Genomic DNA, 288358 nt, shown 5'->3' on the forward strand with positions numbered 1-288358 from the left:
CCAAATCATCTTTTCCTTATCATTTGCTCATTGGACCTTAGCTCCACTTCTTTGAACTCCTGTCTGGTGCGAGTAGCCTCATGGATGGGTGACAACTCTCTCAAGCTGAATTGTGGAAAAATAGAGGTGTTGATCTTAGGGAAGACTCCAGGTCAATGGGACCCACATCATTGGCCATCTGCTCCGGGGGGACACTCCCACTCCTGCTCTTAAAGTTAATAACTTAGGCTTCTAGGTAGACTCCAAGCTCTCCATGAAGCTGCGGGTGGCTTAGGTCCCCAGGACCTGCTTCGCAACCTTGAACTGGCTGCTGAAATGTGTTTGGACGCTTCCTGCACCTACTCAAAGATCTTTTTTCCAGGCTCTTGTTGTGTTCCGCCTGTATTCCGGTAACATCCTTTCCATGGGGATCGATAAAGCCTCTATGAAACGCTTGCAGGTGGTGCAAAATGCAGCTGTTACACTTATATACAGACTGCCAAAATATACCTTAGCTACTTCTCTTTTCCGCGAGCTCCATTGGCTAAATGTGGAAAAACGTGTCCAATTTAAGGCCTTGTGCTATGTCTTTAGGGTCAGGGCTGAGACTTCTCCCCACCACCTCAATGGCTTGATGAAATCTGCCCATTCTACATCTGCATTCTAGAAAAATCTCTCTCTGCACTACACCTAAAATCAAATTCACCCGCATGGGAGGTTGTTCCTTCATGTTCATGGATCCTAAGCTCTGGAATGCTCTTCCGGTGCATCTGTGATTCTGCATCTCATTGCTCTCTTTCTGCAGACAACTTAAAACTTGGCTGTTCTGACTCCTTCTGAGTTGGGAAACACTCTACAGTTTCTAAAAGCGCCGAGAAACCCCGAGTTTGTAGCTGTTTGCGTTTTATAAGTATTTAAATAATAATAATAATAATAATAATAATAAGGTTGCATTGTGTATTAGGACGAAACGTGTAGAGTAAAGGTATTATTGATGATCTCTCAGTTGGCCACAGCATCAGCACACACCACACACACAGACAACATCTGAGGCATGTTTATGAAGCTGAACAAAGAACAAACAGATGTAAATACTACTGTTGCTCAGGCTGTCCGCTCCTCACATCACATATTTGTGGACATCGTTTGAAATAAAATCTGCGAGTGTGGCAGATGGAACTGCATCTGAAAATAGGGGATAGCTTTTGTTCTATCATTAATAGATGCAGTGGGATATGGTGTGGGCTTTTTATTTTTAAAGCATAACAAAGAATCACAAGTGCTATTACTAGCTTTTTTTTAAGTCTTGCAAGAGCTGCTATTAATTTTCTCATCACAGTTGCAGGTGAAAGAACGCACAATGGATAAATTGTATATATTGGTTTAACTGAACATAATATATAGTGTGTTCCGGAGTTGTTTGTCTCAATAGAGTATAGTAATCAAAAGTGATGAAGCTATTATGTGCAGGACCTTGGAGAGCGCAGAATGGCAGTAAAAGTGTGGCACATAAAAGGTTTATTAAAGGAAATTAAAGTCCATCATTGCCACACCTGCTCCCCTATTATAAGTCTATGGCAGGTCAGTGCCTTCAATCACAACTCGGCCTGGAAGAACGACGCCAGATTCTTCATCACAATCGCAGACACTCTGCATGCAGCCCACTCTCGGCCTTTCAGAAGGCTCGCCACCGCCGAGAATCATTTCCCCTTTATTTGACAAAAGCGCAGTTATTCTCATCCCCTTTCACGCCTAATTTCCATTTGCAGATCATGCAAACAAAGCCAGCTTCGCTCCTCGTTGGGCAGCCTTCGCCAGCTGTGGGCGGGATTCAGTGTCTGGGAGGCTGAGGTGAAAACTTAGCAGTATTATTGTGTTGGTCTGCGCACGCAGGCTGCCACACTTTCCAACGTGCGGTGTCGTGGCCGGCATTTTGTTTTTATTTACAGCGCATGCGCTGTGAGAATAAAAGCCTCCATGCTTTGATATGACAACGTCAAGGGGAGATGATGAAACCAAATAGGCTTGAAGTTAACGCTGGCAAGCATTGCCTTAATTCTAATGGACGCATATAATGAACTACCCAGACAAATTACCCTGTGGTTAAGAAAATGTAGAGCTCACAGCATGTGTAAACCATAACTACGACACATACTATGACCGAAATTACTGCGGTAGTGTTTAGATGCCGGCTGTGATTTCGTCTAACACTAGTAAAGCGCTTATTATAATAATAGCGATATTGTATTTACAAAAACATGCCGGTGTTGTAAGAGAGGGCCTACGTTTCGTCAAGGGGGCTATCTCTGTCTCAGGCAACCTACGGTTGCCAAGACGCCATTCAGGTCTCGAGGTAGCAGCTGATAGTTGCTGTGGAAAAAGATAAAAGTGTTTCCAGAGCGTAATAAAAGTGTGAGAAAAAAAGGGCGGCCGCGCAGCCGCGAGTCAGAGTCCGAACCAGCAACAAAAGGCTTCATGAATAATTGAAGCGCTTAATGTGTGCAGCCTCTTACCCTGGTCTATGTTGGTCAGGAACCAGCACGAGGACCTCCTAAATTTCAGACTGTGGTAATCGATTATAACCTCTGTAGCCACTGTGGTGCACTTATTCCTCAGCTTAACTAGAGTAAATAGAACATGCTTCTTTTTTCATGAATGCAAAATGAGCTGTGCACCCTAACCAAAATGCAATGCGTTTCGTCTAAAATACACAGGACCTCATTTATGAAAAGTGATGCATCACTGTGGTAAAACAGCTTTTTGACACTTTTCAGTGCACCCTCCTTGCGACACCATGGATGCACCGTATTTATCGTACCGCGCTCCGTGTCGCAAGGATTGACAGATACGTTAGGAATTCTAACCTATCTGAAGGCGCGAAAATGGCACATGGCTGGAGTGTGTCTGGAAACAGATGCAACTCCAGCAATGTGTAATTTCATACGGGGCAAACTCCATGTGAAAAGGTCTGCCTCACCTCTTATGCCTGCAGACGTAAGGATTTGACGCTGTGAGGCCGTATAAGTGTTGCAGTGAAATGTCATAGATTTCACTGCAACACTTCTACTAGCCTTTTCTGCACCCAAACCCCCACCCTGCATACATTATACCTGTCGCGAGGTATAATGTAGCACAGGGGTTTACAAAGTGGCACATCTGCCTAGATGCGTCTCTTTGTAAATATGGCATCTCTTTGTAAATATGGTGCAGTGTGGCAAATTGTTTACAAAAAGTGATGCAATGGCAGCGAAATGGCCTCATAAATAAGGCCCACACTTTCCAGTGGGCCTCATAAATAAGGTCCACATTTTCCAGTGTGCAATATTGCAGGGCCCCGTTCTCCAGCACTAAGGAAAAACTGAGACATTGTGGACATTTGTGAATGTTGTAGGTGTCCAAATTCACATTAACTGAAATGAACAACCACCAGAAATCAGATCATTGCAAAGTCACTGTTGCTTTAGCTAACTTTTTAAAGTTCATCAATTTCGCCAATATCTCTGATACAGACTTTGCATTAGTTTTGCTGTTAACATCCTTAGCGCTAAAGACTCTCCTTTGTTTTCCACACTTTGAAGTGTTTAGTGACCCAAACCCAGATATGTATACTACTGTCAAAACAGCCCTACAAAAATTTCTGCTAGCCTAACATAATCAGTAGTGTGGAAGACCAGTGGCATAACGAAACTTGAGGCCCCCCCGGCAAGGTACATGGCGCTCTCCGGCCAGGAGCCCGCCTCACTTGCACAGTGTCGGAGGGGGCCCCCTGGAGCTATGGGGCTGCGGGACATCAGGGTAGCATAGATCACAGCCGTGAATCAACGCATACTGTTTGGTGCCAGCTCATAAAGGCAACCAATATGTGTCCAATGGACAATCTTGTAAATTAGTTTTCCGTAAACTGACAGATATACTCTGCATGACAAATTAAGCCCTTACACTGCATCTGGAGGCCCTGAAGTGATAGATATAAATTAGAAACCAAGCAGCAGTTACTCCTAGAATTACACATATTTGGCTCATGTATTAACTAAAAGTTCTAGTCCAAATGTAACGCTAATTAAATAAAAAACTGTTACCATGTCGTGTCAGGACAGATATTCCGCTGGCCATGAATAATTTATTTGTAATTGTATAGTTACCATGTATGGCAGGTACCTCTTCAAGGGATACTTTCCCATTTTATTTAGGTGCAATTTATAACAAGTTACACTTTATCTCATATGTATGCACGACCCTAATGCTGATTAAACATAAGATCTCCAAAATAGACTCTTCATATTCAGTTCTGTAGGGAAACCTAAAAACCCATTTGTTGGGACATCATAATTAAAAAAATTATCTTTCTTTTTCAACTGTGATACTCAATTCTCACACCAGCAACATATTCATCCATATAATTTCAAATGTGTATTTCATTCAATGTGAATTTTCACATTGATATTTCTCATTTCATCTTTATCTTGGTACATATTAGGATATGATAATGACAACTTGGTCTTTGCAGTTAAAAGTGACTTCAGTACTTCTCGACAGAGGGTTGGAAACCACAGAGAGTTAAGTCTATTCTCCTTTGATATTCACATCTCTCTGGGGCTGGTGTCCTTGTGTCCAGGATGACTGTCTGGTAGGTCAACCCCTTTCGACCCTTAATGGAACAAGACTTCTCATGGGGTTTTTTTTCTGGAAAGGTTTATCCTGATCTGCCTCAGTCATGTCATGACTGATATATGTTAAATTAAGCATCTCCAGAGGTACAGGTTGATACATATTTGCTTCAGCATGAGTGGTTGGCTCAGTTGCATCAAACACTGTATGAATTTAAAGCCCCCCAAAGTAATACATGTTTTTTTTTGCTAGGACATGAAAATGTCATATGGGCCAATGAACGGTGCCATCTAAGGTGGCCTTCAGGTCCCCCTGAAGAACTGAGTGTGCCATTCACATAGAAACATGGATCACTAGATGAGGGAATGTTCCCTGTGTGTTCTGTGAGTTAGCACATGACCTAACGACAACACTTTATTTGTAATGTAGAGCATGCTACCATGCTACAGTTGGCATATGCACTTTACTTAAAACAATGTAGGTGGTAGCATGGGAAAGCCTATGTACCACCCATGGGATGCTACATCAGCTCATAGTAACAAAAAGCATCCCAAAGCACGAATGTGTTGTTTTTGGGGCAACTTTCTAGTGCAAAAATATTTTGCACTGGAAAGTAAATCGTTTTGAAGGATTTGTATCACTTCTTGTGACTTTATATCGGTGCAAAGTCTTGATAAACCTGCCCCATACTTTCCTGAACATTGTGCAAGTTGACAACATTGTTACCAAGATACTTGTTTGCAAGATTACTGAGAGAAAACAACACAGCTCCAATCTCTAGTCTAGGCTGTCAATGTAGTCTGCTCATGTGGGAAGGCAGCATCCGACACCTGCTCTGGCTAGGACATGTGCTACCTTACCCTTAACATGGATGCAGACTGATATTTTAACATGGATGTAGACTAATATTCTAACATTGAAGTAGACTGATATTGTGGCTCAGCTGAGTTGTTACAAAAATGTAATTGGTAGCACATTTATCGTGTTTCACTATAGTTCTGGTGTTGGCAGAGAGCAGTCACTGGACAGTATACAAAGCACAAAGCCACTGGCACATTTTTTGCGTGGCCTCTAGGTGGCTTCGGCTAATGACATTACAAGTTTTACACCGACATGCAGTACCTTTGTAAATAGAACTTTATCACGTTACTAACCATTTTGGAGTTTGCGAATGAAGACATGGCCAGGCCCACAGCTAGATATAAAAAAGGGCACACAGTGAAATCAAACAGTAAACTTATGGGCGAATCAGAACACGAAGCCCTGTCCCTGAGAAAAAAGAAAATACGTTTGTGAAATAATCCGCTGTGCACATTTTGCTTTCAATCTCACCTGTCCCCAAACCTAGTTCTATAATTATGTACATACACTAGTAAAGAACGTATGGGGCTTAAGTTGCGCTATACTAATGACCAAGATATCTGCAACCGTGAAACTTACCTTGGACTGTATGAATAATTAGACATTACTCCAGGTATATTTTAAAAAGGTTTTATTGAATGAAATTGTTTTACAGCAATTGCCAATTTTATTGAAGTTATGTAACATTTGGCTGAAACATTTTAGATTATTTTATGGACGATGTTTTACAATTAAATCTTTTATGGCCTTTGGCCGAAATAAAGAATTAATAAGATAAGATGAGAAAGAACGTATCTATTGCTTACATCACTGGGGCATTATTCAATGGTAGGGTAGAAGCTGGTACATGTCATCAGTCTGAAGGCGGGAAACACAGAGATAGCCACAATCTGATCACTTTCTTTTTATTTTTTTTAAGCAAATGAGGTGAGTATGCAATTCCTATCCTATCTCTGCACACTTTTGCCGGGCACTTACATTCTGAGCATGTCCTTGTTACACACAGATATAGTATAAAGTTAGAACAAGTAGCGAGGGTTACACATTCACTATAACCACGCATGTACATCTCACGTTAATTGTTTCTGTGAGTAGTGCATATTGCACGTGTACTAGATCATTTACAAGCAGAAACAAGCATTTACAATGCAACGGTTTCGCCTTTAATAACAATATAGTTATTATGGACCACACCAAAGTGGCATCCAATAAGCATTGAGCAGACTACAGGAATATAGTGCAGCAAATTCTCTTACCATCAACCCGGACAAGACACAAATACTTGTAGTCGGTCACTGTAAAAATAAACGAGACCTATTGGCTATGCCAATGCTTGTTTTTATTGGGCTGACGAGTATTATAAACTCAGGTCGAAAAACATAATGAGAAAGAACAGCAGTGGAGTCTGGAATGTTGTCCCTTCTGAAACTTACTCTAAAACAGAAAATGATAAGAAATCACATAAAGTATTTCAGAGTTGTCTAAATCATTTCTGAATGATTATTAGAGCAAACACAGGGATAATTGCAATGTAACACACATTCTTTTTAACGTTTAACCACCCTTGTTCCAGAATTGTAAAACGTAAACAAGTGGACACTAGACTATTTTTTTCTAAAATAGGAGACAAACCTAGAAGATCCCGGTTTGTATTTTCTAGGATTTAATACTGAATCTAAGTGTGATTTGACTATAAATGCAGCACAGCCTCGTTGTGGTAATCTTTTCAGAATATATTTGTTTTATTATATACTAAACCAATCGCCTGTATTTTAGTTTGCTAGAGGGACCACGATTTAACTGCAAAGTAAACGTTTTCAGCAGTGTAGCATACCGTGGTTTAAGGGGCATGTTTTTTTTAGCCAATAATTTAGTAAATCCTTAACCATTCTTTAAAGTTTCTCGTAAAGTTTCTCGGACCGCTGGTGGCAATTTATGTATTTTGTGCCCTGAGTTCTTTTGTAATGGGCATTTTATGTGATTCGTGAACTGATGTTTTTGGACCGCTTTGCTGAGCGCTCTCACCCTGGTGGTGCTAATCCCAGTGTAATAAAACCATCAACTGACAGCCATCACAATGCTAATTACTGCCAGTCTGAATTATTTTCTGGAAGCTCAGAAGGATCGTGATGGCGAGTTATCATTATAATTGCAAGTTATTATTTGTCATACTTTCAAAAATCTCAGGTAATGAACTTGCATTTGGCTGGTGTTCAAGCAAGCGTGTCGTAGAATACAATCAACAACAACCACACACACAGGAAGACCTTACACACACACACAGATATACATGCACATACACAAACAAATATTGTGTCTCTCTCACACACACACGCAAGCACCCAGGAATACCTTACACACACACAGATATACATGCACATACACAAACAAATATTCGGTCTCTCTCACACACACACACGCACGCACCCACACACAAGCATTCAAACACACAGATTCATCCACACCCATGTACACGGGCAGCACTGCTGTGAAATCACGGGTCTCTCGTTCAGAGTACACAAGCCCTTCCGAGAAGATGTCTGGATGTCAAGTTTGGTGTGCTCCATTTCCTTAAATGAATAATCCCATGAGTCCTGGTTTCATTTCATACAAATCGGCCACTAAATGGGTGTACATTTGTGTCTCCGTTTTACCTCAAACAGTAATGCTTTGATTTGAACTATTTGTGCAAGAGGCGGGGGGCGGGGGGGGTGCTGAAGTCACACGAAAGAGCGGTTCGGCTTGGGCTCCAGCTTCCAGGAGGACCTCGAGCTGAACCACAGCCAAGCATCTGGCTCGAACCAGTGTGAAATTGCCAGAGGCTGGTCCAGTTCTAATTTGTACCCCTGAGGGTGCGGTATGCAGTTCAACCTGGCCCATGCATTAGGGAACCCGCCCACTTGAATTTAGTAGAGTTCTAAAGTCCCAATGGCAGGTGTGCAATTTATCACCTGAATGCCATTGAGAGTCTTCGACCTCTTCCGGTAGACCTCGGGAGCAAATGAGTAGGGGGCCAAACCTAGTTTGCCTCCTGAATGTTCTCCATTTCACGCATCCCTTGGGTGACGTATTGAATCCGTACTTGTTCATTAATGCAACATGCCACAGGCCAAACTGGAATGCCATGCTTTGCATAAGGTATCCACCTATGCAAGGCGTGTTATGTCCAATGTTTGAATGCACTAACGCTCTTCACTCTATCAGCTTGCATTCCTTGACTTTTATGAGACTGGGTAGAATGCGTTTGGTCAAAGTTGACACTGGCATCAACATTAGTTCCCTCACTGTTATACATGCATTGGTGATTTACAAAATGCTATTTTACCTTCCAGAACGGGCAGTGGGATTCTGTGTGATTGTCACAATCACTCCCATCTGGGAGGGCCAGGCAGCATTCCTGTAGCCAGACGTCTCTCACAACCCAAATATGGCGTTGTGCATACATACATATTGTTTATTGCACAGATGCAAGCCGTCATATTTAAATTGAACTCACATACCACAATAGATATAACGGGTGCAGTCCCCTAGAGCCCCACATTTGCCCATGGGTGGCTGTTCAGAGATCAGTCCGTGTACGGAAGCTGGCTGCCTACTCTTGAATGTTGAATGATGGCAGTCAGTCCCCGCGCAAGACTAAGACAGGCAGGCAGGGCCTCGTTCCTGAAAGACCCGCAATGTATGACATTGTCCGCTACCAGGAAGCGTCACCTCCTGCACGTGCAAGGGCGGCGGGAGAAATGAGACAGTACAATGATTAATGCACTGCTCCTTCCCCGGTAAAGAACCAGGGTCAAGTCCGTCTTGGAGGACAAATTAAATATGATGGGTGGCCTCGGTAGAGTTCTTAGAAACCAGTTCACACACCCCGGGTCAGAGTGGGCCTCACGCGCTGATGCGCCGCAGCCTGTGTTTATAACAGCGACTTAAGATCAGAGCGGGTTTACTCCAGTGCATCCACGGCTTTAGGGAGGAAAATGGCAAATATTGATTTTTTATTTCCAGATCAACCGCTCGCTGGCATTTTAGTCAGCCTCACGCGGTGCTGCTCAGCTGCAGCTCCGCGTCCCATTACGGTGCACTTTGAAGGCAGTGAAAAGAACCTATCGAAGAAGATGTGGAGGAATGTTGGGGTTGGATCCGGCGCATGGCATCGCTCTGTGTTATCTTGGCATGCAGGCTGTGGCATGCATCAATGGAGTTGTAAATGAGCCCCTGGCACTGTTGAACTATCTTTTGTCCGGCGGACGCGCGCATTCCCAGGCGCGTGCTCGCCGCAGGGTTCCATTGTACAGTCACACACGCTTACCTGTGCGCCTGCTGTACAGAGGTGGGCTCCTGGGCTCACGCTGGCTGTGGACTCGGAGTGTTGCACTTGTCTGCTGGACTGTGCATGTTTTACTGGATAGGCCAACACAGCCATCTAGAGGACTGAACAGTGCTTGCCACTCAGAAAATAAAGCAACATTACTTTTACAGTATTTTTACTTATTTGCAAATTGGACACAAATTGTGCTGACTCCCTTGGGGTTTGCCTTTTGATTTAGCACCGGCTGCAAGCTGGCGGTAAACCAAAGCACATGACGGACACGGGAACAGACAGAAACATCGCCTGCACATGTTACTCTCTCCTTCTGGGGGGAAAACGCCGAGGCCTTCATTACGCCTTAACATACAATCAGACACGGTCAGAAACTCCTTATCAGGAATACGAGTTGTGCCACATATAAAAACACCTTTGGGTTTTACACGGAGACTTGTCGCCAGTGAAGGCGCGGTGGGATACCTCTGCAGAAAAGTGTCCGGAATTTGGGAAAAGCCTGAAGGAATTGTTGAACTAGCACCGATACTCTGGCAATTTGCCATTCGATATGTGTAAACCCACAATACTGCATACGGTAATTACCATACCGGAAGTTTTGGAAATTCCTGCCTGCTATTGTATTACTTCATCAGTTTGCACACACAGCTTTTAATGACGATTGTTACATATTAGCATAATTTCCAGCGCACTGTGCCACTGCGCAAACTCATCCATCGCTTTGTGTAAATTGCAAAAACGTTCACATTACCATTTCTACGGTTTGGACATACAAAATCCAAAACAGGTTTACAAATACCAAAAATTGCGAAATTGACTATGCTAAGTTTGTGAAGGCACATTTTAAAAATCTTGGCCTCCCATGCGTAACTTTAAAGCAGCCACGGCTGCACTATAAACAAGTCAGGTCCCGGGCCGTGCTGTGATTGGCTGACGTCACGGGGTGTCCCGGGCCGGCAGCCAATCACAGCGCGGCCCGGGAATGACGTCACGGGGGTGTCCCGGGCCGGCAGCCAATCGCAGCGCGGCCCGGGACAAAGGGGCGGGGCTTAAAAAAAGCATCAGAAACGCCCCCGAATCGCGTTTTCAAGAGAAAGCGCGATTGACAGCCTCTGTCTCCCAATGGCTAGCCTCCATTTATGGAGCTAGCCAATGATAGACAGAGGCGGGTCATCACCCGACATAGAACTCAAGAGGTTTTGCTAGCGCATGCGTACTTCGTACGCATTGCTAGGCAAAACCTAAAAAGTTTTACCAAAAGACCTGTAGGATACGTGGAAGTTCCAGGTGAGAATGTTGCAATTCATGATGTTTATTTAGGGGAACCCAAGTGGAACGTCCAAAAGGAGAGGAAACATTTGAGTTTCTTGCACAAATGCAGATAGGTGGAGGCATTTAGGACTTCTCATATGCTGCACTAGAGTAGTGTGCATGGTGAAAAACTAAGACAGTGTGCATTAAAAATATTGTGTAGTTACTATTGTTAATGAGGGCATTTATCTCATTTGATAAGCATTGTGCATTCTGAAAGAGCTACCTAAACAGCACCCTTCTAAGGGGGCTGAATACATGTCAGTAAACCTCCAGCAAGAATATTCTGTGGAACAAAAAGTTGATCTAATGTTGTTCTTCTTATGTTTCAGATGGATGCAACCTTTCAGGTAAAACTGCTCAGCCCACGCTCAAAAGGAGCAAAGGGTAAGTTGGAAACAGGGCGAACAAACACTTCGCATCATGCCATGACATGTTATTTTTATTTTGCAAATAGATTATTTTCGGTAACAGACATGTAAACTATGAATTACAGCTATTTACACACTTACTTCCCCATCAATAACATTCTGCAAATTTGTAGAATAACACATTCAATTGAGACCTTAACGTACCACTTGAAAACATTCCAAATATTACTTAATTTGAGATTGTCATCACTACCAGCACATTCAGATAATAGACTCTTGATATAGCTAGATGTTACTTTAGTTCTCTACTTACTCCTAAACAACGAATTCTTCTTTTTCTACAAAATCATGAGACAATTTACATGATCTAGTGTCACAGGGCACTACATACAAACTATCTGCGACAGCCATGAGCAATACTTGGCTTTTTCAAGTCCTCATAAATATGCAAGCATTTGGCGATGCAGCCGCGCAACGAAATTTGTTTTATTTATTTAAATGTTTCCTTACCTGTAATCTTCCATAATCCGTAGTTTACTACCCCCCACCCTGCCCCTCCCCCTTCCCACGTCATTGCCCGGCAGAACTCCCACCACGGGCCGCTACTGTTACGACCACACATAGAGAAAGGTTATAAGTTGTTAGCGAAGTCAGAAAACTCTGCCCTCAGACTAAGATGTTGTAAACTGTTTAGACTAAAATACAAATACATCGATCAACAAGTCTTCTTGGCTATCACAATATTTTTGTATAAGAAGAGTGCTAAAGACTCTTGCAGGGCTTTGCTGAATATCAGAAGTCATTTCACATCATCCTTTTGCACAGGAAGTGACATAACTAGTATGCCTCTAAAACTGTTTTTAAAATAAGAAGCAAAGCAAGAGGACTCATTCCCCATCACCCTTCTGCACAGGAATTTACATCACTGGATCTATAATCATCCATCTACACAGGAAGTGACATCACTGGTTTCCTGCCCCATGCAGCAGATATGCCACAGGACAACAAAAGTGCTCAGGAGGGAAGCACATATGTGCCCTGCCCATGCACAGTGCCAGGATCCCTGGCCCTCCTCCCCCCATCGGTACTCCACCGTGATCCTCTACACCCTTGAGTCTGTGGCATATCCCACCCCAGCTGCTGCACTGAAGATGTGTTTTCCTGTAGCAGCTGGCATTTTACATGCACTTCCCCCACACCTCACACAACCAACAAACTCAACACACACGACCACAGACACTTGATCCCCACTACACCACACTTCTCCCTCTCCTGCATACTCCCCAACTCTCATTCCTTCAATAAATACACCACTGACATTTTTGATTTCTTAAATGAGTGCTCATTGGACTTACTCTTCCTGAAGAAAACTGGGCTGACTCCCTCGTCGGCCCCTTTCATGGCTGCCGCAATATCCCTGAATACCAGTTCCCAAAATAGGACAAAGAGGCCCAGAGATGGAATCGTTATCATCCTCAATGAATCCATCCAGTGCTCTACCCTCTCGAAAAGCACCACCAGCAACATAGAACACTGGAGCTTTAAAGTATTCGTCATCACCAACTACACCCTGTGGACCCTCATCTACCACCCTCCTGGACCAGGCACCATTGTGTACCATTAAGTTGGGTAACAATAAACATCTGTGATTCAAAGCCTTGAGACCATTGGGTGATAAGTGTGCTTTACAAATACACGTGTTATGTTATGTTATTGTGGACATTGTCCCACCCCCGAACCTAGACTCTAGCACCTTCATCCTCCTCAGCAACCTCAACTACCACATGGAGGACCTCACCAATTCCAACATGGCCAACCTCCTTGAGTACCTGTCCAACCTCTGACTTCCTAAGTGAGTGGAATGCCCGACACACACAGTCAGATACCTACTGAACCCCATCTTCACCAGCTTCATCAACATCACAGAAGACAAGCCCACATCAGCCACCTGGTCCAACTACTCCCACTTCAACGCAAGCATACTCATCCTACACCACCGCAGAAACACCATTACCAAATCTTCAAGATGTTACTGGAACAAGATCTCAGAAACATCCTGGTCTTTGGAGATCCTATACTACTGGCCTCGATACAACAACAACTTCCCTTAATCCATCTCCAATGCATGGATCACCACCTGTGCAGCCTCCTTCAAAGCCAACGAAGCCATGACAGCCAGACTGCAAGCAAGCTGGTACACAGAATGGCTCAAGCTCACTAAAAGCCACTGCAAGCAACTTGAACGCAGATAGAGACAAAGTCAGGACAACCCTGACAAGAACACCAACAAAGCCCTCAGAGTTTACAGTCAGCAAATAAGAGCCACTAAATTCCTTGCGTCCACTGATAGCATCAAAATCAACACCACCAGTGACAAGGAAGTCTTTGCCATGGTGAAAGTCTTGACATCTCTAGCAGCAAGATCCACCCGTATAACACCCTCTGTGGACCTTTGCACTCAACTGTCACTGTTCTTCAGCAACAAGATCACCATCATCTATGTCAACTTCAAGCCCCAAATCCGATACTCTACCCTCGCAGCCCTCCTGCCTATCTCAACCAAGACTCAGAGGACCTCTATGAACACCTGGCCTACCATCACCATTCAAGAAACCCCAATGACAATGTGGTCCAAGCACTGAAGAGCCCCCTCAAACCCATACTCTCACCACCTCTTCATGAATGGACTCAACCCCATCAGCGCAGCCCTAACCCCAATCCCTAATGTCTCAATCATGACAGCCACCAACCAAGATGCTTGGAAACTCAGCACAGTACTCCCCCTCCTCAAGAAACTCCCAGCAGACCCGAAGACACTAGCCAACTACTGGCATATCTCCCTGCTACCCTACTGGGCAAAAGTCATGAAAATATGATAAAGAAATGCCTAGTCATCCACCTCAATGCCTATCACCTCATCAATACCACTCAAACTTCATTCAGGTCCAACCACAGTACAGAGACCACCGTTGTTGCCCGTATGTATGACATCTGGATAATCATGGTGACTCTGTGGCCCTCATCCTTCTGGAGCTTTCTGCAGCCTTGAACACCATCTCCCACCCCATCTGTGTTCAATGACTTCATGAAGCCGGCATCCAAGGACCTGCACTTAGCTGGATTTGCTCCTTCCTGAGAGGCTGCACCCAGTCGGTCAACCTATCCTCCTTCACCTTCGACTCTTTCAACCTGATCTATGGAGTTCCACAAGGATCCTCAATCAGCCCACCGTGTTCAATGCCTACTTGACCCCAGTGACCAGCTTCATCTGCTCCCGATCAACATCATATCTTACTCCACCTCTCACATGATGTCAAACACTGAGTCAAACACTGAGTCCAAAGTCTCCACCTGCATGTCCAATATTGCCAAATGGATGAGAATCTCACTACAAGCCATGCAAAAATCCTCAGTTTAATAATTGACAACCAATTTACCATGACTGGCCAATTGAATACAATCTCACTCAAATGGCTCCCCACCAAAACTCTCAAGGCCATTGCCCAAGCCTTCATCATCAGCAAGCTGGACCGCAGCAACCGACTCTATGCTTAAATCTATACTCAAAAGACCAGAAGACTCCAGACCATTCAAAAATCAGTGGCCAGGCTCACCCTCAACCTCCCAGCCTGTACTCACATCACCTCACTCCACTGGGGCCCAGTCTATAAATGAGCATTCTCCAAACTCCTCAGGCACTCATAAAAATCTTCACCTAACATTGGCCCCATGTACCTCAACAAGTGTATAACCTACCAGATGGACTCCTACGAGCACCCCTCCCCATATGCAGAGCCACATTTGACTGTCATGCCTGCTACCTCAACTGTACATCAGATGCACCGCCTCTTTTTTCAATCCTGCAAGAAGCTGAAGACCTGCCTACTCAGCTAGCCTCTGTCCTGTCTCAACCTGTACAGCTCCTTCTTCAGTGCTAGGATACCCTCCTGGGTGAGTTGTGTGCTATACAAATACACATACATAACATAACAGACCAGAGTCAGTATTAGAGCTGTCACTAGAATTTCTAAGCAAAATCTTCATCTCTAGTTAGTGAGCAATTGTTACCCCTCATAGGTTTTTTTTAATAACAACAAACGTTTTTCAGGGTATATAATAGACAACATTTGTGACATTTGTGACTGTGGATTAAGATAAAGGAATGCCATGTCGTTATCAAGGCTATTTTAAAGAATACAAATATCATAGAGAATGTTATATATTATATAGCTCATTCTTTTCCACGTGCAGTATTGTCAGTCACAAAAAGATAATCATGTTTATTGTCCAAACTTATTTAGTGGAGGAAGAATACAGAAGCTGTGAAATTGCCTTTTGCATTGTTGTGGTCATAATAATGTAATAATAAACAATATTTAATAGCTCATTAGATGGTTTCCCTTGCCATACCTCACACTCACCTTCACATGTCTAAGTTTATTCTACTTTATTTCTTTTTCATTGATTAAACACATCTGGCAGTATATGTGAGAAAGCAACTAGGAAGCCTGCTTCCCAGTTTAAGCACGTTGCAAATAATTACAGGCACCTAGTTACAAATCCAAACACCCTGTAGAGAAACTTCAAGAGATAGGGTATAATTATCACACTTGTTATCGATGAAATATAGCTTTGGTCGCCAATGTATGAATCAGACTCTGTTAGTAACAAGAAAATCATCCATATAGGGCCCAGCACTTCTTGTATTGATCTTGTTTCAGGATCAATTAAAGTCCCCCATCTTCTTCACACAGGGGATTCAGTAATGTGCAATGAAGAGAGAAGATATAAATACAGTACAAGTATATGTTATAAGAAGAAAGAAAAAGGGTATTATAGTGCTAGAAAAATAGGGGTCCAATGTAAAAAAGTTGGGGTCACAAAGCAGTCAGTGGTTTTTGTACAGAAACTGATTTACGACCTTACCTTCATTTTGTGCTACAATGGATGTTCATCGCATTTGCATGTAAAATGTCAAATAACCATTTGGGAAGGTTCACAGATACTTTGCAACTAATTATTATGAAGCAGGATTCTCATTGCAAATTCTACTCAACAGTCTAGAAATGCAAGTGGTGCCAGACCCCCATCCCTTCATTTTTATTCACAAAATACATACCGTTTTTTGTAATGCAGCCCCTGTCCCTTACAAGGCTTAGGCTACAGTAAAAAAGAAAATAGCCATTCTGGGAATGGCACTGTGGGAACATGCAGTCGTTGCCGGAACCACTTGGTGCTCTCCAATGCTTACAACCCACATTCTCAAACTGGAAGTTGTCCCTTATCGACAACTTTCACTTTGTGGCTAGCACCCACATTTGGGTTTTGGTATTCAGAGATTTGTGTATTTGATTTGGAACGCCCCTTAAATGCTTCTTCTCCTTCTGGATCACAGTGAGTTGCAAAGTGCACATTGTGGGTCACAAAGCCATTTCTGATCTACAATGCACCTTTCTTAATCACAAGCCTACAAATACTTTTGCACACTGGGGCATACAAATTGTGATTTAAAGTAACGGTCAAACAACATTGATAATTTCCTAGGATTTTGTAGATGGGGTGGTCCAAAATGGTGCGAGATTTTTGGGACCATCCCAGATTACCAGGATAACCACTTATTGTGAGACATTGTGAATAAACTTATCTTATATAGACATCTAAACATCACACAGAGGTCCAGTTCTCCAGAAGCCATATCATGATTGGATGCATAAGAGAAGCAGTCTTTGTGCATCTGCTCTGTGTACAGTGAATACATTCAACCAGATATTTCTGAGTTATTGCATTCCTGTAGACAGCAAAGCCCAGAAAGATAGAGAGGCAAACCTTGTTCACTGCGTTTGAGCTGTACTGTCTGAAAATCGAACTCCAATTCTATAAATATTAGGTAAGATCAAATCCCTTTACATACTGAAGGCACCTACAAATAGGCGCTGGTCTCTGCACTGAGCAAGTGCAGCCCATTCAGATGAGGCCCCTGGCTCTTTGTTTTCCCCTCAACTATAAATGATGTATGTGATTATATTGCATTTTTATCAGATCAATTGCAAGTTTGTGATGGAAGTTTCATTTTGCACCTGATGGAAATTATCACCATCTTCAATTTAGGTGAGTGAGCATTTTCAGGAGAGGAATAATCTTGAAAAGTAAAAGGATGAGATAGAGTGCGGCTGAGGTCAGCAGGCTGAAGGGAGCTCAACCAAGTCCACGAAGGGGCAATACTTACTGAGGTCAGAAGGGGTTGTCTGCTTTCATTCTGAGCAACAACAAGCATGCAAGGGGGCTGTGTTATTTTAAATTCTAGCTGAGCCCAAAACAAAGGCCAAAGTTAAGGTGCCATCAGGCCTCCTTTTGATCCGGTATCCTGGGCGGGAGTTATCTGACACCTCACACTTAGCTGCAAATACAATGGAGGGAAAACAAAGGCTGCTCACAGGTGACTAGTTAGTTCTTTACAGGTACTTAGGAGAGGCATGGTTTTGACTTTGTTCAGTCCCTGTAAGAATGTCAGATGTATTGGTCTGTCCTACTATTTACACAAATAATTAAAATTACACTATTTTGTTGTGTTTCTTTTATAGTGTTTATCACCCTAATCCAGGGTGTTGGAGCACTTTACTTCACACATTCACATTATACATTGACAATTGTAATCTCATTTATATAGCACTCTCAACCCCTGACAATGCCTGAACGTACTTTTTGGTGAGTAGCACACTACCCTGGAACCCAAAAAGTATTAGTGGCAAATTATTATAGGGAAATTCTAATTAATTTGAGTGGGGGACATGTTAGTCTGTTAGTTGGATGGAAAAGGATAATAGAGGGATAGAAGAGGGAAGGGTCTAGAAAGTGTTTATTTGGAGAATATAGCAGAAGGAGGTTTGGAATGAGTAAAGGAGAGATGGATGGGGGAAGAGTCTCCAGAAGTGGATTAGGTAGAAAGATGATGATGTATCGAATGAGTCTAGAAGGACTAAATTAGGGAACAGTTTAGAAAGGCTTGTTTGGGAGCTCCAGTAGTCTGAAAAGGGTTATTTGGGGGATCATAATAGTAGAATGAGGTTTGGGATGAGTCAAAGAGTGGAAGTAGAGGATATATTGAAAGAGGTTTAGGGTGAGATATAGGGTAGTGCATTAGAGAGGCTAAATTAAATTTGTTTTTGTTACAGTAGGAGTAAAGTAATAAATGTATTGATACAAAGATCAATATTTAAGTTGTATTTAAGAAACTCAGACTTTCAAGTGTTGGTGTACTTTAAGCTAATTTATTTGTGTATATATATATATATTTGTTTCTATGAATAATTCAATAGTGAGGCAAATGTGGATAAATAGTTATGATAACATTTACATATTGTGATAGATAAATAAATGGGAACCATAAGTATCTAATCAAATAACGTATATGAAAACTGTGCAGTGACCCATATACATGTTAAGCATAGAATAATATAAACATAAGTATGTCATAAACCTGGCAATGCCGAAGCTGAAGCCGGAGCCAACTACGCTTTCCTGCCCCGTCCTCTGGAAACAGGAAGTCAGGCCGTGGGGAGGGACCAAAATCCTCGATGGAGCGTAAAGATAGATGGAGGGAGCAACAAGTCGTCAGTGTCGTGGGGAGGAGAAAGAGAGGACAAAGCTGTGTGGCACACACCTTCGGATACAGGCACGGTCAGGGAGACGGTTCTTGAAGAATCGGAACAGCCGGAGAGAGGAGCTCAGGAGGACTCGCGGTCGAGAGAGACTGCAAAGCCACCGGAGGAAGAGTCGACGACTCCTGTCTGCCGGACGGTTCCTGATCCCTGCCACGTCCCAGGAGGGACGTGGCTTGGCCAGGTGCATGCACAGCTCCTGAACGGAGCCCTAAGGGGAACGAGCAGAGTACAAGGGTGTCGGGCACAGATTGTGGAAAAGAGACCAACCAGACACCAATCCGTGTGAGGTGGCAATAACCTCAATAAAGGATAAAATAATTATTTTTCCTTTCTTTTTTGCCCCGCATTAATTGGAATGATAGCTGACTTCTAATCCCTTTATTTTATGTATGTTTGTTCTTGATGGTTGTTCCTTTTTCAGATCAGTGGGTCCTATATTCGAGCACCCCCCTTTTTTTCTTACTAATCACACTAAACAATAAAAAGAAAGAAAGATAAAATGAAGGGCACCATTCTAACACACCAGGTATTATAAAGTGTTTCAGAAAGTAAGTACCCTACCTGATATTCTTCTTTCTATCGAGGGTACCGGCAGACCGGAACTCCAAGGACCGTAAAGAACACAAAAAGAAGATATTGTGTTGCGTTCATACCTTGATATCTCTCTCAATATGTTTTTTTCTGATGGTTGTACCTTAAAAGGCAGCGTCCAAAACCTTATAATAGAGCTGTGTGGTGTCAAACATCCTGGGCTGTCTTACAAAAATATGTACATTTGTTAAGCAAACCTAACAATTATCTATATATTTCCAAACATAGTTATTATACACATTTATACAAAGGAATACACATATAATGATACATACATATCATCATATTAAATGCTTATATACACAGGTATATGCTGTACATTTATGTTTGAGTATGGAGGATATGTAGGAAACAGGCAACTCTTTAGCATTTTTCTGAAGCTAAGATAGTTATCCGTGGATCTTATGTTTGGGGGTAATGAGTCCAATTGTTTGGGTGCATAAACAGAGAAGAATGTGCTACCTATGTTTTTGTTCTAGTATGGTGGATTTTGAGGCGAGGTGCTAATCTTGAGCAGAGGTTCCTTTGTTGAATGTATTTTGTTATTTTATTTCTGATGAAGAGTGCCCTTGTTCAAAGGCAATAAATCATTCATGTGTAAATAAATGTGCAAGAGGTGTTACATTAGTCTATGAGGGTTATAAGGTCTAGGAGTCACATGTCCCTCATAGCTCACTGTGCTATATTAGAAGAATTACAATTTACGAACTGTGAGTGACAAAAGGATTTCTTTGTTAAAAACAGTAACTCACTTACCCATCTACATAAAATAAAATCTGTCATCTGTGTGTCACATGATGTGCTTTGCTGGAGACATATTAACCCTTGATGCTACTTTGATTCAAAAGTGGGACTAGACAAAACACAAATTTCACATCCAGAGTTATGTTACCATTATAATTATTCCCTTAGATGTACTGGGCCCAGAAAGATCCAAGCAGCAGGTGCCTTAACCCCATACGATAGGTTAAAATGCAAACTTAACAATCACAGATTTACTGCCATGTTTCTCCTTGTTGCGACTTTGTTTGAGACAGATTTAAAAAGATAAATGTATATGTTGAGGTCCATATTTTGCATCAGGTTTGTGTCACATTTTTGGCACAATTCTGGCACAAAATCTAATTTGGTAAATATTGCAATGCACTCTAATGTACTCATGATAGTCCTGCTAAACATGTGTGAGGTCTTAAGATCTGATGTCTGTTCTTGTGAGGTCACTGCTGGGAGATCATGGGTGGTGATGTTACTTCCTCCGATGCGTAAATTTGTAGCTGTCCTATGGATAGGATGGCTACAAATGTACGTATCAGCACTACACTCCTGGCGGGGAGTGGTTCCTAAGGAGCACGGTAACAAGCAAGAACACTAACAAAATAAGCAGTGCACGACCTATCATTTAAGCCACTTCCTCTGATGCCACATACGATGCCATGCTCTGTGATGTCATGTGCCATGCTGTCACTTGCACACTACATGACTTGGTTAGTCCTCCCACTTATTTTTAAGACGTGTGCCCTGGGGATGACTACTCATAGCCAGCATTGAGAAGGAGTGTGCATGATGTTAGCGGATGGACATGTAAGCAGGACATGGGTGTACTATGATACAATATGATAAGAGGTATTTATAAAGTGCACTGTCACTAATGACTGAGCATTCACGTGCTAGCTCAGTAACAAGTGGGAAGGGTCTGTCTTGGAGTGGGTCAGGCAGTTGACACATAAGAAGTGTTGGAAAAGTGCGGGAGTGATTCTCTGTGCTGCAGTGTGGAACAACAAGAGTTTGCGGAAAACAAAGCAGTGGGATTGGAAGAACATGGCTTGTGTCAGTTGGAAGTCACAAGGCTACAAGCATACATGTGATTATGTCTGACCGAAATGTCAGTACTGATGTTGCTGTACTGACATTTGAACACATTGAATATTATGCAATGTAACAGCATCACATTTTTGGGCATAGAAATACAGCAAAAAAGTGGCACATCATTTGTCTATAAACATGTATACTTATACCCTACAATATAATGTGATTGTGAAATTAGTTTTAATTTCTATTTGCATGACATAAATCGAATGTCGTGATGTGATATTGAAGAAGAATTATAAGAATGTGAAGCACCATAGTTTCTCATCTTCTGTGTGAGTGTATCATTTAATTACTCAAGGATCAATGCACTGTAGGGAAGGCAGTACACACCAATGGTGCAACCTTTTGAAAAACAGCCATTCAGCATCAGGGAGAGCATGTGTAAAACATTATGTTTAGCCCTTCGTTTACACTGGACAATAGCTCGTCTCCTCAAGCAAGATCAAAAAGACAGTTATGAGAGAAATTCACTTCAAGTAAAGTTGCCGGTATAACGGATGGTCCAAGCTAGGGGCCATAACAGCAAGAGTAGTGGTGGCCTGGAAGGGTCATGTTCTGAAATTGTGAATGGGAAGTCTAGGTTGGTCACCCAACACAAATTGTTTTAACATTACTACACCAACCCCTAGTCGACTACGACATCTGTGTGTTTCAATGAGAAAACAGGATGGGTTAATCGTGACTGAATTCATTTTGGGGGAGGCGTTTCCAACAAAGATATGACGATATTAGGGCCCTCTCTTCCAGATGCCCTGTACTGTCTACGAGGTACCACATGTCCATGGATTAAAGGCACACTATGTTTCCCAAAAGCAACATGCTAAGGAAAATATCACTCTACAATTGACAGCAGTCTGGATACATTAGTCTCTCTTGTGGCCGAAATTCAAAATGCAGAAAAGGCATATGAAAGGTGATAACAACCTTGATCTGAGAATTACAATCTTAGAGGGGCCAAGACATCTTGGTACATAATATGCCACTGGTGAAGGTTTGTAGTAATTTGGTCGCAAAAGTGAAAGATATAGGCCTGTTTTTCGTTTTACAGTAAATAAGGGGCCCTTTGTCTTCATGTTGTGGTTGTGCCTGTTGACTCATCGAGTAAAGCTTATGATCTATGACCACAAGTTACTATACAATGGGTCTTAATATTTGTTACGTATTCTTGGGGGGGCTCATATCCAAGTGCATGTGAACATCGAGTTAAGACATGTGTGGCTCATTGAGCAGACCATTATCCCAAACCTGGGTTCCAAAGTACTGCTTGCAGGTGGGATTCTAGGTAACTGATTTGCTTGAGGAGTGGAGGTTGAGGTAGGCCAAGAGAAAAGGGTCGAACGGTTCCATACACATCACCAATCCAGATAAGTGGCATCACCCAGGATGTATTGCCTTGCTAGATGGTCCCATTGCCTGACCTAAGCACGATATTCTTTCTACAGAGAACCAGAACCACATTGTTGTGCCCTGTAGGTGTAGAGGCAGAACAACAAATGTGTTATGGTGGTGCCATAAGATACCAAAGACCACAATGGCAATGCATATCCCCTAAAACTCTGAGTGGGGTGTACTACGATATCATCTATAACGTTCTCTCAAGTTGAATAATGCTGCTACATAGCCAACAGACATGCTGATGGGTGTGCCTACCAGCTCTCATCTCACCCAGTGCATTATCCCAGGTAACGTGCTTTAGCTGGGCAGAATATTTTTGGCCAGACAATTTCTACATCATCCGCTACTAATACTTGTTTTTAATTGTTCTTTTCCATACATCGTTTAGTCATATTCTCTTTCTGTCACTCTACAATTGCTTATTTTGCTCCTTTTCCCACAGCGTATGTAGTATCTTGTCTCTACATGTGCTGTTGTGATTAATCCTTGACTTTCTCAAACTCTAGGAGATTATTCTACATCTTGTCATCTTTACCAATTGTCTCTTTTCCTGTATCACAATGTCCATTCTCACTCTTCTTGTATAGGCCCCTTGCTCTTCTTCCAACTCTTGCACACATTACGACATATTTTAAACATCTATAAACGTTGCCTCTTCCTTACCAAGACCATCTCATCGGTTTCAGGCAAGGGAAGTCAGGGACCTTTAGAAGTGAAAGGAATCCAGGTGAGCAGTCAGAGCTAGATTTACAATGGATGTCCTCAACCAAGAATTCTGATAAAAGTTTGTGCAGAGAAGAATCTTTGGATGTTAAATTCACTAAAAGCGATGAACACATAATGAATCCTCCTTTCGCATTTTTCATATTTGTGGTCAAGAGCACTGGAGGGGTAGTCCACCTCCAGTTTACAGCTCCAACAAAGACAAATGGCTCATTTGTTTATAAATTATTTTATCGTTTTTTTATGTATCATCAGACAACAATTTGACAAGTAAGTATTTTAAGTCCTATACAATGCTTATTAAACAAAGCATTCCTCTTAATTTGCTTCATACAGACATGTGCCATATAAAAATGAAATAGCCTATATGTAGTAGGCTCTATCTACACAGTGGGCCTAATTCACAAAGGTAAATGTATACTTTTGTGTAAGTTTACAATGTTTTGCAATTCACAAAGGATTTTTACGAGTAGTATTGTGGCGGAGACTCCACACATAATAAGATTGGCAGTCGTATGGCCTTTGTGAATCAGATCCACTGTTTGCACACCGTTTAGTAAATTCAGAAAACATGGGTGCTTTAGCTAAGTTATGACACACACACCCATACACGCGCGCACACACAAGCACCCAAATAGGCAGATGTACACACGCGCCACACACAATCTGGATCTTATTAACAAGGCCGCCCTTTACAAGTGGAACATTTGAGGTTGTTTTCATAAGATAGGTCATGTTCCGGGACACCTGTCAGCTCTGTCAACATGCTTTGCATCCCAGTGTGGGAAGGTATTGAAAAACACCAAGTTTTACTCAGCTGGGAATCAAATCAGCCATTTGCAAAGCAATGATGTCCAGCCCTTCTCAGCAAATAATAAATACATCCTAAGGTGTGCCGGGGCTCACAATTACACACAGAGCTAATATTATGCACTAAGTTAACACAATCTTCATTCCAGTCTGGTAAAACTGCTAGTGAAAGAGGCGGTTCGAATGTGTTTGCAAGAAAGTCACCTGTGTTTTGATAGTACTGCTGTTGTGATTACAGATAGGCAGGTGCAGGCTGTGAAAGGCACTGCCCTCGACATGTAAATTGATTCATTCTGCCCTCTGTTTTTGTTGACAGTGCAAGTGGACTCCATTGCAGAGCGGCTCAGGTAAGAACTGACGTCCTGTGTGCGCAGCTTTCTGAATCTCGCTTTGATAAATGCAAGCGCTGTAATGGCCGCGCGGACGTACAAGGCGTAGAATGCTGTTAACTGACACGTGCTCGTCAGGGTTTTTTTAACTAGTGGGTCAGTTTAAAAAGAGTGCTGTACCCAGCCAACTGGGAGCAACGGGTGACTGTTTAATTTATTTATTCTCAAGCGCATGCCTGATGTGCGCACGTTACAGTAGCTTTCAGTTTTTTTCCTGGTATTGCTACAGCCACTGTCAATTCTCACAGTGCAGTCGGACCCCTGTTAGCTCCGATTTGCCAAGGATATTATTAAACTAACTCCTGTTGCAATCTGCACTGTTGAAATCTCTATGACGTATGCCTTGGAAGAAAAAACGGGCAGAAAACTGTGCTAAATATGGGGGAGTGTGGGTGTTCGATGATTATAACTAGACCTTTACTGTGGTTTTCCTACTGTGATTACAGAATATGTATTAGAACTTTTTAAACCGGCTCCCAAGTTGTGGCTCTTCTTGTCGGGCGTATATTTCTTCTTTTTAGGTTACAGCCCTTGTTTTCATGATGCACCCCCTCATAATGGTAGCTAAGAACTCGTGTGTCGGACAAAAGTGTGTGTGTGTGTGGAGGGGGGGTGCGTGTGTGTGTTTGAGACAGTAGTAGTTTATAGTCCTTTTGTTCAAAGATGATATTGTCAAATGTTTACAAAATGAGTGCTTTTCCTGAACATTTGCTTTGCATGATTGTACTGTATTTTATTTAAACCTTTGCAATGTGAATTATTTTGTGTTTTCTACAATACTTGTGGTGCGATGCAGCCATTTGTGAATTATTATAGTCAGTGGAAGTATACATTACACCAGAGAGGTGCGGGGAAGTCTGAAGTCGATGTGGTGGGCACAAACCATTGTACAAGTTGGTGGGGTCAGGACTGGTAGTTTGTGTTGAATAGGTAGGTTTCAGTCCTCAGCAAAACTGCAGGAAGTTGTCTTCAAGCCTGAGGTTAAGGGGAATCAGATTCCACCGGGAAGAGCTCTGTCTGTGCAGAGAGGTCTCTCTATCACTTAACTTGTTTGGGCAGATGGCAAGCAGATTGAGGGAAGCCGAAATTTGGTGTCTGGTCATCTGCCATGAAACACAATAGTTTGGCCTGTCGGGAAATCCACAGAGACCTTAATGTTATTGATTAGCAACCCTTAGTGTTGCAGTCAGACCCTATTCACAGGGCTGCATTGAGTGAAATGATGAATATGGAGCAGTTAACCATACAGCTCTTTGTCATGCAATGGCAGCATTCACAATCTTCCCACAAGCGCTCAGCACCACTTGGACCACAATGATCCATTGGATAGGCTGGTTTCAGCAGATGCATTCATAATAGTAACACCAGGAATTTAGGGGCTGGTTTAGAGTTCGGCGAATAGGTCACCCATCACAAAGGTAATGAATATCGCATCCGCCGTAATATAAGTCCATTATATCCCATGACACTTCTAATACAGCGGTGTGTGCAGGACTAACCTGTCCACTGAAATCTAAATCAGGCTCTTTGTATTCTATCAGCAGGGGGTGAGACTCCAAACCTTCTACTATCCTGTCACAGGTTTAACGTTAATTTATATAGTACATTTTATTACCCCCATGGACTCCATTGTACTATATCTTTCTGCAAGATCTGAGGTTTGGCTGTGGACGGCAAGTTTATTTATTTATTTTATTTTAAAAGTTTTATATAGCGCTGGATAGACCCGGAGGTATCAGAGCGCTTTACATGAGCATCAGATCATAGTTACAAGTTACATCGTTACAAAGGTTACACAGTTCTTAGAGCATGGCAACATAGTTACTTGTAAGGTCGAGAAAAACAATAAGCACAAATACGTAAGGGGAAAAGAAGGCAAGGTGAGAGTTTATGGGGGGGTGGAGTAGGGGAAGTAGACAGATAAAGAAGGTGGGAAAGAGGAGGGGAGGGGAGGGTGAGAGACACAGCATGGGGAGAAGAAGGGAAGGGTGACGGGGACACAAACCGGTAGACAAGTCAAGGCAACGTCCCAAGTCCAGTAAGCAGTGATCCCAAGGGAAGTGGTATCCCTTCCCTATCTCTATTGCGAGAGGCTCCCTTTACGCAGTGGACTCTCTCAGAGAGGTCTCTGAGACTCCAAGGCCTACATACTGGATCCTTCCCCAAAAAGGGTAGAAGGAGTGCTTTGGCAAGGGGTGCCATACCATACCTCAAGTGTGAGTGGCTCCCTTGGCGCAGTGGACTCACTCAGCGGGTTCGCTGACACTCCAGAGTATAAATATTAGATCTTTCCCCAACAAGGGGAGAAGGAGTGCTTAGTCAAAGGGCACAAAGGACAAGGGGTAGGCAGAGTAGCAGGCAAGGGGAGAGATTAAGGGGAGAGACGATAGGGGCTAGGGAAGAGACAATAAGGAGAGACGAAAAGAAGTCTCCCTAAAGACCGACTGGGTAGGTGACGACCAAGGAGGGAATCCAAGGCCCATCTCCCCTATAGCTTAACCAAGTAGCTCCATCGGGCATCAGACAAAATAGTTCAGTCTCAAAACATTGAGAGAGGAGGGAGGGAGAGACATAAATAGAGTGAGGATGCGGTAGGATATGATAGGAGAGACGACAGGAAGTGCAACAATGTGGTTCAACAATATACTAGAAGAAGATCAACAAGTAAACATGAAATCAAACAATCAGCAATACAATTAGGGGAGGAGTGAAAGGCGACAGAAAGTAGTGGGGAGTAGGGGAGGAGAGGGAGTGAGGATAAGGGAAGAGACAACCATAGAGACGAAAGGAAGTCTGTCTAAGGTTCACAGAAAAACAGGGTGGGGACAAAGGGCAAGGGCATGTGAGGGCAGAGGACAGAAGCTTGAAAGAGTAGGAGTGGAGAGGGGGGGAAAGGTTGCATAAGGTGCATAAGGTTTGAACAGACAGAGGCACGTATCTCCTGCCTGGGGGCTGTATTGTCTTGTTGGAGAATGTTCATCTCCGATGGGTGAAAAAGCTGGCGTAAGCGAGTCCTTTGTTTCTAAGTTTGTGTCTTTATTGGTGGCCATTTTGGGGTCAGCCGGCCCCTTCTCAGTAGTGCGAGCTGGAGCTTTACAACAGTTGCTGGTTTCCTGATATGGACATCCCTCTAGCCCAACACGGAGGTCATCTCCCTGTCAGCAATGCGCTCGTGCTATTAGACAGTCTCTGACAGTGAGAGCAACGAGTTTGCTGGGATTATTTCAGGAGGGCGGCCATTTTGGAGACAGGCGTCTCCAGAACGAAGCATGATTGTGTCCCCTCCATGACCTCTAACGTATACCACTCATCCCCTCCATGACCATTACCGTATACCACTCATACTCCTCCTGAACATGGTCCGGACTGGAGATAGAATCCAGAAACCACACTTGCTGTAGGTAATAGAGCTGCCGTACTAGATTTCTGCCGAGTGTCACATCTCTCCCCCTCCCCATTAAGGAGGCATGGATCTCGATATTTAGAATGGTTAGTGCCCTGCTAGTTCAAGTTATCTAGATCACTTGTCAATATGCTAAAAAAGAACCAAATGTCCTGTTGATATAAATGGCTGTATATGATACGCTGAACCATTGAGACATTGATTACCAGTACATTATGCAGAGTTGCAGTGTATACTGTACCTTACAAAAAAGGTCTATAATATTGGTTACAAAAAACAGCAATTTAACACATCAATTACTCTGGTGATAGCAAGAATTTAAGAAAAACTGCACTCGACAGTTTAAACTGGCTTTCAAAACAAACAATTTAAAATTGGCGATACCGCCCAAGAAAAATTCAAACATGCACTTAAGGAAAGCGTTTGAGATGCGTTGCAAATTATTCAATATGAAAACGTGGTGCTCACAACGGGGGGGGGGAATGATGCTCCACAAAAGATTGGAGGGGCACAGGAAAGGTGAACAACAATTTAGGCATGCTTCGAGTTGATATTGTTCCTTTCAGTTTTCTCTCACTGTTATTAAGAATGGCTTGGTTTCCTACGAGTGGCTATTTGGTATCTTATTGTTTTTTATTAAATGAAACTTAGGTTGCTTTCATTCTTGACTCCATCTGCTGGTACTAAGTCCAAGTTGAAGGAACTGGGCTGCTTGGTCAGCCATGATCCCCATGTAAAGTATCAGATGAAAACTTTTCCTGCTTTTCAAAGTAGGAGGCTATACATCTTAGTAAATATCTTGCACAACATGTTTCCTCTATTCAAGTTTTATTATGAATTTTGTCTTCCGAATTTGGCATGTTTGTGTTTGTAGCCTATTCCCTTTGTGAGTTAAGCCAAGTTCAGATTTTAGAGCAAAGCTTTCTTCATTGAAAACTGTATTAACCACTTGTTTAGAGCTCACTACAAATGTATTGTAACCATGCATCGGATTCTCAGTGTCACCCGTGAAAACCTCGTGGGGTCGTATCATGAAAAAGGTGCTCTGACACACCTATTCTTGATACATTGCACTAAAGTGCATACACTTGAACTCAAAAGTGTCCAAGTTAGTGCATGAGCTGCAGACAGCAGGGCTTGAAAGCAAGGGTATGCAGCCGCTGTTTTCTGTTTCTGGACATTGCTGTCTGGAGGTCGTACACAGCCAGTCCACCCTCCTCACTACTGAGTGACATGCTGCTGAGATGCTGATGTTACTCAGCAATGGCCCTGCCCCCATCCTCACACTCTGTTCAGGGCGGAGCATGAAAAACAAAATGGTAATAAATTACCATTTTATGTTCAATCCCTGGGGCTTTGGGGGATTTTAAGTGGGGTGGCGCTGCTCGGCTCCAACGGAGGAGCTTCCACTGCTATTACTAAAGCTTTGCATGAATGTATGTTTGATTGAGTCCATTCAGTTGTGTTATGTGAGTGTGAAAATACAAGTACAACTGAATAGTAAAGAAGGAAAATACATTCTTCTTTAATCACTATGAATGTTTTATAAAATAAGTATCTCAGAACAGTTAATATTGTTACTAATAGTAGTGTTAGCATTAGTATTGATATTTTTGTTATTGTTGTTTATGCTGTTACAGCTTCTAAATTGTAAAAGACTTTTTGCCTATTTACTTTTTTTTCTCAAGCTTAGCAGCCCAGCCTCCTTCCTGCTGAGTGACATGCCGCTGTCACTCAGCGCCCCCCCCCCCGTCTGATGCTCTGTTTGGTACGGGGCATGACAAATAAAATGGTAATAAAATACAATTTTATTTTTCATCTCTGGGCTTTGGGGGGGCGCCGCTCCGCCGCTCCAACGGAGAAGCCCTTGCTTTTATTAAATTTAAAATGTTGGCTGTTTGCTTCTGGCGGTGCTTGTTTGAATAACATCAGTCTTCAGTTTTGTTCTGTCCCTAATGGATAGGCAAGCGTGTTTCTTTTGTACAGCAAAGCTTTACATTAGCAGTTGGTATCATCTGGCCTGGGTATTTGTATATTGTTTCAAATGATAAGATTGAATTGACCATATGTTATCGCCCATAGTATTTAACGCATAAGGCCTCTAGGCCCAGCAAAATTATATTTTGTTTTTCCAGCTAACAAGCACTCATTATAAGGGTTGAGTTCAGAGGACCACTGAATAGTAAAATCCAGCAGTTTATAGCCCTGATGGTGTCCTTGTCATTCCCTGTTATAAAAGCTGTGTCAGTAGGAAGGACTGTGAAGACAGGTCTTCAAACACTAACTTTTATGTACCCTTCTTTTGGTAATCTCTCAGCAAAGATATACAGTCTGTGCTGTTTACTATATAACTACATTGCATCACTAAGAGGTAGCTAGCATACACATTTGACTAAATCAAACAGCAAGAAATATTTTCAGAAGTGTCAATGATAATTTCAATACTGCAAATTTCTACGTTTGCCTTATATAGCATTTTCTCCTGAATATTGTGCCAACGTCTGCTGCAGTTCCAAATGTGATGTAGTTTAATGTCACACACCCTCTGCAGATCAGGTATATATTATAAAGTTTCACTTTCCAGGGAAATTGCTAACTTTAGCAGCAACAGGGACTCCGTAAAAAAACACATTACACTTGAAAGGTTACTTTTCCATTCTTAACTCTTATTTCATGGAACTTTAGAACAAGCTACCTATCGTGTTATGCATGGGGTCATACAGTAAAAATAATAAAGCTGCACAAGTTCACTATTACAGGCAAGGCTTCCACAAACAAAATGCTTAAATCTCCACATTGTAGACCGACAAGTATTATTTGCATAGATTTGCCCATTTTCAGGGATGCAAAGAACCCAAAAAAGTACACTATGGAAATCTAGGCAAATCCTTGAGTCAAGGCGTTCTCGTGTGTACATGCAGGGAACTTGGTTGGGATCCACATACTAAAAACTTGAAGAAGTAGTTTATTTTTACTTTCTTTCTAGATGGGGAAGCATTTTTTCATTGTAGAGAAAACCTTTGTTTACACTGTATAACAATATGTGTTTTTCCCAATTTATTAAACCTAGACAACTACTTGCTTTTCCCAGGGGTAATTTCTAACGATGAAAGGGCTTGCAAAATCTTTCGAAATGCCCCAAATCATACAAGTTTGTGGGTGCACACCAACCTTTTTTGCTGGGTAGCCCACCAGCAATGTCCCCTTTGCCAGTGATGGTTGGAAATGTACACTAACGGAAAGAAAATATCTCATCTGTAGGCAGAAATGTTTGCTATTCTTAGGGATCAGGATTAGGGATTTCATGAATCTCAGAAGCTTTTTTGTGCTCATAATTTCCACTTTCACAAGGAACAGCAATCCAAACAGGTTCAGGTTGAGAAACAAGTTTGACGGCGCATTTTCACCGTCGCAGGGGGAAGGAGCTCGTGCTGCCGACTCAATCGTGGATTCCTTCATGTTCGGACCGACGGGCTAATATCAGGCACTTTGCCCTTGCATCTGTCACCATTCCTAAACTGGGAGAAGTTCGACGCTTTCCGGATATATAATTTTTTTGGGACAATACCCGAGCCATTTATTAAGGTCATCTGAATTCAGATTCCTGACCCTCCAGATTATATTCCTCATCCACTGGGATTGGCTTTATCAGACTCGGTGTGGAAACAGGTAAAAAGACACCTTGATGGTCTGCTCTGCCTTTTGACCTATATTGGTGGCCAAGTTCCCTACATGAGACGTTGTTTGGACACTCTACAGGCCCTTTAAAATTCGATGCCTCAAATCATGATCGCCCATTGAGCGCTTTTACAGACTGGACCATGCCAATTTTGAATTTTATAAAAAAAATTATCCTTAGGAAGTTTCTCCTCCTATCAATCTTGTGAAACTCGTCCACTGATCGTGCCGCCAAGGCCCTTAGAACACCGACCTCCAGTCCTTGCTGCTTCTAGGACCGCCTTCCAGCATTTTGTGTCAGACGTCTTTCATTGTGTCTGTCCTGTTTCTATTCCAAGTGCGCCCTGATGAAGGAAGCCTTTGATGGCACTTGTCCGAAACGCGCGTCGGCGCTTTTCTGTGTGTGATGATATGTATGTGAATGTTTGTGTATGAATCTGATTGTACAAAAGGTGTGTCTGAGTGTTTGAGTGAATGGATTTTGTGCCCTCCTTTTTTGAAATTATTTTTTGCGTGTCCTAGCTTTTATACTGTCTGTCTGTACAAAAAAACTCTACAGATATTCTTTTACTGACTAAATGAAATTAATAATGCTCTATGATAACTATATATATATATAATGAAAAAAAATCAATAATAAAAAAGTTTTTTCTGAATAAATATCTTTTCTGTTGGTGTTTGCTGTGGGTTGGCTGAATGTATAATTAGACGTTCTGCTCTTTAGATATTTAGGGAACACCCCCTTTCATGTTGCTCCTGAGAAACAAGTTTATTCAGACATTTGTCCATAAAACATTCTAAAAAACACACTTGACAATTAAAACATTTAAAAGTAGCCCCTCCTGGCTACCAGAACCCACAATCCATTGCATTTCATCATTATAGTTCCGCTTGACAGATCGTAAAAAATTAGCAATTCCAACTGCCACATCTAAATAACGCATTTCAGACAATAACTCCACAGCTTTATTCCTATGGAGATCATCATATTTAAAAAACAGAGGTCTTAAAAACTTGATTCGATTTGCGAAATAAAAGATGTAGTCCTTAAGAATATGCGTAAGGGTACATTTAACTTTCAAGGGGCAGGGGAAGAGACCACTATTATTCTGCACCCTAATCCTGTGTGAGAGATATGAGTAGATTGGATTGCATCCCACCCTAACCCTTAATACTTAATTTCTCAATCCTGGGTCTGGTAACCGTGATAAATAAGAGAAAATATTATCCTGGCCCAATGTAGCAATTGAGAAGCTACTGGATGAACTCTCCCTTATATACAATAGGTCAATCGATTCAGACACTGTAGCAACAGATTCTCTCAGTGCTCGTTTGCCTGGAAAGGGAAGCTAAGATGCAACTGTACCACTATTTAAATGGAGGTTCTTAAGTGCGATTATGCTCGTTGTTACTGCCTTTGCCCACATCCTTTCATTGCATTCTAAACATAACAATGTTACATTCAACAGAAACATAGAAGAAATGAGCAAAAGGCAGAATAAAAAAAATAAAGGTAATGGCTTATTGGGCAAAAAAAATATGGACTGGGAAGTGCCCTGAATAACGGCCAATAGTGAAGTCAAGTTAAGAGGAAGAGTCAAACATAAGTGTGATTCTTTCACCATATATGTAAACATTTTGCTGAGCTTGGTGAAGCTGCATGTCCCCAAAGTACACTGCCATTCCATAATATAACCTTTCCATTAATTATTATAGAAAATCATATGAAAATGATATGATGTATGCTGCTACGCACTGAAATAAAAAAGTTGTTTAATGTTTAGGCTGCAAATGCAAACATATTATGGAGCTAGGAGAATCTGATATGATCCAAATTTACAGTAGTTTTGCATACCTCTATGTTCTTTTAGTTAAGGTTGTTATATTCACAGAAACCACAGCTCCACATACAAGAGTATATATTCCATACTATTCTTAAACGTCCACCATATCATTACCATAAAGTATGTTTTGTTTTGGCAATTGCACATTTAAGAGACAAATCTGTCATCAAAAGCACATAAATAAGCCATTGATATCAAAGTTACGTAATACAATGCCCTCTATCTGCTGTCATGTCACTGGAAAAACACTGAAATTGTTACCAGAAGCAATACTAGACTTTAATGATCTCTTGATTCATTTGTAGTGCCTTTTTTCTGGACCCGGTCATTGCCAATATTGTTTTTAGAGATACGTATTCTGAACACTTCATTATCATTTAAACTTCTCCCGATGTTCATTTTGATGACCTGGGAGTAGTAATAAGAGGTTTGCGGTCATCTGGGTTAATGGACAAGGTTTTGTGAAGGTGGACATTGATTAGTTGGTTTATTCTAGTTATAAAAAGGAGGTGGGTGGGGTGGGGAAGCAAGGAGGAGTTTGTACCCAGAATGCTGAAATCAAGTAATAAGTATACCTGCGCAGATTTGACCATATTCTTACTGCCCTCAAATCTCTCTGCCGGTTACATGTTGCACTTCAGTGCCTCCTGCATTGCTCACCAAACGATCCATTGGACTGGGCCAGTCTTCACAACATCTAAGCTCAAACTGTAGTCAAAGTAGAAAATTCACATCCAGAATGGCTTTATTCAGGAACATTTTCCCTTTTTTTAAAGCCTCATTGATAGGACGCTCCTTCTCTGTTCAAAAATGCAAGCTCTGAATCACTCTTGAAAATAGAAGATCAATGGTCATCTAGAATTCATACAAACAATAAAGACCTTACTGGTCCCAAAATGATGACTCAATTGACTTTCAATATGTGTACAAAACTATTGATTCTCAGCATAAACGTCTTCCTGGATTCTATAAGGAGCCTGTGAAGTCACTGCTTTAAATGTCCTTTTCCTGCAGCTCCATGAGTAAGAAATAGGTACATTCCGCGGTTACAAGTCTGGAGTACTACTCATAGTTGACATCTAAACCAACGCTCTTTTCTGAATATGCACAACAAGTGGAGTGCCTATTTACTTATCCAAAAGAAATCACTTGTGAGACTTATTTAGCGGTAGGTATGTGCAATAGCGATGGTACAATATAATATAATAAGGTCAACCACGACTGAACACTAGTTAAGTTTTGGGTAGTTGCAGAAAAGAACTGAGCCATCTTAGAAGTCACTTGCCCTGTGTGTGTGATTTTGTCTCTATATATTTCAATATGAAGCTAAAAAATGTAGCAAGAAAGTATATACTTATTATGTTGATCCCATCAGAAGTATCATAAGCACACAACACCATAAGGTATAGAGGGGGAAATATACTTAATATCCAAATTGTCTATGCAGAAAAGATTCCTCTTATTAGAAAATACCATCAAACACATGTTGGCATGCTTCATCATGCCTCAAACAATATGTGACATGTATCCAAAGCATTCTTTCTAGTTGGCATGAGCTCAACCACTAACTGGGAGCTCCTGATATTATACTTAGAATTCGAATTTTTGGCAAGTGAAAAAAAGATATATAAAGTTGTTTAGAGTATTAACCAAATTAAAGTTGCATTCAAAGTTGTTCTGGCAAGGTAAAAAAATATATAGCCAGATGGTAACAGAGTTGAATTGATCATCCATCCTGAAATGGCAATGAGTCAACCTGTCTTGGCCAATCTTATGTGCCAGTAAAGGTCGATGGTTTTCGCAAAGGCCGGACAATCCCTATATGCTGCCCTACCTCTAGAATACGTCAGTCATACTGCTGGGAGGACAAACAAAAAATCATAGAAAATGCAGTAGATACTCGCTTGAATCTCTGTATCACAGGAATGTTTGGTAATTGTAATATAGATATATAAAACATTATTAGACATATCAAGTATTTCTTTGTGAGACAGTCCTCACAAACAAAAAATCTGATACACAGCAAACAGTGAAGGACTGCACACATGTGTGGGTGGACGATGCTCAATTTTTAAACAGTGCCAAGAACTCAATGCTCGTTTATTTAGGACCGTGCTGCTTAGGAAAAAGGGTAGAAAACAGCTCTCTGTAGTCACACACTGAGGAATCATAAATGAAATCCAAATGAAAAACATAGAATTCAGATGATCACTGATGGCCTAATTATTTTAAAATTGTGTGCAAAGAAAGTTAATTGAGATTTTGGGCCATATGTATCATCCGTTTTTTTGTCGCAAACGCTGCGATTCGCAAAAAAGCAGCGTTTGCGACAAAAAAATCCGAAAATGCTATGTATGATTTAAATCGCATCGCAAAATTAAGGAATCTCAAAATTTGCAATTCCTTAATTTTGCGTCAGCATTTAAGGAATCGCAAATTGCGATTCCTTAAATGCTATGTATGAAGCACCCAAGTTGTGCGATTTCTAATTAAGAAATCGCAAATTACCACCAACTTGAAGTTGGTGGTAATTTGCGATTTCTTTCACAAATGCACTGTTTGCCATTTGTGAAGGTGCCATGTGGCGCACATACATGCCCTTAGGGCGTGAATGTGCGCCATATGCGCACACATGTAAATTTCAGGGGTGCATCAGGGTGTCCTTATGACACCCTTGCACCCTTGAAATTATTCTCAATTTGCGATTCTCAAATTGCGAATCGCAAATTGAGAATAACTTGCCATTCATTCCTATGGGCCTCCTGGCCCATAGAAATGAATGGGAATGTATTCCTTAATTGTGATTCGCAATTTGCGAATCGCAATTAAGGAATATTAAGAAATCGCTAAAAAATTGCAATTTTCTACATACATCCCATTGTGCAATTCTCAAATAGCGATTCTCAAAAAATCGCTATTTGAGAATCGCAAACATGGATGTTGATACATCTGCCCCTTAATCATTGTCAATAATCCACATACATCATCAACAGGAGGAAGATTTTATGTCGTAAGCACCCTTGTCTTTGCCTGCAGATGCAGGCAGAGTGGAGACGAGTGTGCATTACATCTATTTCTCTGGGTTACCTTATCGTGTCCAGATATAAGCCTATTGTGTCAATGTGTGTCTTATGACCCCACTCCCCTGTCGAGGTATTTGTCGTTATTGCAAACCTATGTAAACAAAATGTTTTGTATGAAAGTATATACCCAGGCCTAAGTAATAAGGACAACCAAGGCTATTTAAACAACAAACTTAAAAAAAAAAAAAAAAAATGTGTGAACACACAAGACAAGTTTTATGTGTTCACACATTTTTTTTTAATTTTTTTAAAGTTTGTTGTTTAAATAGCCTTGGTTGTCCTTATTACTTAGGCCTGGGTATATACTTTCATACTGAACTATTTCCCTGCCCCAGGATTTTTATCCTTGCCAGGGGGTCCCTGATATACTACGCAACAAAATGTTTTGGCCATCTAATAATGAATGGATTCCCACTATGGAATCATATTGCCATTATTTTTAGGAGAAAAGTAATGTTCAGTCTTTTAAAAGGGGCAACATCTTTTATGAATGGGCACGATCATGAACTTTCCCCAGTACTGATCATCAAATTGCCATAATAACAAATTGGATGCTCATCTTAATGCATAAAGAGACTTTTCATATATGTGTGTAAGGAATATTATAGCATCAATGGAATTACTCTAATATATTTATCAATAATGATTGCGGATATCGAGCCCCAGTGCAGTTGCCAACAATGGAGGATGTCTAGCTGTTCTACCATAGGGTTTTAGGATATTATTTAGTGGGCTTGCATAAGATTGCCATTACTGGCATATCTGATGTTTGGAATAGTCATATCATCCTTCTCCTGTCTTCTTTTGTGTAAATATAATATATCCCTTCATGGTAAATAACCGGCACCAAGTATGGAACAAGGTGGCATTATATGAGGGAGATGAGATTGAATTAACCTTTCTGGGAGTACAGTTGGTTTCAAGGAGTATCATCATGTAGGCCTTAGGCATAAGCGCACAACCTATCGATCCATCTTTGTTTAAAATGATGTCCGTAGGAAGTTTCTGTGTTTGAAATCTCTGGTTTATCTATCACTACTCAATGATCGTTATCTAAAAGTCCGAATTCTGGATAGTGACTGGTGAGTTGTGCCAACAAATATTGTTCCTCTGTTCATTAACCCTGATTCCAGGCTCCATTACCAATTCCGATGCAAACTGGTATCAGACAATCAAAACAGCCACTTCTTAAAGTCATTAACATGCTTAATTTTTGTGTGTGGTCAACTGAGTGAGAAGGTTTCCCTTCAGACTAGCAAAGAGAGATCCATGCCTTTATTACATTTCAATGCTGTTAGAAAATCTTATAATGGAAAAGCAGGCCAATAAAAAATGGAAGTATCTCATTCGTACCTGATTCCTGTAAAAAGTTAATATTGTCTGTTTCTAGTGGCAGCTGGGAATTAGAGAAATGAAAGATGTGTAGGAAGACAAATTGCAAAAAGTAAAAACTTGCTCTAATGTCTTCTTTATGAGAGCCTATGAATTCCCGATTCGGTCAGTAGCAGAGTTGCCAGCTCAGAAGCTCTGAGTGATGCAGAAATACTGTGTGGTAAAATTGCAGGCAGAATTACTGTAAGTTTCTCCATGTATAAATTCACCAGGTCAACCCCAGACAACGCTGAGTAGAAACCCAGCGTTTGGGAATTACCTGAGAAAATCGTTGCAGTAACACTGATTTATCTAGTAATTCCCCATTCCATATAGCAATACTTGAACATTCATTAATTTTTCATTAAAGATCCACCCAATATCAGGAAGTGTACGTGCAAAATTAGGATGTACGTCATTACGACGCACACTTTTACAACGCGTTCCATTACAACGCGGTTGTAACAACGTAAGTCGTTACAACGACTTGTGTTGGGGGGGCGCAAATTAAATTTTTTAAATTTACTATTCCAACACCAGTCCCCATGAATAGTAGGGAAGGTGTTGGGATAGTAAATTAAATGATTTACTATACTTGAGCGACCCCCGGGCAATTCGTTGTAACAACTTTCGTTGTTATGACCGCGTCGTAACGGAACGGCATTGTAATGGTTGCGTCGTAAACATCGCATACCGCAAAATTACCATACTGAAATTAAGAATTCACTTACACTTCTGGCCCAAGTGGTGATTTACAATTACTGTCTCTAAAAGTGAGTAATTCAAAATACTTAATTTCCATTCTACTTTGTGTAAATTCCTGTGCTTAAAAGTCCTGCAGTAAATCCTTGTAAAACACAATATACCTAGGGTAGAAATGTCTACAGTTGTAATTATGCTCGATGGCACACCCCAAATCTCTTATTACTATAGAATATGGTAGCCACTCATCAAATTGTGGCAAACAAAGTCCAAAATGATATTCTGCTATACCACCACAAAAAAAGGCATGACTGCAAGGTCGTAATTTAGCTGCTTTTTGAAGCAGCATGTATTATAGCAGTTCAAATCACAGTGTGTGGAGCAAAGCCGGTCGACCCCACTCAGCGTTTCTTACAGGAGCCTTATCTGTCACCCTGACTGAAAAAGCATTGGCAAAGCCAATAGGTCTAGAATTGGTTTTGGCAAAGCTTACTTTGTTTGGGAAGCATTGACAAAAGGCCAAAATGTGTACATATATATGTAAAAGTAGACATTGCACCAGTAGTCTATGGCAAGGAAGGGGACCGCTGTGCGGCTGTGTACATTGAGCGAGAGCGGAGTGCCATCACTCAGTCAGGGAAGTCAGTGGCTGAAGTGGACTGACCCTGTGCTCCATGTTGTATGTTGTGATGGACGGAATCAAAATGTGAACAACACCACAGCAGACCAATGGATAGAAGTAGCCCGCAGAAAGTCACTGTAGTCAGTATTTTTAGTATATATATTGTTTATTAAAAACAAAAGGCCTTGACCAATGCTGGATCTAAAAATGAGCACTATTTTCAATATGTGCCTATCTTCCCTGCATGGATGCAAATGCTCCATACCTCTTCTTGATGCTTGGCAGGTGGTACATTAGGAACCTAAGGAATAGGTCACTTAAGGTTACCAATGATGCTGATCAGTGCTAAGTTTCTGCACCTTTTGTTCAGTTTACGCTGCTATTTCAACACTAAATCTAGGGATTTGGGGGCATATTATCAAGGACGGGTGATACATTATCGCCGCTTTTATCGGCAGGAAACTGCCGATAAAACGGCGATAATGGGCTTGATAATATGCTCTATAGAATTCCTATCGAAGCCCATGTTAGATGTGAAGACATCATTGGTAACCTTAACCTTAAGTGAAGTGAAGACATCTAACATGGGCTTCGATAGGAATTCTATAGAGCATATTATCAAGCCCATTATCGCCGTTTTATCTGCAGTTTCCTGCCGATAAAAGCGGCGATAATGTATCGCCCGTCCTTGATAATATGCCCCTAGATTTCTCAGCACCCAGTTACCTCTAAGAAAACCTATTCTTGATCCAGGGTGTGCGGTTTGAGATGCATGTCCTCGTCTCGTGCTCTACATCAAGATGCATCCTTAGCACTCGGAACCAAAGCTCTCCCAGAGCCTAAAAGTTTTGCCATGAATTTTAGGAAATGTGCTCGTTCCAAGCAAGTAATGTTCAGATATGTGCGTCCAAAATACTACTAGCAAAAAGCATAAACGTGAAAAGATCTCCAAACCTTTAAAGGATACAGACAGTGCATATTATAACGCATCAGTAGTGATTGAGGCTCTAATGTGAAGCTTCCTCTGTTACTTTTTTGTGCTTGGCTACAGCTGATGCGGCGTGTTTCCTACATTTTCTCTGAATTCGAGTTCTTTGCCATGAAGGGTATCTGCTGTATTACGAAACACCTGTTGCATCCTTTCTTTCTGCATGGCTGGTGTGCACAGTGAGTTAAAAAGCAATTTTGTGCCAGCTTCACAAACATACACCCGGCTTATTTCCTGCACTTAATAAACTCCTGGTTATGCCTGGCTACTTGTATTCTTGCATCACTCTAACTGTTATCTTTTACAAGCTTTTTGTTTGCTCTGTCATTTCACTCTAAAAAGTGGTCTTTTCGGTGATGGGACCAAACAGATTTTAATAGCAAGCTTGTTGTTAGAAACCTTTACAGGTGCAAGTCAGCACTGATGGCGGACGGACCTGAGTCCGTCTGCCACCATAGAGTAGGAGGGACCGTCCGCAGGGGCAGCGGCGGTCCCTCCGTGCAAATTAGGATGTGACCGCCACCCTGTATTTTTAACATTGCGGCGGGTGCTGCTTGAAGCAGCACCCGCCGCAATGTTAAAAATGAAAGTTGTGCATTTGCATGCACAAAGCGGCAGGCACCGCGCGGTGCCTGCTGCTTTGTTCACGCAAATGCAGGGGGGTACCATAGGTACCCCCCATGTACATCCCCCACCCCCCTTTCACCCAGGGGGTCCGCAACGGGCCCCCGAAGTGAAGGTCCGTATTCTTTTCCACGGCGGAACAGCCGCCGCGGAAAAGCATACATCTTAGGCCATCCTAATATGGCTGGCGGTGTCTGATAGACACCGCCAGCCATGTTAAAGCTTTTCCGCCGCGGTCGGAAGGCGACCGCAGCGGAAAAGCTGCGGACAAATTTCAAGACCCATCGCCATCCTAATATGGCAGTGGGTCTTTTGAGGCTCCGCATAGGATTATCCGCATCCTCCGGGCCTGCGGTGGCTACCGCCGGCACGGAGGATGCGGAAAATCCTCCATCATAATCTGCCCCTAAATTTGCAAGCTCTACCAAATGTTTGCTGTCAAAAAGAATAAGACAATCTCTAGGTTAGCTTCCTGTAGAACACGTGTTCCGTGACAGCCGATGCTCCTGTATAAACCCAGGATTTTCACAATATAACATTTAGTTCTTCACCATTTGAAAAATCGTTTGGATATGGGTTCGCCAATTGCAGCCAGTGATCTTTGAAAATGACAGGGCTGTTGATACCTGACTTGAATTGCTGCAAGCAAGTAAATTAAGGAAGCCAAACTCCCTCTGAAGGAGAAGGTTCAGACGCGAGAAAATTAGGAAAAATAGACTTTCTCTTTTAAAACCACAGTTTTCACATAACTTTGTTAAAAATACCTAGGCAAATGGTGCTCACGACATATCCCTTTAATTTCATGGTGTGCTGTGCAGGCCTGACTATAAGAAATTGTGTTATTGGTTGAGGAGTGTGAAACCCTACTCAAGGCGTAATACTCAAGGCGTAACCACAATCCTTGTCAGGGTGAGACACAGGGTAACCTCAAGTTAATTTGTGCTCAACCCTCAGGTAGCCTGGCACAGAGCAGTCAGGCTTAATTTAGAGGCAAAGTGTAAAGTATTTATGTAGCACTTCAAACTGTTCGAAAGTCAAAACACAGGCAAGTAAAATCCCACACCAACTTACAAAAATGCATAAATTGTAATTAATAAAACAAGACCAATACAACAAAAATCCAATCAGTAGAACTGAAGATATGTATTTCCAAAGATTTCAGTGAAAACAACAAAAAGCGCAATACGACAACTGTGGCTCTCTGGATGCACCAACTGAGACAAAGTCACAAGTTCAGGCCGACCATGATGGAGCACTGGGCGGCCACAGGGACCCAGATTGGCCCACTGAACGAGAGTATCTCAAATTCTAGTTGTGGAGCAGAGGGAGGGCCGCGATTGATCAGTACCAAGGAGCTGCAATGTGAGGTCCTGCATCATGGTCGAGGATCCTGTTGATGAGGGGTTGCAATCTGTAGCTCAGCATCACAGATGCATCGCACATTTGAGCCAATGCGTCGGCCCGAAGAGCTGCAATGCCGCAATGCGAGAACATGCATCGTCATTGAGGCTGTTGTTGATGAAAGATTTGTGATACGAGGGCCTGCATCTGGTACACTTCACACAGCAGTAGGTCCGATGCAAGCTGCAAGGACAATGCAGAGTTCTTGCATTGAGATAATCCTCCCAGCAGACGCAATGAGTCTGTTCTGCTTAGGTTTGGTGTGAACAGCAGAAGAGATTGGTTAGTTCTGCTGGATCAACAGGTGGACTAGGAGAGCGTCTTAAGGCTCACTTCCAGGGACTCAGGAGTGGGGTGCCACCACATGGAAAGGTAGGACTCACAGGTGGCACAGTCCAGGTGCTTGGTGTAATGTTGAAGTGATCTGTCCCTGAGGATCTAGTCAGGAGGCCTGTCAAATAGCCCTTGGAGTCACGTTGGGGGATTTGGCTTAACAGATGAAAGTCCAGTCTGTCTCACCCAGGCAAGAGGGATGGAGGTCAGGACTGCAGGGCAGCAGTGCTTCAGAGTAGCAGTCCAGCAGTGTGGCAATCTTTTCAGCAGCACAGCAGTCCTTCTTCCTGGCAGAGTATCCGCAAGTCCAGAATTTTACTGAATGATTGGTTATTTTTGGGGTTAAATATTTACACCTGGGCCTTCCTTTGAAGTGAGAGAAGCTTCTCGAGGTTTGCCTTTTTGAAGTCCACAGGCTTTCCCCTTGTGTGGAGGCAGGGCACAGCATATTCAAGTGTAAGTGAGGCTGTGCATAACGGTGCCCTCCTATGCTGCCAGTGATGGCCCATCCAGGCTCATCTAAGCTTTCTATTGTGTGGCTATCTTAGAGGAATAGACAAAGCCCAACTGCCAGATACACCCAGTCATGGGACTCAAAGACATACTGTAGGGACTAAATAGCTAAGGCAGGAAAATAGTAACTTTCTAAAAGTTGCATTTTTTAAATTTCAATTTAAAATCTGACTTTACCATAAGATAAGATTTGTCATTACAATTCCAAAGACACCAAGCATGGATTAACTACCTGCTCCTATTTGGAAAATGTCACTTATTAAGTGTAATAAGGTAATTCCAATGCTGTCTAATGCGAGAGGTAGGCCTTGCCGTAGTAAACAACAAATGTAGGAGTTTTCCACTACCAGGACATGTAAAACTTAAATGTAGATGCCCAACTTTTTGAAAAATTGTTTATTTTGCCAGGTTGAAGTGGAAGTTTAGACTGCACACAGAGGCAGCAATGGACAGGCATGGGACATGTTTAAAAGGGCTATGTAAGTGGGTGGCACAATGATTGCTGCAGGCACATACGTAGCATTTCATTTCCAGGCCCTGGCTTTATGTAGTGTCACTTTATTAGAGACTTACAAGTAGGATTGAGTGATAAACTCCACTCCACCGACTAGAGTTTGTGGAGTTTTGCCCACTCCGAGTTCCACTTGAAGTGCTGATTTCTGGAAAAACGCCGCCTACCAGAGTGTGGCAGAGTTTCTTCTTGCACAAGACTCACCAATGTTCCATTGGGAAAGCGAGCAAGAAAATAGAGCGCTAGAACACCTCCCGGCGGTCACAGCTGGTCGCTTCCATTCATGTTGTGAAACTGCTGCTTGATTAGAAAATCTATTCGAGTGGCAGGAAGACGCAGCATCCTCTAGCATGCCTCGTGGTGTTATTTCTCCTGATTTTTTAGCGTGGAACAAGCTCCCGGCACCCCAAAAATCAGTGCGAGCAACACAATGTGCTAAATTCCGCCGGATACGGAACTCCACTGAATCTCACAGTTTTTATGTAACTCCTAGGAATTCCATGGAGTGAAGATCTGCAAGTTCCGCGCACCCATACTTACAAGAAAATGTAATGGGCCAATTGGGTGTAAGCCAATTCCATCATGTTTTAACGACTGGTTAGAAGTGGTAAAGTGCACAGAACCCTAAGGCCAGCAAAACCAAGGTGCACAAAAAAGGTGGGTAGAAGGCAAAAATTAGAAGAATCCATGAAAGAGCTACAACTTGAGTGCAAGGTCAAGCTGATGCCCGAAGCAGCCATTTTTTTGTAATCTCCACTCATCAACCCACCACAAAGTATCCTGCAATATATCCTGATCCTGCCTGAGCCCCTCACACCATTGCCACAGTCATCCAGGTCCCAGTGGTGGACTTTTGGTCTCCGCATTTGCCTGTCATAGGGACTTGGGGCTATGGAAGATCTCTGGAACCCGAGTAGATACGCATGTGGCCTGTGTGAAGGAGGAATGTGTGGCGTGCATCCCCTGCCCTCCCCTCCCTTAATGCTTGGGCCCCCTCTTTTTTGCCTGGATGAGGCACTGTGATCCACAGAATAATGCACAGCGTTTAAATCTGCCCTATAGAGATGAATGGCTCCAGAGCGGCCTAACAAAACTAATATTGCAGTATGAGGGGCCCTACATCGCTCGATACTGACTCTGAATTTACCCTGACCTCTGTCCGCCTGTCGCACTTCTCCACCAAGGTCTGCGGTTGCCCGGTGGGGTCCATGAGGCCTGCGCAGGCACAGAGGCCTTACCACAACCTGTAAGCCTGTTGGGGGTCGGGGCACAGGTAGACCTGATCATTGCCCAGGGACCTGCTGAAGGAGCTCCCACCTAAAGGACACAGTGGGTGACTGTGGGGGGTGGCCCACATCTCCCCACATACGTGGTCGGGGGAAAATCTGGACATTGGCAGTGGTGCAAACTCCAGGTGTCTGTGTTGACCCACTGGTCCCCGGCTGCTAGGTAGTGACCTGCTTGCCTAAGGGGCAGCTAACCCTCCCAGGGTGAAACAACATAACTCTTTGGTGCATGCACCCCTGCATGGCCCCTAATGGTGTGCCCCAAACATGAAAAGATGATGGCCAAGGCACTTGGGCTGAAGGGCAATGGGCCCCAAGCAGCAGGACACTGTTGCAGCCCCATCCCCTGAATCCGGACTAGAGACTCACAAAGCACTCCCAGAAATTCAATTACATACAGAAAGCAGTACTGGATTTCAAACGACCCTGGAGCCCAAATTGGATACACTGACCACTGAGGTGGTGAGAATAATTAGAAGCTGAGGGACCACATGAATGCAAATGAGTCTACGGTGGCTGCCTTGTTACCTCTGAAAAAAGTTGACGATGCCAAGGATCATTCACGTTGTAACAACATATGAGTTGTGAGCCTCGTGGAGCATGCAGAGGGCCCCAGCATCGAACTCTGTCTGGAGGAGTAGCTGGGGCAAACTTTCCTGGGAAAGACACTCCACTTTCTTCTTCCTGGAAAGAGCCCTCAGGCTACCAAACAAACCTGTCTCTCCAGCAGCACCACCTAGGAAGGTGGTAGCACATATATTCAATTATTGTGATGAAGATCATATACTGTAGTTGAACTGATCAAAAGTACCTTGGCTCATCGACAAATGCAACGTCAATTTTTACCCCGACTACACCTCTGAAGTACAAGAACACCAGGCTTCATTCCTGGAAGTCAAAAGACAGTTGTGGCAGCTCGAGTTCAAATGTGCCCTACAAGTACCATGCACAGGGGTACCACCGCCCTCTGTACTACTGTAGAGGAGGTCTGGGCATGGCTGGAGAACAAGGGGTGAGGGCCTTCTTACGGTGCGCTGAGATGGCACGGATGGCTGGTTTCCCACGAGTATGTTCCATCACTCCTCAGGCAAGATGAAATCTGGCCCAACAAAAAAACTGGTAGTAAAAAGCTCAAGTGGTATGGGAGGTGGAAAAATACAGTGCATTGGCCTCTTCCCGCATCTCCGCCCCTATGAGGAGGGAGCGGATGGACTCCTGGCTCCTGATCTTACACTGATGGATGCCCTGCTCCACTGGGACCCGGAGTTATGTCTTTGATAGCAGTGGGAGTGCTGTGACCCAGCATGTGGAGGGGATGCCCCCAGTGCTGCCCTTACAGTTTCCAGCTGGATTGCAGTCTGTTAAAGGCATCTGTCACCTACAAATAAGGGCCTGGCTATTTTGGGGGACTTCCTGTGATGCAGTGAGTCACTCACCTCTTCCACCATTGACTTTTCATGAACCTGGGGCCACTTCAACAGCCCTCCCATCATTTTCCTTGCCCCATTTGGGATTCACAGTTGGGGACAATGCAATCTCTGTGGCCTAGTTGGTGCCTTGGCATGGGCCGGGGAGTTGGGATATTGTTTTTGCATTGTATTTCTTTTTTCTCTGTCCTTGTTCTGCAGTTCCTGTAATGATGGCGCTTACTCTTATCTTATACTCATCTGGGATGTTTACTGGGGATGTGGGTGATGCAGGGTTCACACGACTCCTGGGAACTGCAATCTCCATCCCGTGTGATAGTAGCTGGGTTGCTCGCAGATATCACATTCTAACTTGGAATGTTTGGGGCATGGCGGGTTATATTAAGCGCTACAGAGTCTACCAATAAGGTGGCATGATGTGCATATCTCCTGCCTCCAGGAGACCTCTGCTCCGGTAGGCTGGCACAGTGATAGGTGCCACATTTTCATGTGATGCTATGGGAGTACTAATACGGGTGGCTTCCGGTGTGCCAGTTTCAATTTAGAATTCACAGGTGGACTCTGACGCAAGGTATGTGGAGCTTGAAGGGGTCATGGATGGTACACCACTGTCAATAGTGGTTCTTTATGCACCAAACACAAATCACTCAGCTTTGTTCGACACACACACACGCGCTATTTATCAATACACTTGCACATCTATCTGGGGTGGGCACTGCAATTGCGTGCCTGATAAAACTCTTGACATTACAGCAGGTATCAGGGGCCCAATCCAGCATGCTTGCTAAACACTTACAGCAAAGAGCATCTCACACAGAAGTAGATGATGTGTGGAGGCTACTTCACCCACTGATGACGGAATATCCATACTATTCACAGATCTGTGCTGCAGTAGAAGGCATGCAGCTTCGGGGGCAAAGGGTCATGTGAGCAACCTGAGACTTTGCTAGTAGAAACCAAATGATTAAAGTAATTTGAGTGTAGAAGGCAGACAAATGTGTGGCGTAGGACATACCATGTAGTGGGAAATAATGACTGACTGGTATACATGCATCAAAATCTGACTGATATAAGTTTTTGGCACCATAATGGGAAATAACACGTGGATCTGATTTACCAGGTCTAAGTTTACATTTTGCGGTCTCACTCTGGGGAAGATCTGCTCCCATTTATCACCTCCTTAGAGAGAGTGGCAGGGAGCAGGAGGCAGGGTTAGTTAGGGCATCAAAGGGCAGGAGAGGTTCTTGGCTGGCACAGAGGACATTACATGCTCCTCCTATGCCCTACAAGGGGTCTGGGGGCGAAGAGGGCATGCCGCTTTTGCAGCCTCAGCCACACATGATTTTACTGATATAAGATTTTCCGGCCAGTAAGATTAGGTACAGTGATTTGTACCTGGAAAATCCAGAATCAGGTGGCTGTGGCCTTTTTGATGGGTGCAGAGTAGTAGTCAGCCTCTGAATACTGCTCTGCTAGGTGCATAGACAGGTTTATGGAAGTAAGAGTATGAAAAGTGGCATTTCGATGGATATCTCAATCTTGAGGTGGAGGCCCCAGACTGTCCCTCCTTCCATTTTATTACCAAGTTTTGGCCAGGGAATTGTGATATGCTACAAAGATATGGTATTTATTTACTGTTTTGATGTGTAGCTTCTGCCACTGGATAGACTCATATTGTTCCAGACTTTTCAGTTATTCTTGTATGTTATGTTATGTTATTTGTATACTTCTATAGCGCACGGCCACTCCACTGGAGTATCCCGGCGCTTTAACGAAGACACCCAACCGAAGAAGGGGAGAACATAACACTAAAAGGGCGTACAAACACAGAAACAGCATCAAGATTAAGGGAAGAGCCAAGTCTTAAGGGCCTTTCGGAAAGACAGAAGACTAGAGGTCTGTCTTAAAGAGATTGGAAGATCATTCCAAGCATGAGGAGCTAAGTAGCGAAAAGACCGTCCTCCTGCTCTTGCCCGTTTGATAATGGGAACACTCAGTTTTGATAAGGACGAGGATCTGAGAGATCTGGGGGGGGTATACCAAGACAGCCGTTTGGAAATATATTTGGGGCCTATGCCATGTAGGGCCTTGAAAGTCGTGGTCAAAGTTTTAAATAGAATCCTTTTAGCAACTGGGAGCCAATGCAGTGTGGAGAGAAGATCAGTGGCTCTGGCTTTTCTTGGAAGACCAAAGATGGCTCGGGCTGCAGAATTCTGGGCGATTTGCAGACGCCTGACCAGGTATTTGGGAAGTCCCAGAAACAAAATATTTGCATAATCCAGCCTGGAGCAAATCAGTGCCTGGACAATATTTTTCTGTGCTGGATAGAAACTAGGGGGAGAAATTTACGAAGCATCCGCAGGATGCCGAAACATTTCCCAGTGAGAGATGAAATATGTGGTCCGAAAGATAGCTTGTTGTCAATCACCACTCCCAAATTTTTAGCTTTCACAGACGAGCTAGTGGGAGGAGACATATCTTGCGGCCACCAGGTTTTCCAATCAGGCTCAGATGTACAGCCAAAGAAGAGCAACTCCGACTTGTCGGCGTTGCACTTCAGCCCATGGCGCCCAAACCACTCAAAAACAGCACTCAAACAGCCGTTGACCTGGACACCATCAAACTGGCCATCCTTGTTGCTTACAAAGAGGAGCTGGGTGTCGTCAGCATAGCTGACAATCCGGGCGCCGAAAGACTCCGCTGTCACCGCCAGGGGGGCCATAAAGATGTTAAAAAGGAGGGGGCTCAGGATGGAACCTTGAGGGACCCCCACTTCAAGTGGTGACATTTCGGCGGAGAAGGGAGGCGCCCAGATTGTCTGCCGGCGGTCGGCTAAGAAGGATTTGAGCCAATTCCACACCGTTCCCCGCAGACCAAAGTCCCAGAGTCTGGAAAGAAGAAGTGCGTGGGGAACGGTGTCGAACGCCGCCGACAGATCCAGCATAATCAGTACCACTTTTTTTCCAACATCCAACTCCTCCCTGATGGCATCTGTGACTACAAGGAGCGCGGTCTCCGTGCTGAAATTTGCACGGAAGCCAGATTGAGTGCTATGCAACAGACCCTATGCTAATGGCACAAAGGACCCATTGCAAATCAGTTTCGGCCTGGGAGTCTCTGCAGTGCCATTGTAACAATGCACAGTGGAGGATTGGACCTGAATGAGAAGTCAATGACTGACGCTGAACACATATATAATGGAGTTTCTGTAGGGCAACCAGATATCTGGACCCAGTTATTATTGCCTTATAAGAAATTTGGCGTCTTGGAGCTTTACCTTTTTACCCAGTTAAATGGTGTATCACTCCGGTGTTTGTATTGCCTGAGAGGTTTGAAGCAGATCCTACATAATCTTATATGTGTTTGTAGAATTCATGCCGTAATGGCTATGTTAGGTCTTCAAGTATGTTATGGAATTCCATCTATTATGGATGGATATAGGATTACATCATTTTCTGCACTATTCCAAAACCCTAAGCTTGCCGCCCCGTGCAGGTAAGAGTGTGGATGGGGTGGTGGCTGATGGACGACTTGTTCTCAGAGGTTGGGGGATGGTGGTAGTCGACAGACATGACGTGCTCACCTCGGCCACCCCCAAAAACAGTGCTCTCCAGGGTAGACTCCTGTACCCCTATAGCTACACCACTAAAACCACCTATCCATGCAAGACACCTCTACTTCTCTCAAGCTTTGCAAGCTGGCTTTCCTGCAATCTACAGCTTGTAAAGGAGGGTGCTTAGAAACTAGAGAGGTAGGATTAATGGTGGTGTTTTCAGAATTACTGAGGCAGTGCAAACAACATAGGGGCCAAGCTGCCAATGCCTGGACAGACATATGCACACTCAAAAAAGCACGAGCAAAGCAGTTGCTTCCATGGAGCATCAATCATCACAAATGGCATGAGCATCTTCAACAAACCAGCAATCCATTGAAACTTTATCTGCAGCACAATCACAACCATCTGAAGTACCCAATGGCAACCTCCCCATGTCCTGGCTTAAATTACTAAAGACCCTCTATACATGCCTAACACACTGCACGCTTGTTTACACTTCTGCAACATTGTTGATATCTGAAAGCAGTCCTGTTTAGAAGTAATTCACACACCAGTCAATCATATTTTTCCTTTTATTATATAAATAACTAATGTTAAGTATTTTGATTTATCCTTAGAGGGTTTACTATCGGATTATAGGCAAATGGGCCACAATATGGCTACCATAGGGAAAGAGCCTAAGATATTTTTAAAATGTGTATTTTTACTCATGGCATTTTTTGATTTGAGCAAGAAATCTTTATTATTATTTATTGAGGTACCTCTTATTTTGACTTTTGAAAATACATTTCTATGTTATGTGTTATGTAGTACCGCACATATACATTATTTAGTGGTGTTGTCTTATGCTCAGCATGTTCCTCTTATGTCTACAGTGCATATAACTGTTCTATGGCCAAGAAGAGGAAACCTCATGAGCAGGGCGCTGGAGCTCCAGTAAACAAGAGAAAGTCCCTTCTAATGAAGCCTCGTCACTACAGCCCAAGCACAGAATGTGAGGAGGACAGCGGGGAGAAGGCCGGGCGAGGAGACTGCAGCAGGATTGAAAAAGAGAGCTCCTCTGACACAGGTGCAGAGAACATCATGTGATGTGAAGATGGTTGTGTTAGGTATCATCACAGCTAGGAGTGATACCTGTGAACAAAAGACAGTTAGCCTAGTCTGACAGTTTGCTTGTAGGTGCTTTACACAAAATTCCAACATACATTGCACCAAGTTTATCACCTGTAGATACCCTGAACCTGTAGAGAACCCATACATGTCTGAAACCCCCATGCTCTGGGGGCAAAAAGAAATAAAGCTGGTGGTCTAACCTTCACAGGGATATGTTCCTGCATTGGAGAGGCTGAAAGGGAATTACAATGTTTTTTTGAACAAATGCTAAAATCTGACAAATGTCATGTTCAGCTCGATACCCCAGCCAGCCAATCAAGAGCAGAGAGGTATGCTAACCACTGAAAAAACCTTAGGTTGAGTACATGCGAAAATGTATAGTTTGATAGATTTGCACAAAGCTCTGTAGTGATACCTGCAACAAAAATATAGGTACCTTAAACCAGTATTTCGCTTGCAGTTGCACTCCAAATTTCCAAAATACACTGCACCCAGATTATTTTCTTTGGGCACCCAGAATCCATAGAAAAGCCATGCATGTCTGGTACCCCCACACTCAGGATTCCCAGGGGAGGGAAGTTAATGGTCAAGCATAGGGGGGGATTTGTTCGTGTATAAAAGAGGAGAGAGGGACCCAAAAATTCCCACAGGGTACCGAAAGACAATTTGTTCGTGCACAAGGGAGATACACCATTTTGGGGAAAAATTGCAAGAAATCTGACAAATGTAATTTTCATTTTGTTCTCCTTCCAGCCAATCAGAGTGAGAGAGGTCTGACATCCGGTGACGGAGATCTTACACTATGTTGATGTTAAAATGAAATGTTTGTGGTATATTTCTATCTAGGTCAGGGGTGACACTTGCAACCAAAAGATAGGTAGTCTAAACTGGTATTTCGCTTGAAGTTGCTTTCCAAATTTCCAAAATGTACTGCATGTAGTTTATCAGCTGTGAGTGCCCTCAACCCAAGGAAAACTGATACATATCTGATATCTCAAACCAGGGGTGACTCTTCCACTAGGGCGGAGGAGCGTCGTCCCCCTGCTTTTTTGCAGTGTGATAAGGAGAAACATAAAATGGTAATAACTGAAAGTTATTACCATTTTTTGTTTGGTTGCCGGCGGGCGGGTTTGCGGGGCTGCTCTGCAAGCAGGGATGGGAGGAGTTGTGTGCCTGCCCCCTCCAGTGTGCGCAAGGACTGGGGCCGCCCAAAACAGTCATGCGCACTCTGCCCTTCTCCATGCTGCATGGAGAAAAGGGCCTCCCAATAAACCCCTGGCTGGGCGGCGTCCCGGCGTTGTGAATTGCTTAGGGGAGGGGCCTGGCTGCCTGCTTCTGCTTTCTTTTCCTGCCGGAGGCAGAAGAGCAGGAGCATAGAAGACGCGGGACCCGGCCAGCGTTTTTTTTAAAATTCTTTTTAAATTAACCCCCCTCGCACGACCCTCCCTCCCCGCACGACCCCCCAGACCTCCCACCTGCCAGCCAATGCTGACCTCGACTGTCTCAAACTCAGAATACCCATAGGAACAAAGTTTGGGGTCAAGCCTTGGCAAGGATATGTTTCTGTATGATGTACACTGGAGGGAATTGCAATGTGTTTATTTAAAGGTGTTACATACTTCAAGAACAGTGTGCTCTACTGGCTAGCCTGTGATGGCAGGAGAGGTTTGACTTGATTCAGTAGATTCCTTATATCATAAAGCATTAGAAAAGATACTGTTTTTATTCTTTCCATGTAGTCCAGAGTTTGATATTTGTCATCAAATGGCCAGTAGTTATAGGCAGTGATTCTGGCAAAACTTTTGTGCTTTGCGCTAACCCTACATAATGTATTGAGAAGACTACACACTTTAGTTCAAAACACAAACATTTCCCTTATTAGCATTTCAGGATATATGCTTTGTTATTTGTTAAAAGCAGCAAAATATTGAGCAAATACATTGAAAAAATGCAATTAGCTCCATATATATCATTGTAATTTCAGGCTATAATGAGATATGTATGTAGCGTCTGCAGCAATACATAGCCCTAATTGTGTATAAAATATAGTTTGCATCAGTGCACAAAAAGTCCGAAAAAGAAACATATATTTAAACATAAAGCTAACTGAAAAATAAAACAAGCATTTACAATGCAACGGTCTCTCCTTTGCAAAAGTTAGAGCTATTGGCATTGTAAAAGACAACATTTTTATTTATGTGTTGGTTTTGAAAACAGATAAATAAATGGCATTGTCATTTACAATGACAATAGCTTAATCTCTCGCAAATGATGATGGAAGATAAGGTTCAATGGAGACAAATGCAGAGTCACAAGGCAAAGAGAAGTCTTTGTGGTCACAGAGTAGGAGACTAGGGGATATTGACAACCACCTCAAATTCCAGCACACATCGAAAACATGGCTCTTACCACTCATATACCTTTTCAAAGTAGGTATGAGAATGTGCAACTGCAACTATTCAAAAACTTCTCTGTAATAGCTCATGCTCAAACCACAGCTACCAGTTTCCCACATATATAGAGCACATCATTCATCACAACACATACTGTAACCATATCAACCCTGGACTGGCCAGCATGACCATGACGTGCACTGCAGAACAGCTCCTGTTCTGTTCTGCCACGTCATGGGTGGCAGCTTCTGCTGTCAGCTGCGCACGTGCTTCCAAGCCCTGCCGCGGATTGCCACAAGGGGGCGCACACGGTCTCTCCCTTGGACAGCACCAGCGGCGCTGCACCCTCTCACTCGTGGGACTTGTCCGGTGTTTGCGATGCTCTGTTTACTTGGCCATCCGAGCAGCATCGCCATCCAGGGAACATTTCATTTCCTAGTTACTGATTGCAGCGACCTTCGCACGGGCAAAGCCCGAGCTTCGCAGGCCCTCGACGTTGATTTTCCAATCTGAGCAGAGTAAAAACGGCGCCTCGAAAAGCTTCAAGATGTGTGGCTCTTGCCAAAGGGTCATACGGGGACACACGCAAACTCAGGAAAAGCACATTTTTATTTTATTTTCACAGGCGCGGCTGTCAATAAGCGGCGCTGCCTTCTCGCAGGGCTGACGGTCGGAATCAGTGTTTGATGTTCGCACCGGCGCTCATTTTTGGGACTTCCTTATCAGACTTTGACAAAAGCAGGAGAAAGGCAGAAAAGGGAGAAAGGAGGAGGAGAAAATATGGAAAAAGTGACAATAGGGAAGGCATAGATAAAACAAGGCACACATCCACCCGCCGGACCGCAATCATCCCACCCGCCCCAGCTCCATGGAAAAAAAAATGGCGGCCGCAAACATCCAAAAAAAAAAAAAAAGTAAACACCCACATGTTCATGACGGCAAAAAAAGGTGCAGAGCTTAAAAAAAACAGCGGAACGCCCACGAATCTGCTCCGACAATTATTGACACATCTCTCTTCCAATGGCTAGCCTCCATTTATGGAGCTAGCCAATGGAATAGAGAGGCGGGTTAAAGCCCCGTACTGAAGATCAAAAAATTTCGCCTGCGCGACACTGCTTGCGCAGTGAACGCCAGACGAAACCTAAAAACAGCACTGTGATGTGCAAACACCGTGTCAGTGAAAGGGTTAAATGTAGTTGGTTAAGAGAAACTAAGCACAATAAAAATGTCTGTTTTGCAGACAGCCTTATATATTGTAACACATTTTTGAAAATACGAAAAAGACTATCATCCTGATTATGTCTATAGGTGCTATTTATTGCACCTGATAAATACCAATACCACAAGGTATGTTAATAATGAGGGCAGTAAAAAGCACCTATGTTGTGTTTCTGGGAAATAACATGCGGTTTTGCTTTTAATGCACAAACATCTGAATAATATGGAAAATACTGTATGGTTTTACCCCGTTAAATCTTGGGAGGCTTGACATACTGAAATTTAAGAAAGGTTGAGGAATTCAATGTGTCCGATAAATACATTGCAACTAAAAAATTCTGATCTGTGCACAAAAAGGGGTTCACGCAGGAGTCAGAATAAATCGACAGGCTCGGAATCAGGCCCTGTGTATAGTTAAACAATAGGTAATGAAAAGGTTGTGCTACCGCAGAAAGTCAGTGATCTCACTGAAAGGTATTTTCATACCTGTAAATGGAGGTTAGTTTGGGCTACTTTAGGAACAGCAAATCTTACCTTGTCATATTCAAGGATACTTGAACAGCATAGGGCATGACCCTGGAATGAAATGCACACCCTTGCAAATACTGAAGATTGTGAACTCCATAGGAATCTAAAATGTTTAAAATAACCAATTAATTATGTAGAGAGCTGAGTGATGGTATTGATGTGCCAGAATTTGTATTTCTTTTTGATAAAAAGTATGGCTTGGCCACCATAAGAATGCTGTATTGCGGCATTGGTTCAATAACTGCGGGGTATATTATCAAGAATGGCGTTACAAATTATCGCCGTTTTAGCGGCGGGAAACTGCCGCTAAAGCGGCGATAATGGGCTTGATAATATGCTCTTGTGAATTCCCCTAGAAACCCATGTTCACACCAGAACATGGGCTTTTATGGGAATTCACAAGGGCATATTATCAAGCCCATTATCGCCTCTTTAGCGGCAGTTTCTCGCCGCTAAAGCGGCGATAATTTTAAATGCCGTTCTTGATAATTTGCCACTTCGTTCTTAAGAGTATATTGTCCAGTAACAGGGTCAAGCTGTTTAGGTTGATGCAAAAGCACTGTGATCTGCCAAACGAGGAAATATGGTGCTAGGTTGTATTAAGGAACCCAGTGAATGGGTTTGGTACATTGATCCATTAAGCCTATTCTCAAACAAAAGAACTAAACATATAGTTTAATTTTCATTCTACAGCAGACCAGAATATGGAAGAGTGAGTGAACATTATTTTGTTGTACAAGCTATTACAAAAACATCTTTGGACATCAGTTAGAATGTTGAAAACCAATAGGCTTGCTGAACTATGCTGGGGATACCGTAAATTGAGTCTAACATATAAGATAAAATAGTGTACTGCTGAAGCGTGATGGAGTTTTGACATGATTTTCTGCTAGGAGGAGACGGGTAGCAACATTTTTTAAAGACTCACCATACACTTGACCATGATAGTACGATCATGTCTGTGGGTAAAAAAGTACTATTGTTGAGTAAAAAAAGTTAAGACACTGACATCTAACAAAAAAATAAGAATAATCCCAGTCTCCAGCGATTGATTCCATATTAAATTTAATGCTGGGTTTAGTACTGAGGCCAAGATCTTATAAAATCTTGCTGGCAAAGGATCAGCCGGGGACCCAGATTTGACCCTTTTTAGGTCACCTAGAGAATATTTGGCATCAAATGGCTTAAAACAAGACCACCGTTGCGAGTTGGCCAAGAGGGGATGGGAGAGCTCCCCACCTGTATGTGGAGGAAAGGAGGCATAGATTTCTAAAAAATGTTCATTAAAAAAAGTTGCCAGACTCTCACATAAGGTTTTAGAGGGGGAGGTGATGCTTTGTGATGCCTGGGGATATGTAAAGCTTTCCACAATCCTGAAGATTTCTTTTGCGGAATTATTAGAGGCCTTAATCTGATTGGCATAATACTCTTTCATAACAAGGCATTTCCTTCGATGGAAAGTCCTCAGAGACCTCCTATAGATAATCTTGGCTTCCGGTATATAACCCCATCGCAAGGCCCTTTCTAATTTCTTACAGGCACTCTTTAATTTTTGGAGCTCGTCTGTAAACCAAAGGGCAGAAGGGGTTTTCCTCACTGAGGACTTTCTTACAGCCGGAGCCAGCTTATCCAAAGTGGCAACTACTGATGTCTGAAAAACCATAATATCATATGAGGGATCTCCAGTTAAAGACAAAGGAGTTTTTTCCCATTCCATACCAAAATTAGCAAGAGTGATATTCCACAAATTCCTAGTCTCCTTGGTAGAGGGTAAACTTCCCTTTACTTTAGGGCACCTAAATATACCAAGGGAGACCAAAAAATGGTCCGACCAAGTCACCTGTTGGATGGAGTCAATGGTTAGAGTGTGATCATTAGTAAAAACCAAATCTAGAGTATGACCTCCTTTATGGGTAGCCGCTTGAACCTTCTGAAATAGGTTAAAGCCCTGAAGAGTGTCTGTCAACTTTATAACCATAGGATCTTCCAAAATGTCGGCAAGGAAGTTAAAATCTCCCAGGACAGTAAAAAATGAATATCTTGATACCAAACTATCAATATATTCATAAACTTCCGTTAAGTGTCTCATAGGGGAAGAAGGAGGTCTGTAGATAAGTAAACCCGACATTATGGGGAAATTAGTGCAAGAGATATTAAAGGATAAGGCTTCAATAGGACCAATGTCCTCCAATAATTTATAAGATATCTCCCACTTATCACGGACTATGATTGCCAGCCCGCCCCCCAATCTATTATTAGAGCGATTTGCAGCCACCAGCCTATAGCCCGCAGGAACAGCAAGAGCAATATCAGGTAGAGAGCAATCCTTTAACCATGTTTCCGTTAGAAAAACCACATCCCACGCTTCATTAACAATACTTAGCCATATGTCGTCAGCATGTTTAGGCAAAGACCTACAATTTATGTAACATGCCCTAATTCGTTCCCCTGTTTCTAGAAATTGTTGGGCACCCTTCCCATCCGTCTCAATATGATCTTGCTTGACCTCAGGGTTGAGACTGAATTTACAATGTTTACACCTTCCACCCCATATCTCTCCCCCCTCTTCCACCTCACTACATGTATCTGGGTTTACCTCATGGGTCTCTCCGCATGCGGGGGATGAGAGAGCTAGAAGTTCTGCTCTGGACCTTCTAATCACCAGAGACGATGCCCGGCCGGCAGCATGGCTAGCGCTAGTCGCGACCCAGGCGTGGACGGGCGCAGACGGGCTTGCCTCTGGCACGCCTCCGGCGGCATGTAGCAGTAGATAGATAGATAGATAGATAGATAGATAGATCAATAGATAGATAGATAGATAGATAGATAGATAGACAGACAGACAGACAGACAGACAGACAGACAGACAGACAGACAGACAGACAGACAGACAGATAGATAGATAGATAGATAGATAGATAGATAGATAGATAGATAGATAGATAGATAGATAGATAGATAGATAGATAGATAGATAGATAGATAGATAGATAGATAGATAGATAGATAGATAGATAGATAGATAGATAGATAGATAGATATATAAATAGATCATGTTGAATGTACTTTTTTCTTGCCTGTGCATTTGTCAAACTGTCATAGTTCAATATATTTTAGTAATCTCTCTATTTAACTGTTTTGCAGTGTGCATGTCAGCATTTGTTTGCTTGCTGTGGTGATCTTTGTGATAGTAATGCCTTTATTACTAACCAGTAAACTTCAATACTCAAAGTACTAGTCTTCCTCATCTTAGTCCTTTTGTATGTAGAGTGAGGACTCGATCACACCAGAAAGTATTAGAATAAGGAAGACGGATGAAGAGTAGGTGTGGGCGAAAAATTCCACTCAGCAGCTGAGTTTTGCCCACTCCGGGTTACACTTGTAATGCAGAATTCCTGCAAAACTCCGCGAACCGCCGCAAGGTGGAGTTTTTCCTCACGCACTGCTAGCCAATGGTAAGTTGGTGAGCTCAAGCAAGATATGACGTCCCTTAGCACAGTTTTTGACTGCCAGGACGGTGCCAGGCAAGATTTTCATAGCAAGGGCGGTAACGTTAGCAGTGAGAAAGCTGCTGCTTGAGATGAAAATCTACTCCAGTTGCAGCAAAGTTGCAGCGCTCTCTGGTGCCCGTGTGGTGCAGTTTTCCCTGATTTCAGAGTGCAGAACAAGCTCCTGGCACAAAAAATCAGTGCAAGCAGCGCAAAGTGCTGATTTCTGCCCACTCACAGAACTTTCCGGAATCCCACAGCGTTTTCATGTAACTCCCTGGAAATAAACCTCTGTGAGTTCCTCCCACCCCCACTGAAGAGGTAGAAATGGTTGGAACAGCTCTTTGTTTCACAGAAAAGGGTTGCCCTAGCTATGAATTAACTGATGTAGTGGTATAGGGTAGACAGGGTTCTCCAAAGTTGCTCCTGGAGGGCTGGATCCCCTTTAGATTATTAGCATATCCTATTTGGATAAATGTAGTTATTTTTAAAATCCGGGATGAATCCGTCTCTCCAGGACTGACATTGGATTACACTGTAGACAGTGACATTGAAAAATCAAAATAGTGCATTTGCAACTCTAGGACTGTCATGAAAAGCCACAAAGAAGTAAATATGACCGACAACGCAGTTCAATTTCCAACAGACTAATTCCTGCATCCAACGCCAAAGACATAATACTTAGAAGAAGCTACTCAGAGTGTTTCCTAATTTCTTGCAGGAATAATACAGGTAGCTCAGAGTTATCAGTTGCATTCTGGTATTTGTAGTGCTTACAACTGAACACATTTTAGTAAAAGAATCCAAATGCAATGGAAAACATAGAATGGGTGAGCCACTTATGCTTGGAATCGGGAAATGCAATGGAAAACCTGGAATGGGTGAGCCACTAATGCTTGGAATTGCCAAATGCAATAGAAAACCTGGAATGTGTGAGCCACGTATGCTTGGAAACGCCAAATGAAATGGAAAACCTGGAATGGGTGAGCCACTAATGCTTGGAATCGCCAAATGCAATGGAAAACCTGGAATGGGTGATCCACTAATGCTTCGAATTGCGAATTTTGAAAGCACAGGCTACAGCCGCCGCCCGTGGAGGGAGTTCCGGTGGGGCAGAAAGGCGGGGCGGGGGAGGGGCAGGGTGTGTAGTGCTAAAAACCGGAATATGGATAATTGGTTGGAGGTAAGTAAACAATTTAATTAATAAAACGAATTTCACAGCGCGCGCTGCATCGCATTTTGTGATGGAGTGCGCGCTACGAAATTCGTTTTATTTATTAAATTATTTACTTACCTCCAAATATCCATATTCCGGTTTTTTGGACCCCCCCCCACCCTGCCCCTCCCCCGCCCCGCCTTTCTGCCCCACTGAAACTCCCTTAACGGGACGTGGCTGACAGGCTATTTAGTTAAGAAAGATAAGGAATCATCTTGATGTCACCCAATGTTGTTAAAATTGCTTTAAAGAAGGTGGGAGTTTAAATGTGGGATTTGTTCTAAACACATCCAATATGCCAGTCCTTAGTTCACACATTAGGTTGAGGCCAGTGTGCTAAAAATGTATAATGATCCAGGGCTTTTTTTGTGAGAAGCTACTTTATGAAACTACAGATATTATGCTTCCTCCACTCACATGCTGCAAACGCTGCAAACGCCTGCTTTGAAGGCAGATTCCAAAACGAAGGGCTGTTAAAAAACCAAATAAACAAAAAAAAAACAGTACAAAGCGTGAGGATGATGGCGGGTTAACACCGCACTTTTCACTCCGCCTCACATATTATACTAGTCATCTTTTCGCTGTTTGAATCCCACTTTCAGAAGAATAATTGATAAATATTTTCTCCTAGTATATAACAAACAGATGATACAAACAATTATTGAGACTGGAATCCAAGCCCAAAAGGCCAGCACTTTGGCAGCGCTAAAGGGGGAAATGTATTGTGGTGCACATGTGCATTTCTACCCCCCTGTTATCTGCACTTAATAGGAATATTTTAAACTATGTAGCTAAGCAACAGAGGTAATTGTTGCTGTCTAGGGCCTTTGTTGGGAACTCTCACATAGTCCAAATATGCATAATTAGGCATAATGTCTATAAATCATTATTGTACACATGTGGGCAGTTAAGTGGATTGAGAGAATAGTTGAGTGAATTGAGCGTATTCACGGAGAAATGCTTTTTATTTGTTTTGTGCTGTCCACGATACTTTAAAATTATCACAGCCCTCCTCTTTCTCTTAATAGCACGCAGTGTTACTGGGATAAAAACTACTTCGTCTGCTTTGCCAACTGGGAGCTGGGGTTTCTCGGTGAGAGTGTCGGGAGCAGACATAGCGCCTCGTGAAAAAAAAACATTCTCCTGTTTATCCAGCTTAGCTAGTTAAATGTTACATGTTTCGGTTCACACTGAAGGCGTCCCGGCAAGATAATGCCAGGTATAATAAGTGTTATTAAAGGGGCTAGTGTTGTGACTGAATTCACCTCTTCATCCAAAAATGCTTTTAGTTACTATGACAATATTTACTAGCTCCTGGCACTCCTGAAATAATTTTGGGGAGATAATTAGTATAAAGAGCGACGATGCAGGCTTTTTTTTTTTCAGTGGGGGTAGGTTAGGGGCGGGGGACCGTTTTGAAAAATTGAGAGGAAGTACAAAAGATTAATTCACCTACAATGAAGGTGTACTGTGAAGTTTTTTATTTCCTGCTGCTTCACCACACCCCTTGGTAAGGAGGGTTATTAGCACAATGTGCGCTGCATGCATGTTTACACTGTTCTCTGGAAACCTATTCCTGCATTTTACCTGTGAATGCCTCTGGGTGGCCAGTGCAACGTTTAATGTTTTAGAAACTTGCCATTTTTACTGCACCAGTCAGACAGAATGCTGCTCTGATGGATTTAAAGCGGTATTGTTGCCAGATCACAAAATGTAAAAAAAATTAAACAAAACTCACAGTGATTGCTACTTCAATGAAAACACCAAGAATACCAACCACAAAAATAGTAGTAATCCCGCAACCGTAGAAGTACTCTTACTAATAGGTGCAGGTTACTACTTGTTGGAATTCACAAACATTTCAAAAACTACACATGGAAAGTTGTGCCAAATACAGGGTTCCAGACGTGTGAGGCAATGGCATTTGACACCATCGCTGCAATATCAATTCCCCAACGCAGAGTTTAGAATCAAGCATGGGCTAAAGGTGTTCACAATGTATATATATTTTTTGGTTTTTTTTTTACTTTGGAGAAAATATTTTCACCTTAGAGAATTTTTTTACCTTCAAGTTTGGTGCTGATCTGTGTTCCCCTAACCCTTTTCTGAAATAACACTCAGACTGTTCCCAGTGTTGGAAAGGGTCGGAGCTGGGTTTGTGAATGTACACAAACCTAAAGTTTGTGGACATCACAAACTTACATGGCGCACGCTGGCTTGTTCCGCCCACTTCTCACCACCTGCATGGGAGATACTAATGCACATTTCTTCGCACTTGTGGCAATAATATATAAAATATGCTATAGTAAACCTATTTGGCCCTGCCAGGATTTCTTGAGTAAATTCCCAGATGGTGTAAATGAAGGCAATTTCGGCTGTAAACAAACATTTATGGTCGAAAATGATTTTGTCTCATACCCTCGATAGCTTTCATACAACAATTACAGTATATACAAGGAAAATCGAGGGTAGCTGTTACCAACATCTTTGACATCATACCTTTGTGAAACTTAATTGATAGCATGAGGTTTGAGGTCAAGCTGCCTGTAACTACTTTCCATTGGCTCCAACCGGGTCTTCACTCAGACATAAAATAGGTGGGGAAAATATATTAGCATGGTGGAGGTGGCATCAAATATCAAATACATTTAGTTTGCTCTAATGTCACTTAAGCACCACTAGTGTCAAATTATGCATTCTATTACAAGAAGGAGGCATGGGCAGGAACATATATTGTGCATTGTATTTTCTACCTTAGTAAAATGGGTTCATTGGAGTGCATCATCCCGCAGACATAGTGGTTCAAGCAACACACTTATCCTCGTATATGTAAATTGTATGTGTGAAGGTATGTATGTGTTATTTGTGCAGAAGAAACCTAGAAATAAGGCAGAAACGTGATGTACAATGTCAACGTCAAAGATGCAGTCAATGAGTGATTAGAGGAGAAACTGTGTTCTAAAAGTGGAAGTGGGCTGGTATTTTCTCTTGATGGAGTGTTCCTGATCCTGTGTGCACAGATGGAGATAACCTGTTGTTTTTTCACACTTCTTTGTCTTGAGTCTGATGGTCTCTTGGATGTGTGTGTGTGCTGTGAGCCATTTGAGGCAATGAGCTTGAAAGCCATATAGGCAGCGGTGCCGTTCGTAATAGCTTTATAGATAATGCAGCTAGTTTTGAGGATCGTGGGACCAACAAGGGTAGACATAAGGGTAGCCAATGGAGTTCTATTAATGTTGGGATGATGTATTCTTATTTTTGTAGGCCCTCAATGAGGCATCCTACAGTGTGTAGGATGCCCTTAAGAGGGGACAGTGTGGAACCTGGGAGGCTGTTGGGCAAGGTGGGGGCCAAAGCAGCATTACTGAAGTCAATATCTTGGAGGAACAGTTTTACTTTATTTAGTACAGAGAAGGGGACAAGGTCATTTAGATTTTCTTGATGATGTGGTATTTGTGACTGATGATCTTTGTTGGATGAATCACTTAGCCTTTCCATATTTGTTGACAATTTTATTAGGGGCCTTGATTATTTATTTAAAAATGGTGTGAATCCATCAAGATGGTATAGGATTATTAATATAGTGAGGCTGGTATATTAGAGGTGATATTTCTGTGTATCAGATCATTACATTTGTATATGAGAAGCATTTCGTGGGCTGCACCTACCAGTTTAAAATTCTACCAGTTGTATATTGTCTTCCAAATCACACTCCTGCTCTCTTCTTCCATTTCCGTCCCTTTCTCTTCTTTTCTTTCCTTAGCACTCTTTGTCTTTCCCTCTATCTTATATGAGCAGGCTCTATCTTTTTCATTCTGTCACTCCCACTTTCCATATTCTTTCTTCCCAGCTCTTTGTCTTTCATTCTCTCAATAGCTCTTTCTTTATCTATGTCTTCCTGTCACCCGCTCTGTCTCTCAAATTGGCTATTCATTATTTGGAACTGTAATATCAAATGTAAGCATTAAGGGACTGATTACGATGGAGGTGAACACTCCATCGACAGGCTGTTGGTGGTAGGTTTACCCTATCGTGGGGCCATTTTCCACCACCATATAATGGCGGGCGGTTCAGTGGTGGTCAGAAACTCCGACCGCCCGCATCCGTGGGGCTCTTTGAGCCAGCCGGTGCTGCGGAGGTCCTTCTATTCCCATAAATGGCGGCATGGTGGGTTCACCTGCCATGGACAGGCTGGCGGGGATGGACTCTGTGGGCCTGTAGTGGGCCCCCCTTTCACCCAGGCACCTTGGTTTTGGTGCCTACCACTTAGTGCAGGAAAATGTAAAAAGTGCATTTATTACATTGTGGCGGGTGATGCAGCCAGAAACACCCACCGCAATGTTAAGTATGGCACTTGCAGCTGCCGTGGTGGCGGTCGCACCGTAATACCACCTGTGGGACCACCGCATTGTTGGCGGGCGGTCTCTCTCCCCGAGACAATGGCGGACAGACTAAAGTCATCGTAATCAGCCCCTAAATGATTTCCACATTCCAAAACTTAATTCATTTATTCATTCAGACTACAATGAAAAGTTTCTTTAGTGACGATTTAATTTAGTAAATATAAATAACGTGTACATATTTTGTATTACATACCTTATCAGTGAAGGACTGTTTTTCAGTTTAAAAAAATCACATACTAGTGCAGAAAGGGTGATTGTGAGTTTTCTCTGTCTGCTCTGTAATTTATGAACTGTTACCACGTATTCACAAACTGCGCACTTTGAATAACATCAAACAGTGACAGCATTGCAGTGTCATAAAGCAGAACAGATGACTATTTTGACCTCTATGCAAATTTGATCGGCCCCAAATTAGATTAGATGTGTCAGAGTCTCTCTTTTATGTTATTCATTTATTATAATCAGTGCCTATAGCTTCAAGCACTCAGAATATTTTCCTATTAGCAGGCACTATGGGAGCTTGTATATTAACACTATTTGCATTTTTTAGAAAATGATGGTGCCGCACATTATAACAGGCACAACATTAGGCCACCAAGTAATGAGATATAATGGAATAAATGGAAAGGACCTGTTTTGTAATATATTGTCTCTCCTCTGGCTCAGCCACCATGACATATCTAGCAGAATGCAAACACAAAATTGATAGGTGCTGCTTAGGTACAGAGATGTCTTTGATGCCTAAGAAACGTTCATTGCCGTTTTCATTGTCTCAAAAGTGTATAGAAAGGAATTGCAGCCTTCTTCAACATAAGTTACACTGGGGCTGTTTTTTTCTCTTTTCCATATAGGAGGTACTCCCAGGTCGACGGAGGAGATGCCAGGCTCAGAAGCTGAGGAGATCAATGGGCTGAAATACACAGACAAGTATGCCTGCTACAAAGAGCTGGTAGCCAGTTCTTTAATGAACCTTGGCGGCCTACCGAAGGACACTCACCACTGCATGGTGTCTGACAGCAACCCAAATGACAGTGGCATCCAGTCCTCCAAAACAGACAGTGAAGACGGAGATGAAAACTACAACGTTAAGACTTCCACAGGCCCAGACTGTGCTCATTCTTCCAATGGCTTGCCGTCCTCTTCCTCGGATGACAACGAGAGCAACTCTGAGTACCTGGAGAACGGGTGGGACAGTTGCTCAAACATCTCAGATGAGAACAGCTTGAAGGAGCACAGGACTCATAACTACATTGTTGAGTGCAGGAAGGGGAGTGAAACAGATGCCCCTGAAATAAAAACTGAAGGAAGGGAACATGGCCACCAAGAGACCACATGCGCATCCCACCCGCAGGAAAGGAAAACAGAAGCTTTCCAAATTGAACCTTTTGACATGAGAGACCATAATCAGTTCCCTGACAGTGAGGATGATGATGACTGTCTGTCCGTAATGACTGAAGAATCAATTGAGCTGGACAAAACAAGAGGGAACTTAAGTTTGCTGGAACAAGCGATCGCTCTGCGGGCAGAGCAGGGCAATTTTTTCCACAGCACCTACAAACAGTTGGATAGGTTTCTTTTGGAGCATCTGGCTGGGGAAAGAAGAAACACCAAAGTAATTGACATTGGCAACCGACAAATTTATAACAACAAAAGTAAGTTGAATTCATCTGTTAATGTTTATTGAAAAAAGTTTTCACATTTCCTGAAGTCTTCCAGGTTTTAAAAGTCAAACAATATCACTACATTGTACAAGGGTTCATTCATATGCAATGTACTGACTATGTCCTTATACAAGCAAGTGAATCAATATCATCGCACACTTCTTCTTAGTGCCTTATAGCCCATCCTTTGGCTAACTTGCTCTTTCACTTTCAATCCTGCTGCTCTTTCAATATTATTTGTTGTATTCAGAAATATAAGTAAGCTTCTTCACAATACTTTATCTACTAATGAACAAGGACAGGGTGTGTCAAGAACATGTCTATTTATTTCAACCTCTGTTTGAAAACAGAAATAGAGATGCAGCTCATATCAATTTGAAGCACTGTATATTCACTGGACAATGCACAATAAACAGGATTCATCCATGATGACATACTTAAAGATATTAACACTTGACCTTTTTGTGGCAATAGTTGTAGAATCTCAGATACTGGCCATATTTTCTCAGATTTGCTCCACACTAATTCAAGAAAGGACCTGTTACATGGTCAATGCTTCCTCAATGTTGCACAATTCCTTATTTGCTCCATATATTGTATGTATGAGTTGTACATTTTTATAATGATATGGATGTGAAAATGTGGACTGATAAGGATAAATACTAATATGTTTAGAAACATATTGCGATTAGATTCACTTTTGTATTGCTGCAGCCTCAAAGTGCCTTTGATGTTCGACCTATGGCACAAAGAACATATTCCTTAAGCTGTTCATGCCTTGCGCTGACTCACACATCTCACATAGCTGCAATTTGCCCAAAGGGTTGAGGTTCTTTGCCTGTTTCATATTGCTTTTTATGTGTAATGTGCCATGTTTCCTAAAACAAAATAATTATTCAAACTCCTCTAAACCTTAAATACTCTGCTGCACTACCTCTATAAGGCCCAAAAATGTTTGAGCAGAGGGAAGTATTTCTCTACCATGGCATATTGACATTAGAACACATTATATTTGACGATTAGTGGTAAAGAGAGTAAAGCTGATCTTTGGAAAAGACTAACAGCAACCTTGATTCTAAGATAAACTTTCATAGAAGGAAGTATTGTTCAGTCACTCCCTAATAATGCTATGAGTGTCTAGTGGTGTACGTATACATAAGACGTTTAATACTTGTTACGTATAATATAATTTTGGTATTGCCTGCACAGTTAAGTTTTAACCCACAGACTTTATAACATTTGATTATGCTGTGGACGTTGTCAGGTGATTCTACCAGAAGGTATGAGGAACCGAAAAAATATGTTGTTTTTGACTTTCATTGAAAAGAAAAGCCCTGGTTTATAAAGATCTCTTATCATTGCAAAATGTTTTTCTTAATATTATGTCACAGGAAGCTAGTGAAATTTTGCATGTGAAGGAAAAAGTTGTTCCCATTTTTTGAGTCTGTCACAAGATGTTCTGAAATATTTAAAATGAATTGGTAAACGATAACACTCTCTGGGCTGCGATCACGAATGGAAATTGTTTAACTAATATCTTCAGATTGCTGAGGATGTGTAGGCGCCATATTTAGTGGTGTCACTTAACCCCTTCGACGCGCATGACAAAGCCAGCTCGTCATGGGCGTTACCTACGCTACGCGCATGACGAGCTGGCTTTGTCACTTAACGCGCGATTTTCAAAATCGCAGCGCGCAGCGGGAAAACCGCTAGCGCGCATGCAGTTAAGAAAGAAGCCTACCTTTTGAAAAACACAAATCTTTCAACTTGTGCAAGGGTACTAAGGGGAGTAACCATTTTGGGTCTGGAAGAACTTGGATCAAGGCTATTCTTCACCAATGAAAGCGCTCTTTTCTCTCTTCTTTGATTGAAGTTCTGCTAGATTTCTCACATAGAGTAATTCAGGGGTTCCAATCAAGCATCCAGCCATTGGCAAGAATGCTCCAATATGGAAGACCAAAATACTACTTCCATGTGTCGTCTAATCATCATGGCATTAATAGTGGCGGCTGCTCGGGGTACGAAGTGGTAAGGCAGCGGGGGAGAGGTGATTACAAAAACAAGCATAGACACACACACACAAAAAAAAATATAAACTTTACACACCTGCCTCAGTAGTCGCCGTATTGCTCCTCTCCCAATCCTCGACTCCAGGGCTGGTGTACCCAGCACAGGTTCCCAGATGCCATTCCTGATGCTGAGAAGTGCTGGTATTGGTCTGAACATCCTGTTTTGCCGCTCAGACAGTGCCTGAGGGCCTGTGGCTTTTCTCCACCCAGCTGTACAACACAGTAGGTGGAGAAATGCTAAATGCACACCGCGGTATGGCCGGCCTAAGACGTCCGGACACACCATCATGCGCACTTAGTAGTGTCAATCAACCTTCCTTACCACTGTTGTCATACATTGCCTGGTCCTGCCCCACCCTATGATGTGGCTCACTGGCAGTGTGCAGGTAAGAAGAACAATAAAATGATAATAACATTTTTTTTATCATTTTATATTTCATGTGTTTAAATCTGCCGCCACCTAGTGAGGTGACATTGCTCAGCCATAACGGTGGAGACACCCGTGGTCATTAATAGGCCATCGTTGTTGCTCCTTCACACCCCCATCTCTCTGATCAGAGATTCATCCATCTGCATTGTGTATAACTCTCTTATAGCAGCATCTTCACCTTGAATTGTTGCACTAAATATTGGTAATAAGTAAGAAAACTTAGAACACACAGACAATTCAATAGACACAAAGCACGGGTCTGCGCAATCTAAAAACTCAGACCTGTTTGCAGTGCTAAACTGCAGGTGCACCACCACTTCATCTTTCACATCTTTGCTGTCTAAGTGCAGGAATGAGTGCATTTCTGCCCTGGGACAGCACTTTCTCAAAAACAGGGTGAACTGTACTGCTCTTGCCAGCTGCCAAGTAGTGCATCTAAGTGCATGATGCATGTGAGTCAGTTTGCATTGTATGAAGTATCTATTTCCTCTCAGTCTAGATGGAATTGTGAACAGCCACATGGAGACTTGGGCTGGGTTGTCTGTAGATTTTCCAGATAGTGTCAATCCAGCTTCTACTAGCAGAGTAAGGTTTAAGGTGACTCCCTTTACTCCCCCTATGTCTTCAACAAGTGTCAGCAAAGGCGTTGGACTTCAGGTGAATGTGCCTCCCATGAGTTTTGCACATCAGACTACTATTACCAGCAGTGAGAAATCCATATATTTATAAAGTTGCATTGAGAATTGAAGTCTAATTGGCGCACTGCATAACAAGCATCTCCAAACTTAAACATGCCACCAGCCCTGAGAAGTGGCATGCCTTTAAAAAAGTATTGAGACTTGAGTGGTGCAAATGCCTCATATGCATTCCCAAAAATATAAAAATGGTAGAAGGGTACATATAAAGACACATAGGATGATTGTCGTCATCACAATCATCTCATACACGCCGGTGTCATTTATTAGTGTGGATCAAATTGCAATAAGCCAATGATTTTGAAATTCATTATCAATACTTTAGGAAAGGCCACAAGCAACCTCAATTGGTGTCTCAGCTGGACATTATTTTGATATAGTCTGGGGGAGTATTTTGCAAATTGATAGTTCCAATATCCAGCAGAAAGTTGTAGGAATTTTCATAAATAAGCATAAAATAAACTGTACGTATTATAAGCTCAATGTAAGCAGGTTTGAATACCTAATATGGCAGCCCAGACCTCATCAGTTGACTGTCAATGAGTGTATTATGAAACCCAAATGCCAAATTACAGGAGCTTTAAGTTAATTTCTCAATCTCTGCATGTTCATTTGGCACATACTAAAACAGGGTCCTCCAAATATAGGCAGAACATGTCTAGCCCATAACAACCACCAAAGTGTGCACTCAATGTTTCCAGGCGATGGTTTAGTCACACTGAACACTGACTAGCAAGATTTACTACTACGCATGTTCAAATTGGAAGGCTGAAAGGAACAAACCTGCAGCCTCGCTCTTCCTCTCACACCAGCACATCTCCTGCTGAGGATAACATGTAACTACAACTTGGTATTTATTCTGAAACACCGAGCAGGCCAAGAAACATGGCACTGCCGCGGCTGGACCCAAACATGTCAGCAGGAAGAAGGAAGTGATTGGCTTGACTAATCTCCCAAATCCAGCGACAGAAGAGGCGAGCTGGCCACCAACCTCTGGAGCAGCTGGGAAGGTTGTCATCAGCTGCTGCTCAGAATCACATGAAGCTGCAGCCTCAGTGGGCAAATCAGAAGGCCAGCCTCGAAGGCAAAATGAGTTTGTTTGGCATAAATACACAATGTCGGTTGACAGCGCGAGCTTTTAGCGTAGCGCGTTTGTTTTGTGCTCTACTGAGAGGGGTTTAGGGCATAATATGGCTTAAGTTTCAAAGTAAAGATCTATAATTGTATAATCATAGCGCAATCATGTAATTACAGGTTCCCCAGCTGTGTAAAACACCTGAGCGAACAAATAGCGCCAAATCCCAAAAGCCTTGGAACACCAAGACAGCCCCTCTCCTCCCTCTGCCCACAGCATCCACTGTTAATGCCAGTAAGAACCTTTCTCGGAGGAGTGCACTAAATGCACTATAATTGTCACAACCTTGCAATGTCACCTAGGGCATGCAGTTGTACGTGAAAGGGGTTTAGCAGTAAAAACCGAGCAGACAGAAAAAACAACGATAAACTTGTTTTCTTCTTGCAAGGGCCTCCGAGTTGTTGCTGTGCACATGCACTTATCCCCAGACGCTACCCCATGGGCCTTCAAATCTCTTTTTCTTGGAAATCAACCATGTCCCCTCCACCTAACACACCCTTTGTCTGCTCTTCATGCACCAATTAGTGCTAAACTAGGGAAAGAGAGAAATAAAGACAAGTGTTCTTGATTAAAAAGATTTCTGCAACAAATATGTGGTTTTGCCTAAATAGCACTCACTCTCATGCACTTCTTAGCCAAAGAATATTTTGAAGACATGAAATAATCCTTGTTCTTCAATTTTAAATTATACTAGGTAGCTGGATAAAGTGAGTAATAAAACCTTCCCAGTTTTTGAACATTTTACACACTGAAAAAAACAAGGTATTTTAAGGTCCTAAAGCATGTGAATCACAAAAATATTGTGCTGTAAAAAAAAACCTCTTTTGTGAGTTGAAAAAAGCAATTCTGACACACAAAAGCCCTTTCCTAGTCATGAACAGGAGGGTGCATTAGAGCTGCTTCCCCCCCATTTGTAAATCACATTGAAATGTATCAATGATTTGTGACCACAAGCCAATGGTCAGTTATCAGCAACAACGTTGGCGTGGCAATTAACCCCTTCGCTGCTAGGCCTTTTCCCCTCCTGTGCTGAGGCTTTTTTTGGCGTTTTGGAGTAGTGCGCGCTTAGGCCCTTGTAACTTTTTGACCACATAAGGTATCCACGCCAAATTTGCGTCCTTTTCTTCCAACATCATGTGGATTCTAAAGGCACCCAGGGTTTGTGGATTCCCTTGGAGGGGGCCCAGAAATTAACCAAAATATAGTGATTTTTTTGTTTTTTTCAGAAAAATGGGAAAAACGGGCTGCAAATGAAAGCCTCTGGGTTTTTCCCTGAAAATGGTATCACACAAGGGTTTGTGGGGCTGAAATCTCCATTTTCTCAGCTTTCAGGGAATGACAGACTTTTGTCAGAGAACCGAAATATTTCACTCAGTTTTGGCATTTTTCTGGGACATAGCCTATTTTTGCTATTTTTAGAGCTTTCCACCTCCTTCCAGTTAATGGTAGAAATGAGTTTGAAAGCAATAATGGATCCTGGAAAGCTTTACATTTTCGAAAAGTAGACATAATTCTGAATTCAGAAAGGGGTCATTTGTCTAAATCCATGAAGGTTTCGTTATAGAAACTAACAGTTAGATATTGGAATATTTGAAATTTTGTTGAAAAAAACAGTCTTTTGTCTCAACGTTTTCACCTATAACTTTTTCTAATTTTGACAGCTCTTGGAAAGCAATATACCGTTACATCCGTTAGACCTTCCTGGTTGTGGGGATATATAGGACTTGTAGTTTCACCAAGAACCCGACGAACCCAGATCCAAAAACTGAGCAGCAACTTGCAATGGTATTTTTTCATTTACTGGGTATAGTGCACTTTGTCTTGGAAAATGTATACATGGAATAATCTGTATGAAAGACACCTATGTATTTCTGAATTGGGTACAAATTATAGAGTTCAGAAACAGTATATAATTGCACATTTTCAAAGTTGGGAATACTCATACTAGCATGAGAATTATTGGTCATTTTTCATAAAGATTTTTTTTTTACACAATGTCTTTCATTCAAAGGGAGAAATGCATGAAAGCTCAATTGGTAATAACAGTTGATTTACAAATCTGAATTACCCCAAGTGTCCTGATAAAAACGGTACCTCACTTGTGTGGGTCGGCCTTGTGCCTGCGACAGGAAACGGCGCAAAATGCAACGTGGTCACACCTAAATTTAGCAGTTACAAATTGACCCTTTTTTGGCAAAGTGCCTACCTGTAGTTTTTGCACCCTAGCTCTGCCGGCACCTAGGGAAACCTAGCAAACCTATACATTTTTGAAAAGTAGACACCCAGGGGAAATCAGGATGGGGTGACTCGACTGCCTATCACCAGGTTTTGTTACCCAGAATCCCTTGCAAAGGTAAGATTTTCACAAAATAAACACATTTTCCTCACATTTCTGTGGTGGAAAGTTCTGGAATCTGCGTGGATCAACAAATTTCCACCCACCCAGCGTGCCCCCAGGTCTCCCGAAAAAAATGGTACCTAACTTGCGTGGGTAGGCATAGTGGCTGCGACATGAAACAGCGCAAAACGCAGCATGGTCGCACCTCAATTTCCCAGTGAAATTTAGCACGATTCGTACAAAAAGACTACCTTTTGTTTTTGCGCCGTAGCTCTGCCAGCACCTAGGGAAACCTAGCAAACCTATACATTTTTGAAAACTAGACACCCAGGGCAATTCAGGATGGGGTGACTCGTCTGCCCACCCCCTGGTTTTGTTACCCAGAATCCCTTGCAAACATAAAAATTTGACCAAAAAAACACATTTTCCTCACATTTCTGTGGTGGAAAGTTCTGGAATCTGCGTGGATCAACAAATTTCCACCCACCCAGCGTGCCCCCAGGTCTCCCGAAAAAAATGGTACCTCACTTGCGTGGGTAGGCATAGTGGCTGCGACATGAAACAGCGCAAAACGCAGCATGGTCGCACCTCAATTTCCCAGTGAAATTTAGCACGATTCGGACAAAAAGACTACCTTTTGTTTTTGCGCCGTAGCTCTGCCAGCACCTAGGGAAACCTAGCAAACCTATACATTTTTGAAAACTAGATACCCAGGGCAATTCAGGATGGGGTGACTCGTCTGCCCACCCCCAGGTTTTGTTACCCAGAATCCCTTGCAAACATAAAAATTTGACCAAATAAACACATTTTCCTCACATTTCTGTGGTGGAAAGTTCTGGAATCTGCGTGGATCAACAAATTTCCACCCACCCAGCGTTCCGTCAGGTCTCCCGAAAAAAATTGTACCTCACTTGCGTGGGTAGGCATAGTGGCTGCGACATGAAACAGCGCAAAACGCAGCATGGTTGCACCTCAATTTCCCAGTGAAATTTAGCACGATTCGGACAAAAAGACTACCTTTTGTTTTTGCGCCGTAGCTCTGCCAGCACCTAGGGAAACCTAGCAAACCTATACATTTTTGAAAACTAGACACCCAGGGCAATTCAGAATGGGGTGACTCGTCTGCCCACCCCCAGGTTTTGTTACCCAGAATCCCTTGCAAACATAAAAATTTGACCAAACAAACACATTTTCCTCACATTTCTGTGGTGGAAAGTTCTGGAATCTGCGTGGATCAACACATTTCCACCCACCCAGCGTGCCCCCAGGTCTCCCGAAAAAAATGGTACCTCACTTGCGTGGGTAGGCATAGTGGCTGCGACATGAAACAGCGCAAAACGCAGCATGGTCGCACCTCAATTTCCCAGTGAAATTTAGCACGATTCGGACAAAAAGACTACCTTTTGTTTTTGCGCCGTAGCTCTGCCAGCACATAGGGAAACCTAGCAAACCTATACATTTTTGAAAACTAGACACCCAGGGCAATTCAGGATGGGGTGACTCGTCTGCCCACCCCCAGGTTTTGTTACCCAGAATCCCTTGCAAACATAAAAATTTGACCAAGAAAACACATTTTCCTCACATTTCTGTGGTGGAAAGTTCTGGAATCTGTGTGGATCAACAAATTTCCACCCACCCAGCATGCCCCCAGGTCTCCCGAAAAAAATGGTACCTCACTTGCGTGGGTAGGCATAGTGGCTGCGACATGAAACAGCGCAAAACGCAGCATGGTCGCACCTCAATTTCCCAGTGAAATTTAGCACGATTCGGACAAAAAGACTACCTTTTGTTTTTGCGCCGTAGCTCTGCCAGCACCTAGGGAAACCTAGCAAACCTATACATTTTTGAAAACTAGACACCCAGGGCAATTCAGGATGGGGTGACTCGTCTGCCCACCCCCAGGTTTTGTTACCCAGAATCCCTTGCAAACATAAAAATATGACCAAAAAAACACATTTTCCTCACATTTCTGTGGTGGAAAGTTCTGGAATCTGCGTGGATCAACAAATTTCCACCCACCCAGCGTGGCCCCAGGTCTCCCGAAAAAAATGGTACCTCACTTGCGTGGGTAGGCATAGTGGCTGCGACATGAAACAGCGCAAAACGCAGCATGGTCGCACCTCAATTTCCCAGTGAAATTTAGCACGATTCGGACAAAAAGACTACCTTTTGTTTTTGCGCCGTAGCTCTGCCAGCACCTAGGGAAACCTAGCAAACCTATACATTTTTGAAAACTAGACACCCAGGGCAATTGAGGATGGGGTGACTCGTCTGCCCACCCCCAGGGTTTGTTACCCAGAATCCCTTGCAAACATAAAAATTTGACCAAACAAACACATTTTCCTCACATTTCTGTGGTGGAAAGTTCTGGAATCTGCGTGGATCAACAAATTTCCACCCACCCAGCGTGCCCCCAGGTCTCCGGAAAAAAATGGTACCTCATTTGCGTGGGTAGGCATAGTGGCTGCGACATGAAACAGCACAAAACGCAGCATGGTCGCACCTCAATTTCCCAGTGAAATTTAGCACGATTCAGAAAAAAAGACTACCTTTTGTTTTTGCGCCGTAGCTCTGCCAGCACCTAGGGAAAGCTAGCAAACCTATACATTTTTGAAAACTAGACACCCAGGGCAATTCGGGATGGGGTGACTCGTCTGCCCACCCCCAGGTTTTGTTACCCAGAATCCCTTGCAAACATAAAAATTTGACCAAAAAAACACATTTTCCTCACATTTCTGTGGTGGAAAGTTCTGGAATCTGCGTGGATCAACAAATTTCCACCCACCCAGCGTGCCCCCAGGTCTCCCGAAAAAAATGGTACCTCACTTGCGTGGGTAGGCATAGTGGCTGCGACATGAAACAGCGCAAAACGCAGCATGGTCGCACCTCAATTTCCCAGTGAAATTTAGCACGATTCGGACAAAAAGACTACCTTTTGTTTTTGCGCCGTAGCTCTGCCAGCACCTAGGGAAACCTAGCAAACCTATACATTTTTGAAAACTAGACACCCAGGGCAATTCAGGATGGGGTGACTCGTCTGCCCACCCCCAGGTTTTGTTACCCAGAATCCCTTGCAAACATAAAAATTTGACCAAAAAAACACATTTTCCTCACATTTCTGTGGTGGAAAGTTCTGGAATCTGCGTGGATCAACAAATTTCCACCCACCCAGCGTGCCCCCAGGTCTCCCAAAAAAAATGGTACCTCACTTGCGTGGGTAGGCATAGTGGCTGCGACATGAAACAGCGCAAAACGCAGCATGGTCGCACCTCAATTTCCCAGTGAAATTTAGCACGATTCGGACAAAAAGACTACCTTTTGTTTTTGCGCCGTAGCTCTGCCAGCACCTAGGGAAACCTAGCAAACCTATACATTTTTGAAAACTAGACACCCAGGGCAATTCAGTATGGGGTGACTCGTCTGCCCACCCCCAGGTTTTGTTACCCAGAATCCCTTGCAAACAGAAAAACTTGACCAAAAAACACATTTTCCTCACATTTCTGTGGTGGAAAGTTCTGGAATCTGCGTGGATCAACAAATTTCCACCCACCCAGTGTGCCCCCAGGTCTCTCGAAAAAAATGGTACCTCACTTGCGTGGGTAGGCATAGTGGCTGCGACATGAAACAGCGCAAAACGCAGCATGGTCGCGCCTCAATTTCCCAGTGAAATTTAGCACGATTCGGACAAAAAGACTACCTTTTGTTTTTGCGCCGTAGCTCTGCCAGCACCTAGGGAAACCTAGCAAACCTATACATTTTTGAAAACTAGACACCCAGGGCAATTCAGGATGGGGTGACTCGTCTGCCCACCCCCAGGTTTTGTTACCCAGAATCCCTTGCAAACATAAAAATTTGACAAAAAAAACACATTTTCCTCACATTTCTGTGGTGGAAAGTTCTGGAATCTGCGTGGATCAACAAATTTCCACCCACCCAGCGTGCCCCCAGGTCTCCCAAAAAAAATGGTACCTCACTTGCGTGGGTAGGCATAGTGGCTGCGACATGAAACAGCGCAAAACGCAGCATGGTCGCACCTCAATTTCCCAGTGAAATTTAGCACGATTCGGACAAAAAGACTACCTTTTGTTTTTGCGCCGTAGCTCTGCCAGCACCTAGGGAAACCTAGCAAACCTATACATTTTTGAAAACTAGACACCCAGGGCAATTCAGTATGGGGTGACTCGTCTGCCCACCCCCAGGTTTTGTTACCCAGAATCCCTTGCAAACAGAAAAACTTGACCAAAAAACACATTTTCCTCACATTTCTGTGGTGGAAATTCTGGAATCTGCGTGGATCAACAAATTTCCACCCACCCAGTGTGCCCCCAGGTCTCTCGAAAAAAATGGTACCTCACTTGCGTGGGTAGGCATAGTGGCTGCGACATGAAACAGCGCAAAACGCAGCATGGTCGCACCTCAATTTCCCAGTGAAATTTAGCACGATTCGGACAAAAAGACTACCTTTTGTTTTTGCGCCGTAGCTCTGCCAGCACCTAGGGAAACCTAGCAAACCTATACATTTTTGAAAACTAGACACCCAGAGCAATTCAGGATGGGGTGACTCGTCTGCCCACCCCCAGGTTTTGTTACCCAGAATCCCTTGCAAACATAAAAAGTTGACCAAAAAAACACATTTTCCTCACATTTCTGTGGTGGAAAGTTCTGGAATCTGCGTGGATCAACAAATTTCCACCCACCCAGCGTGCCCCCAGGTCTCCCGAAAAAAATGGTACCTCACTTGCGTGGGTAGGCATAGTGGCTGCGACATGAAACAGCGCAAAACGCAGCATGGTCGCACCTCAATTTCCCAGTGAAATTTAGCACGATTCGGACAAAAAGACTACCTTTTGTTTTTGCGCCGTAGCTCTACCAGCACCTAGGGAAACCTAGCAAACCTATACATTTTTGAACACTAGACACCCAGGGCAATTCAGGATGGGGTGACTCGTCTGCCCACCCCCAGGTTTTGTTACCCAGAATCCCTTGCAAACATAAAAATTTGACCAAAAAAACACATTTTCCTCACATTTCTGTGGTGGAAAGTTCTGGAATCTGCGTGGATCAACAAATTTCCACCCACCCAGCGTGCCCCCAGGTCTCCCGAAAAAAATGGTACCTCACTTGCGTGGGTAGGCATAGTGGCTGCGACATGAAACAGCGCAAAACGCAGCATGGTCGCACCTCAATTTCCCAGTGAAATTTAGCACGATTCGGACAAAAAGACTACCTTTTGTTTTTGCGCCGTAGCTCTGCCAGCACCTAGGGAAACCTAGCAAACCTATACATTTTTGAAAACTAGACACCCAGGGCAATTCAGGATGGGGTGACTCGTCTGCCCACCCCCAGGTTTTGTTACCCAGAATCCCTTGCAAACATAAACATTTGACCAGAAAAACACATTTTCCTCACATTTCTGTGGTGGAAAGTTCTGGAATCTGCGTGGATCAACAAATTTCCACCCACCCAGCGTGCCCCCAGGTCTCCCGAAAAAAATGGTACCTCACTTGCGTGGGTAGGCATAGTGGCTGCGACATGAAACAGCGCAAAACGCAGCATGGTCGCACCTCAATTTCCCAGTGAAATTTAGCACGATTCGGACAAAAAGACTACCTTTTGTTTTTGCGCCGTAGCTCTGCCAGCACCTAGGGAAACCTAGCAAACCTATACATTTTTGAAAACTAGACACCCAGGGGAATACAGGATGGGGTGACTCGTCTGCCCACCCCCAGGTTTTGTTACCCAGAATCCCTTGCAAACATAAAAATGTGACCAAAAAAACAAATTTTCCTCACATTTCTGTGGTGGAAAGTTCTGGAATCTGCGTGGATCAACAAATTTCCACCCACCCAGCGTGCCCCCAGGTCTCCCAAAAAAAATGGTACCTCACTTGCGTGGGTAGACATAGTGGCTGCAACAGGAAACGGTTCAAATCGTACGGTGGTGAATTTACATTACCTTATTGCAAAACTACCTTGATTTTGGGGGGGGGCATCTGAGTTTGTGGCCCGGGGCTCGGTGGTATTCTTTGCAAAGTAGCAAACCCAAACAGTTCTGAAAACTAGACACCCGGGGGAGTCCAGGGAGGTATGGCATGCATGGGTCCCCCAATGTTTTCCTACCCAGAACTCTCTGCAAACCTTAAAATTAGGTAAAAATTGCACTTTTCCAAACTTTTTGGCGTGGGATCGCCGGGCCGGCAAAAAAGTCATACCACCCTGCGTTCCCCTTGTTCTCCCGAGTAAAAGGATACCTCACTTGTGTGGGTGCCCCAAAGCAGAACACGCCAAAAATGAATTTTGAAAAAAGTCGTTTTTACTCATATTTACGTTTTACAAATTAAGCACCCCAGCCTAAGTCACATTCCTTTGGCCCACCCACACAAGTGAGGTATCATTTTACTCGGAAGAACAAGGGAAACACTGGGTGGTAGGACATTTGTTCCGGCAGCGAGATCCCACCCAAAAAAATATGGAAAAGTGGGTTTTTGGACCAAAATTTCAGGTTTGCAGGGGTTTCTGGGTAGGAAAACATTGGGGGACCCACGCATGCCATACCACCCTGGACTCCCCCGGGTGTCTAGTTCTCAGAACTGTTTGGGTTTGGTAGTTTCCAAAGATGCCTGCCAAGCCCCGGGCCAAAAGCTCAGGTGACCCCCTCAAAAAATAAGATTATTTGGCTAAAGGTAATGTTTTCGTCTCCACAGTATTAATTGGGCCTTTTCCTAAAGCAGCCGCTATGCCTACCCAAGCAAGTGAGGTACCATTTTTATCGGGAGACCTTGGGGAACGCTGGGTGGGAGGTAATTTGTGTGTGCCCAGTGATGCCACGCTTTCCCACACTAAAACGTGTGAAAAAACTGATTTTTTCCATGCAAAAAATGAGGTTTGCAAGGGATTCTGGGTAAAGGAACGTTGGAGGATCCACGCAAGCCATACCTCCTTGGAAGCCCCCGGGTGTCTACTTTTCAGAAATGTGTAGGATTGGTAGGTTTCCCTAGATGGCTGTCTCGCACGGGGCCAAAAACCCAGGTAACCCCTCTTGCAAAAGCTGGTGGACTTAAGATTTTCACCATTGTTACATTCACCAGCTTTTGCAAGAGGGGTTACCTGGGTTTCTGGCCCCGTGCGAGACAGCCATCTATGGAAACCTACCAAACCCACACATTTCTGAAAAGTAGACACCCGGGCGCTTCCAAGGAGGTATGGCTTGCGTGGATCCGCCAACGTTCCTTTACCCAGAATCCCTTGCAAACCTCAATTTTAGCAGAAAAAAATCTATTTTTTCACACATTGTAGTCTGGGAAAGCGTGGCATCACTGGGCTCACACAAATTACCTCCCACCCAGCGTTCCCCCAGGTCTCCCGATAAAAACGGTACCTCACTTGCGTGGGTAGACATAGTGGCTGCAACAGGAAACGGTTCAAATCGTACGGTGGTGAATTTACAATACCTTATTGCAAAACAACCTTGATTTTGGGGGGGGGCATCTGAGTTTGTGGCATGGGGCTCGGTGGTATTCTTTGCAAAGTAGCAAACCCAAACAGTTCTGAAAACTAGACACCCAGGGGAGTCCAGGGAGGTATGGCATGCATGGGTCCCCCAATGTTTTCCTACCCAGAACTCTGCAAACGTTAAAATTAGGTAAAAATTGCACTTTTCCAAACTTTTTGGCGTGGGATCACCGGGCCGGCAAAAAAGTCATACCACCCTGCGTTCCCCTTGTTCTCCCGAGTAAAAGGATACCTCACTTGTGTGGGTGCCCCAAAGCAGAACATGCCAAAAATGAATTTTGAAAAAAGTAGTTTTTACTCATATTTACGTTTTACAAATTAAGCACCCCAGCCTAAGTCACATGCCTTTGGCCCACCCACACAAGTGAGGTATCATTTTACTCGGGAGAACAAGGGAAACACTGGGTGGTAGGACATTTGTTCCGGCAGCGAGATCCCACCCAAAAAAGTATGGAAAAGTGGGTTTTTTGACAAAAATTTCAGGTTTGCAGGGGTTTCTGGGTAGGAAAACATTGGGGGACCCACGCATGCCATACCACCCTGGACTCCCCCGGGTGTCTAGTTCTCAGAACTGTTTGGGTTTGGTAATTTCCAAAGATGCCTGCCAAGCCCCGGGCCAAAAGCTCAGGTGACCCCCTCAAAAAATAAGATTATTTGGCTAAAGGTAATGTTTTCCTCTCCACAGTATGAATTGGGCCTTTTCCTAAAGCAGCCGCTATGCCTACCCACGCAAGTGAGGTACCATTTTTATCGGGAGACCTTGGGGAACGCTGGGTGGGAGGTAATTTGTGTGTGCCCAGTGATGCCACGCTTTCCCACACTAAAACGTGTGAAAAAACTGATTTTTTCCATGCAAAAAATGAGGTTTGTAAGGGATTCTGGGTAAAGGAACGTTGGAGGATCCACGCAAGCCATACCTCCTTGGAAGCCCCCGGGTGTCTACTTTTCAGAAATGTGTGGGATTGGTAGGTTTCCCTAGATGGCTGTCTCGCACGGGGCCAAAAACCCAGGTAACCCCTCTTGCAAAAGCTGGTGGACTTAAGATTTTCACCATTGTTACATTCACCAGCTTTTGCAAGAGGGGTTACCTGGGTTTCTGGCCCCGTGCGAGACAGCCATCTATGGAAACCTACCAAACCCACACATTTCTGAAAAGTAGACACCCGGGCGCTTCCAAGGAGGTATGGCTTGTGTGGATCCGCCAACGTTCCTTTACCCAGAATCCCTTGCAAACCTCAATTTTAGCAGAAAAAAATCTATTTTTTCACACGTTGTAGACTGGGAAAGCGTGGCATCACTGGGCTCACACAAATTACCTCCCACCCAGCATTCCCCCAGGTCTCCCGATAAAAATGGTACCTCACTTGCGTGGGTAGCCATAGTGGCTGCAACAGGAAAAGGTCCAAATCTAACAGTGGTGAATATAAAATACCCTGAAGCAATATAACTTTGATTTTTTGGGGGGAGGCACCTGAGTTTTTGGCCTGGGGTGGGTGGTATTCTTTGGAAAGTAGCAAACCCAAACAGTTCTGAAAACTAGACACCCGGGAGAGTCCAGGGAGGTATGGCATGTGTGGGTCCACCAATGTTTTCCTACCCAGAACTCCTTGCAAACCTTAAAAATAGGTAAAAATAGCACTTTTCCAAACATTTTGGCGTGGGATCGCCGTGCCGGCAAAAAAGTCCTACCACCCTGCGCTCCCCTTGTTCTCCCGAGTAAAAGGATACCACACCTTAACAGAGTTACTCAAAAGTCAAACATTCAAGCACGGCTATCTATTCCTCAAAGACACACACATACAGGTTGGATTTGGCACGAGGGCGAGTGATGGTTCAGTACATAAAATTTTATTAACAAGATATTTCAAAAAAATGAAATGCTCTGTCAATAAATAAATGCATAAAAACTGAACCAGTGACTCGCAACTCGTGAGCTGTAAAGCCACGACAAGGCACCAACCGTTTTACAGGCCATTCACGCACCTTTCATACCTGATACAAACCAGACCATTGACACCATCCGAATGGAAAAGCAACACATAACAACAATCACAATAAGGGGCAAGGTACACCCTACTGCAGAAAGAGAAAAAAAACAATTATTACTGCACACCCATCTAATCCGCAAGCACACACACATACTGGTTGGATTTGGCACGAGGGTGAGTGATGATTCAGTACATACAATTGGATACGCAAGTAATTTCATCAAAAATGAAATACACTGCGTATAATTGAAAGTATGATAAACTGAACCACTGACTCGCAGCTCGTGAGCTGTAAAGCCACGTCAAGGCACCAACCTCTTTACAGGCCATTCATACACCTTTCGTACGCGTGACACATACAAAACATTCACACCGCCAGCCGCGGACCCATCACATTTCAACACTCACACCAGCAAACAGCGCCATTCAAGGGCCCATCACTTTCACACGCCCACATTTCTGACACTGCAACTACACAAAATGATGGACTGTGTGGAGTGTCACTCAACTAGCAGTGTGTGTATTGACCAACAGAAAGTAACTACTCACACACCGCCTGCCGAGCGCCAGTCCACCCACACCACCATCCAAGCACCAGACCATGCACACTGCCAGCCAAACACCACTCAGCGCACACCGACAGCCAACTACCACTCCACACACACCACCAGCCAAGCATCACTCCACGCACACCACCAGCCAAGCGCCACTCCACAAACACAACACCATCCAAGCACCACTCCACACACGCCGCCAGCCAAGCACCACTCCACACACACCGCCAGCCAAGCACCACTCCACTCACACCGCCAGCCAAGCACCTAACCATACACTCCGCCAGCCAAGCAAAAATCCACGCACCCCCCCAGCACAACTCCAATCCATGCACTATGCCAGCCAAGCACCAGACCACGCACACCACCAGCCAAGCGCCATCCACTCACACCACCAGCCAAGCACCTAACCATGCACTCCGCCAGCCAAGCAAAAATCCACTCACCCCCCAGCACAACTCCAATCCATGCACTATGCCAGCCAAGCACCAGACCACGCACACCACCAGCCAAGCGCCATCCACTCACACCACCAGCCAAGCACCTAACCATGCACTCCGCCAGCCAAGCAAAAATCCACTCACCCCCCCAGCACAACTCCAATCCATGCACTATGCCAGCCAAGCACCAGACCACGCACACCACCAGCCAAGCGCCATCCACTCACACCACCAGCCAAGCACCTAACTATGCACTCCGCCAGCCAAGCAAAAATCCACTCACCCCCCCAGCACAACTCCAATCCATGCACTATGCCAGCCAAGCACCAGACCACGCACACCACCAGCCAAGCGCCATCTACTCACACCACCAGCCAAGCACCTAACCATGCACTCCGCCAGCCAAGCAAAAATCCACTCACCTCCCCAGCACAACTCCAATCCATGCACTATGCCAGCCAAGCACCAGACCACGCACACCACCAGCCAAGCGCCAGTCCACGCACACCAACAATCCAAGCACAATCCTGCACACACCACCATCGAAATTAGAATTTTTTAAAGAAATACCACAAATCAAATGTAGAAACCTACAAATCTGCTAACACAAATTCAAAACCTAAATGCTTTGCACTAATGCAAACCTAAAAGCAAACAAAAAAATATTACAGAAAACAGACCAGACAGTACACTTACAAGCTCAATGAAACTCCCAAAACTTCTTTTGTGTGTGGTACGATTTAAAATAAGCTGGCACACACAATCCAGGATTTGAAGGACAGTCAGGACAGTGCATACGAGACTCCCTCCGCACTTCTCTTCGCCAACAGACTCTACATCTTTTAGTGGGATTGTCTTTTGCAGTTGTGGGAGGAATGTATTCTGGAAAGTGGCGATCTTTCAGTCTAGCCACTTCCTCCACCACTCCAAATCTTGGCACACTTGCCTGTTCCACTAGTACAAGGCTGCCTATTATAGTCTCCTGAAACTTAACAAAAGGCATCTTTGACTCAGGACAAGATTTCTGGAAAACAACAAAAGCATTAAAGGATGCCAAGTGGAAAAGATGGATAGCCAACTTCTTGTACCAAACGTAAGCCTTTCGAAGAGCAGCATAAGGTTCCAACCTCTGATCTACTCTGTCAACACCACCCATGTGCCTATTATAGTCTAAAATGCACACAGGTTTACGCACTTCAGCAGTCTCACCCCGAACTGGCAGAGCTTCAGTGCTTTCGTCATGGATAGTAGTCAGCATGTAAACATCTCTCCTGTCTGAAAACTTCACAGCTAGAAGCTTCCCACATCGCAATGCAGTAGATTGTCCCCGCACAAGCCTTTTGCAAACAAGTTCTATTGGGAAACCTTTCCGGTTACTGCGCATCGTGCCACATGCAACAGTGCCCACTTTGGCCAACTCCTTGAACAAACGCACACTAGTGTAGAAGTTATCTACATATAAATGGTGGCCTTTGTTAAATAATCGTCTACCTAGTTCCCACACAATTTTCTCAGTCACTCCAAAAGTGGACGGACAAGCAGAAGTGTTAATGCTGGAATCCTTACCGGTGTACACCCTGAAATTATAAACATATCCAGTCTCACTGTCACACAGCATATACAGTTTGATGCCATAGCGTGCCCTCTTACTAGGAATGTATTGCCTAAAAACCAAGCGGCCCTTGAACAATACCAAAGACTCGTCCACAGCTATTTCTCTTCCAGGTGCAAACATCTCAGGAAAACGATCAACAAAGTGATCAAGGACAGGCCGAATCTTAAAAAGACGGTCACAATCAGGGTGATCGCGTGGCAACGCTAAATCATTATCAACAAATGCATCATGCGAAGAAGAAGCATATATCGATCACGAGTCATAACTGCTGGAAATATAGATGTTGCCATCAAGGGACTAGTGGACCAATAAGAAGACATTGATGGCTTCCTTAGCAAGCCCATCCAAAAAGGTAATCCCAAAAACTTCTTCATCTCTTCAACATATGTGGGAGACCAATGGGTAGCTCTGGAATGGGGCTTAAGGCTGGCACTGTGGTCCCTCAAATACTGCTCTGCATACAAATTAGTTTGCTCCACAATCTCATGCAAAAACTCATCGTCAAAAAACAACTGAAAAAATTGAATTGGCAAAAAATTGTCAGTATTCACTCTACACCCTGGAACACCAGTGAAGTCTGGCAATTCCGGCTGCACCATGCCAGGGGCAACCCAGACGTCATCACTAACATGAGGAGAAGAAGCCACCCTAGCCTGCAGGCCAGATGCCTCTTGCTGCACTACATCAACGGGAACACTAGCATCCCCAGATGCCTCTTGCCTCACTACACCAACAGGAATACTAGCATCCCCAGATACATTTTGCATCTCTTCACCAACAGGAGAACTCACATCCCCAGCTGCCTCTTGCATCTCAACATCAACAGAAGAACTCGCATCCCCAGATGCCACTTGCTGCTCAACAACAACAGAAAGACTAGCAGCACCAGATGCCTCATGCTGCTCTACAACAGGAAGACTAGCAGCACCAGATAACCTTTGGCGCACCACAGCAATGTGAAACCTTTTGGGCGCAGCCTTTACCACACTTGCCTGTTCCTGACGAGAAAAAAAGGGAAACCTTGAGGACCTAGGCTGCCGCTCACATGGCTCTTGCCTCTCTACCGGCACATCAATGTCCCTCTCTACCACAGGCACTTCATCAGCACTAGAAGAAGAATCATCATCCGATGATACCATGCGAAGAGAAAACTCACTGTCTGAATCTTCTGCACCTACCTCATGCTCCGAATGGGAGTCAGTGTCTGGACCATGGTCAGAGGAAGACTCAAAAAGCAAACTAACAACCTGCTTAGCAGTAATCCTGCGAGCAGCCATTATCCTTACAAATCAAGAAGACTACACACACAAGTGAACAACAACCTACACTGTGCAAAGGAAGAAGTAAACAAGGTAGAGTCTTCACACAAAAATCAATACACTCAAAAACAATTCAAATCTAACCAAATATAAGAAGACTCACCAGCACCTACTCTGCTGAAACACAGCAAAAAGAAAGGAAATCCCACTGGAAAGAAAAAAAAAAGTATAGATTAGACAAAGTACACATCAAGCAGCAATACAAAAAAAAAAGTTAACAATCAAGAAACACAAAGCCACACAAACAGCAATAACTTCACTTTTCATAACAACACATGTATCTAGGAAACATAGTACAAAAAACATTTACTTACCAAGCACATGCAACTACACAAGCTGCAAAACCAGCATTAACCGAACCACAACCTACACCAATACAAACAGCAAAAGCCTGGATCAAAAACAAAGAAGAAAAAAAATAATTTAATACTACATTTCACAAACAACATAACAAATGAATAAACAATACACAAATTTACCCCCAAAATCACATCCACACAGATGGGCCATCAAAAAGGGCAAAACGGACAAAAGTACGGGTTGATTTGCCCACCGGGGGGGAGGCCAGAAAATCTAAATTTAAAATCCGACCCACCTGAAAGCGACCCTTGCCCAATGGGTCACTTCCTACAATCTAAAATAAAATCCCTGGTGCTAGTGGGGGCATTTCCACCGCACAATCGCAATGCTGTGCGCGACCGTGAGCCAGAAATGCCCTGCAAAGAGACATCAGAAGAGAGGAAAATCACTTACCTCTCCCCTGATGCCTCTTTGCAAACCCCCCCAAATATCTCAAAACCAACCTAACACCTCCAGGCGCAGGAAGCAAATGGCTTCCCGACCGCCTGGGAATCCCTGAAGATGTTGGCGCGTGCTGTGCGCGCTGACGTCATCAGGGATTCTCATGGGGAGGGGGACAACAGAATTACTGTGGTTAACTGCGATGCTGGACAGAGGTACTTGCATCCTTGATTTTCACAAGCGCAATCCTAAAACAGTTCCTATGACCAGGAGCTTGTTTCTCCCCATCTGCTGCTCTCAACAGTCTCTGACCATTTATACACATAAGAGGCATGTGAACTCACACAGAAGATCCCCGTTTGGCAACGCCCACCAACTAGCGGAGTGCACCATCTTTCCTAAATTTACCCACTATGATGGACAGCTCACTCAAGGGACCTGTGCACACATTGGTGTGATGGCATAGTAACACACACGGACACTGGAGACAAAGCAAGCGCTCGAGTTGCAGCACAAATTCAGGAAAACATTCATCAGCCCAAAAACATTTGTGACCTTCCCACTATGATTCACAGCTCACACAAGGGACCCCTGCGCACATCTGTGCAATTGCATAGTAACGCACACATGGACACTGGAGACAAAGATGGGGCTCGAGTTGCAGCACAAACTCAGGAAAGCAATCATCAGCCCAAAAACATTTGTGAACTTCCCACTATGATGAACAAATGGTCTCTGTTTCCAGATACCTAAGAGCCTTGCTAGTTTATTCAGATAACAACCAACACACACTGGGGTCGATTGTGAAAATATGGTAGTGTACAAAAAAGGGGAGAAATGCTCCTCTTTTAGGTGTCCCCTCACTCACCAGGGTTGCCCCACGGTGACATGCTTCATCATTGGGGCCATCCCAGTCCTCTACGGGCTGGGGCGTGCTGCGACTTGCGAAGGTTACGTAGGAGCACTTTATTAGACTATGTGTGGTGCATGTGTATTTGAGGAATGGACTATGTGATGTGTGAAATACCTGCCCAGTAGGTTTACAATAAACTTTATTCTTGCCTCTAGGTGGTAATAAACGGGGTGGAAAGATAGGCTGCCCTAAACGTAATGTGTCCAGATGTACCTATCAACTCCTATCGTCGACATGTTTCGTGCATACCCCAAGCACTATGATGGACAGCTCACACAAGGGACCCCTGCGCACATCTGTGCAATTGCATAGTAACGCACACATGGACACTGGAGACAAAGATGGCGCTAGAGTTGCGGCACAAACTCTGGAAAACAATCATCAACACAAAAACATTTGTGAGCTTCCCACTATGATGGACAGCTCACTCAAGGGACCCCTGCGCACATTTGTGCAGTTGCATAGTAACGCACACATGGTCAATGGAGACAAAGATGGCGCTAGAGTTGCAGCACAAATTCAGGTAACAATCAACAGCCCAAAAACATTTGTGAGCTTCCCACTATGATGGACAGCTCACTCAAGGGACCCCTTCGCACATGGCATAGTAACACACACATGGACACTGGAGACAAAGCATGTGTTTGAAAAGCAGCACACAAAAAAAAACATTCATCAGGCCAAAAACACTAGTGAGCTTTGCCTAGGCAGCACAGGTGTGTTTTTTAGCCACACATCAGTATAAGTAATGAAGGACAGAGGCACTTGCATCCTTCATTACAATGAGCACTATCATTTTACTTTATAAATGACCCCCATCAGCATTTTTGTAGAAAAAACGGCCTTTCCACAACATTGCAGCCAAGAGAAGACTTCATAGATAATGTTCCCCCAACAAGGGGAGCGACCCTTCCCCAAGGGGCCGCTCCCCGAACTACGAAATTGATCATGAAACAAAAAAAAAAAAATCCCTAACATTCCTGCTGCACGATCGCACGATCGTGCAGCAAGAAACCTCTAAAGTGCCCTCGAGGGAAAGGAAAAGCCTTTCCTTTCCCTCGTTAGAAGTGAAAATGCAATCTCCCCCGCCCCAGCCGCAAAACAAACCTCTTTCCCATCCGACGCGCAGGAAGCAAATGGCTTCCCTGCGCGTCGGTAAACAAAAGGAGCCTCCGGTGACGTCAGCGCGCCTCGCGCGCTGACGTCATTGATGACGCGGGCGGGGAGGGCGGGGGGAGGCAGGGGAAGGTCTTCCCCTGCCATCCCCGCAGAAAAGAAAACAATCGGGCAGACTCGGGTGGAGCGCTGGCGCTTCCCCCGAGGGTGGGGCTCATGACGAGCTGGGCTCGTCATGAGCGTGCGAGGAGGCTACGCCATGACGAGTCCAGCTTGTCATCAGCCCCGAAGGGGTTAAAAGAATTATTCACAATTGGGAAGTAGTCCTGTGGGAATCATATTAGGCACAGACCATAGTCCGGGAGACCGCTCCATGTTCTCCCGGACTCCCAACCCATATGTCGTCCCAGCAAGTCGAAATACTTTTTTAGAAGCAATGTCTGTCTCTTTAAGAGATAGGTGTTGACACATTAGGAATTTGAAAACAAAGGTGGAGGTATGGTGTCCTTTGCAGGCCTTCGTCCCTGTATCCGTTTGTATAGGGTGGTAAACTGAGACCTGCTTCATTAATATTTATGAACTCGTTAGTTTTGCAACCTTCTACAAATATACATTTTGTGATGTGACTGATTACTACATCAATCATAACAGAAAATCAAGGTGAGTTTACAAACCAGTTGGTGCCCAATTTTCACATTCTGGTTTGTTAACCACGTTTATTACATAGACCCAGTTCCATCTTTTGCTGCTATTGCCCCCTATATAATGCAAGTATCAACCATTTGCTTACATTTATGTATGCATCATTTATCATGTGGTTTCCCTTTCAACAAGTGAATCTTGTGGAAAATGTAATTCTCCTATGTCCCTATGTAACACCTATAAAATGCCATATGCAATGGACCCCGTAATAAAACAATTGTCATGTGGATCTAAGTTACAACACATTTTGTTTATACATTGAGATTATTTCTATGTATCTTTGTGCTGTATTGAAATGGAATTTATGTACCATTTCCTACCTATGATGAGGCAACCACAGCTCATGCTACACACTGTCTCAATGCTTGGTTGGAAGAGTGTCAAAGGGTAGCAAAGCCAGTGTATGAAGCATTTTGAATGTGTAATTGAATGGTATTTTTACACTGTATTTATTTGATTGTTTGTTTATTTATTAATTTATTTATTTATGCATTGCATTACTTGCTCATATTGTCCTATTTATTACTTATTATTTATTATTACAATAATTAATATTATAATTGACTGTTATTCATTACTTATTCATTATGTTGGCTGAAACTATTCATTCAGTGGTTCGAAGTACTTTTTCTTAATATTATTTTAATGACTAGTGTTTACTTATTATTATTCATTATTTATTAATCATTAGGGTGACTGAACCAATATTTATTTTAGAGTTTTTATATAACAATGCAGAATTCTGAAGAGTTCCAAAGTGAACAATATAAATATATTTTTCCCTCAAGACAAGTCTATGGAGCACAAATACATAACGCATGTTACTTTCAGCAAACGTTACCTAGTGAACAGGTGGTAGGTTCTTCTTAGCAAGAAAATGTGAGATCTCTCTTAAGTAGCGATATAATACATGAACATACTGCTGACTTCATTATTTTCATAAAGTCACACTCATGGTTGCCAAAATTGAAAGGAAGGCTACATATTACTATGAGATACTTGAAATGTGCACATGTATTCCTTCAAATAAAATGCCTTTTAGGCCTATTAAAGCCATACAAATTAACAAGCCTATTGAGGCTAAATTGCACTTCAGCGTTTAATAATAAGAAAATTACATTCATATTTAATTACAAAATAGTATATCAGTGCACATTGTGATATACAGGTGCAAAGAGACTTTGATGTTAACGTAGCAGGAATACAAGAATATGTTTTCACACAAGAAAGGTTAAGAGAGAAGATAACAGAAGATAAGAACTTGCACAATGTCTTCAGAAGGAAGCGATATGACATAATATGTAGAATAGTGAGAGCTACATACATTTGTCGTTCACATTAACACAAGTATAGCATTTAAATGTGATGTACATTTGTAGTTGGTGCGCACTGAACATAGAGCAGTAGCACAGTAGTAAGGCAAATAGGATAGATAAACATTTGTAATAAGCAATCATTGTGTCAATCACCCCCACCAAGGGGCACCTGGGTGCTTAGGCTCTGTCTCCGTTTAAAAGTCAGGTCTTGAGCTTCTTTCTGAAGTCCACCAGGGATGGTGCTGTCTGGAGGTGGAGGGGCAGAACGTTCCAGGTCTTGGCCGCAATGTAGGAGAAGGATAGGCCCCACTGCAGCTGTGAAGGATTCAGGGCTGTAAGGTCAAGAGAGGTGGATCGCAGGTATCTTGAGAGTAGGTGGAAGTTCAGTTTGTGTAGTTAGATGGTCCTTGTTTCAGTGGTGTTCTGTATGGTCCAGAGTCTTTTGAGGAGCTGGGTGGAGATTCTGGTGTAGAGAGCATTGCTATAGTTAAGGCAGCTAGTGATGAGTGCCTGAATGACTGTCTTTCTGGTGTTGATTGGGATACATCTGAGATTTGCGAAGCTTGCAAAGTGTGTGGAAGCAAGAGGAGGTGACTGCGATGACTTGTTGTTTTTTGGTTAGTTGGTTTTGAAGGATGTTGCTAAGATTGTGTGCAAGGTCTGTAGGTGTGGGTGTTGTTCTGAGGTCGTTGACCATCAAATGTGATCCCAAGTGGAGGTGTTCTTCCTGAAGATTAGTACTTCTGTTTTGTCAGAGCTGAGTTTAAGGCAGCTGTCCCTCATCCATCTGGCTATGATGGCCATGGCATTGCAGAAGATGGTTTTGGTGTTGGAGGGGTACTTAGTGAGCGAGAGGATGAGTTGCGTGTCATCAGCACAGGAGATTATATTGAGTCCATTGGATCTGACAGTATCTGAGTGGAGGATCATATAGATTTGGAACAGGGTGGGGCTAAGGGATGATCCTTGGGGTACACCATAGATGATGTTCTTGAGTACGGAGAGGAAGAGAGGCAGTCAGATGCTCTGTGTGGGCCCTGAGAAGAAGGAGGTGATTCACTTGAGGGCATTTTGCTGTTTGCCGATGTTGGGCAGTCTGTCAATTAGGGTGTGGTGGGATACGGTGTCACAATCTGCAGAGAGGTCAAGGGGGTATAATGCCACAGTTTATCCATGGTCAAAGAGAGTTCTGATGTGAGCTGTGGCAGCAATCAGAGCTATCTCTGTGCTGTGGTTGGCACGGAAACGTGATTGTGAGGCATCAAGTGGATGTTTGAGTTCCTGGTATTTGGTGAGCTGTTGGTTGATGGCTTTCTTAAGAACTTTGGCTGGTTAGGGAAGCAGGGAATGAGTTAGCAATTTTTTAGATCCCTGGGGTCGGTGGAGGGCTTCTTGAGGAGTGGTTTGACCTCTGCGTGTTTCCATATGTCTGCGAAGGTTGCTGTGGCGACGGAGGTGTTGAGGATGCTGGCGAGTTCTGTGATGATTGGTTTGCTCAGAGGTTGAGGCGATGGTGGGGGTAGGGGTTGGTGTGTACCCAGGAGTGAATGGATGACATAAGGGTCTGAGTGGTGAGGGAGACTAGGTGGTTATCGTTCAGCTGGAGTTCATTGGTTGAGTGCAGTTGTCGAGGTTGAGGGTGGTCAGTTGAGGGTCACAGTTGTTGTTGTAGCAGGTGGCAATCTTGCTGTGGAAGTAGACATAGAGGCTGTCACAGAGTTCTTGGGAGGGGTCAATGAGGACAGGGTGAGGGTGTGGTCATTACACGAAGGAGATGCGGAGCTTGCTCAGACCTTTGTATAGTGGTAAGAATTTGAGATAGTTAGTACTTTCACAAAGTTAAGCTACACTGGTGGGTAACTTACGCATGTGACTTTAGCAAAAAGAACATTTGATGGATGGAATATTGAACAAATCAATATTCACCCTAGTCACAGATATGGGTTTAATCTACCATTTTTGTGCCACAATGCCACCCCAGTTTGGATCCATCGACATGCAAATCAGCCATGAACCTGCTCCCCATGGGAACAGTCCAGCCCCAACTGCTAGGTCAGGTCCTCTCCAGACCGGAAAAAAGCATCCTGGGACTAGTTTTGGGTTTTCACCCCTAATCAATCAGGCTAGCTTAAAGCCAGTGAGCACGAGAACCGCATCTGCGTATACCCTTGTGACTTTACTGTTACACTTTTGAGTAACTTTACTAATTTTGGCTATTCACAAAATCCAAATGTAAAGTTACTCAAAAGTATAGACTTGCACGTCTCCTCCCCTAAAAATGGGGAAGGGGCCTAACTTACAAGTATAAATTACTACTACAAAGCAAAAGAAAATTAACAACTCTAGCACCACAAATGGCCAACACCTCTTTCCGCAACCCCTCCTTTAGAAAACAATGAAGGTAAGGACTTAAATGTAAACCTCATAATATACCATGTTACCATAAACAAATAAATAATGACATTTATTAATTTTGTTTAATTATAACATATTTTAATAAGCTTTTATGCATTTAAAAGTTAATATATGGATAGATGTTATTAAAAATAATTACATTACTTTTCACTAATTCTATTAATCACTTTTGGTACTTATTAATCCATACTAATTTATTTTGTGAGCTAGGAATGCATTTTATAATTAAACTTGAGAAAAATATGTTTCAAAAAAAATGTTCAGTAAATAAAGAATTATTTTAAAATTGAGTTATTAGTGCTGCAGTATTGATATTTATTTCTATATCTAAAGTAAATATATAACAATATTGTATATTAATATTTAACAATTAATATGTCTACAAACATTTTACAACTTTAGGAACATTTTACAATTTTTCCCTATACTGTACCATGTAGAGATTTGCATTTTGAATGAAAGCTGCAGTTAGGTCTAACAGAACTAGCATGCAATGTTTAAGAGAATATCCCTTTATGGTCTTGAGAATGGAGATGTATGTTCTGTGATAGTCTAAAATCAGACTGCTGATGTCCCTGTAATTCTTTTTCATTGTGTATTTCTCCTATTGAAGCTACTCACTTTCCTATCATGAAGTAGAGCTATGTGCTAGGGCTGTAGTTTCCAAGGTTGTCTAGCTCAATATTGGGTTTTTGTCAAGGAAAGTGAACACTGATGCTGCATCTAGAGAGGTAGCTTATGCTAGAATGAAACTTATGCTTTCGAGACCTTGAGCCAGGAAGTGGCTATACTACAGCAGAGCAACACAAAGGCACAGGGTTCTTTCAAAGGAATTTAGCTAGTAGCAATAAAGGAGGACAATGAACCCAAAGCTGCATATCATGTGAGAGGAATGTGCTTGGGTTCTGCCTAAAGTGTGATGTGCTCAATATCATGTCTAATTTTCTGAATGCTTTGGGTAATGTGTTTAGTAAAGAGTTTAGTGGTGGTTGCCAGTTGGGGCCACCAGCACTTATTTTTGCCGGACTGGCACTTATTTTTCCTCATCAGATATTCCCCAAGAACAAACGAGGTACAAACACACATATTGGGAAGAAGGAGAAAGAAAAATATGGAAAAACCATCTCAAAGGAAGAAAACAGAAACATGCAAGAGTCTGATAAAGGCGCAAGGAATGTCTGGCAGCAAATTGAAGAGGACAACATTTAATTGCACCAGCCACTTACTTTAGTGTAGCAGCTTCGTGCTCAAGCATTCTTTTGTTTGCAAACTAGGCGCTGCATTCAACATGGTTCAGGGATAGGTATACTGATTGAGCCAGGTTTAGCTATCACTAAGTTGATGGTGGACTAGTTGGTGTAGATGGGAGGGTAACAATGTTGTTTTGAGTTATTTTCTTGAATTAAAATATTTGAGTTGCTAAGTGTGAATGCCAATTTGTTTCAAGGGAAGTTAATGGTGGAAAAAGTACAATTACAGTATTAGGTAGCTGCATTGTCAAGAAGTCCATACATTTTTATAGAAACTTGTTATTCCCCACAGGGAATCATTCAGAATATATATCCTAGTATTACAAGGTTTGGAGTTACCAATGTCAATATTAGTATATTGGAAACTCATGTCAGTGATGTTGGTAAACCTGGAGGGTGTACAAAAAGGGTTGATGCGAAAGTTAGTGGCATTTCATTTAACATCTTTATGACGGTTGAAGATCTTGTTGAAAATATGGAAATTTGTGTGGCTTTTATGTTATACCCCATGTAAACACAAGCATGAGCAAATGTGCACAAATTATTTATTCAACAATTCTGTGCAATCTGCAGCATTGAAGTCTGGGGAATAAAAACCAGTGCACAAAACAAAAAACAGACACAAGTTCCACAAAGACCGAGCACGTAACAACTGCATATTGGTGCATGTCAGTGTTCCTCCATTAAAGCCATACTTGTATGCAAACAAGGAATTAATATGGTAACAGGTTATTGAGAATACCTTATTTGGACATGATAAAGGGGCTAAAAGCTATATGGATCCTGCCATCTCAGTCAATACATTAGCAGAGAGGAAGTGAAGAACAGAAAACAAACTTGTCTTAAAAATGTATTGTTGTAAGTGATCGAGGGGGTCCAGTAGAATTCACCCAAGAGCAAAAATGGAGCAGCCCACAGTATGCACTAAATATAGACAATCAAGGGAGATGTACTATACAGTCCATCAGAGGGACACGTGAGTGACCCCCAGGAACACATTACACACAGCCCTCCATGGTAAATATTCTCAAGAGTCTATCTTGGAATGATAAGGAGCAATCCAAAGACATGCTGAGAAGACTGCAGCAATAGTAAATTTTCTTTTGGGTTCACCCAGGAGAGATAGAGGAATGCCGAAGAGGAGTGCAGTAGTTAATGGCAGTTAGCAGAAATAAGTCTAAAATACCGTCTATAGATTCCAGGAAGAGATGAGTGAGCCAAGGGATAGACTAGTTACTGGCAATCAAGGAAAACACCTTATAGGATCTATCCAGGAGCTTTCCCGGAGTAGCCCTGGGACACAAGAAACCCGAAAAAAATGGCTATCAACTAGAGAGAGAGGAGCAGAACATGGCATGTAATGATTATAGGCATGTAGTGGAGAAATGCAGCCACAGACGATCAGATGGAAGAACACTGTTTGAAGTATCATTCAGATAGGTTTCTGGTGAGGACCATGATGTCAATGTTGTGATCGATGATCATGTCTGAGATTTCGAGGCAGTGTTTGACTGCCGCACTGCAGTTATGAAGCATGCAAGTAAAAGAGAGACTGCCGATCTTGTACTCAATTTGACTAAGAGGAAATGTGGTAATATGGATCTGTTTAGAGGATAAGTTGCAATTTTGGGTGGGCATGGGATATGGAACTCGCGTACAGTTTGAGATAATGCTGGGGATAGAGAGGCCATTTTATGTTTGGCTGGGCATCTGAGAATCCGAGGCATTGATGTATTCATAGCTTTCTACAAGGTTGTGTATTTCGTACCCTTTGAGTGAGGAGTATGCCCATTTGGGTCTTGGGGTACGATAATCCCTAGGGATTGTCTTTGGAGAGGGGCTCTTGAACTAGGTTGAATGTGGTGGTAGCATTTGTGAGAGGTAAGCAGTTACTTAAATGAGAGACAGCCCAGGCAAGGATCTCCATTTCTTTCATGAGATAAGGTATAGAGGGCAGGAGTGCAGAGAAAGGGGACCGTTGACTACAGGGGAGGGCAAAGGTTTATGCTGTTTTTTTGCTAAAGGGGTTGGGATGGGGGCTCTTGGTTCCCAGGAGTCGGATGCAGGTGAGGTGGGGTGGAGAGAAGTGGAAATTTAAGAAGAAAAGATTTTGGAAGGTGATTGTTCCTCTTGGCTTTGATGGTGAAAGAGTTTGAGTTACTGGCCTGTAGAGTCGTCGGTGAGAGAATTGAGGGAGGTGTTCTAGTGGAAGGTCCTGGGTGTTCGGTAGGAGTCTGGGTCCTGCTGAGGTGTTTGGCGGGTGGGTGAGTAAAGATGGGAAGTAGGAGACTATAAGAGGGCAAGAGTAATTGTGGGAGGTGTTGGAGATGAAAGAAGGCGTGTTAAGTGTAAGAAAAGTCAGTGGTGTAAAGCATTGAAAATTAAGGGGAGTTCAGAAAGGGGAAGTTGGATAAGAGGATGAGAGACCAGAGGATCTAGAGGAGTTTGAAACCTGTATTGTTTTTTAATTCTGTTTGTCAGACATTGCTGTCAGAATTGTTTCCAGAGAAGGTGTAGGTTTTAGGGGTTCATTAGTTGAAGGTTTGTGTTTTTCTTCTGGTAATGCACTGTGTTTGATTTAGGGGGAGAAGAAGTTTTGGTAGGGGATTACGCTGGTTTTTTTGGCTTGTTTTAGTAGGAAAGTGGTTTGATTTAGCTTACTTATGACAGAGTGTTGCTCTTGTTAATGACGTTGAGAACAGGAGGCTGCAGGTGGTAAGCAAGGGAAGGCGATCTGCGAGCAGCTGATACGCAGACAGCCCGAATAGCAGCTATTATAAGTTTTTATTAGATTTGAGTTCAAGAAACGACTTGTATTTTCATGAAATAAAAATAATATTTTCCATTGTCCTCTAACATCAATCAAATAACTCTAAATAGCAATAAAAGTAATAAAGCTAAACCATCCATTGCAATATTTGTACTAAAATCTCAATGGTAAAAACGCATATGTAAATCAGGCCCTTGTTACAAACGTTAAAAAATAAGGCTACCACTATGGCAATCCTATCTGAGTTCAATTCAAAAAGAAATCTAAATGCTGCTGTAACAGTGCGAAAAGTATTTTAATTAAATAAAGGTTTCAAACATTTACCTCAAGGTTTTAAAAACATGGAAAAGAAGCATTCTGTGCTCAAACATGTTTGGTCTGTGCAGAGAGCACTAACGCTCTATTAAAATGTTTGCCCCAACCCCAATGTATTCATGTAGTAGACCATCGAGTTTAAAAAGAAGATCATGGAGCAGATTAAGGCTAGGCATGGTCATCAAATAACTGATATTCTAATGACAGTCTTTGCATTTTGCATGTTTTTCAATGTTTTCTTTTACATTTTTAATATGTAACATATCTGACTCATATGACATTACACGTGCTCTTTTTTAAACAACATTTTTGTTATTGCTAATAAATGTTGATTTATGAGATGCTCAAATGAAAGTGCTGCTGGCTAGTAACATTAGTACTGTCTTACGTGCAAATGCTTACATTTACATAAGTCTAATAGGCAGTCTGATGCAACGGGCTTGTTTTCTAAATTCGATATAGCTGGTATAAATACGACCACTTCATTTAATAGAGATAAAGAGTACACGCCTTATTCAAGGTGTCATACTTCAACTCCATCCATACTGGGCATATTTAAAACTTTACATAGTGCATGGCCTACAAAGGCTTTTAAATTAGCTGGTGCCTTTATATCAATGACAGATATGTGTGGCAAGCAGGCACTACCTTTGCTTAATACACCTTAGATGAAGGTCTAACTGTGTAACACTCCTATTTTAACAAAAAACTTACACTGATCAGCCAGAGCCATTTGTGCCCCGAAGAATGCTTGTTTAGTATAAATGGTGAAATTCATGGCTGCACTATATATAGCCCATACCCAAATAATTATTTGACTGTAACCACTACAATTCTAAATTAGAAATATGGCATTCAAGTAGAGCCTTATTCATGCCTAACCACATGGCCTTGGTTTGGCTTCTATTAGTAGTATGCTTATTACATTTACAAAATATTCCCAAGGTATTCACCTGCCTTTGCAACCCAATAGGCATTTGCTCCAGTATAACCATATCATCGTGATAGAGTAATACATCAACTGGCTTATTCTAGAGGATTTGGCGTACACCCACGAGTGATAAAGGACTAATCCGCAGTCATGCACTGGATACAGAAAGCAAGGATAAGTTCAATGAGTTCATCTCAGTGACCAACCTTGTAGAAACATTGTAAAGGTTATTTGGTACTTTAGGGAGCCGTAGAGTTCAGAGTGGGTGGCTGCTATCAAAGGAATATAATTAGTAGGTACAATTAATTAGAGAGAATAGACAAAGAGGAGGATGAAGTCCAGTTGAAGGTCAAGGGACAGGAGCTATGTCCCAAGAGCCTTCAACTCCCTAATAACACCAAAAATGGGAAGATGCTACAGAAAGACATCCTTAACTTCTCAGTCTTTAACTTGGCTGCCCAGAATAGATGCCCTGGAAGCAGGGATTAAATTAGAGGAAAGTGGGGAAGAGAACAAAAGGAGTAAAGGGGGATTCACACCAGCAGTCTCACAGCCTAAAGCCTCATACAAAAGCTGAGCTGGGCAAATGGGTGGGGGGGGACTAGTGTCTAATGTGAAAGGGCTTCCTCCTAGAGGGACTGAGAACAGCTGAACCTCCACAGTATTCTAGTATACTATCCATACCATCCTTGTGCCCTCAAGGGACACACTGAGACCTGAGCAGCTCCGCCCCCCCCCCCACAAAATTATGAGAAAGGCAAGCAGGTTCAGCAAGCAATGCAGTCCAGCCACAGAAAACACATTCCTTAGTGGATATATATTTGTTGACATTAAGCCGGCTGTGCTGTTCAAAGAATGGAAATCAAACTCAAACATTTAAAAGTGAACATATTTCCTGGCCATATTCTGAACTACATAGCACTCGAGTGATTATCATTATAAGGACCCAGCAAATGTTTTATTATGATGTTTAGACTGAAAAGTGTCTAGTTTCCTGTAGTGATAAGACAAAATATTGACCAAAGACAATGCATATCAATTCAATTTTTATATTATATCACTATGTTGCGGTCAGACTTACTCACTACAACATATGAGGGAAACAACCTTTACAACGCAACTTTTACAACGCACTACCATTACAACAAAACTTTTACAACGCAACATCCATTACAACGCATGCAATTACAACGCAACCATTACAACGCATGACACTACAACGCACACCACTACAATGCATGTCATTACAACTCATTCATCCCAACGCATACCATTACAATGCATAACATTACCATCCAACACTTACCCTACTGTTGCACCCCCTGGAGTTAGAATAGTAATTTTTACCCCTACACTATCCAACACTTACCCTACTGTTGCACCCCCTGGAGTTAGAATGGTAATGTTTACCCCTACACTATCCAATACTTACCAAACATGCAATGTAATGTTATGTGTTGTAATGGTATGTGTTGTAAAGGTATTATGCGTTGTAATGGAATGCGTTGTAAATGTAGTTTTTAAAATTTCATTGTAATGGCATGCGTTGTAATGGAATGCGTTGTAATGAATGTTGCGTTGTAAAAGTGTGCGTTGTAACGTCATACATCCTCATATGAGGTTGAGAATTTCCAAATGCTATCCTTTTATTTGGCATTCTATAGAACGGTACGAGGAGAGTCACACAAAATACTAAAGGCTCTTACTCCAAGGGGTCCAAGACTCTTGAAAGAAGCCTTGTTACCTACAGTAGATATTTCCAAGAGCTATACAAGAAGTGGTACTCTCACAAATAGGGAGTGGTGTTCAGCTGTTGATGTGCAGTTACTGACCACACGCCTTGTGCAACTGGTAAAACATTATCCTCATATCCATGCTCTTCTGCAGTCTCTGCCATAGAATTTTGCTAGAGTCCTGGCTCCCTGCTAGAGGGAAAGCAGGCGCTCAGACTTCAGCCTCAGTTACAAAGAGGACAACGTAATGCCACCCAACCATTCTGATCCCATCTTTCATCAGCGTGGTGTCGATGTCCATAGTAGTCCAGTAGCAACAGGAATATCATCTCAGTGTAGTACTTGATAGAAGCTCAAAAGGTTGAATGCCCTTTACATTGTGTCATCATTTGGAGTATCCTGCATATCTGCTGTGTTGGTAATGAAAGGTGATGTATAATCTGCTTTCTGCACTGTTTTGACTTGAAAAGTCAAGTCAAGTCAAGTCAAAAAATTTATATAGCGCACTACATACCCAGAGGGTTTCAAGGCGCTTAGGGAGGGGAGGAGGATTATTTGTCAAATATCCACGTTTTAAGTTGCTTTCTGAACGCTAGGTGATTCTGGGTGAGGCGAAGGTAAGCGGGAAGTGAGTTCCATGTTTTGGCAGCCAGGTATGAGAAGGATCTGCCTCCCATGGAGGTTTTGTTGATGCGAGGGACAGTGGCGAGGGCTTGGCTGGAAGAGCGAAGATGGCGGGAGGGGGTGTAGAAGGACAATCGAGAGTTGAGGCAATCTGGTCCGATGTCGTAGAGTGATTTGTGTAATGTATGTGTTGGGAAGGCAAGGGGATGTGTAATGTCTATTGTATTGGAAGAAAAGGGGATAGGTAGTGCCTTGTTTTTGCGAGGATGGTTGTGTCGTTTATTAGTTATTTCTGATATCCTGTCTTTCATTCTGGTAAGAAAAGGGCATGCGTGGTATCCAGTCGTCAGGCCATATATCTGTAAAGTGAATATATTCTGTGTGCTGGTAATCAATATAGAATGTGTGATAACATGCTTTCCATTGGTATTTCACTGCTGTGTCTGCCATGGTAGACTAGTTCATGGAGTGTGGTAGAAAGTGATGATGGATGAAAAAGTGGATGAAAGCCGCTGGGTAGCCCTCTTGGGACCCATGATCCAGAAGGTGCTAATGGTGAATCATTCAGATTTCGCAAGGTGTCTTATTTATGTTGCATTTCCTGACACGACGAATAAAGAATGTGCTCATGTATATCAGAGCATGTCTTATGATCTATGTGTTCAATAGCTACCCTTACATTGATGTATTTCTTCATAATTTCTTCAGTATTCCTTTTACCTAGAAAAACATAAAGTTGTGCTATGCTTCTTACTGCGATTATACTCTAAATACAGTGCCATTCAATCTTTCTATTTCTCTTTCAATGATATCGACTATCCATTTTCTATTCCTTGGATTTTACAGCCAGATTGTATAGAAAAATCTTGAATAAATGTGTTGTTGATTTGCAGAATTCGTGGAGGCTTTCAACTCTTTTTTTGTCACAGATGTGGTTATCAGTGACCAGTGTCTTCAGATTTATAGTTTTATTGCTGTTCTCATTGTCTCTTCCAGCATATATCACCTTCTACTCCACTCTTTGTTATTTCTTCAAAGTCAGTGGCCTCCCTTCTGCTTCACTTTTGCTTCATGTATGTCCTTACATCAGCGTATATATTTCTCCACTCCCAGATGGGTATTCATGAGCACAGGTAGAGCTCTATCTCTTCTTCCCTGCAGAATCTTTGATTCCTGCACTCACACACATTCACCCATTGTGAGTCAAAATGTTTAACTATTGCTGTGCTGTCATGCTTATTCTTCTTGTACAAAGTCATGTGTCTCATATAAAACACAATTGGCCCAAATGTGTTTTGCACATTGACCTTAAATGTGGCACCAGCACCTACCACAGCTGAAGGTATGTGTGATGTTAAATAATACCTTGCCCTTAATTGTCTGTGTCAAAGAAATTGCAGACTCTCTGGCTTCACAGTTGCATTCCGTAGTAGTGTTTGCATCCATGAGCACTGATACACTTGTGGGGAGCAGTGAATTCACCTAACTCTTTTTGAGTTGTGCCTGAGAGGACCGCTGATATTTAAGGGCAATTTCGGTATCCACTGATAGCGGAAGTATTCAATATTTGTGGGGATGGAGATGAGGGGTTCTAAATCTGAGAGGCTTAGAAGTGTGCCCTAAGTTTATTTTATGTAATAATATCTAACGTGATCTGTACAGCTGTTCTGAAAGAAAATCCTGGGTATTCATTTGTGGGCAGTACACAAACATGGCATGGGGGTGCAGAGGGGTAAGACAGATCAGGAACCTGGGTGCTGCTTCCGAGACATGATTCCCAGAGGGTCTTTCAACTTTAGTCTGGCCTGTGAATAAAGTTGTCCCAGTGTTTTTTGAACTTACGTTGGGGTTATTATCGAAGGCTCTCCTGCTCAGTCCTTACTGTCTCTCAATCTGACTAACTCTGTATGCACCCAAAGGAATGGTAATACAACATGTGAATTACATGGGGTAAAATGTAAATGTAAATCCATATTTGTAAAGCGCAAACTACTCACCCTTATGGGTCTCAAGGCGCTGGGGGCCATCGTGGAAATTAAGCGAGTTATTGCCCAGAGTCACATGGTACTGAGCTGAGCTGCCGCCGTAGCCTGGGATTGAACTGTGAACCCTGTGCTCCGAAGTCAGCTGCCCTGGCTGCTGCACCACATCACGCATCAATACACTTGCATCTGTGATGCTACTTATCAGGCAGTTACCTGTTGATGTATCACTCACTGACTGCCAAAATATATACATTTCATGATTTGCACCAATCACCTTGCCATTACAGATGACCTGTAGATTGATTAAGTGCCAGTCTTGGTGATTGTAGAACCAGTACTGGATGAGTCTTGCAGTCTGTAGTTGAACATGTTTGCAGTCCAGTGATCGAATCACACATGAGAAATGTTCCAAAGCATGGAAGTTGTTAGAAATTGGGCTACTAGTTGACTGGGGTGTGAACCCTGGTCAAGCAGCAACCACAGTCCTAGTCAGGGTAAGGCACAAGCAAACTCCATATTAACCTGTGTATAATCCCTTGGTAGCTATGCACAGACCTGCCAAGCTTTATGTAGAGGGAATGTGTAGAGTATTTGTGCAGCACGTCAAAAAGTAAAAAAGTGAAAACACCACACACAAAAAATCCCACACCTGGTTAGAAAAATAGAGCTTAATTTAATAAATAGATCAAGATCGAAATGACAAAATCCAATTGCTGGAGCCAGAGATATTTAATTATAATTTTTTAAAGAAAAAGCAGCACCAAAGGCAGAAAGCATCAACTATGCCTATCTGGTCGTCACGCTGAGCCGGGGCAAAGTCATAAGTTAGCCCGACCACAATGGAGTGGGAGGTGGCTACAGGGACCCTGTTAGGCCCTCGGAACAGACTACCATAAGTCCTTGGTTGAGGAGGGTTGCGTGGATCTGCTTCGAAGACATGTTGTCCAGCCGAGTTGATGTGTTGATTGTGAGATGTTGCAAAGCTGCAGTGTGGGATCCTGTTGCATCGATGATCTTGGCATCATGCCTTGCAATGCACAGTCCAGCCTCAGGGGATGCCGGGCACATTCGGGGAGATGCATTGGTACCAAAGAGGTATGATGTGGAGTCTGGAATCATCATCGAGGCTGCTGTTGACGAGACATGTGAGGGCTTACAGAAAAGATGTGTTGCACAGAGGCGGTTCCAAAGGCAATGCAGACCGCAGCAGCAATGCAAGTCTTTCACAACAGGTCCAATCCACACAGCAGGGAAGATGTGTCAGTTCTGCTCTAGGGTTGCTCTGCACACATTATGCACATTATGAAATTGTATAATGTATGGTTTCTGAATAAAAAGCCTCATTTGTACATGTATGTTTTCTTATTTTTATGCGGGTATACGTTCACAAGTGAGTGCGCCCCCATATATTCCATTATACTCCGCTTTATTACTTTATCAGCTTCTTGTCCATTTGAACAAGGTTAGAGAACTAGGCTTCACAACTTGAACTGTGTAACAACAGGCAAATGACCAAAAAAGTGACCAATCACCTACATTATTCATGCGGGAAAATGAAATAAAGTAAATGCACACAAAATCTTTAGGGCCATGTTTATGACCCGGTGTGCGTCACTCTTGCACCATGCAATGTGGTGCAAGAGCAACCCAAACATTTAGTCTCATTTTTGAAGTCACGCAATGCCACTTTGTTTGACTTTGAATGACTTAAAAAATCTGGAGTAATGCAACATAGCGCAAATTGCGCCGTTGCAGTACTCTGTGCAAGGGAGGCGTTCCATGGGTGTTTGCTGGGTGTTCCCAAACTTTCACACACTACTCCCATGGTTTTTGATGCATTTCCAGATTTACAAAACCTTGTCAACCTGGGGATGCACCAAAAAGATATGCCTCCCCAGGAGAGACATAACAAGGAGAATTATGTTTTGTTCTCTTCGTTTTTAACTCTTTCTAAATGTGCTGCATTCTGCAGCAACATTAGAATCGTTTTTGTGTTGGAAGGTGCAACTTCCTTCACAAAAACTATCCTACCTACAACACTGGCACCCTTGCACCATGGTACAAGAGTACCTGAGTTAACGCTAGGCTGTCAAAATGAAACTAGTGCAAGGGAAAAGGACAGCAGTATGCCATATTGGATAAATACTGCAAATTCCTGCCCTTTCCCTGTGACCCAGAGCAGTGCAGCAAGGTGGCTTGCTGTACTGCACTGCACCAAAAAAATCATAAATATGGCCCTTAATGTCTGAGGGCCTGTGACATTAGAAAGACCCACAGTTTTGCCTCGAATCATCATATTTAGTATGGATTACTCATTCATTCATAATAACTTTATTTTGGTTGAAAGAACCATAAAAGTGCAAAATGCAAAAAACATCATACATGAATAAAAAAATCATAAAAACAGAAGCGCCCTGAGACCTTTTCTGGTGAATTGTTGCACTATACAAAAGCTTTTGACATTGACATTGACATTGCATACAATTACCAGTGTACCTATATTTAAAAAAGTCATAAGACAACAATTGGCTAATGCTGCCCCCCAACTGAAATCAACCAAGAGACAAAAACCAGAAAAAGAGAGACCTTAAAAAGTACTCCTTAAGGGTCAGCTATGTCACCCAGCTTGTATGTGTTATTTACATTCCTTCATACAGTCTTTAATTTGGCTTTTAAAAACCATAAAAGTTCATCAAAACAATAAAATCACATAAATCGAATGTGTATACATTAAGAACCATATTGAATTAAGACAGTATGAGGTTAGAAATAAAGCTAAAATAACATTAGTTACTTTCTTGGCCCCCTGCACATAGTATCAAAATCAAATGCCAGGAGAGCATAAGGCCTAGTTTGCATCACCAGAGAAACCCTCTTTTCTCATCAATGTGAATTGTCCATCCCTTATCCTAGAAACCTTTTCCTGACACACTATATGGAAAAAGAAATCTAGAAACTGCAAATACTATTGCGTGGCGATGATCGTATTTCAGTATACTGAGGGCCTCAAGGTGGTTAGGAGTCCCTAGGTTCCTACAGATCTATACTATCCACATTTGTCTTTCTCTTTTATATGCCGGACAAAAGAAAAGTACATGTTCTTCGGTTTCCTCTGATGTTCCACAGTAGGGACAATTCCGATCTAATTCCCTCAACCAGGCACTGGTAAAAGTGAACATGGGGAGTGAACCAGGCCTGAACTGCAAATACAACTTCCTGGCTAATACTGGCTGGATCACGTCTAGGAAAATCTCAATCTATAAACGACTTTAATCTGGTTACCCACAGCTAGACCCTTGATGAAAGAAGAGAGTTTAGAGGCCCTGTAGCAATCCACAAGTTTCTTCTTGAAAATTGCCTGAGAAGTTTTTAGAGGGACATCCCATTTTTAAGCTAGTCCTACTAGTCAAAGTGTCCCTGTGTTGTCAAAACCAGCTGCCAAAACAACACCAGTGCAATGGAAAAGAACAGGAAAACTTCATATTGAATAAATACGGGGCATTCCTGCCCTTTCCCTGCGATGCAGGGCAGCAAGGTGGCTTGCTCTGCTGCCTTGCACCACAAACATCATAAATGTAGCCGTTCGTGTCTGGGAAATTAAAAAACCCATTGTGTTACCTCAAATCATCATATTTTGTATCAATTACTTGATTTACATTTTTATCTAAAAAACTGAATATAAACAATGCAAATGCAGAGAAAACCGTCAATGCTAATATGTACAGTAAGCACAGAAAGCACATCTTTGTCAATGGAGTTTTGTACCTTGGTGCTAGAGATGAATTTGGATGGAGTAGGAAGGGATGTATGATGTTACAACGTGATCAAAATGATCGCGGTACATCACAACGCATCTTTTACAACCCAAGTCGTTACCACGACTTGCGCTGTAGGGTGCTGGACTTAGGAATAGTATGATTTACTATTCCAACTCGAGCCTACGTACAGTATGGAAGGTGTTGGAATAATAAATCTACTATTCCTTAGTCTAGAGCGCCCTCCAGCGCAAGTCGTGGTAACGACTTGCGTTGTAAAAGACGCGTCGTAATGGCACCGCGATGTTTTGACCGCGTTGTGAAGGATGTTTACCGTAGGAAGTGGTGAGATCAGGGCCAGACTTACATTGTATCACATTCGAGACAGCTAAAAATGTTAGGACAATCTTATATTATGTTTCCTTGTTCTTGCACCTAAAGGCATTACCTGGTAACAGGGCAACTCAGTAACCATTTTAAGAGGTAACAGGGCAACTCAATAACCATTTTAAGAGGAAACTATTTGATACAGTGCTTCATACCTCAGTTCTGTTATTTCTAAGCACTGTAATAGCAGATACTACTATGAAAGTTAAATCAACATACACTTCCTTTGTCAATACCTCTGAGCATTCTTAATATCACCTCATTTTGCTGTACTGAATTCTAAATCTTACTTTTGATTTTTTTGTCTTCAGTAAAACCATTACAAATAGGGTTCTTTCTTCCAGTTAATGGTTCACAGCCAAGGGCTGTATTTTAATGAGACTTTCTAAAGAAGTTAAAAGTTGTGCAATACATTGTACTAGAAACATTTTGGGGAAAAAACAAGTCATGTCTTCACAGGTTCCCATAGGAACGAGAGGCGAGAAACCAAGTGCCCAATTCCAGGATGTGATGGCTCAGGACACGTGACCGGACTGTACCCTCACCACAGGAGCCTGTCTGGCTGTCCGCATAAAGTTAGAGTGCCGCTGGAAAGTAAGTATTGTATTATATTGTAATTGTACTTGTATAGAGCTTTCTAACCCTAACTAGACATTGAAGTGCCTTAAGTATGATCAAATGCTCGCAATCGCGGATAAGTACAGCAATGTTATAACTACATCAATGTGTGTATTTTGGAAAGTATAATACTGGGTGAAGGGTTTTCTAAACTAAAGGCATTTATACAGTACAGAACATGAGTTCTGCGAGACTGCGAGTAATTTAAGTGTCCCTTAATAAAATGGCTGTGGTTGAAGATGGGCCTTACATCGGAGGAGTGTGACTTACACCCTTGCCTCTGTTTAATGCATAGTATTTTTCTGATGTGAACTGGAGCAGGACTGGTGATAATTTGGTGACAGTATTCCAGGTTTTCTTACCTTCGATTTCACAAAAGAGCCTGTTTTTTTAAGTTTGAAAATAAAAGAAGCCCTGAGTGTACAATATCGAATCCCCATTAATTGACATTCAAACACTAAGCTAATATGTGCTCAGCCGAGGCCTTTGTACCGGAGCACACAAGGAAGTTTCCATCTGAACATAAAACAGTTGCAAAACTCATTTTCCGCTGAAACGCTCTCTCTGCGAGGTATCCCTAGGAGAGATCTATTTCCCTGTGAATTAAACCCCTTTCTGAAGGGCAGAAATCACCTCACGACCGACGCCCGACCGAGCAGCACCTCTACTTATCCACCTGCTAACAAGACGCATCTGCCTGACCGCGCTTTATCTCCATTGTGTTTGTCCAAATACATTTGTTTTATAATCCCTTTGTGCAAACACCACCTGTCCATAAAATAACAAACCGGTCTGGATGTGCGAAGCAAAGGGTCTTCTTAACCTGTGGTAGATTTGTTCCCTCTCCCGGGAGTACATGCACGTTCTAAACTATGAAGTATTGTTTCCTTTTTTTTGTTTGTTTAAACCAGCTTACTTTCATTAACCAAGTGCCCTTCACCACCACATAAGTCACCTACCAACTTTATCTGTTTTCCTCCACACCAAGGGGCAGTCTCTGGCCACTCTCTCCTTCTCTCATTTCTCTGGCAGGAAAGAAACATAAAAAATCTGACGGGATGCCATTTGCGAGAAATGCTTTCACTAATGATAATGTTATCAGAAATTGCTTCTCAGGAAGGTGCTGGTCACTATGGATTGTGTATATCCAGGCTGCCCTTCCTGTCAACAGCATAATGCTGATAGGGAAACACATATGTGATTACACGACAGAAACTGTTGCCTGGGAATGAAGCTCGTACTCAAACCGGGAAACGCGCTGATTCTGCTATAGAGCTACTTTTCTGGTTACCAAGCAATTAAGAATTGGATCCTCCTCATTGACAGTAAAAGGCATATAGTGTGTGGTCCTAGAGGGGTCTGTCCATAGAGGGGTCTGTCCATAGAGGGGTGTGTCCATAGAGGGGTCTGTCCATTGAGGGGTCTGTCTCGAAAGGGGTCTGTCCATGGAGGGGTCTGTCCATAGAGGGGCCTGTCTCTAGAGGGGTCTGTCCATAGAGGGGTCTGTCTCGAGAGGGGTCTGTCCATAGAGGGGACTGTCTCTAGAGGGGTCTGTCTCTAGAGGGGTCTGTCCATAGACGGGTCAGTCTCTAAAGGGTGCCTGAGTTGTAGGCAGGATCGAGTTTGTGCATGAAGGGGTACATTCCTGCACAAAAAACAATCCTGAGGGGCGTTTTCCTCTTTCATTAGACAGAGGAAAAACAAGGAGAAGTTAAAATATTTTTGATTGTTACGCCTCTCCTGGGGAGACATAGCTTTATGGCCACATTTCCATTTCTACCTGTTCTTGTAAATCTGGGAATGCGTCAAAATCCATGGATGTTGCTTGGGAATACCCACACAACACCTATGGAAGCCCCTCCCTGGTGTGGAGTAATGACTGGCTAGGCTGTTTCCTTTGGTCATCCCTCTGCACTGAGATTCAAAAAGATCACCTTCCTCTCCTGTTTCTGAGAAGGATCCTCCCACTGCTTCAGCTACATCTCCATATTATGTGTGTATATATTGACTGAATACTCTTAGATAGCACCGCTCCCCCTGATTTTGGGTGTTAGTGTGCTTTACACTTGAAGACACAGACTACGCTGGAACATAAACGAAGGAACATCCAATGAGATGGTGATTACAAAATGGATTGAATAGTGGAGTTTTTGTGTTTTTTCCGCAATTTAAGAATTTTTTGAACATGAGGCAGGCAACTGCGATCTTCTAAGGGAAGCCAGTGGATTTTTTAACACATTCCTTCCATTGGTGCTAGAGCTGATTCAGGCACACCAATTAGTGCCACATTCCTACGATTTGGCAGGAAATCGCCGCTTGTGGTCACAACAGACATCATCCCCGTCAGCCACATATTGCATTATTTCAGCCTTCTTGTGTAACCAGCATCAACCATGTTATTTGTTATCATCATTCCCTGCCGTATTTGCACCTAGCAAATTTACAGAAATTGTTCATGAGGGTCATAAATGGCCTTTATGGCCTAAAAGATACTGATATGAATTTGAACGTGTATATCAAACTGATATCTACATTAGAAAAAATGCATCATTTGGTTGTATTGCACAACTATGGTCTGCAGTTCAGATTTAAAAGATAAGCACCTTTAGAGCATGGCTACAAGTACTTTGGAAAGATTCAGCAAGCTTTTGCCAGGCATGAGTCTAACCGCTTCCTAGAAAAAGTCAAAATGTAAACATTCATGTCTCATCCACGTTTTACAGAATTCAACAGCTTTTTAATGTATACGTGCAAGTAACTTTGATGGGTATTTTAAAATATGTATACTGTTTTGTTAGATGGACACAACTTGGTGAATACTCATAAAAGTCAAAAAAGGTGAATACTTTTTTACAGAAAACAGCAAATGAGCTGAAAACGAATCGAAAAGAATACGTTCAATTTCATTATGTCAACATAACATGTTACTTCTTTTTTTTTTTTTTTAAACCAAATGTCAACAAGTAATGAAAAGGGCATTTATCACTAATACATTTCATCTTGCACTGAAATATATATTACACAAACAAACAAAAATCATGTGACGTAATTGTTTTATATTATTACATTTATCAATGCAGTTTTCAATAGACTTCAGTGATTTAGTCAAAACATCCACTGGCATAGTTCCAATGTAAATTATCATTTTTCTCACAGATTGGATGATTTGCTGACTGCCAGAGGTTAATCTCCAACGAGATTTTACATTTAGATACAACATAGAGGTTTATTAGAGCTGGACAGATAGGATACTCTCAAAAGGTGGTGGATATGCTGTTTGCCATATTGCAAGTGCCATATGCTATAATGTACCTGATTTTACGGCAGAGGAGAGATCTGCATCGAAGTAGCCCATCCACCAATCTCTATATAACACTCCTCATTCTGCTAAATGCCCCCTGCCTACTTGGAAGAGATCTCAGTGACAAAAAATGCCTCCATAATTCTATCAGAGGCATTTCTGTCACTTTCATTACAGATTAATTCCAAGTATGCAGCTATGTTGGGGAAGGCCATTCAGCTTTCTCTTTTGATTTTCAAATCCTAAACCCCAAAGCGGAGGTTTGTTTCTGGAAAGCAAAAAAAGAAATATCAGCTGCCATGCAGGGAGTTTTTTCTAGTGAGTAATATACACATTGGCAATGGATGCCACACTGTATGTAGGCCTGGCATCTGCCTCTGTGCCGGATGGACTATGTCCTGAATCAAGGGTTTTTGATGGCAGAGTCAACTCCCACCCTTGTCCGGTTGACATCTGAAAAAGTGTAAGAAGCAAGAGTAGGAAAAGACAGCAGAGTGTGTCCAACAATGATAGAACTTCGCTGACTACAGCTCACAAGATCATGTGAGAGCTTTTAGCACGCTATTGCCAGGCTTCAGATGATAAGAGAAATCAACATTACTCTTATATATGCGGTTAATCATTTGGGAGGAGTAACCCCTATTTACTCAATAGATCCATTGTTGTTACGACGAAATATAGGGGCATATTACCAAGCAATAGCGATAATTATCGCTATTGCTTGGTTAGAGACAAAAATTTACCGCTGAGCTGCAGCGATTTTTATCGCAGATAAACCTTGGTATTACCAAGGCGATAAAAATCGCCCGCAATGCATGAATATCGCTGAAAAGTCAGCGATATTCATGCATTACCGAGCTAATGCTCTTAGCCACGTTATCCACCTCCCATTGGATAACATGGCTAAGAACTGCTCAGGGCAGGTGTTAGCTTTTGGAGATATTCGCGCTTAAATGTGTGGAACATTTAGCTTCATCACCATTAATCAAGACCTGGAAACCATGGTTGTAATCAGCGTGCAAACATCCTACAAGATACTGTCAGGTACACAAGGCCGACTTGATTGTTTGTTCAAAAAATCAAATGTGAAGAAAGCGCTGCTCACCAATCACCAGCAGAGACGTTTTAAGACATGGGCAAAGGGAGCTCTGGCCCCAGGGATGAGAGGCCCCTGATAGAGCAAGGTGTCTTCTGCAGAGTCTTGCACTGATGACCTTCAATAATTATTTTACAGATTATTGTAAATTGCGTTTTTCTATCATTTATTTTTAATGCGTGTGAGTCTATTACAGACATTTTGCAGACAAAATGTGTTTATTTTTCATGCAAAAGTCTTGTAAAAAGAGTCTTTTAAATCAATACAGGACCTCACATATGACAATATGGGAGGGTGTGACAGATTATTTGCAGTAATATTAGTGAGCTGCTGCTGTGTTAAGGTAGTGAAAACACACATCACTATCCCTCAATATTAGATATACACACCTTTAGAATTTGGCCAAAGGGGGCCGGATCATAAAATCAAAGTTGTTTCGAACAGGGGTCCCCAAAATACATTTGGCCTAGGGCCCCCAAAATCCTTAAAACGTCCCTGATCACCAGTAATACAACACAAAAACCATGTTTAACACATTTTTGTTAATATCACAGTCATTCTTTATATTCTCTTTGTCATTTTGCATATTAGCTTTTTCCTACTGAATTAAGGTAGAATAGAATCATTCTCCTTTGGGGTAGTATTGTTGTTTCAAGGTTAACCAAATCGACAGTTTCCACCTATTGTTAACAAAAACCTCTATAAGGTTAATTTTTTTAAATCATTTGTCTTTGGTAAGTTACCTTCAAACCTTTCTTGTGTCATTCAGAATCATTTCAATCCTGTATTTTCTCTTTGATTTAAATATATATCTTTTCCCTGCTTCTTAGTTCTTGCAATGCATGAAAATGTTCTTAAGTGCCCAACACCAGGATGCAGTGGAAGAGGCCATGTCAACAGCAATCGCAATACACACCGAAGGTAAGTCAGGTTCATGTTTATTAAAGTCACATTTTACGTGAACACATCAGATGGTAGCCTCAAGATAAATATGTTATCAAAATACCACAAGCAATAGGTACATATGCTACTAATTGATATAATGCAAGCACAAACAAGTAACATAGCTGTCCATTTAGTATACACGTACCTGTATTTCAAATCACCGCCGCACGTGGATGCAAAGCAGCACTTAAATCTGTGTCCTGCTTTGCAGTGCAATACAGCATTGAGGAGGAGGATAAGTAGGTACCGGAGGACCATACACACCAAGACAATAAGCAACAGCAGATCATAGCCAATGGCATATATAAGGCTTTCTTGCCTTGACTTAAAGGTTTTAAAAGAAGATCCCCTAGATACCTTTTGGGAGCACAGATAGAAATTGTTTATGTAATCAGATTACATGGTTCCACACAATTCAACTGATCTTCTATGATTTGGCACCTACTACGTCTATCTTTGCAGTTGAATAAATTGACTGTAGGTTATGATCTCATGAACCACATTTCTGGATCTTTGCCCTGGTGTGAAAATTAGCATAACTTTTTTGGCTTGCTTGTATGATGTGAAATGATAGATATGAGTTTGCTCTAGTTCATAATAGACAAAAATACTTTTTCATCAGGAAAAATGGAGATAATCAGCTAAACTACCATTGCAAAACCTATGTGACACATAGGTTTTGCAATGGTTGTTTAGCTGATTATCTCAATTTTTCCTGATGAAAAAGTACTTTTGTCTGTTATAACATTTTCTGCGCGCTTAACTGAAATTTTAACATATAAACCCTAGTTCAAGTTTTACATGTCCTGTCAGTTAAAAACTCACAAAACCATTTTCACTACTGTGAGACCTACTAGGTTAACATTGGGTTACCTTATTAAATTTAATAAGTGATCAATTTTGATTGCGGGAAAGTACGAGAATCATGTTTGGTGTCCGAAGAATTCTAATTTAAAATTCTCTTTAATGGTAAAGTCAGATTTGAAGCCACAATTCTGAAAATTTCGCTTTTAGTAAGTGTAAAACAACAATATATTTTCTAGCTGCCTCTTTTAAAAATCTATGATTCTAAAAGCAAGGTCCAAAAACTTGATTATATTGGCACCTGTATTTATTCACTTATATTCCTTAATTCATTTTGAGAGATATTACAGTTTGAAACATGTCATAGATGGACCACCTTCTTCGTTTTTTACACTCAAATCTGTTATATACATATAAAATAACCTGCTGTGACAAATATTCGAAGAAAAAGAAAATAATTCAAAGAAATACAAATACGTATGACATTACCTGTGTGTTTTCAGTTCAGATAAGTGAGCTGACCAGTGCAGCAATGGTTGGAACAGCAGACCCAAATGCAAATAAGAAATTGCCATATTAATCCACAAAGTATGAAAATAATAATCTACCTCAAATGACAAGAAATTGGCAAATGACCTATCTGAGTGGTACTTGGGTTTGAATTAAGATACGAGCACAGGAGCTAAAGATAACAAAAAAAAGGATCCAGTCGTTGTACTAAGGAGAACCCCATTATTTACAAGGGGATACAAAATGCACCAACTCCATCTCTTGGGAAATAAATCTGCAGAAAAACGACTAAATAGTGGGAACATAGGCAGATTCCCAACCCCACCTAAAAATTAAGTCAGCAGTCCCCAAGAGTTATCGTCAGCAGAAGACAAGTCTTTGAAAAAGTGACTTTTTTCTCTGCTAGTTCAATTTATGATTAGATGACGGGTTAAAAATGTTCTTGTTTTGAAAAACACACACATGAAATGTCATAAGTATTTGTATTGTTTTGCATTAATTTTTTGTTCTTTGAATATTTGTCACAGAAGGTTGTTTTATATGTATATAACAGGTTTGAGTGTACAAAACGAAGAAGGTGGTCAATCTATGACATGTTATGAACTGTAATATCTCTCAAAATGAATTAAGGAATATAAGCGAATAAATACAAGGGCCAAGGTAAACAAGTTGTTACACCCTGCTTTCGGTATCATTCATTTTTTAAAAGAGCCAGCTTGAAAATGTATTGTTGTTTTACATTATAAAGAGGCTCCTTTTAGCTGCCTTCAAGGGCCCAATCCCTTCCAATACGTTAAACTTTTAGTAAATGGGCATTTTCTTGCCTTAACCATTTGGTGCCTGCTGCTTGTTCCTGGGTCAAGTGACTGGTTATCGATGGCAGATGCCTTTGTGCATTCCTCCCACATAACCTCACAATAGAGGGACCAGCTGTGCCTGGACTGGCCATGTCAGACAGGATGGGGTGGCAGAGTTGTGCATAGCAGCACTTGCATTCCAAAAGACTGCGACCTGCTCTTCCAAAAAGAACTTCACACTAACCTATTGTGCCTGTAGATATACTGGGACCAGGGCAGGGAGACAAGCAAATTATAGACACTTCCAAGAGGGGAATCCTCCTGCAGCTTCTCCCACTTCAAAAGGTGAAGAACCGGGGTTTAACCCAGCGGCGTCAGGGGCATGCCTAAGATCTTTGAGTTCACCTGCTTTGGTATTCAAAGACACGGAATACTTCTGGATGGCGTCAGAGACCAAGTTTATTAGCTGCAGCTAGTAACAGTGATCCTAGAAATACATCACGGTGTAAATTCTCAGGAGACTGCTCATTTTACTAAGGCGAGACGTCTCCTTTTATACCCAATATTCACATTATAAATGTACACCCACTGCACAAAATTCTAGCCAATAATATACATTTTCAAACAAAGTATCACATAGCAAAAACTCAATTTACAGTATCCCAACCCAAAAGTTAATTATTAGGAATGTCCCAAATTCAATCTCCACAAGCCGGACAAACCTATAATTGAAAGCATAACCCATGTAATGAGGAAACATAAAAAAAGAAACAGTAACAGATGCTGAACAAGATAAGGTATGTGCAAGGAAACTAAAAAGTTAACGATGTCCTGAACATTGATTGGCAATCTCAGACAAAGATCGATCAGGGAAATTGGCTTTGCAAGGTCAGTTTCAGGTGAAGAGGTCAGTTTCTTACAGTTCATTTCAGAGACAAAAATAAACCTAGTTAATGTATACATGAACTAAGAAGGCCAGGCCACTTTCTTTGCCAGGCTACCTTTACAGGCCTACGTGAGGGCAACTCAAAATGGTGGCACAGAACAAAATGGAGTCACACTTGAGAATTACAGAACCCCAAAGGGGCACCAGATTTAAAAATAGGACCCTCAGACCCACCCTTCGGGTCACTTCTGGACCTGTGGAAGGACTCTCAGAGGACTGCCTGCTGCTGTGGTCTGCTGTGTACTTCAAAAGACTGCCTTGCTGCACCAAGAAAGATTGCCCTGCTGCCTGAAGCCTGATCTGTGGCCTCAGAAACCTGCCCTGTTGTTTGAGCCTAGGACTTTCAAAGTGACTCTTAAGGCTATTTGTATGGATAACTGGTTGATCAGAGCCTCAGGAACATAAAAAGCTCCAACCATCTTGATCCCACACCTGGACCTAGCCTCAGTAGGTCCTGACACTCGTAGTTGTGCACCAACTTTCCTAGACCCTCAGACATGATGCTAAAGGTGCCAAGATATCCTAAATCTAAAACTTGTGACTTAGAACATTTTCAACCAAAAAGTGCTTGGAGAACTGAGAGGAGACCACGACCTACCTGCTTGCCGATCCGGCCAGGCGCATCGCTCGTCGGCCTGACTTTGAAGCAGTTCCATCTACATCTATTTTTCAGGCACTAGTTTTCATTCTAAACTTTACAAATCCATAACTCCAGTTCTACTGATAGGACTTATGTTGTCAAATCATTTATTAAAATGTACCCAAATTCTAAATTGGTGTGGGAGTTTTTTTGTAGTGCGTTTTTACTTTATTACTGTTAAGTGCTGCATAAATGCTTTACACATTGCCTGCTTGACTGCTTTTATGTCAAGCTACCAGAGGGCTAAGCATAGGTTAATTTTGTGACTTTTTGTGGTTCACCCTGACAAGGATTGTGGCTGTCCCTTGAGTAGGGTTTCACATCCCTCCACAAACAACCCAGTTTCTCACAGTATCATATGTGACTATATACATTTCCATGGAACCATTCACTAATTCAGTATTATTAAGAGTATGTGCATGGCCTGCAGAATTAGCAACTTGAAAATATAGAATAACATCCAATATTGCATGTTTCTAAGTTGTGCTGTAAATCATACAGTTGCTGAGTAAGGGCCGCGTCATCAGCTGGCCCATAAATTCTGATATGTGCAATAACTCTCATTAATACATGGATCGAAATTACGAGTTTTGTGTTCAATACAAAGATTTTGGTGCAATAAGCACCAAAATCTGCATGTTATTCATGAAAACTCCCCATAGCTGATATTTATCTCAGCTGATAAATACCAAGCACATTAGTCTCAGGTTTTAGTAGGTGTGCAAATCATTAGGACTAGGGGACATTTTAATTACGCCAGAGTAATTGGTAATACTGGTAATTTTGAGTAACAAATTGTACAAAGGTTATACAAAGGTTATATAATTACTTTGCATTGCATATTTTCGGGGGCAAATTTGAAAGTAAAATGTACTGTTCACGTAATTTTCTGATGCGAGTAGTATTTCAGGTAGATTTTGTTCTCGAGTGGACTAGCGGGTTACTTTTTAGCGCAAAAATACAAATCTGAATTAAAACAGTGTTTTGAAATCAACAAAGATTTTAAGCAGATATTTTACCCAAATGGAGTATTCAGGTATTTTTTTAAGGGCAAAAACTACAAATCCGAACACGAGCAGCAGTATATTGAATACTAGAAACCAGAAATAAACTCAAAATTATATTTTGAGCAGAATTTGTACCTGAACAAATCATTTGGGTAATTGTTTTCAGTGCAAGATGCATCTTTTGTAATTGCACATACTTTTGCAACATTTTTTGGTAATTGTGCATAGTCCAGCTACCCGAAATTAGACAAGTTATGCCTATCCCTAATACTTATCAGAAGCAATATTGCCAACTGGTGTTGAGAGTCTGTAGAATCTGTAAGCAGTGTGATTTAGTTGAAAACATGCGCATACGCCCCTTCGGTGCCTCTGTAGAAAAGAATCAGGAAGGTCCCTGGTGTCTAGACTCTACAGTAAGCACGGATTTATCCTCTTTTTAATGCGGCCTACTTTTTATGTTAGCAGTCTAACAGCTTATTGCCTGTTTTGTAGTTCAGACTAGTTGTAAGCCTTTAGCAAGTTCATTTCAGTACATCCTCATGGGCTAAAAGCTATGTCCTAGCTCCTGGGTTTGCCTAACCAATACCTTGTGTGTATTTCTAGCTCCCAGATTGAGTAGATGATTGCTTTACCTGGAGAAGCTGGACGTTTATCTTCCTGCCATCTCCCAGTTTCCTCCCTCCCACGACAGGGACTTTGCACTTTAGCGCAAATCTGCGAGATTAATTAATATGTGTACCGTCTGGACACATCTTAAACATTGACCTTTCAAATGCAAGGGGTTAATCAATATCTTAACTGCGTTTGAAAAAGGGCGGGCAAGGGGTGAAGTCCTGCTGGAGTAGGCTAGGCAGAGGGCTAGGAGTTGAAGAACATGATCTCCCTGCCACCTGCTCTCGCCAGTAGATCCAAGAGCCTCCCCCTCTGCAGTCAGATTACACTGCAAGATGGAGTATGCCCGCATTTGCAACATTTTCCATTTAAAATGTAAAAATAAAGGTTGAAATGTGCAAGAGTTAAAAACCCAGCTAGCAAAGAATGAAATGTGACAGATTGTCGAAGGCACTGAATGTTCCAACATGACTAAAACTACAGCAGGTGAAACTTAATAATCCAATGTGAACTTCATATAAACATTTCTCATACATTATGTAAGTAAATATTAGCACGTTTCTGTTATTTCCTCATTATTTAACCAAGTCTTCCTCACATCTCCATATGTGACAGACTGAAAACATCTTCAGAATGCGTGCCAGGATTGCAGCGAATACAGCCGTAAGGAAAATGCTTCAATGCCTGGCACTTCTTGTAGTAGACAGAGGGCCATATTATCAAGAACGGCGCAAACATTATCGCTGCTTTAACGGCAGGAAACAGCTGCTAAAGCAGCGATAAGGAGCTTGATAAAATGCCGTAGAGAATTCAAATAGAAGCCCAGGTTCTGGTGTCAAGGACACCTGGGCTTCTATTGGAATTCTCTAGGGCATATTATCAAGCCACTTATCGCCGCTTTAGCGGCAGTTTCCTGCCGCCAAAGCGGCGATAATGTTTGCGCCGTTCTTGATAATATGGCCCTCAGTCGTTTATGAAAGGAGTTTTACATTCAAGCTGGGGTCCATAATAATGGATAACTAAGAAATGATCACTGTTTTTCTCGGAGCTGGCTGTACCCCTCTAAAATGTCATAGCCTCCCCTAAAACAAAGTTTTGCATAACTCCTTGCTTCGAGGTCGAAACCCTGCAAACCTCAAAAAAGCATGGCACTAGACAGTATACAAAATAAATGAGAGAATAATTGTAGTAGCAGTCCATGCCCCTTCCATTAAGGAACAATAATAATTAAATCAATATGGACATAATATTTTCAACTTTAGTTCATCCGTCAAAATGGAGCAGCGGGAGAAAAGCCTCCATCAGGAAACCAACCAATACATAACTTCAATCTGTCACACAAACTCAATCTCCAATCAGCATTGGATACATTTTTATTTAGTTTCACTGAAAAGTTTCAGAATTTAAACCACTATTATATTGTGGTAGAAGGAAGCAGTAAATTAGAATAAATTGCTTTGCATTCAATAGGAGATAGTTTGTGGCTGTATTTGACAGCTTTCTATGTGGTTGAATCTCAAATTGTAAATGTCATTAATAATGACCATCACATATATAGGTTTCAGATTATTGTCAAGGTATGGCTATGTAAGGAAGCATCGATTTCTTATTCCTAATTCCAAATCTGATTTCTTAAGAACATGTTGTTATTCGATATTGTGGAGCTGATATAAGAGAAAGTGAATATTAAAAACTCAATGTGTTGGTAGACCACATTACAGGATGTTGAGTTTGGTGCAGCCATGCCTCCCTGGATAGGTATGAAGAGAGGTGGGACTACTGGTCTCCAAATAGGTAAAACATGTAAATATGAGCAGAAATAGAGAAGTAATTGTTTCAGTCCCCATTAGAGGGTCTCCTAGGTAAAAATATTAGTAACTCTAAACAACAAATGGATTTTTGAGTATGTTAAGTAGTCCTCATTTAGTATTAGCTCATGTATTACTAAATGCATTTCACAAAGGTGCTCATGGAGATTTCTAACAATACCTTTCCTATGCCTTCAGGCCAATTTTCAAAGAGCCTGATTCACAAATATGTAGTTGATGTTCATTAAAGTTGTATCCACAACTACTCAAGTAGTACTACAGCTGAAACAGGATTACACCTATTGCAACCAATTCGTGTAGTAAGTCATTCACCACACATAGCCACTCACAGGTACTGCAAGGGAACCACATACAACAAACTGAGACAGAGGAAAACAACATCAGCTTCAAACTCAATACCTTAAAAAATAAGTAAAAGAAAACAAATGTGTATTACTCCAGACTTTGCTGACAGCAATGTACCACAAAATGTACAAATGTAAAAAAATGGAAAGTAAGTGTAATTAAGTAAAATTGATTTAAAAAAAGTCACACAGATTTCGACATTGCATACACCCATATACATCAGAGTGCAGAAATAATAAAACATATTTACATATATAGAAAATTAAAAATATGTAATTTGTTAATACATAAAAAAATTACTCATCACACATCTTACACCACTCTTTACATATTCAAAGACTCATTATGACACGTACACTTCCCAAACACAAACACACACACAGACTCTCTCTTCACACACACCGACACACGATACACAACACAAATGTAGGTGGCAGCTGGCTCTGAATTATCCCACATTACAAGAAGAAGAGCTCAGAGCTCTTAAAAGTGAACCTTATTTATGTGCTTAAAGTATTGTTTGTCACTTGTGTTTTGTTTTCTTAAGATGATGCATGTTCTTTTTAATTTGTAGCTCAATAAAGCATAGATCGAGATCTCCACCAATTGCTATGTAGAACAAACTTTAGGTGCAGTGCACATGGAAGGTTTATGTACATTTAATGTACTTAATGTTACTTAATTAATTTCTCATTTATTTTGAATACTGTCCTCTGCCATGCTTTTTTAGAGTTTGCAGGGTTTCGACCTGCACTTTCATTGACCATGTGAAAGATTATTCACGTATTGAGTAATGTAAAAAGACAAAGTAAAAACAATACCAAGGAAAGCCATACTAAGCACAAAAATGCATCAAACTTTTAGAGATTTAAGACAGCAATCTCACTTTCATTCTTGAAATGTGACGTATTAAAGCTATATAAACACATCAATGTTATAAATGTTTCAATAAACTTGAATGTAAGGAAAACCTACTTCTCTTATTGAAGGTTCATCTCTTTCTTCAACAGTCTTTCAGGTTGTCCAATAGCTGCAGCTGAAAAAGTGACAAAAACTCCAGAAAAATATGATTGTTCTCCAGGTGGGCAGAATCTTGACCAGATTCACAGGTAAGACGCATTAAGGCTCAATATAAAACATAAAGTTATAGGGTCCTGTTTTTGCATTTACTGTTAAACATGTTGTTACATATTACAACAACATTTGCTTGAAAAGCAAAGAAAATGCATCAACAGCACAGAAGAGTACAGTCAGCTACCACAGGTTTAATTAACAAAAAACAAAGGATCCTATTTGAAGTTTAGTAGACAATGTACTCCACAGCAAACAAAGTCTCACAAACCAGAAGTCCTCCCACTCTAATTAGAGTATATAAAGAGCTTACATTTTCCTCTTTCCTTGAGACTCTTAGTACCATTCTCAATGGCTTACCATGCCTTGCCTTGCTGGTAGCCATCAGAAAATGATGTCCTAAAAGTATCTCATACCTTCCAAGTCTTTGGACAATATATTCCATAGCCTTTGGCAAAGAGGTTATGCCGCAGGCAAGCCGAATGGCAGCCGTTAAGCTGATAATTGTAATAGTAGTGGAGCAGCATTTGATTATATGAAGCACTAAAATTGATGGTGTTAAATATGTTTCAGATTACAAAATTTATATCAGGTATTTCTACCCACATACCTTCCCATCAAAAATATGAAAATTACAATATAATAACTAATATCTCACAATCAAAAATACTCAGAATTATATAAAATCTTAAGAAGAATAAAATATATGGCACTACCACTTCCTCCTTCTAGATTTCACTTTTAAAAAACCTTTCACAACAAAATTAATTCGAACTATTTACTGATTCTGAGCCCCCATCGATTTTATAAGCACCACATTATTTAAAAAACTGTTTGAGTTGTTTTAACTTTGAAGATGGCATTTGTCTTCAAGGCTCCTTTAGCTTATGGAAATTCATCTAAAAATAAATTCTTACTTAAATCTCTAATGTCCTCACAAAAGCAGACCTTAAAATTAATTCTTTTGGACATCATAATTTGAGGCAATAATAAAAAAAAAGACTCCACTGGTTCTGTTAGGTTTCAATATCTTCAAATTGTTTACCTTCCACCTAATTGTTTTGTTCAATATTTCCTACCTTTCTTGTGTATTTATGGTTCACACTTAAACTTAATCTTTTGCACCACTGCCTTAGTTTTCCCAGTTCCGCTCTTGAATACTTTATGGATCTCCTTCTCAAAAGTCACTACTTCTCTGATACTCAAATGTATCACTCTTACTTCAAAAATCTTTTTCTTGGTCTTGGATTCCAATTTAAATTCTAGGTTGCTTTAACCACTTCATCCTACAAAGATGGCGCATTTTAGCCATGTTTAACTTCCTATTAAGCTCTCTTTCCTTGAAATCAAATTTCAAAATGTAGAAAGTCATCATGTTACTTAAGAAACTACCAATGCATGTCTGTTACAAAGAACTTCTCCCCCCAACGAGCTGCAATGTTACTTTCCATTGTATCTTAGACATTTTAGTACATGGACATCCTTAGTCTGCTACCACCTTAAACAGTACTCCATTTATCTCTACCAGGCACTCTAAGCATCTTTTAATGCTTGGCTACAGTCTCTTGTGTATGATTTCCTCCTTTTTTGCACTCACATTAATAATGGCACAGTGACTACCAAACATTACAATTCGCTCATGGCATTTGTTGTTGTCTGCAATAGCACTGTACAATCCAAATTCTTCTTCAATTCTGTAACTTCTCTCCGCTCAGTTTGCATGCAACATCTTCAAACTGTCATTATGCCCTTCCTTTACAGCTTCATTACTCCTGACAGTCAGATCAGCCTGGCACACTATGGTAGCTGCTTCTGATATTGTGCTTTCTCCTTTAATCCTTACCTCTCGTTTTATTTCACTTTTCGCACGCATAACCACTTGATCTCAAATAACTTCCTCCTCTATGGCTACAACTCTACAATTCACTGTGATTGCCTTTAGCATCCTTCTTGCTCTAAACTCGATCTCCTTGATTTATCTAGCTCCCTCTCTCCTCCATTTCTTTCTATCATCCCTTCCTTTTTCACCTCTTTCATACTTCCCCCAATGCTACATCCCATTATATAATACTGCCTTGAATACATTGTCCTCAGCCCACATCTACCTTGTTTTTGTTTCTGCAGGCCACATTTACTGAACCATCTTGAGCTATCTCACCACGGACATAAAACAGCCTTCCCCGTCACTCCTCCCAGAACCACGCTGACGAAGGAACTGAAGGACAAGTTTGGAAAAGTGCCATTTGATTATGCCAGTTTTGATGCACAAGTGTTTGGCAAACATACAATATCACCAGTAGCGCAAGGACGAGACACTTCACAATCCACTGAAGGTAAACTCAGCATTCTCCTACTGTCACAAAGCACACTGTATAGTTGTTTCCTTTATGGACAGCACTAAAAGCAAACATCAAACAACATATCAGACTTATTAGTGCCCCAATCTCTATGGCTTTTCATTGCATCAAAAGATTACGTTATCAATTGACGTCATGAACCAGGTTTATATCTTCCATCAATCTTATATGCAAACTTTTTCTAGTTGTGTTGTCTTAGTCAAAAAAGTGCGACCCATTTAAATGTAGCCTCCATGACCGGCAAAAGAGAATATAGAAAATCACTGTGCAGGGAATTTAGGAATTAATAAAGTAGTCATAACAGTTGCTCAAGCAATACAATCGAACATTAGACCTTTTAAAACCCATCCAGACAAGTAATAAACGTCTAATTCTATCACAGCATGTACAGTGCTCAATTGATCCCCATTCCCAGAAGATAAATACTTTTCATAAGTTTGATGACTAAAGCTCCTAAAAGATGAGCTAAAGTTTAAATGAAAATTGAATAAGGGCTCAACATTTGAGGAATTCACAAAGGGATTCCTGGTAGGTGGAAGCCCATTTAAATATACACAGATCTACGCCATGAATGTAGAATTCTCTGCACCTACAAATTACACTCAAGGGTGGGAAGTGGGTGTTCCAAGCCTCCACTAACTTCGCTCCTTCCCTTTTCTACTTGGGAAAGGATTGGAGGTTTCACCAGCTGAGGACTGGTGTAACCCCACTTCCAGGATGGAAAGGAGAGTATATAATCCCCAGAGATACCGGGGGTTCTCCGCAGGGAAAATTATGTTTCCAATGGAAAAACATTTGCTTTTGCAGAGGAGGAAATAAATGTGCTTTTGCAGAGGAGAGGCTATTCCCCCTATGCAGAGTCCTCCATTGACAATGCTACATGACCTTCCAGACCTGGCGTAGATTCCCACGTGTTTTCATGGGAATCATCAGCACTTTTTGTGGCAGCCATTGCATGTAACTCACACAGACCATAGACTGAAATGGGCTGAGGAACTGGATGCATTTGCTGACAACAAATCAGCGGAGGAAGTATTTGTTTTTGACTCCTCTCCCCGGCTCTCACCACAAGTGCTACTTAGCTCAGATTCAGGCGTCAAAGTGGAAACAGCTGACAGTAGGCAGTACAGCGCCTGCATTAAGAACAATGAAGGAATGATGGGAAACCCCTTACTTGTGGTAAATGTCTCTGGCTAAAATCATTGCTGCTATGATCCCAAGAGGTGATCTTAAGCATTCCACTTTCATGCGTCCACCTAGATCATATTCTAATGCATTACAAAGGCATATTCGAATGCATTACGAAGGCATATTCGAACGCATTGCATAGGCACATTCTAATGCATTGCATAGGCATATTCTAATGCGTTGCATAGGCATATTCTAATGCATTGCATTGGCATATAATTGCAAAGGCATATTCTAATGCATTGCATAGGCATATTCTAATGCATTGCATAGGCATATTCTAATGCATTGCAGAGGCATTCTTCAAATGCATTGCAAGGGCTTATTCTAATGCAGTGCAAAGGCATATTCTAATGCATTGCAAAGACATATGCTAATGCATTGCATAGGCATATTCTAATGCATTGTAAAGGCATATTCTAATGCATCGCAAGGGCATATTCTAATGCATTGCAAAGGCATATTGGAATGCATTGCATGGGCATATTCTAATGCATTGCATAGGCATATTCTAATGAATTGCATAGGTATATTCTAATGCATTGCAAAGGAATATTCTAATGCATTGCATAGTCATATTCTAATGCATTGCAAAAAGTCATATTCTAATGCATTGGATAGTCATATTCTAATGCATTGCATAGGCATATTCTAATGCATTGCAAAGTCATATTCTAATGCATTGCAACGGCATATTGTAATGCATCTCATAGGCATATTCTAATGCATTGCAAAGGCATATTCTAATGCATTGCAAGGGCATATTCTAATGCATTGCAAATGAATATTCTAATGCATTGCATGGGTATATTCTAATGCATTGCATAGGCATATTCTAATGCATTGCATAGGCATATTCTAATGCATTGCATAGGCATATTCTAATGCATTGCATAGGCATATTGTAATGCATTGTAAAGAGATATTCTCATGCATTGCATAGGTATATTCTAATGCATTCTATAGGCATATTCGAATGCATTGACGAGCCAAAGTCTCTTTAGGAAAATAATATTAGGAGGGAACCGAACAGGATATCAGAAATTCTCTAATGCCACAAAGAAATGTTTATGCAAAACAACAGTTGATGGACAGACTGCAGAACAATGTCATACATTCATCCCAGTACAGAGATCTGGGCCTAAATCCATAGTTTTTTTGCACTCCACACCACCCCAGTTCAGACATGGCTATATGCAAATCAGCCTTGACCCTGTGCCTCATGGGAACAGTCCAGCCCGAACTGCCAAGCCATGTCTTTCCTGGATCGGAATCAAGCATTCTAGGACCGGTTTCTGGCTATCAGCCGTCTTCAGCCAGGATAGCTTGACTCGAGTGGTGTGGAGAGCATGGGACTCACGTCTGAGCATACCCATCCCACTCGGGGTGACAAATGCAAAACAACAGTTGATGGACAGAATGCAGAACAAAGTCATACATTCACCCCAGTACAGAGATCTGGGCCTAAATCCATCGTTTTTTTGCACTCCACACCACCCCAGTTCAGACATGGCCATATGCAAATCAGCCTTGACCCTGTGCCTCATGGGAACAGTCCAGCCCGAACTGCCAAGCCATGTCTTTCTTGGACCGGAAACAAGCATCCTAGGACCGGTTTCTGCCTATCAGCCGTCTTCAGCCAGGATAGCTTGACTCCAGTGGTGTGGAGAGCATGGGACTCACGTCTGAGCATACCCATCCCACTCGGGGTGACAAATGCAAAACAACAGTTGATGGACAGAATGCAGAACAATGTCATACATTCACCCCAGTACAGAGATCTGGGCCAAAATCCATCATTTTTTTGCACTCCACACCACCCCAATGTTTAAGCATGCTTGCAAAGAAAGTATAGGTACTCCTACAAAATAAGTTTAAATTAATTTCCACTGCCCAAGACTGATTACTTTTTCAAGTAGGGTGTGTCTTAAAGTTCAGACTTCACAAATATCGACTTTGTGCTACTATCTGTTTTCAGCTATTTGTGGTGTTTTTAAAATGTACGTATATTATGAACTTTATAAATTAGGAGGTGAGCATTTTGTACGTGACTCTAGTAAGAAGGACATCAGAGAGAGTAGGCCCCTTTAATGTAGCCAGATGGCATTTTTTTCATAAAAAGTGGGTGCATATTGCCTGTACATTGATATAGTGAATACCCATATTCAGATCTGCTTTACATAAGAAAGAAAAAATCTAAGAGAGCACAAATCAATAGTAATCAAATGTCTTTTCGGCAGCCAAGTCTTTCTCACCTCCAGTGAAGCCTTCTCATCGCCTTCCAGGCGCCCTTTCAGAGAGTCCTTGTCATGCCAGCAGTTACAGCTATGGTCACTCCAGTGAAGACAGCCACACAACAGCATCTACGGCAGCGATGAACTTGCCTACCCGCTGCAGGGAAGCAGCAGTGGACATCCTGCCTAAGAACCCGCAGAGCCTTTCTGCCAAGGTAAGCGTCCACAAACCTGAATGTGTTCTCCGTCCTTGTCGTTGAGGGTAAATGGACTTTTGGGTTTGTTGCTGTACTCTCTTCAATAGAGGAATTTGCAAAGTAAAATGTGCAAATATGATGCATCTATGGAACTGATAAGGGTAAGACATGCAGAGAAGGAGCAATACCTTAATTTGCTAATGTGTCCTATGCACAACTAGGATATTCCTGCCCACAATCTGAGAGGGCCTTTCCTTATAATGGCAGTAACACACAGTGTAAATATTTATACTGGCAAGCGCTGTATTTACCGCGTGTGGTATTACCTCCAAATCCCTAGACCTGCACCTTGTTGGGGGCTACTCCAGTACACCACTCTAGTCAGAGTAGAAACATTGAAACACCCTCAGAGCTACTCATACTGGGAGTGCCAGTTTCTCCTGAAGTGAGGAAAACCTGTCCCAATAAAAGTTGGACCCTGAGGGAAAAATAAGGAATGCGGAATTACCAGGGGAATTGGCAATTCCATGTCTGATTTTACAGTAATTCTCCATTTCCTCCATACTTTCACTTGGAGAGTTTGACTGTTTTCAGCAGTTACAATCTCCAGGTGAAAGTAAAGAGAAGCGTGTCTGTCAAGGGGACCTCATAATTGCAAAGTGGTCAGCTACTGCTGTTACCGTACCCTTTTGAAATCTGAGGCCACTCATAATAAGGGCCGGAATGTACAGTATTTGTCTCACATAGAGTCCACCAGGGTTTACCTGGTGAAATTTGCCTGTGTGATTCAGGTGGAAACAAGAGTTTGCAGATCAGTCAAGTTTACCAACCTGTTTAAAACGAGGGCTAGCTCTCCATAAGAAAGCCCAAACAAAAACATTTCCTATATGTATCCAAATGGAAAAAGTATTGTGTGAGCTGAACTTCAAACATACTTTATCGTTCCCTATCCAAATGATGTGATGCTTTCCAATCGCAAGTCAAGCATCTCCCTATGATAATATTATGAACTGCTTCCAACAAGATATGTCAACAGTGAAATACATTCAATGTTTCATGTCATATAGTGCCTGAAAATACTCTATAAAATGGCCAATATGTTTCTCTGAAGTTCTCATTGTTGAAGTGTTACAGCTTTCCTGAGAAAGTGCAGCTCTGTGCTTCAGTATTTCTGTGAGTGTTTGATTGGTTCAGATGCTCGGTAGTGCTGCGCACGTCCGTTTGCCGACTCGGCCCAGCCCACTCAATCAAACCACCGCACCGCGGCTGAATTCGCATTGCGGTTAAGCGGTTAAAACTAAGTGTTGCTTGCCATGTTCTCCATTTTCCCATTGTGAGGTTAACTTGGAAGCTAATATGTTTTGCTAAGGAAGCTGTATTTGTGTGCTCTTTGAATTACTTGTCATTCCATAGCAGGCATTCACTGTGGCATTCAGGGCTATTTTGAAGACACTATGCTTCTCAGTTTTTGTCAAATGTCTCAAGTTGAAACTAAATGGTTTGTCTATAACTATCATCTGCTTAGGGCATAGTATTTTGAATCTATTTCATCTGGACAATAATTCAAGTACTTGGGGTGTCGCATTCCAAAAGAGGACACTGCTCAGCTCCTAGTTTTACTGAGTGTACCTATAATTTTGAATTGTTTGTACGATTTGAAACTGCTATTGAACAGTTTTGGAATTGGTGGTGTTTGAGGGCCACACGGAGAAAACGTGCTTTTTTACTACAATTATGGCAAAGAGTTGGCAAAATAGGCAAATAAAGGTATTTTGAAAGCATGCATATCATGCACATGAGACATTGTACCTTTCATGCCTCCTCCACAATTGGCCGCATTTGCATTCACCAGTCTAGAATGTAGTTACACCACACACTGCCAGCATGTCAGAGGTTATGTGATGTCATTTCCTATGATGTAATTTATTGAATGATCCTGTGATGTCATTTCCTGAGATTTCACCAATATGTCAAAGGCCAAGTGATGTCACTTCTTCTAGTATTTTGGTGAATTGATGTCCATGATTACAGAACATTCCCAGACTGGTCCCAAATGTTGTTATGATAATTTATAGCTAGATATCTGCAACATTATCTATGTAAAACGCATTTAATAATGCAATAAATGTCCATGTTTAATTTCGCAGTCTTTGGGGTAGACCTATTGTCATGTAATGGACAGCCACGGCCGGTGGTAGGTGTAACTGCAGGGAGGTGACGTAGGGAGGGGGAGGGGCAGGGTGGAGGGTTGTAATGTATGGATTACGGACTTTAACAGGTAAGTAAACATGTAAATAAATAAAACAAATTTCGTTGCGCGCACTGCATCGCATTTGGTGATGCAGTGCACACAACGAAATTCGTTTTAGTAATTTATATGTTTACTTACCTGTTAAAGTCCGTAATCCATACATTACAACCCCCCACCCTGCCCCACCCCCTGCCCTACGTCACCGCCCTGCAGTTACACCTACCACCGGCCGTGGCTGGTAATGGAATGCAACATGACTGGTTCTGCAACCCAGTAGAGGATATGAATGAAGTCCATAAATGTAAAGAAAGGATTGTTTTCACAGAAAAGGGATTTTATGTGCTGTGCTCAATATATAGGCTACATTTAAGTTATATATGTATTTGAGATATCTGTCATAGAACCCACTTAGTACCAAGTACCATCCTGTTAAACACATCACATACACATTTTTATTTCAGTATGAACATCTCAAACATTTGATGCATATCATAAAATCAGGCATTTGCAATGCAATAGGTCTCGCCTTTGGGACCTTATAATGATTTAGTATTGCAGTGTATTGTGTGTCCCCGTAGCTTTCAGGGTGCCGAGTCACTGATGAGCAAGCATTGTCCTGTGATTTTGGGCAAATACCTTAAAATACAAGTAACAATGTCAGTGGGATGGTGGGTATGGGGTGAAGAGGAAGGGAGAGATGACACAGGGCAACAGGAAACAAGATGCAATGGTAAAAATGGAAGCAGTGAGAAGGTGGGGCGAGACAGCACGCTTTGTGACTGGAACAGCATTTGAGGTTATAAATGACTCCATCTGGCAACATTTACAAAACAGCAATAAAATGGTATCAAACATGCTGTGATGGGCAGTCGGCCAGTGCCACCTACTCAGGAGTTCGAGTCTCTGTGTCGGCTCGACATCCTGTGATTATGGAGAAATCACATAAAATACAAGCAGCGATCTCAGGAGGAGTATGGGGCAGGGTGAAGGGAGAGACGGCACTGGGCAAGCAGGCTGCCACGAGCAAGAAGCAAGACACAATGGTGAAAATAAAAGAGGGCACATTGTTAAAAGGCACACAGTCTCCAAAACAAAACAATAATTAAACCTGCAATGCAAATGCAAACCAAAACATAAAGCACTGCGTCCATAAAGCGGGCCCTGTGCTGCTACACAAGCTGAGGCAAACAAGAAGAAATGAGTGCGCACAATGAAACATATATAAAACAATTTAAGACCATGTGTAACAGGGGCTGTCTCCCTGGAGAGTTTGAAACACAAAAAAAGCGGGACTAATTAAGCATGTTGACCAACCAAAAGCTTGTATTTATGAAGGGCATGAACAGGAACAAATGGAAAAGATGGGGGTGCTTCAAGATATGGTCTAGATTACAGCATGCCTTGCAGAGCAGCACATGCACTGTCCAGACTCGGCCTAAAAATCTACTGTATGTTGTGTTTTCTGTAATCCAAGTTATCAAAATCAGGATGTGCAGAGGAGGCATGTGTGCAGGACAGTAAAAGTAAAGTAAAGTCCACATTTGTAAAGCGCACAATCACCCGTAAGGGTCTCTAGGCGCTGGGGGGCCGTCGGGAAGATTAAGCGAGCTATTGCCCAGAGTCACATGGTGCTGGGCTAACCTGCCGCCGGAGCCGGGGATCGAACCATGGTCCCCGGATTCCAGCGTCAGTCGCCCTGGCCGCGGCGCCACACCTCTCCCACAAACTGCATTACACCAATTTATAGTTTTAGGAAGGGGGATAAAGTATTTTGCCCGGAATCAAATCCCTTTCAGAATATGACAATAAAGACATTAGGTCAAATCCCATCATCATTTTCAAGGTCCATCACAGCTTTGATATGCTTGCCACTGCTGAGGAATCCAACTGTACAGTTTGAAGAGCCTGATTTTATGTCAAAGGCCCGGAGGCGAACATTATGCATATCCCTTTTATTACTGCCCAAATACAGCAGCAACAATACCATAGAACTTAGAATATTATCAAAACATTCCAGAACTTAGAACATGTATAAGACACCATGTCAAGCAGCCATCTTCCTCTTTTGTTGCTGCTCGAACAAGAGATAAGTACTCTGTTTGAATTTTATTTTAAAAGAAATTGATTTATTAATTTTGCCCAGGATTATTAAAATTTATATTCAGATTTATTTAGAGTAATTTTAAAGGAAAAGGTTTTTATTTTGTGATTTTAAATGTGAAATGATGGTGTAGTGATTCTTGTTAGACGTAGGAAAAACGGGTGTCTATTTAAAGGAGATTTGGATTTAACACGTGGTTTCTTTAGCGGCTTGAGTTGTGTTTTATTTTAGTAATGTTAATGGTTTATGGTTACCGTTTGCTGGTTCATAGGGGTTGACGGTTGGTAAGCGCGTGGGTCCTCGAGCTCATGGTGTATGATTGATGCGTCGCGTGACAGGAGACGCGAGTGCTTCCAGGAGAGAAAGCGGTGGCTGCGTAGTACGTCAGCTGAAGAGCGAGTTCAGACGGGAAGACAGACGCGCACAGTTAGTAAAGGAATATTGTGCTGAGGGGGCCGCCGTACGTGCGTAACGTGCGGCGGCCATTTTGAGTCATTGGGAAACGTCGGGTTTTCTCAATGGGAACGTGATCGCCCATATTTTGGATGATTACATCGTCTGACTGATCGGTGTCAGTTTCAGTCAGACGAGGTTCGTCAGTTCAGGTGGAGTGTGTCGCTTTGAGGTAGAGGTGTTTTAAGAGTTTATGAGGAGAGTTTAATTATTTATTGTTTGTAGGAGTATTGGATAGAATTAGAATTGAAAAATTTCTATTTTATATAGGAATACTTGAGGAAAGTATAGTTAGAGATGGAGAATGAGGAGTTAGGTTTTGAGGAAAGAATGAAAGGTTACTTGGAGAAGATGTTTGGCGAGTTTAGAGCTTCCTTAGAGAAAAGGATAGAAAGCACTATGGGGAAGAGAAATAAAGAAGGAGATAAAAGCCAAAGGTCTGGAGAGGAGGATGGTTTTTATACCACTGAGGAAGTGCAGATAGTGGCAGGTACTTCTTGTGGAGCATCTAAAAGGAAGGAGAAAAGGAAGAATGTGGTCAAAGGAAAGGCATCTAAGGAAAAGGAGAATAGAGAGCAAAAGGAGAAGGCTATAAAGGCCAAGATGAGTGCTATAAAGGCACAAAGAAAAGGACATAGCACTGTGGCGTGCGATAGTAGTTCAACTAGTGGGGATGTGGAGCTTACATGCAGCTCGAGTTTGGAGGATTCGGATGTGGAAGAGGTAAAGGTTAAGAGGAGGAAGTTGGATGAGGAGATAAAATTGGAATATGAGGATTTTGTTGATCCTCAAGGGGATCAAATGTTTCATCCATTATTTATTCAACATCCTCTGTCACCACAGTGGTCCTCTGTAGAGCATGTTGCAAAATACATTCGATATTGGATCAGAAAGGAGATGCCAAAAGAGATAAGAACTCGGCTGAGGTCAGAGTGCCCGAGGCCAACCCTAAATAGTAAAGTGGCCTTCACTCCAGAATTGGATCAAAAGATGCTGACATTTATTAATAACAAAGGGGGAAGAGACCAAAGAAGGGGTTTGGACAAAGGCTTGAAAGGGTGCCAGGATCGAATGCTGGATACAGCAGTCCTTCGTTTATTCTGGCAGAGTATCCACAGGTCCAGAAGTGTACTAAAGAGTTTATGTCTGAGGTCCAGTATTTAAACCTTGTTGTGTCTTTAAAGTGGGGAGAAGCTTTTAGTGGCATACGGTTGAAGAGCACAGGTGCCCTGCCTACCTGGCCATAGCTCCAGAACAAACTACAGAGGGTATGCAGCCCTTTGTGTGGAGCCTGGGCACAGTCTTTTCACGTGTAAGTGGGTTTGGACCCAGCTCCTTCCTCATTTCATGTGACCCAAAGACAGGCTGCAGGCACCAGGTGACTAAGGCAAGAAAATGCCAACTTTCTAAAAGTAAAAGACACACACTTGATGGACGGAATGCAGAACAAATCAAAACATTCACCCCCAGTCAAAAGATCTGGGTAAATCCATCATTCTTTTGCTGACCATGCCACCCCAGTTTAGACCTGGCCATATGCAAATCAGTATTGACCCTGTGCCTCATGGGAGCTCTCTTGCGCGAACTGCCTAGCCAGGTCCTCCCTGGACCGGAAACAAGCATCCTAGGACCGGTTTTGGGGTTTCACCCCTCTTCAGCCAGGATACCTTGATTCCAGTGGCACAGTGAGCCCAGGAACCACATCTGGGCATACCTGGTGGACTTAGGGTGAGAAAGCCAAAGACACACAATTGATGGACGGAATGCAGAGCAAATCAAAACATTGTTCTGCATTCTGTCCATCAACTGTTGTTTTTGCATTTGTCACCCCAAGTGGGACGGGTATGCCCAGATGTGGGTCCCGTGCTCTCCATGCCACTGAAATCAAGCTATCCTGGCTGAAGTGGGGTGAAACCCCGAAACCGGTCCGAGGATGCTTGTTTCCAGTCCAGGGAGGACCTGGCTTGGCAGTTCGGGCTGGACTGTTCCCATGAGGCACATGGTCAATACTGATTTGATATGGCTGGGTTCAAACTGGAATGGCATGGTGAGCAAAAAAATGATGGATTTAGGCCCAGATCTCTGTACTGGTGTGAATGTATGACATTGTTCTGCATTCTGTCCATCAACTGTTGTTTTGGCATCTTTCTAACAGTGGCATTTTTAAAAATTGTACTTTAAAATCCAACTTCACCGTAAATTAGGATTATATATTCCAAAACCAGATATACCATCCATAAGCTGGGTATCTGTTCCCATTTGGAAATTACATTTATAAAATATAATAAGGTAACTCCAATGTTATATTATGGGAAAAGTAGGCCTTACAATAGTGAAAAACAAATTAAAGAGGTTTTCTTTTATTACTAAGACAGTTAAAATGTAAACGTATACGTCCTCCATTTGAAACAGATTGCACACTGCTCTTTAGGCTGTCCAGGGCCTACCCTATTAGAGAAGTGATTTGCATGTATTAAAAAGGAAGGTTTGGGCCTCTCAAAAGGTTTACTTTGCCAGGTTGAAATGGCAATTTAGAATTGCACACACTGGATGCAATGGCAAGCCTGAGACATGTTTAAAGTGCTACTTAGGAGAGTGGCACATTCAGTGCTGCAGGCCCACTAGTAGCATTTAATTTACACGTGCTAGGCACAGGTAGTGCCACTTTACTACGGGCTTACAAGTATATTAACTATGCTAATTGGGTATAAGCCAATTTTTGGACATGACCCTTCTTAGGGGATTTCCCTAAAACGTTTCGCTAACTATGCTAATTGGGTATAAGCCAATTGTTAGACAGGACCCTTCTTAGGGGATTTCCCTAAAACATTTTGCTTTTTTCCTCCTGGTTTTTGCTGATTCTCCTTACTGGCCTTAGGACTGTGGACACTTTCCCACTGTAATGCAGTGTAAAAGCATGTGTGCCCTTCCTACACATGCCAGGAAGTAGTGCTTACTAATACATGTGAGTGTCCTGTAAAAAGGTACACCACATACCCAGGGCAGGTCCTGCACTTGTGAAAAGTGGGACGCAGCACTGATTTTGCCACCCACCAAAATAGCCTGTCAAAAATGTATCATACCGGCCAAAGCAGGTCTGTGGGAGCGCAGTTGCACGTAGACTGAGGTTGGCAGTTCTCACTCATTAGCCAACCCTGAGTGGGCCTTCCACTTACACTAGAGCACCCTTAGGGTAAGCCCTGAGGGGCTGAGCAAGTGGTAGACAGGGCAGGTATACAAGGGTGTTACATGCCAGGTAGCAAAGAACCCCTATGTGGGTATTCCCTACTTAGGAGGTCAGCTCTTCCAGTGGGACACCACCGGGGTTATGCTCATTCTCTGCTTTTGACCTTAGGGCTATGGGCACTTTGCCACTGTAAATGCAGTGTGAAAGTGCATGCACCCTTCTACACATGTTAGGAAGTGGTACTTACCTGATGTTTTCAAACAGGCCTGTGTGCTCGCACTTGCATGTATGATATTTTTTAATACATGTCTCAAGCCTGCCATTGCAGGCCTGTGTGTGTGTGTGCAGTTGCACTTATGCAGGGCTTTGTAAACCACTGGCAAATTCTGAGGGTAACTTTCACTACTACTAAAGCACCCCTAAGGTAAATCTTAAGGGGTGAAGCTAGTGGTAGGTGAAAGGCAGGGTAGGTACAAATGTGTATTCCCTGCCCAGGTAGTGAAGAATACCCATGTGTGTTTTCACGATCCTATGAGGTTTGCTCTTCCCATAGGTTAACATGGTCAAATGGTTGAAATTACTTCAAGCTACAATAGTGGCTTACAGTGGAGCAGCCTCGTCATGTTTCCTATCATTGGACTCACTATGACAAACCCTTTCATGTGGTTGAGAGTGAAGTCCAGTTATCTCACCCAGGCAAGAGGGCAGCAGGTCAGCACAGCAGGGCAGAAGTTCTTCAGGACAGCAGTCCAGCAGACTGGCTATCCTTCCAGCAGCACAGCAGTTCTTCCAGCAGCGGAGCAGTCCTTCTTCCTGGCAGAGTATTCCAAAGGTATAAAAGTGTACTGAAGAGTTGGTGTCTGAGGTCCAACTTCATGAGGTTTATCTTTGAAGTGTGCAGAATTCCTGCCTCCCCTGCCCTGCCTCCAGACTAACTACAAGAGTTATGCAATCCTTTGTGTGAAAGCAAGACAAAGCATATTTAGGTGTAGTTGGGGTGTTGCCCAACTCCGCCCTCCCATCCTGGCAGTGATGGCCCATCAAGGCACACCTCAGCTCTCTATTGTGATTAACTGTCCATGAGGAATATACAAGGACAAACTGCCAACTACTCCCAGTCGTGTGACCCAGAGACAGGCTGCAGGCACTAAATGGCTAAGGCAGAAACCGTTGCATTACAATTCCAAAGACATCAAACATGACCTGTTTACCTGTTCCCATTTGGAAGTTGCAGTTTATTACATGTAATAAGGTAACTCCAGTATTATGCAATAGGAAATGCAGGCCATGCAGTAGCAAAAAACGAATGTAAGAATTTTTCACTACCAGGACACGTAAAACTTAAAACTACATATCCTACGTTTTGAATACATTGCATACTGCCCTATGGGTTGTTTGGGCCATCCCTAGGGGTGACTTATATGTACTTAAAAGGCAGGTTCGGGCCTGGCAAAATGTATATTTTGCAAGGTTAAAAAGGCAGTTTAAAACTGCACAAAGGCTGCTATGGGAAGCCTAATACATGTATATAGAGCTAATTAAGTGAGTGGTACAAACAGTGCTGCAGGCCCACTAGTAGCATTAAATTTACAGGCCGTGGGTACATGTAGTACCACTTTACTAGGGACTTGTAAGTAAATCAAAAATTCCAATTGAGGACAAGCCAATTTTACCACGTTTTAAGGGGTGAGCACATGTACTTTAGCACTGGTTAGCAGTTGTAAAGTGCACAGAGTCCTAAGTCTAAGAAAAAGAAGATCAGAAAAATATGGAGGAGTAAGGCAACATATTGTGTGGGAAAACAACCCCAAGGCTGACAGGTCTGGCAAGCACCCATCTATCAAACTCCAAATCAGGCCCTTAAATTATATCTATATCTATTCTAAGTACACTAGCTTGCTATAAGGCATATATGACATCCTTGCTGTTCTATAAACATTTATGAACTGGTTAGTACATTTTAAAATTTTGCATTTTTGCTGTAAGTAGTTGGCACATTTAAGCAGCAGAATGTTTTCTTTTTTCATTTTTTGTGGCAAATGGCTGCAATAAAAAAAAAAAAAAATAACCATCATTTGAGCTTGTTAAGCCCAGGCCTACTGGCTTTGCCGTTGCTTGTTCAGTAATAGGTTTGTGCCTTTAAATAATAACCACCGTGCATAACAACGATAAACCGGAGATACCAAAATAGGACAATAGACAGCGATGAATATTTGAATAAGTGAACAGAGATAGCTTTAAAAGGGGAACGGGAAACATTAGACCTTCACATGAGCCGGGAACCAGTAACAGGTAAAAGGTGAAGAGAAAAAGCCTGGACGAATTTAAGGATGATGGCCAGAGAAGAAAAGGTAATATACGCTGAGCTAAAGCACCTGCTACACATTAAAATCTCCTCTGCAGTGCCACGGCAATGCCACACTGTAGACACCATTTACTTCTCAGCCAACTGTTCTACAGGGTGCATCGTCGCAGTTTTAGCTCTCTATTTATTGTGCCTGCCATTTGCTATGCTTTGATTCAAGTGGTCATGACAGCACAGCACTTACCTGGGCCACAGTGCCATGGGAACCGGGGTCTTTTGTCGCTAATCTCCGCAACAGGACCAAAGGCAGCAGGCCTTTATTCGACACACTTCCAGCCTCGCCGGCTGTGCTCACAGCTCCCCCTCGCCTGTTCAGTTCCTCTGCCAAAACCTGTCAAAGATATTCGCTGCTTTACAGTCACCCCTGCAGAGGTGGCAACACGCAATACAGTCTATCGTTATCCTCCCGGCTGCTGCCTGCCAAGCAGGCTGCTGAATGTTTTGGTGTCTGTCCCACCTGTTTAGACAGAAAGGCATATGTGGTGTATGCTAAAAAGCAAACAGCACATCTAGCACCTTTTCGAAATGGAAAGTTCACCCATGTTTTTCATATTTCTGGTGATTGAAACCAACGTGTGTACGCTTTAAACTTCACGCACAACCCTGCACGTGCATTGCTTACACACTTGTCATCTGAAAAAAAAGTGTATATATCAGACCGGAATTTCTTATTAGGTACTAGGGTGTTTGGCGGTGAAGAGATAAATTAGTATTTCAGTGTGAAATTAATGAGTGTGTGTTTGTTTGCTTGCATGTCTGTATGTTATTGTATTATTAGGGTGTAGCCCTGCCTTGTGACATAAATCCACTTCGAAACGCTGTCATTGAGTTGGGGCCTTTGGTTCAGCCTTCAAATAACCCTCCCAGCAAATTCGTAACTGCAACTAGACATGGAAGAAAGACTCATCAGTGGATCTTGAGCTACAAGAATCTGGGGCATAGGCTACACTTAGAGGGACCCTGCTCCTTTGTATAGCATGCATGCAAATGTACAAGGTGCTATTTATTTCCATTATTGAGTATAGAGAGGGATTATGATTTATTAAAAGTGAAGCCTTGAGTGTGACAGTATTCCTCATGTATCGCTCAACAAAAGTAGTAAATAGCATATTCCTCTGACTTGGTCTGCATATTTGGAGGCCGATTCACAACAGTTTTTACAAGTATGGCACGTAGTGGTGCAGGAGTACTCTTTAACTTACTCTTGCGCGCCTTTGTGCACGGTCCCCAAAACATCAAACTCCCTACTATTGGAAAAAGTGAAAAGAAGGTATGGCTCTTTCTGTTTGTACTAACTGTATCTGAGTTTTCCATGCATATTCCAATTATATTCCCGTTTAAATATGTTTTGGGCCTAAACGTGTTTTCGTTTACTTACTTTTATGTGCTTTTAAGAATCGGCCTCAGGATTTTTGCTGTGCTGTTTTTTATGTGTACAGGTTATAAACAATGTTATTTAACCAGAGTAGAGGGGTTAAATCCAAGCAGTGAAAACACATTTCATGTAATATTCTTTCCAATAAAGGCCAACTTTTTTAATCGGCCTATTATTTTGAGCACGATGGTCAAGGAAGAGCTAAAGTAATAAGGGGGTACAAACGCTACTTTTACTACAAAATCGCAGTTTTTTTTTCTCAAAAGCACAGCAAAAATTACTGGACTGAATTGCATCAGATGTGGCAGGAAGAAAAGGTTTAAACAACTGAGATTTCTCTATTTGATGTAAACGCGCGCCAGCTATTATCCTCATGAAATAAGAAAATATAGAAAGTGTTCTTTTTTTTCAAGTTGAGAGTCACATTTTTAAACATAAAACTGAAGCTGATTGGCTGAGACAATAGTTTCTGCTAGATAGCCATTAAAAGAGTGAGGAATCATACTGACTGGTTGTTGGAATCTGTTCTGATAAAATGTGCTCATCTTGGGGCCATATAGGCACCATTTTGCAATACTACAACAACTAGGAAAATGAAAACATATGCCGGAGGAAAGGGAAGAGCCATTAATTGAGGGAAAATATTTACAAAACAAGATGGAGGTTCAATAATTAGGTTTATCTGCTACACCCAAGCATCAGGGGGATCATATGACCACCTCGAAAAGGAATGTCCTTTTCCTTATAGAAATGTCTCAAAAGTACTGATTTTGAAAATCATGCTTAATTAAGAAATTCTCAGAAAAGGAACCATTTGGCCATCTGTAAGATTCATTAGTTAAAACCCTGAGTCCAGGCAGGATTGAGGTGCTTCCAAAATGGCTGGAAAATGCCTTTTTTATATGGAGAAAGTCGACATGTTCCATCAATTTGTCTAAGTGCAATCTTTGAAGTTTTATGTTGTGTGCAATGTTTGTCTACTGTCTGTCTTAACTATGCCTTAGCTAAAGTTTTTGTCAGGGAATGTCCTTGTTTTTGTGGCTACATACCAAGCTCCATTTATAGTTTCCATTTCTTCTGAATCTGGCTGTAATCCACAATCCCCCTCCTGCTCACCCATTCATCTTTGTATATCTCTTCCTCCTCTGTAATTTTCTCGTCCATTTCATCTAGCTCCCATCAGTCTTCTTTTCAGGTCATGGATGTTGAGAGGGAAGGTTTCCAATTACATAGATATTCTAGATAGGTAGTTTTAGCTATCCAAGAATTTCAAAAGGACTTGATTTTTTTTGCCTTGCATGCTTAATATGTAACTATCTGTCATTTTAGAAAATATTGGTCTTTGTTAGCTGAAATTATGTCTATGGTCACTAGGTTTTTTAAACGTTTTTGAACATAATCCTATGATACACTGTTCTATCCCTTCTTGTAAGAGCCTCCCCCTTGAACGTTTTACTTTCCGGAATTTACACTGTGTATCAGAAAATGTGGAATGTTTAATTGGGATGACTTCAGATAGTAGAGTATTTGAGATAGGGATTTAGTCATTTCAGCTCCATTTAAAAAAAATAATTCTGGACAGAGGGATTCTAGGACCAAGAAAAGGGTTCATCCAAAATGTTTCCTCTCAATTTCCCTTTTCACAGGGGTTAACATTGTCTTCAGTATTTCAGTCCAAAGGAATAGAAGGTCCTCCTCATCCTCTAAATGTACATAGTGCTTGATCTATTTATTTCATGCTAAATGTTTTCCATTCTTCTGACCCAATATTTATGAGCTTTGGGGGGAGGGTCCCATGAAAAGAATAACTCTCAATAGCTACATTAAGTGGTTGGATATATTATATCATTTGTCAGCTATACACTGCAGTAGGTAAGTAACCTCCATGTGGGAGGCTTACGTCCTTCCTGAGCAGAAGTAAGTGGAGTTCCACTGCAGAAGATCTGTAAAGTGGCTACATGGGCCCACTCGCTTACTTTTGTTAAATATTATCACTTAGTTGTTTTAAATTCAGTACAAGAAAAGTTTTATGATGTCTAAATGTCAGAAACCATTGATTCATGCATAGATAAGTAAAGATTTTTATTTGTTTGTATATGCATCTCAGCTTTGTCTTTGGTGTTCTTCATTATTGTCTTGTTTACATCCTCTCAAAGAAAGGACTGGGAAGAGGAAGCTGGGCCAGGAAGTAATTCACAAATTACCTACAATTAGTCTTCAGTACCCTAGGTCATAATCTTCTTCTTCCCAGTCCTCTTATCAGCCCCCTGCCTTAGGACCATCTCAGAACAGATGGTAGCCCTGATTTGCTTCTCATAGGTGTTTACCTCATTACATTCTGGAGCGAGGAAGTTATAGTGAAGGGGCAGAGCAAACCCTTAACATAGAATAAGTGCACATGTTCCAGCAGTTGATTGCAATTTTATTAAGGCCTCACAGGTACAGCAATCAACCAGTGTTCTAAGTATCAACAAAATATCCAGAAGGCAAACAAAGAACTTAAAAAGGAAAAGGAAAAGAATAAAATATGTGGCATATGATGACCTGCGCTATGAAGTAGTGTACACCAATCACTGTATGTCCTATCCCACCACTGCCACCAATGTTAAAAATGGGGGTCTCTAGTTGGCAGTGGTATACACCATGTCCAAGTAGAGACCCTTCCTTCTAGACAGGGTAAGCGAGTTACACACTCAAGACAGCCATGCTCACCCCTTTGGTAGGGTGTTACGAGCAGTCAGGCTTATCTCAGAGGCAATGTGTAAAGTATTTGTACTAAACACATACAGTAAAGCAGTGAAAACATTGCAAATGGACACCACACTGGTTTAGAAAAATAAACTATTTTTATCTAAACCAAACAAGACCAAAACGACAAAAATCCAACAGAGGGAACTCCAAATATGTAATGTTATGTTAGCGGAGTTTATAATGTGCACAGCTACTCCTGAGAGTGCCCCGGCGTGAGCTCAAGAGCTAGAAACAGAAAGGAAAAAGAATAGGAGAAACAGGAACCTGCTCAGTTGAAGAGGAGGGTTTTAAGTTTTTTTTCTAAATTGGATAGGGTTCTTTAGGATGCGTAGGTCAAAAGGGAGAGAGTTCCAAGCCATATCAATCAATCAATCAAAACACTTGTAGGCGCTGGGTGGGGGGGAGTGTCCGCTACTGCTCAAAGAGCCAGGTCTTGAGGTGTTTCCTGAATGTGAGGTGGTCCTGGGTCAGTAGTTGGTGGGCGGAGAGGGAGTTCCACGTCTCTGCCGTCAGGTAGGAGAATGATCTTCCTCCGGTGGTGGTTCTGCGGATCCGTGGGACGGTGGCGAGGCCGAGGTTGGCGGAGCGGAGTTTGCGTGTTGGAGTGTAGAACGTGAGGCGGTTGTTGAGGTATTCGGGACCTGTGTCGTGGAGCGCTTTGTGTGCGTGGGTGAGGAGCCTGAACGTGATACTTTTGTTGACGGGGAGCTAGTGCAGGTCTCTCAGATGGGCTGATATGTGGCTGTGGCAGGGGATGTCCAGGATGAGTTATGCGGCTGCGTTCTGTATGCGTTGGAGTCTTTTCTGAAGTTTTACTGTGGTTCCTGCGTATAGGGCGTCCCCGTAGTCTAGTCGGCTGGTGACAAGGGCCTGGGTGACCGTCTTTCTTGTTCCGATAGGGATCCACTGGAAGATCTTACGGAGCATGCGCAGAGTGTTGAAGCATGAAGATGATGAGATGGCGTTGACTTGCTTGGTCATCATGAGAGAGGAGTCCAGGATGAATCCCAGGTTGCGTGCGTGGTCAGTGGGTGTCCGTGCGGTGCCCAGTTCTGTGGGCCACCAGGAGTCGTACCAGGTGGATGGGGATGGTCTGAGGATGAGGACCTCCGTCTTGTCTGAGTTCAGTTTCAGACGGCTGAGTTTCATCCATTCAGCAACGTTTTTCATTCCTTCCTGGAGGTTGAATTTGGCGGTGGCTGGGTCTTTGGTGACGGAGAGTATCAGCTGGGTGTCATCGGCGTATGAGATGATGTTGAGGTTGTGTTTGCGTGCGATGGTGGCGAGGGGGCTCATGTAGATATTGAAGAGGGTTGGGCTGAGCGATGAGCCTTGGGGCACACCGCAGATGATCTCGGTGGCCGCCGAGCGGAAGAGAGGGAGGCGGACTCTCTGGGTTCTGTCGGAGAGGAATCAGGTGATCCAGTCCAGGGCTTTACCTTGGATCCCGGCGTTGTGGAGGCGGGTTATTAGGGTGCAATGGCAGACTGTATCAAAAGTGGCTGAGAGGTCTAGGAGGTTGAGGGCGGTGGTTTCCCCGTTGTCGAGTAGGGTCTTGATGTCGTCAGTGGCTGCGATGAGGGCGGTCTCGGTGCTGTGGTTGGCACGAAATCCAGACTGGGATGGGTCGAGGGATCCATTGGCCTCGAGGAATGCGGTCAGCTGTTTATTGACGATCTTCTCGATCACTTTTGCCGGGAAGGGAAGAAGAGAGATGGGGCGGAGGTTTTTGAGGTCTTTAGGGTCCTCTATATGTTTCTTCAGTAGGGCGTTGATCTCTGCGTGCTTCCAGCTCTCTGGGAAGGTGGCGGACGCGAGGGACTTGTTAATGAAGTTCCGTAGGTGGGGAGCGATGATGGTGTCGGCTTTGTTGAAGATATGGTGAAGGCATGGGTCGGAAGGAGAGCCAGAGTGGATGGTGTTCATAGCGTGGGCGGTGTCTTCGGTGTTGATGGGAGTCCAAGTGCTGAGGGTGGTTGTAGGGGGCTTTGGTTCGGTGGCTGGGGGCGGAGTCTGGGCCCTGAAGCTGTTGTGGATATCGTCGATCTTGCAGTGAAAGAACGTGGCAAGGAAGTTGCAGAGGTCTTGCAACGGTGTGATGTCGTTGCTGTTGGTGTTGGGATTGGAGAGCTCTTTTACGATGCTGAAGGGTTCCTTGCTGTTGTGTGTGTTGTTGTCCAGCCGTTCTTTGAACGATGTCTTTTTGGTGGTGCAGATCAGCTAGTGGTGTTTGCGGGTGGCGTTTTTGAGGGCTGTCATGTTTTTTGTCGTCTGTTTGCGGCGCCATGTTTTCTCGAGGGTTCGGCAGGATTTCTTCGATTCTTTGAGGTCGTCGGTGAACCATGTTGTTTTCCTGTTGCCGGGCTTGCCCGGAGGGTTCTTCAGTGGTGCAAGGGTGTCGGCTCAGTTGACGACCCACTGTGTGAGGTTGCGGGCTGCGTCGTTAGTGTCAGTGGTGGTGATAGGTGGGATCTGGCTCGGTGATGTGGTTAGCTGGTCTGCGGTGACTTTGCTCCAGCATCTACGGGGGATCTGTTGTGGGCAGTGGTGGGATGTAGTCTTCTTAAAGGTGAAGTGGATGCAACTGTGGTCGGTCCAGTGTAGTCCGGTGGAGTGGCTGAAGGCAACGTGGCTGCTGGCAGAGAAGATGGGGTCGAGCTTGTGGCCGGCATAGTGGGTGGGGGTGTTCACCAGTTGCTTGAGTCCGAGGTTGGCGAGGTTGTCGAGCAGGGTGGTGGTGTTGTTGTCATTGTTGTTCTCCAGGTGGAAGTTCAGGTCCCCTAGGAGGATGTAGTCTGATGAGGCGAGGGCATGTGGGCTGATGAAGTCAGCGATGGCTTCACTGAATTGTGTATGTGGGCCCGGGAGTCTGTAGATCAGGGTTCTTCTGAGGGTGGTCTTGGGGTCAGTGTGGATCTGGAAGTGTAGGGGGTCGGTGGTGGTGAGGGCATCTTCGGAGTTGGTCGTGACGTTTATGGTGTTCCTGTAGATGATGGCGATTCCTCCTCCGGGTTGGTTGACGCGGTCCTTTTGGGTGATCTTGTAGCCATCCGGGATGGCTACGGCTATGTCGGGGGCTGAGGAGGCGTTCATCCAGGTTTCTGTGAGGAAGGCGACGTCTGGTGCTGTTGTATCGAGGAGGTCCCAGAGTTCAACGGCGTGCTTGTGGATGGAGCGGGTGTTGAGCAGGATGCACTTGAGTTGGTTGTTGTTGTTGCCTAGTCTGGGTGGTGGGATGTAGGTTCGGACGTAAACCATAGCGGCCAAGTAGGTCAGAGAACTGCCACCCTTCCTTTTCAGGCGGAATCTGGGAATGGTTGCCATTAGCATGTTAGAGGAACCCAAGTGCCTGCTGGGGACGTAGAATTGAAAGCGCTTCCTGAGATAGGCAGGGCCATACTCATAAAGAGCAGCATGGGCCGTTTCTAGGGCCCTAAATGTAACCCTTGCCTTCACAGGTAACCAGTGCAGGTTGCGCAGATGCTGCCTGACACTGGTAAATTTGGGGAGATTGAGAAGCAATCAGGCTACAGCATTTTGGACCATCTGTAGTCTGTCCAAGAGGTAGCCAGGTAAACCGACGTACAGTACGTTCGCATAATCAATACGAGAAGTAACAAGGGCTCGAGTGGCCGTTTCTTTTGCTGCTAGGGGCAAAAGAGGCAAACATTTTTTTAAGAATCTTCAAGATGCCAAAACAGGTACCTGCCAATTTACTGATTTGGTTGCAGGAACTAAGCTTTTTGTCAAACCAAATCCTGATATGTTTCACTGGGAGGCCCAGAGGGGAGGACCTGGGGGACTCATCTGGCCAGAAAGTATGCCAGAACAAGGGGGGAACTCACCGAAGAATAACATCTTGGTTTTATCCTCATTACATTTGAGCTGCTCGGACGTAAGCCAATTGAACACAGCTTCAAGACAAGTTTTAACATGGGCAGTGGATGCCTCATGTTTCTTCCAGGTGAACAAGAGCTGAGTGTTGTCGGCATAGGTGATAACTTTAGCTCCCAACTCCTCTGCCAGCTGAATAAGAGGGGTTATGTAAATATTGAAAAAAAGTGGGCTCAGCACAGACCCTTGCTGGACCCCCATCCAAAGAGCTTGAGTAGTAGACGTAACAGGCGGGCTCCAAACTTGTTGGGTTCTGCCTTACAAAAAAGATTTTATCCACTTACTGGCGTAACCCATGATACCTAGCTTCTGCAGACGGGCTAGGAGGAGTGAATGGGGGACAGTATCAAATGCGGCACACAGATCAAACAGAACCAGTACTGCCCGGCCCCTAGCATTCAAGGTCTCGTGAATGGTTTCAGCAATTTCCACCAATGTTGACTCCATGCTGTAAGAGGCCCTGAAACCTTATTGGGCCAGAAGCAGGAGGTCATGTTGTTCAATACAAGAGGTCAATTGCTTATTGGCAATCTTCTCACAAACGTTAGCAATGACAGTGAGCAGAGAGATTGGGCAAAAACTCGACCAAACTTGGGATCCAAGGTCGCCTTTTTAATGAGGGGGATAATCAGTTCCTGATTCCAAGCTTTTGGGACAATGGCCAGTGGCAATATAATTTTTGAAAGGTTTAAGCAATTCTGTCCATAGAACTCTATGGATGTGGTGCTTTTCGAACAAAGTACCTTTGATGAGTCAAAATCCACAGGAAAAAACAGCCATAGAGAAAAGAATGGGAAATCACAGTAATGCGTTGGTTCTTGAGTCCCTGGGAATGCTATGCGTCAGTTCTGCTGCACACAGGAGAAGTGTTGCATCTGTGCCAGGCTTTAAGGAGAAGAGATGTGTGGAAATTTGAAGTCAGTTCTCTTCTACGGATGATGCAATGGAAATCTTGGCACACAGGAACAATGCATGCAAATCCTGGTGCACTGGAGTCGATGCAGCAGCGAGGAAACAGTTGCTGTGCCACTTCTTCCAGCTGGAAACGGGTGATGCGTCGATTCTTTCAGCCGCACAACAGGGCATGTTCTGAAGTTGTAGCGGGGTTTCGGTCATCAGAGACTCTGTGCTCTGGTTTCTTCCTCCCCAGACATACGCTGCGTCAATTTCTTTGGCTGCACTTCGGTGGTGTGTGGAAATTTCTCCTGCAATGCAGTGCTGGATCAGAAAAACAGGAGCTGGAGAAGGCGATGCATCGATTTTTTAGTCTTCTGCAGCAGGATCCACCTCCAAGAGCCCAGAACTGGAATTGGCAACACTGGGCAGGTCAGAATTCCCAGCAGCAGGGTACAGGGATGCTGAGGGTGAAGTCTTTGTTGGCCCTGAGACTTCATAACAGGAGGCAAGCACATACAAGCCGTTGAAGAATCTTCCAAGCAGGATACCAAAGCAAAGGTCAGCCTTGGCCCTCTCAAAGACAGAAGCAGCCCCTGCAGGCCAGTCCAACAAAGCAACACAGCAAAGGGGCAGTATTCCTCCTGACAGCCCCCCACCTCTTCCTCTTGACAAAGTCTCCTCTTGATCCAGTAGTGTTCTAAAAGCCTGGGGTTGCAGATCCAATACTTATACCTCTTTTCCCCTTTGAAGTTGGCATTACTCAAAGGATAGTTTTGGTAGTGCACAGATTGTGCCTTGCCCTGTCCTGACTCCAGACACACTTCAGGGAGGTGGAGACAACATTGTGAGAGGCCAGGCACAGCCCTATTCAGGTGTCGGTGACAACTCCTCCCACCACTCTAGCCCAGGAAGGACCATCAGCCTGGTGATGGGTAATCAGTAAATGCAGGGCACATCTCAGCACCCTTTATGTGACTGTCTAGAGTGAATGCACAAACAGCCCAACTGTCAGTCTGAATCAGACTTGGATTCCACAGGCAGGCAGAGGCACAGGATTGTAAAGCAAGAAAATGTCCTCTTTCTCAAAGTGGCATTTTCAAACACACAATTTAAAAACCACCTTAAGAGAAAGTTGTGTTTTTTAAATTCTGAGTCCAGGGAACCTAAATTGCAAATCTCTATCTCTTCCCAATTGAAAGTTGCACTTGTAAAGGGTTGTAAGGCAGATCCAATGATAAACTATGGGAGAGATAATCCTTGCATTAGTGAAAAATGATAATAGCGGTATTTCACTATTAGGTCATGTAAAAGTCACCAGTCCATATCCTACCTTTCACATACAATTCACCCTGCCCATGGGGCTACTTTGAGCCTACTTAATGGGCGCCTTACAAGTAATAAAAGGGAAGGTTTGGGCCTGGCAAGTGGGTGCACTGGCCAGGTAGACATAGCAGTTTAAAACATCACCTGCAGATAGTGCAGTGGCAGGCCTTAGACCTGTTTGCAGGGCTACTCGTGTGGGTGTCACAATCAGTGCTGCATGGCCACTAGTAGTATTTCAGTTACAGGCCCTGGGCACACACAGTGCACTTTACTAGGAACTTACCAGTAAATCAAATATGTCAATCATGGATAACCAATCACAATTACCATTTACACCAGAAAGCATATGCAGTTTAGCACTGATACACAGTGGTAAATCAGTGTTAAGGTGCCCAGAGTCCTAGAGCCAACACAAATAGGTCAGAGAAAATAGGAGGACGAAGGCAAAAAGTTTGGGGATAACCCTGCAAAAAGGGCCAGGTCCAACACTGCACAAAGTGTTCTCAGGTCACTGTACCACTCACTGAGTGCAGGTGCATTAGCCAGAACTTGTTAGCTCATTACCTAGTTTTATTTCATAGGTTTGTTGACTACCTAGCCACTTTAATATTTGCCTGAAGCCTGTAACCTGGATCACATGACTAGGTGTAGCTGGCAGTTTGTCTTTGTGTATTACTCACAGACAGTGAAACAAAGAGGGGATAGGAATTGCCAGGATTGGCCATCTCAGACTTGATGGGAGGGCGGAGCTGTCAACTACCACAATTGCACATAACAAGGATCCAAAGACTCTGCTTCAGCACACTTAGTCTTTAGTGACCCCAGACAAGCTGGAGCTAGGGTAGTGAGAAAGGAAATTCCAGACACCTCCCTAGAGGGGGAGGGCTCTGGAAGCTTCGCCCACTTCAAAGTAGGAACTCAGATCTAACTCTTCAGTATGTTTATAGACCTGTAGAAGACTCAGAAGGAGGGATGCTGTGCTTTTCTGCTCCTAGAATGACTGTCCGACTACCCTGCTACTCTGCTGCTCTGCTGCCGGAGCGAGAAAGACTGGCTGTGCAGCTGGAACACAGAACCACCAGAGTGACAACAAGGGCTTGCTGACGGCCCTCCTGATCGCAGCCGCAGGGACAGAAAAAGCATCAACCATCTTGAGGAATGCACCTGGACTCTGCCTGCAGTGAGTCCTAACCCCCCCCAAGTGGTGCCCCTCAAGTCCTAAACACTTGTGAGGCTGCAACACAGCTCTTAGGAGTGCCTCATCTGAATCGATGCAGTGTGACGCAGCCCTGATGCAAGCCAGCAGCGCAGCCCACACAGCTCATCGGAACCACCGCTTCATGACGCATCCTCTACCCAGACCTCGCAGCTCATCAGAACTGATGCAGTGGTCTCCGTGCAAGCCTTCACCATAGCCTCACAGCTCACCGGAACCCCTGCTGCATGACTATCCTCATCACGAACATTGCATCGCTCCTCAGTAACTCCACTGCAAGCCGCAACACTCTGCAACCAGGATTTAAAGTACAACTTGATCCCTGTATCCGGCCTGTCCTCTATCGCTGATGGCCTGAACTTGAGACTTTATCCTGGTCTGCATGATCGGATACCACAGTTGGTACTTTTGTGTTTTTTAGCACTATTTTTACCTAATCATTTAAAATCACAAGTCTCCAGTACTACTGATTGTATTTATGTCAAATTTGTACCATATCATTTCTTACATTTTACTTTATTTTTCTAAAGTGGCATCGGATTTTTCTTGTGTTGTGTTTCACTTTATTACTATTTTCAAGTGCTGCATGCATAATTTTCACATTACCTCTAAGTTAAGCCTTACTGCTTTTGTGCCACGCTACCAGAAGGATGCGCACAGGGTAATTTGGTGTTTGCTTGTGTTTCATCCTGAAAAGAGTTGTGGTTGCAGCTTGAGTAGGGTTTCATCCTCCTGAACTCAAAACCCAATTCCCTTCCCTGCCCATTGTAGTACATACATAGTGTATATTTAATTTCTATACATATGCTGTGCCATCCATTATGAGATATTAAATATTTAGTGAGAGTATGTAAAAATAACAACCTCTATGCATCACAGTGTAAGAAACTACAGAAGTTGTTTGAGCCCAAAATAACCAAATTTGCCCAGACTCAAGTCAATACCCATACATCGCCACACCTATATTACAATGTGCTTTGCTACCCTCTCGAGGAAGTCCCAAATATGTTAACACAAACCAAATCGTCCAACATGGCCATAGCATTTTGCTGGGCTTTGGGCATAAAATAATTTCTAAGTCACAATAGATATCAGAACCATTCATTCAAACTGGAATTATTTGAAGCTAGAAGAAGCTCCAAAGAACCATCACCCATTCCCAGAACAATTCATATCTAGCCCTGGCTACTTATCAACTTCACAAAGGCGCAAAAGAACTCAAATATCATCTTTGTTTCCATCAATTAGGCTTCAGGCCACAAAGGCCACTGAAACTGATCCTGTCACATCAGCAAAGAGCTCCTTCTCATCTTGGAGGAAAACAAGACTCTTTATCCTCTCATCCAGACACCGTACATGGAACTACTGTCTAGTCTCTGAAAAACCTAGTCTAACCGTACCTCTCCAAGCACAGGCACCACGTAGCTAATAGGAGTCATTCTCAAACGCTACATGAAAGTGCCTTCATTTTGCTGACAAAATGCATAATGTTCAAAATATGCCAGAACACTCTGGCACAGCTATGAAGACCAGTACCAAGCGACCTTTTACGTTTTCACGTATAGGACCCAAATTCCTTTCTGGCTTGATAAACCAATAAATTAGGCTTTCAGCCATGTTGCCTACACCATGTGTTCCTCTTGATGAAAAAATATACCCTTTTTCAAAATGTACAAAGAAGACCAACATTCTGATGCTGGAGTGTTAGAGTCAGAGTTATTGCCACTTGACTGGTTCCTAAAACTACAAAAGCCCATAGTGGCCTTACTGAAAGTATGGTACCTGGCAATTCTTCCTGATTTCAACTCAATGATAATTTTTTTAAACAAATGCATTTATCAATGCCATCAACATGCAGGTCTTCATTCTTCATAACTTCCTCCTGCTATTCCATGCTGACCTTGAATCGGAGATCACAAGAGGCATTCATCAATGTAATAACATCTGCACCAGTCTAGTAAAGAGATTTTAAGTATGCAAAGACTGTATCATCTAGTGGCTAACGGGTGCATTTACTTCCAAAATCACAACCACATAAACCATCCCTATACCCGATTCACTGACTCCCATTCGATTCAGGGATACAAGGATCAGGTTCAATATTGTCAATGTTGTGCGCAAAGCCTATTAGTAAAAGAGTCCTTGACAGCTCCTGAAAACCACAACCTCCTAAGTGTTACCAAAAAATCTGTGATTGAAAACTTGATCAATCATTGTACCTGTAAGTGCAAGAAACTTGGAAGCAGGGCCCTAGAAGTCTATGGCAACTAGCTAAGGGATAGACTAAACATTGCCCATTAAAGAGAGTTTGAAAGGGACTGTATGTGGTTAGAAGGGGCCCAAAAATGAAATAATTCAAATTGCCCATAATTGGTCTCCATGCACAGCAGGGGACACTGCTAATATATGTTGCTCATGGTTTCCTATGTACACTCAATTGGACTCGAACACCCCTAACTCTAACATCTGAAAGATTTTTGCTGCATACCTTAATTCTTTAGTGACTGAAAGGCAACAAAACACTCTTCAAAAAAAAAAAAGCATCAAATAGAGAAAAATTAATGTGGCACAGCAAATCAAACAATGTGGAGGCAGATGTTGTATTGCACAGCAGGGCAATTATATTAACTCTTTCTTGTATTTCCTACTGTGTCCCAGCACGTCGGCCGCTCAACTGGTGCTTTTGTTTTGTTGTTAAATTATATACCTCAGTGTACCACCTTGAGTATTAAAAATGCCTAAAAGAAATTGCTTTGGATTTTAAAAATATTAAATTATGTTATGCAGTAAGCAAGTTATATGCTAGTCCTGCTGAGCAATATGTTATCAGCTATATGCCTGAGAGCATACAGGACACTGACTGAGTCACTGGACTCCCTGCCCTCTGTTTCATGTTCCAGCTCTTGTCTTAAATGCTCTGATTGTTGGTAGTGTGGTAGCAACAAAAACATACTGCTTCTTCCAAACAGCTTTGCTGCGCTGCTTTTTGTCCAAGTATGCGAATAAATTAAATCCCAGAAAACACATTGGGCCTCATTAGGATGCAGTTCGGACCACAACCGACAGCTTGGCGGTTGCTGTCCGAAGCGAATATACTGCTGTGGTCCGACTGACACATTTGGATGCATGCAGTCGAGGCATCAGTCAGAAGGACTGTCCGAAACAATGTGATGGGCTCTTGGAGCTTCTTGGTAGGTCAGAAAGGCCTCATAATCCCATAAGGATATTGTTTCTGCCGTCTGGATTATGATATCGATTTTCGACAGCCTTTCCATGTCAGCCTTTCCGACAAGAAAAGGCTGTTGGAAAGCGACATTGGGGGCTCTTAGCAGGGCCCCTGTTATACCTGCTGCTCAGCCAGTGTGACTGAGATGTGGAAGGTTGATATGTGGTGATGCTGTGGAATGTGGAGGTTGGAGAGAGTCAGTTGGAGAATGGGCTGAGCAGAAGGAAGGCTGCTCCTGGTGGGACTTAACCATCATCTTACTTAGTTGGAACTATGATCCAATAAATCTACCAATAATCTACTCTACAGCCTCCAGAACTTTCATTTACAACAGCCCCCTTCCCCTAGGCCCTCTGCATGTGGACCTGGAGGGGCTCCCATGGTGCCCCCCTTAACATCCCTGCACCATGTGGCAGGCACTGTGAGGTGCCTGCCACATGGTGCAGAGATTTTTAAAAACTTCCATGTTTCAATGGGAGCTTGTGCTGCGTCGGTTTTGGCCAGCCGCACAAGCTCCCGTTGAACAATGGAATGTGGGGTCGGAACCACCGACCTGAGGTCCGTCGGTTCCCAATCTGCAGCGATGTCGGTCGGAGGCAACTCCGATCGACATCGTAATCAGGGCCATAATCTCATTGTTCCACATCTGCTTCATGCAGGGATCCCCATATAGTAACTATCTGGTTCACGCACCGTTAATGTTTAACTTTGGGAATGTACCGGGGAAGATTATTACTTTCTGTTCACAACTTTGAATTGGGATAGAGAAAGAAGAGGGGCACGAACAGTATTGGTAACAAGCATTGACAGTGCCAATAGGTCTAGCTTTAAAAGAATGTTGTATTGTAATGTGAAGCATTACAATCAGCTAGCATGGGAATGGATATGTATTTGTGTGGAAGCAAAGAACTGAACAATGATATAGATGTTGGTTAAAAGGTGAGGTGAGAGATGCACCATCAAACCATACCTAAAAATCCATGTAGGTTAATGACTTCCACCTGTACTGAGGTCAAAGAAAAACACCATAAATTATATTACAATGTCATCTGTGGGCCCCTGAATGTTCAAGTTGGCCAGCTAAATATATAAATAAATAAAGCAACCACAGCTGTGTGGAGGCCATGCACCTTTTTTGTGAAAGCATACACTTCTCCCCAATCTCCTGACTCTCAACATGTGGACAGAGACAAAGCCCTCTCTAGTGATATTCACATAATTGTCTGGTAACAGCTGCACTGTCATGCCAGATTATAAAAACTGCATATTCCTTTGAATAGGGTATTATTTAATATTGTGTTTCTTTTTCCTCCAAATTGTAGTTTCAATTTTGTGAGGAAAAAAAAAGGTTTTCGTTTGGTAACCCCACTGCTTCTTTCCATGTGGGCGTAAAATGCATGCAAATATTGGTAGCAAAAGGCGTTTGTATTGATTATTACAAAAATAAGAGCAATGCGAAATTTGTATTTTCCATAGTTCTATAAACCTCATCTCTGTAATGCAAGCACTATATTTTTTCAGATATCTGTGATCACGCCAAAGGATACCGATTCACTAGCAACTGTTGGCTCCTATAGGGTTAATATCTTGTATCTTTGTAACTAGCATGGATTAACGCGGCTGAATAATGCACATGATATTGTACAGATGCCATAAGATGTGGTGGTTACTAAGTTATTATCCTGGATAAGCTGTGCTGTCAGCTTGGAGGTTTAAAACTATCACATCAGATTAAACTATTTATAAAAAAAAGGGACGGAAAGATCTAAGCAAAGCGTCTTACTGGGTGCATATTACAAGTGTATTTACATTCCTTAAATATAATAAAACATATCTCTGTTTAAGCTGAGTGATTTAAAATCTGAACTTATCGACCAACCAAGGAAACGCAAGAGCTGCCTTTGAATATTTAAACTACATCATCACTTGGCAGATGGACTGTATGCCAGGAAAAAACAATGCACTTGTGTCTCGTAAACCGCTGGAAAGTAGGGAGCACTGGCAGCTAGGGAAAGGTGCAAAGCAAGAGATGCACCTGTGAGTGCAAAAGAAACTATTCGTTGTATCATTAAAATAATTAGAGAATGTCCTACTAGAGCCGAGCTCTGGGGAAGAGTGGGTGTCTTTTTTGCTGAATTATAGGGGCTATTACGTCCCAAAAATATTTTTACTGAAGGAAACATTTTCCAAAATGTACTTCTGTCTCTCCTCTTCGGTTATTAAGTTGGTTAACAGCAGTCTCGCAACGTTCCTTTTTCTAAAAGGTTTCGAGTTGTTATTGGACGATAGGAAAAGTATGCTTTGCGAAATTCAGAAGGTTGTCATATATATCTAATAACCCATCATCCTAAAAGTTTTGGTGCACAGTTCAAATTAGCTGCTCAAAAAATGCAGGAATCTGGAATTGAGGAATTTTACTCTAGTAAATCTCATGGGCCTCATTTATGAGGCTGTGCGTCACTTTTACGCCGCCAGTGCGACACTTTTTGTGACGCACCAGTGGCATAAAAAATGCACCTTGTTGCGCCATATTCACAAAGTGACGCATCTAGGTAGATGCGTCACTTTGTAAACCACTGTGCCACATTATACCTACACCAGGTATAATGTATGCAAGGGGGCGTATTGACGCAAGAAAGGGTCGTAGAAGTGACGCAGTGAAATCTATAAGATTTCACTGCGCCACTTCTAGGATGCAAATGCGTCAATATCTTACGCCTGCCTCACAGCAGGCATAGGACTGACGCAGGCCCTTTCACATGGGGCTTGCCCCATGTGAAAGGACGCATTGCTGGAGTTGAGTCACTTTTGTGACACACTCCAGCAATGCATCACTTTTGCGCCATACAGATACGTCAATAATACTGACGTATCTGTAACTCCTTGCGCCATGATGCGTCATACTGTAAATATGATGCATCATTGGTGTCGCAAGGAGGGCGCAATGAAAAGTGACGCATTGCTGTTTTCACGCAGTGATGCGTCACTTTTCATAAATTAGGCCCCCATGTGATTATACGCAAAATTACAAAAGTGTGGTGGAAAATCTGCAATTAAAGGACCCAGGAATGTTGTAAAAGATAAATCATTAGGAGCCTCACTGCGATTGACCCAGTGAATTGCGATTTTTAACACCACTGATAATTACGGGTGTGATAACGGTCGCCCCTACGTTTTATTTCGGAAGCTCAATCCTGCTGGAATTTAAAGGGGGGAAATTCCTAATAAATAATGGAGCATGTGGATTATGATGCAGTAGTCTCTTAAATGTGCATTTTGTGTCTCATTTGAAGGGCAGAGCTTCCAACGAACGAAAATGACTTCACCCTATCAAATTCGAAAACATCCAATCCGCCATTATTACTGCATCCCATACTGGGCCACATGGAATATGGGACAAGGTGCTGAAGAATTGTTGTAAGGCAGGGCAGTGTAGTTAGTGGGGCAACTAGTAGGGTATGGGTATGGACACACCCCTACTCAGAAGGCCACATGGCACATTTATGGCAAAGCTTACTGGCCAAGGTTTTTTAAGTGATGGGATGCCGAACTTTTGCTTGTATTTAAAAAATAGTATTGCGTTTGAAAGCTAATGGATGCGACTTGATTTACTCAATAGTCTGTTTACCAACATTTCCACAAAATCATGGGTGAGAACACATGACTCTGTGTGACAGATGGGCCATGGGTAGCGCAGAGTCCACTTCTCCCTTAGACATGCCACTATGTTTCCAAGTCGAAGCAACACCCGCACGGAAACATTATAATTGTTGCAGTCCAGAATCCATAGGCGCAACCCTATGGTGGAATTTGTGGGAGGGTGTGGCCTGACAAGTTCTGCCATCAGTTGATGATATCATAACTGATTTGCCAACACTGGAAAAATGGCGTCCAAAGTTACTGATATGTACCTCCCCAGATCCTGAAGAAAACACCAAACACACGGGAAATGGTGCAGATCTATGTCGATCTCACACAATGAAAGTGTGTGACACAGATACTTTTAATATGGTTAAGAGCAATTGCACAATACATAAATATAGGGGTGTGTAGCTTTGCATGATAGGTTGTTAATGTATGGGTTTATAACAATGTGCCTTACAGTTACTGAAGTACAGAGGCCTTATATGTATACCCAATTGAGGCAAGGGAGTCCTTGTTTTAGGAACCCTAGAAGGGAGCGACAGTTGATGCTGTACAGCGGTTTCAGGAGGCAGCGAATGCATATAAGTGACATTTTGTGAGAGAGACATACAAGCCTTGTAGGTGTGTAGTATTTTGCCCAGTACTAGATTTAGGAGTGGGACTTTAGATACTGATGACGGTGTAAAATGTTATTTACCTTGTTGCAGCCACTTATTTGCTATCTGCATATACAGGTTATGGTGAACTAGTGACTACCTCCTAACCCCCCCCTCCTAAATTTGGATAGTAAAACTCAACAGCACTGACAACTTCATTCGGGCAGGTATCACTAAGCATGGTCCAAGGATCAGCTACCATGCATCTTTTCCTACCTCACTACCATAAATGAAACTTGACCCAGGAATTTTGCCTGTCAGAGCTGTATAATTTTGTCTTGGAAATTCATTTTTAAGACTAAAACAATTCCTTGATTTAACTGCGCAGCTATCAAGATATGCTCGATTATTTTAGTGTGTGTTGGTTTATTTTCTTTTACTGCTCTAAATGCCAGCTGCTAGCATGTAGCCTAACGGGTACAAGTTTTATTTACACCGAGAAATCACGAAAGATGCAGGATTAGAACATGAGCTTGCCTTTACTCTCCCAATTCCCAAATGTTTCAACGAAATGAGGTCTCTTACTCAATGCTACACAATTTACACCTTTTGAGAAGATCTTGAGAAAGGACTGACAGTTCTGTGACAATTGTACTGGGTTTGATCAGAAAAAAGACACTGGATAAGGTGGTACGTTTGTTTTTCCAAAAGATAGTGAAACAGGAAAACGTGTTTGTGTCTGCTCCAGGGTTTGTGGTCATAAACAAGAGTCCGTGAAAACAAGGAGGGAAGGAAGGCAGCTCTTACAACTTTTGTTTCCTGCAGTGTGTCATTCATCAGCTGTGCAACCATCACGTGGGAGTGGAAACAGAGAATTGCAGAAGTAAATACTGCTGCCAAATTTCAAAAGCATCATTGTGGGTCAAACAGTTTTCGTCAGAGCTTTCCTACTACTTAACTATTCGAATACCACACACATTCAGCTTTTTAGCTTGAACCTTCAAGCGCCTGTGCTTTATTGAACGGAATATAACGCAGTGTTGGCCTTTAAAGCTGTCTTTCAAAACAAAACTTACGAATCACTCAATATATTTATATTTTTTTTACTTTTGCAAAAACAAACTCGCTGTTAACTTTGCTTACATGCAAATATTTCCTTTTCAAAACCCGTGTTATTAGTTAGTGCTGGGGTAATGCATGCAAATATTCTACTGTGTCCCGGCATAAGCACCGCCAACTGCTATTTGATGGTTCTTTGCTTCCGGTGCACAGAGAAAACACCCCACCGAGCTTTTATTATGGTTTCGCTCTCTGTCTACCCAAGAGTGCCTGAGCAGAAAGTAGGCTGATGAGCTGGAAAGTGCTTTAATGCTCTTTGGTGAATTGGGGTCATATTTCTCCATAAGAGTATCAGAATGCAGAAGACGATTTAAAGCTAAACTTTTTTTTAAATAAACTCAGATTTATTGTCTGCGGTTTATACTCTCAAGCACCTTATTTAAATTCTGCTTACAGCGTTTAAGCACGGCAGCATGCAAAGCTTTATGCAGTTGCACCAAATTCTTCGGAAGAATTAAATATGGAACGATGTCCATAATTCTAAAAGCTGGCTTTAGTGTATGATACATATAAATAAAAGCTTGCACTTTCATTTATCCTTTAAAAGCACCACATGGTCGCATCATGTCGGGCACACTCCGTTGTTGTCTTTTTAATGCCTCTATAATCTTTTATTTCAGATTGAAGTCGACGCGAACGGTACTCTAGATCTGAGCATGAAAAAGAATCGCCATCAAGAGAAGGGCGCACCCATTACCGCCTCCAATACCGCCGAGCTACCTCCGCCGACGTCTCCCTTCAAGGCGAGCAGTGTTCTGGTCAACGCGGCTTTCTACCAGGCCTTCTGCAAGCAGGAGGGCTGGGACGCGCCCATCAACTACAGCAAGGCCTACGGTGTGAAGGAGGAGGAGAAAGAGGTAGTCCCCACTTATTGTTGAACAGAGGTCACGTGTTGGTACTTGAACTTTGATTTTGGTGGGAGTGCTGAAGTTGTTGAATTAAGACATCACGGTGGGCGTGTGCGGAGGACGGCCGGGGGCCGTCCGAACCATGCCCGGGGGCCGTCCGAACCACGCCCATGCCATAAATCACCCGCACCGTGGCAAAAGTTTCGCAGCGGGCAAGGGGTTAAACACTTATGATTGTCCAGCAAGCAATGGTTTGGCACGCAGGCAACTTCAGGAGGTGTCTCCTTATAAACTATACCGAGTCTACACTACATGGCGGAAAACAGCCAATACGTATATAAAGTTTATAAACAAATACAATTACTTCATATTTTTGACTGACAAAGGAGTCCTGTTTGTTAGTAAAATTGGTTCATTAGGTACCCCATATGCATGTAAATCATTTATTTATTTAAATATATATTAGTTACAGTAGCATGCTCAAACCCACATTGCGGTCTCTTATCACCAGTGATGGAGGGAATGACATAGAAAACAAAGCAATGGTAAACAATGCAGGATTGACATACAAAACACAGTTAATGTTAAATCATGTAGCGTAGGAAAAAGACAATCTTAGAAGGTGGGAAAGCTGGCCCTTTGGCAGGGTCACTCCAAAATATTGGAAATTCGTTTTTGTTGACTTTACTACTCTGGGCACTTTACCACTCCTAAAGTGTATGTGCTCTCTACTTAGAACAGGGTAACACTGGCTCATCCACAACTGGCATATTTCATTTATTTATAAGTCCCTAGTAAAGTGCACTACATGGGCCTAGGGCCTGTAAATTAAATGCGACTAGTCCGCCTGTAGCACTGATTATGCCACCCACTTAAGTAGCCCTTTAAACATGTCTCAGGCCTACCATTGCAGAGCCTGTGTGTGCAGTTTTAAGATGCCATGTTGACCTGGCAAGTTAACTCTTTTACCAGGCCCAAGCCTTCATTTTGAATACATATAAATAACCCTTAAGGTAGGCCATAGGCAGCCCAAATGCCAGGATGAAGTGTATTTGAAAAGTTGTACATTTACTTTTAAGTTTTATGTGTCCAGGTAGTGAAAAACTCTTACATTCATTTTCCACTAATGCAAGGCTTATCTCTTCCATAGCTTAACATATGGATAACCTCATAACATTTTATAAGTGTAATTTCCAATTGGGAAAATATAGAAATTTTGAGTTTGATGTCTCTGGACTCATAATTTAAAATCACAATTTGTGGTAAAGTTGGATTTTAAGTTGCAAGTCTGAAAATGGCACTTTTAGAAAGTTGGCATTTTTTTACTTTTGACCATTCTGTGCCTTATGCCTGTCTCTGAATACACATCTGGAGAGGGTGACAGATGGGCCTTATGCATTCCCTCTAGACATCCACACGTAATAACTTTGGTGTGACTTGATAGGCCTAATAGGCCATTAATTGGCTTGATGGGGGCGGGGCTAAGCACATCCCTACTTGCACTTGAATAGGCTGTGCCCTGTCTCCACTAAATAGGCCTAATGGCCATATATTGTCACTACAGCCTGCTTGAAGCCAGGGCAGGGGAGAAAGGGGGATTCCCTGCACTTAAAAGTCACTGTGTAGGAGCTTCTCCCACCTTGCAAAACCAAGGTACCAAAGTAAAAATACTGGACCTCTGACACCACCACTTTAGTACACTTTTGGACCTGTGAATACTTTGCCATTGTTAGAAATGGTGTCGCTAGTTGGCATAGGTATGCACCCTGTCCATGTAGGAACCCCCACTCAATTCAGGGTAAGTGTAGGGCACACTGAGGTCCTCATTTGCTATATATTGAAGCTCTGCAGTGCAGCCAGCCTTCCTGCTGTGCATCAAAATAAAAGTGCTTGATTTTGCCATATCTACAAGATATGGCACATTCCTGCCCTTCTCGCCTGCACCGGCACACAAACAGCATCCATGCGCCAACATAGACACCCTTGCGTCATGTTGCAAGGGTGCCTGCATTGCGGGGATGATTGTTTTTGTGCAGGAAGGGACACCTTCGTGCAAAAAACCAATCATTGATGGTATTTTCCTTTTTCTATGCATGTTGCAAAATGCAGCACACACTGAAAGAGGAAAACACTACTGTCACATTCTGACACACACTCAGTTTACAAAATGTTGTAAATCTGGAATTGTGTCAAGTTCCATGAATGTTGCTTGGGAACACCCATAGCAACACCCATGGAATGTCCCTTTCATGTAGAGTAATCCATGAAAAGGGCTTATATTTACAAGGCCATGAAAAGTCATGCAGGGTGACTTTATGTGGCCTTGTAAATATGGGCAAGCCCATTGTGCTGCTGGTGCATCAAAAAAGCTGATGCACATGCGGTGCAATGGGCTTGAAAATGAGGCCCTAAAACTTTACCTGTGCTCACCATCTGGTAGCTTGGCACAGAGCAGTCAGGCTAAACTAAAGAGGCAATGTGTAAACTATCTGTGCACAAACAAACACAGTAACACAGTGAACACACCACAAAAGTATTCCACACCAGTTTAGAATAAATATCCAGTATTTATCTGAGTAAAAGAAGACCAAAACAACAAAAATCCAGCATACACACATCAAAATATGAATTTTTAAAGATTACATCAAAACGCAGTACTTAGAAGTCTATAGCTCCAACTGGGGCTAACTGGCCTGGCGAAATCCCAAAATTCAGTCTGACCACGATGGAGCACGGGATGAATACAGGAATCATGCAGACCCCATTATAGTACATTGCATGCCTGGGAAATCAAAGACAATGCGGGGCACAGAGGAAATGAGGCATCGCGGATGCATGTATTGCATTGGTTCTATAAGGCGGTGCAGGGTCATTGAAGCTTTGTCGCTCCAGGATGATGCACTACACAGAGGAGGTGATGTGTCGGTTGCGGGTGCGAGGCCTTTGTTTCTAAAGTCATCACAGCGTCGATGATGCATTGATATCAACAGCTTGATGTGTCAATTCTACGGCGTCAAAGTCAAACCTCTGGGCTGAAGGCAATGCGTCGTTTGAAAGCCATGCAGGGCCACTCTGTGTCGAAGTAGTGCTCGAGACACACGCAGTGGCAGTTCTTTGGAAGTGTTGCGGTAAAGAAGCAGGGAAATTTTAATATCTGGTTTATATGCCCCGATGAAGGAATAACTGCCAATTTAGTTTTTCTACATTGTACAACATTGAATCCATAGGCGAACATGGGAATAATTTAATAAAGCAAAAGTATTGACATGAGTGACCTAGAATAATAATTCAAAGGCTTAAAAGAATAATTATGATATATCCAACAGCTTGCCATGGTTAGATTTAATATAACTATAACAGAAATAAATGATAGAACTTGCTTTTCTGTTGTGCCAAAATCCCTCCTTCTAGCAGCCTCTCCTGGTTGGCCAGCCTTTGAAAGGCTGAGCTTAACTTCTCTGATGAGATATGAAGTGGCCTGCAAAGAGTCAAGTACATCTGCTGGGAGACGATCTGCAGCTGCAGAGCAAAAGGTGGGGGTGGAGTAGCCAAACTGGTCTTTAAAGAGGAAATGCCAGAGCAGGACAAAGTCTCGACCCCACATCCTTCACCCCTAGCCAGACAGGAGCCCTAGTAATTGAATTAGCAGAGGGGCTGAAAGGGGAGTGTTAGGGGAAGTTAGCCATGTCAGTGGGATGGCTTAGTCCGATCTCGAGGACAGAGTTTCTCCATCTTGGATTTTAAAGAATAATGCTTTCTGGGTCAAGAATATGCACGACTTTGGAGGTAGTTGTCATACTTCTGGGTTGCACCCTGTACCCCATTGGTTAGGGGTGCCCTCCAGCATGCCACCAAAGTAACACTGGATAAATATTGGAGAGCTGCCCAGCAACTCCGATCCCTTCCCTGAAACTGCAAGAAGAAGAAAGACTGCTCTGCTGGACCATTGAACTACACAAGACAGGACTTCACTCATAAGGACTGCACCTGCTGCACACTTTGGTCTCCAGCCCAAAAAGGACTTTGCATTGCTCTGAAAGAAGTGGACTCCCTGAAAGCAACAGGTTAAAAGAAGAGCTCAACCTGCATCACACACCTAATCAAGAAGAAACCAGCTGGACAGCATTCAGTGGACTTTTAAGAATTTTGCAAGGCGCATTGTGGATATTGTAGTTGCAACTTCCCAAAGAGCAATTCAGAGATTCTGAAACCTTGGATTGGTGTTATGGATCCTCAAATACCCCAAAAAAAGTATCTTGAGAAGAAGGACTGCCCTGCTGGACCCTTGGGCTGCACAAGAGAGGACTGCACTCATATGTACTGCACCTGCTGCACTCACAAGGCTTCACAACAAAATTACTTTGCCTGGCTTAAAGGATAAGGAGTGGACTTCCTGATCAGCAACAGGTAAAAAAGTGCTGGAAGGGGTAGTTGAAATATCAACAATAAGGACAACTCCAGCTGCCAAGTTTTATCTAGATTTTACTTAGATTGACCATGTGCATTGTAGAAGTCACAGTCCCAGACCCTGAGAGGAAAACCAGAGCTTCAGAATATTTGGCTGGATCTGTGGTCTACTTTCCTGCATCAAGAAACACTTCTGGAAGTAAGTGTAAAAGTGTTACAACGCGGGCAGCCTGGACTCTTGACTATGACCTTGTCCAGCGAGATCTTTTTAAACCCTCTGAATGCTATTTGATTCAAAGTGCTAGTTTTTCTTTTAATCTTTAAGAACACATATCTCTATTTCCCTATGTTGGATTTTGTTAGTTTTGGAGTAAATTTACTCTTAAAAATATAATCTATTTTTAATTAATGTGGGATTTTTATTGTGTATTGTATCTTACTTATTTACTCTATTTGGTGTTGTTAAATGCTTTACACACATGGCTCCTAAGTTAAGCCTTCCTGCTGGCAGCCAAGCTAGAACTTTTCAAAATGTTTGGTACCTAAAACAAAGATATCAACTAGATCCCAAAATTGAGCAAACACAGTTAACTGTAGCATACGCCTGCCAGAGTTCTGTCTTGCCCCACTGGATGATTTTGGCTTTCAACGGAGAGACAAATTCTGAAAATAAGATTGTTGGCCAGGTTTACCAACTACACTGTACCTTGCCATTGCTCCATGTACTGATGCCCTGTCAACAGTGGGTGATAATGTGCAATATTACTCATTTTTGTGATTGGCCTGTTCATCTATTACTCAGATCATTTGTGTCTTGCCAAATTGATAAAACTAGTGATCTGAAACTTAGCCCAGTCATTGGTAACTAAGAAGAAAACTATATTCCAAAAAGGAGATATTAAGACGTGCAAAGGACGTATCACAGAAAGTGAGCACTGAAATGTTAATTTAAAAAGCAGTCTCTACCCCAGTTTTAGACTGGCTGGCATCTTAAATAGTGAAAAAAAACAGGAGCTGTGCTAGTTTACCACCTGAGACAGACGTAAATGGTTGCCTATCACAGGCAGATTAACACGTGCTGCCTTTTGCTTGAAATGTGCCAGCATTTGTTGACGTATATAAAGTAAACAACAGAATATTACACATTAAGATACACAGAGCAAGATAACAAAACAAAACATTAATCAATCTCAGGAGCTACTTCCATATTCTGGAACTCCCTACTTATGGATATCAGACCTAAAACGAGTCTTGTATCTTCCATCATCTATTAAAGACTCATCTATTTAGATTTTACCTAACCCACAGTCCCTATTAATCCACAGGATTGGCCCATTGCCATCTGATTTTACTCATCAGTATTGTTCGATACTCATGTTTTTCTTATCGTCTCCCATTCTTTCCATACCATCTTTACCCTCACACATTCAGCCTTTCCCACTCCACCCTAATTTCTATTTCTCTCCTCCTGTCCAATTCGGCTTTCTCTACTCCCAATCTCACCTCTCACATTCTCACTTGCCGCTCCTCATGACCTTCTCTTCTGATACCTCCTCTGTGTCTCTCCCTTTTTGTTCTATTGTCACTCTACTCTCCCCCTATCTATTCACCCACTCCACACCATCCCCACACCCACCTGCTTCACTTGTGATGCGCTTCTATACGTTTGGTGACAATGCGCTATATAAAAAACATATAAAAAATACGAAGTCACGTTACAACAAAACAGTCCCAACAGGACACAATACAACATTCACATTACAGCACAAGAACATATTGCAATAAAGCAGCACATAAACAGAGCAGCACAAAAAAATTGAAACACAACACAACAAAATGCCATACCATAAATATGCACAAAAGTCCTTGTCACACATTAGCACCTCAGAAACCTGCTTTCATTATAAGATGGTTGAAGATGTTTGTACCATGCACTGCCTTCACGTACCAACAATGAAATGAAATGCCCGCAGTGAAAAACGTGTTGTGATCCGGACACAGGTCTACAGTCAACAGCGGGGTTTTGTTTGTGCACATCCCTGCCCTTATCTCTTTCTAAAATGCTCAGTGTTCCTTATAAAGATCCAAATGTACATTTCAGGTCTGTATCTGGCAACGTTTTCCACAAGCAAAAACACTGAAGGCTTTTATGTATTTCTGGCGTTTTTATCTACTTCTCATGCATAGCAGTTGCTTAATTTCGGGTGGTAATTTCCAGAAAATATTGTCTGTCCCTATCTGTGAAATAGCCTGTCCAGATGCCCTCTAACAAACAACAACAAAAAAGCATGAATCTGGACACAGCTCAAAATCCCTCCTAAATGGAAATCACTGACAAATAGCTAAGGCTGTTAGTTCAGTTCACACTGTCAGCTCTCCAAATATTCCAGGGCTTAAAAATGTTAAAAGTGCCAGATGCCATTATCTGTTATTCATGTTACCATTATGTTCTGGTCTTTGCTCAAATCAGTATAAACTTCCATCTGTACATTAATGGAATTCAGCCTCTTTTTCCTTTGCAGTCTTTTGCATTTTACGACCATCCATTCAAACGTTATTTTCTTTTTCTCGCTCATTTTTTCTCAGTTTCCTATTATTTCATTTTTGCACCACTGTTCTTTTTGGTTTTTTTTGTACCCTTTATCAAATAGACACTTTTGTAAAATGTAATTTTATACATAACGCATGCTGCAATTTATTGCCTTTGAGGGTTCAAGTAAAATGTTATGGGTTGAGTTGTAGGTGTGAGTGTAGGGGCGGTTCTCTTCAGTTTATTTAATGTATGATATAATGTACCCCTAAATGTATATCACTGTAATAGTACAAGTCTCTGAGAAGATCCATGACCCTTTTGTGGTTGCGTCCCAAAAGCATTAAAAGGGCACAGAACTCTGAGTTGACTTTAATTATCAATGTAAGGGTAGACTTGGGGAATGCCATCTAATATAATATAACAACTGTATCTCAGTATCAACAAATGCTAGGTCTTCTCTACGAATTGCGGCCAACTGAGACCCACAAATTTAATTCTGTCCCTCCTTTCCCACTTATGGTCTATGTTTAGCATTAGAGGTTGTTGTGAGGGAGTTTAAATCAGTGCTTAATTTGTAAAAAAAACTAAAACATATAGGTGCCTGGGTTCTCACCATGAGACCCCTGCAGCTAGCACAACCCATTGCCCCTGCCAGTGTGGTCAGTGGTAGTAACAGGACAACTAACCATCCCACTCTTGCAAATGTGACTATTCAGACTTTTGATACACATTAAAAATGATTAATACCTGCTGCCTGAGCTACTCATAGCTTTGGGTGGCAGAAATTAGTCATTTTAATGTATATTGAATAAAAAGTAACTGTTGTTGTGCTCATCAGAAAATTAACAAAGAGCGCCACCATGTGTTAGACTCTCATCAGTGCCGGTGTTGACAATAATGTGGTGGAGCCGAGCACCCGAAACCACCAGCTGAAATTAAACACTGGTTTGTGCACAGCCTGTTAATGCCGTAGCCCCTCTTTTGTTTTCTGAAGCACTCTCTTGGCTTTGAAGGCTGTCCAGGTTGTGTAATGCTTGATGGTTTGGTTGCACGCTGACTCTGATCCAAACATTGGCAGAAGTGGGTGCATGTGAGGGTGGTAAACCCATAATCACACTGTCTGGAAAAAACTGTGCATCAAGCAACTATGGGAGTCTTGTAGTGTTCCCACCAGTGCTTAAATTGTGAAAGATAGTGGCAGTACCCAAAACTCTGCTCAGAATCCTGTTGTTGGTACGAATAAATGTCAGATCATGGAATATAAAGGCTGCCTACCCTCAAAGCCAACTGATCCCTCTTTAATCCACAACCAGACACTCCCTGCCCCTTTATATCACTCTTGCAGGGTCTTGCTTTCCCCTTTGTGTTGGTTTTACTGTCTTTCGCCATCATTCCAAATTGTGGGTTTTTGTCCCTCTCTTGCTCTTGGTTAATGTCTGATGCAGAAAAATAAGTCCCAATCCCTAAAAATAAGTGTCTGTGGCCCGACAGCAACCACCAGCTCAAATTAAGCACTGGTTTTCCACCTCCTCCATTTGTGGTCATAGAGGGCAGTTTAGGGAACAACAATGAAGACTATGAGGTGCAGTGATGTCACTACTCACTTGTAAAAAATACATTACAAATAATTAGTGAAGTCCTTATCTTATCCCAAATGTTTTTGATGTCAATCCTGTGATAGGAATAAGAAGTTCAGGCCATTATTGGAATATTCCTGTTTCTATCTTTCAGATAACACATACAATTGGAGTGTCACCTGTTCTAATAGACCCATAATTCACAAAGACAAACAACCTAAAGCAACGGAAATTGAAGTGATTTGCCCAGATTCATGCAATGTAGTCAGGGTTGGAAGTTAAAAATCAAAGTACGGATTCAGATCTTCGTTTTCCATATCCTAAAACTTTTTCAATAGATAAAAGCTTCTCCCCCCAGTATTGCCTGCTCGCTGGCAATGCCTAACTCTATCCAAAGAACGTGCCCTGGCTGTTGGGAAGGAAATTCTTGAAAGATCCATTAAAGGTGGCAGTTGTGCCAGTGATAATGTGCAACTTATGTGGATAGATCATAAGAGATGGATTACAATTAAAAACTCTTTTTTTTAAAACATTGACCATATAGTTCATTTCTTTCTATGCAAACAAAGGTCACTTTGCAACCAGTGACACAGGTCAAATACTGTACATCTGTTCCTAGCTATTCAGATATGTCAGATATTTAGACCAGAAGCAATTGATTCTTATTGTCGTGGGCAGGAGTAAGTCTGTTTACAGTGTGGGAGTAGGCAACTCCTCTTGGAGGATGGGGCCCCAATTTGCTGCAAGAGCTGCAGATGCCTTGTGCCCCTGGCACCATTCAAACATGCGAACTGGCACATGTATTAAGATGATCTGTACATAATTGTAAGGATACAGGTCTGATGCCAGGTGGGTCAGTTCGATTTTCTGAGGTTGTCTATGTAGTGCAATAGGGTCAGGTAACAATAACATCTGTTATTAGTACCCATGGAAAAACCAGTTTGTAGAACAAGGTATATAATCAACCAGAGCATGATTATTTTAAAGTAATTGAGTCCTGCGATGCCTCTTGGTCCGAAAATCCATCAAAACTTTGCTGGCACAGCATTACTCATCAACGACTTTTCTCTCTAGCTGGCAACCTTCTAAGCTGTCGTGCAGTGTCACAGGAACTGCATGTGAAACATTGTTACCTATGTTAATCAGCGACATGACTGTGCCATGCAAAAGGCAAATATAAGTGCATTAATCCGCAAAACACAAACATTAACGTTAACGTTTATCACAATTATTGTTGGGTAAAATGCCAACCGTGCTTTTCGCTCAATGGTTTCCAACTCCAGGGCCAACGCTTTGTTCTTCCCAAACTTTATTTGCAGTTCAAATTCCCCCGTAGGCACGAAAAGAGCCGTAAAATCTGCATACAAAACAACAGATGGCGGCCTTTACATTTTTATAGATGAATAATCAGAAAGGTTCAATGAGAGATAATGACTTGTTGCTAAAGTTCAGGCTCCAAGACACCAGTAGGCTGGCGCTGTGCTTCAAATGAAGAATGCTGATTTGTGACAGAGAAAAAAAGCGTGCCCTGGAGCATGAAAGAGTCAGTTGACTCCGTTTCAAAAGCTCCGACGGCCATTTGCGCCGTATTCATATTTACTGATCTGAATGTGTCGCTCCATTTCTCTGAGAATTCGGAGTTTTAATTCTGTGTGTATTTTTTTTCAATACGACTGCCTCATGTCCCACAAAACACAGTAAATATACGACTCTGAATTGCCCCTGGAGACCACTGTCCTTGCATTTCTTTTAGAGAAAAACAAAAGCTGTGACCACATGGACGTGGTGAGCCATTGTAAAGCGGAAGGCCGCGTCAGGCTGCACGTTGAGATAACGCAAGCTGAATGGATGGTACTGATGGTGGTTATGTGACGTGTCCTTGCAAGTAGATGTCTGCCCTGGGATCATGCACTGTTGTACTCATGTCGAGTCCATTTACAGTGTGGGATTGGGCAACACTCCCATAACTTAAATGGGTGTAAGCAAAGGGGTTTTCCTCAGGAAAAAAAAATATATTCCTGGAAAAATGTAAGGGGCAGATTTACAAGAACTGCCGCATCTGTAGAGATGCATCAGTTTCCTGGAGCCAGCCTACGAAACCCTTGCGCCAACATGGATGTGCCGTATTTACAATACAAAAAGAACAATTGAGGGACAGAATGCAGAACAATGTCATACATTCACCTCAGTACAGAGATCTGGGCCTAAATCCATCGTTTTTTGCTCACCATGCCATTCCAGTTTGGACCCAGCCATATGCAAATCAGTCTTGACCCTGCGCCCAATGGGAACAGTCCAGCCCGAACTGCCAGACCACGTCCTCCATGGACTGGATGCTTGTTTCCACGCATCTGTTGGCGTAAATGTCACGCATTACTGGAGTCATGTCGCAAGCACGACGTAACTTCTGCAATGCATGTTGAGGCCTATTCTCACTACACTGCGTCACTCCTTATGCCTGCTTCAAGCAGGCATAGAGTTTTGATGCAGTGGCGTCCGAGAAGTGGCACAGTGATATCTTGTAGATTTCACTGCATCACTTCTACGAGGTTTTTCTGCGTGGGAACGCCAACCTGCATACATTATACCTGACTCCGGTATAATGTGGCGCAGGGCTTTACAATGTGACGCATCTCCCTAGATATGTCACGTTGTAAATTGGCCGCATTTTTTACGTCGCCGCTGCATCACAAAAGTGACGCAACAGCGGCACAAAAGTGTTGCAAGGGGCTTGTAAATCTACTTCTAAATATGCCAGGAAATTCCACCAGCATACATGGAATGTATCAGCATACTCCTGGAAATCTATAACTGCTGTAGAGTGCACAAGTACTCGGGAGTACTACATGAATCCCATGAAAGTCAGAAAACTGCTTCAAACATGGGAGCCTTTTTATGGAGGCCTCCAAATATGATATGGAAATTGTTGTACATGGACTTTGACTCTTTTCCCTAGCCTTGTAATTCCTTGATACTCACTTGATGTCACAGTATGTTTACCTGATGACATCATAGAATGTTGGGGGTTTTGCCTTGGCCTACAGACAGTTGGAGGCAGGCTGAGTGACAGGGCGGTCACTCCCCACCACCTGATGACATCAAGTGAGTATCAAGGAATTACAAGGCTAGGGAAAAGAGTCAAAGTCCATGTACAACAGAAATCCTCTCTTTGCAATGACTTCCAGGTCATTTTCTCTTCCACCGTGTGATACTGGCTCCTCACTGGCTGACTGAGCGAAGGGAGCCAATATCACGTGACACACGGTGGCACTGTGTGAGGTGGAAGGTCTGGTATTGTGTAGCAATATTGTGGCAGGAGGTTGCTTTGGAGGGCTCATGGAGGAGGGGGTGGGGAAGAAAAGGGTTTCAACTGGCACAGAACTGTTTTTTTTATTACATTTAATTTTCTGTATGTCTTTTTCTCTCTCCTTTTGTTCCACACCACTCGTTAATTTGGTGTACATCTCAGTATCTTCCCTCTGTCTTCTTTATGTTTTTCTCCCCTCTCAGGTGTCTGTATCCGTGTACCCCCTTTGATCCATTCACTATGTCTGTGTCTGTCTCAGAGGGAAGCATAAACTTGCTTTGATAGGATAAACATGTACGAGGTCACAATTTATTTGCCACCGTTAAAAAGTCACTGTAAGTGCGGAATCCCTCCGAGGATACAACTCAACATATGGTGATATTTTATTTCAGAAAGAGACAGGAAGCTGCTCGGAGAGCATAGAGGAGAAAAGGTACCCTGGAGACGTGCAAATGCCAAGCCCTAAACCCAAGCTTCATTCCAGAGACTTGAAAAAAGAGCTCATTACGTAAGTTGCAGATTTGTTTGTTCTTGGGCAAGAAATAGTCAACCTTTTACCCAACTCATTGTATGGACAGAAGTCCATGACGAGCATGTTACCTACGAAATAACCGTAAAAGTGACAAGCAGGAGTAACGTTGAATGCAGAAAGATCCATGCAATGCAATATTTAAAAAAATATACATTTAAAATGTGATGAGCCAACTAATATGAATAAAATACCATGTAGATGTGTATTCGCCTTTCTAAAGTACATATTCACAAAGCTCCACGCCAACTCTTCATCAAGGGTTGTAGACATAAGATCAGGTGACCATTAGAACTCTTTTTGCTTCAGAGATGTTTTGCAATAGCTTGTGAAAGGAATCCTTAATACATCTAAAAGGGAAGGTGTAATAGGACATTTTCTGAAAAGGAATGGCCAGTAGATAGCTCTGAAGAGGCGTTCTTGAATATTTAGGATACCTGGCATGCATGCGTTCATGTAGACGTCAGGCTCTATCGCCATGAAAGGCCCGTCTGCCCACCATGTCTTGTGGCGCTAGTAATCCTTGAATAAAGGGTTGGCTGTGATATGGCTGATGGATGGTGTGAGAGGGCATATATCACCTACATGGTGCAAACATTGCCATTCAGATGTCCCTGTGACTCCTGGTGGCTTGAAGTGCAACAGGTCACTGATGAACGGCAGTAGAGGTCTGTGAAGGAACAGTGCATGCATGCTGTACAGGCAAGTAAATCCCCAGGGATCATACCATATGCATCATTTATGGGTAATCCCAAGGACTACCTTTCAAGAAGTGCTTGTTCACCCCTGTCAGTAGGGTAATCCTGAGGTTTCACCTGTCGAAACAAGGTGCATTCAAAGTAGAAATACAGAATTGCCTTTTGCAGCACTTAATGCATGCATTGATGGCAGCAGAAGCCCAGAAATTCTACCATTTGCACATCAAACGTCCATGTCAACAAGGGAATTCCCCTTCTGTCAAGGGGTAAAGCGCACCCCTGAGGCCCTTTTATGTAAAGGGCGCACTTTCCCTGTTTGCGCCCGGTGCACCTTAAAACAGGTGCACCGGGCGTAGACATGGAATGTTTTGCCTCTAGGGCAGCCGAGAACACATGCTGCACCTAGGCAGTGCATTCAGGTGAAAAATGGAGTGGCTGCTTTGAAGCCGCTCCATGTTTCACTGTGCGGACCGCAAAATGCCTCTAAGGGGAGATTAGAGCTCTCCTTGCAGGTGAGTGGCTGCACCCTACTGCAAGGGGATATCTGGGGGTACATGGGATCCCCTTTCCCCTCCTCCAGACGGCTGCCATCAGGGGGCACACTGACAGTGGGCGCAGTGTCAGTGCACCTACTGACAGCTTCTTTGCCTCTGCTCCCGTGTCTATAATATGTGGCAGAGGCAAAGGGATTCCTGCATTTGCATGGGGCCATATTCGTATGTAAATGAGGGAATGCCCTAGTGCGGGAGCTTTATGTGTGCCAGCACTATCGGCATTACAGAAAAGGTCACACAAGCATCTGTGGCCCCTTCTGTAATACCAAAGTACCCCAGGGTTGGGCAAAGCAGGTGCAATGCCCATTGCGCCTCTGGGGCACTTCCATAGTATGGCCCCTTGTAAGGTATTCCTTCTGATTAGCATGCACCTCACTTTACAGGATAATTTAGATTTCTCTCCCACTGGGGAACACTCCACCAGGACTTCCTCATACTGAAAGAGTTGGGGAACAGGGCAACTGGGAACTGTGAGTTTGAGGACCTCACAAGTAGGTGGTCAATGCAGCCACCCTGACATGACAAAGCAGGGGTCTGGTGGTCTGCTACTAATAGCGGAGGCGCGAATATTAACATTTGCTTGGTTCTAGCCTTGCATCCTTCAATACTTACATTTTTTTCCATTGGGAGGTGGGTAGTGGGTCCTTGGTGGAAGGAAACTACTGCCTCTCTCTGACATAATCTAAATGAGGCACTCAGAGACCATCTTCAGCGTCTCTATTGTATGATGATATTTGTATATTGTTGGACGAGTGGTTGGAAGCTTTAAGCTCCAGTTAAATAGAGGGTCTCATGTGGGTTTATGTGCTCAGTCTAGTGTGTTTCTTTGTGCTATATTGTGTTGTTTTTAAGAAGATAATAAAGGGAGGATCTTGCCGTGCATTCGAAAGACTGAAATCGACTCTTCCTAAGTAGGTACAACACCCATGCTTCACAGAATCCCACACTTGTTTATGTGGTTGCATCTGGCTACCTTTGGAAAAGAGAATCAAATTCAAAATTCTTGCTCTTCTTCATTACTTAACCTAATTGGAGCACAAGCCCAGGCTGACTGAAATACTCGCCTCAAACTATGTACTGAATCATAGCATCCAAATAGTTAAACCATGTATAATTTGTCAACCAAAGCTCAAATAAAAAAGAGTAAAAGTCCTAAGGCAATGTAGTGCTCACAAATCAACCTTGAGTGACTTACCACATGTTCTTTGGAAAGTGTTAATGGCCAGTATTTAACTAAAGGAACTGAAATTTGAACAAATCTTAAATATTGGTCTAAGAGGGTGTCCACACCTCCTCTGACCGATGGAACAGAAAGCCATCCCTTCAGAACACGCACACACCTCAACACCAAACCTACCCAAAAGCCACAGTCAACCACTCATATTCTCCAGCAAATAGTCACCCAAAACAGAACCTCCTCACTGTTTGAGACCAGGACTTTGAACAGTTCATGGAGCATAACAACATATCTACTGATCATACGGCCGGGACTTAACTGTCTCTTAGTCCTACACGTGTTGTAAATTGACCTCTCCTATACTCATACATCTTTCCCCACACCCAGAAGCTCATCTCATCCAAGCTTTATACTTATCAGATCTTACTTACTCATAGAGTTATGAACCAACCCATTGCCTAATTATTGTTTACTTATCCGTTACACAATAAATATGTGTTCTGAGTCTCTGAAATTGCTCCGGGGGACAGGTTAGCACTTTACAAAATACTAAAATGAATTGATATATAACGCAATATAAATATTTCATCCTTCACTTTGACTTGCCTTCTTACACTAATTCCAGTATTTGTAAGATTCATACCTAGTGACCCGTGCAAAAGTTAACCTTTCGTTTTGTTTGAAGATCAGAATAATGTCGTACTGCACAGACTGGATAAACATACTATGATCCAAAAATGCGTTGTGAGTCCGGCAACTGACTCACAAAGCTTTTTATGGATGAGTAAGCATGTACTCCTGGAAATTCATGTGTAGGCTGCACCTAAAATTTGAGTCCAATATAACTACTCATTGTAAATGCTGTGTGAATCTGGCCTGGAAATTGAGAAGCAATTATCACTAATCACACTAAGAAAACACAAATGCTCGAAAAAATAATACTGCGTGAAATGGTCCCAAAACATTTTAAATGGTGTACAATATACTTGTTGGGAAACCCCACGCTTACTGTCTTATAAAATAGGGGCTTTGGGAAAATCAAATTATAATGCATGCTAATTGTTCCCACAGCAATCCTCATCTATAATTAGGCTTTCAGAACAGTATCTGAGCCTGGACTAATCTAATAGTACATATGTGAATAAATAATGGTTTTGTTATGGGCTTTTTACGGCCCCAAAACAGTTTTTCAAATAAACTATTTCTTGCTGTATTAATTGGAAGTGATGAGGTTACTAAAAAAACGTTATTTCGAAGGAAGGAACTGCCCTCCAAAGTGTTGATTTTTTCCCCCAATGATATAGAGATCACTCTATTAGAGTAAGGCATATTCGTTGTGCACCAGGTACTCCACCAAGCATCACAGTGGTGCCTCAAGGCTAATTTCGAACATCACTGGAGCTTTTGAAAAAACTCACATTTAGTAGGTAGGTCCTTGGGCTCCAAACAGCTGCATCCTTCCCAAAGGAGGCTACCACAGCTCCAATTATATGAGTGAAGGACACACTGGGAATAATTTGCAGCATTTCATAGACAAATATCTAGCATCATATTAAAAAAATCTATATTATTTTTCACAAAGCAAATCCGGCCATGTATAAACAAACATTCATGACTACTATGGAACTCATGTAAGTATACAATAAAGTAATATAAATAATAAGCAATTTATTTTTAGAAAACTAAGCACAGCATTCCCTTCTATTGCTAGAGCCCACATAGATCATGCTAGCAAGTTAAATCCTTTCTGTAATGATTCTGAGAATGAACCAATCCTTAAGGTGCCTCATGACTAGGGTTTTTGTGCTTCTTCTGCATTATATGTGGGAAAAGCAAATATTTTTACATAGAATTCTCTTTCAAATCAATTTACATCTTGTATAGATACCCAAACTTTGAATACCTTTACAAAGCTTAATAATCTTTATCCTCAACATGTTACATAGTGGTGGTAGCTACTGCGTAGGTATAAATGGGTCAGAGTTTCGCTTGGAAGAACGTTTTTTGTTTAGCAAATAATTTTGGTGCTGTTTGACAAATATTCACAAAACCTTCAGAAAAAGCCCTTCTATTTCAGCTTCTTACTAGAACATTTCAGTGTGATCCGTCATGCAGGGATACAGAAAAAGGTGGGGATGGGCTCAAAACACGTTTTTTCTGTGCAATTTCTATAGTGAAAAGTGAATAGTGATACAGAGAAAACGGCCTAACAGAATTACACGAAGTTGGTCTGCAAAGGGTTTGCCACCCGTGAGGGGTTGTCTGCAGATGTACCATAACAAGATAATACTTTACATAAAACAAATATACAAAAGTCACTGAAAAACAGAGGTAAGAGTGGAGTCATATGTAAATAAGGTATTAATATTTTAACTGACATTTAAAAAATCTTATCAAGTGACTAGAAAAAACTAAGATTAAAGTTAAGTTATGTCTAGGTCTTGTAATAATAAAAATAAATGAAACCAAAAAACACTGAAATTAACCAGTTATATGTAATTGACATAAGTATATTGTGTAACGCTGTGATGCTCTGCTTATGACCTCACATATTACATCACTGATGAGATCTGAAATCCATGGCAGTGAAAGATTTACTTATGTCTATCGTGAATAACTCATGCTTCTCAGTGTTTTTTTCTGTCTCAGAGTGGTAGTTGTCAGTGAATTTTGAAGGCTTTTTAGTGTAAGTTAAAATTCCATTACTTTACTTGCATATAGCTCCACTTTAACCTTTGTTTTTCAGTAAAAAAGAAACAAATAAATATATATATATATATATATCTACTGGCGGTCTCAAGTAGGTAGTTATAGTTAGTTTTTGATTTGCCTATACTTTTTGGGTCCGTTTGACAAATCTTCATGAACATTTTAAAATTTTGTCTACTAGTGACTTTCATTGTGCATCGAAAGTTTTGGAGTGACCCGTTAAGCAGGGGTCGAGAAAAAAACGGGGTAGAAAAAAGTGAGATTCCCATGTTAATTCCAATGGAGATTTTAAACATGACTACAGCTTGACCCGCTTGACGGAATTACACCAAATTTGGCAGAAAGTAGCTGTTGGTCCATAAAGCGCCCTTTTTGTTATTTGGTGCAAATCAATTTGGTAGTTTTGGAAATATTAAAGAAAATTCTAATTCGTATATCTAGGGTCGCAAATAATTTGTGAATACTGAGGATCTTGTGCAGAAATCTGATTGTCTGCTAACACTTCAACCAGGAGGTGTTGTTAGTTATTTTGGGACTCCGCCTCAGCCAAGTACCAAACAAATGTAAAAATAAAGAAAAGGGGGCTGGGTAGGAATACCCTGATCCCCTAGCACTGGTGCTAGGGTCCCTCAGGTTCCCCGCCAGGCCAAAACAACATTTTCTTCTTATTGTTTTGTCGCAAAATCAATAGGATTCCTGAATTCACAGTAAAAATTGGAGAGAAAAAACAAGAGTGGTCTCTCGTGTCTGTTTCTTTTTCATGACATTAATTTTATTAACAAATGGGGAGGGGTTACAAATGGTTGTAGTGGGTATGGGCCAGCTTAGGGAAAGGCTGTGATAAAAGAAAATGCAGCATTAGAATTAAGGGTTTGCAATATAAAAATATCGGTCTATTACCACAGGCCCTGTAATAGCAGCCAGTTCTGGCGAAGATAATTCCTTGCGCCCTGAATCAAGAAATAGGAACAAGTAGTACTTGCAAAATTCTCCCTCTACTAACCCTGCCTACTAAAGATGTTTTATTGCAAAGGGATTACAAAACACATGACTGTAATCAAACTATTTTATTTCTTTGTTTTATCCATGCAGTTGTCCAACACCAGGTTGTGATGGCAGTGGTCATGTAACAGGAAACTATGCGTCGCATCGCAGGTAAGGAAATGCAGGAAGTGTAAGTTGAGAAAAGGGCTTTCATGGTATTTTGCCGCAATTCTGTTTCTCCATAGAAATGTACAGTTCTCTTTTTCCAACTTGTCTTCGTGTTTCTTTGTGCTGTTTGCATATGTGACTCTCTGCAAGCATTCAGCTTCAGTGAAAAAAGTTGTACGTGTCAGCAGTGCAATGTACGTTTATTATGGATTCAGATTTGAACATGCAGAATTTGAAAGTTAAAATATTTCAAATTTTTTTTTCTAAGACATTGGCTTTTGATTTTGAAATAACGTAGAGAGGGAATTGAGTGATTATGAGAAGGTCAGGTTCATCAAGTAGTTTCTCTTTGAATATATTGAAGGCAAAATTTTAAAAGAACAATAAAGCTTGCAGGAATTTATTAAGTTAGAACTTCCCTAGTATGTTCCACTTCGAACTCATAGCATCAATGTGACTGCTGATGACGGTTACATCTCTTCCCTTCTAAATCTTAATATAATCACAGGCTAGGTACTTCTTTGCAAAAAGGACAGCTGGACTGTATTTGCCTTGCACGGTGACAGGACAATAACATGAAAAGCAAAATAAAACGTTATAAGACCTATATAAAAAGTCAAGAATGCCAAGAACGGAATCGACCAGTGGTCTTCAAGCTTCTTAAAGCCGCCCCCGCTTGTGTAAAAAAAATCAAATGGGCCCCCCAGCATGACAACAATCTATTCACAATTATTCTATAAAAGTGATAGTTCTAAACATATATAACAATCCAAACATAGCCGTTATGTTCAATATCCCTTTTAAAAATGCAATGAAATATATGATGTGTAACATGCTATGGACAGTCTGTTCTCCCTGAAGGGTAAAAGTAACTACAGTGTGATCCTTTGACCAAAATGGGCTATGGGACTTTGAGTGTTACATTGTGACCCCAGTCCCTTTGACACCTATCCCTAGCCAATACATGAGTGACACATTCATTTAGAGATGGATCAATACATTATGGCTCATTGTCACTCTTTTCCTCACTTAAAGTTTGTTTTCAGCATGATGCTCTTTGTGTCTAGTTTCTTGGTCAGTGCATCCCATCCCCCAACTCCCTCAGATCAGTTCAGGGACCTACTGGTCCACACCCACCCCCTAAGATCGAAGACCTCTGGAACACACAGACTGGTGATACAGGCCCTATATCATTTATGTAGGTTGAAATTGCTGTTAGAAAGAGTACGTTTTTAACTGCAACCAGTCATGGCATACGTTTTATGTTTTCGAACAGTGTTTCTGGATGTCCACTGGCTGATAAAACCCTGAAATCTTTAATGGCTGCTAATTCTCAAGAGCTTAAGTAAGTAGAACTTCCAAAAATATGTTATCTATACATTAGTAGCTGCAAAACAGCGATGGTTACAATGCAGTTTGTCTGATTATACAGTAAATGACAAAGGCCAAAGAAAGATAAAAGTTTGACAAGTGAGAATCTTTTCAGCTAAAAGTTATAAAATGCTTCTGTGAGTAAACAGAATCTCAAAGTGGGGAAGGGAGTAACCAGAGCTTCATTCATACAGGTGCATATGTGCGTTTTGGGTGTGAAAGGAAAATTCCTTGGGAATAAGCACATACAGGGTTCACTCATTTTGTGACCAATCACACATTCTGACTCTTGGATACATTTCTGGTGTCAGGGGCAAAGAGTTATATCTATTTATCTATCTGAAAGTAGTCGTAAGCAGTAGTTCTTTCATACAAAACAACACCTCTGTCTGGACATTCCATCTTTATTGCAACTGTGATACGCTGATCATTGTTATTGTTAATAAGCACCTTGTATAGAACACATTCAGCCATCAGTATGGCTTCACTACAACTTTTGGTGGTCAAAGGTATGCCTCTCTGCAAGTATCCGTATTGTATCTTGTCTCACATTCCTACAAGCTCATTCGCTCAAACAATTCTCTGGCAAACAAAGTACTTGGCACACCTACAATCTCATCTTTGCTATTGTTAGGTTGTCCCTGCAAATACAAGGTGGAAGAAAGAGATGGACATTTTGTGGTAAAGACAACATATGTTTAAGGTTACACTGTGGAGAGATGTGCAGTTTCACACCCATTTATAATATCTTTCAAGCACTTACCCACATTCCTGAGCTAACTCCGAGATGAACTGGATGGTAGGGATGTTATTTGTAGAGAACTGAAACAGAGAGCCTACATGTACAAATGGTGTATAACTGGCTAAACGTCCTCAAATGGGCCAATATATTTCTTGTGAAACAAATGTAGGTCTGTCTCTTGTACAAATTAGGTAAACGTACTAAATCACTGATAGGCATAGGTGTTTGCTTCTAAATGCTGAGACTAACACTTTTTTACTCAAGGCTGATGAGTGTGCCTAGCAAGAAACATCAGCTACTATGTACACTGCAAAGTATGTTCCAGCAATGAGTGTGTTTTACAAACAAAATAAATGAAAATGTTCCACTGCACCCAAAGATTAAATCATTTGTCACAATATTTGCTCACTTCTGGCATCTTCTTCCTCTGAAAATTGTGCCGAATCTCAACTTTTCAGAAGCATATCAATGAAGATCAAAGAATTGCTTTTGATCCCAGACATGTCTTCGATAAAGTGAAAAGGTATTAATGCTCTTATAACTCGGGCCACTGGAATTATGTGATTCTGCAGCTGCTTCTATTTTCGCATGGTTATAGATTTGCCGTAGTTTCCACATAATCCACCATCTGCTGCACAAACCTCATATTTTAACAAGTAAGCTAGTTTCTAGCTCAAACGGATTCAAAGTTACTAACATCATGGCAACGTGTATGCCACCTATTGCGTGCATATAGGTGGCTAACTGCAAAAGGTAACTGGTCATCTTTCAGTTGCACGTTTCTGTATATGGTTTTTACACTGATACTAATGAGGTGAAACCTTTGCCCAGACAGTTTTACCATGAATAAAAAATACAAAATAAAGTAAATCTTTCGAAAAATTTGCCACATTATGCTGCATAATTTTTCTTTTCTTGCCACATAATTTAGTCAACCCTGACAGATAATTTGGTGTTCCTCTGCCTCATAATTCCAGTAGCCCTGCATATACCAATGGAACAAGAGTCTGCATTTGGATTCCCTCTTTTCACCAGGCTTGTCGCTAGAGCACCCTACTACTAATGTGAAAATGACCCATAGAGCCTAAATCCACTGTTGGCAGCTTTGAGATGTCGAAATAAAGCCAAAGACCAGTTGCATATTCTCTTCAGCGAAGTCCCAGCCACCCTGAGGCTGTGTACGTACTTGGACAGAGCTGATTAGCATAACATTGGTGGCTCTCTATGCATCTTTATTACTTTACCTCATTTTAACCTATCCTACTGCACTAAAATTTAGGATTTGTTCCTTCTATAGCCGTTGACCAGTAAACGAGAGGTCATTCTTCCCATCCACGGGATATGTTGCTCATATGTAGAAAGTCAATATCCGTTTCTTTAGCAAATAATTAATATAATACTTAATTCAATTATTAGCTTTTTATCACCTCCAATTTGACATGCTAGAGGAGCCTCATAGTTCCAACTTTAGACATTGTCTTGTTATTAGGAAAAAGGAAAAAGCTCAGGAACTTGTGCTTGAAAATGTTAAATAGTAATCTGCTTTTACACAGCATTTCTCCAGTTTCTAATTGCTGCACTAAAGTGTTACTATTGCTCAATGTAATAGTACTTAATTTACTGTCCAAGGAAAACTAGAAAGCAGAGGCGTCCTTGCCAGGATTCAAACATTACTTTTACATTTCTTAACTCAGACTTCTAACTTAGCCATGTTGCGATTCTCGCGAGTTTCTGACAATTTATTGCAATAAACTACTATTCCATCCAAGCAGAGTAAAATCAGAAATAATAAAGCCACCCTTATATTCAGCAGAGAACAAATATCAAGGGCGAAAAGTTTGGAGGAGCTTCAGTCCTCCACAGGGCTTGGTCACCCCACTCACTGCTGCCGCTCCTGCCTGCCTTTGCCGCCTCCTGCCTGCAGATTCCTTCGCTCGTTGCCCGCTGCTCATGGGAATTTCCCGCTGCTCCTGGGAATTTCCCGCTGCCCGCTCCTTCTTGGAATTTCCCGCCGCTGCCTCCCTGCGGCCCCGCCCCCCTGTGATTCCATTCGCCGCCCCGCTCCCGCCACCCAGCTGCTCCTCCCTCCCGGCTCCTTACTTATGACACCCCCAGAGCGACCGCACAGTGGACGCGTGCAGCGGGAGCGCCAATTGAGCGCCGAAGGTGCGCCAAAGGTAAGCCCGTCTGCGCCCGTCCGCGCCTGGCCCGCGCCCAGCGCCAGGACCCCTGGCCCTCCCCGCCGAGTCAAGACGACCCGACTGACCTACGACGCCGCCACTCTCAACGCACTCAATGCCGGCCGGACCCACGCCTGCTGCCGAGCCACCCCGAGACGCACCCACGGACCCTTCACCTGCTGCACCTGCAAGTTCACCTGCCTCCGAACCTGCCCCGCACCCGCCAAGACAAACACCAGCAGCAACCACCTCAAGTGCATCCTGCTCAACACCCGCTCCGTCCACAGACACGCCGTGGAACTCTGGAACCTCCTCGACGCTACATCACCAGACGTCGCCTTCCTCACGGAAACCTGGATGAACGCCTCCTCTGCACCCGACATCGCCATCGCCATCCCGGACGGGTACAAGATCATCAGGAGGGACCGCATCAACCAGACGGAGGTGGCATCGCCATCGTCCACAGGAACACCATCCGTATCACGACCGACGCCAACGACTCCTTCGCCGCAGCTGAACATCTCCACTTCCAGATTCACACCGACCCTAAGACGACCCTCAGAGGCACCCTCGTCTACAGACCCCCGGGACCACGCACACAATTCAGCAAAGACATCACAGACTTCATCAGCCCGCACGCCCTCCCCTCCACTGACTACATCCTCCTCGGGGACCTCAACTTCCACCTGGAGAACAACAAGGACCGCAACACCACCGCCCTGCTGGAAAACCTCGCCAACCTCGGACTCAAGCAACTGGTCAACACCCCCACCCACTACGCCGGCCACACGCTTGATCCCGTCTTCTCTTCCAGCAAGTACATTACCTTCAGCCACGCCACCGGACTCCACTGGACCGACCACAGCTGCGTCCACTTCAGCTTCAAAAGATCCACGACCCACCACCACCCGCAACAAGTACCTCACAGGAATTGGAGCAAGATCACCGCAGACCAGCTCACCACCTCCCTCAGCCAGAGCCCACCCGCCAACACAACGGACCCCAACGAAGCAGCCCGCAACTTCACACAGTGGCTGACCGCCTGCGCCGATGACCTCGAGCCACTAAAGAAGTGGAGAAGTGTGGCTCACTGGTTAGAGGAGGCAGACCTGGAAGCAGAGGTCAGCCTGGGACCAGGGTTCAATTCCCGGCTCGGCAGGGTCTTGAGTCCTAAAATGTCCATGGACTCGACAATTCTCGCTCCGGTGCCTACTCGATTCATGGGTTCACACTCTGCGACTCTGGGCAATAGCTTGCTTAATCTCCACAACGGCCCCTCGCGGCGGGATGCCTGGCTTTCACCTTGTGGATACCCTGCCGGGGTTATCTCACAGGGGAATACCAGGACGGGTTCCCTAAGCAAGCGCTTAGAAACCGCTTGGTGATTTGCGCTATATAAAGTCCTGTACATTTACATTTACATTTACATTTACAAAGAACACTCCCAGCAGACCCAGAAGCAAGAAGGCATCCTGGTTCACCGACGACCTCAAGGACTCCAAGAAGACCTGCCGCACCCTCGAGAAAGCCTGGCTCCTCGACCGGACCACCGACAACATGACCGCCCTCAAACACACTACCCGCAAGCACCACCAGCTCATCCGCACCACCAAGAAGAAATCCCTGAAGGAACGACTGGACAACAACGCCCACGACAGCAAAGAGCTCTTCACTATCGTCAAGGAGTTCTCCAACCCCAGCACCGGCACCAACGACATCACTCCGTCACAAGACCTCTGCGACTCCCTCGCCTCGTTCTTCCACCGCAAGATCGCCGACATCCACAACAGCTTCGGCGCCCCACCCATGCACCCAACCGTCGAACCAATGCCCCCCACCGCCACCCTTCGCACCTGGACCACGGTGACCACCGAAGACACAGCCCGCACGATGAACACCATCCACTCCGGATCACCGACCGACCCCTGCCCACACCACGTCTTCAACAAGGCCGTCTCCACCATCGCACCCCAACTCCGAACATCATCAACGCCTCCTTCAACACCGCCACCTTCCCGGAGAGCTGGAAGCACGCCGAGATCAGCGCCCTTCTGAAGAAACCTACAGCGGACCCCACCGATCTCAAAAACTTCCGCCCCATCTCGCTCCTCCCTTTTCCTGCTAAAGTCATCGAGAAGATCGTCAACAGACAGCTGACCGCCTTCCTTGAGGCGAACGGATCCCTCGACCCCTCGCAGTCTGGCTTCAGAGCCAACCACAGCACCGAGACCGCCCTCATCGCAGCCACCGATGACATCCGGACCCTGCTCGACAAGGGGGAAACAGTGGCCCTCATCCTCCTGGACCTCTCCGCTGCGTTCGACACGGTCTGCCACCGCACCCTAGTCCAGCGCCTCAGCAACATCGGTATCCAAGAGAAGGCACTGGAGTGGATCATCTCGTTCCTCGCCGGAAGAACACAAAGAGTCCGCCTCCCCCCGTTTCGCTCCGAGGCCACCGAAGTCATCTGCGGCGTCCCGCAAGGATCTTCACTCAGCCCCACCCTCTTCAACATCTACATGAAACCTCTCGCAGCCATCGCACGCCAGCACAACCTCAACATCATCTCTTATGCCGACGACACCCAGCTGATCCTCTACCTCACCAGAGACCCAGACACCGCCAGAACCTGCCTACACGAAGGGATGAAAGACGTCGCCGAGTGGATGAAGGACAGCCGCCTGAAACTGAACTCGGACAAGACGGAAGTCCTCATCCTGGGATCTTCGCCCTCCGCCTGGGACGACTCCTGGTGGCCCCCAGCCCTGGGCACCGCACCCAAGCCAACCGACCACGCACGCAACCTGGGCTTCATCCTGGACCCCTCCCTCTCGATGACCAGACAAGTCAACGCCGTCTCCTCATCGTGCTTCAACACCCTGCGTATGCTTCGCAAGATCTTCCGCTGGATCCCGACCGAGACCAGGAAGACTGTCACCCAGGCACTCGTCACCATCCGACTGGACTACAGAAACGCCCTCTACGCCGGAACCACAGCCAAGCTACAGAAAAGACTCCAGCGCATCCAGAACGCCTCCGCCCGACTCATCCTGGATGTCCCCCGACGCAGCCACATCTCCAGCCACCTGAGGAACCTGCACTGGCTCCCCGTCGACAAGAGGATCACGTTCCGGCTCCTCACCCACGCACACAAGTCTCTCCACGACCAGGGCCCCAAGTACCTCAACGACCGCCTGACCTTCTACACGCCCACCCGCCAGCTACGGTCCACCAGCCTCGCCCTCGCAGCCGTACCACGCATCCGAAGAGCCACCGCCGGAGGAAGATCCTTCTCTTACCTGGCTGCCAAGACTTGGAACTCCCTCCCCATCCACCTTCGGCTGACCCAGGACCATCTCGCCTTCAGGAAACAACTCAAGACCTGGCTGTTCGAGCAGTAGCATACCCCTCCCCCCAAGCGCCTTGAGACCCTCCCGGGTGAGTAGTGCGCTATACAGATGGCATGATTGATTGATTGAGTAGCAGGTGGAAGGAAGTTAAAGGACTTTGGATCCCTAACCGCCCCTGATGATATCACGAGCTTTGCAGCTTATTATCAGCAACATCACTTAGATTTCCGTGCAAGACAATCTTTCCTTCCCCATCTCATAAAATAGCATTTGGAATGGAGAAAGCTTACTGTTCACAATTGGATGAAATCCTAATGTATTTTCGAATCCAGCCCGTGCGGTGCTGTATAAAAGTAACAACGTTTAAGGCCCCATTTCACGTTGTGGAGTGCATCGAGGTATTTTAACAAGGGCCTCACGCCGTTTCCAAATCTTTTTCTTTTAAGCCTGAAGAATAGACCACATTATCTGCATGTATATGTATTCTATTTGCAACACGTTCGAGTACTTTCGCTTGGCGCAGGAGTGTCTTTTTTTCTGTCAGTTCTATTTCCCAGCAAGTCATTCATTCCTCGTGCACTTTTTCTAACGTGCTTTTCCACCCTGGCTCAGAAAGCTTTGTTTGCTTAAGTAAAAACAACAGAACGACTTGTTTATTCAGTGTTTTTTGAATTAGTTATATCTTTATTTTTTTTATTTTTATGTTTTAGGTGCCCAACACCTGGCTGTGACGGCTCTGGTCACGTGACTGGAAACTATTCCTCACACAGAAGGTAGGATTACTGACACTTGTATGTCATAGAAACGCTCTGCGTGGCAGCCTCATGTAAGATGGAGGGAGGCCTGGGGTGTGGCAGTCTGGCTTTGCTTCAGGAACCAACTTAATGTCGAGAGAGCAAACAAATGAATTAGCAAAGAAAGGGAGGGGATTAAAGGAGATGAAATGGCCAGCATTTCCCCTGGTTTTCAGGCACCATGAGCTGCATATAGGAACCAGATTGAAAGTGTGGCTTTTAATGGCCTTCCAAGGGCCAGTTTGTATTTATACGTGATTGTGTGTTCCTCTTCCAGCTTGTCAGGCTGCCCTCTTGCCCGAAAAGGTGGTGCCAAAATGACCCCAACCAAGGAAGAAAAAGAAGACCCTGATCTTAAGTAAGTCTAAGGAACCCTGATTCAGCTGATATTTAAAAGAATATGTTTACCCTATTAAATTGTGAACGAAAATCTACACCACCTCTGTTACTCACCCTCCACTGCTCGTTCTCGGTTTCATACTGATGATGTCGTAAGCTTCCTAATAAAGCTGTGGCTCTCAGGCTGCATTGGAGGTTTTTGTGGACTTAAGTGCAGAGATATAGCGGGGGAGCACACGTTTTTGGACAGAACGGATGAATGCCCATCGAGCATGGGGGACCTGAACGAGAACGGAAGCAGGAAGAGAGCGGCTGAATTAGCCGTGATGACTTGCTTTTCATTTGAGTCTGTTTTGGTAAAAAGAAAGGTGAAAGAAAGTCCTCAGTTCAGTGCGAGCACATGTTGAATAATTAGCTATAAGGAGACTAGGGTATACATTTGTGTAATAAAAGCGAATTATAGCATCCAAAAAGTTCCAGCACTGCAAAATGGCTATAAAACTTATTTTACCTATGTATCAGTAAAATCGAAAGTGTTTAACTTAATTCCCATCAGTTTTTGCTCACTGTGAAAGCGGGTTTCATAGTGACATGAACATGCAATGTCCATTAAGTTCATCATGTGTCTAATTATGCTCCAGGGAGCCCTGTCGTTGCCAATGAGCTGCTGGACATCTCCCAGTGGCAACACAGCCCATGTATAACTAAGAGAAGGCCACATCCTAGACCTGTTCTTACATTCGAGACTTGATGCAAGCCATGCTGAGGTCAGAGTTACCAATAATGCCAGCAGTGAGTTACACTATCAAATCACCCCTTGCTGGATTACCAGAAAAGAAGCTGGTATTTTCACAAGACATACTAAACTTCTTACCAACCATGGCCACACCACCGGCAACAACCTCGATAATACCAACAACCCTTGTTATCGCTATCCCCAGGCCTTCTTGCAGCAAATCCCCAAAGCTACCTTCTTCTGTGAATTCGCCTGCAATCCTGCCTTTTGTCCCACAAGAGCACAGCATAACAAGATCACATAAACCGACCCCCATCAGATGGCCCCTAAGACACTGAGATTTGACCCTCAGGCAAGGATACTTCACTACTCTGTCTCCTTCTAAGCAAAAAACATTCTCTCCCTGGCCACTCTTCAAAACTAACTGCACACTATCAAAATAAAAGTGGATCACCTTCCAGTTCTATCCGCGTCAGGCACTATCATCGTAGAAGGTAATTTCCATAGACCAGACTCCGCCAAGCTAACGTGAAATACTCACTCAGCCTCTCCACTCCTAAAAGCTTCCCACTTTTGTACAATGCTGTGACACTCTTTTGCTCAGGTTCTTTCTCCAGAAAAGTGCAAAAATAAATAATATTAATAATATGTATGTTTTGCTCGTATTGTTCTTCAATGTAACATCTTGTAAAGCTGTAGGTGTAAACATATATTACTGTCCAAACTTATTGTGGAGTCACGAAAAGTTTGGACAGCTTTGTACATATTTGAACAATAGCTCTGTATATTCTACAGCAGCAAAAAGACTTGGTAGAGGGATGTCACATGGGCCTTCACTCCATTTACTACACCTGAAGTAGAAATGTTCCATTGTGATTGCCCCAATTGCTTCTGGGAGGATTGTTCTATTTAGAAGAACATTATTTTTGAAAATGTTAGCCTTTTATGTACAGTAGCCTTAAAAATTATTCAGAAGCATACTGCTAAAATCATGTTACCGATTCCAAGGTTTCTCATCACTTTATCTGATCATACATATATTTAAGGTCCGTAGTCACCAAAATGTTCTCTGATCATGGTAAATTTTTCACCTGAAAGTCATGGTGTATGCCATATTTGCCCAATCTGTCACTTTACACAATAAAGTGTTGTCACAAATAATTTTGCATAGTACTGAGAAATATGGCTCAATGGTACCACTACTTCTTCGTTACACGGAAGCTGGCCCACAAAAGGGGAGAAATGGCTAACCATTTGCCAATCTGCTACAGATATAGTAACAATTGTACCAATAGTTAATTGAAGCATTAAAAGCGATGAGAATCCCAGCTTTAATCTTCCCTTTAACAAAGCCTGGCTCTACTCAAACAACACTGTATGAAGGTAATCCTTTTTAACTTGATATAAGTGCTGATCACCATAGCTGCATTTCTGACAATGAAACCCCAACAAACTGTTTAGGGAGATGAGCTAGCAGTCACATTGTAACATATAGGTTTGTACCAGCAATATCCTCATCTTAATACTTCCCTCTTTTGTTCCCCTAAAGGACTGGCTCTTTTTTCATTGCAACTTTATCTAGCAAATTTATGGTACTGCACCTCTTCAACTGAAGAATCAACAAGACGAATCTCTGATCACTAGGGGAGCTGCCTACCACTTTGTTCCTTTTTTAGTGCCACAAACATAATAATATGCTTAGTTTAGTGATCTTTGACAAAAGCGGCTCTGAATTCAGAGAATCAAGTGTTGTCAATTTCTGACTGAACAGGCTGTAATGAAGTACTTAATCATGAAAAGACAAGATCAAAGTTGGGATTCTCATTGTACGTAATGCTCTGTATTACCCTGTGTTATTGTTTGCGACATTAACTTTGGCAGATATGCAAAGGGTATCTCTTTTCCATTATTGTGATATTTCTTGAGAATAATGCATGTGATGACCCAGAAACGTATAATCGTAAGTAGGGCCCAGATGTACTATTCTACCAATGACAAAGAGCTGTCTCAAATTAGCACAACGGCTTTTTTCAACCTGAAATTTATTTTGTGAACTGACCTAAGAGTCAGTCTGCAAAATAAGGAATTGAAGGCGATAGCAAAACAACCTGTCTAATTAATATTCAGATCTTAAATTGTTACTCTCTCTGATTGGCTACCTTCATAGGGATGGTGGCCTGCAAGGGGCACCAGACTACAATCCCTGTGAAGCTATTTCATCATTTTCTTTTCAAAACAGCCCAAGTATCTTGAAGGAAATTAGGCTGTTTTAAAAAGTAAAGTTTTTCCATTGTGAATAACTTTAGTGAAAGCAGTCATTGGTCCAGGGATCAGCCTGAAGCTGCCACCATGATTCCTAAAGTGGAAGGGGTTCAAAGGCGACCACTTCCTTTTGAACATCAATAACACCCTAATTGGTGAGTCAAGAACCGGCCAATAGCTTGCAACAAGATTTACGTTTTATATGCATGTTGTCAGGTATGCATATAACAGGGTATTAACTTAAGCATGTGTGCATGCAGTACCATCCTTTGAAGGACCATAATCATGAAGGACCATTCTAATGAATCGAATGCCTTTTCAGACTCTATAAAACAAATCATGGATATTCTGGGTTTATTTGATACATAATGCCAATAACATGCAAATGTTTAGGGCGACATGTCTAGTGGGTATGAATGTCATTTGATTTGATAAAACAACTTCTATGACAAGCCACAATCTATTGGCAATAACTCTAGCAAGAATTATACTATCTAAGTTTGAAAGGGTAAGGGGCGGTATGACTTAGGGCCTGATTTAGAGTTTGGCAGACAGGTTGCTGCGTCACAAATGTGATGGATATCCTGTCCACTATATTACAAGTGCATTATATCCAATGGCACTTCTAATACAGCGGTCGGAATATCTGTCACAATTGTAACAGAGTAACAGAGTAACCAATCCACATTCTCTAAATCAGGCTCTTAATCAATCAATCAATCAATCATAACATTTGTATAGCGCACTACTCACCCGGAAGGGTCTCTAGGTGCTTGGGGGAAGGGGTCCGCTACTGCTTGAACAGCCAGGTCTTGAGTTGTCTCCTGAAGGCGAGGTGGTCCTGGGTCAGCCGAATGTGGATGGGGAGGGAGTTCCATGTCTTGGCCGCCAGGTGGGAGAAGGATCCGCCTCCGGCGGTGGCTCTTTGGATGCATGGTACGGCGGCGAGGGCGAGGCTAGTGGACCGTAGCTGGCGGGTGGGCGTGTAGAAGGTCAGGCGGTCATTGAGGTACTTGGGGCCGAGGTCGTGGAGAGACTTGTGTGCGTGGGTGAGGAGCCTGAACGTGATCCTCTTGTTGACGGGGAGCCAGTGCAGGTCCCTCAGGTGGCCGGAGACGTGGCTGCGTCAGGGGATGGCCAGGATGAGTCGGGCGGAGGCGTTCTGGATGCATTGGAGTTTCTTCTGTAGCTTGGCTAATAAGGCATGCTTACCTGATTTCAATTGCCTGATTATGATGGTGTTACCTATGGATAATGGGAGTCTACCCATTAGAAACACTTCGCTGTATTCTTGCAGCTGGTCCGAGTATGCTTTATAGAACTCTGAGGTGAATTACTCTGATCCAGGCATTTTACCATTTTCCATATCATTGATGACTTTGTCCATTTGCTCCTTTGATATCTGTTCTTTAAAGGCTGTCTTTTTATTTGCTCTATCCAGGCTAAGTCTGCATCATCCTAATATTCTGCAACTTGAACATGTATAAAGGATGCTTATAATCAGTATAAGTGTGTACAATATCTACTGAATGTGTTTAATTTTTCACATGAGGTTAGTCTGTGTTCTTCGTCCTCAGCTATTATACTCAATATGATGTTTTCTAGGCATGATGTGTTAATAGCTGGAGTAGTGTGTTGCTCTGACAATCACCTTCTCCATAATATCTAGCCCTGGTTTATCATGTTGATCATGTAGCTTCCCAATCAGGAAAACCAAGAAAAATATCTTTATTTCTGCTCATTGTTCCTCTTTCTAGTGTGCTGCATTCTGCAACACACTAGAAAAAGGTAAACACCTCTTAGCATTGTTTCTGTGCAGGAAGGTGCCCCATCCTGCAAAAAAACAATCCTGCAGGCAACAGTGCCACCCTTAGCAAAACAGCACCAGTGCAGGGAGAATGCACAGTAATGCATAAATACAGTGCATTTCTGCCCTTTCATTTTGGCATAAAGCAGCACAGCAAGGTGACATGCTGCGCGGCCCTACGTCAAAATTCCATAACTACAGGCCCTGATGTGAAAGGATTTATATCCTTTTGGACTCGTAGTGTCTACTTGATCATATTACTTATTAATAACCTGAGCTGTGTGCATGTAGAATTGTGAGCACTGTCATTAAGAACCCTATCCAAGTTTTTTTGTTCTGGATTGCACAACAGAGTATGGTTTGAAAAATTGGAATGATTTATCTTTTCTCTTAACTCTTTAAAACTTTTGCACATACTGAGTTCCTAAGTAGTAAAATACCAAGTCAATATTTTGTTGGCAAATATTATAGTACTTCAGCAAAAACCCCATTTAATTAAACTATGTTGATCAAGTAGGCACCATTTTTTTCTCCTTCCTAGTTTCAAACTTGCTTCATATTTAATTCTAAAGTTGATAAGCCATGTAGACAAACTAAGTGCTATTCAAGCTCTTCATTAGTTGTTTAAATGTTAATTGGAGAAATTATGGCCAATGTATCTGAGAACGTTGGTGTCTGGTTAGTTTCCAAATCGTGCACTCTGATTTAGCCATCAGAGTCTGGCATTGGTTCCTAGGATTAGGAAGTCTTGCCAGGGCGGCCGGTCATTTGTGTTCCGTGGTCCTAAGCTCTGGATTGATCTGCTGCATTCACTGGGAGCCTGAACATTGCTCACAGTGTTTTGGAAGCAGCTTAAAACCTGGTTGTTTCCTCCTTTATAATTGGTAATGTGACTGTTGACCGTCCTTGGTTTGGTGAGGAGGCTCGCCCTGGGAAACCTTCCATGGTAGCCATGCACTTTACAAATCACTAATAATAATAATAATAATAATAATAATAATAATAATAATAATAATAATAATAATAATGTGGACAGCATTTGGAAAAATACTTTGATTATTTCATACTTCAATTAATATCAGCGTTTACTTGGTTTGCTTTTTTCCCAGATGCCCTGTTACTGGGTGTGACGGCCAAGGTCACATTTCAGGTAAATACACAACCCATCGCAGTGCTTCTGGTTGTCCTCTGGCTGCCAAGAGACAGAAGGAGAGCTCGTTGAATGCATCTCCCCTCGCCTGGAAACTGAACAAGCAAGAACTACCGCATTGCCCTCTTCCTGGCTGTGATGGGCTTGGGCATGTCAATAATGTTTTTGTCACACACAGAAGGTATTATTTATATTTGTTTTCTCTAGTATTTCTCCTAGACATTGCTTTATTAATGTACCACTTGGTTTCAGTCGATCTAGATCTAGAAGTAGAAATCTGGAGCATTATGATGTTACTGTGACAAAGTAAAATTAGATGATTATAGTTTGGAAATCTCCAAAAATAACTTGGCACTATGTATACCAGCTCAGGCAAATTTAGCAGCTTTATGTTTTGCTTTCAGTTAGTGTCTCTGTCTAATAATTTACAAAGCGCTAAAAATCGTGGCCTCTTTTAACATCTTTCTCAAACTAAGGGCCTGATTTAGAGCTTGGCAGACGGGGTTAACTCCTTCAGGCCAAAATATTGAGATGTCCGCCTGCCCAGCAGACATCTCTTGCATTGGCAAGAACTGCCATCACGGTGGATCCTATCACTCCACTGAAAGTTTGACAGACCCCTCCATCAAAATTACAGATCCATACAGCAAACTTTCAATGTTTTTTATTTTCAAAAACAAATCTCTAAGCAGAATTCTGTTTTTGAAAATAAAAAATGCAATAACCCCCCACTAGATGGGAGATACCTCCCTTGGTGAGGTGGTTATTTTGCAGTTTCAATGGCCCTTACCTCCAGATTTTATTTGGCAGTGACAGCTCACCTACCCTAAATAGGGCTGCGGACCAATGGCAAAACCTCTGACCTCTGACAGCTCTTACTCTGTAGTGCCATCGGAGGTGTATGTCGGCAGTGGAGACGGAACAATCTCCACAATTGATATACTGAAGCTCCACCCCACTATAAATGAGGCAGTCAGACTTTCAGTTTGGCATGAGAGTACTCAGTTGCCTTTACGATGGAGAGCTCTCTCCACCAAACATTAAACCGGGCCGATAATTCAATAGTGCTATATGCTACATGTGGACTAAAAACTTATTTTCTGAAAAATTGCATGATTTAAAAAAAAAAAGGGTAACCCCATACAAAATCTGATAGCTTTCCAACCATTTGATTTTTTAATTAATGAGCCATAAAACTGTCAAAGGTCTCACATTAAAGTGAGCATTTGTGAATGCAAGATGATGGCGGGAGTATCTGAGGAAGGAAGCAGTAATATAGGAATAAGAGGAACGTAAAATTCATTGGAGGTCAACATGCCAACAAGTTTTCCACTGCACCTGCAGCTTTTGGGGGTTTCCACATTTTCATTGAAGTACTTGGGTGATCTTCTGTGGGAAGTTACTAAAGTAGAAATGAGCAGCAAGTGAAAGGGTATAAGGTGCTTGTTATTCCACCTCAAACTTTGTGTCATACGATTAGCTATCTCTCACGTTTATGAAAATGTTGGCACCCGGTTAGCATCCTACCTGGTCAGAATATCAAGATTGTGTCTAAAACTTTTTTTTATAACAATATTCCCGTTGGGTATAGATTTTCTATTAATAACTCCAATGGATTGAGATTAAAAAAAATATTTAGGTCACAATATTTATGTCTGACAATGATATTCTTGTGCAATACCCTCCTCCAATGAGGTCCAGAATAAAGCACAGAGGGTGAGGAAAATGTAGGAAAACAGAGGATCCACCTGCATGCTCACTAGAGCTAAAACAGATAAGGTTTCTTGGCATTTTTTATTCTAGTTGCATAGTTTGAATCAATCAGTGGTTTAGGCCTGCCCTTGAGTGACCAGACTGGACATTTCAAGGTGTGTACTGCCAGGGCATCTCCTTTTAACAATGCCTGGACACTATATAAATATACATCTAGACTGAAAGTTTAAAAAGCCTCAATACCTTAACCTCCTCCCTCAAGGAAATCGAAAACTGGATGATTAATTTGAAGCTAAAACTAAACATACACAAAGTACAATTCCATATGCTCTCCCTTGAGAATATGACCTTTCCTAGAACTAGTCAAAGCAGCTTAAGGTCATGGGGCTTGCACCCAAAATGATCACCTCAGTGGAGGACAGCCAGCAATCTGGCCAAGAGAGTCTCAATTCCATCATATGGAATTTAATACTCAACATTCGAAATATATGTCAACTTAATTTACGTTTACTGGTAGTCACATAATAATAGATGTAATAAATACATACATTGAAATAATAATTTAAATATAAGCATGCAATGTGCAGAGTTTTGCAGGAGTGCAAAAACAATGGTTTGCATCTAATGGAAATAAAACACTTAGGGGTCAATTCTGAGAAGCATTTTTATGTGTGTAGAAAGGTATGGCTGCAGTGCTAGCTCACATACTAATATTTGCTTTTCTGAATGGACCCCAAAACACCTAAATTGGGAAAATTGAAGCACTAATAGTAGACAATTAATACAAATGAAGAGAAGAGTGTATCCTCTATCAGGAGCGGAAGCTAACGGACAGGAGTGGTGGGGTGAGGAGGGGGAATGAAAAATATTTTTTTCTAAAACCACACACGTACCTTGCTACGGCCGGCCAGCCGGCTGCCGCCACTCCTCCATCCTCTTGATGTTGAGTCCGGCAACAGGAAGCCCTCAGGCTCCAAGGCTCCCCACAGCCAATCACAACACTGCAATGCAGTGTTGTGATTAGCCTTAGCACCATGGTTCGGTGCTCAGACAGGCAGTCGGAGCCTGGGCATTTTCTCCACACAGGCTGTAATGCAGCTAGAGTGGAGAACATGCGAAGTGCGCATGACATTTCGGCTGGCTCGAAATGGTTGGCCAAAGCGCCATGCCACTTATAGCGTGTGTCCACCACTCCTCCCCCTTTAGTGCTATGATGTCATGCAGCACAGCTCCGCCTGCACATAACCAACTGAGCCACTGCAATAGGAAAAATAAATTGATAATAGCGCTGCGTTATTATCATTTTCTTTTTCTTTCTTGGACTGCTCAGAGAGCAGTGAGGCGACACTCCTCCACCTTAGCGGAGGAGCCGCCACTGTCCTCTTTGCATTTCTACTAAGATGGAAATGGACATTTCAAGGCCAATCCACAAAGACATTTATGAGTAAGTGTGTTGAAACACATCCATGAACATATCATTCAAGCATAGTGTCTCAGAATGAAATATTATTTTATGATGGTGGGTTAGAATCTAGTAAGAACGAAAGGTGGCTACGTTCTAAGAGATTCAGTAATGAATGCACTGGTATATGCTGACAAAAAGAGAGGGAGAATTAGAAGCAAGGAAGGAAGACAATGTGGGAGATTCTAGTTTATCACTTTGGGCCAGATGTAGGTCACCAAATACCGGTCGGTAACAGCCGATTTCGGCCGTTACCGACCGGTATTTGGTGATTGAGATGTAGGGGGCATATATCTTACAGAATCGGTAAATTTACTGATTCGGTAAATTTACCGATTCTGTAAAATACCGAATCGGTATATTTACCGAATGGGTCAATTTATATGTAGGTGGCACTGGAAACAGGGCCATGGGCCCCTAAGAATTAGTTATTTACCATGTAATACTATTGTATGGTAAATAACGAATTTCTGTGTACATGCCCATTTGTGCATGTACACCTGTGCCATGTGGCACACAGGCATGCCCTGAGGACATGCATGTGTGTCACATGGCACACAAGCCTGTATCAGGGGTGCAACAGGGTGTCAAAGTGACACCCTGTCCCCCTTGTAAATTCGGTAATTTTACCGAATCTGTATTTACCGATTCGGTAATTGACATTGGTTCCTACGGGCCTCATGGCCCATAGGAATCACCGAAATACCGGAAATACCGATTCGGTAATTACCGAATGTTACAGATTACTGAATATTACAGTTTCGGAAAAATATTCGGTAAATATACCTATATTGCACTTACCAATTTGTAAATACCGAATCGGTAAAATTCGGTATTTACGAATCAGTAAATGCCATTTACCTACATCGGGCCCCTAGTCTTTTAGAAATAAAACCACATTTTGAAAGCTTCCAAGCATCCCATTAAAATTCTCTCTCTCTCTCTTTATATATATATGTAAATTTAATAAAACATTTCATAATTTGACTCTTTTGGTGTGTATCAATACTTTAAATATATTTGTGTGCATTTTTTCAGCTAAACATCATAATAATTGCTTGCCATGGTTCCCTGCCTTCCAGTAGACATTCAGTGTCTGTCCACAAATTTAAGAACCACCGACCTAAAAGATTAGTAGATTAAAGTAATGCATCACAATGCGGTTAAGAAATTATGTTTTGTCATGGATTGATATTAATATCTATTTATCGTTTTAGTTTATCAGGGTGTCCACTGAATGCTCAAGTCATAAAAAAGAGTAAACTCACAGAGGAAATGGTGACTATCAAAATTAAAGCCCCTGCCGGTAAGTTTTTCAACACATATATTAGTCGAACATAATTGCCTCAGGCCACATTTTACCTCTATGCATGTGGATACATTTCGTTGAGGTATTGTGCAGCTTACCGTAGATACGGTAACTGTGTCCTGGGTCATGATGTTATTGGCACAGTTGAACGGCATGTAACTATTCTTCATATATGGTATATCAGTGGCTCTGAGTCGGTCGTATTACCTTTTGCTGCCTTGGCCTAAATCCAGAAGAGAAAACAATGAAAGGAATGTAGTTTAAATTAATTAATTCAGTAATAGAATGTATGAAATTAAAAACTGAATACCAGTTTCTTGAACGAGCATAAGCAAATTTGATATAAACAAATATCTCACCACGTAGAGGATTGCAGATAACCTGCAAGAAGGTTTTGAGATCACTGTTAGACAACCTTTTACCCAGAGTGGATAGAGAATCTTTTTAACTGGACGTGACTTAACATGCTAGCCCAGGGAAAGGTGCAACATTTTATTCCTAACACTAACTTAGTGGTAAGAATGACAACCTGCACACCACTCCTGCATCTCTGTACTGGAGTGCGTGCTGAAACCCGGAAACAAAGGATTCCCAACTCTGCATGGAGTCTATCACCAGTAGCGGCTCGCACTAATCACAGGAACAGAAGCAGACAGCCTCCCTCCCCTAAGCCAACCAGAACGCTGCAATGGCAGAGTTGTGATTGGTGGGGCCGCCGCCCAGCCAGGGGCTTATGGGGAGGCCATTTTCCCCATGCAGGCTGCAGAGTGAGCATGACTGGTTTGGGCAGCCCCAGAGGGCCAACCAAACCAGTCATGATAATTCAGAAGTGGGCACAGCACTCCCCCACTGCTCAGCCCTGCTCTCAGAGCAGCACCACTTACCTACCCACCCTCAACCATACCCTTCTGCTTTCTTGCAGTGTGAAAAGCAGAAGCATAAAATGGTAGTTATTACCATTTTATGTATCTTCTTGTCACACTGCAAGAAAGCAGTGGGGCGACTGTCTATCACTCTGGAAAACCCACAAGAACTCAGAACAAGAACTCAGATATCTGTGCATTATTTGGTAATGCGTTCTAGTTCTTTCTCAGTGTCAACCACACCACTACCACCACACCATGTGCTACATTTGGCACATGGCCATCATTCGCATCAATTAAGTTAAGCACATGTAGATATCGTTCTAATAGCACCAATTCAGTCTTCAGTATAATATAGTGGGGATATCTCGTGCCATTCGCTCTTTACCCCAGGCTCACCCCTCTCCCAGTGAGACACTTACAACTGATTGGTGTCCTCTGCGTAGCTTTATTATTATACCAAAATCCATTTCAGTTGTGGGTAAAACTTCCCACATTTACCATTTATTAAATTCACACATAAATGCTGCGCCCATACATATGCGCCACAGTTTACCATATATATACAAATTGGCATCTCTAGAGGAGTGTTGTACCAGCAGGACACAACACCACCCCCTTTCCAAGCCACCAGCTACTAGGGTAGAGCCAGAGAGTCCAGGACCACCAGCAGGACGGCCCCCTCTCCCGCCAGCCTAGAGCCGCCATAACTGCCTCCCCTGCTCCAGGGTGAACCGTTTTCCGTCCAAAAGGAGTCCCTCAGCCTTTTCTCTTATCAGGGACCCCGCCCCCAACAATTGAACTTAGGGATGGGTGGGTGGGCAACTCTTCTTGGCTGGCCTTCCTGCTACCCAGGCGAGAGACGAAAGAGGGCTACTTCCCGGGGTGCTGCTCTCCTTATCGCCTTGGGAAGGAGGGTCCTCGGACGCCCACCAAGAGTCTCGCATTACCGAGACCCTCCCCATGACGTCCAACCCCAGAATCGAAACTTTACCTACAGGGGCGGGCACGGAATGCCCACTAAAGGCCCCCCTCCCCTAGACGCGGGGGTGGCCTCTCATAGTGGGGATATCTCGTGCCATTCGCTCTTTACCCCAGGCTCACCCCTCTCCCAGTGAGACACTTACAACTGATTGGTGTCCTCTGCGTAGCTTTATTATTATACCAAAATCCATTTCAGTTGTGGGTAAAACTTCCCACATTTACCATTTATTAAATTCACACATAAATGCTGCGCCCATACATATGCGCCACAGTTTACCATATATATACAAATTGGCATCTCTAGAGGAGTGTTGTACCAGCAGGACACAACACCACCCCCTTTCCAAGCCACCAGCTACTAGGGTAGAGCCAGAGAGTCCAGGACCACCAGCAGGACGGCCCCCTCTCCCGCCAGCCTAGAGCCGCCATAACTGCCTCCCCTGCTCCAGGGTGAACCGTTTTCCGTCCAAAAGGAGTCCCTCAGCCTTTTCTCTTATCAGGGACCCCGCCACAGGGCAAGGAGCCCCACTGGCGCTCTTGCCCTCCCCCCATGCTAACGCCCTGCCACTCTACCGGGGTGTAACATAATGGCCCCCAGGATTGTTTGCACAAACACCTCCAAACCTACCCTGGTCAGGTGCACCCCCCCTGTCCGATACTCATCTGGGGTCAATGTCTGCAGCAAGGTATGTCTAATAACCAGTATCTGTGAACCCCTCAACAACTTTTCCACCTCCCTATTCATTTTCTTTACTGACGTGTTCATTGCTGCTGCCGGCACATCGCACCCCCACTCCCTCCGAGTGAGAACCTCTGACCAAATAATTGCTGTGTCCGGCAATGCCCTTCTGATCCAAGTAAGAAGAGAGAATAATGCCTCCTTGGCTTCTCGCCTGCCCCCTGGGACCATATTTTCAGCCCCGACATGAATAACCAGCACATCTGGAATAGGCAAACCTTTATTGAGCGCACTCCTCAAATGAGTTGAAACGTCCTCAGCCCGCAGGCCCTCCAAACCTAACCAGTTGTGGAAATTCCCAGGGCCCTCTGCGTCTTGTCCACCCCAGATTCTCCAAACCAATTCCCCGCTCTGCATATGACCGAATCTCCACACCAGCATACTTGCATCCTCTGGCTTGCCACCCCTGCAAGCGAGACCAGAAACAAAATACAAAAGAGAGAAGTGGGTAAATACCAACCTGTTGAGGATACCACCCCACCTATACCAGCTGTGGTCGCACATAGCGCTCGAAACTCGCTGAATTCCACCTGCCCACTCTCTTGATAGCACCCGGTGATAGTCCTAATTCCGCTGCTGTAGTAGCTGCCCCAATACGGAATGAATGTGACGTAAAATGAGCTATGTCTTCTCCTAACAATTCCAGAGCCCGCTTGCATATTCGCGTGAACTGGAATTTCGTCAACGGTGTACCATCCTCATGCACCAACAGCCTATTGTCTTCACATCCTGGCCTCATCTGCATGAACCTTTCCATCAACATCACCGGGCAATAGCCCGCCCCCTGGCTTGCTCTCAGTTGCACCCATACTCCTTTTCCCAGTGGGTCTGTCTTCGACCGCCGTACCCTGACCTGCAGCAAGCCCGCTGCCATCACCACATCATCAACGGCGATCCCACCCTGTCTGTCCATCTTAGAGTTTGGCACTAGCTCTGATACCCTGAATGCCCCAAAGAAAGCTAATGAATATGCCAGCTGCAGCAATTGCACCTCATAATGCGACCAACAAACCTGCGGCAACGCCCCCAAGATATTCACCAACCTTTTGGAATCGATCGGTCTCCTGGAATCCTTTTCCCCTGGAACCAATCGTTCCCATCCCTTCATGGCCCTTCTCACTCTAAGGTCTTTAGTGGGATCCGTCACCCCTTTTATCCCTGCAAAGAAGGCTATTGCTGATAATTGTCTGCGTACCAGAGCCAGGGACCTTCCCCCATCTTTCTGGCTAACTATGAAACTGAGCACCCCTTGTGGTGTAAATTCTCCCACACCCTTTTTGCTCTGCAAAACAGCCCTGTAAACCTGCCAATCCCTCTCATACCTACTCTTAGTCTTGGGAGCAACCGATGCCGCTATGAGATCGGGAGCAATGGGGCACCAAGCTTCCACAGGCTCTCCGGGAAGGCTGTCATCTGAGCGTCTGCTTGCGGCCATCGCGCTCTGAATTCTGTTAACTTAAAACGAGACAGGGAATCAGCTACTGTGTTAACCACGCCTGGCACATGCTTTGCAATGAAATGCACATTACGCCGCAGACACTCCCGCACCAGCACTTTCAGTAAACGGAGCACCCAAGGACATTTGGCACTTTGGTTGTTCACCGCCAAAACCACTGACATACTGTCAGACCAAAACACAATTTTTTTGTTTTCCAGAAAATTGCCCCATATCTGAAGAGCCAAAATAATGGGGAATAACTCCAGAAATGTGATGTTGCGGACCAGCCCCCTCTCAAACCATTCCGCTGGCCAGTGCTGCATACACCACCTTGTTCCTAACACTGCCCCGAAACCAACACTACCTGCTGCATCCGTATAAAGTTCCAATTCTCTGTTGTCCTGCGCCGGTTGTTGCCATATTACCGACCCATTGAAATCCTCCAAGAAATCCCTCCACGTGACCAAATCATCCTTCATCTCAGTTGTCAGCCTAGTGTGATGGTGTTTTTCCTTCAAACCTGACATCGCCCTGGCGATATTCCTGGAAAAAACCCTGCCCATAGGTATCACTCGGAGTGCAAAATTCAACTGACCCACTAACACCTGTAGCTGATGCAAAGTAACCTTGCGTGCCCTCAAGCATTGGTCCAAGGACCCCTGAAATGCCTTAACTTTTTCCTGAGGTAATCTGCACACTCCTTCAACCGTGTCTATCTCAATACCTAAGAATGTCAACTGGGTTGTCGGTCCTTCCGTTTTCTCCACCGCCAGAGGCACCCCCAAGGCCCCCGCCATGCGCTGAAAACCCACAAGAGCCTCCTGACAATCGGACGCGCCCGCCAGCCCCATAAACAGGAAATCATCCAAGTAATGCACCACCTCTCGCGCGCCCATCAACTCTCGCACTGTCCATTCCAAGAAGCAACTGAATGTCTCGAATATTGCACATGCAATGGAACAACCCATCGGCATACATAGATCCACAAAGAAATTGCCCTCAAAAGTGAATCCCAGCAACCTAGTGTCCTCCGGGTGGACCGGCAGAAGGCGAAAGGCCGACTCAATGTCAGCCTTTGCCATCAGAGCCCCTCCCCCCAGCAGCTGCAATTTCTGAATAGCAGAGTCAAAGGTGGTGTAACGAACTGCACACAATTCTGGATCCAAACCCTCATTGACTGACCCACCTGCCGGACTTGACAAGTTGTGAATGAGACGGTATTTTCCAACTTCTTTTTTCGGAACTAGCCCTAGGGGAGAACAAACCAGGTCCGGCCTAGGCATTGTCTGAAAAGGACCGGCCACCCTCCCCAGGGCCAACTCCTTGCTAATCTTTTCCCACGTTACTTCTGGATTCCGTAGCACTGACCGTTGGTTGCGGGGAGGAACTGCGGATGGGACTGCAGCCGAGGGAATGTGAAAACCGTACTTAAAACCTTCATACAAGAATTGTGCTTCTGACCCCCTCTCATACCTCGCTAGCAGATGGGTTAATACTGGGAGCTTTATGGGCGTGGGCAGGTTCCGAACTTCACTGTGCAGGGCGGGGCTTTGGTTGCAAGGGAGCTGCAGGGGAAGGACGGGCTCCTTAGGCTTTCCGCCCTTCTTGAAACACTTGATCTCTGGGTGGCCAAACATCCCACAGAAGGAACACATGTGCCTGAACTTACAAGCCGTCCCTCTATTACATTCATTCTTGTTGAATTGCCAGCATGCTTGTTTCTTTTCCCCGGCACCCTTGTCTCCTCGAAAGGAATGTGCAGGTTTGCTAGTTGGTACCGCTGAATAAAATTCCCCATGCCAAATATTAATCTCGCGCTGATCCCATGCTATGTCGGGTTTCACCGCCTTCATCTGCCTGAATTTCGTGTCATATTGCAACCATGCCGTTCCCTGAAATTCTGAAGCCGCCCCATGAATCAATGCCATGTAACTTATCAACTGTGCCGCCAATGCGGGGAACCGCTCCACCATAATTGCTGCATATATAGCAAACCCAGTCACCCAGTTCTTCAATGACCATTCCACCCAGACCTTCTTCTGTTTCATTTCCCCATCTTTACCCGATCTGGTTTTCCCCGGGACCACACCTGCATTAATCAGATCAAACACATCCACATACTCCCCCTTAAAGATCTTCTCCCTTGTATCTGCCGGCACGTGCCAAGTTATACTTGCCGACGGAGTCATTGCCAAAGATGCCGAGCCGTATAAAACTGGGCTATGCATAAGGGGAGCATGCGACGGTGCCACCGGCGCAGCGGGTGGAGTTGGAGACACCGTAACTGGCCCCGCCCCCACTGACATTGCGTTGTTCACTGGGCCTTGAGCTGTGTTAGCCATCACCATCGGTGCTTGTACTACACCCCCTGACTGGACCCAAACCTGAGCCACCCCACCATTTTGTGTCGCCACCACCGGGGCCTGAACTGTTTCCACTAGGGTCCGCGCTGCAGCAACGGGCACCGCCCCCCCACCATCCGGGGCTGCCCCCCTGGCCACCACCGCATTCTGTGTCGACCCCTCCCTAAGCGACAACCCACTCTCTGCTGCTTCAGCTGTCTCGCCTACGCTCGCCACCCGCATCGTGTCCTTGACCACCAGGGGCAGGCCCTCTGCCATCGCCTCACCTGGAACGGTCGTTCGCTGACCTGAGACCCGCTTGGTCTTCTCTTGCTGAGCGTCCTTAAAGCGACTAGGCGTCCGCCGTACCCGTTTTGCTAAAGTGGACTCCTGCTGCCCACTCGCACCCCCATCTTGCGATAGGGTCCTCAGCGCCCAATCGATACCTCCTTTCTTTGCGACCTCCCACAATGCCGCCAATGACCGAAATTCCTCTGTTGATGCCGGGGCCTCCTTGCCCCCCCGTGCCCGCTTGGGCGGCATTTTACCTACTAAGAAAGAAAATACAATCATTAATGAGTCCCAACATGCCTGCCCCTTCCATCCGGTATTGCACTGGCGCACAACCTACTACGCGCCACCCCTGTCCTTTGGACCCATGCACCATATCCGCCTCTGATGTACAACAGCCCCACTCGCATTGCCTGCACACCACCAAACCCTTCAAAGCCCTTTACATAATTGCGCTGCTGCAATTCTATGACTTAGGCTGGCAAAAAGTGGGAATAATGCCACCCCCCAATCCATTTACAAAAAGAGCTGCTTGTCTGTGAGTGGGCATCTGACGCACCGAATTAAGATGCTGTTAAATGAGTAACGGTGCAATGTTCCCCGTGAAATGGCCAGACCCCCTATGTGTGCCTGACCGAAAGGACAATACATCTGAATGAAGAAGCGGCTTCTGTGATCCAAATGCCAATTCCCTCACCCTGCATACCGTTTAAAATTCCCTTCTCACATAATGAAATCTCCCATGTGCCCAGCAATGTGAACTGCCGCCCTGTATACGCGGCGCCCTCAAGCTGCACCCCTCCGTGCCTCCAGGGCGCGTCTCCTAACCCTGAATACCTATCTCGGAGCCCTTAGCCCATCCATCACCTTGACATCGCGCTCTGGCTCCCCCTCCTCCACATCTCTGCCGTAATACCGTGCAGCAAATGATCTGCGCTCTGCTGTCCTACCAGGATCGTTTCACTGTGCCATACTTAATCGGCATCGAACCCAAAGTGAAAAACCATTACCGCCACAAATGCAAATGCGCTCCGTAAATCCCCATACAATCATTCCCTTAAACATCGCGCCCCAGCACCACGCTGCGCTCATCTCTCCTTATTTATCTTTACTCATTCATGCTTCTGTGACGATGTCGCAGCATCCCTACCGGGGCTCGAACCGCGCTCTAATGTGAACCCCAGGCCAACTCGCACCGCAGCACGCCACGCGGGTTGAAAAGGGGGGACCACCCCTCCCTCCGCCTGTCCGATATCCCTGCACCCGCTCAGCCTGCGTTATCACTGCTCGGTACCCCCACCATAAGGCTTAACGAGGGGGTTTATTCAACTCTCCATGCATTATTACTTTGCCACAAAAAAACGGGAAAACAATGAAAAAAAAAAAAAAAAAAAACTTCCTGACTAAACGTGCGCTATCACGAGGGCCCGAACCTGAGGCTCCCGGCCCCATCCGCTACTGCTGGCTCCCCCATTACGCTACGCTATGGCCTCTCACCTGTGTATCAGAAAAACAAAAGCCACCAGTCTCGACTCCGCAACTCTTCTTGGCTGGCCTTCCTGCTACCCAGGCGAGAGACGAAAGAGGGCTACTTCCCGGGGTGCTGCTCTCCTTATCGCCTTGGGAAGGAGGGTCCTCGGACGCCCACCAAGAGTCTCGCATTACCGAGACCCTCCCCATGACGTCCAACCCCAGAATCGAAACTTTACCTACAGGGGCGGGCACGGAATGCCCACTAAAGGCCCCCCTCCCCTAGACGCGGGGGTGGCCTCTCAATACAGCAGTTTACAAATTGTACTTTTTCCCTCTCTGTGCAAACACAGATCACAAACTGATGTACACAAAATAAAAGACACATTTTCTAAGGGCTAGGTGTGCTGCTTGGTCGTATCATCCTGATTAGAATTGTGACACCCGCTCACTCTGAGGCAAAGTTTGTGCTAGCTACAAATATGCTCATTTTCCCACCACTACAATAATAAAGCACTCTGCAAAGTCCAGAATCCTTGAGGATTGCTGATGCTCAGATACGATTGCACACACTTAAGCAACAGTGAATTTATTCATGCTATTCCCTTGCAGATCCCAGTTTTATACCATGGCACATCCCAATTATCCCAAAGGCAACCAGGGAGAAGATGATAGTCTTCATTTGTTTTAATCAAGTGACATGTTATTCCCTTCACTCTGGAAATGCTGTCAATCAAAAAACAATGAAACTAGGACAACAAAGAATATAAAGTATTGCATTGTGACAACGCATATAGATTCTATTTAGACCCAAAGATTGTTTGGAACTTACATAGCTACACATTTCTGTTACCCAAGTGCTCACTTTAAAAGTTTCTGTCTGTATAAAAAAAATTACATTTATTTATGCTTGTCTAGTATATACCTCCTTTGCTACAAGATCAAGAATTTGAGATCTGAAGATGCTTATTTCGTATTACCACACCACACTGAGACATTTTATGATACTTTAGAATTCAAATGTAAACAACTGCCAATGATTATGGTTTAGAAGCTGTTTCTTTTCTTAGTGACTTTGTTCTGAAAATATCTCAGATAACGATGGCCATGAAGCAGACGTGGCTGCTGCAGGTAAGAGTCGTGGGGCCAGGTGAGGAGGGATTTCGAGAGACGACCTTGAGGGAAAATTAGTTATTTATTTAATTTTCCCTTGTGGTCATCTCTCGAAATCCCCCTCACCTGGCACCACCGCTCTTACCTGCAGCTGCCTCAGCTGCCATGTAGTAGTAGAAACCGAAAGACCATTAGCCTTTTCATATATTAAACACAGAGCAACATATTTCTGCACATTTTCTGGTATTGAACATGATCCGTTTGCTCTTCCTGAACAATATTTGAGAAGATCTTTACAGAGCTTAATCATTTGCTGGGTGTCAAAAAGTGCACTATTTTACTCTATTCTGTTTTGCTCTAAATTCCCTGTATTTTGACTTGTTCAGTGGCTGAAGCCTGCTGACTGGGGGCCAAGCACATTTATTTATTTATGAAGTTTTATATAGCAAAAACTTGATCCCGAAGGATATCAGAGCGCTTTACAATTGGAGGGTAGGAAGCTAATAAATTGCAGTACCGGCATCAAATAAGAATAACAGACAGAACTGTTACAAAACAAAAGGGGTCATATAAAGTAATACAATAACTGGTACATAGAGAGCAAAGAGGGGAGCAAATGATAGGTTAACGAAGAGTAGCACCCAGTGCAGGTCGTAAGGTTTGTAGCACCCAGTGCAGGTCGTAAGGTTGTAAGTCGAGTGACTTAGAGCAGATGATCCAAAGCCATTTATGGTAAGAATTTGTTCATAAGGAATCTTTTAGCTTCTAATTTGAAATCAATCGTGAAAGAGATTCTGCAAAATTCCGTGGAAGAGAGTTCCAGATCTTCGGGGCAGAGTCCGAGAATGCTTGGTGACACGTTCTCTTTTTTCGAAAGATCTGTTGTTTCGGTAGGAATGAGTTAGCACTCCTCAAGGGTCTACCACCTCTGGATAATTCTAGTTGTTGCCCTAGATAACTGGGGGTTTTGAAATGGAGTGCTTTGTGAGACAGGCAGGCAATCTTTAGCTGAATTGGTGCTTCGTAGGGCATCCACTTAAGGGATTTTAGGACTGGGGATATGTGCGCATTTCTTTTGGTACCCGTAACCAGTCTGGCAGCAGTGTTCAAAGATTCCATTAGTGGGGCCAAGGTATATTTGGGAGGGCCACAGAGTGTAGCACTGCCATAATCTAGTCTCGGCAAAATAAGCGCTTGGACTACCTGCTTGAAATCAGCTTGAGGAATGAATGGTTTGATATTCCTGAGTATCCTCATCAGGCGATTAGCTCCCTTACACACATTGCTGATATGATTCTTCCTGTTCAGATGCTTGTCCAGGGTGATTCGGAGAGATGTGGCTGAGTCAATAATGAGGGGGGAGCAGTTGAAGCCAGTGAGGTGATTCATTTAAAGGTCTAACTTGGGGATGTGAATCACATCCCCAAGGAGGAGAAATGGGAAGGAATTCTGTTTTGGAGGTGTTAAGCAGCAGGTGGTTCTTGGTTAACCAGTTTTGAGTAGACGTTAGAGTAGTGTTGAGTGATATGAGGTTATCAGGAGAGCAGATTTTCAGATAAAGTTGCGTATCATCCGCATACATATGGAAGAGAATGTTTATGCAATTTAGTGCATTAGCTAAGTTGAAGAGTATAGGAGACAGGGCGGACCCTTGGGCAACCCCCATGGAAACTGGAGAGGGCTGGGAGAGAGAGAGTGGTTTGCCTTGACTCTTTGTGATCTGTGGTGGAGGAAGGACGAGAACCATTGCAACACTCGACCTCAGAGGCCCATCCTGTTCTTGAAAATGAATAGGAGGTTTTTGTAAATGATAGTGTCAAAGGCAGAGGAAAGGTCGAGGAGGATTAAGAGGCCAGACTCATTTTGGTCAAGCATTTTTAAAATGTCATCCATAACGTGAGTCAGAGCCGATTCAGTGTTGTGATTGATGCTGGTCAGGTGTTGGAAATTCTCGATGTGAGCACAAAGTTGTGATTGGACGCATTTTTCTAGAAGTTTGGCTAGGGTGGGGATATTAGAGATAGGGCAGAAGTTGTTAAGCACAACACATTCGTTTTTTTTTATTACAGGTGTGACCTGAACTGCTTTAAGGCAATCTGGGATCATGCCTTGTGACAGTGAAGCATTGATAATCTTTGTCCAGTTGGGGATGACAACATCGTTGATTTCTCTGAAGATGGAAGGTGGCAACAGGTTGCTAAAGTGAATAGATGGGTTGATACTCTGAAGAATCTTGTTGATATCTCTTTCACTGAAGGGAGGAAAGGTGCCCCATGAAGCATTGTTCTTGATGCCCAGGCTGATTGGTTTAAGCTTCTCTAAGAGGGCAGGAGGTGAAACAAACCCATAGGATGGCAATAGAGCCTTCTTAGAAGCAAGTTCAATATTGATGAGTCTTGATTTCTCAGTAAAAAAGGCAGCCAGTTTGTCGCATGAGGGTGAGCTGACTCGAGAGTCATAGCGGGTTGCAGCTTCCATCGATTACTGTTTAACCAGTTCAAAACATTTCTTGGGGTGATTAACGGCTTGATCAAGTTGGGATCTGAAGTAGTTTGCCTAAGCGCTCTTGATTTGTTTGTTTTAGTAACTCCTAACCTCTCTAAGGAGTTTTAGCTGATCCCAGGAGGGTTTGGATCATCAAGATCGTTCAGTTGCCCTAAGATTGCGGCGTTCTGAGTTTCAATTGTCATTGAACCACGGTTTGGATATTTTTGATGAGACATGTTTTTGTTGGAGTGGTGCAATGGAATCCATGATGCTAGATATAGTAGAATTGTAAAAGCCGGTGAGTACCTGAACCCCGACATGTCAGCTGTAATTTTACTACAAGCAATTTTACGTGTAGTAACATTACACTCATAGGGGCTGATTACGATATCGGTCGTAAATTCTTCCAACCGACTCCTCTTCAGAATCGGTTCCTACCGACTCGCAATCGTCAAGTCCGACCGACCAATTACGATGATTCTGAACATCGTGTGATCGGACTCCGATTAACTTCAATGGGAGCCTATGTTCCGACCGACAACCAAGGTTCCCATTGAATAAAGGGGTGCTTGTGAGAAACCTTGCACCCTGCCTGCCACACTGCATGGTTGGAAAGAGGGGTCTCATGGATACCCCCATGGGCCCCAACCATAGGCCTCTGGCTGAAGTGGGGTCTGCTAATGGCCCCCAAAGTCAGTTTCCGACAGCCTTTTCGTGTCAGACAGACCGAGTCAGAAAGGCAGTCGAAAAAGACATCATAATGCATCAGTTGAATACGCGGTCCATAGAGATGTACGATTCGGCTATGACAGACTCTGAGGATCCAAATGCCGATCGGAACCGATTCGAACTGACCGATGGTTACCTTTCCATCGTAATTGGTTGGTCAGAAATGTTTCAGAGTCGGTCAGAAACATAGGTTACGACACGAATGCCGTTCAGAGCCTTCCTGACCGACATCGTGATATGCCCTATAGTTTGTGAATACAAAAAAGTAGTACATTTACCACAGCAAGTGCAAGCTTATACACAAGTATACGTTTACCTTTGAGAATAAGAACCTTTGTCTTGAGTTTTGTTTTGCCTTTGTATCTGATTTTAACTAGATTAAGTGACTTTGAAAAATATTATGTTTTAAGGAAAATTCTGCCTGTTTGTTTGCTTTTGTCTTACATTTATGCAGTGGTGCCTAGTGTTTATTGATATATATGACAGTTAACATGCTACACGATAAAGACTATGAGTTGGCAAGAGACCTACAATATACTGACTGCAAGTTTACTTTTCATTTATATAAATTTTTCTACAGGTGTTGAAGGTGATGATGATGACATGAGACATCTGGATGAAGAGATCAAGGAACTAAATAAATCCAACCTGAAAATAGAATCTGATATGATAAAACTGCAAACTCAGGTTAGGGAAATATATTTTGTTTCTTTATATTCTTTTCAATTGAAATCTCATACAATAAGAAGTAAGGCTTATTGACAGCACTTTATGATTTGAAGGCATTAGAGCAATTTGAAAAATTGGCTTCAATGTATATCTCATTATCACTGTTTAACTTCACTAAAGAAGACACCGACGACTAAGAAAGGTATAATAAGGAAAAAGTATTTTATTTAATTAAAGGAAAATACTTCCAGACTACAGAATTTAGCCACGGGCAGAAGGGGGTTTGAACTATTTTAAGGCTCTCATTGAAAAATTTAAGTAAGATAAATTTAGAACTCCAGAAACACGCTATTCCTTTACCGATGTCCTAAAGGCTTACTATTAAATACAAAGCAGTCCAGAATCAATGTTACTGTCCCTTTTTTAATACTGAGCAGTCCATATGAGCGGGCAGCATGATATAAAATGAATATCTGTATACGTTAATTTATCCTTGAATGGCACTCTCTCGAAATGGTGGACACTCGTTAGATAATAAGTCACCCATTGATTCTTTTCAAGATAAAATTTCTACATAATACGCACTTGAAGACCCTAATTTATAGTGTTTTATGAAAAATGCACTATTTTAATACACCATACTATATTTTATGTAGAGCTGTGATTTAAATAGATGAGTTCTTAATAAGCATCATTTAAAGATATAGATTTACATGTATATTGCGATTTGGATATAATTCTTTGTTTGTATAGAAAAAAGCATCACTGTTGCCCAGTAATTTAACAAAGTATATATATATATATATTTCATGACACAAGAGGACGGCAGATTTTGAAATGAATCAGTTTCATAACCAACGTAGGTTTCCTCTTTTAAGAGATTATGGATTTAAGTATCTACAAATTGTAGGGATTTGTGGATTCCTGACGTTCTTATGGTTTTATGGAAAACTCACATAAACTGTACAATTGACTGGCCTCCCTTTTCAAGCATGCATTTGGCATATACTTTGCCTGCCCAGGACTAGCCCCTCTTGTAAAAGGCATGCCCCATTAACCAGTAAGATCTATTTAAGATCCACATTATAACTTCTGGAAGACATGGATGGGTGCCTTCCATTTCAGGGTATACCTGGAGTGGATTGTGAGGATTTTTTTTTTTTCAGTTTGAAAGCTTTATTGAAATAAAGAATTAGCAATACAAAAGAAAAGGTGACAACAGCAGAATAAAATGAAAAATAAAACGGCAATCATGGGAGATTAAACTTAAGTCAGCTGATGGCACAAGAGGAAAAAAATAAGCATTTTAAGAGGTTTTTTAGGGGAGGGAAGGAGGGAAGGGGAGGGAAAAGGGGAAAAAGCATAATACAGCGAAGAGTACAATACAAGAGAAGTAAAGTAAATGATTGCAAATAGAACAATAAGTGCACGTATTAAAAACAGTATTAAAATGTGAATAACAATACAAGCAAAAAACTGTAATAGTGAAAAACTGAAGCAGAAACTTACAAGCAGAAGTACAATCGTTCAAGGGGGTTTAAAATTGTCAGGGGTCAACGAGGTATAAGTCTTTTTGGCATAATGATCTAAATATAAGGTGAGAGGTAACCAGTAAAGTTCAACATTTCGAGGGGGTTTGCAAGAGGACGCAAAGGCAACATCCAAACGATGAGAATGACATAGTAAATTCCACCAGGAGGTTATGGAGATGTTGTTCAAGGACTTCCAATTGGAAGCAATGTGTTGAAATGCAAGTGCTAAAGAAAGGTCAAAAAGACCACATGAATGTGGGGGGAGGTCTAAGGATTCTGAGAGGCTACCTAAAAAGACCAAGGAGGTAGAAAAGGAAATAGAAAGCTGAAAGATTAGAGAAATGCGGGACCACACTTGAAACCAAAAACGACGGACAGAAGGACAGATAAAGAAAAGATGATAAAGATCAGCCTTGGGAGCACCACAAGTCCAACAGTTGTCGGTAGAAGAAGAAAGAAAACGAGAAAGGGAAAGAGGAGAGAGATAGAGTCTATGATAGAAGAAGAATAAGGATTGAGTGAGGGAGGCAGTGCGCGAGGTTTTCAAGGATTTCGCCCAAAGGTTGTTTCAAAGAGTGGTCGGCCATGAGCAATTTAAGTCCCTTTCCCAAGAGAGTTCCAATTTCGACTTGGGACGATCAGGGTCAGGAGCAGAGAAGTATCTGTAAATAATAGAAGCCTTGGGAATCGTAGAGAGAATGGCGAGTATGGAGGAAGGGGGGGTGGATGATTCCTCTCAGGGTAAAGAGTAGTATCGTTCAAGGACAATATTCATGAGAATGCAGTATTTCTTTGCAAACGATGTAGGACAACGAAACTGGGCCTGAAATTGGGGGAAGGAACGAGGAGAAGAACCGTCAAAAAGATGATGAACCCAAATAATGCCTTTTGATCTCCATGCCGTCCAAGCAATAGGTCTGTTCCGTATAAGAATCGAGGAGTTATACCAAATGGGTGACGATAAGAAAGATTCACGGGAGAGAGAGGTTGCGGATATTAAGGGTCGCAAAAGAGAGGAGGTATGTTTGAATAAGGGGGGGTTTAGACAAGGAGCCTTGGCAGTAAAGTGAAGTGCATCCTGAAAAGAATAAGGAAAGATTAACTCACGTTCAACCGATAACCATAAAGGGGCAAAGGGGGTTACGTCTTGTGCTAACCAACGCGAGGCTTGGCGAAGAGAGAAGGACTTATGATAGAGGCGGAAGTTTGGGAAATTAACCCCTCCAGTTGATTTAGAATGACGAAGAGTTGAGATAGATATACGAGCCTTCTTCTGCTTCCAAAGGAATTTGGATAAAAGAGAATCAATGCGATGGAAGTAGAGAGCAGGGATATGTACAGGGAGCATGGAGAGTAAATAAATCAAAATCGGGGCAACCATCATTTTAATCGAGTCAAGACGACCCCACCAAGAAAGGAATAGAGGATTCCAGGAAGAGAGAAGCGAATCAATTCTAGAGATGACTGCACTCATGTTAAGCCGGACAGAAGAAAGGATAGAGTTAGAGAAGAGGACGCCAAGATACTTAATGTTCGTACTGTTCCAGGCAAAACCGGTGGAAGTAAATAAGTGTGGAAGGCAGAATTTAGTCAGAGGAAGAATCTCCGTTTTATCCGAATTAATTTTATATCCCGAAACCTGGGAAAATCTTCCAAATTCATGCATTAGGGCCGGTACAGAAGTCTGTGGAACGGAAATGAAGAGAAGGATGTCATCAGCATAAGCTGATAACTTAAGTTGATGTTCACCATAAGGAAAACCAGAAATGGAGGAGTTATTACGGATAGAAGAAATGAAGGGTTCAAGAGCTAAAATAAAAAGAAGAGGGGAAAGAGGACAGCCCTGACGAACACCACGTTGAAGGATAAAAGGGGTGGTAAGTTGACCATTAACAAGGACCAAAGCTTTTGGAAGAGAATATATCAAAGAAACATAGGAAATAAATTTCGGACCAAAGCCATGCCATTTCAGAGAAGCCATAAGAAAGGACCAATCAACTCGATCAAAGGCTTTTTCGGCATCGACCGAGATAGCTGCAAGAGGGATAGAGAGAGAGGAAGCTTTGTTGAGGACATTGAGAAGGAGTCTGGAGTTGTCTGAAGTGAGACGGCCCTTAACAAAACCACATTGTTCCTTCCCAATAAGATGAGGCATAAAAAGATCAAGACGAAGGGCTAATAGTTTTGCATATATTTTATAGTCCACATTGACTAGGGATATCGGTCGATAATTCTTACAGTGTTTTGGGTCACGTCCCTCCTTAGGTATGAGGCAGATAGTAGCATCCTGAAAGGAGCCTTGAGCCGAACCTGTGGAGCAAAAAGATTGAAAAAGAAAAAGGAGTTTAGGTAGGAGAAGATCAGAGAAGTGTGAGTAAAATTCAACGGGAAAGCCATCAGGCCCCGGAGTTTTACCCTTGGTTAAAGAAGAGAGCGCTGTAGATAATTCAGAGAGGGTAAAGTCCTGCTCAATGGTTGAGAAATTAAGCGTAGAAGCATCTGGTTTAGGTAAACCTTCAAAATATGAATCTAGGAGATCTGGGGTAGGGGGGTTCTCAGGAGAATATAAAGATTCATAGAAGGAGTGGAACTGCTGTAAAATATCTTTATCTGTATGCAAGAGGACGTTAGAGGGGGAATAAATAGAATCAATGAGAGTTCTCTCTTTGCGAAATTTCAGATAATTAGCAAGCAATTTGCCCGACTTATTACGTCCCCCGTAATACCGAGCACTACCACGAAGGAGAAAGGAAGAGGCCGAATCCGTAGTAAGTTTGTTAAAAGCAATTTTAGCACGAAGCAGATCAGAAGGTATTTGAGTAGGAGAGGAGGTATAAAATTGATGTTCAAGCGATTTGATATGTGTAAGAGCAAGTTTGCGTTTTTGGAGGAATTTCTTCTTTTTTTTGGAAACAAAATCAATAATAAAACCGCGAGCTGTGGCCTTGAAAGAGTCCCAAAGGACATGGGGCGAGGTAGTAGGAGTAGAGTTAAGCTGGAAGAATTCAGACGTAAAGGAGCGAAAAGAGGAAGAGAAAAGAGGGTCTGTAAGTAGGGAAGAGTTAAAACGCCAACGAGAAGATTTAGGAGCTGGAGGAGAAAGATCAAAATCAGTGATGATAGGGGAGTGATCATAAATGACAATAGGTTCAATAGAGGAGGAGATGAGAGTTTGAGATAAGGAAGAAGAGAGAAAAATATAGTCTAAACGGGAAAAAGAGGCGTGTGGTGGGGAGAAAAAAGAAAAATCAATAGTGTCTGGATGTGTGAGCCTCCAGGAATCTACGAGGTGAACCTGCGTGATAGTATCGAGGAATTGTTTATGTGGTTTGTGAGGAGTGAATCGTACAGAGGATTTGCGGTCTAAAAAGGGATCAATGATCTGATTACAATCTCCGCCCATAAGGAAGGAAGCATCTTTATGTTGAATACATTTTGCAGTAATTACGGGCCAAAAAGAGGAATCAAAACCTGTAGGACCATAAACATTGAGCTAGGTAAGTGGGGTATTATTAATAAGCAGTTTAACAAGAAGCCATCGCCCCTCTTCATCTTTGTCTTCGAGAATGACTTTACATTTATGACGTTTATGAATTAAAATAGCAACACCGTTCTTCTTATGGGAAGCTGGGGAAAACAAAACATTGCCAACCCACAATCTTTTAAGTTTTAAGGATTCAACATCTGAAAGGTGGGTCTCTTGAATGAGAACAATATCAGGGTTATAAGAGGAGAGGTGGGAGAGTACTTTCTGCCGTTTAATAGGATGGTTAAATCCTTTCACATTCCATGAAACAACTTTGAAAATTACAATATAATAAACTGTTCAAACTGTAAGGTGCAAGAACATACTGAACAAGAAGTAGAACAAACAATAGCATAATAAAAGTACGAGAAACTAGCAGAGTATTAGAAAAAAGAAGGAAGAAGAATAGGAGAAAGGGGGAAGAGAAGAGGAGGGATAGGAGAGGAGGGAAGCAGGAGAGCAGAGAAAAAGAGAAAGGGTCTGAGAAAGGAGAGGAGGAAAGAAAAGAGAAAATGCAGAAAAGACAGTACAAATCCAAAAGGATGACTGCAGGAAACATACCTGAAGAGGGAGGGGAACACAATGGAGGTGGGGAAGTGGTGACGCGGGGCAAGACGGATAAACCAGGATTAGAGGCAGAACCGCACCGAGGTCTCACAGGGGAAAAAAGGATGACATATGGTGAAGGGGAAACCAAGACATATCTGCAAGGGGAAGGAAAGAAATAACCACAGTTAACTCAGGAACATAATAGACATATGCAAGCAATATGAAATAAGATAGAAGTGATGCATAGAAAGAGAGAAAAACCGGAGGGACAATGGAGAGAAGTAAGGATAAGTGAGAAAGATTAAGAACAAATTAGAGCGATGAATAATAGGAGAACAACAGAGAGAGGAAGAAACAGTGAAAGAGCGTTCATAGCAAAAGACAGAAAACATTCATCAAAAGATATAACCACATGTATCAGCCACTATTTGAAGGCGAAGATTCCATGCCATCATTGTTATGCAAAAGAAGAAAATTACGGAGTTCGTCAGGGTCTTGAAAAGACCAAGATTTGTTCTGATGGGTGACTCTGAAGGTACAGGGGTGGAACAGGCCATAACGGGCTCCAAGAGAGCGCAGAGAGGGACGAAGAGCCAGAAATTCCTTTCGTCGTGTAGCAGTGGCAGAAGAGACATCCTGGGAGATATAAACACGGTGACCTTGCCAAGATAGTTGTTTTTTGGATCTGGCTGCAGAGATAATGGACAACAGGTCTGTAAATCTCAGAAAAAGGATGATGACACCACGAGGTTTAGCAGAGGATGACGAGCGGGCTCCAAGTCTATGTGCTCTTTGAATGCTGAGAGATGTGGAAGGTGGCATGTCCAATAGCTTCACAAGGAAGGAGGAGAAAAAAGTGACAGGGTCATCCCCCTCAAGAGTTTCGGGCAAACCATAAATACGGAGATTGTTCCGTCTATTACGATTCTCCAAATCCTCTGTGTGGCGCTGTAAGGAGAGGACAGACTTTTCCAATGAGTCAATGCGTTTTGAGTTGGACTGAACCTCAGGAATCTGCTGTTCCATGGCGGAGATACGAGTATCCATGACCTCCCATTTATCCTTCAAGAGTTGCATGTCTTTACTTGTTTCTTCAATGAATGGACGCAAAGCACGAATTTCTTCTAGAATTAAGTCAATGGAATGCGAGGGAGGAGAATCTGGTGTAGGGGAGTTTTGCTTAAGTCTCTTGGGGGTCAATGCAGAAGGTGATGATCTGTTAGCTGGTGGCTGTCCTGAAGATGCACGTTGAGAAGAGGAAGTCGCCATCACGACTGACCGTGAGGAAGTATCCAAGGTGGAAGCACGTCCAGAAGGAACTGCAGAGGCTTTGAATACAAATTTGGGTTTGCGCAAATTCACCATAGGAAAGAAGAAGACAGAAAAGTACTATCAGAGATAGTATATGTGAGGGAATCTGGATGGAAATCAGAAGACTGAAACACTGAGAGCAAAAGTGGACTGGTGATGTTAATTATTCCGCATGGACTGCTCTGCACACCGCTGCTGCGGATTGATTAGAAAAGAATCACCATTGTAGCGGAAAGCTGGAGGGCGTAATGCAGAGCAATGTGAACAGCGCAATCCGCGGAACCTGCCAGGATGGAACGAACAGTTCTGAAAAATCAAAGAGAACACGTCTTTGGTAGGAGATGAGAACCTTAATAGCCTAAAGTAGCATTAGGAGTGAGAGAAACTATGGTATCCAACGGACAGACTGTGACTAACAGCAATGAAATCCTCGTAAGTCAATAGAGCAGGGTAACAGCTGCTGTGCCTGTCAGCGATCTGATGATGTGACAGGCTGAAGTCAGGAAGATGGTTACGGTGATTACTTTATTCCACATATGGCAGTCTGACAACACAAAGAAGGCAGGCCAAACTATTCGTGCTAAGAGTAGATAATACCACTGAAGACGAACTGCAAACCTAGATCAATCAGTGTAAACAGCAGGGTGAAAACGCTGGTAAAGCTCGTGAAATCATGAAGTATCGTATTTAGTTGTAATTCTGATAACCAGTAGGTGGCGATAAAGTCACAGACTATGATGAGAGGAGAGGAAGTTTACATCTGTGCAGAGTTTACTGACTGAAACTAAATATCCAGAATGTACAACAGATAGGTAACAGCTAAGTTTGACAATTCACTTGCACATCCTGTGACTCATACGGATACATGTAAAGTATACAGCAAATGAACAAAGGTTGAGGAGGTATACTTCAACTCTCTCGTGTTGAGGTGAACATGGATTGCAGCGTGGGAAGAACCGCTCTGTTAATTGCGCAGATGCGCTGTGTTGTTGATCCGCGCTTTAGATGATAGGGCGCTTACCCATAATGAAGTGAGCTTCACACCACAGTGAGCATAGTGTGAAAAGCGGGCACAATGAGGCGCGCCAATGACAAGCGCTCCGCAGCTGAGGTATTCAGTCAGCAATGCTGGTGGGGTCGGTGGTCAGGAGACAGTCACCACAGGAAAGCGCACACCATGAAGGAGAAACATGTGGCGAGTCGAAGTGCCGGTCGTAGAGAGCAAAGGAGGATATGAGGTGGCAATCCGCAGATGAGAAGTATAGACGGCATTCAAACTTGAGGAATGGAGCAGGGACCGCGGCTCGCAGTCAGCCGTGGTAATCACAAAATGGCGGACACATGTCAGAAAGGGAGAGCGACCTGAGGTAAAATAGGGGCATAAAGAAGTAGTATGCGCCCAAGCGCTCCCCTTTCAAGACCAAAATTGCAAGAGTGACCGCTGGTGTGAGGCCGGTAAGTCAAGACGCTGAGGAGGAACCAGTCCGCAGGAGAACCGCCGGCACTGAGGCAGGTCCCAAAATGGCGGATCCCGGCAGCTGGAGAGTCAAAAAGGCTGATAACTCATGAATGCCGGTGAATAAAAGCAGGGGAAACACACCTCATGCTGGCGGTATGTTCCGGTTCCAAAATCCGGCGTTTTAGACGAAGTCCGGCTTCCTTCACATCAGGAAAAGCAGAAGAAGATGACCCGGTGCGGAGGAGCTCCTCACCTAACCGTCCATCCCGCACGGCGTCCAAGCCACGCCCCCCTGGATTGTGAGGATTGATGGTGAATCTGATTCATCATGAATACCAGGCAGCATTTGGTATGTTCTGAAGCTAAGGTATTACCTACCACCAGCTGGCACTGTCTGGTTGCTAAGTGATATGTCTAGTGCTATAGAAACCTCTTAAAATAAATGAATAAATGAATGTGACAGGCATCAGCTATGAAGACAGCACTACCTGCTATTCAAAGAAACACCTAGTCTTCCAACCTCCTCTATTATTTAAGATCAGTATTGTCCTCTCTGACCAAACCTTCCATTTCATGAAGAAGCATGATATGCCAGTAATGAGCGACCTCCATGATATCCTTTGACCAACCAGCACATGTAACAAGCTCTCTAATCTGGCATAATTTTCCTGATTTTTGTTTCACTGTAATGTGTGCTGTTAAATACTGTGGATTTTTCAATTGCAAATATGTAAATAGTGGACAAGATCATAGAAGTAGATTGTTCGGGGGAATATCCCTCTTACGCTCTCAGTGTGCATGAACTATTTGTCTTCACTCAACCCTTATCACTCATTGGCCAAACTTATAATTAGCATAACAGACTTCTGCATTGTGTGCATGCAATCATTAGATACATAGGTAACATAACAAAACATAACTTCTTAAACGTCATGACAAAGCATTTCCTGATAATTGCTTACATGTATTCTCAGTTTCTTTTAGTGTTTCAGCTCTCAGGTGGGTAAACCCAAGTGAAATATTGAGGACAATAACGTTTTTAATTTAGCCACCATTTACATCAAACAATACTGGTAATAACAAATGCTACTATAATCCAACTTAGAAGCATTGATTACATTTATCTCAGAAGAAAACAAGCTTGGTAATCCAAAATTATTTGAGCTTTTAACCTTCCGATCACACCAGTCTTTTTAAAAAGAGCAACAACTTCTATCCACTCCAGCACACCCTCAGAAGAAATCTAAAGTGTGATAACCATTGGAAACCTAAATAAAAAGTTACAGTCTGGAAACATTTCCTGATATGAACTCTCCATAAGAAAGAGAAGGAGAACCCGAGGTTCTGTGACTATCCACCAAATAGAGCACTGTGTCTGGCCTTCAACTTACTTTGGAGCCCAATTTGCAGATATGTACTAAATCCAGAAGCTGAAACACTTTCCTTTTAAGAAATCTGTAGAGACTGCTGCATTTGTTGATGAAGAGATAATATTATATAGAGTAATCTTTGTTCACGTACAGTACAAAAGCCTATCACTACCTTTAAAACTCTCACAACAGCACCCTAATTATGTGGACCAATCTAGCATAAAAATGGCATGAACTACTTTTAAGCTGCAGTGTGATGGTAAAGACTGTTATCTAGAGTAGCAATCTAATTTCATCTTTGGGTTGAAGGAACCTTTAAAAGAGCAGCAAAAAACAACAACTCAAGAGCAGAGAGGAATTATGTTCATGGTTTATGATCAAAAAAGTCAACAATATATTTCCAGGGTGCAAATTGAATCTGGATGCAACAGAACCTTCAATTTGTAGGAAGGTGTTTGGCCTATGGAGTTAAGGTCCCATTTAGGCTATAAGGCTGGACATTTCTCTCAGTTTAGCCTGAAACTGTGTCTTAGCCCATGATTCCTGATCCGAGTTGTTCCTAATTAAGGCAGAAGAATTACCTCAGCAAAAAAACTTCTTGCATTGGCTCTTAACAAGAGCTTCACTACATTTTGGAAATTACTGTGGGAGATATTGTGTAAACAGGAACTATCTAGGTCCCAATAAAGCAAATGCAAAATATTTACATCTTAATAGATATACTAGCCATTCAACTACAGCCATGTTATAGTGCTAACTCTTTTCATCATGTTTGCTCACTGAATGGACACTTCAGTATTCTATCCAGTCCAAATGTACTTACCTTACCTGACAAGGCCTATATAGATTAGCATTTTGACACTTTTGGAGGTCACCTGCACCTACTCTGGTACTGAGAGCACTAGAAAAATGTTCAATCTGTGTTTGAGAAGTGGGGTGTAATCTTATCATATTAAGATGGACTTTCCTCTCCTCAGACAGCTAGAAAAAAAACCATTCTTCTGCTTCTGAAAAAGAGTGTCTTCAAATGTGGTCAGAGGAGGAACATGCAATGTGATATACTCTTTAATCTTAGATTATTAGGGGAACTGTGTCATAGTAGATAAATATATATTTATTGTCCTGTAGGCATGCAGTAGTCCTTCTGATCAATATGACATATGACATTCTTGTGAAATAAAAAGAGGAAAAAGAGTCACTACTTAAGGATTAGGGTTGCCAGTGCATTTTTACATCATTTAATTTCATCAGGAATGGTGAAGATTGATGATGTTGTTTAAAAGGGATACCGTGAGCCTCTGGATCTTGTGGGATGGATCCCTGAGAGCCCTCTCGCACCCCCTGTGGTGCTGCCATCCACTGTGTGTCCAACAGGCGTCATCGTACCCTCTGGACTCGCATTGCCGCTAATGAGGGCTTGATTGCCTGCAGGAGAGTTGGCCGCTTGTGTAGGGCCCAGGGTCAGCTGATGGTGACTGCAGACATTTTGTAAGAAGATATTTGCTTGCCTTTAAAGAAATCAAGATTCAATGAAAAAAAACAAAGGTTAAAGTGGAGTTATATGTAGGGCTTCTAATTAGGGGTGGTAGGAATTGTTTATTCCACCGCCAAAATTGGAGGAGTTGAGTAATTCCGCATTACTCTAGTAATGCGCAATTACTAATAAATTCAGCGACTCTGCCAGCAGAATTAATAATCACAGTTTGACTTTTAAACAGGGGAGGATCATGGAGCAGTCCCTCTTTGTTTTAAAACCACTCCAGATTAAGCTTCAATCTGCAGTGATTTTAAAACATAGAGAGACAGCTACCTCTTCTGGCCCTATTTAAAAAACACTGACTGCACTGCTGTGCTTACCCCTCAATGCCCTTACATACACAGAGTATATACGGATTATATACTCAGAGTATGTAAGGGCACAGAAGGGTATGCACAGCAGCACTAAATACCAATTGCACTAAAAGTGCATACCGTTCGTCGCCCTCACATACTCTGCAATGATCACTGCAGAGTAAGGGAGGGCGCCGAAGGGTATGCACTGTCAGTGCATTTGGTATTTGGCAGGGCTATTTCTTAGTGGAAAATGCATTCTCGCATCCCTCATAGGACGTTATGGTGCTAGGAAATGGCACCAAGTACCCACTAGAGCAAAATGCTCACTCTGCCCACCATGGAACTCAACAAAATCTCATGGAATTTGTATGCAATTCCATGGACTCAAATTTCACTAATTCCGCACACCTCTACTTCTAATGACAAAACATTTACCATTTTATAACCAACACAACAATGAAATTCATCAGTTATACATAACTGAGATACGTTTTTTGTTAGTAGAAAGCCTACTCAAAACTTCTTTCTAACCTTTATATATATGTAATTTATTTCATATTGTCTATATATAATTGTTTCTATGGTTTATATAAACTATTATTAAGTGTCACTTTTATTATTATTGACGCCAGGTAAGGGTTATAAACACTGGCCAGTAAATACACACTGGCCTTTATATACACACTGGCCAGTAGTTGGTCATTTGCTTTGATGTGCTTTTCGCACCATCAGTTGTGAGTGTGTGCTCTTTGTCTCCATGTCCTTTAACAGTTATGTTTTATTGACACAGCAAAAACTTAAAATCAATGTAAATGTTTTGTTCAAGTAGCCATATGTGTCTATTAATCTTCATTGTTGCCATACAACACTGCCCCCGGCAAATGAAATGGAACAAAATGCCATATCCTTGAAATACATACTATGGTGATAAAACATAATAAAAGAATGTCTTGGTACAAATTAGCACCACCCATGCTGTTTGGATATTGTGGCATTTGGTGGGTATTGTTTACTGAATAAATTGACTACATTGTCATGCACAAAGGTGTCCGACTTCAGACTTTGTATAAATGCTTGCCAAGACCTAAATTATTGTGTAACTACTGCTAGGCACAGCCCTTAAGTATGCACATACATAACACGTACATTTTCTGTCCCAATCACTAATAACTCTGTTAAAACTCAATGTTAAAACTAATTTTTTCCATTATAGATAACATCGATGGAGAGCAATCTGAAAACAATAGAAGAGGAGAATAAACTAATAGAACAGAACAACGAAAGTCTGCTCAAAGAGTTGGCCAGTCTTAGTCAAGCCCTCATCTCGAGTCTTGCTGAGATCCAGCTTCCACAAATGGTAAGCCAGCAACACAATATCTATCTATCAATCTATCTATCTATCTATCTATTTATCTATCTATCTATCTATCTATCTATCTATCTATCTATCTATCTATCTATCTATCTATCTATCTATCTATCTATCTATCTATCTATCTATCTATCTATCTATCTATCTGTCTGTCTGTCTGTCTGTCTGTCTGTCTGTCTGTCTGTCTGTCTGTCTGTCTGATTTGTTTGTCTAATGGTTTACAAATTCACTGTTTAAGATGTCTAGTGATATTCTCTGTCTTTCTGTGTGTAACTCTCTTTGCGTGTCTGCTTCTCGTTCTTGCTTTAAAGCCTCTAACTATGCCAGCCGCAACATTTTGTTACTGAATATACTTCTGTTTCAGTTTTTTCTATGCTGACTGCTCAAACAGTCATTGCACCACTGTGTTATATTCTATTTTACCATTTTTATAACGCTTCGCTACCTCTCGTCGAGGTCACAAAGAGCTTTGTAGGCCCTTGTTCTGACGTGCATGGATGGAAGAAGGGTGGTAGTGGTGTCCTCAATTAGTGTTGATTATTGGAGTTGGTCGTGATGCTGGGAAAGTGTGCTCCACACTTAATGCAGCTTGTGTCACCATGTTATATACATGTGGTGAAAAAAACAACTGTGAGAATAGGGACGCAAGAAGCATATACTCACCAATCAGGGTTGTGGGACTAAGCCTTCGTTATTGGATAAGCCTGGACTTTTTAGACCTACTGAAACAGAATTGATGTTTGATTCTTGAGCAGTTTATTAAACTATTTGAATGTCTGTACTGAGAAGTAGCATCCTCCTGTGCAGGTTTAATGGTAAGTAGAAAATGATGGCAGTAAGGCTATTCTTGAGCTATGTTTTCTCCTTTGGTATCAAAGTCTGAGTAGTAACTCTGGTCCCACCCCATGGATTGTATGATTTCCAATTCAAACGGCTTTAAACGGATACTTGTTTTACAACTGGTAACCAGTGTAGTCCTTTGAGCAAAATTGAAACATGGGCCCATCTATTTAGGTTGATGGCTTGCAGCTGGGTCCTGTATTCTTGGGAACTTATTATCAAGTGAGTCCAATGTAAAGTATACTTGCATAATTCAATCTTGATATCACTAGAGTCAATGATACGTGTATCCTATATGACAGCACTAAGCATCACAGATTTATCCTTATGAAGTGACTTTGTTGACTTGGGGAACGAATTGAGAAATTGGAGTTCATAATAGCTCAGTTTTTACTTATGACTATTGTATTAGTGGCTGGCCCAGTTTCTGTGGCTAAGAGGATATTGGGTTATAGTTTTGCCATAAAACCACGTGTTAGTATTTCTCACTCTGGGGGGTTGGGTTTGACATGATTATCTATCACCCATTGCTAAACAGTACATAGGTATTCACTGTGTCTTGAAGTTTTGACCAGAGACAATTGTTCGCATTATAAGGTGATCAGAGTGTCATCAGCCTAGTTGTATCAGTTAGGGTTAAATGAGTTTGCAAGTTCAAGAAGAGGGGTTGGGTAAGTGTTGAAGAGTAATGGTGTGAGAGTAGGTCACCAGCGATGCCAACTGAACTGTTATAAGGTGAAGGTTTGAAAGGTGGTATCAACACAGTCGCCGGACTGTCATTAACAAAGAATTGTATCCAGTTGAAGGCAGTACTCTAAACCAGAATCATTAAGCCCTTTGGCGTATAGTATGTTGTGTACAGTGTTGAAGGCTGACTACAGGTCAAGTAGCAGTTGAGCAGCAACCCCAGTGGTGTCAACAGACTCTTTAAGGTTTTCCCAAGTGGATATTAGTCTGATTTCCAGTATGAATCCATTCTATCTCTCTGACAGTAGATTGATGAAAAATCATAACTTTCCGAAAGCTTCCTTTTCAATGAGTTTGCCTAAGAAAGACTCATGAGCTACTGGTTTGTAATTAGCTGGTGTTTTTTCAGGAGCAGGGTGTTTAGTGTATGATTCAGTGAGCAAAGAACAACTCTATTGGAAAATTCGAGAAAAAAAAACATTTATCATGTTTGTGACGTGCCAATATGCAATGAAAGGAACTGTTTTATTAATTAGGCTTGGTACAGTTACACCATTAAGGTAGATAGCCAGTTTCAATAGCACCTGGTAAAGGTGGAAGGATGGATTGGTATCTTATATTGTTGCAGGTGGAATCACCAATGTTGCTTATTTTGAACTCTGAAAACGAACATGGCTGTCACAGTTTTTCTGTTATGTACAGAAAGTGGTTTTCAAGGCATCTCAATAAGCAGGTTCTTGAAAATTGTGAAAATCTCCCTCATTTGGCTGGGGTCTCCTTAACGCTCTTCGCATAGTAGGGTTTTTTACATTTATTGATAAGTATATTATCTTCTTTCTCTTGGTACTGATCTATGCCATTGCAGGCCAGGGCCTCTATTATTGAAGGTGTTCTGGGACGTAACAGGAGTGTGTGTGTCCACCTTTTGTGTGCTTCGGGGGCACTTTGATATTACAGAAGGGGCCATAGACACTTCTTTGTTCCATTCTGTGATACAGTTTGTGATAGCACTGAATGAGTTATGTACGATCCGAAGGGTGGTGTTCCTCATTTGCATGGGAGTGTAGCCCCACACAAATATGAGAATCATTTGCTTTGCACACTTGTATTATCTGCATATTATAGACATAGCCGAAGAGGCAGACTGTAGGCCGCATAAGGTTAGCACACAATCAGTGTGCCTCCTGAGGGTGCCCCATTAAAGGAAAAAAGGGGTCCAAGGAAACCCCCAGCTCATTCCCTGCAGGTGGATGCAGTCACTGACTTGACATGTCTGCCAGGGAAACCCGCCTCCCTTTGAAATTAAGTTGGATTGCCACTCTCAAAGTGACAGATGAACCAGTGACTTTAAACACCTTGCCTGCCCTTCAATATTGTGCTGTTCCCAGTGTGGGTGTTTTTTTTTTGCTTGCTCTGAAAACTGAGCATCCACTGTAATTATGTAATATTTATGATTTTTTTGTTGATGAGAAGCCGGATGCTGTGTTTCTCACTGAGACCTGGCTCCATGAGAGTTCCGGGCCAGATGTTGCAATTGCTATTCCCTATGACTATGCCATGTTGAGAAAGGACAGGAACATTGGTAAAGGGGGAGGCATTGCAATAATTTTTAGATCTATGTATACCTGCAAGCTTGAAGATCTTCCCTTACAAGGATGTGAAGCTGCTCTTTTTAAGCTTGCGATTAACCCCCAATTCACTATGACAGGTCTCTTGGTTTATCGGCCCCCTGGTTATGGAAATTCCTGGGTGTCTTCTCTAGCTGAAACACTAGCCCCTTTGCTTTTAAGGGCAGCTAACTTCACCATTCTTGGTGATTTAAATCTTCACCTTGAAGATTCTTCCTGCATTTCCAGTAAACATCTTATTTCTGACCTTGAGGTTTTTAATATTCTGCTGTGCAACTCAGGTCCCACCCACTCTGCTGGCCATTTGCTGGATCCAATTTTTTCTAATCTTCAATTTGACGTGCACAGAGTGCTCGTCCGTTGGAGTGGTCAGATCACTATGCGGTTCACTTTTCCTTACCTCGCAAAAAAATCAAGGCCGGGGTCAGAATCGGAAAGGATGAGCATATACGTCGGTGGGGTAAGCTTGATGTAACAAAGTTTAACCAATACCTATCGGGGACTCTTCCTGATACTGATCTGCCCGCCACTGAGTTAAATACCGTGGTACTCCAATGGCTAAACAATGCGGTGGATACTGTGCTTCCTTTGACATCCAAGCACTCCGGGTCTCATCGTCCACCCGTGCCATGGTTCTCTGATGATCTAAAACTTTTGCGGGCAAAATGTAAGGCCCTTGAAAGGAAGTGGAGACGTACATATTCTGTCTCCCGGAAAGTGGCCTACAGAGAGGCCCTAAAAGGATACCATAAGCAATGTAAAACTGCAAGAGCGGCTTATACTGTGAATATGGTGATGCATGCACAGAATAGCTCTCGCGTCCTCTTCTCTGTAGTCAAGAAATTGACCGGAGCAGACACTACCCCAGCTCCCCCTGCATTGGATGAGGTTCAATGTAAAGCTTTGGCTGAGTTTTTTATTGCTAAGGTTGAGCGCATCTATGCCTCGCTAGGTTCTCCTTCTGTGGTGGAGGAATTCCAGACAGAATCTACATTGCCAGTGGAATGCTCCCTCGCCACAGTGAAGCTCACGGAATGGCGATTGTTAGATGATGTCTCTTTCCTCTCCTGCTTGAACAGTGTAAGATCGGGCTCTCCCCATGACCCGTTACCTGTTAAAATTTTGAAGCTATTGGATTCCAATTCCCATCAGGTACTCATGAGACTGCTAAATAAGTCTTTAATTGAATCTTATGTACCCCAGGACTGGAAACATGCGATGGTGGTGCCCCTTTTGAAGAAGGCAGGTGCGGCTGCTTCCAACTTGTCTAATTTTAGACCTATTTCCTTGCTGCCCATTCTATCGAAGATTCTGGAAAGACACATTAACACTCAGTTAAATCATCTTGTGGAGAGCTCTGGATTTCTGCACCCATCCCAGTCCGGCTTTCGAGCTCATCACTCGACCGAGACTGCTCTCCTTGGAGTTACGGAGAGTCTGCGACACGGTATCGATCGTGGGGAAACATCTGCACTCATCCTGTTGGATTTGAGCGCCGCGTTCGATACCGTGTCCCACTCCATTCCTTTGAATTCTCTCCGGTCCCTAGGAGTGGCAGGCTCGACACTAGCCTGGATTGCCTCCTTTCTTAGTAGGCGTACTTTCCAGCGACAGCAGCGTCTGCCATCTGTCCATCGGCGCATGGCGTCCCCCAGGGGTCTATACTCAGCCCTCTACTGTTTAACATCTATATCAAACCCCTGGCTACTATCGTGGAGGATGCGGGGTTGACGCTATTTTCCTACGCCGATGACACCCAAATCGTCTTCTCCCTATCAGGCAAAGACGGGAACAACCCCTCTGCTTTGAAGCTCGGTTTATCGCTTGTAGCCGAGTGGATGCAGAGGAATTGTCTTAAGCTAAACGGGGAGAAGACGGAAGTGGTGATATTGGGCAAGAATAAAGATCTCTGGGGCCCCCAGCATTGGCCTAGTGATATGGGGCCGCTCCCACCACCAGCGGCGGTAGTTCGTAATCTTGGATTCCTTGTGGATGAAAAACTATCCATGAGACAGCAGGCTACAAAGGTGGCTGCCATCTGTTTTGTTACTCTAAGATGGCTCCAGAAAATGTTATGGATGCTGCCCATATCTTACCAGAGAACTGTGGTCCAGGCGTTGGTCATTTCCCTCCTGGATTACGGTAATGTTCTCTATCTCGGAGCTGACGTAACAACAACCAAAATTCTTCAAGTGGTGCAAAATGCGTCTGCCCGTCTCCTCTGTAATGTCCCAAGAAGAACTTCTGCTGCCTACGCCTTGCGCGATCTCCACTGGTTCAGAGTTCCGAGTCGCATTAAATTTAAAGCCTTGTGTTATCTGTTTAAGATCAGGCAAGGCTCGGCGCCTAAATATTTGCAGAATTTGGTGCAACCCTATAAACCTCACCGTATGCTGAGATCATCCGAGAATGGTGATTTCATCATTCCAAGGTTTAAGCTTGTAAAAATGGGTGGTCGGTCTTTTCCCCACCTGGGCCCTAAGCTCTGGAATGCTTTACCGGTGACTTTAAAGTTGGAGACAAACATGCTTCGTTTCCGGAAGGGACTCAAAACTTTGCTTTTTGAGTGTTCTGTCTGATGTATCAGTTCCATCTTTATTACCTGCTTTTCCTTCCCGAGTCTATCCCTAGCGCCGGGAAACCCACTGTGGGTAGCTCTGCGCGTTATAAGTCTAAATAAATCAATAAAATAAATAAATACATTGAGTGCACTGACCTGGTTTATGCCTGGTCCATGAAACAGCAAACGAAAGAGAGGTGAACAACCTTGACACACCCTCCCTAAATGTAAATGTAGTATACTTGTAAAGCGCACAGCTGCCCCAGCAACGGGGCGTCCCGGCGCTGTATAACTCTGGGGAACCCGTCCTGGCTTTCCCTGTGGGATGGTCCCTTGCTGGGAGTCCCCAAGGTGGAGCCAGGCATCCCCGGAATTGGTGGGGCCGTTGTGGAGATTAGGCAAGCTAATGCCCAGAGTTGCCGAGTGGAACCCCTGATTAGAGTAAGCACCGAAGCGAGAATTATCGAGTCCGCTGACCAAGGTCCACGACCCTGCCGCGTCGGGAATTGTACCCTGGTCCCGGGCTGACTTCTGCTCTCAGCCCTGCAGCCTCTAACCAGTGAGCCACACTACTCCACAAAAAACTAGAACACACAAAAAATGTTGATGATTTATTTTAAAAGAGGGGCGTCTTAAAAACCCAAAGGAATGCCTAAGATTTTGAGGAATACACTTAAACTAGTACTTATTGTGGCATGCTTCATCATTAGCAGTTTCACACACCTTGGTATGTAAATACCACCTCGGTGGACTCGACCAATACTCGGAGTTCTAAAATAAGTGCAAGCTGGATTATTGCAGGTTTCCAGAATAAAAGTAAAAGTATATGTAAGTAAACCCAATGTGTATCCTTTATTATTGAATACCTCAGATATGATTAGAAAACATGTCTATCGGATATCAGATGAGGTTCAATGGTTCATCTATCTGATGACTTACGCAAACATATTTCAGCAGTTTAAAAAGCCCAAACAGATGTGTGGCCATCGTCAGGGCTCCTATAGGCTTCCAAATGTTTGTGATGAGTGCTCCATAAGCTTTGACCTTTTGTATTCGAATTAACTATTACTTCTTGGTTGTTGTCCAACATGAATATCCCTACAGGTTACTGGCAAAAGAGAAGAAGAAAAAATACATTGAGAGTACTAGGTCTCATGATTGGTGCATGGCACGACTGCGTACATGAGCAAGCTTTTCCTCAAAATCTTAGGGATTCCAGTAAGATTTTAGAAACCCCTTTTAAAAAAAAAAACTCTGCATCTTTTGTGTTTTCCTGCACCGAGTGCACCCAATTTACAGTTCAACATAGCTCAGACCAGGGCAGTGAGCCCTATTAGTTAAACAAGCCTACATTGCCACTAGTTCATTTCAGTTCTTCTACTCCCTCACTTAATCATGCATTGGTATATGTAATGCCCAGGTTTAGTTTCCATGTCTTGGCTAGAGCAAGCTTGCAGAGAGCAGTCAAGTTATGAGAAGCGACATGAATGTGGTGGTGCACCAAGAAACTCATTCTGATTGGTATTAGAAAAGGGCAGTGCTGCTCTGTAATACAAATGATTTTTTTTGGCTCTAAATACTAGCACAAATAGGAGTTTGAGCTGCTTTTTGCTTCCAGCTCACATAATGTACATGGTATATTCAAGCATACATCCTTCATAAGTTGCAATGATGCCGTATAGAACTGAAAGCAATTACATTTGATATTGTTATTTCATCTATTCAGGAAATACCAGACATTACTGTTTGTGAGGTTATACTCATAAGCTTAAATAAACTATACTTACCATTGTTAAATGACTCCTGAATTATCAACTTTTATTGAGATTGACACATATATGTGCACATTACAATTTTTTATACCTTTCAAACAAGCCAGGTGTCCTATCACTGAGTTAATACACATGTTGTGTGACCGTAGCACATATATTTCACTGCTGTTGAGTAGTTTTGACAACTTTTGCTGGTCTTTTAAACACTTATCCTGGCCATACATTCTAAGTGTTCGTACTTATGCAGACATCTGGTGTCCTGCTTAGCACTACGTTGGGGTCCTATCGAATATTAGAACATCAAAATGTTGGGACCGATTCACAAAAGTAATCTGAGACAAAATCCTAACTTTACGACTTTCGGTATTCACAGAAGGCATTTAGGAGTACTAAAGTTAGGATTTTGCTCAGTTAATCTTAAATTTTGGTCTTAAGTTAAACTTAAGACAAACGTAAGTTTAACGGAGACAAAATCTTAAAATTTACGACTAGGATTTTGTCTCAGTTAAACTTAAGTTTGTCTTAAGTTTTACTTAAGTCCAAAACTTAAGTTTAACTGAGACAGAATCCTAACTTTAGTACTCCTAAATGCCTTCTGTGAATACCAAAAGTCGTAAAGTTAGGATTTTGTTTCAGATTACTTTTGTGAATCGGGCCCACCGAGCGCTCCATTGAAAACAATGGAGTGCGCCACACTTCTAATGGCCGGTAGAAGCCCGGAGCACCAACATTCCAATGTTTGTTCACAGCTGTATCTCTGAACAAAACGCCTCATGAAGCCCGAGGGGATTTCAAACTCCTGGGGGCTCCATGAGGCCTTTGTTTTACAAATTAGAGCATTCTACCCTCTAGGGGCGGAATGTTCTAATAGTCTTAGAGCCCTCCATAGCAGGCTCTACCAGCCATTTAAGACCCGCTCCCTTGTTAAAGGCCCTCACCTTCGGCGCGGCCTTTAACGAAGGAGTGGGCCTTTAATGGCCGGTGGACGGCGGGCTCTAAGGCTATATTACAGCATAGTATACATGCTACATACCATATCACTTCATTGCTGCTTTCTGTTCTTTTCCCACTAGGCCTTACTTGTGACTAGCTAAAAATATATATGACACGTATTTTTTGTCTTTGTTTAGGGTCCAATCTGTGAACAGAATTTTGAAGCATATGTAAACACCTTGACAGACATGTACAGCAATCTTGAAAGAGACTATTCCCCCGAATGCAAAGCACTGCTGGAAAGCATCAAGCAAGCTGTGAAGGGAATCCATCTGTAGTCTAAAAGAATCCTAAAGGTACTTGACAGGACACAGCAACGGTGATCTCCAGGAGGATACTTTCGGCATTTACAGACTGAGTGCACTGCAGACGTCCATGCTGCATATATAGTTGCACCATTGCACTAACATTGTCCTCCACTGGGCACATCTAATAAGAAATTAAGAGATCCGCATTATCAAAGGGTTTCCAACTGGACAGACAATGGAGGGACCATCATCAGTAAATCGGCCAACTGACTGTTCTAACAGCACTGCACTTGATTTTTTGGTGTTCTCTTTTTTCGGTTCATGTTTTCTTGTGTTGTTCTTTTGTACTTCGTTTCTGTGTGTTACAGTAATGTAAAAAAAAGGGAGTGCAGCTATTTTTTATATTTTTTATTTATTTGGGATCAAAAAATTTATGTTTTTATCTTTTCAACAGAATTTTGACACCTACAATATTTATAATTTGTGTAAAATATTCCAGGCGCTTTTTAAGTCAAGGCTATAGAAAGGTGTGATTCTGTAAATGAAATATATTGCTAGACTTGTATGAAACATTTCGGAAAGCAAATGGTAGAGCTTTATTTTTGGTACAGCATTGTGTTTTCTTTCGACTCCTAAGCAGATATATGTTTCCTCAGTTTGACGAAATACCATCTGAAAGAGGAGCGTGCTATTAAGAATACCAACCACTTGCCTGTTGAAAGAGGTTTTCATGGCAGAATCTTTGTAAAAGCACAGATCGAATTCTGCCTAATAGTATGATGACGTCATGTGGGATATTTTCGTACGCCATACTCATTCTACTAGCCCTACATTGTGCCTTGTCTTAGATCCTCCGGATGATTGGCAGAGCTTCTTGAGCTGAACATCTAGGTTTTTCCCACTAAGGCTATTCCAGTTTCTCCTTGTAGACCCCAATAATCGCAGAACTCTTTGATGTTTGCCACTCGCTGCTTCCGGCAAAAACCTTTGGATTCCTTCACCTTCTCGTGTGTAGCCACTCTTTGTAATCCTATGTCTTTACATGCAGCCTCGTTTCAACACCAAGCTTCAGCAGAGCTGGCAAGACATAGGGCCTGATTTACAGTTGGATGGTAACACAAAGACGTGTGGTGTGTGGTTGAAGTCTTAAATCCATAGTGGAATCTGCAGGTTTAATTTATTTCACCGTTTTCTGCCTATGGTGGTAGAAAGACCACAGGTGGATTGAAATCAAGAGTTAGCAGTACACAAATTAGAGGCTTTTACACTAGAACCTAACTCTAAGACAGGACCATTTTTTGAATAATCCAGTTTTTGTGTCTGTTGCATCCTCACTCTTTCAAGCACTTTATGTGATTGGACTTGATATTCTAGCATTTCGCCATTAAATGCAAAATTTCGAAGCGCTAGAAATCTTGTGCCCAAGGTTGATCGATAGAATGTCACACTCTTTGGAAGAATTTGGGTCAGTTTATTCAATACTAGCAATAATTAAACATAACAATGCGAATTTAAATGAATATGTGCTTTCATGTTAACACGTTAGTTCAAATTTACCAGGTTGAACAGGTTATCGGACATAGTGTGGCTAAGTACCACATCCCCACACATGGAAGGTCACAACCTAAGATTCGATGGCCTGAACATTTTGCATCTGTTGACCAAACATGCAACCTCTTCAATGTATATACTTCAGGAAGAACTTGTATAGTTCGTATTTATTAAATATTGAACTGGTCAGTCTTAGGGTGGACTAAAAGAATGTATTAGACTTTTCAAATAAGGTCATAGCTTTTCCTTTAACATGTTTGAATAACGCTAGGAAGTGGGCACAACAACAGAGGTGGCAGGGGGGATCTGCTTCCTGTATGGGCTAGGTGTGCCTTCTGTTGCATCAAGGCAGACATCCAGTAGGTATCCTATATGAAAGGACCAGCAGCTCTTTCTGATGAACCTTGAGAAACATATTTATTTCTATGGTTTTAAAAAAACAACAGCATTAACTAAAATATCTTAAATTGCAATTAGAAGGTGGGTTTAACACTGTTCTCATACAAAACTGTACATCACAAAATTGCAACTGGTTTATAAATCGCACAAAACCACAGCTTACAGACTAGCCACTATTCAAAGTAGGTGCTCTGAAAATAGGTAAACCTTAATAAATTCATAGTACTTGATAGTGGGGGAAAACTCCTCCTGCACCTTGTCTTTAAGTCTCCCCCTCATTTGGGGATTAGAGGATGATTTTAGAGAAGTTAGTTTGTGGGATTCAAATAAACTTAGCCTAACCTGTGGTACAGCAATAGTACTGTATGCATTATGGACATTGCCAGTACACACATGCATACTCTAGCACATCATGGCAGGGAAACTTTTAAACACCAGCATCGTTTTATACAAACCTTCATTAGAGAAGCATGTAGTGCTTACATTTTGAAAGAGAGACTTTGAGAACAAGGTCTCAAACCTCCCTCTAGGTCAGGCGTGCGTTGTATTTCTGTTCTTCTGTTACAGCAATTAATAGTAGCAGGTAGCATTGCATTGAAGCAGTAAGAGTATTTTGTGTAAATATTAATACTCATTCTTTAGACGTCCAAGTTCCTTGTGCCCCCGCCAACTACTGTGCAAGCAGCCGGATCAGCAGAGCTGATTTCGAGGCTGATGTGGTAGCTACTTCGCTTCCAAATCTCTCACCCCATTTGAAAATGAATGGCTGTGCAGGGTGGCAGTGGGCCTGATTACGAGTGGTTTGTTATTATCTGACCCCTGAATAAAAACTTCTATTTGAGAAGTGCTTGGAATTATAAATTGAGTGTTAACACATCCGATAATTGGTCAAACCGTCCCAAATTTGCTGAAATTTAACTGAGGAAAAGCATAGGATGTTTACTGTATCATGCAGATTTTGGTACATTAAACACAAAAATATACATGCTATTTCCCAGAAACTCGTAATAGTTTTTATTTATCGCACCCGATAAGTAAAAAACCCTGTTATCAGGTGCAATGAATAGCACCTATATTCATTATCAGGCCCTGTGTCTATGTTTCAGGGAGTTTGAACTTGTGAAATGTTTTTTCAAATGTATTTATGTCACAGCGTTACTGCTTTCAAGAAGACACTAGACGACCAGCAAAACTGCTTTTCCGTACATGCACATAAGTTTGCGCATAGGTGCCTCCTTATAGACGTTCTCACGAGGCCTCAAGTGTGTTTCATTTTTCTGTGGCACAAAAAGTGTTTATTTTTTACAGACAACCTTTATATTTCGACTGGGACACACTGTCTGAGGTCCACTCTGAGGACATGTACAACAGCTTTAGGTGCTACGAGGTGAATGAAAGGGGAACTGTCGTCAGCAGGGCGGCCCAGATTCACCACTGGTCCAGTTGCACTTGGTGCGATAACTGGTCGGTGGTACTGGATACAGCCAGGCGAGCATTTTTTTTTATTTCCACTATCACTCAATGTCCTACCTGACATTAGACAGGAGAAAAAGGTGTTTTATTTTTTCCATTGTGTTTGACATAAGCTGTCTCATGTTCAGTCATAATATTTGGAGGAAGCCAGGCAATATTTGTTTTCCCCTACAAAATATTGTACTGGCTCACAAAAAAACTAAAAAGTTACAATTGTTGATTAATTCATGCATTGCACAAACTAAAATTGAATCTACTATTTTAATAAATGAGTTATATATTTTATTTAAATTTAATTTAAACCACTGTATTTATTAAAATTTCCTATGGCTTCGAGTTAATTTATCTGTGCGTGGACTGTTGCTCAGGACGTTTCGTAGTGTATGTTCCTATTTATTTGCCTCCTTTGTACTTGATGTGTTTTTGTAATGTGTACATTTTGTGTTACCGAATCACTGATCTATGCTGTAAAGAAACCCCTTTTGTAAAGAGCAATTATGTATGTGTTCTTTTTTTTTCTTTCGGGGTAGTTAGTATAGAGTTTCTTCTCACAATTAATATTTCTTACATCAAGACCGAGAAATAAATGATGTTCTGTGCTGTACAATTTGTGTATGGTAGGAAATAAACATTAAAATAACTTTCTTTATGCCTCAGACTTTTGGTGATGTCACAACTTCACAAGGCCTCATTATTGTGTATCTAATATTGCTTCCCAGCACAAGTAGTGCAATAGTACTTATACTTGTCTGACTTGTGAAAGCTCCAGAGATTTGTAAGATGTTTAGTGCAAACTACACTTTTTTGAATCCTGTATTTAATAAAAATAGGAAGGAACAATTGTGCATTTCAGTCCTCACCCAATAAAATACTTTGCATATTCCACATACTTTTGGAAAATATTATGCCGCGCTTGTTCACAAATTATTGAAAAGTCAGTATAAACAGCATCCCATTAGTGTATCAGCAAAAAATCGTGAAGAAAACCTCATTCATGAGGGTAGATGTCCAAAGCTAGATTTGTTTTCTTTACACAATTCGACAATGAGGTTTCATTTTAGCTAAATAAGTGAGTATAATATTTAGATGTGGCCTGCCTTCCTCACCAGCGTGTCATGCAGACAGCTGTTTGTTCACTGAAATTAAAAAATGAACCCTTGATAACAGAATTCTACAATGAAAGTTACAAAATGTTGGAAAGAGGCAAAAGAAGGACCTTGTATGGAAACCTTGCATCATCAATGGGGCCCAGATTTACAAAGCTATCACACATGCCTGCGCAGAACCCACTGTCGCTGTACTGCATTGCGTGAGAAGGAGAGAGCGGTAAAATACCTTTTCTGCTCTCCATAGCGCTGTTACACTATCAGACTGCCTCGTGCCACACACACACCTTTGCACCAGAGTGAAAAGATGCATGCATCATGTCTAGTATAGATTTTGTACTAGAAGGGTAACCTTCCAGTACAAAATACTCCTGACTATACAAACTTGCAAACTTTTTCCATTTTGGCTGTGTGCTGCACAGTGCAACACATATGCAGAGTCAGAAAAGTTTGGAGAAGTAAAAGCTTTTCTCCATTTTACACCTGCTTCAAATAGACATCATTTTTTGGTGCAAACCCCTGTCAACTATTGTCAGCAGACAGGATTTTGCGTGAAAAACCATGGTGGTTGCACAGAAAAATGCACATGTACCACGCGTGGGACGTCTCCTTTACTCAAAGTAATGTAAAATAGTGCCAACTGTGCTTTGCGTTATTTTTAAAAAAAACTTGTGTTTTCCAATAGATAGTAAAATTGAAAACAAACCTTTTGCACTGGTTTGAATCCTTTTTGGCATGCAACCCGGCAACATTTTTTAGTACCTCTGCCCCAAATGCTTTATATTATTCAAGTTAACATGTTGGAAACCAGCATGCGGCGAATCTTCAGGAAATGGAAAAACTACAGGACAGATAGCGACAATTACACTTGTTCAATGAAAGCACAAATTACATGTTTTAGAGAATTATGTTTCTCATGATACTAGTTTCTCTTCCCATGGCTTCTTTTTAGCTTCATTGCTCCTTTGGAAGAAACAAATGTAAACTAAGGGCTGCAGAACGATGCTGGGGCTGATTTGATAGACTCACTCTATTTCTACCCCAAAGCAAAAGGTTAATTCTCCTAACCCAGTGTTTGATTGGTGCTTTGTTGTATTGTGCATGTTTGTGAGGGCATTGACATGCCCTCCGTGTCATAGGTGGGGGAGAGGCACGTCTGCTCCTCAACTTCTGTCTGGCAGTGATCTACAAAACAGCAGCTGGCCAATGCAATCTGTGGTACGTCAGCAGTACGCACATGGTGCCAGATTTACTTTTCTTTCTTGCAACGCAGCAAGTCAACTTGCTGCGCTTTGTCGGTGAAAGGGAGAGAACACAGATGCACCATATCTGCTAAGACATGGCGCACTGCTGCTTACTGCCAGCGTTGGCCCACTCAGTGCAATCTAGCGCCAGCGGAGGCACCCTTACACCATAGTACAAGAGTGCCTGTATTATGGGCAGGATTGTTTTTATGCAAAAGGGTATACCTTCCTGTACAAAAATAATCCTTAGAGGCACATTCCTCTTCTCATGTGTGCTGCAGAATGCATGGAAAGAGAAACTAACCCTCTGTCAGGTAGGTGCCCCATTTTGGCACAAATTCATGTTTACTAGTCTGTGCAAATCTGGGTTTGCTTCAAAATACATGGGTGGATGCATGAGAATACCTACCCGCCAATATGATATAAGGAAATGTAAAGCAGTACTATGTGATGTGTTACATTATTTTGTACTTTACCAAACCGTGGAAAGCCATGCAAATCAACTTTGGTGGCTTAGTAAATGCTAAAAAGTATTTTGAGTTGGGACTAGGACACAAAAGTGGCGCAACCCAACTCAAAATCTTAGTATAGGTGGGCCATGATGCGCAATGGATGATATGCTTTGCCGTTGTTCTGTTGCGACCAGATCAGAGACAAAACCTGGCAACTGGCGCTGTCCATGAACACCCTGCTCACTAAGCCACAGTGCTCTACTTCAGTAATAATAGCGCTCATTTCCATATTTAGTCTTTGACAACTTGGTCTAAAATTACTAGATGACTGTCTTATAAAATTTACTAAAAGCTCTGCACCTGATTCACAAAGGGCCTCTGCACTCATGGCGGAGGCCCCGCAGTCGTGTGGGAGAATTGGCACTCAAGAGGAAATCTCTGCAATGAGAATTCTCAATGTGGAGATTGCTCCATGGCAGCGGGTCCTTTGCCTAAAGTGCGGAGGCCCTTTGGGAATCAAGCCATCAGTATGTGAAAGCACTTGCAGTTCAAGTCAACATCGATAAACCCTCATGAAAGCAACATAAGCACTCTGACTTGGCACAGAACTCTAGTGACGGTCAAGACTTGTAACTCTATATCACCTAGTATTGCAATTAGCAAGCATGCCTGTGAATTTCCAGCTCAGGCCACTTCACCTTGAACCCTCCATTCTCTTTGGGTACTCATAATCCGTTTCCAGGTATTTCCAATATATCTTCTCCCTTCCATAAACTATTCGATTCTACACATTTGGGACTGCATTCTATCAGGCTTTTTTTTTGCTCTTTTTTTTTTTAGCAAATACAGCCCTTTAATAAAGTTTTGAAATTTCCCAGTTAACCCATATTAAGATTAATATTTGCCTCCAAATTCTGACTTTTCTGTTCAATGCGATTTGCAGACGTCTGTGCACCAGATGTTGCTGCTGACAAAGAATGACAATGACAATAATTATCTAGGTGCCACTTACCCCAAACGTATGCAGGACAAACTTCAGCTGACACAAAATGGCCAATGAAAGCGAATTGACAAGGATGTTCCAAAATAGAGTTTAAATTCCCAATATATGCAAGAAGGCATGACCTGCGCACTGCATCGCATTTGGTGATGCAGTGCACGCAACAAAATGTGTTTTATTTATTTATATGTTTACTTACCTGTTAAAGTCCGTAATCCATACATTGCTACCCCTCACCCTGCCCCTCTCCCCACGTCACCGCCCTGCAGGAACTCCTACTACCGACCGAGGCTGTGCAACTGATGAATGTGGAGCAATCGCTGTAAAGTAACAGGGAGAGCAAACCCAAACCAATAAGGTGCATAACTCGGAGTTTCAAATAACCCTCAATACTATGGAAATACTGATGAAGGTAAGTATGGACAGAGGAACCTAATTGCATGGAAATCTAACCCAGATCATACAGCTTCACCTAATGAGTCCCCTTCACAGGGTGCCAGGGTTGGACTTGGACAGAAAATAGACCCAAGCACCAACATAAAAGTGGTCACAATTACTGAATTAGAAAGTTTTAAAAAATGTGGGTATTTTCGAACTTGCAAAGGCTACCTGCAGAGTTTTGAACGATATGGAAGACTGACGCAATCTAAGCTTGCTGCAGGCAATGCTTATTTTAATATCATGGAAATCAACAGTAAACAACTATAAAACAGATCCACAACAGCCAAAAAGCTGTCCCACACACCACCAGACCAGTCCATCAGGCACTGCTTGATTCCTCTATAGCCCAGCCTGACACTGGTGGGTGCATAATTGGTGGCTGCAGTAACTAAGAAAAGTGTCCATGAATTGCTGCGGGAACTGTTACTTCAAACGGATGTGATATACAGCACTTACAAACAAGTCAAAGAAGATGCCAGGCTAAAGGCTTTTCAGCTAATACATGCTTCCATGATGGTTAATGAATCTCCTTTAGGGGGACTCCGTGTTGACAGAAAACAAAGTCAACAAAATTCAATTGTGTTAAAAAGGTCAGGAAGAAAGTAATAATCAGTACAATACATGATGGAACCATTTAAGAAGATGTCTCCTACAAAACCTTCTCCACACCAGAAGATGGAAAACCATGATGAAATGAGGGAGACTATTACCACTCAATCTACTGATAAGGGTGCAACCAGCAACCAAACTGCGCAGACCGAATACAATTAATCAGTCAGTGACTGAGTTTCTAAAACTTTGGATAAAAGTAATGGGGAGCACCACATTGATACAACTTCAAACCAGGCACGGCCTGTGCTGGGCGTTACACTGGGGCGGTGACATCAGGCAGGGGAGGGTCAGGGTGGGGGGTTGTAAAATGCGGGATAAGGACCATTAGAGCTCCTTGCTGCATTGAGGTCCTTCAATCTTGAACACTCGGGACAAGATAAAAATGAATGAGCTCATTAGTAGGACATTTTTGTGTACCGACTAGTTTTCTACTCTTCATTTCCGAATCAATAATTCTGTAATCTATGTTCTATTGCTAAAGCCCTCATTATACAAATAGGGCAAAGTAATTGCATACATTGATTCATCCGTCTTTGTAAAAGCTACAAATGTTAGTTTGAAGCAGGCACGGCCCATGCCGGGCGTTATACTGGGGCGGTGACATCAGGCAGGGGAGGGTCAGGGTGGGGGGGTTGTAAAATGTGGGATATGGACCATTAGAGGTAAGTACCAATAAAAATAAATAAAACTAATTTCGTTGCCCACGCTGCATTACATTTGGCGAAGCAGCATGGGCAACGAAATTCGTTTTATTTATTTTTATCGGTACTTAGCTCTAATGGTCCATATCCCGCATTTTACAACCCCCCACCCTGACCCTCCCCTGCCTGATGTCACCGCCCCAGTATAACGCCCGGCATGGGCCGTGCCTGCTTCAAACTAACATTTGTAGCTTTTTACAAAGACGGATGAATCAATGTATGCAATTACTTTGCCCTATTTGTATAATGAGGGCTTTAGCAATAGAACATAGATTACAGAATTATTGATTCGGAAATGAAGAGTAGAAAACTAGTCGGTACACAAAAATGTCCTACTAATGAGCTCATTCATTTTTTTCTTGTCCCGAGTGTTCAAGATTGAAGGACCTCGACGCTGCAAGGAGCTTGACATGTTTCTTCACTGAATAATTTCACAGCAAGTATCCCCCCACCAGAAACCATATTACGGAAGTAACCTGGGGACACAACGGGTGATTACGCCCACATTGCACGCCCCTGGGGCACTGTGGTTTTAGAGAAGGGGCCGAAGACGCTTTTTCGTCCCCTTCTGTAATGCCGATAGCGCTGGTGTACATAAAGTGCCAGCACTATCATAAGAAGAGGTTCTCTCATTTGCATGGGGGCATAGCCCCATGCAAATAAGGGAATCCATTTACCGTTGCACCCCCCCCATATTATAGACGCTGGCGCAGAGGCAAAGAAGCTGTAAGGAGGCGCACTATCAGTGCACCCCCTATTGGCAGTCCTCTGGAGGGGGGAAATCGGGTTCTATGGACCCCCCCAGACATCCCATTCTAGCTGGGTGCAGTGACTCACTGCACCCGCCTGCAAGTGGATCTTAAATCCCCCTTCAAATTGCAGGCAGGTTGCCACCTGCACTGTGAAACACGGAGCGGCTTCAAGGCAACTCCTCCTTTTTTCCCATGAATGCGCTGCCCTAAGGGCAGTGCAAGTTCACAACTGCCCTGGGGGCAGCACTTTCATCCTTATACAGTGCATTTTCCTTGTTTGTGCTGGGTGCACCTTTTAACTGGTGCACCTGGTGCAAACAAGGAAAATGCCCATATCTGTGATACGCCCCCAGATATTCAGTCACTAGGACATGAAGAGCTCACCTGGTTTCCAGAACAGTAGCCCACATTGGCAACCATCATAACTATGGTGAGGAGGAGGCCTGTGATGAAGCATGCCACACTCTGGGTGAGTGAGGACTTTCGTTCTCTATGAAATGCTTTTTTTCTGGTAACACCTTCTTAGAGATTTGAGAGACTTTTGTTGTTTCTGTTGAAATCAATAAGAGTATATTACGCGGCTCTATTGAACATTTAGGAGGACGTACCTGGTCTTTGTTCCACTTTTTGGCAAATAGAAATAACCTATGGAACTCTTGACTGTTGTGTAGCCTTGGAACTGATTTGCTATCATTGTAACTATCTCCTGACTCTGGGCCTAAGGGGAAGCTGTGTAAAAAGTTTGACACTGCCAAATTGCACTTCAAGGGTCAGTTAAGAGCACAAACCCCTGAGGTTAATGCATTTTTACAAGTATTCGAACAAATTCATTTAAACTTGGTACTTGTGAACTAGCACTGGAATTTGACACGTCCCTTATAGAACGCTGAATATCTGTTACATCTGCTCATAGTGCGTGTGTACTCCTGCACGTAGCTGTCCCGTGGCTGTCAGTTACCCCCAACATTTTGTAACTATCAATAGCAACAAGCATGAGCGTCTTGCTGTGAGGATAATGGAGAAAAGGAAGACAACAGAGACAGCAGCAGGAAGAAAGAAGATAGCACAGACCAGTAAATTAGATAAATCCGCAGCAGACAATTGCGCCTTGGCAGCAATGGATGACCTAATTGAAGAGGTTGGGACTATGCTTGTGAAGCGAAAGGATCTTGCAAGTAAGGGCACTAAAAAGATTTCTTCATACTATTCCAAACAGGATAAAGGCAGTATTAGAAATCCGATTACTCCCCCAAATTACCATGCACCATACTCACAATGAGTCTTCGTCGCACTCGCCATGCATTTATCTGACACCTCTAACAACTGACCTTATTCAAACAACACCCTCTAGGCCGAACACTATAGCTAAGAGCAAAGCACCCCTGCAAACAGGAACTTTGTTTCATTAGAATGTTCCAACCGCTACCCAGTGCTAGCAGTTGATTATGGAGGTGACCAGGATGGGGAAATAAAAGAGATTGAATGTACTACACGTTTCCCGGTTAGCACCACGGAAACGGGGACCCAGACAGAGCCTACTGACATCGACGGAATGTTGAGGGACCTTTATTTAAAACAGAATACACTACAGGATGAGGTATTAGAACTCAAAAAGATGATTGGGGATTTATTAATAGGCTTACCTAGCATCTCAACTGAGAAGAATAAAGCGCCAGACTACGGTAATCTCTATAGTGGGGAACTACATTTTATCCCTTCAGAAATGATTCAATCAGGGACACTAGATAGAGTAGTCTCTAAAGACCCCGTAAAGGAACCAGCATCCCTGAATAAGCATATGACCAACTTAGATCGCTGCATACGCAGGCCAAATAATGCTATTCCAAATGGATTGCCCAGACTACCGCCCTTCATAATCATGAGAGATTCAAAAGAGCTCCCCCTGACACCCATATTTCAAACAGGCCAAAAACCTCAAGCCACATTGAATTAGAACAAAACCAAAGAAGTAGGTAGGAGGACAGGGACTACTCTCAGGCGCAGAAAACCTCCCCAGCACCTCTTTACTAGAACAAATACAAACTCAACTTATACAGCGTCTTTTTGAGAAATGCCCCCAGACTAAGGCAAGGAACCAGAGAAGACGAGGATTCCTTAATAAATAAGGTGATACACTGGTTTAGATCTAAACGCCAGTGCCTGTCTATAATAAGATCTGATGTAATAAAAGCTGAAAGATTCCAGCAAGAAGCAGAAAACATGGATTACCTAAAGCTAAACTTTTCAAAGCACATTGCAGATAATTTCATAGCCATGAACCTTGGTTCCCACTCACTCTTTGAATCCAAAATCTGCATCAGACAGAATAACCTTGAATTAGGCCAAAGCAACAAAACTTCATAAGACATGGAAGGGCCAAACAACTTAGATTCCATAGATTGACTGACTGAGGAGGGAGTAGTGAATATAACACCAGAGAGGACCCCCAGCCAATTAGATAGGATGTACTCGGCACGTCAATTCAGTCACCAAGATTGGACACACTCTTATGAAAATAGGTTAACCAGGGCTCATGATATAAAGGAGAGTAACTGTCTAATTAGGCTCAGACACCCACCGACCTCTTCAACAGACGTGGTCCCTAAGCCTATCAAGATAGTCTCCTGGAATATAGCTGGTCTCAAACAAAAACGTATCAAGCCGGATTGGCAGAAATATGTCGAAGTCTTCGACCTATGTCTCTTCCAAGAAACCTGGGCAAGGGAACCACAACACAGAGTTGGGTACCGAACATTTAGTATAGGAGCGCTGCAATCAAAAAAAGGGAGAGCGTCTGGTGGGTTGATTATTTGGGTAAAAAAACACTATGAACGCTACCATAGAAAGTATACTCACGGACTCACTAGATATCTTGGGTCTGAAATGTAAGCTTCCAATCTCAAACAAGATACATCTTTTTAATATGTACATAAGGCCAAAGGAGGGCTCAAAAGAATCGCCACTACTGCAACATTTTGAGGATACCCTTTTTAATGTTTATATGGAGCCCCTGGCAGAGATCGTACAAGAGTTCAACAGATCAATGACCTCGTACGCTGATGATACCCAATTAGTGATATCATTAGACCCAAAAAACAGCACAGACGGGGAGAAGCTGTCTCCCTGCTTGATAAAAGTCAAAGAGTGGATGACAAAAAGGTGTTTGAAGCTAAATGGGGAAAAAACAGAGATATTATATCTTGGGAATAAATTAACACCCAGCCCCATGTTAGCCTGGCCAGATAGCTTGGGTAAGATACCCACGCCAACAGATACATTCAAAAGCCTAGGCTTCTGGTTGGAACTTGATCTATCTATGCGGATACAAGCTACAAAGGTAGCTGCAATCGGTTTTGGCTAACTAAGAAGTATCAGGAAAATCCTGGATAGAGTACCAACCCACTTAAGGAAGACAGTGATCCATTCCCTGGTCACCTGCCGACTGGACTATGGAAACTCTCTATTCCTTGGTGCACCCAAAGAGGTTACACAGAAGCTGCAGACCGTGCAGAATGCAGCAGTTAGACTGTTCTGTAACATTCCCATTCGGGTACCGGAAAAAAAACATCTAGCAAATTTGCACTGGCTCCCAATAGAGGCAAGAATAAAATTCAAAACGCTAACTATCACATACAGACTCAGAGAATGGCACGATAAAGGACCAGGGAAGATCAAGAAGCTTGTCTCGCCATGTATACCATGCAGACAGCTGCGGTCCAGCACAGCAGACCGTCTAACACAAACAAAGGTCAAAAGAGGAAAATGGCGGGGTAGAGCTTTTTCACATCTAGCTCCCAAACTTTGGAACTCCATTCCATCAGAATGTAGGAAGCAAGATAATGTACTGCAATTTCGGAAGCGAATCAAAACGTGGCTGTTCAGGCAATATCTTTGAACCACCTACTCTACTCTTGTAACTGATCAGGTAGCGCTGGGAAGCCTCAGGGCAGCCATGCGCTTTACAAATCCGCCATAATATTAATAATAATAATAATCCTTGAATCCATCAAACAAAATGGCATCATCCTAGTAGGAGGCGACTTTAATTGTTGCTACAAACCTATTGTGGGACTAGACACTGTTTCTGAGGAGGAAGATCTAGCCAGGAGAATCCCCCACCTTACGACACAAAACACTGTGGGGTGGTCGATCTCCGCTTTGCAGCTATATCACTTTACTATTGGGAGAGGCCTTAGGGCATTCAATGGCCGATTCCCCTCAGATTTTGTATGCTCAAACACCTTCACAAGAGGAAATTCCTCATCACGCATAGATTACGTGATGAAAAGCACAGCACACTGGGCATATTACAGGATTTTAAGGTACGTAAAAGAAGAGAGTGCGATCTCTTCCCCTATGCCTAGATCTAGTCGGGAAATGGTTCCCCACCAACCTACTGCTCGATACTGTAACCAGGGAGGAAACAAGGCAGCCCTCGGTAAGCAATAACCAGCGGTCAGTTTGATGGCCTGCCATATTAGACCGTCTTACCCCTCACTAATGTATATAATGGATTTAGTGACCTTGTAACTTCTTATTTGGAGCTAGGCCCTGAACGTGTGCAAATAACACAAATTCATCAAAATCGGGTAGAGAAAATCAAACTCTATCTAACCAAACACCAGACAGGAACAGGTAACCTGAGGGCGTTAGCACAGTTGTCCAACCCCTGGTTTAACCAGGACTGTGTACTGGCCAAACGACGACTCATAAGGGCTCCTAAAGACAAAAACATATCTGAGATCAGACGTGAAACAACAGAATACAGGAAAACTCAGAAGGTAGCCCTAAGAAATTGGGAAGATGGTATCTGGGAAGAACGTATAATAACCTCAAAACCTGGGTACCAGGCCATGTTCTGGAAGTTAATAACTCACGGAAGCAAAACAAACAAAACGGCTTCTGACCCCAATACCTGGCAGACACACTTTGCCAATCTTTATGACACCCCCAATTGAAGAACATAGAAACCTTCTCAGGGGTCTCAGTGATACTTGGTCCTTTTAAATCAACAAAGAAGAAATTGGCACAGAAGCTGAAATATAAAAATAATGCATTTATTCACCTTAGATGAGGGAGTCTACGTCACACAGAAGCCTTAGCAACTGAATGAGGCAGTCAAAGGAGTACAGAAAAATGGGGCCTTATATATGCTTAGGGTTTCATAGTCAGCATAAGACCAAGGCGCAGTCCTGACACATGTAAGAATGCAAAATGCCTAATATGGGCATACGAGATCTGATTGTTCAACAAAGTGGGAGGAGAGTTACTTCTCCATACAGCAGCAAAAATAGCCTGACAGTTGTAAAGGAAGAGCAGGTGCATTCTACTAGCTAGGCCCTTCTGAGCATGTGCAAGGCTCTGAAGAGGGAAACAGCACATGGGGAGCACATGGCTACCTAAAATGGCTTCCAAAATACAAAATGGCTTTCAGCTCATGCTAACCAATCCCTGCAATATTTCACACAATGAATCGGAAACAGATGCAGATTTTACACACACAACTGAGGGGCCCTTGATACTAAGACAAACAGCACCCTTACAATATAGTATCGAAGATAATGCTATAGCAGCTCCAAAGTCATCAAAGGTGCTCAGCCCCGACAGGATACCAGGGGATTTACTAAAACATGCCCCAGAAGTGTGGGTCCCATATACAAATGAACTATGCAGTGCAATAGCTAGGGGATAGCCCATTCCAGCATCCTGGAAGGGCAAAGAGATAGTTTTTATCTACAACAAGGGCAGTAAAGATGACCATGCACACTGCAGGCCTTTAAGCCTGATAAATATCTTGCAGAGAGTCTATGCAAAGCAAATTCTATTCAACCTAACTGACTGGATCACAGGGAATTATGTACTCTCGCCTTGCCAGGCTGGTTTTAGAAGGAAAATATTTACAATCGACCAGGTTTTTTCGACTTCTAATACTAGCCTGGAAGTACACAAAGCTGAGAGATAGTGACTTATATGTTGCTTTTATTCATTTAAAGGCAGCATTCAATTCAATCCTAAGGGTGCAGCAATGGAAAAGCCTACAACAATTGGGGATACTAGAAAATATCCTAAACCAAATCATAAGGTTACATGAGAGTAACTTTGCCAAGGTACGTTGGGGCAAAGGATGTGATCTCATCAATGAAATCCCAGTCAGGGGGGGTGTCTGCCAGGGCTGTGTCCTGGTGCCAACCCTGTTTCTTCTATATCAGTGCTTCCCAAACTGGGGTCCGCGGATCCCCAGGTGTTTGTGACACATTCCCAGGGGGTCCGCAGGCAGCAGTTTTAAAAGCACTGCAAAGTTCCTCGTATAATCAGCAGTTTTTGGGCAGCAATAAAAGTGTCAAGATAACTTTGGTGATTAATGTACCTGCTGGAGAGAGATAGGGGTTTTGTCCAGTGGCAGCTTTGACTTATCTAAGGAAGTGCAGATGGTGAATAGGCCTGCTCCAAAGAATGTCTACCATGCATTTTTTTTAAACAATATTTTGTTTTGCGCATAGCTCAGTGGGTTCCTGCTTTTGCCACAGAGACTATTTTGTTATTGTGCAGTTCACAAGTTCCAATCGTTATCTAGCACAGTGAGCTATGACCTGCCATCAAAGAGCTGCATGCAAACTGTATGATCCAAGTTAGTAAGTTATGCTTTCACCCGGTATTTCATTATCCAGATGCTACTAAAAAGTTTTATTTCGGTAGAAATAAATTCTTATTGTTAAAGTAAATGCTGATCCCTGTGTTATGTTCTGAATCCTGAGTTTGTGCTTCTCCAGACCAAGCACTCTTAAACAATGCCTACCAGCATGGATAACATGTGAATCCTACACCTTGTATTCTCCTCTGCCTCATGTAATGTTTTCTATTCACTGATCTACACATGTATGATTCATTGTCTTTGTATGTGTGTGATGTAAAGTGCCCTGACACCCTACAGTGGGTTGAGAGGTGCTATAAAATAAATTAAATGCATGTGACAGTGGGGCCATGGAGAGATAAGAGGCACTGTTGGAGGGTAGTAGTGAGGGAATCATTGAAGATTGTCAATCACTGAAGATTGACAAAATATTTATATAGCCTGGTGCATAGTAAGATGATTATTTACTATGTTTTAACAGATAATACATTTCAATATATAATATCAAATGTGTTGTAAAATGCACCATTTTCCCCAACATTTTCTTGTGAGGAGAGCCCCCCCAAAGCCTCCTTTGTAGTGGTCAGGATCACTCGATGCACTTGGTGTGCACTATACAGGGACTGGTCTGACAACATTTGCCAGAGCAGCTTTAGGTTTCAAGTCCAGCCTTGGCAGGAGCAGGACCCTGGGCAGCGAAATAAAACCAAACAATGAAAAGTTAGTTGTGAGATGCAGCACTAACCTTCTCATTAAGATTTTTCGATTTTTGCAAATATTGCTAATATAAAAATACTAAAATCTTTAGTAATTCAAGTCTAGACTTTGTTTGATGTGCACACGTGTGTGTTTACTTTTTCAAATTACAGTTTTAATGTTTGACATTTAAATCATACAAATTGCTTGGGGGTCCCTGGCTTCCAGTAGTGACTCAATGGGGGTCCTCAGGAGTTAAACGTTTGGGAACCACTGTTCTATAAGTAAACAACCTGGCTGAGTACCTGCTAAAATCTTCCCATGACTCGCCCAAACTTGGAGGGAACCATATCTGTGTACTAACATTTGCGGACAACACAATCTTGCTGTCCCAAACTCACAGGGGTCTACAAAACCTACTTGACAGCCTTTGTTAGAACTGGGGCTCTCTAGTTGGCAGAGGTAGGTACCACTGTCAAAATAGGGACCCTTGCTTCTAGTCAGGGTAAGGAAAACCACTCTTTAGATAAACCCTGCTCACCCCCTTGGTAGCTTGGCACGAGCAGTCAGGCTTATCAAAGGCAATGTGTAAAGTATTTGTACCGACGCCCACATTAACACAGTGAAAACACCACAAACTGACTCCACAACAGTTTAGAAAAATAAAGGTATTTTAATCTAAACTACACAAGACCAAAACGACAAAAATCCAACATACACAGTTCAAGAATATGGTTTCAAATGAGTTCTTAAGGTTGCGTTAAAATAATCCACAGTTGCGTCACGTTTTAGCCAACAGTACCTTTGATGCGACAAAAGTTTCAAGTGAAAGCTGTAGCGTTGAAAAGCAAGCAATGTGTCACTCTTGAGACCCTGGGGAGGCAATGCGACAACTCCGCTGGATGTAGCGGGCGTGTTGCGGTGACTCCGGTCTGTATGGGGAGGGACGTGATAACTTGCGTGGATTCCGGTGCACAGGTTTCGTGGAAGCGGCTTGCAAAAGGTACGATACGATGATCTCTGGGGCGGTGACGATCTTCGGAGCGATGATGATGCACGGCTCAGCAGCGATCTTCTCCTCTCGTGGCCCCTCGATGCGATGGCTCTCGACGACTCTCACCGTGACGTGATGCGATCCGCAAGCAAGCGGTGCGACGATCTCACCCAGTGACGACAGGCTCTGCGATGATACTTGCAGCAATGGTATCTTCCCGCACCGGACTGGTGCGTCCTGCAAACGAAGGATGCTTTGACTCTGGCAGCGGCAACAGGCGCTGTGATGATCTCGACCCTCGCGGCGGTGGGGATTTCCTCGCACTGACGGGGATGTCCTCCGCAAGCGAGCGATGCATGAAAACTTGCAAAAAGTCTTTAAAATCTTGGTTTCCAGCTTCCCAACACAGTTACAACTTCCAGAGGCAACATAACTGGCCCAAGCACTCTAGGAAGGACAGAACTCTCTCAGCAAAGTTCAGGGAAGCTGGGGGTGAAGTCCTTTTGTTCCTGGGACTTCTTAACAGGGAGCCAGCTCTTCTCAGGCCCTTGGAGATTCCTTCAAGCAAGGGGGCAGAGCACAAAGCAACGTTCTTCCCCTGAAAGTAACAGCAGGTCAGTCCAGCAGAGCAACAGGCAGGACAGTCTTCCTTCTTCAGTTTCAGCTTTCTCCTTGGCAGAGGTTTCTTCTTGATTACAGGATGATCTAATTTTCTGTAGTCAGGGGTCCTGTACTTATACCCAGTGCTTAATTTGTAAAATATGAAGTCCAGGTGCTCAAATGTTTGTCCGAGGCCACACCTACTTTCCCCAGACTCCACCCTCTTTCTCCACTGGCTCCACCCACTTTATTGACTCCACCCTCAACTGGCACTGCTAAAAGTCCGATGTAATAGCCTACGCCATCTGATAACTGTACAATACGTTAGAGGTTAAACTATCGATCTGTTTGGATAGAGCTGCATGGATTCTCTGCCAAATTAATTGGAAAATCTGCAACCCCTATCCTTCTCCCTCCTCCTTCATTACTTTGGATTTGCAGTCGCTGATCCATGTCCTGGTCACAGTCACTGTAATCTTCTTTCATGAAAGCATGGTCACCAGAAGGCTCAGCCATTTCCCCACCTTCCTGACATGAGACGTGTCAGTAATATCCACATCCCGTTTCCTGTCTCACTATGCCTACAACTTCCCAGATTGTGCCACTGGGTGATTTCCAAAGAGACCGACCTTCAAATAATTAAAATTAAGTTTAGTTAAAATAATTATTAAGGCTTGAGCCTTAATGAAAATGGTAAGGTATCCATTTACCATGTTACCAAACTAGCTACCGGCTTTATGTCCTTTTAGGGTATTGATATTGTATGCCTTGCTGCACAATGTGCACATTGGCAAAAAACATGGGTGTGACCGTGGAGTGTATAATTTCTAAACTCCTTGGTGCTGACAACTTTTCCTTCAATTTTTTGTGAAACGACTACGATGGAATTGTGCAACATAACATCTGTTGTTTTTACTGTACCTTGGTCCTGCTGCCAGGCCCTGCCTCCTGGTGGCTGGAGCTGTTACTCACGGCACCCACTGGCCAGAATCAGATTCAGTGAGTACTGTAGTATGTAGTACTCACTGCTGGTAGCGGCTACGCCGGGCCCAGGCTACTCCTCAACTCCAACAAATCGCCAATGCACGAGCACATGGCACCACAACAACGTCGTCCGGCCTGGCACCCGTTTGTGCTTGCTGCTGGTGCTGGCTTACTTCTCTTAGACTCTAACTTACTTTCTCTATTCTATTAGACTGTTTTTAGTGAACAGAACCGACGCTGCTGAGCGGTCGTTGGTTCACAGGCTTCTGCTGTTCAGGGGGTACCAGTGAATACTCTTAAGAACCAAAGGAGTGGCTTCTGCCATTCAGGGGATCACCAGTGAAGGTTCTGAGGGACCAAAGGAGGGGTTTCTGCTGTTGAGATGTACACTAGCGAAGCTTCTCAGGGGCAAAGCAGAGGAGTTTGCAGGTGTCCCACTTTCTAACATTAACTCTCTCTAAACTGAGCACTTGGATGCTTGCGTTATCCAAGCACCAGGGCTTTAAGTGAGGCGTGTCCCGCCGGTGCTCAGCACCGGCAGTTCTGAATAGCAGGTGCCGAGACAGTTCTCTAGCAGGCTCGCCATTGTTTCCCTCACCCTCAGGGTGAAAAATTAAATCTCAACTCTGCAGCGGTCCGACCCTTCACTGCCTTTGATGTAATTTCAAAGTCTCGCTATAGTACTTTCGCAGTCTCCTCATTTCATAACGGAAGCATTATCAATATTCTATGCAACAAAGTCATGGTTGTTGCTTATTTATCTTATGCAACTAACAATCATTAACAAAGCCAATAGCCCTGGGTTGTTGTAGGTCTAATATTACTTGTTGTATCATATATCTGGATGCAAGGACAGAAGACTCACAATACCAGGGAAGCGCAGGATTTTAGCTTAGGTGTTGAAAAAGCTCACCCACTCTCACTATTAAAAAAATATTTCCACTTATCTGCAGCTATATGTAATGGGTGTATTAAGTCAACAACCAAACATTTTGGCAAACAATGTATTAACGACTTTAAAATATAGATCAGAAACTCCTGCCCTAGGGAAAGCCAAAGTGCAGGAGACACTGCAAACATGGGTCTCAGTACTCCAAGAATCAGCGAGACTAGCCATCACAGCAGGAGCGTATAACAATATCCTAACTCACTGTAAGACATTGAACAGGACAGGCCACTTGGGCAGGCGATTCATTCATTCATTATAATATTAAGGCAACTCTTCCAACTAAGGGCCCGTGCACGGCTACTCCATCCGTTCACCCCTGAAAACGTAAAAGACCACGATGACTCGGACAGTAGTGATGAGTCTGAGGCAGTGTGGGTATGCTGGGGTGTGGCAAAGCAGCGAATTCGCGCGCATTGCAATGTGAAAAATGTGAGCAGGCTGCTTGCTGCCCACAGCCCCAACCCCTGCAGATTTGTTGAACCAAAAGTAAAACTGAATCCAGGCAGCCCGGGCCGGCCTGCGCAACGCAATATCATCATTAGACATCAGTGATCATTAACATAAAACATATATCCCCGACCCGGTCATGCCATCATCATAAGACAACAACATAAAACATACATTAATTAATGAGTCGTATCAAATTATAATCAAACCATCGAAGATATTGGAGATTCGTTCATTCTTCGTGAATCACGATACTGCTCTCTTGGCTTACAAAGGCGTGCCCCACACTGCCCGCAAAACAAACACTGTCTTTTTGACTATGGGACCGTCACCCGGAGCAGTAAGTAGTTAATGAGTGGGACTGTGGGACATCTATGACTCACGGCGGGGGGGACCATTATTAGGCTGCTGCGCAGCTTAACATTACCTAATTAGGCCGCGGCGCAGGCCCTGCCTCACCTGGTGCTGCTGCAAAGCTTTATTTTGCTAACTCAAGAAATAATTAGGCCTGCCAGGCCCTGCCGCTCTCACCTCAATGCGGCCAACGTCGTCCGGTCGTGCTACTCTCTACATTTGAGCGGCGGCCGTTGAACCACGATACTCGCCGGTGCTGGTGAGGTGCGACCCTGCGGGTATGCTGGGGCGTTCCAAAATCAGTGAATGCGCGCGCATTGCATGCCATCTGGAAAAAAAATCTGCGCCTGCTGCAGCGCACAGCCCCAACCCCCGCAGAAGACCAGGCGCCCGGCCCTGCCCAACTCAGTGTCCCGCCCACTGATCCGCGGCCGCTAGGCCGCCATTGCCTGATTACAAAGAAGTTAACTCTTGAAGAACAGTTCTTCAACATCACCAGTCTCTCATCAACAACACAACCAGTACGTAACACAGCAGCAGCACTTCCTACGGTCATGGAGCACGGCATGTGCCACTAATTAGAAATCAATTACTGCCATGCACTAAATGTGTATAGCCCCGGCCCTGATAATTAAGTGCCGGTGCTAAGCACCGGCAAGCACCGGCACAAATTAAGCACTGCTTATACCCCTAAAAGTCTTTGTTCCCTTTGTACAGGAGGGCTCTGAGCCCGGTCTAAACCAGTTCTGGAGCACTCTGTTTACATGACTCCTTCTTTCCTTTAACTGTGCAGAGCAGAAACATCAGACATCCCACAGGAGGTGGTGCCAGCATTGTGGAGGGAAAGCACAACCCTGGAGCTCTTTGTTGACATAATTCCTTCTCTCCTTTCACAGTGTAGGGCAGAGACATCAGACGCACCACAGGGGGTGGAGCCAGCACTGTGGGGGCAGGCACAGTCCTATTCAGGTCCCAGGTGCAACTCCTCCCTTCCATCTAGATGCAGCTCTCTCTATTCACCACTGGGCGGACTCATTCTGTCTCCTGGAATCCCCCAGCCCTGTCACTCACAAACCAGACAGTCAATTCACAAACAGCCAAAGGCACACAGAAAGGTCAGCCAAGAAAGCAGCCACTTTCTAAAACTGCCGCTTTCAAACACAGGATTTAAAAACCACCTTTCCCAAAAGATGTGTTATTAAATTCTGAGTTCAGGGATACCAGACTTTTATGTCCCATCTTGCTCCTATGGGAAGATATGCAGGTAACCACTTTACACAGCATTTTCCATGATAGCCTATGGGAAAGATAGCCTTACAATAGTGAAAAACGAAAATGGCTGTAATTCACTACTAAAGCATGTCACCTGCACTAGTACATGCTCTACCTTTCACATACACTGCACCCTGCCCAAGGGGGTACTTTGGGTCTTCCATAGGGGTGACCAATGTGTACAGAAAGGGAAGGGTTAGGCCTGGTCAGTGGGGACACTGACCAGGAGGACATGGCAGTTCACAGACTGCACACAGGCACTGCGGTGGCAGGCCTGAGACACCATTTTAGGGCTACTCATGTGGGTGGCACAATCACTGCTGCAGGCTCACTAATAGCATTTGAATCACCAGTCCTGGCATACTCAGTGCACTTTACTAGGGACTTCTTGGTGATACAAATATGCCAATCATGGATAACCAATTACAATAACAATTTACACAGAGAGCATATGCACTTTAGCACTGATCAGCAGTGGTAAAGTGCCCAGAGTCCTATTGCCAACAACCACAGGTCAGGAAAAACAAGGGAGGAAAAAGCAAAATGTTTGGGGATAACCCTGCAAAAAGGGCCATTTCCAAACGCCTTAATACATATTGCAAAGCAAAAGACTTAGAAATCAACCTAACTAAAACCAAATACATGATTTTGAAACCACGCAAGAGCCTGAAAAATAAAATAACCTCGAATGGGGCAACGCTGGAGCGTGTACCCAATTTTGTATACTGGGGGTTACCATTGATTCTAAACTTTCTTGGAATCCTCAAATTGAGAAATCAAGGCTATATTAATGCAAAGTTCTTTCTCCGTCGTAAAAAAATAATCTGCAAAGGTGTCAAAAGCTATTACACCCGCTCTGGAAGTATATAAGTGCAGCCCAAACCGCTGCTCCGTACGGCTCAGAGATATGGGGTGGCGAAGCTTTAAAACAACTAAGAGTTGGGGAAAATAAAATCTTGAGAATGCTGACGGCCCTTCCCCAACATACCCCACTGACTTACGATATGAGCATAAAATGACTTGCGCACTTAGCTATCTGGAGAACACTATCGTATTGGGTCAAAATTTGGACAACAGATGAGCTAAGGACCTATAGAGCAACCTTGGGCGAGCTGATGGAACAGGATTCTCGAGTAACTTTTTCCTGGCTGTCTCCATATCCGGACATGGAATCAAACTGAGGGCTCTGCCTCGCTGTTGCGCTGCCTGCGCTGGTAAAAACGTAACTTTAGACGCATAGAATTCAAATTGATTTAATAATTTGAAAGTGGTTTGCCAAATTGCCCCGTAAAGCTTAACTGTTTGAATTGATGTAATAATTCAACTGTTTTTAATGGAATAACTGCACTATTATTATTTGCGTTTCTGTCACCTTTTAAAAACAATCTGCCCTACCTTTTCGCCACCTCCCCGGTCCACCACCGACACTAGGCCGGCTTTTAGTGGAGGGAGGACGGCATTCTACCTTGGACACACACCGGAAGTGAGGAGACTTCCGGTGCGCACAGGCCTCAGGTCAGCGGTCTAGCTGCTGGAGATCGGTACAAAAGGGGACGATTTCCCAGCACACGTCAGATAGGAATCAAACTGAGGGCTCTGCCTCGCTGTTGCGCTGCCTGCGCTGGTAAAAACGTAACTTTGGACGCATAGAATTCAAATTGATTTAATAATTTGAAAGTGGTTTGCCAAATTGCCCCGTAAAGCTTAACTGTTTGAATTGATGTAATAATTCAACTGTTTTTAATGGAATAACTGCACTATTATTATTTGCGTTTCTGTCACCTTTTAAAAACAATCTGCCCTACCTTTTCGCCACCTCCCCGGTCCACCACCGACACTAGGCCGGCTTTTAGTGGAGGGAGGACGGCATTCTACCTTGGACACACACCGGAAGTGAGGAGACTTCCGGTGCGCACAGGCCTCAGGTCAGCGGTCTAGCTGCTGGAGATCGGTACAAAAGGGGAGGATTTCCCAGCACACGTCAGATAGGAATCAAACTGAGGGCTCTGCCTCGCTGTTGCGCTGCCTGCGCTGGTAAAAACGTAACTTTGGACGCATAGAATTCAAATTGATTTAATAATTTGAAAGTGGTTTGCCAAATTGCCCCGTAAAGCTTAACTGTTTGAATTGATGAAATAATTCAACTGTTTTTAATGGAATAACTGCACTATTAATATTTGCGTTTCTGTCCCCTTATAAAAACAATCTGCCCTACCTTTTCGCCACCTCCCGGTCCACCACCGACACTAGGCCGGCTTGTAGTGGAGGGAGGACGGCATTCTACCTTGGACACACACCGGAAGTGAGGAGACTTCCGGTGCGCACGGGCCTCAGGTCCTACGGCAAGTCTTAAAAGGACATGCCCTCCCTACGTGCAGCGGGCGGGCACGTGCGGGGGGCGCACCGGCGGCGCACTGAAGGTGCGCCAAAGGTAAGCCCGTCTGCGCCCGTCCGCGCGTTGACCGGGCCCAGGGCCACACCCCCTGGTCAAATCATGCAATATACAAGGGAAACCTTAGTATGGTTAAACCCTGGCCCAACTATCTGCACTCAGCCACTAAATATGGCAAACTGGGGTGGACCATGGAGCTGTAGGACATACAGATACAGCTTCGGACCAAACGACACTGAGAGCACCCAGTCACACAGACGAATGAAAAGCCTACGTTGCGGACTCATCAATGTTAGGTCCATGGGTAAGCATGCCCCACATACACATGACCTAATAACTGAAAGGGAGCTGGACTGCCTTTTCATGACAGAAACATGGCTGACACCAAACAGTAACCCTGATGTCACGAACTCCCTCCCCCGGGATACCTCATTACCAGAGATGACAGACCTAACCAGAGGGGTGGAGGTATTGCAATTGTCTACCAAGATTCGCTAAACTGCCCAGACCTTTACGATTCCAGGCCTTAAAGGAGCAGAAAGCATAGGTTTCGCAATAAAGGTACATGACTCATTTACCTTCTCGGGTGTACTAGTATACCGGCCACCTGGGACTCATACAGACTTCACGAAAAGCATTGGAGAAGCTATTAGTGATCTAGCCCTTAAATCGGCCAATTTTACAATCCTGGGAGACGCTAATATACACCTAGACTCCCCCTCAGACCAGGCTGCAATATGTTTTACGGACACGATAAATGTCCTAGGCCTAAAAATACTCACAACCATCACTACGCACAAGGTAGGTCATATTCTTGATTGCATCTACTCCAACCTCGAGACACTCAAAGTAAAAACACCCCAAGTATTAACATGGACAGACCACAGCTATATCCCTTTCGAACTCCCAGTGACAGCTAACGCAGCTATAAATAACCTGGGTAGGAAGTCGTGTCTGCTACAGGGGGAACCCTGCTGGAAAGATTTGATAGGACAACCGGAGTTTCTGACCAGAGCAGTAGGATCCATGAAATCTCCGATTGCAGACCCGGCCAAGGACAGTCAAGCCTTCAGGGAATGGATGACTGCCCTAAGCACAGGAAAAGGCTTTGCTGCACCAAAGCCGAGGGTCAGTAGGAAACAGAGACCTTCTGCCCCCTGGTTTTCCCCAACCCTGAAAGAAGAGCAAAGGAAGGTCAGTGCTCTTGAACGGATATGGCGGATTAATTATACGGAATCAGACCAGAATCAGTATAAAATTGCCCGCCGCCTCTATCATGGGATGATAAAAACGGCCAAAAATGAATATTACACGGAAGCCATAACAAAAAGTAACAATAAACAGAAAGAAATCTTTAATATTGTCAACACCTTCATTAACTCCAAAACTATGCAGAGAGACATTCCCCCCTCTCAAACTCTATGCAACACCATTGCAGACTTTTTGAGAGTAAAATTCTAATGCTCACTAAAGATTTCCCCCAACCTTTACCTCAAGAGGAGATTTTAATAAAAAGTGCCAACATAACGATGGACCCCATGTCCTCTTTCCAACCTGTTAGCCTAGAGGAATCCCGGACAGAAATCCTTAAGATAAAATCAGGCTCACCGTTCGACCCCTGCCCTCCGCTTGTACTCCACACACTGGTAGAGATGGCAAATCCCATCGTCAACAATATCATAAACTCCTCACTCAACTTAGGTTTAGTCCCTGAAGAATGGAAACTTTCAGCAGTTAGGCCCCTGCAAAAAAAACTGTTACCAGACCCCACTACTCTCACAAATCTGCGACCCATTTCCCTACTTCCTACCTTCTGTAAACTAACAGAAAAATCAGTAAATAAACAGCTAACTGCCTTCCTGGAGGCCAATAACATCTGGCACCCCAACCAAGCAGGTTTTAGAGCTCAGCACTCGACCGAGTCAGCTCTAATCTTTACCTCCGAAACACTCAGAGCCGCAATGGACCAGGGAAAGAAGCAGTTCTGGTACTCCTAGACCTGTCCGCGGCTTTCGACACGGTGTCCCATACCATCTTGGTAGACCGTCTAGCCGCGGCAGGAATAGCCGGAAGTGTACTGGGCTGGCTGAAAAGTTTCCTAGCAAATAGGCGACAAGTGGTCACCCTAGGCCAGTTCAGGTCAGAAGGAAAACCCCAGGGCTCCTGTTTGAGCCCGGCGCTCTTCAATGTTTATATGGCCCGCCTGATTGCCCTCATATCATCCTTTGGCATAAATACCATCTCATATGCGGGTGATACACAGCTCATCCTGGTAATGGAGGATGATACCTGTGAAGCTGAAGTCAAGCTTAAAGACTGCCTTAAAGCTACGTTCCAATGGATGAACATGAACCATCTCAAATGCAACTCTGGGAAAACAGAGATCCTACCCTTTGGAAAAGGGAACATGTTCAACCCCACACTATGGTGACCGGAGGACGCCATCGTCAAACACTGCTCTCTCAGTCCGAAACTTAGGGATTAAATTCGACCCCTCCCTGAGTTTCAAACAGCAAGCAGTGGCCGTAGCAGGGACCTGCTTTGGCATAATAAAAGGGCTCAGAAAGTTTTTCAACCATATCCCCTTCTCAGCAAGAAAAATGGTTGCAGTAGCACTTATAACATCACGCCCCGACTACTGCAACAGCCTATAAGCAGGCACTAACAGAGCAGTCTGCCACAAACTGCAAATGGTGCAACATGCAGCGGCCAGACTGGTGCTAGGATGGAAAAGGAGGACCTCAGCCACAGCAGCAATGGACATTCTGCACTGGCTGCCAATCCACAAGCGGGTGCTTTTTAAAATCCTCCTAATTACCTTCAGGGCCTTCAATGGAAACGGACCCAGCTGCATTCAGAGTATGTTCCAACACTACACTCCCTCGCGATGACTGAGAGCCCAAAATGCCAACCTCCTCACCATCCCCAAATTCAGACTTAAAACTAGAGGAGGAAAAGCTCTGTCAGTCTTGGGCTCCAAAGCCTGGAACTTGCTCCCACCACCCCTCCGTCAAATCACCACATAAACAGTTTTCAGAAAGGCCCTCAAAACCTGGATTTACACCTTATCTGACTCACAATGTAAAAACTTAATCTAAACCTACCAACCTATCTCACTACATGAACAAGGCCTCCGGTTTGTTCCTCTCTAAAGCGCCAAGATGCTCCCTGGAGTGTAGTCCGCGCTATACAAGAACCCTTTACATTACATTACATTACATTACATTACATGGCTTTGCGATCTAGGTATGAGCAGATTTTGGATAAATCAGAGGCTGTTGACACCTGAATCAAAGTGTGATATTAAGCATATTTTCTGGAATTTTATTAGGCATAAAGTAATTTCAAATAGTTCACTGGGAATTCTCACAACACAATTCTTAGCGTTCAAAATGACTCCTGGCTTTGAATCCTTTCTGGACAAAATTGAACCACATTTAGCAAAATCACTGTACCTGAAATTTAGATACGACATATTGCAGATTAACGTTTTTACTTCCAAATGGGTACCACTAAAACACAGATGAGGGGACCCCAACTGTCACCTATGCCAATCTGGAGTGGAGGGGGATATCGCACACATTCTATTTGTTTGCTTTGTGTATGAAACGCCTAGAAATAAATGAATAAAACCAATAGGTAGGAGCCTGAATGTCAGGAAGCACAAGGAGATGCTACAAATACTAAAAACAGACAATGTGGCTCGGGTGCGCTGAGAATGTCGCCATCATCCTGGGCTGCTGGTGAGTGAAAATCTCAGTGGGGCGGGGGCTTTTGCTAGCAAGATAGTGTTTCCCCACTCTGGACTGTGTGTAACCAGGACTTTGTTCCCATCTGGCATTGGCCTCTTTGGTGAAAGCCAACAGGCAAGACAGGGCCTTGAGCAGATGGCGGGGAATAGCCAACGCAGCCCTATTCACTCCTTGGGAGATACCCTACACGCGGAGTGCAGTACGGCGATCGGCTAGAGTGGTCGTAATGCAATTCAAGCAAAACTGGACAAGTTTGCCTGGCAGAAGGGCCAGGAAGACGCACAGATGAACCTGAAATCCAGTGGGGACCCACCAGATCCCACGTTGCAAGATATCCTAGTGGCCAGAACAACAGTCCGCACTTCCCTTGAATCTAGAATTGATACAGTCGCTTCAGAGGTCTCTTTGATCAGGGCTGACATGCGAAACATGAACGACGAAATCAAGAAGGTAGAATCCACAACTAAGGACATAACAACTGATACTACCCTCCTCAAACGCCAAGTCGCAGATCTCCAAAGCGGCCAAGAGTTGCTAGAACCTCAACTCGACGACTATGAAGGCAGGATGCAGTGCAATAATATCTGCATACAAGGGTTGCCAGAACAAGTGGAGGGGCAGGCATCGGACCTATTTGTGGAGGACCTGGTGCTGCAACATCTTGAACTCAGAGGACTGTCCATAGATGTTTCTATTGAAAGAGCGCATAGAGTGGTAGGCGGATGATCCAAACCTGGTGCACTTCCCAGACCCATCCTGGAGAGTGTTTTCAACTTCTGCGATAAAGACATCATACTCCATGCAGCAAAAGCGGCGGCGCCGATCACCCTTGACAACAGCAAAATAACCTTCTTCCCTGATTTTATGCTGAGAGTAAAAAGGCAACGTCACAGCTTCCGTGAGATGAAACGTGCCCTGCGAGACCAAAAAATCAAGTATGCCATGTTGTTTCCAGCAAAACTGCGCGTTGAATCTGAAGGGAAAACATGGTTCTTCACTAGTCCCGACGATGCGCGGGACTGGCTTAATAGCTGGCACACGGTTGGCAAGTGCAATCACAAAGAGAACCATGGCCCTGGTAATAAAGACAAAGTTGCTTTGAGGGCGCCTGGTTCTGCTGCTGGACGCTTCATGGAAATCGCTGCTGCCTAATGTGTAGTATCATTTTTGTTTGTTACTTATAACATGATGTGCACTAACAAAAGAAAACAGTATATGCCTCAGGGAGTGGGATTAGAACATGTTCCCTAAGACATTAAGGGTGGGCGATAGGCACTCTGCAAGTTTGGGGTGGCGGGAGGTTCAGTGCCCTTCATGCAGGTAGGCAAGGAAGGGGAGAGAGAAGGACATTTTGGGGGGATTTGTTTATCTAGTTTTTGTTGTGATAGTGGTGGGAAAGGGGACGTCTTTAAGACAAACACAATCAGGGCTGTCTGAACCATTGTGCCAGCTGTTGACAGCCACGCTCGTGCCCGGGGCAAGTAGTGCCCTACAACATACAAGTGCATTATGTCTGATAGGAACATGACAAGAACGCCCTGTGAACTCACATGGAACGTCAACGGGGTAGGGGATAAATTAAAATGTTAAAATGAGGGGTTGTGCTCCAGTATCTCAAGAGGCAAGCCCCCAATATTACCCTGCTGCAGGGGACACCACTCATTGGCAATACATGTAAGGCACTCAATAGATGGGGCTATAGGTTGGTGGCTCCTGTGGGCCTTATTACTGGTTCGAGATGGACCGGCATTCTCATTCGTAAGCAATGCCCATACATACTAAACAACCCTTGGGTGGATGCCTAGGATAGATTTGCCATGATTGCTGGGACATGGGAAGGCGGCCCCTTAATGTCCTCTCGATTTATGTTCCTCTTGATTTGAATAAACCTACACTGGCTGACTTGGGTAAATTCCTGCTTAACCTCCCAGTCAGCATCCTAGTGCTGGGGGACAACTTTAATTTGACGGTGGATGGTCAGGTCGATGGGCATCCTCCTTGTCAGGATCCACAGGGCACATCTCCGATGATGGACATTCTCTTAGCATTTGGCCTAGTTGATCTCTGGCGCCATTTTAATCCTTCAGTGTTTCATTTTACTTTCCACTCAGGTGCCCATGGTATTCAATCCAGAATTGGTCACTTGCTTACACATGCTGATGATCTCTCCAATTTTACCTAAGCCATGTCCCTGGCGCGAGGTATCTCTGACCACTCTCCTGTCCTTACTTAGTTATAGATGTGTCACGCTGTCCATCAACCCGTGGTGTCTGAAGATCCCACATGTAAAGAGTGCGATTTTAAAAGGGGTGGACCAGTACTTCACCAAGAATACAAACACTGTTACCCTCCCATCAGATCCTGTGGGGGGCATTTGGGGCAATTATTAAGGGTCAAACACTCTCAATAATGACAGGGCATAAGAAGAAACTGAGGGCACGACTGGAGACTATAGAACAGGAGATTCAAGGGCTGGAAGATGAGGTGGCAGCTACAGACGATGAACAGACCCTATGCACTCTTAGCGTAAAGTGGCAAGATTATCGACAACTCACATTGGAGGCAGCTAGATCAAAACAGAAAGAAAACCTGCACAAAATATACCAGTTGGGGGACCATATGGGGAAACTGCTCGTGTGGTTAGGGAAGTGGGAAGCCGTACAGAGATGGGTGCCCCTTATTGAGGGGGATACAGGAGAATTGCTCAGTGACCCACAGCAGATAGTTGAGACCTTTGCATCCCACTTTGCTTCTATATACGTCTCCACTACTTGCACTACCTTTACTGACTACAGGGATCTCCTGGTCACCATCATGGTCACTAAGCTCACCCCAGAAGCTTGTGAGTCTCTGGAGAGTGATCTTATGGAAGAGGAATTTGTAACTGCCATACATGGGATGAAGTTGGGAAAAGCTAAGGGCCCCAGTGGGCTCCCAATAGAGCTGTTCAAATTAGTGACCTCCAAGATAATACCCGCTCTCTGAGCTATGTATTTGGAGAGCTATCAAACTAGGTCTCTACCTAAAGACCTGATGCTGGCCTCAGTGGTCGTCATTCATAAGCAAGGTAAACCACCGACACGGTGTGACTCTTATCGGCCAATTTCCATATTAACTGCTGAAGCAAACATTCTAGCCAAGGTATTGGCCAACCCTTTGATCCCACTTATCTACAAGCTTGTGCACCCAGATTAATCAGGCTTCATGCCTGGCCAGAACAAGGCCCTCAATCTTAGAAGACTACATGGGATGATGGGGCGAATTAACACCATTGAAGAAGATGCAGCATTGTTGTCATTAGAAGAAAAAATGGCTTTAGACACCATCAAATGGCTTTATCTATTTGCCCTCCTCGAATGCATGGGCTTCAGCCCAAATTTTATAAGATGGGACAAACTACTGTACACAGATCCGATTGCCCGAATGGTCGTCAACCAAGATACATCCCGTCAATTCTGTCTAGAAAAAGGGACCAGACAGGGATGCCCCCTTTCGCCCTATATATTTGCTTAACTATTGGAGCCCCTGGCAACCTGGGTTAGGGGCGAACCTATGATTTATGGGGCTGAAATGGACATACTACCACAAAGACCGAATTTCTTAGTATGCCGATGATGTCCTATTGTATGTCGCGGCTCCATCGGGCCTCAATCCATCGAATCCTGCACATTTTGCAATCTTTAGCGCCCACTCAGGGTATACTATTAACTGGAAGAAATCGGTACTTTACATGCTTCAGGGCCCCTTGCCTCGGATGCCGAAGGGCACTGACGTTACAGTCGCCACTGATGGATTTAGTTATCTCGGCATATACATAACCCAACATCCCACTCAATTTTATTAAATTAATCTTAAGGCCCCTCTGATTAGACTCCATAACAATGTGCTCCATTGGTGGTCTCTACCCCTGACTCTTCTGGGCAGAGCGGGGCTGTTTAAAATGCTGATGTTGCCTCAATTTTTTTATGTGCTGCAAAACACCCCCTATGAAGTCCCAGATGCATGCTTCACTAGGGTAGAGAGTGAGGTTAGGACTCTCCTATGGGATGGGAAAAACCGACGTATTGCAACACTTAAATTGACAAGGGGGGTATGATGGAGGGATCGTGCTGCCCGCTCACAGTGATCAATCAATGGGTCTTTGCCTTGCCTTCCGAACCCGGCATACCGCACAGACAAATGGATAATGCTTCCCGGGGGATATCGGTGTGCACTTTATTCTAACCCTAAACACCAATGCCTCACAGGTCCTACGGGCCAAACAGTTGCAATTAGGCACCGCTCCACAAAAACACTGGGGTGGAACAAAAAAATAACACTGATCACTCCCTTATGGGAATCTGAGCAACTTGGCACACTGAGTAAATGTCCAGGCTTCGATAAGTGGGACCTAATTGGTATCTCTCTGGAAGCGAAGCGAAAAGGTCCCCTTTAGTGACCTGCAAGTGGAATATCAACTCGCAGGATCAGAGACATTCTGATACTTACAAATACGCCCTGCAATTACTACAAATGTGGCAGTGGTGAGACTTTACCTGACGCCTCCCTGCCGGAGGATAGACTTTTAGCAGATCCCATGTCCTGCAAAGCAATATCACTTACATATCGCAAGATAATTAACAACAGGTCGAACCCACTTGTACATCTCCAGTAGTTGTGGAAATCGGATCTTGGATATTTGGAATACGATGACTGGCGGGAAGCACTCTCCTCGCCCCAAAGAAGTCGCTATACCGATGAGACTATGTTTAATCCAGCTCAATATCCTACACAGAACTTATCTATCTGCACGGACACTGGTAAAAATGGGGAGTAAGCCCGATCCTGGGTGCCATAGAGAGTGTGCAGGGGAGGGTAAATTTTTCCACATGCTCTGCGAATGGCCAAACATTTAGTCATATTGGGAAAGAATCATCGTCATACTTACGAAGGTGTGCGGGAAAAACATTGCCAGCTCCCCAAGACTTTCCATGCTAAATGTATGGGAGGCCACTGACCTGGCCCAAACTGAGCGCATATGGGACTCACTGGGATTCATCCTTGCCAAGAGGAATATAGCTCAATTATGGGGGACTAGAGATTTGTCCAACTATCGGAAATGGTCCAATGACATGGATAATGCGAAGATCGCAGAGAAGGATGTTTTCTAACTCAGGGGTTGCCCTAAGAAATGGGATCATAAATAGGCTAATTGTAATGTGTAATGTGGCGACTTATGTGTGTCCCCAACTGAAGAATTACATAGGGCTCAGGTAGACTTTGACCTTGATCCGATTTAAAGATGTACAGAGAATGTGTGTAATTTGTATACAACAGTCATTTGATATGTTACCATTGTATCTAACTGTCATGAGGCTTCATTGCCTTCCACTGTACTATCACAACTGTTTAATAAAAAGTAAATAAAAAACAGACAATTCACGACTCATCAGGTGTTTATTGGCTATTGGTTTTATTAGGAAAAAAGAGGGCTAAAACTGTAAATAAGATGACCTAGGTTCGATATTTTCACATAGTTATTCTGGCATACTAGCTGGGTTGGATCAAATAAAACCAAAGTGAGCACTTTTCCACCAAAATCGTAAAACACTGGTGACCATGAACTATCCTAGTACAATGGTTGAAAACGATATACTTCTGGAAAGGGTCAACTTAGTATGCACATTTCACTTTTATGTATCTCCTTGCTCATTGTACTTCAGAGAAGGGTCAAATTAACATGCACTCGCACTCTTATGTAAATTAACAAACTCTCCTAGAGGGAGTGGAAAAGCCACCTCGCTGATTCTTAATACAATTGCACTGAAGAGGATGATTTTTAATGTATTCATAAGCGGAATTTATGTCTTATGTATTTTTAAAACCTTTTTATAGTTTTAAGTAATGCTATCAATCAAATAAAGATATTTGAATGAATATATATGTAGACATGTACAATTAAACCTCTTCAATCAATCTTTTGGTGTTTTCATTGTTCATTCTGATCTTGTTCTTGGAAACTAGGAATGGTCATCACCAATGTCCAGTATCTGCGTCAATGGTGTAGAGGCAACAGCAGTCATGGATGTTTCAGACCAAGTCCCTCCTTCAACAGTTAGATCTGATGAACGATTAGTTAAACTCTGAAAATGAGAAGGGTCTCTGGTAATAAACTTCCCTGGGAGCTGGGCAGTCACCATGTGTCCCTTGGTAAACACCACTTCAAAAAGGTTCTGCATCAAATGGAGCATCATAATGTATCTTCCGCATTTGTCGTGTGAGCAATGGATATGCTTTCTTAAAGACAATGTTTTTTGCATGTCATCTTTTGTCAGCATACACTTACATCTTTTGTTTGTTAACCAAGTCCTTCTCATGAGTTGCTCTCTCATCTTTCTTTCTCTGAATGGTCCTTTGAGTAAACTTTATGTCCATTGCTCTCCTGAACATAAATCAATCAAGGGTTGTAAAGTGCACTACTCACCCATGAGGGTCTCAAGGCCCTGGGGGAGGGGGTAAGCAGCAGTGTCAGGCTTCATCAGATGTGAAGGGGAGTTTATTCCAGGTCTTGGCTGCAAGGTAGGAGAAGGATCTGCCACCTGCTCTTGCCCTGTGGATGCGATGGACTGTGGCTACGGTGAGGTTGGTAGAGCGGAGGTTTCCCTTCGGGGCATGGAAGGAGATTTGTCTGTTGAGGTATTGGGGTCTGATGTTGTGGAGGGCTTTGTAGGCATGTATGAGCAATTTGAAGGTTATTCTTCTTTCAAAGAGGAGCCAGTGGAGGTTGCTGAGGTGTTAAGTGAAGTGGTCATGTTGTGGGAAGTCTAGGATAAGTCTGGCTGTGGCGTTGAGGATGGTCTGGAGTTTGCGTAGGAGTTTTTTGTTGATTCCAACGTAGAGGGCATTTCCGTAGTCCAGTCTGCTGGTGATGAGTGTGTGGGTAACGGTCTTCCTGGAGTCGAGGTTGATCCACTTGAAGGTCTTGCAAAGTATGCAGAGGGTGTTGAAGCATCTGGAGGACACAGAGTTGATCTGGTGGGTCATGGTGAATAAAGAGTCAAATATGATGCCGAGGTTGAGAGCGTGGTCCGTTGGGGTGGGTGGGGTTCTGTGGGCGGGGTCCACCAGGCAGCTGTCCCATGCAGAGGGGGTGGAGCCGAGGATCAGGACTTCTGTTTTCTCTGAGTTGAGCCTCAGACAGGTGGTGGTCATCCAGGTTGTGACGTCTTTCATTCCTTCTTGGAAATTGCGCCTGGTGTTGTCGGATTCTTTGGTGAGGGAGAAGATGAGCTAGGTGTCATTAGCATATGAGATGACGTTGAGTCCATGGTTTCTGACGATGGTTGCGAGGGGGGCCATGTAGATGTTGGAGAGTGTGGGGCTGAGGGAGGATCCTTTAGGTACCCCTCATCTGATTTCCATTGATTCTGAGAGGAAGGGCAGGAGTCTTATTGTCTGTGTTCTTCCTGAGAGGAAAGATTGAATCCAGTTCAAGGCTGTTCTTTGGATGTCAGCGTTGTGGAGCCTGGAGGCTAGTGTGCAAGGGGAGATGGTGTCACAGGCTGCTGAAAGGTGTAGAAGGATGAGGGCTGCCATGTGGCCTTGGTTAAGGAGGGCGCAGATGTTGTTGTTGGCGGCTATGAGGGCACTCTTGGTCCTGTGGTTTGTGCGGGATCCAGATTGAGTGATACCTAGGATTCTGTTGGTTTCTATGAAGTGTGCTAGCTGGGTGCTGAATGCCTTTTCAATGACATTAGCGGCAAAAGGCAGCAGTGAGATTGGCCCAAAGTTCTTGAGATCCATCGGGTCTGCGGAGGGCTTCTTTAGGAGTGGGTTGACTTCGGCATGTTTCCAGTCTTCGGGGAATGTGGTGGTCTTGAGGGAGCAGTTGATAGTTCAGCGCAGTTTGAGTGCAATGGCAGTGGCTTCCCTGTGGAAGATGTGCGGCATGCAGGGGTCAGTAGGTGATTCAGAGTGGATGTTTTTTATTGTCTTTAATGTGTCTTCGGTGGGAAGAGGGGTCCAGGTGAAGAGGGTCTGTTGGATGGTGACGCTGGGGATGGGAGTAGAAGCGGTGCCGTGGTCTTGGTCATCGAAGTTGTCATAGAGGGTCTTCATCTTGAGGTGGAAGAAGGAGCTGAGTTACTCAAACGGTTGAAGTGGAATTGTGGTGTATGCAGGATACTGATTATCATAGGGACTTCATTGCTGCTCCCCAATTTGGCATCATAGTTGGGAGGCCATGGCTAACCAAACATAATTCATTAATTGATTGGGCCAAAAGGAGCATAACATTCACTTCAGATTGGTATAAAATAATTGTTTGGTCCATCCAGCTTCAAAAACGAGCACAAAACACTCTATAAACAACTTCAGTCATTTGATCGCCATAGCTGCTGAACAAGATGTAGACTTACCTCCAGAGTATGCAAAGTTCCAGGATGCGTTCAGCGCTTCTAGCGCCGTGACATTGCCTCCACCCAGGGCATATGACTGCCAGTTTGATCTGGTTCCGGTAGCAAAGATCCAATGTAGTCATATTTATGTGCTGACAGAACAAGAAATTTAGCATCTCTGAGAATAAATCGACAAGTACTTGAAGAACTGGTTCATAAGGCCGTCAAAGTCACCTGCAGCTTCTCCATTATTCTTTGTACCAAAGGCAAATAGTGAATTAAAAACATGTATCGATTATAGGGCCACAAACTGTATCATGATCAAGAACCATTACCTTATTCCACTCATTCCGGTACTATTAGACAAGGTCCAGACCATCAAGATCTAGATCAAACTGGATCTAAGAGGTGCGTACCATTTGGTACATATCCGGCGAGGTGATAAGTGGAAGACAGCCTTTAGGACTAGGTATGGCCTTTTCGAATACTGTGTAATGCTGTTTGGCCTTTGTAATGCACCAGCGGCGTTCCAATTCTTCGTAAATGATTTCCTCCATGAATACCTTGACCCTTTTGTCATAGTTTTCATCAGTGATATTTTTGCCTTAGTCGGTCTCCCTGAAATCCCATGTAGATCATGTCCAAACCATCCTTGCAACACTGTGAACCGGTGGTCTCTTTTGCAAGCTGACTAAGTATGAATTCCGTACAACGAAAGTGGAATTTTTAAGGTTCATTCTAACACCTGATGGTATCTCAATGGCAGACAGAAAAATACAAGCCATCACCACTTGGCCTACCACTACCCCAGTGAAGGATATTCAGAGATTCTTAGGCTTCTCCATTTTTATCAGTGGTTTATTGATCAGTTCTCTGCTAAAGTTATGCCTTTAACTAGGCTACTCAGGAATTAAACTAAATTCCTTTGGACCACTGAAACGGAGCATGCCTGTTGCACCTTATAACAAGCCTTCATTATGGCACCTATCCTAAAACATCCAAATACCTCTCAGCCATTCATTATGGAGTCCAACGCATCTGAGAGATGCTAGCTCTGGTCAACTACATCATGTGGCTTATCTCTCCAAGAAAATGTTTCCTGCAGAACAAGATTATACAATCACAGAAGAGGAACTACTTGCCATATGTTCCTCCTTCAAGGAATTTCAACAGTATTTGTTAGGCACCCACAACCCAGTCACAGTGTAAACAGACCATAGTATCCTCCAGTTCTCACAATGTGCTAGAGCTCTAACACCACAGCAACTGCATTGGACCTTATTCGTCGTGGAGTTTAATTTCATCATAACCGATTGTTCTGGCAAAGCCAATAACAGGTTTCCCACATACCACCAATGATTTCACAGGACCTAATCATAGGAGGACTCCAGTCTGAAGACTTTCTAAACAAAATCCATCAAGCTTTGCCATTGTCACAGTTAAACTCCTAGAAATAAAATGATTTGAGTCGATTAATCAAACATGATGTACCTTTTCAAGGAACAAAACTATATGTCCCCGCACTGTCATTGCAAAGAATAGTCCTTAAATGGTGTCATGATGATCTCAAGGCTGTTCACCCAGGCCAAACTTGAACTCTGGACCTAGTCAGTAGAAGCTTCTGGTGGCCAAGTTGGAGGCTAAACACGAGGGGACCGCATCTGGTCCCCTACAACATGCACAGCCGAGTCTGCCATAAATGAATCCAATAAATGAAACCATAAGAGAATAGATGTGTCACGCTGTTCATCAACCCGTGGTGTCTGAAGATCCCACATGTAAAGAGTGCGATTTTAAAAGGGGTGGACCAGTACTTCACCAAGAATACAAACACTGTTGACTCCCATCAGATCCTGTGGGGGGCATTTGGGGCTATTATTAAGGGTCAAACACTCTCAATAATGACAGGGCATAAGAAGAAACTGAGGGCACGACTGGAGACTATAGAACAGGAGATTCAAGGGCTGGAAGATGAGGTGGCAGCTACAGACGATGAACAGACCCTATGCACTCTTAGTGTAAAGTGGCAAGATTATCGACAACTCACATTGGAGGCAGCTAGATCAAAACAGAAAGAAAACCTGCACAAAATATACCAGTTGGGGGACCATATGGGGAAACTGCTCGTGTGGTTAGGGAAGTGGGAAGCCGTACAGAGATGGGTGCCCCTTATTGAGGGGGATACAGAAGAATTGTTCAGTGACCCACAGCAGATAGTTGAGACCTTTGCATCCCACTTTGCTTCTATATACGTCTCCACTACTTGCACTACCTTTACTGACTCCAGGGATCTCCTGGTCACCATCATGGTCACTAAGCTCACCCCAGAAGTTTGTGAGTCTCTGGAGAGTGATCTTATGGAAGAGGAATTTGTAACTGCCATACATGGGATGAAGTTGGGAAAAGCTAAGGGCCCCAGTGGGCTCCCAATAGAGCTGTTCAAATTAGTGACCTCCAAGATAATACCCGCTCTCTGAGCTATGTATTTGGAGAGCTATCAAACTAGGACTCTACCTAAAGACCTGATGCTGGCCTCAGTGGTCGTCATTCATAAGCAAGGTAAACCACCGACACGGTGTGACTCTTATCGGCCAATTTCCATATTAACTGCTGAAGCAAACATTCTAGCCAAGGTATTGGCCAACCCTTTGATCCCACTTATCTACAAGCTTGTGCACCCAGATCAATCAGGATTCATGCATGGCCAGAACAAGGCCCTCAATCTTAGAAGACTACATGGGATGATGGGGCGAATTAACACCATTGAAGAAGATGCAGCATTGTTGTCATTAGAAGAAAAAATGGCTTTAGACACCGTCAAATGGCTTTATCTATTTGCCCTCCTCGAATGCATGGGCTTCAGCCCAAATTTTATAAGATGGGACAAACTACTGTACACAGATCCGATTGCCCGAATGGTCGTCAACCAAGATACATCCCGTCAATTCTGTCTAGAAAAAGGGACCAGACAGGGATGCCCCCTTTCGCCCTATATATTTGCTTAACTATTGGAGCCGATGGAAACCTGGGTTAGGGGCGAACCTATGATTTAGGGGGCTGAAATGGACATACTACCCCAAAGACCGAATTTCTTAGTATGCCGATGATGTCCTATTGTATGTCGCGGCTCCATCGGGCCTCAATCCATCGAATCATGCACATTTTGCAATCTTTAGCGCCCACTCAGGGTATACTATTAACTGGAAGAAATCGATACTTTACATGCTTCAGGGCCCCTTGCGTCGGATGCCGAAGGGCACTGACGTTACAGTCGCCACTGATGGATTTAGTTATCTCGGCATATACATAACCCAACATCCCACTCAATTTTATTAAATTAATCTTAAGGCCCCTCTGATTAGACTCCATAACAATGTGCTCCATTGGTGGTCTCTACCCCTGACTCTTCTGGGCAGAGCGGGGCTGTTTAAAATGCTGCTGTTGCCTCAATTTTTTTATGTGCTGCAAAACACCCCCTATGAAGTCCCAGATGCATGCTTCACTAGGGTAGAGAGTGAGGTTAGGACTCTCCTATGGGATGGGAAAAACCGACGTATTGCAACACTTAAATTGACATGGGGGGGGTATGATGGAGGGATCGTGCTGCCCGCTCACAGTGATCAATCAATGGGTCTTTGCCTTGCCTTCCGAACCCGGCATACCGCACAGACAAATAGATAATGCTTCCCGGGGGATATCGGTGTGCACTTTATTCTAACCCTAAACACCAATGCCTCACAGGTCCTACGGGCCAAACAGTTGCAATTAGGCACCGCTCCACAAAAACACTGGGGTGGAACAAAAAAATAAAACTGATCACTCCCTTATGGGAATCTGAGCAACTTGACACACTGGGTAAATGTCCAGGCTTCGATAAGTGGGACCTAATTGGTATCTCTCTGGAAGCGAAACGAAAAGGTCCCCTTTAGTGACCTGCAAGTGGAATATCAACTCGCAGGATCAGAGACATTCTGATACTTACAAATACGCCCTGCAATTACTACAAATGTGGCGGTGGTGAGACTTTACCTGACGCCTCCCTGCTGGAGGATAGACTTTTAGCAGATCCCATGTCCTGCAAAGCAATATCACTTACATATCGCAAGTTAATTAACAACAGGTTGAACCCACTTGTACATCTCCAGTAGTTGTGGAAATCGGATCTTGGATATTTGGAATACGATGACTGGCGGGAAGCACTCTCCTCGCCCCAAAGAAGTCGCTATACCGATGAGACTATGTTTAATCCAGCTCAATATCCTACACAGAACTTATCTATCTGCACGGACACTGGTAAAAATGGGGCGTAAGCCAGATCCTGGGTGCCATAGAGAGTGTGCAGGGGAGGGTACATTTTTCCACAATCTCTGCGAATGGCCAAACATTTAGTCATATTGGGAAAGAATCATCGTCATACTTACGAAGGTGTGCGGGAAAAACATTGCCAGCTCCCCAAGACTTTTCATGCTAAATGTATGGGAGGCCACTGACCTGGCCCAAACTGAGCGCATATGGGACTCACTGGGATTCATCCATGCCAAGAGGAATATAGCTCAATTATGGGGGACTAGGGATTTGTCCAACTATCGGAAATGGTCCAATGACATGGATAATGCGAAGTTCGCAGAGAAGGATGTTTTCTAACTCAGGGGTTGCCCTAAGAAATGGGATCATAAATAGGCTAATTGTAATGTGTAATGTGGCGACTTATGTGTGTCCCCAACTGAAGAATTACATAGGGCTCAGGTAGACTTTGACCTTGATCCGATTTAAAGATGTACAGAGAATGTGTGTAATTTGTATCCAACAGTCATTTGATATGTTACCATTGTATCTAACTGTCATGAGGCTTCATTGCCTTCCACTGTACTATCACAACTGTTTAATAAAAAGTAAATAAAAAAAACAGACAATTCACGACTCATCAGATGTTTATTGGCTATTGGTTTTATTAGGAAAAAAGAGGGCTAAAACTGTAAATAAGATGACCTAGGTTCGATATTTTCACATAGTTATTCTGGCATACTAGCTGGGTTGGGTCAAATAAAACCAAAGTGAGCACTTTTCCACCAAAATCGTAAAACACTGGTGACCATGAACTATCCTAGTACAATGGTTGAAAACGATATACTTCTGGAAAGGGTCAACTTAGTATGCACATTTCACTTTTATGTATCTCCTTGCTCATTGTACTTCAGAGAAGGGTCAAATTAACATGCACTCGCACTCTTATGTAAATTAACAAACTCTCCTAGAGGGAGTAGAAAAGCCACCTCGCTGATTCTTAATACAATTGCACTGAAGAGGATGATTTTTAATGTATTCATAAGCGGAATTTATGTCTTATGTATTTTTAAAACCTTTTTATAGTTTTAAGTAATGCTATCAATCAAATAAAGATATTTGAATGAATATATATGTAGACATGTACAATTAAACCTCTTCAATCAATCTTTTTGTGTTTTCATTGTTCATTCTGATCTTGTTCTTGGAAACTAGGAATGGTCATCACCAATGTCCAGTATCTGCGTCAATGGTGTAGAGGCAACAGCAGTCATGGATGTTTCAGACCAAGTCCCTCCTTCAACAGTTAGATCTGATGAACGATTAGTTAAACTCTGAAAATGAGAAGGGTCTCTGGTAATAAACTTCCCTGGGAGCTGGGCAGTCACCATGTGTCCCTTGGTAGACACCACTTCAAAAAGATTCTGCATCAAATGGAGCATCATAATTTATCTTCCGCATTTGTCGTGTGAGCAATGGATATGCTTTCTTAAAGACAATGTTTTTTGCATGTCATCTTTTGTCAGCATACACTTACATCTTTTGTTTGTTAACCAAGTCCTTCTCATGAGTTGCTCTCTCATCTTTCTTTCTCTGAATGGTCCTTTGAGGAAACTTTATGTCCATTGCTCTCCTGAACATAAATCAATCAAGAGTTGTAAAGTGCACTACTCACCCATGAGGGTCTCAAGGCCCTGGGGGAGGGGGTAAGCAGCAGTGTCAGGCTTCATCAGATGTGAAGGGGGAGTTTGTTCCAGGTCTTGGCTGCAAGGTAGGAGAAGGATCTGCCACCTGCTCTTGCCCTGTGGATGCGATGGACTGTGGCTACGGTGAGGTTGGTAGAGAGGAGGTTTCCCTTCGGGGCATGGAAGGAGATTTGGCTGTTGAGGTATTGGGGTCTGATGTTGTGGAGGGCTTTGTAGGAATGTATGAGCAATTTGAAGGTTATTCTTCTTTCAAAGAGGAGCCAGTGGAGGTTGCTGAGGTTTTAAGTGAAGTGGTCATGTTGTGGGAAGTCTAGGATAAGTCTGGCTGTGGCGTTGAGGATGGTCTGGAGGTTGGGTAGGAGTTTTTTGTTGATTCCAACGTAGAGGGCATTTCCGTAGTCCAGTCTGCTGGTGACGAGTGTGTGGGTAACGGTCTTCCTGGAGTCGAGGTGGATCCACTTGAAGGTCTTGCAAAGTATGCAGAGGGTGCTGAAGCATCTGGAGGACACAGAGTTGATCTGGTGGTTCATGGTGAATAAAGAGTCAAATATGATGCCGAGGTTGAGAGCGTGGTCCGTTGGGGTTGGTGGGGTTCTGTGGGCAGGGTCCACCAGGCAGCTGTCCCATGCAGAGGGGGTGGAGCCGAGGATCAGGACTTCTGTTTTCTCTGAGTTGAGCCTCAGACAGGTGGTGGTCATCCAGGTTGTGACGTCTTTCATTCCTTCTTGGAAATTGCGCCTGGTGTTGTCGGATTCTTTGGTGAGGGAGAAGATGAGCTAGGTGTCATTAGCATATGAGATGACGTTGAGTCCATGGTTTCTGACGTTGGTTGCGAGGGGGGCCATGTAGATGTTGGAGAGTGTGGGGCTGAGGGAGGATCCTTTAGGTACTCCTCATCTGATTTCCATTGATTCTGAGAGGAAGGGCAGGAGTCTTATTGTCTGTGTTCTTCCTGAGAGGAAAGATTGAATCCAGTTCAAGGCTGTTCTTTGGATGTCAGCGTTGTGGAGCCTGGAGGCTAGTGTGCAAGGGGAGATGGTGTCACAGGCTGCTGAAAGGTGTAGAAGGATGAGGGCTGCCATGTGGCCTTGGTCAAGGAGGGCGCAGATGTTGTTGTTGGCGGCTATGAGGGCACTCTTGGTCCTGTGGTTTGTGCGGGATCCAGATTGAGTGGTACCTAGGATTCTGTTGGTTTCTATGAAGTGTGCTAGCTGGGTGCTGAATGCCTTTTCAATGACATTAGCGGCAAAAGGCAGCAGTGAGATTGGCCCAAAGTTCTTGAGATCCATCGGGTCTGCGGAGGGCTTCTTTAGGAGTGGGTTGACTTCGGCATGTTTCCAGTCTTCGGGGAATGTGGTGGTCTTGAGGGAGCAGTTGATAGTTCAGCGTAGTTTGAGTGCAATGGCAGTGGCTTCCCTGTGGAAGATGTGCGGCATGCAGGGGTCAGTAGGTGATTCAGAGTGGATGTTTTTTATTGTCTTTAATGTGTCTTCGGTGGGAAGAGGGGTCCAGGTGAAGAGGGTCTGTTGGATGGTGACGCTGGGGGTGGGAGTAGAAGCGGTGCCGTGGTCTTGGTCATCGAAGTTGTCATAGAGGGTCTTCATCTTGAGGTGAAAGAAGGAGCTGAGTTACTCAAACGGTTGAAGTGGAATTGTGGTGTATGCAGGATACTGATTATCATAGGGACTTCATTGCTGCTCCCCAATTTGGCATCATAGTTGGGAGGCCATGGCTAACCAAACATAATTCATTAATTGATTGGGCCAATAGGAGCATAACATTCACTTCAGATTGGTATACAATAATTGTTTAGTCCCTCCAGCTTCAAAAACGAGTACAAAACACTCTATAAACAACTTCAGTCATTTGATCGCCATGGCTGCTGAACAAGATGTAGACTTACCTCCAGAGTATGCAAAGTTCCAGGATGCGTTCAGCGCTTCTAGCGCCGTGACATTGCCTCCACCCAGGGCATATGACTGCCAGTTTGATCTGGTTCCGGTAGCAAAGATCCAATGTAGTCATATTTATGTGCTGACAGAACAAGAAATTTAGCATCTCTGAGAATAAATCGACAAGTACTTGAACTGGTTCATAAGGCCGTCAAAGTCACCTGCAGCTTCTCCATTATTCTTTGTACCAACGGCAAATAGTGAATTAAAAACATGTATCGATTATAGGGCCACAAACTGTATCATGATCAAGAACCATTACCTTATTCCACTCATTCCGGTACTATTAGACAAGGTACAGACCATCAAGATCTAGATCAAACTGGATCTAAGAGGTGCGTACCATTTGGTACATATCCGGCGAGGTGATAAGTGGAAGACAGCCTTTAGGACTAGGTATGGCCTTTTCGAATACTGTGTAATGCTGTTTGGGCTTTGTAATGCACCAGTGGCGTTCCAGTTCTTCGTAAATGATTTCCTCCATGAATACCTTGACCCTTTTGTCATAGTTTTCATCAGTGATATTTTTGCCTTAGTCGGACTCCCTGAAATCCCATGTAGATCATGTGCAAACCATCCTTGCAACACTATGAACCGATGGTCTCTTTTGCAAGCTGACTAAGTATGAATTCCGTACAACGAAAGTGGAATTTTTAAGGTTCATTCTAACACCTGATGGTATCTCAATGGCAGACAGAAAAATACAAGCCATCACCACTAAACTGTGAACAAATCAATAAACAATTATATAATGCTTTTGTTACAATTATCGAGTTCCAACACATTAATCTACCATTGTTTTTTTAAAACAAGACACCACTAAATTGTGTCATATCATCTATGTAAACCCTCACTAGAACAATACCCGTGTGTAACACCCTTTCATTTCAAACCAAACCCTATTAATTAAACAACCCATCCCCTCTCTCTAAATGCTTGCTATCTCTATTTTGCCCAGGAAACAATTATCCAACAGCTAATGCTGCAATAGTAGCAACTAGCTTACCGTGACACAAGTTCCTCTTTAAGATTTATAGCATCATTTACCATGTATTCACTTTGATTTTAATCCTTTTCTAACATCATTACGTTTTCATATGGTGCTGCCTGCACGTTCATCCTTCTTGACTAACGCTGCTTCAGCTATTGTAAACCTGTGCTAGCACTTATCACCCACTATGCCCACCAGGAGATTAATCATGTGTCTTTGTTGAAGAGCTCAGCCATTTTAACTCGTTCTTCACAGGCTATGCCATCGCACTGGAAGTCTCAAGTCACTACATTTCCCATAATACCTTTCAAGTGTATTCACAAACACCCCCATCCCAAATACCCAATTTATGAACAAACAATTTAAAAAAGACATATGTCAACAAAGGTACAAAAATAATAGCGTCACAATTTATATTAACAAAAAAACAACTAATCCCAATTGTGTTTAGTGCTGATAATAGTCGCGTTTACTCAGGAAACACAACTCCTGCGTTCGTCCACGTGCTCGTCAGTTACCAATTTGCCCAAAGTTAATCACTATATTCTATTGCTCCATCGTAATCTTGGGTGTCCTCACGTCAATTTTGGGCAGATGTTCGTTTTATAAATCACAATGGTGGCGGAATGCACACCTTTTTTTTCCTTAAGTTTATGCGCCACATTTATTCTGTCCATTATTTCAAACCAATGTAGGCGTGCAAACTTGTGTCGCGCTCCACCCATTTGGGCACGGAAAATAGCAAAACACGATTGTAGTTGGAGGCTACACACCATACGCTACATGAGTCTTTGTGATATATGTAACAGAATCAAATCAGATCGCACTCAAAAAAAGGTTATTTGCAACCATTGCCTACCCAAAGCAAAGTCTGGGAAGATAAATCAGTGGACTTCATCACTGCGTTGCCCAAAGACCAAAAGAAAGACACCATTCTAGTGGTTGTAGATCAATTATCCAAGATGGCTCATTTCGTACCGTCCACAGGGTTACCCATTGCAGCGGAGACTGTACAACTGTTGTTACAAAATATAGTATGCTATCATGGCCTGCCAAAATCCGTCGTATCAGACCGAAGCATAGGATTAGCACAATGCTATCCATGCCGAGATAGAAAAGGACAAAGTCTTTTGCCATTTTTACAGCAAAGTCTTTAAGCATAGGATTAGCACAGTGCCATCCACGCCGAGCTGTAAAATGACAAAAGCCATTTACCACTCCAGGCACAATATTAAAGCTTTCAAAGCGTGGATAGCACTGTGCTAATCCTATGCTTAAAAACTTTGATGGAAAAGCAGACATTTTAGGTGAGCAAATTTAGGGTGTCGCTGGTGTTGAGGGTGCTCTATACAGGAGCTGCCTTCCACCTAAACTTCGGAACTACCCAGAGTTTTCTCCTTCTTTTTTGCATAATTCATGTGTCACTCTATGCCTGCAAGGGTATTGTTTTGACTTATACTGGGTGCTCCCTTGTGTCTGGACAAAGCTAAACCTCTCTGAAGAGCTGTAATGACAGCGAAACACGTGTCAGGGGTTGCTTTTATTCGTTTCAGGTTGGCTTGGGTGGTATTTTACCAATCCAAAGCTGTAATATTGTGCCTGGAGTGGTAAATGGCTTTTGTCATTTTACAGCTCGGCTTGGATAGCACTGAGCTAATCCTATGCTTAAAGACTTTGCTGCACAAATGGCAACAGACTTTGTCCATTTCTATCTAAGTGTGGATAGCACTGTGCTAATCCTATGATTGAAAAATTTGATAAAAAAGCAGACATTTGAGGTGAGCAAATTTGTCGCTGGTGTTGAGGGTGATCTATACAGGAAGTGCCTTCCACCTAAACTTGGGAACTACCCAGAGTTTTCTCCTTCTTTTTTGCATATATATATATATATATATATATATATATATTATTGTCCACAGTTCACCCAAGGTGCGAGGCGCACTCACAAACAGCGCGTTAAAGTTCTGGGGGAGAATCAAAGCGCCACTTGCATCAGCAGAGCCTGACGCGTTTCAGGAATCCTCCCTTTATCAAAGGCTTTTCTGCTCCAAAATGGACGCCAACCATACAAACACCAGTCTTTTGTCCCTTTATTTGTCATATTAACCATTCTCAGGTGAGTAGACATCCGCAATGAATTATGGGACTGGTAGTTTGTTAAATAGTACCCCAGTGGGCTGGTGGAGAACATCAAGGAAAATAAAATAATAATCAAAAGTGTGCCTTGTTTTGTTGCTCCTCCTTTCAAAGTAACGCCAGAATGTTCAAAGGCGCCGATCAAAGACCAGCAGCGGAACTGCCATAAGTCCGCGACGGTGCACCCCCGGCCGGGTCGGCCACATATATTATTGTCCACAGTTCACCCAAGGTGCGGGGCACACTCACAAACAGCGCGTTCAAGTTCTGGGGGAGAATCAAAGCGCCACTTGCATCAGCAGAGCCTGACACGTTTCAGGAATCCTCCCTTTATCAAAGGCTTTTCTGCTCCAAAATGGACGCCAACCATACAAACACCAGTCTTTTGTCCCTTTATTTGTCATATTAACCATTCTCAGGTGAGTAGTGATCCAGCGGGCTATAGAAAATATATCATAAACAACGCTACCCAACTTCATAACCTATAAACAAAATTATAAACTAAATATGGACCCATTTATAAACCTGATATATTTTGGGCCTACTGAATCAGGTGGTCTGAATAAATCTATATACACATTATCTACAATTTATACATTTGCAGAAAGAATATTGTCATTAGAATAAAACCCAACCATTTAAACGACCACCATAGGCGACGTGATCTAGCTAATAGTAACCTACACTTCTGAATAACCAAGACCAGCTTGTTTGTCAAAAGTAAGATTTTATTTACTAAATTATGGTATATAAGTTGAAAGTTTTATGAATGAAATTTATTAGCAATAATGCAAGCATGATTATAATGAAATATGAGAAAATTACTATTTAAGCAAATGAAACAATTTTAAAGAAAATATATAAAGTTTAGCATTTCTAAAACCTAATTCCCTAACTGAGTTAAATAGATAGAAATTAAAGTAAAGTTCTTTGAGGATTCTTACGTGCTCCACGCAAAGTCCAACAGCACATCACCCTCATCGGAAAGTCAGAAAGCAGCAGCCAGCCCAACCCTAAGGGTATGACTTTTTATACCTTTCTACGCTAACTAAACTAGCAAAGGAAAGTTTTCAGAAATCCTCGACGTCCCATTGGCTGAGAGTGACAAGTGACATGTCACCCGTTTCTCAAAAAGTTCCATTAAATCATGTCTCATAAAGACCATTGTCTCTTCCACGTGAAGCCAGAAGCTTCCTGAGATTGCAACAAATGTATTAAGTCATTCTCGCAGCGTCCATAGACTTTCAATACAACTTCCGCGGATGCCAAGTTAAGGACTGACAAAATGTTCACTTTCGACCTTGGCCATGTCCGACAGAATGATGTCATCTCATCAGTTTTTGCTTTGTGAATGCAGCTTCAATAAACGTTTTAATTCAGAATGGGCGTCTCGTGACTTTCTGCAGAATTATATGTCAGCTCTTTTTCTGCGGTTCAAATGACTAGGCCCAAAAGCAGGCAATTTATGTTTTCTAGTATAAAACAAACACAAGAAAAGTATTAATGTAAGAAATAAAGTAGATTCTGTATCCACCCCATGGTTTACTAATTAATTAACCCACCCGATTAATCAAAATGTTACCTAGCCATTGCAAACAAATAAAGCAGCGTTTATATCTACCAGTCTCCGTTTTTCCATGAGACCCATATGCACCTAGAATAGTAGAAATGACATCACACAGGCAAGGAAAAGCAAAACAAGCACATACTTCTTTTAAGTTTGCAGCAATTAGTAATGACAAAAACGAAAACAATAAATTATTTTATTATTTTGTACGAACAAAAAGATGCAACATTTATGCACGTTTATGAGCACACATGTTAGTCCCCCCACGTGTAAAGTTTAATCTAAGTTGTATTAGCACGACATATCACAAATCATTAATAATTTTATTCATGTTATGGAAATGTGACTTCGCGAGTTTAAACAAAATTTTGTTTTCTATCTCGCTCCATCAACTCCCTCATCTGGTGATTAACAAATCACCACACCAGCACTCAAATTTTTTTGTAAATTAAATTTTTAAGAAATCGATTCAAATTCATTTGTATCAGTAAACCTAAAAGTCTGTTTCTGCATAATCTTTGCAATTAACATGACGCTCTCTATGTAACTCCTGTAATTCGATCTCTCTTTCTTCTTCTTTTCTGAGTTTATAGATTCTTTTCTTTTCTTTCAACTGTTTCTTTCTTTTATGTAACAAACAACCTAATTTGGTCAAAATAAAAATGAATACTATTATAATCAAAGGTGCCAGAATCTTGCCAAGAATTGAACTTCCGATATTATGAAACCAGTTTTTAATTGCTTGAAACCTTTTTGAAAGTTTCCCTGTAAAATCTTCTTCTTCTAAAGGAATTATCTCTGAATGCATTTGTGTAATATTCTTAATATACATTTCAATATTCTTACTTTCATCAGGTATATATGTACAGCAATGTTGGACATGTAAAATGCCACAGACTCCTCCCTCTTTTGCTAAGAGTATGTCTAAAGCAAGACGGTCTTGAATTACCATAGATCTAATTGCAATAACTTCAACATTCACTAATTGAAACCCATCAGCAGTGTCAGTTGATAATCTATCAACTATAGTGGACAATTTTCTGATTCTCCCTGCATTTAAGGTTATACCAACAAAAGGTATTACAGCTTGAAAAATATCTCCCAGAACTTCAGTAAAAGTTTCTCTTTTAGCTCTATTTACATAATTATGAATTTTAAACAATCCTTTTGAATCTCTGTCAACATGAAACACTTTAGGAAAAACAATTCCCACATAACAAGTTCCATACCAATGGTCTGGAAGGTTGTAGTAGGCTTTGTCACCACAAACAAAATAAATCCCAGGAAAGATAGGATCTTTTCCACCTTTAAATCCCCAACCTCCCATAATCTGATAAGTATCTTCACAGTTACTTGCACCTACAAAATAATTATCAAAAAGTGTATTATCTCTTCTAATGCAAAGTTTTCCACTAACTGGTTTGTCTATGTGAATTGCAATATTTTCAAGCATTTTGCCATTTAATTTCTCATCCTCTTTTTGCCAGAAGGCTGACTTAGTCTGCTTGACTAATTCATTTCTCTTATAAATTGCTCTTCTCTCCTCAACCATGTTCAAAAATTTCTTTCCTTCAGCACTTAATTTACATGTTAGATTATTCTTGTAAGCATACTCGTAAGTGAGTTCGTTAGTAACAAGGAAATATTCTCTCATTTGTTTTGCTTTCTTATGCTTATTTAAAGCATTATCAATCTTAACATTAGCAAAAATTTCATCATAATTTGAATAGTAATATTCTAAACGACCAGTTTGATAAAATAAACTAGTTAATACACTACATGTTACAGCATAAGTGAGAGGAAGCATATTATATGTTACTCCCTCAGAAACAGAAGCAGGTAACTTAACGCAGACATAGCAGTCTTTTGCATCCATTACCTTTACATATTCACTCAATAGCTTTGTGAATGTATTACTTGAAAAATCACCTATTGATTTATCTTGATGAAAGTTAGGCTGATGATCAATAACTTTTGCAGATGCACTATGTTTAGTTTGACTAACTAGAGCTTTGCTTGTTATGTTAACTTTGTGTAATTCTCTATTCATTTCTAAAGGAATAATCACAGCTAGTACTAACCAGAGCAGAACTAAAATGAGCAGACATACCAGAGTCATCTTACAGCATCTTTTAAAAACAGAACACTTTGAAGTGCTCTCCTTAACATAAGGCATTTTTAGGTTAGTTTTAGCCTCAAAAATAAAAATAAATTTTAAAATGTATATACACCCCCCTTTTAAAATATATTTTTCTTTTATAACCCTAAACAAGATTTCTTCGACCTTATGTCATACATAAGTTTTCTTCAACTAAACAGTTTTTCTTCGACCTTGTGTCAACTAACAAATTTTCTTCAGCCTTTTGCCAATTTAATAATTCTGTACTTCAATCATTGTCACTAATTTCTTGGATTTCGTTTTCTTCTTCACTACTATCATATATGTCAATAACAGGTGGAATTACTAAGTAAGTCCACTCAGGAGACTTGTATTTTTGGTTTGGTCTTATTATTCTCTTCCCTTTTCTCGATATCACTTCAATTTTTCTTCCAACTCCAACTTCTTTTCCTGGACTCTTTTGACTACTTATTTCCTCTACTTGTTCTATTGGCTTTTTGATCAATCTGACTCTCAATCTTCCACCTGGCCAGTAGTCTGCTTTTCTCACGTACTTCTTCTTTGGTTCAGAATTATTTGATTCTGACTTCCAAGTCCTTTTTTTTTCGTTTTCACTTCCACCTTCCACGTCACTTTCTTCAGTTTCGTAGTCTGAAATTTCAATTGACTCAGGAACTTCTCTATTCGGCAATTTCACTCCTTCAGGAACTTCACTTTGTCTTCCATCACTGGTACTCGGTAATTCGTTCTCCTCCTCTTCCTCAATTACCTCTAACTTCCCAGATTTCGGATTTTTGTTCCTTACTTCAGAGTTTGTTCTCTGCCTTTCGATACTCTCCTGGTCTGAAACTTCTTTTGGTTCAGCTTCTTTGTCTTCAATAGAGACAACCGAATCCTCAGTTATCTTTCCTTTTAACAGATTCTCTTCACCTTCAGAATCTATTTCAATTATTTCTAAGTCTTTTCTTGTCAGATTTCCATTCACTGGCACAGTTTCCAGATGTCGACTTTCTTGTCGATCTTCAGAATCTGGAATTACTTCACCTTCTGTTCTGTCTTCTGCTTCAGAATCAGAATCATCTGTGGTATCACTTTCAACATCAGAACTCTCAGGAGTTGGTACTGGAATAGTATGACTAGGATGTATCCAACGTTTTAATCCTCTGCACTTTACAGCATTAGTAGTGATCAAGATTATCTGCCTAGGTTTCTGCCATCTAGGAGCTAGACAATTCCTTCTCCGATGTACTTTCGTTCTGACCCAATCGCCAGGTCTCAGATCATGAGTCAAAACTTTTTCATTTGATTGAGCTTCAGTTCCCACCTGATTAGACACAGAAGTTACCATATCAGATAACCTTTTACAGTAATCCAAAATTGCACTGTCATTTATGCTCAACAGTTTACCTACAGGTACAAAAGCTTGCCTCATAACTCTTCCCATTAAAATTTCATGAGAACTCAAACCTGTCTTTTTATCTGGTGTACTTCTTAATGACATCAAAACAAGTGGAAGAGCATCAGTCCACTTAATACCTGTTTCAAGACACATTTTTCCAATTCTGTTTTTGATTGTTCCATTTATTTGTTCAACTACACCTGATGCCTCTGGTCTGTATGCACAGTGTATTTTCTGCTCAATGCTCAAAGCTTCACAAATTAACTTCATCAGTTTGTTATCAAAATGGCTTCCTCCATCACTCTCAATAGTGACTGGAAAACCGTACCTTGGGATGATTTCTCTGAGCAATAGTTTTGCTACTGTAATTGAATCACAATGTCGTGTAGGGAAAGCCTCTACCCATCTTGAGAATAAGCATACAATTACAAGCACATATTTCAAACAGTTGTGTAAGGGCATTTCAATGAAATCCATTTGTAACCTGGTAAAGGGACCACCCTCTCGACCAATTGTTCCTGTCCCCACCACTGATTTTCTGTTTGGATTCATTTGTTGGCATGACAAACACCTTTGACAAAAAGATTCAGCAATGGTTCTAAATTTGGTATTGAACCATGTTTCTCTAAAAAGTCTGACCATAGAATCTCTTCCTAGATGTGCAGGACCATGATATAATCTGGCCATGTCAGCAATCAAGCAATTTGGTAAGACTACTCTGCCATCTTTGTAAACCCACACTCCATCTTCTTCACGTGGTCTACAATCTGATCTTAACCATAGGTCTTTTTCTTCATCATCTGCTTCATTTTGTAAATCTCTAATCTCATGCCATGTTTCTACAACAGTTGTTAGCATTAATGAATTTGAATCAGTTTCTTTACTCCTCTCCCGATTGTATGAATAATTTTTCCTTGCGCAGTACTTTGCTGTTTCGTCTGCGAAGGCATTTCCCTTGGAAATATAATCAGTTCCTCTAGTGTGCGCTGCACATTTGACAATTGCAATTTCTTTTGGCAATTGTATTGCTTCAATTAATCTCCTAATGAAAACTGCATTTTTAATTGGTGATCCTGTTGATGTCATGTATCCTCTCTGTGACCAGAGTTGTCCATAATCATGCACAACTCCGTACCCATACTGACTATCAGTAATGATGGTAACTCTTATATCCTTTGATATTTCACATGCACGAATTAAAGCAATCAATTCAGCCACTTGTGCTGAACGAACTCCTTCAAGACATGATGCTTCTTCAACATCTACGACTGTACAAACTGAGTATGAAGCTTTCAAGACACCTCCTTCGGATCTTAAGCATGAGCCATCTACAAAGTAGACAAAATCCGATTCAGACAAAGGTCTGTCTTTGATGTCTTTTCTTGGTTTAGTGCAGAATTCCATGACATCTAAACATTCATGTTCTGTCTCAATGTCATCAACAATTTCAGAATCAGGCAGTAATGTAGAAGGATTCAGATTCAAACATCTTGAAATCGAAACATTATCTGCTCCCAGTATGATTTTCTCATACTTTGTCAATCTGCTACTTGTTAAATGTTGAGTTTTACCTCTTGTCAGTAATATTTCAACTGAATGAGGCACAAAAACTTTTACAGGAAATCCCATAATGATTCCTTCACTTTGTTCGAGGCTGATACTTGTAGCTGCAACTGCTTTCAAACAACCTGGTAATGCTTTTGCAATTGGATCAAGAACTGCAGAGAAGTATGCAATAGGTTTCTTTAAATTTCCATGTCTCTGTATTAACACAGATAATGCACATCCTTCTCTCTCACTGCAATACAGTTCAAAATCTTTCTCATAATTTGGCATACCTAAAGCAGGAGCTTGGCATAAGCTCTTTTTCAGGTTCTCAAAAGATTCCATCTCAGCATCATTAAGAATAATTGGATCTTTTATATCTGACTTTGTCAGTCTTTGTAGTGGTTTTGCAATTACTGAAAATCCACTTATCCATTGTCGACAGTAACCTACCATTCCCAAGAACATTCTGACCTGTCTTTGTGTTCTTGGCGGTAACATTGCTTGAATCATTTTTATTCTCTCTATTGTTACTTGTCTTTTTCCTTTTGCAATTCTGTGACCAAGATATTTTACTTCTTGTTTGCAAAACTGTAGTTTTGCTGGGGACACTTTATGTCCTTCTTCTGCAAGGCGATTTAACAGAATTATTGTGTCTGTTACACAATTTTCTCTTGTCTTTGCAGCTATTAACAAATCATCAATATACTGCACCAACGTAGACCTACCTGGTAAGTCTAAATCTTCTAATGATCTTTTTAACAATTCATTAAAGATTGAAGGACTTTCTGTATAGCCCTGAGGGATTCTTGTCCATCCAAGGGTCTTACCTTGGAATCTGAAAGCAAAGATTTCATAACTGTCTGGATGTAAGGGAACAGTAAAGAATGCATTGCAAAGGTCAATGACTGTGTACCATTCAGCATCATGTGGAATCTGAAATAGAATTACTGCTGGATTTGGAACCACAGGACAACATGGAATGACAATTTGATTAACCTTTCTCAAATCTTGTACGATCCTAAATGTTCCGTTAGACTTTTTAACTCCCATAATTGGTGAATTACAAGAGCTACTCTTCATTTCCTTTAATACACCTTGCTTGATTAATTTTTCAATTATAGGTGTAATACCTTCAATTGTTTCTGTTTTCATTTTATATTGTGGAGTATTTGGAAATTCTATTCCCTGTTTCAATGTAATTTTTACTGGATCTACGTTTTTCATCAGACCCATCTCATTTCCACTAAAATCCCATATTTCAGATTTCACTGTTTCTTTGAGTTCTTCAGGTAGATCCTTTTCTTCAAATGCAGGAAACAATTTTGTTTCTTCTGCTTCTATCATCATCATTGTCATCCTGTATAAACCATCTTCCTCCATTGTTTGTAACTCAACTCCATCAGGAGAACAATATATTCTACAATTCATTTTACCTAAGATATCTCTACCTAATAGATTTACTGGACTACTATTACAAACCACAAATCTGTGTTTGTCTCTGTAATTTCCAATTTCAACTGGTACTGGATCAGTTAAGTCTGTTTTAATTTGCTGATTACTTACTCCGACAACTTGGATGGTATCCCCAGAGAGAGGTAGGTTTTCAATTTCCACTGATCTAACAGTAGAACGGGTAGCACCAGTGTCCACTAGAAAAGTGATGTCTACATCATTAACTTTCCCGTTTACATAAGGACCAGACTGGTCAACCTCAAGAGTGGCTCCAACAACACACTCTTCCTCCTCTCTCGGGCACCGTCAGCAATAATCATCA

At 42.9% G+C, this 288358-nt stretch overlaps 1 protein-coding gene across 1 annotated transcript; it reads left to right on the forward strand.

Annotated features, from left to right (window-relative positions):
* The first annotated feature begins 51122 nt into the window (after positions 1 to 51122).
* On the forward strand, positions 51123 to 235772 carry ST18 (ST18 C2H2C-type zinc finger transcription factor). Its single transcript, XM_078685664.1, has 18 exons — positions 51123 to 51300; positions 65442 to 66242; positions 107758 to 107892; positions 113144 to 113234; positions 121759 to 121857; positions 123944 to 124152; positions 127605 to 127813; positions 158815 to 159051; positions 171259 to 171374; positions 177626 to 177688; positions 178962 to 179030; positions 186039 to 186101; positions 186400 to 186480; positions 192376 to 192597; positions 196809 to 196897; positions 209937 to 210043; positions 222819 to 222962; positions 231595 to 235772. Exons 1-18 carry the CDS (start codon positions 51123 to 51125, stop codon positions 231733 to 231735), a joined length of 3054 nt encoding a protein of 1017 aa, XP_078541790.1. The 3' UTR covers positions 231736 to 235772.
* Positions 235773 to 288358: the final 52586 nt, after the last annotated feature.

The sequence above is a fragment of the Lissotriton helveticus genome, chromosome 4_1, assembly GCF_964261635.1.
Source record: "Lissotriton helveticus chromosome 4_1, aLisHel1.1, whole genome shotgun sequence".
Lineage (NCBI taxonomy): Eukaryota > Metazoa > Chordata > Amphibia > Caudata > Salamandridae > Lissotriton > Lissotriton helveticus.

Excerpts from the sequence above, each read along its gene's own strand:
- ST18 (XM_078685664.1), top strand. The coding sequence starts at position 51,123 with ATGGCCAAGAAGAGGAAACCTCATGAGCAGGGCGCTGGAGCTCCAGTA. Across the intron at positions 179,031-186,038 it reads GCTAATTCTCAAGAGCTTAA|GTGCCCAACACCTGGCTGTG; the intron begins GTAAGTAGAACT and ends TTTATGTTTTAG. Across the intron at positions 186,481-192,375 it reads AAAGAAGACCCTGATCTTAA|ATGCCCTGTTACTGGGTGTG; the intron begins GTAAGTCTAAGG and ends CTTTTTTCCCAG.